Source organism: Girardinichthys multiradiatus, chromosome 24 (genome assembly GCF_021462225.1).
Source record: "Girardinichthys multiradiatus isolate DD_20200921_A chromosome 24, DD_fGirMul_XY1, whole genome shotgun sequence".
In the NCBI taxonomy this organism is placed as follows: Eukaryota; Metazoa; Chordata; class Actinopteri; order Cyprinodontiformes; family Goodeidae; genus Girardinichthys; species Girardinichthys multiradiatus.
In genome coordinates, this window is record NC_061816.1 from 9,786,720 (window position 1) to 10,001,325 (window position 214,606).

The window sequence follows — 214,606 nt, forward strand, 5'->3', positions numbered from 1 at the left end:
TGACATCTTTCTGTCTACTTTGTGTTGTCTGACAGATTCTTTTAAATATTTCCTGATGTCCTTCCAGGTGTCCTACCTTCTTTATATCCTTCCTTTTTCTTCCCACGTGTCCTTTTGTTATTTCATATTAATATCCTTCCTTGCATCCTACTTCCTTGACTTCCTTGAGTCCTTCCTTTCTTCTTCCAGTCTTTTGTCTTTTCTTACTTTATTTTCTTCCTTGAATCCAGCCTTTTTTTTTTTTCAACTACTTGCCTTCACCCTTTTGTCCTTCTTTCCTTTTTTTCTGTTTTTTGTTGTTCCTTCCTTACTTTTGTTTTTGCCTTGCTTCTTGCTTCAATGCATCCTTCCTTTATGACTGGTAGCCTTCTATCTTCCTTATCTCCTTTCTTCTTTCCTATGTACCACCCTCCTTTATGTGCTTCTTTTGTCCCTCTCCTTGCCTTCACTGAGTCTGCCCTTCTTTCATTTCCTTATTTTCTTCCTTTTCTTCCTTTATTACCTTTATTCTGTTCTACCCCTTTTACCAACTGGCTTTCCTTCCGTCAGGCTTTCCTTTAGCAGTTTCTTCCTTGGATCCATAATATTTTCTGCTCTGCTTTCTTCCTTCTCTCCTCCATTCCGGCCATTCTGCTGTCTTCCTTTGGACCGTTCTTGTGTTTTTTCTTCTTTTTTTTATTTATTTGTCCATCCATTCCTTTCTCTGGCTTTTCCAGGTTCCATATTTAAAGTTTGGTTATTATAGAAATATCTGGCTTAACCTCATTTTGAACTTTGTTAATTTATATTTTAGGATGTGAAGGAACCCTGGATGTAGCTCAGGGTCACAGAGAACACAAAGGGGCCGGGCATTTTGGCATTTTATAGTTTTGGTCATTTCATTCAGACCTTTTCAGGTACAGTTCAGGTAAAGTTGTGCCCTGATCGGACTTCATATTAATTTGTTTCTGGATTTCCTGCTTTTTGTTAATGTTGTAAAGTATAAATATTTCCTGCCACTTTAATTCATCATTTTTTTAACATGTCCTGCATGCAGAGTACCACTCAGAATTGTTGTCTGAGTGCCAAGATAAAGGCCAATACATTTACTTTCACAAGTGGAGCATTAAAGTTTTGCTATAATTAAAGTTTTGCTATAATTAAAGTTTTGCTATAATGCTCCGCTTGATATATATAAAAAAACCTTATTAGAAATTGCAATGGACATGGAGACGGAAACAAAAGGGAAAAAGAGAAGAAGCAAATGGAGAGATATAAGAATTGAGGAGAGAAAGAAGGATAAACAGAATTTAAAGTGCCTGTGACTATGGGAAGAAACTTGTGCCATCAGAAACTGAATTTGAATTGCTCAGAGTGAATCTGTATTTGTGTAATTTGAAATTAAATGGATTGGTTTGAAAATGAATTTTAACTAAGCTGAAACTGAATATAATGGTTTAAAACTGAACTTGTTTGCTTTGAAAAGTGCTTTGCTTGTATTGAAAATTCAGTTTGATTACCTTCACTTTCAGGTCTGAAATTCAATGTCCGTTCCAAAATACAGTTTTTTGTGTCACACATCCGGGTTCTTGAAACCAGAGATTAATCAAACACAGATTTACTGATTCACGTATGTCATTAACTATTGCTGTGTCCAAATTCAGGGGCTGTGTCATTTAAAGGACGCATTTGTAGGCCGATAACGTCCTGGATGAGGCGACAAATGCTGTCCAATCTCCAAGGTTTCAATAAATGCGTCCTTCTATTCCCGAGATTTGAAGGATGGGGTCCGGTGTATCCTTTGTGTTCCACCCTATCCCATGATTCATTGCGGGTCGAAGTAGATTGTTCAAACAGAAGTAGCAAAGGCCGGAGGAGAGAGAAAAGTTGTGAATAAAATTGGATATATTGCACTTTCTGTGAAAGAACTGAACTTTTATAATGTTTTTAGACGAGAATGTAGTTGTGTGAACCTAAAATATCTGATCAGTTTATCAAGATATCGCTGAATTGCACAAATGAACCAATGTGTTTGTCCGCTGCCCCAGCAGCCGCTTGCCTCGCCAGCTGTCAGCTGACCAGGTGGTTGAGGTCCGCTAAACCCGAGAGAGCAGCTGAGAGCAGAAAGAGAGATAAAAAAAACCAACAACAAAGAGATAAACAACCAACGCATATATAACAACAAAAGCAACAACCTTAATGGAACGTACATGGTACTAATTAATACAGGATGTGTTTAGTGGCAATCACAGCTCAATATAGAGTATATCAGTATATCTGTGTATCTGTAAACACCTGAATCCAAACACCAGTAGGGGTTTGTGTGAAGCACTTGTGCATATATCGTTTCTCCATATGAATATTCAATAGTGGGTGTGAGGAGCCAAAGGCCTTCCCTCCAAGATCGGAGCCACAAACATCCAAAGGCCCCCCAGAGGCCGGGGGCCCCAGGAGGACCACCACCAGGATCCCCAAAGATTGAGTACCACCAACACACCGGCGGGCAGACACCAGCCACTGGCAGGGAGTGTGACAGAGCAAATAGGCCCCACATTTGATGGGGGGCCCAAGATGATCAAGGAGAGGGGGTGGCCCAAGACCCAACCTGACAGAAAAACAGGCACACAGTCACAATCACACGTTCCCACCCTCATGCGCATACATACAACACTCACACACCGAACAAAAAGAGACACAAGAATGGACGCTGTACACTCACTCGCACTCCCCATACACACTCTATACTTCTAGGTCAGGGTACCATTACCCCAGAGGTGTAAACAGCCTCCGGACCCAGAAGGTAGCCCCCTTCTTTCCGTGGTGGAGACAGGCAGACCATCCGAGCCATCAGTCCAGACTAGGGCCGGCATCGCCCAAACCCAAAGATCCCCGGCCCAGACCTCGACCCCCTGCAGGGACACCAGCCCCCAATGACCCCTAGTCCCATCCAGAGACAGGGCCACTTACACCATATCCAAAAAGGAACGTGACAACCCCCGACCTCACCACCACCACACACACGCAGCAACCCCTCTGTGGCACACCCCTCCCCCGGACGTGACGGCGAGCGGAGCAGCAAACCGCCAAAACCGCCCAATCATCAGGCCATCTTTTAGGAACTAGATAACATCTAGAGTCCAAGCTGGATAAAACAAGTCCAAGACAGCTGGTACGACATTTAATTTCAAAGCATCCATGTTTTTTCTTATGAAATTACAACAGCATTACAGATAATGATTTTGTTGATGAACAAACAATTCACAGAATCATATATATTATTTTCTATTCCAAATGTCAAAAAAATTACTAGATGTAATTGTCAAGAAGACAAACTATACAACTTATAAATCAAAGCCACAGAAATGCTTTACATTCAAATAGAACTGTTTGTATTTTCACAGAGTAGTTGCCAAAACAAAAACTTAAGATTACTGATGACACAAAGTATGCTTTAATGTTTGCAAAATGTGCATTCATTAAGTCAGAGAGAGATAAAAAAAAAAAAATTATATAAATGTTTATGCTTGGTATTGGTCCGCTACAAAGAAAGCTCCTCCTCACCTGTTCAGAGATTAAAGACAAACAAACATTAAAAGACAAAGTAGAATAAAATTTAGCAAAGAAAACAAATTTATCCGTGAAGTGGCATTGTAAGTTCATATTACATTACTTCACATCTCACCAAAAATCAGAGGAAACTTGTCAATCTTAAACTATTTCTCACTTTGATTCTTTAGAAAAATGATTTGCTAGAATTGAACCCAAACTAAATTCCAGTGAAATTTTGAAATAAAAAATTGGCCTTTTAAATCCCTTAGTCTGTTTTGTGATCAACAGTTATAAGTCATTTTTAACATATTTGAATCGCCTGTCATTATTTTAAAATAAATAAAAACAATGTGTAGTTTGTATGTTGTCAATGATTTAGGACTTTCACAAATCATATGACCCTACAATATAATTGGGCCTAACAACGAGCCTTAGGGTGCTCCAGACATTTTCATCTGATAATTTCTTAACTGTGGATCATGACGTTTTGCGGATCTTTAAGATCATTTCTCCTGCTTCTAAGAAATTCTTATTTAGCGTTCAAAGTTTTTACTTTTAACAACTGATTTAGAAAAATGAAAAAACACTTTACCCCTCAGTTGCGTCATCCTTTTGCTTATAACTCGGATATAATAAACACTGACAATGAGGATCAGCAGGAGAACAAAAGCTAAAAAAATGTTAGCATCAAACTTTAGACACAGTGTTATCACAAATGTGTATGATATATGTACGTTTATTTCTGACAAGGTTCGTTTTAGTGTATTTGTCAGGTTCAACCAACCTAACAATACTTATAACAACACAAAAAGAAAAGAGAGACAAAGTATTAGTTCCTTTTACTCCCTTTGCGAGGAGAAACGGTCAAGATATGCTCAGTTACAGATCTCTCACCGCTCTGAAGCTTATCCGACCGCTTCCTCTTTTTATTGTCTTTCGGGGGTCCCTAGTTCACAAAAACATTGTTCTCTAAAGGATGGGGGAAAACAACAACTGCATCGTAAACAGGTCATAAACAGCTTTATCTTTTAACAACAAATTTCCCACAGTCTCCTCCAACTTGTAGGGTCAGTTGTGCCTTTTGTTGAGTGTAATCAGCCTTCATCTTTATGACCTCCTCAACTGGACTGCTTCCTTCTCTGCTAGTTCAGCTCCTATTTATGATCTTTGCCAGCAGACAAAACTCACACATCCTTTACTCACACACATCTTGAATGATTATAAGATAAAATAGTCAAGTTAAAGAATAGGAGAAAATATAAAATAAATCTATATTCAATTATTCCAACATTTCCCCCCTGTATATCTTATATGTGCTCATATTCTCATATCACTTAACAGCCACTTCTGTCAGATTTCTTTTTTTTTTTTTTTTTAACTGTAAGATTATTTTCATGAGTACAAAGACAATTATACTCAGAGGTACTTACTGACATTTAAATCACAGAATCATATAGAAATGAATCTGGATACAGGCCAGAAAAGTGGTCAATACCATCCTCGTCATCTTCATCATCCTGATGTTTAAATAACGGATAGAGTTGTGTAACTCTGTTTTCCATAGGAGAAATAGCTGTAGTGATAAGACGGTTAAACAGAGTACAAATATCCACACAATGTCAAAATTGCAGCAAACACTGCAAAGGAAATTATTACTGATGATACTAAAATTTTATACTTCCCAAACATATCCAGCCAGGAGTCCCACATCGAGGCGTCTACTCCATAATGCTCCTTCATTTTGCCATTTAGAGATCTCAAACCTTCTATGGCTTTCGTTTGGCTGCCATCAGCAGCAGTGTTGTTAGGTGTGCAACATTTTTCTCCGAAAATAGCACAAACTTCTCCTTTTTCAGCTAACAACATGTCCAAAGCAATTTTATTCTGGAATGCTATCAGGGAAGTTGAAGCCAATTAGTCATGGACAGTTCAAACCCGCTTTGTGTCCAATTTCCTAGTTTTTGTACATTGTAATGGATATAATTGATCCTGTCTACGTTTCTGTTCAACGTACACCACCAACAGATACTTGATTCAAATCCTGCAACTACTTGATCAGTTAATTTATATTCATCTATAGCTTCTATGTATGTAGAGTCTCCCTCAATCTGCCAAGCTGCTTCTCTGCACTTTCTATCACGCCAATCATGTGGATTTAACACTAGATAGTCCATCTGTTACTTCATCTACTAACATAGGATATAATCATAAAGTAATTAAGCACAGAGTCCTGTTACTTTTGAAGGTGATCAATCAAACAACCACCCCCAAATGTCTCCTCTAGAGACTAGTTTAAAACACTTTTTTTCTTTTACAATTGTAATACACCATACTGCAATGAGATTTCCCAATTTATTACCTCTCTCTGTCATATTTATACATGTATAGTTTCCAGTGGTGACTCGCTTATGGAAAACTGATTTATCCTTATCTGCTCTAATTACAGAAAAAACAGAATCCTTATGCTGACACATTTCATTAGGATTAGATTGATTTATTACTTCTATCACACAGAGTTGTGGTATCACAGCTGGAATTATTTATAATAAAAGCCTTGAACCCATCCACACAACACAATCTCTTTTAGTCATGTTAGCAGCTTGTTCTACAATCAATAACCAGTTATTATTTGTTCCTGATACTCCAGTAATAACCTGGAACTTACTGATCTGTGATTAACTTTCCTAACATAATTTTCACTCTCTTCGCTCTGTTACCTGGATTGCATTATCAGCTTTATGGAACTTAAACAACTTCTTTTAATAACTAGCATAAGCAGTGGTGCCCCACTCTGGTGTCCAATTGCTCATCCATCTAGAAATCATTTTGGCTGAAATTTTCACTCCTCTAAATGGTTCCAGTGTCTTAATTGTCTTCACTGACTTTCGGGTCTCTCCAGACTCTAAATGTCTGGGTCCACCCTATTATAAGTCTATAAATCACTTCCCCTGACGGAGCTTTCAACCGAAATGATCTTTTTACAATGTGTAAGGTGAATCCAGGTTGATCTCTCAGTTATTTTACTGCCCTTGCAGTGGTTAAAAATAACTAATATGGATCCTCTCACTTAGGTGAAATAACAATGCTTCTTCTTTACACTCCTTATTAACACCCAGTCTCCTGGTTTCACTAGTTAGTTTTCCTGCTGGGAAATAGAACATTCCTCATAGCTTAAATTTATTTCTGTTGGTTTCTAACATACTCCTCATATAATCAGCTAGGTTAGCTTCTTCATCTAACTCCCACTTATTTTTTAACTGTGGTAATCTGTATGGTCTTCCACATAACATTTCATAGGGTGTTAGCCCTGAGGTGCTTGTAATGTTTAGTTGGAAATAGTTCTATCCGTTTAGAAAATGCATTTATAACGACTAAACAAAACTTTTTTCCTTCACTGTGGTTTAACTCAATAAAATCCATATGAATTGTTTGAAAAGGGTATCTTAGTTTTGCAAATTGTCCCCTTCGTGGTCTTAAATTCCCTTGTGAATAATGTTTTACACATGCTAAACATGTTTTACAAAAGTTTTTAATAAGAAGTTTTTAGAATTTAATCAATATGTTATATAATATTAATATATCTGTCCTACTATTCCCCCCTGTTGAGACATTATGAAACACGATGGCTCAAATATTGCTTCCATTTATAGGTTCTTTGGTAGGACAGGTTTATTATCTGGTCAAATATAGTTTTCATCTTTTAATTCAGCTCCATGTTTTTTCCACATTTCTATCTCCTGTAATGAGCTTTGTTGTTGCATCTTTTCTAATACTATTCATTGTCACCAATGCATATCCTGTTTGTGTTTTCTCCCTCTCATCTTTTTAGAGAAATCATTCACATAAACTATTTCGTGATCCTGGAAATCACTTCTAATTTTTTTCTTCTTTTTTTTTTTTTTCTAATTCTGCAGTATTAATGCTGAAACTGCATGGGAAACTCTTAAGGTTAAAAAGGTGAAACAACACTATTGTAGCACTGCAACTGTCATTTTAGGCTGCAATTACAGCTCTCACACAATATAGTTGCACACACGCAACACTATCTAGTTTTGAAAAGAAATAGGCTTTTATTTTCATTTTATCTCCATGTTGTTGAACCAGAACTGAAGTCATAAAATGTCCCTTGCAATCTACCATCTGAACAAACAGTTTACTATAATCTGGTAATGCTAAAGCAGTACTGGAAACTAGAACTTGTTTTATGTTGGTAAATGCTTCTTCAGCTTCTACACTCCATTTCAATTTAGATGTCATTTTCAGCTCTTCCTCATACATTAATTTGTTTAATGGAGCTACTATTTCTGCATAATTTGGCACCCAGTTTCTACAATAATTAGTTAGTCCAAGGAAGGACATTATTTGCTTTTTTGTTACTGGTTTTAGAACTTGTAATATTGCAGTCTTTCTTTCTTCTACAATTGTGCGTCCCCCTGCGCTAAGATTGTGACCTAAGTATTTAACCTCATTTTTAAACAATTGAAGTTTCTTTTTACTGACTTCGTGTCCCTCTTCTGCTAAATGTTTTAATAATGCTATTGTGTCATTTTTACAAATCTCCTCAAACTTGGTCATACTTGCACTCATTACCTGAAAGTATATAGTTGGACTTTCACAGTAGCCTTGAGGTAGTCTGGTATAAGTATATCTTTGTCCCTCAAAGGTAAATGCAAACCAGAACTGCCTATCTTTCCTGTTGATGGAGCTTGTCTTTTAACCGGAAAAATGGGGGTGTTACATGGTGAATCCTCACATTTTATTATCACCCCTGCAGTTATTAAATCCTTTATTACTGGTTTTATTCCTTCACGAGCAGCATGTTTCAAAGGGTATTATTTATTCTGGGCCTGTATTCTGTTTTTGCTCTAATTTGATCAGGTAATGCTCCTTTACTAAACCCGCATCAGTAGGGTCTGTTGACCATAATTTATCAGGGACTTCATTCAAGAACTGTTCCTCCTGTTCAGTAAGAAATATTTCACATTGTTGTTTTGTATGCAAATGTATCCCTTCCTGCACTGTCACTGTCCAAAATAATGATTTTCTAATTAATCCTGTGGATGCACTAGGTTCTGTATTCATTATTGTTACAAACCAGTCTGTGACATCTTTTCCCCTCTGCACTATTCTCCCCATATCCTGCCACTTGAGTTCTTTATCCTTGATATTTGTGGAGGTGACCACATGTTGCAGAGCTTCCTAGTGTCTTCCTCTAACACTACTTCAGCAACTGAGGTACTCTTCCTTTCTGTATAAACATAAGTTACCATGACTTTTATAGGGGTTACTTTATTTAATACTATCTAGGGAGAGAAGGTCCTGGAAACTTAAGAGAATATCCTGCCCCTGTGTTTTTGATTTTTTGTTTTCATTGGTATCTGAGGTACTAGGAACAGTTTCACTTGTTTTCTGTCCTAGTCATGCTAAATCATTATTTTCTCTTATCAGGACAGTCTCTTGCCAGATGTCCTCCTTTCCCACAACACCAACACCCTGAGGTGTATTGTCTGTAATTTCCTCTGCTCACTCCTCCTCTCTGACACCTGCGGTTTTGTCCTCTGCCTCTAAATTTTTCTCTTCCTCTGTTGCTTTGATAATAAATCTGCTCTTCTTGCTGGAAAAAGGTGTTGACTATCTTTTTTTGTTTTTTATCCTTCATTACTTTTTCTGCTCTATGAAACAATAATTGTTTCCTACAATTTTCTTCTCCCTTTTTTTTTCTCTTCCTCCTTACGCTTCTTTACTCCTTCCTCTCTCCTTTTAGCTACTTTTAACCAATAATCTACATCCTCATAACATTCTTTTTACATTTTTCTTGGGTCATGCTTTGTTTTTTCAATTATTGCATCCTGTAGATTGACTAATTTTTTAGAGTTTCAATGACCATCATAATGATATGTGGTTATCCATTTATCTAAATATTTTAATTTACTCGGATCTTGTGCTTCTATGAACTTCCAATCTTTGCATTGTAGTTCGTTTTTCAATTTATTTTTACTAGCCCCTTTTCCCATGTTTTTTATTTTAATGTTAGTCCAGCATATAAATACCTAGGGTATTCTAAATACTGGATTTTTCTCTTCAGTAGGGTGACAGAAAAATCTCCTTTTGTGGTAATTCTCACTTCAACTCTTTCGAGTGGAGAATTCTTGCCTTTGCTTCCACAAAAGTTAGTCACTTACAATCCCACTGTTTTTGGTATGAGGTAAAACCTAGTGGTTTAAATCCTCCATTCATTTCTCACATGCACACATTTAAACGTGGATTTTACTTAGTATTTTTTGTTGTTTAAAATACTTAAACGCAGATTTTACTTAGTATTTTTTTGTTGTTTAAAATACTTAAACGCAGATTTTACTTAGTATTTTTTTGTTGTTTAAAATACTTAAACGCAGACTCTGCCGTTCTGGAAACACGGAATTGTAGTATTACTTTCTTAATACTTAAGAGGACTCTGTCGTCCCCTATAACCTCGGAATTTTCAGTATTTTCACTAATACTTTAAGCAGAACTCCGGCGCACTGCTGTTACCTGTTAGTGCCTAGGTTTACAGGGTTTGTTTCTTATTTCACGCAATGACCCTCAGTCATTCGTCACACTTTTGTTTTAAATCCAGATTCAACTCACCACTTTGTCCTCTCCTCTCTCTCAGTTCCGTCAGCCGTCAGACTCCAGCGGGCGGGCCGAAATCCAGTCCCGGAAAGGGTCTGTGTGTCTTCCTGTTGAAAACAGCCGTGCGCACGGTCTTTTCCTGGAGTCTACCGACCCGCTGGAACCATCAGGCGTAGTTGGAATCCGGCTCTCGAAGGACCAAATTAATGTCAGGTTCAACCAACCTAACAATACTTACAACACCACAAAAAGAAAAGAGAGACAAAGTATTAGTTCCTTTTACTCGCTTTGCGAGGAGAAACGGTCAAGATTTGCTCAGTTACAGATCTCTCACCGCTCTGAAGCCTATCCGACCGCTTCCTCTTTTTATTGTCTTTCGGGGGTCCCTAGTTTACAAAAACATTGTTCTCTAAAGGATGGGGGAAAACAACAACTGCATCGTAAACAGGTCATAAACAGCTTTATCTTTTAACAACACATTTCCCACAGTCTCCTCCAACTTGTAGGGTCAGTTGTGCCTTTTGTTGAGTGTAATCAGCCTTCATCTTTATGACCTCCTCAACTGGACTGCTTCCTTCTCTGCTAGTTCAGCTCCTATTTATGATCTTTGCCTGCAGACAAAACTCACACATCCTTTACTCACACACATCTTGAATGATTATAAGATAAAATAGTCAAGTTAAAGAATAGGAGAAAATATAAGATAAATCTATATTCAATTATTCCAACAGTATTTCATACTGGTCACACACTTCTTTTGTTCCTTTCTTAGAAAGAAAGGAACAAAAGAAGAGCAGGATTCTTAGAAGATGGACATTTTATCGAAAGCAGACATCAGTCACATCACAGTCTAACAATATATTTATAATATATATCAGTACTACTCAAGAAAAGTCAATATGGTAGTAAATGCTGGACCAAATTTCTGTAGATGGGGGCGTCTCTTGATTTCTATAAGTTTAATGCCACACCAACTCTCAGAATGTTAATTGAGTTTTTTCACTATTTTTGTGGGACAAATTCAAAATGAAAGATTAATTATTTAATTATTTAGTTTGGATCCAAAACATTTCTTATAGTTTCAAGTTGTGATCAGTTGAAGTGTGACGTCGACAGCAATTTTTTTTCTTTAGACATCTAACAGAACAAATATCAGCAGCTGAAGACATGAAGTTAAAGAATTAGATAGCAAACAAAAGACAATTCAGTAATTCAGCTGTAACATAGTAACATTAAAGTGTGATTTATGAAACAGTTCAGTACATTGGGAGGCAATGGTGGAGATGCAAATCAGGAAGTGACTACAGAGACCAATGCCATCTTCATCACTGTTCTCCTCACTTGTTGGAACTAATCCAAGAGGCCCCGTCTACCTTTAAGTCGTGAGAACAAAACAAATGAAAATACTGGAGAGATTTGTCTCTTTATTCCTTATTCACACTCAGTGACAAAAGGTAGTGACAGCTCATCAATTAATTTGGTAAAACTTCAAAATACGGATTTTTTCCGTCATCAGTTTCTAACCACTTCCTCTGGTGTTGCGTAAATTCTTTCCTCAACACAAACATTAGCAGGAAAAACATTGCAGTAACCCTCTCAATTAACCATCATGCAGTTACAATGTAATAAAGTCTTGAACACTTTGCAAAGTGCAACCCTTTTCTGCAGTTTATGCTGGCCCCACCTCTGCTTTTCATGAGATATTAATTTATTTAAGCAGAACTGAAGCCTCCCAGCCATGACCGGTTCTCTGTTCCCTAAACAGTTTCTTTTATTTTACCTGGAGGCATTTTGGACACACTGGGGTGGAGGTTCAGGTTCTGCTGTGGTTTTAGACCACAAAGTGGCATCTTCTTTTTATATGTTGGACTTTATCAGTTTTAAACTGTGAGAATACCTCAGGATGACAGAGAAAACAGAGCTTTGTTGTGATTGTGAAAGGGAGCAATACAGGATTTACCGACCCAGACTAAAGGATGAATTCTTTTCCAATCAATTTGCCGATTTTTATCACAAACTAAATAAGATTTCTGTGTCATTCTCACATTTTATTTAGATTAATTTATGATGAATAATATTGAACATATCTATTAAGATTATGCAAAGAATCAACAGTTGTTAGCTATAGTAGCCCCATTTAAACTGTATAATTTCTACAGATTAGAGACCAGCCAAAGAGAAAGACATTTGCTCTACGTCTAAAGAGCAAGTTTTCAAATTCCATTCAATTCAATTCAAAAATACTTTATTAATCCCAAAGGGAAATTAAATGTTGTTATAGCTCATGTTCTGCAGGTTTCTTCAAAGAGTCGTTGTAGATGCTGATGGCTGTGGGCAGGAAGGATCTCCTGTGGAGGTCCGTCTTACAGCAGATCTGAAGAAGCCTCTGACTGAAGACACTGTTGTTGTAGGACAGTCTCATGAAGAGGATGCTCAGGGTTCTCCATAATGTTCTTCATTTTATGAAGAATCCTTCTTTGTACAATGATCTCCAGAGGTTCCAGAGGAGTCTCCAGAATAGAGTCAACCTTCTTTATCAGCTTGTTTTCAGGTCCCTGGCTCTGATGCTGCTTCCCCAGCAGATGACGGCAGAAGAGATCACACTTTCCACAACAGACTTATAGAAGATATGCAGCATCTTGCTGCAAACACTGAATGTCCTAAGCTTCCTCAAGAAATACAGTCTGCTCTGTCCCTTCTTGTAGATGGCTTCACAGTTGCATCTCCACTCTGGTCTGTTGTCCAGGTGAAGACCGAGAGATTTATACTCCTCCACCACATACACCTCTTCTCCCAAGATGGAAATAGTTTTTGACTGTTTCTCTTAAAATCTACAATCATCTCCTTTGTTTTATTTACATTCAAGATGAGATGATTGTTTCCACACCATGCCACAAAGCGGTCCACCACCTTCCTGTACTCAGCTTCTTGTCCATCTCTGATCCACCCCACGACTGCAGAATCATCTGAGTATTTCTGCAGATGACAGGAGTCGGTCTTGTACTGGAAGTCTGAGGTGTACAGAGTGAAAAGGAATGGTGAGAGTACAGTCCCCTGTGGTGCTCCTGTGCTGCTGACTACCTGGTTAGACTCACAACCCTTCAGTCTCACAAACTGTGGTCTGTTTGTCAGGTAGTCTTTGATCCAGGAGATTGTTGAGGCCTCCACCTGAGTCTTTTGGAGTTTCTGACAAAGCAAATCAGGTTGGATTGTATTAAATGCACTGGAGAAATCAAATAACATGATCCTCACAGTGCTGCTGGCTTTGTCCAACCTTCAAAAAATTGTCTATTAGAATTGAAGAATCCTCATGAGATAATAGGAAGGTTTGCAGCACCAGGCCAAACACCCAAACTTGGATCTAATTCAGAAGGCATGGTATACTTACTAAATCAGCTGAACCTCGGCTGGCTTAGGTCCTATCCCACTCTGATGGACAATCTCAACAACAGCTTTTGAATCAACCTGGGGGTCGATCCACACATGAAAAGGAACTGTCAGTCCCGGCAAAGGTGTCAGCATGTTCGGGTCTTCTGGCCTGAGCTTGCAGGATTTTCACAGCGGAATGGGGTAAAAAAAAGTCTTAAGGAGCTTTGCACAAAAAGATGAACGTGTTGCTGTTTTTTTTTCTCAAACAAGTCAAACTGGATTTGGGTGATGAGTTCTGACAGTTATGGAAAGGTGTTGGCTCTTCCCGAGTAAGTTTAACCCTTGAGTGGTGTTCGGGTCTGTGGGACCCATTTTCATTATTTACTGACGGAAAAATGATACAGTTAATGTAAATTAATTGTAAATTTGTATCCACTCATATCATGATTTTAATTAAGTGTTTGATTGTGAGGCATTAAAAATCACAAAATGCAACGGGTCCACCAGACCCAGAAACATTGGCTGAGTAAAAACAATATGAACACCACACAAGGGTTAATTTATATTTCTAAGGAACTGTCTCCTACAATTATGTTAAAGAGCCAATCGGGTGCAGAGGGGTAACAGACATTGGTCTGCTTACAATATTAACCTTCAAATAACTGTCCTAACATCAGGAATAACAAATACTGTTTCCTTAAGATGTTGGATTAACAAACAAATAACTAAATAAATAACACTACCTCAGCCATGACTGTTATTTCAGGGCTGATGCCGTCTTGACATTCAGACATTTTAAGCATATAATTCACACTCATTGAAGAAAAACAGGTTCACATTCACAGCACACAGAATTCATATTCAAGCTTTAACACAATCTTTCTGAATAACAACATCCAAGACATATGAATGTTTTCAGCTAGCTGTTTGATAAAATAGGATGATGAACTCCAACGCATTTTGACAGAAGCTCTGACCTTCATGTTTTCTGAAGTTATCAACCCAAAGGTCTTCTAATAATCATGGTCTTCAGCCCTAGGATAAATGGGAGTGGATAAGAAGCTATTTGACTAGATCTAAGTGACTTAAAGGTGAGCAATTAATGTAAATAAAATATCGTATCTGAGGTGTTCCCCACAATCAAGACACTTTACTTTGCTCTTTAGCTTCAAATATCAAAATGTTACCATTTCCTTTTCTTTTTTTACAGACGTATATTCAAATGGTTTTTAGCAATCAGTTTGGAGCTTCTGACACCATTTAGAGGAAGTAAACAGTTATTTTTGGTTTCATTTCTGACTTGTCATTATTGGGAAATAAGGCAGCAGTACAAACGGCCACAGGCAGAAACAAAACAGTATTTTATCAAGCACAGACACAACTCAATACAATATCATTATAAAGTAAGTTTATTTCAGCAATTGAGCATAAAAAATAAACTTTTAATATCAAATTATTTCATATAGAGTGATATATTTCACGTGTTTATTTACATTAAGTTTGCTAATTATGACTTACTGCTAAAGAAAACCCAAAATCCACTTGGTCAGAAAAATGTTACCTAAAATTAATTACAAACATTGCTGACACAGAAATGTTATGTTATGGCCTACAAAATTATGAAGACTGCAGACTGTGTCGACAGCAGACAGACACTAACACCCACCACAAGGAGGGTAAGCAACAAAATGTCACTGCTGCAGAACTAGGTTTTCACCAAGGGAATGTTGAGTGGAAGGAAGAATTGCAAAAAACAACAGAGATAACTGTAGCTTTTAGAGGATTGAGAAGCAAAGTTTATTCATGGTTGGGGAGATTCTCAAGGTTTGGACCGCAGATGGAGTCTGAGCTTTACTAGCCGCTACACAGATGTATCCAGGACATGGAGTACAACTGTAGCATTCCTTGTGTTCAAGCCATGACTGAACTGTGGCTCAGTGGTAAAAGCTCCTCATTTCAGATAAAAACATTTTATTTGGAACTCAAGGTCCCAGTGACTATCAGACTGTCATATTTTAAATCTTAGTGACAGGCTGCTGGCAACACAGAAACTAAAAATCCAATTTAAAATGTATTCTTTGCTAAGTTGTTGGCTGAATGCAGACATAAAATCACTTCATCCAAAATTCCAATAAAGCTGTGAGGGACATAAACTGAAAAAAAAGTTAAAAAGCAGCAAAAGTCCAAAGAAAGACCTGTAGAAAGGCTGATGATTTATTGACCAAGTCCAGATTGTAAAAACCTGACTTCTTGCAAAAAAAAAAAAAAAATACAACTAAGGTTTTATACTTAGACCAGATCTTGAAAGTATAATAAAAGCTTGATATATGATCCGGTTTGTCATTCTAAGCTTGAAAAAGCGCTCAGCGTGTCATGAGATGTTGCCATGCAGTGCTTGGTTCTGTCTCAACAGACAACAAGAGACTTAACAATGTGGTTCTTAAGCTAATACATACATGCATAATGTTTGGAATAAAATATACATTTTGATATATATGTACATAATTCAAACCTAGATAATTACGTATACTTTACTAAAAGACAGATCACTTTCTTTCTCTCCTTCTGACACTAATTTACTGTTCCTTGCAGTTTCTGAATGGTTGATTCACAACATTTAAGTTAAAAAAGTAGGCACAACTGTGGATGTATTTTGAAGCAACACCTTAAAAACACTAATTCCTTGTGTGACATCATGGAAAAATCAAATATGGCAAGATATTAGAAAGAGAACTGAGGACCTCCACAAGTCTGGGTGCAATTGCTAGATACCTAAAGGTGCTCGTTCATCGTTCAAACAATTATTTCAATTATAAACACCATGAGAACGTCCATCCATTATACCGTTCAAAGCGGACAGGCTCTGTGTCTCAAACAGGAACGGGTTTTGGTGCAAAATACAAGAATCAGCTCCAGAAGCAAAAACATGGGCTGAAAGGCCAACCAGTAAGGAAGAAGGCATTACTCCAAAAGCAACAACAAAACAGCAAGGTTTTCTAATTAATGCCCTCAGGGACACATAGTGTATTTCATGGAGACATGTCCTGTGGTCTGACCAAACCAAAGTTTAGTTGTTTGGTGTGTTGCTGCAGGAGGGACTGGTGCACTTCACAAAATAGATGTTATCATAAGGAAAGAAGATTATGAGGAAATATTGAAACAACATCTCAAACCATCAGCAAATTAAACCTTGGATGAAAACAGATCAAAATGAAAACACACCATAACCATGCAGACAAATTAATTACAATGTGTCTTAAGGACAACAAAGTTAATGTTTACGAGTGGTCATCACAAAAACCTGATTTCAGTCCCAGAGAAGATTTGTGGGCACAGCTGAAAAGGTGTGTGTAAGCAAAAGCCGACAAATCTGACCCAGTTACACCAGTTCTGTTAGGAGGAATGGGCCAAAACTTCTGTTTAAAAAGTAATTCAACAAGATATTAGGGAAATGTATGTATGTAAATAGAAATAATTTTGGTAATATAAACTAACCTTAAACAGGACAAGCCTGATAGTGAAACAAAAGGTTGTGTCTTTTTATACCGTGTATGTAAATATCTGGTTTTAACTGTACTTATATGTAAAGCGGTGCAGCTTCAGAGGCCAGCTGCTGGTGGTGGTGATAATGGTGTTGCTGATGAAGAGGAAGATGATCAGGCGGAGCAATATGATGGTGATGATTCACTTGCTGGTCGGTATTGAAGCTCCTCATCATCTGTTTAGAAAACACCAACCAGCATTACTCAGCAGTCAAACCTTTGTGTGGGGTAGAGCATAGCTTTGATGTTTGGTTTTCTACCTCTTACTGAATAAATATGAATAGTTTGAACTTTGATCAACTATAATTCATTGCACCTGAGAAGTTATTGTGTGACTCATAGTGAGATTATAGAAGGGTCGTAGGTCTTGACAATAATTAGTCAGATGTTTCAGGAAGACACCCTTTCCATAAAAACATGTAATTACAGTAAAAAAAAAAAAAAAACAGGAAGAACATGTAATAAATATTAAGCGAGGCAAATGTGCTTTTAATTTCAATATTTACTAAATCTTTTTATGGAGTTAAATTTATTTATTTATTTTTTATTTTCTAACATTACTTGCTTAAATTGATCTCCCATACACTTTGGACATTTGAATATTTTTTAGCCTTCTATTACTACTCTTCTGAAGTCCAAATACTGACTTTTGTTTTAATCTAGCAAATAAAACTTAGAAACCTTCAGTTTGTTTGTGAACAACAATTAAATATGAGAGTAAAAAATATTTCTATAGGCTGAAATTACTACATCTCTAAATTCCTTGTCAAAGCATAAATAAAAATGATAAATTGGTCATTTTTATATTTAAATTTAGCAAATAATGTGACCATACAATAAAAGAGGACCTAGCAGCGAGCCTTGGGGTACTCCAGGGCTTCTAATTCAGACATTTGAAGGAAGCACTGGATGATGATGCATTACAGGTCATCAAATTAGCTGAAGCTGCTTCTAAGACATTTGCCTTTTGTTTGAAGAGTTTTAACTTTAAACTTAATTAACTAAAAACCAGTAGAATAAATATGTTACCATCCTCTCTTCTGTTCTTTTTACATCGGAGACAACACCCAACGACAATAATGATCAGCAGTAGAAGAAAACCTAAAACACATCAAAGAAAAAAATCAGAGCTGCAGATTTAAAAATTTGTATGATTTATAAGTTTACTTGTGTCAAGGTTCATTTGAGTGTATTTCAGTGAAACCACATACAAACATACCTGCTCCACTGACAATAAAACCCCAGATGCTTATTCCAAACAACTCCTCTGGGAGACCTAGAAAAGCTTAAAAAAGAAAACATACAATTAAAAACTAATGCCTCATTTAAATATGCTTTCTCATTGCTAATATATGTAGATAAGGCTATTAATTTAGCTAGTCTACATTTACAGTGAAAGGCTGTGGTTATTGCCATATATACTTACTAGGGCTTTTACAGGCGTGAGTCAAAGAGTCACTATTTTCAGAACTAGCCTCATTGTAAACTTCACAGGAGAAAGTCAGGTTTTTACTCTCTGCAGTTGTTCTTATCAGAGAGATTTTTGTTTCATTGCTGATCTCATTCCCATTTAGGAACCATTTGTACTGTGCATCATCAGGCTGCTGCAGGAATAAAAAAGCACATTAAAAAGTGGTTAAAAAGTCACCAGGAGAACAAGTTCGGTTCAACTGAAGTTTGAATTACATGAGAAGGGGGCTCTAAATAACTAAGGGGTCTCTAGATATATGAAAACGTATATTTGCATTAATAATTAATGGGGTTAATTACTTATTACTGGAAAATTATAATAACATCACAGAGGCTTCATGATAATTAGATGCCTACTCTGATTTTCAGGAACCCTCAAACATCTCTAAGGTTGGCCAGAAAAGGCCAGAAAGTTGATTTTAAAAAAAGATTGAAAAAAATGTTCTCACCTGAGCAGCAAAGCAGGTAAAGATGACCTCTGAGTCCTTGCATGTCGCATTTATTTCAGGCTTCTTCACAGGGTCTGTGTTGGTTTGATTAGATCAAAAACATTTTATATTTATAAAAATCAGGTCAGGATAAACAATGCAGCAAGCTGCTGATGAATTTTGAACAAATTTGGAAAGAAATAAAAACTAGAATTTTTTCTTAAGACCTGTTTTTATTATTTTCTCACCAATGTAATGGTTGTGGTAGATGCCACATATACTTACCAAAGCAGATATTAGTCAAAGGGTCACTTTTTTCAGAACTGATATCATTCTCAACTTTACAGGAAAAAAGTAAGTTTTTATTTTCTGTTTTTTTTCTTTTCAATGAGATTTTTGTTTTGTTGATCATCAGCGTCTCATTCTGGAACCATTTGTATCGTGCACCATCTGGTTGCTAATAAAAGAATAATAAAAAAAAGATTAGAAAGTCACAAAGAACATGCTGACGCTAGAAGTAAAACTATTTAAAACAGTTTCTAGTTTATAAGATAAGATAGACTCTAAACAATCAAGAAGAATATTTTTCTTTAATTTTTGTTATTTCAGTTTGCACCTTATGGACATGGAGATAAATGGCAAAAAAAAATTATATTTACTGCATTGTGAAAAAATAATTGCCCCTTTCATCAAGAAAATGTTAGCATCAGACAAAGATAAATTTAATAAATACAAAAAGCGGTTTTTAAAATTATAGTTTCATTTATAAAAACAAAAAAATCTACCAAAACCAATCCGACCCAATGTGAAAATATTGCCCCTAATATGAAATCATAAATAAACTGCGATTAATCATTTTGCTGGAGAGCAAAGATAAATTTCACTAGCCAAACCCAGATCTGACATACCTGTAGAATCAAGAAAGTACTTAAAAAGAACCTGTCTGACATCACGAAGTAGGCTAACAAATCTCGAAAAGCAACACATCCTGCACAGAACTGATGGGAATTTAAGACCAGATGAGAAATAGAGTCACTGACATTTATCAGACTGGAAAAGGTAAAAAAAAAAACATTTCTAAGGCTTCAGTCAACCACAGTGAGAACCATTATCCCAAAATGGGAAAAAATAAAACAGTGGTGAACCTTCCAAGGACTGAATGCCTACCAAAATCAGTCCAAGAGCACATCAACAACTCATCCATGTCAGGGTCGGGGGTTTGGAGGTATGACCAGAGCGCAGAACATGGCGAGGAGGTCGCATGGTGGGTAGATTAAGGTTTAATGTTACAATCGCACACAGACTTACAGGCAGGCAGAGTTCAGAGTACAGGCAGGTCATTCCACGGGCACAAGTTCAGGAGGCAAACAGAAAACAAACCACTAGGAGGAACTCGGGACGATAACTGGGGAGTAGCCGAGAAGAACCAGCGAGGAACAATGAAAACCAGGAAGCTAATATACTGATGGACATGGAGTATGAACCAATGAAACAGGGAGACAGGTAATCAGGGGAAACATAACACAGGTGTGGAACAGGCTGTGGGGAGACTGAGGATAATGTGTCTAATTTAACAAATGAGCAGAGGAAAGGCAGGGACATAAGGAACTGAGCGGTAAAGGAAACTAGACTAAATAAAACCTGGGGAAACTCTGACCTAAAAGGAAAATAAATCAACACATGAACACAAGAATCTAGAAAGTAATAAACTAACACACAAAAAAAGGTAGTCTATCATGGTGGTGGTAGTGTGATGGTCTTGGGCTGCTTTAGGACCTGGATAACATGCAGTAATTGATAGAACCATGAATTCTGTTCTCGACCAGAAAATGCTGAGCAAGAATTCCCGGCCATCATATTGGGTTGTGCACTAGTTGAGATGCGGTGGCATGACCTTAAAGAGTCCATTCATTCTCAAGCCCCCTCCAGTGTGTCTCAATTAAAACTATTCTGCAAAGAAGAGTGGGTCAAAACTCCTCCACAGTGATGTAAAAGGGTGGAATAACCAGCTGTAAGGTCAGGGAGTGAATACTTTTTCACATAGGTCTGATTTGGATAGCTTTTTTTCCTCAGTAAATAAAATAATAATTTGAAAACTGCTCTTCTTTTACTGGTTATCTTTAAATGAAAAATAACATTGATTCTGGGGGTGACAATAAACAGAAATCAATAAATCTGTCATTCGGGTCAATACTTTTTTACAGTTCTGCATTTTATCAAAAAGGGTAATTATTCCTTACTTGAAAACATCATTTACATAAGCATTGAGACCTACTTGGAGTTTTAAAAACCCTAAAATATATCTTTATGGTTATGTGAAAAAGTCCCAAAGAACTTCATATGCTGCTTTTTAAAAAAAGACACAAAAGAAATGTTCTCACCTGATCATGACTGCAGGTAAAGATAACATCTGGGTCCCTGCATATTACATTTATTGTAGGCTTCTTCACAGGGTCTAAATAGGTTTGATTAGATTCAAAATAAATGGTAAACAGTGACGTCAGGTTAAACAGTAGAGTTGATGTTCTGCTGTTTTAATAACTGATACGTTCAACTTTATTATTTAGAGATCTTCAATAAATAGATAAAGAAAAAGATCAAGTAGAGGTTATTGTTGACTCAAAGAGGAACCATTTTACCCACCTAAAACACATACATTTGTGCTCTTCGTGGTCTGTGATTTTCCATCTTTATCATAAACCTCAGGGATGTAAACTCCTGCTTGGTCCTTCTTCAGATTTGTCAGTTTGAGGGATCCATTTGCATTAACATCACTTTTATTCACGAACACATTTTCATGTTTTTTATGAAATATTGTTACGTCTTTAAACCTCCACTTCAGAGCATCAGTAGATTTCATTTTGTATCCCAGAGGAACACTGACGTTTCCGCCTATGGCAGCAAACTGGTCACAACCTTTAAACCAGAAACAATAAAAAAAGTAAGAACAACAGGTTTCACTCACATCACAGTCGACCAAGTCTGAAAAACAAGACGCTGCTATGATTAATAAAAAATAAATAAATAAATGATTTTACTCAAAACTACATCAGATATAAACAGCTAATACTTTGTTAAAGCACCTTATGAGTCAAGTCCAGCTTTCAGTCCTCTTAAATTCAAACCAGCCATCAGTTACAGAGAATCTCATTACCTAGGAGCTTTGCATCCTTCAACTAAACAGTTTGCAGAGATGTTACAGAAAATGAAAGGACCTCATCGCTCAAAGGTCAACCAGACGTGGGTGGAGCTCTCCCTCAATGTTTGCTCAAGTAAAACTAAAAAGTAGTCATGCGAAAGAATTACTCCACTAAAAGTCAAGAGTAAAGAAATAAGTTTAAGCTAATTTAATTATGGATAATGATGCAATCATACTGACAAAACATACAATTATGTGCATGTTCTGGTTCTTTGAATAATGACATATTTCAAGGCACTTTACAAAATCAATTCAGTCGAATCATACAGAATCCAAGTCAACTACATTCATTCCAGTTGATCCTAGTTATCAAACAATGCAGTCAAATTCAGTGTATTATTCAAGATGGTTAAAATGTTTCTATCTAAGGAAACCCAGCAGACTGCATGGAGTCAGTGACTCAGTGGATAATGTGCAACGTACATCCAGTGACAATATCTACTGATTACTGTATGTTCACCTGATTTCCAAACAGTCTCAGCAGACAGAAGTTACCATCAGAACAATGAAGCTTGTTTAGAAACCAGAAGTGCAGACGTCTGGTGCGTTTTTGGTTCAAACATATTTGCTCGTCATTCAGTGAAAGGACTTGTGGTTGGGAGAGCAGCCAGAAATTGTACTCAAATAAGAGAGGTGATACTTCAAAATATTATTACTTCAGTAGAAGTTAAATACATTAAACTACTTAAAGATCTCATTATTCTTCAATACGTTTACTCAAGTAAATGTAACTTATAACTGTTATTTTTCCCACTAACTGATTTGTGTGTTTCTCAGTAAAATTGTGCAGAACATATATCACATTAAAGGTGTAAAATATTTTGCAATTATTCGTCATGCTGTCAATAATTTACTGCACAAAAAACAGGGGTGTGTGACCAGACAAAAGCTTCATCTGTAGCTAAATGGCGGCTCTTGACCCGTACACCTGTCTGCGGTGGATTTATCAACCTGAACACCACGTCAACTCACAGGAAATAGATGTGTTCAAAATGTGTTAAAGGTTACCTTAAACTTTGAGGACTGCTTTAATTTCTACTTACTTGATCAAAGAGGTTAAAGACATTATAGAAATGAGTACACAAAGAAAATGTGGCGTTTTAGAAATGCAACAGAACAAATATGTGGAGCTGAAAGCATAATGAAATCAGAGAAATATAGAGCAAAATACAGCATTCATAGTTGTCTGACTGCCCCTTTAAATTCTCATAAAATCCACCAAAATACAATATTATATACCTTTGGACACGACGGCAAAGCAGCAGACCAAAAACAAAGAAACAGCAGAGACCGAAGCCATCTTCTTCATCGCCCTCATCGCTTTGACATGAATTGAACCTTCCAACATTGAGGTTATTTCCTGTCTTGAAGCATACGGCTGGCAATTGGGGCTGGTTTTTCACTGCACACGTCCTCATGGTTTTAATTTTACAGTGAAGAAAATCACAACTGTTACCTGCAGCAAGCATCTTTAGGTGGCATTAGCATGAACCTTTTGACCTTAAAATGATGCATTGATTAAATCACATGGAGTTAAGTAAGTGCTCTCTTGGCACAAATGTTTCCATATGAAACTTTCCATATTTTGTTACTAGCTTTCCTTATTGTTGCCAAAAATTCAAAATATCTGTTAAAAATCTGCAACGCACAGATGAGCAAAAGGGTTACATTTGATAGTTCAGTCAGTTGAACCCACCTTATACCTCACAGTATCTGAGAGGTTGCAGATACGAAGCTAAAACTGTAACTTGACGTTTTTCTGTCTCAATATGCAGTGTTACAACATCAACAAGAAAGGACATGTTTGTAGCCCTGCAAGCAACAGCTAGATGTGATCGCTTGTGGTTTTGCACCTTGAACGAGGTGAGCAGTGGGATTATTTGACACGTTTTTGCTTTTTTGTCGATAAGTAAAAATACAGAGCATTGATAGTATTTTGTCACACTGCAATCACAAACTTAAATGCCTTTTATTGGGATTTTGTGAGACAGATCAGCATAAAGTGTTGCAATATTATCAAGTTGAAGGAAAATGATGCTTTTTTTCAATCTTTTTTACAAATTAAAATCTAAAATCTCTACTTCTCTAATACCCATATATGAAGTTCAAGATTTTCACTTTATCCTAAATACCAATACAGTTTGTGAGTTTTTCCTAAGGGTGGCGCTGTTATACAGGTCCTTCTCAAAATATTAGCATATTGTGATAAAGTTCATTATTTTCCATAATGTCATGATGAAAATTCAACATTCATATATTTTAGATTCATTGCACACTAACTGAAATATTTCAGGTCTTTTATTGTCTTAATACGGATGATTTCGGAATACAGCTCATGAAAACCCAAAATTCCTATCTCACAAAATTAGCATATCATTAAAAGGGTCTCTAAACGAGCTATGAACCTAATCATCTGAATCAACGAGTTAACTCTAAACACCTGCAAAAGATTCCTGAGGCCTTTAAAACTCCCAGCCTGGTTCATCACTCAAAACCCCAATCATGGGTAAGACTGCCGACCTGACTGCTGACCAGAAGGCCACTATTGACACCCTCAAGCAAGAGGGTAAGACACAGAAAGACATTTCTGAACAAATAGGCTGTTTCCAGAGTGCTGTATCAAGGCACCTCAGTGGGAAGTCTGTGGGAAGGAAAAAGTGTGGCAGAAAACGCTGCACAACGAGAAGAGGTGACTGGACCCTGAGGAAGATTGTGGAGAAGGGCCGATTCCAGACCTTGGGGGACCTGCGGAAGCAGTGGATTGAGTCTGGAGTAGAAACATCCAGAGCCACCGTGCACAGGCGTGTGCAAGAAATGGGCTACAGGTGCCGCATTCCCCAGGTCAAGCCACTTTTGAACCAGAAACAGCGGCAGAAGCGCCTGAACTGGGCTACAGAGAAGCAGCACTTGACTGTTGCTCAGTGGTCCAAAGTACTTTTTTCGTTGTCATTCGGAAATCAAGGTGCCAGAGTCTGGAGGAAGACTGGGGAGACGGAAATGCCAAAATGCCAGAAGTCCAGTGTCAAGTACCCACAGTCAGTGATGGTCTGGGGTGCCGTGTCAGCTGCTGGTGTTGGTCCACTGTGTTTTATCAAGGGCAGGGTCAATGCAGCTAGCTATCAGGAGATTTTGGAGCACTTCATGCTTCCATCTGGTGAAAAGCTTTATGGAGATGAAGATTTAATTTTTCAGCATGACCTGGCAACTGCTCACAGTGCCAAAACCACTGGTAAATGGTTTACTGACCATGGTATCACTGTGCTCAATTGGCCTGCCAACTCTCCTGACCTGAACCCCATAGAGAATCTGTGGGATATTGTGAAGAGAACGTTGAGAGAGTCAAGACCCAACACTCTGGATGAGCTAAAGGCCGCTATCGAAGCATCCTGGGCCTCCATAAGACCTCAGCAGTGCCACAGGCAGATTGCCTCCATGCCACGCCGCATTGAAGCAGTCATTTCTGCAAAAGGATTCCCGACCAAGTATTGAGTGCATAACTGTACATGATTATTTGAAGGTTGACGTTTTTTGTATTAAAAACATTTTCTTTTATTGGTCAAATGAAATATGCTAATTTTGTGAGATAGGAATTTTGGGTTTTCATGAGCTGTATGCCAAAATCATCCGTATTAAGACAATAAAAGACCTGAAATATTTCAGTTAGTGTGCAATGAATCTAAAATATATGAATGTTAAATTTTCATCATGACATTATGGAAAATAATGAACTTTATCACAATATGCTAATATTTTGAGAAGGACCTGTATTACCTATGTATGTAGTTAAAATATTAAAAACGATCGCCCATATTCTCCAGGTAATAATGAAGCGCTGCACAAACCCCAAATTAACATTAAAGTGGTGAATGTGTGAAGTAGCATGAAACAAAAATGCAGCACCTTCAATAGTGAGAGATCCGTTGGTTCTGAAGTGTTCCTTTTCCTTTTCCTTTCCACCACATCATCAGTGTGGTAAAAAGATGTGAAGCAGCCTGTCGGGCTCTGCATTTGAATTGGATGGGTTTATGGTGAAGACAGATGTAAACAAGCCTTTTTATATCTTCTCAAGTCTATCAGTAATTCTTGGGTTGTCACTTTTCATCAGTGTGTTGGTGTTTTAGAACTGCGTTTGAGGAATTGGAGCATTTTTTTCCCTCCTCCACAGGTTTGCAGGTTTGTGAAAGTGTGCAGTTGGATTTATCTCCAGGTAGGTTTCTGCAACCATCTGTTCAATGCTTAAGACATGAAGACAAAACTTTACTTTTGTTTGTGGCATTATGTAAAAAGAACAAGCAGAGAGGTATTGATACAAACCTAATCTGTGATGTGTTTGCTCAGGGTTGACATGTCAGCTGTGTTCCTGTGGTGGCCACAGATGACCCATTTCTGTTAAATGGGCCTTTATAAATAGATCAGATATTTTTCCACTGCTCCAGTCCAACTTGTACCAAACATAAGTCAAAGACACCCCACCAGCCCTTTAGACACCCCATCATCCAGCCAATCAGAGCCCTTCAAATTGCTCTGAATAACAGCAATAAATTTGATATTTAATGTGTGTTACGTCAAACCGCATTGCTCTCCATCTTGAATCAGCTATGATGAACAGAAAGATCCTTCATCAACAAAAAAACTGCAAACCAAAGGCTTCCAAGGGATATGCTATCTTTAAGGCACAAGCTGTTCAGTTAATTATAAATATTAACCCAAATCCTATAATTGATGGTACGTATAATTGTAGAGCCATAACATTACGACCAAAAAAAAGTAAATTAAAAAAAAACCTATATTGGCACTTATATCAAAGATAATGAAAAAAATGGTTTTATGTGAGGATAGCTGGACTGTGACGGCAAATGATATGTCTTTATATCCTGTGATGGATTTCTGATCCGTCCAGAATGGCCAATGGAGACAGCCACCAGCCCCCCTGCAACCCTACAAGGACAAGCAGAAATAGACAATGGATGGATGTCATCATCTCTGCACCTTTTGATACATATTCCCAGAATGCAGGGGTCATGGCTTACAAAAGTAGTCCAAGGAAAGAAAACTGGTAAACAAGCAACATGCTCATAGGCTGCGATGCTTTGGTCAGTTTTCTGTTGGGAAACGTAAGGTTCTGACCTTCATATGCACATACTAACAACCAGAATAATACTGCATACTATGTGGCTGCACAATTTATACAATCACAATCGTAATTGTCATGTCTATATGTGCACAGTCGCAAAGGACTACTTGGATCCAATATTTGGAAGGCTAGACTAATTCAAGTGCCTTGCAATGAAATTTTGCTTCCAATAACATATCAGGCCACTGATGGACAGCCCACAACTAATAAAGATCTCAATGGCAGAGAAAGTTCAGAGAGAGTGGTGAGGGACTAGTAGGTAAAATTCCCCAATAACATTCCAATGTAATTCAATTTCAGTTTATTTATATAGCGCCAATTCACAACACATGTCATCTCAAGTCACCTCACAAAAGTCAGGTTCATACATTCCAATTAATCCTAACCATTGAATAGTGCAGTCAGATTCAGTTATTTATTCAAATTGGATAAAAAGTTTTTCTATCTAAGGAAACCCAGCAGATTGCATCCAGTCAGAGACTTGCAGCATTCACTCCTCCTGGATGAGCATGTAGAGACAGTGGACAGTCACTGGCGTTGACTTTGCAGCAATCCCTCATACTGAGCATGCATGTAGCGACAGTGGAGAGGAAAAACTCTCTTTTAACAGGAAGAAACCTCCAGCAGAACCAGGCTCAGTATGAGCGGCCATCTGCCATGACCGACTGGGGCTTTGAGAGAAAGAACAGAGCAGAGACACAAAGAGAACAAAGAAGCACTGATCCAGGAATACTTTCTATGGGAAGGAAAAGTAAATGTTAATGGATGTAGCTCCTTTAGTCGTTTCATCTAGAAAGAAAGAACAGATAAACTCTGAGCCAGTTTTCAAGGTTAGAATCTGAAAGAGAGCACATAGAGTTAGTCACAGTAAACGCTCAGTCAATTTCCATGTCTAGGAGAGAGAAAGGGTTAAACACTGAAAGACAGGGCTATGTGGATCATCGGTAGAGGGTGAGCATTAAGTTGTTGCCAGCAGAAGCTCGGACAATGCCCCTCTCCAGATAGGTTTCACAGGTAGACACAGAGTCAGGCCAGGTGTAGCTTCTAGGAAGAGAAAAGAGAGAGAACATAAAGTTAAAAACTGAAATAACAGCAAATAATGCAAAATTGGAGAGTAGTGTGAGAACGTAGCGAAGAGGGTGAAAGTGGTCATTATGTCCTCCAGAGGCCTAAGCCTATAGCAACATAACTACACAGATAGTTTCGGTTTCAGTTTATTTATTCATATACCGCTTATTTACAACAATGTCATCTCAAGGCACCCCACAAAGGGCCCGAAACGGCGCAGGGCCGCCAGGGAGGCCAGACCAAACCACCGATTGCCAGAGCCCGGCCACCCCAGAATGGGCCACATGTAGCGGCACTAAGTAAAATAATAAACGGATAAAGTTTGTCCATCTAGAGCCCAATGATGGCCATTGTTATACTAAAAACCAAAAGGATCGGGATACCTCCCTCTGTCAGACTGATTATAACCATTGGAAAAGAGAAGGGGTCATACAGGTAGCAGAAATGGAGGGTGTGTTTGCAACCATAACTGAGCCGGTTTAGGCTAAACCTGACTCCCCCTTACTCCATCCAACAGGGAGGGAGGAAGGCGGAGGTAAAAAATAAGGAAGATAGCTCAGGATAGACTAAGCCACTTTAACTATAAGCTTTATCAAAAAGGAAAATTAAGCCTAGCCTTAAAGGTAGACAGGGTGTCCGCCTCATGGACCAAAACCGGGAGCTGGTTCCACAGGAGAGGAGCTCGATAACTAAAGGATCTGCCTCCCATTCTACTTATAGAGACTCTAGGAACCACCAGTAAACCTCCAGTCTGAGAATGAAGTGCTCTGTTAGGTACATATGGAACAATCAGATCTCTGATGTAGGATGGAGCTAGATCATTAAGGGCTTTATACAGTGCAGACCAAAAGTTTGGACACACCTTCTCATTCAAAGAGTTTTCTTTATTTTCATGACTATGAATATTGTAGCTTCACACTGAAGGTATCAAAACTATGAATTAACACATGTGGAATTATATACTGAACAAAAAAGTGTGAAACAACTGAAAATATGTCTTATATTCTAGGTTCTTCAAAGTAGCCACCTTTTGCTTTGATTACTGCTCCGCACACTCTTAGCATTCTGTTGATGAGCTTCACCTGAAATGGTTTTCCAACAGTCTTGAAGGAGTTCCCAGAGATGCTTAGCACTTGTTGGCCCTTTTGCCTTCACTCTGCGGTTCAGCTCACCCCAAACCATCTCAATTGGGTTCAGGTCCGGTGACTGTGGAGGCCAGGTCATCTTGACACAGCACCCCATCACTCTCCTTCTTGGTCAAATAGCCCTTACACAGCCTGGAGGAGTGTTTGGGGTTATTGTCCTGTTGAAAAATAAATGATAGTCCAACTAAACACAAACCGGATGGAATAGCATGCTGCTGCAAGATGCTGTGGTAGCCATGCTGGTTCAGTATGCCTTCAATTTTGAATAAATCCCCAACAGTGTCACCAGCAAAGCACCCCCACACCATCACACCTCCTCCTCCATGCTTCACGGTGGGAACCAGGCATGTAGAGTCCATCCGTTCAACTCTTCTGCGCCGCACAAAGACACGGTGGTTGGAACCAAAGATCTCAAACTTGGACTCATCAGACCAAAGCACAGATTTCCACTGGTCTAATGTCCATTCCTTGTGTTCTTTAGCCCAAACAAGTCTCTTCTGCTTGTTGCCTGTCCTCAGCAGTGGTTTCCTAGCAGCTATTTTACCATGAAGACCTGATTCACACAGTCTCCTCTTAACAGTTGTTCTAGAGATGTGTCTGCTGCTAGAACTCTGTGTGGCATTGACCTGTTCTCTAATCTGAGCTGCTGTTAACCTGCGATTTCTGAGACTGGTGACTCGGATGAACTTATCGTCCGCAGCAGAGGTGACTCTTGGTCTTCCTTTCCTGGGGCGGTCCTCATGTGAGCCAGTTGCTTTGTAGCGCTTGATGGTTTTTGCGACTGCACTTGGGGACACTTTCAAAGTTTTCCCATGTGTTCGGACTGACTGTTCTTCATTTCTTAAAGTAATGATGGCCACTCGTTTTTCTTTACTTAGCTGCTTTTTTCTTGCCATAATACAAATTCTAACAGTCTATTCAGTAGGACTATCAGCTGTGTAGTGTATCCACCTCCTGCACAACACAACTGATGGTCCCAACCCCATTTATAAGGCTTGAAATCCCACTTATTAAACCTGACAGGGTTAAACCTGTGAAGTGAAAACCATTTCCTCTTGAAGCTCATCAACAGAATGCCAAGAGTGTGCAGAGCAGTAATCAAAGCAAAAGGTGGCTACTTTGAAGAACCTAGAATATAAGACATATTTTCAGTTGTTTCACACTTTTTTGTTCAGTATATAATTCCACATGTGTTAATTCATAGTTTTGATACCTTCAGTGTGAAGCTACAATATTCATAGTCATGAAAATAAAGAAAACTCTTTGAATGAGAAGGTGTGTCCAAACATTTGGTCTGTACTGTATGTGAGGAGGAGAATTTTAAATTCTATTCTAAATTTAACAGGGAGCCAATGAAGGGAAGCTAAAATAGGAGAAATATGATCTCTCTTTTTAATTTTCATCAGAACTCTTGCTGCAGCATTTTGAATCAGCTGAAGGCTTTTAACTGCATTTTGTGGACATCCTGATAGTAAAGAATTACAATAGTCCAGCCTTGAAGTAACAAATGCATGGACTAGTTTTTCAGCATCACTCCTGGATAGGATATTTCTAATTTTGGCAATGTTCCGGAAGTGAAAGAAGGAAATCCTAGAAACTTGCTTAATATGGGATTTAAATGACATGTCCTGGTCAAAAATAACACCAAGGTTTTTTACTTTATTACCGGAGGTCATTTTAATGTCATCCAGATTAAGTGATTGACTAAGCAGTTTCTTTTTTAAAGACTCCGGTCCAAAGACAACAACTTTGGTCTTGTCTGAATTTAGAAGCAAAAAATTTAAATTCATCCAAGTTTTTATATCTTCAAGACTTGCTTGTAGTCTATCTAACTGGTTGGGCTCATCAGGATTCATGGATAAGTAAAGCTGAGTATCATCAGCGTAACAGTGAAAATTTATCCAATGCTGCCTGATAATTTTACCTATTGGAAGCATATATAGTAAAGAGAATTGGCCCAAGTACTGAACCCTGTGGTACTCCACAATTAACCCTGGAGTTTAAAGATGATTTATCATTTACATGAACAAACTGGAATCTGTCAGACAAATAAGATTTAAACCAGCCTAGCGCTGTTCCCCTGATCCCTACAGCATATTCCAGCCTTTCTAAGAGAATATTGTGATCGACTGTATCAAATGCAGCACTGAGATCTAAGAGGACTAGTACAGACATAAGTCCATTATCTGAGGCCATAAGAATATCATTAGTGACTTTCAGCAGAGCTGTTTCAGTGCTATGATGAGCTCTGAAACCTGACTGAAACTCTTCAAACAGGTCACTGCTGTGTAAATGCTCACACATTTGATTAGCAACTATTTTCTCAACAATTTTAGATAAGAATGGAAGATTGGATATAGGTCTGTAATTTTTTAAGTCATCTCGATCAAGTGAAGGTTTCTTAAGTAAAGGTTTAATTACAGCTAACTTAAAACCCTGTGGTACATATTCATTTACTAAGGGTAGGTTAATCATACGTAAAATGGGGCTGGTAATCAGCAGGAACACTTCCTTAAATAATTTGGTTGGGATTGGGTCTAACATACAATTTGAAGGTTTAGATGAAAGTAATATTTCTGATAACTCAGGAAGCTCCACAGGATCAAAACAGTCCAAACAAATCAGGTTCTACAGTTATTTCCAATGTTGTCTCACTTGCTGAGGATGAAGTAATCATCTTCGGGAGTATTTAAAAGATTTTCTTTTTAATAGAATCAATTTTATTTAAGAAGAATCCCATAAAGTCTGCTAAGAGCTAAGGGAATGGATGGCTCAACAGAGCTATGACTCTGTGTAAGTTTAGCAACTGTACTAAAGAGAAACCTCGGATTATTCTTGTTCTCTTCTATTAATGATAAGAAATAAGCTCTTCTGGCTTGGTGAAGTGTCTTTTTATACAACAGTAGGCTGTTTTTCCAGATTAAGTAGGAATCCTCTAGATGTGTAGAGTGCCATTTTCTCTCCAATTTTGTAACATTGTGCTTTAAAGTACGCAGCTCTGAATTAAACCAGGGAGCTAGCCTCCTTTGAATAATTACCTTCTTTTCAAGGGGGCTGCATTGTCTAATGCACCACGCAATGATGAAGTAACACTATGAACAAAAGAATCAATTTGTGAAGGGGAAGAAACAAAATTATTGCCCTCCACTGTGTTTTTCTGTGACAATGAGAAGATTAAAAGTGGAACAGATTCTTTAAAGGTTGTTACAGCATTGTCTGATGATGATCTACTATAATGAAATTTTCTTTCAGGTGGGGAGTACTCGGTTAAATTAAACTCAAAGGTTATTAACAAATGGTCAGACAGGACAGGGTTATGAGAAAATATTGTTATGTCTTTACATTCAATGCCATATGTCAGCACAAGGTCCAAAGAATGAAGACAAAGGTGGGTAGGTTTGTTAATGTTTTGAGCAAAGCCAATTGAGTCTAAGATAGCATTAATGGCTATATTTAGGCTATCACTTTCAGTGTCAACATGAATGTTAAAATCCCCCACTATAATAACCTTATCTGACGCCATGGTGTTAAATTGCAAAAAGGAGGACCTCTATTTTGGTCTCTTTTCCGCCTCAAGATGAGGAGTAAATCTTGATGTCTTCATGAGGTATGGTTCAATGGTGCGAGAGACAGAAAGACAATTTTAGCCGCTTGCCTGATGGTAGATGGTAGCTGCTAGTGAAGAAAGCTGAGCCAAAAGGTGAAGCTCTTTCTTCACTATGATCTTGACATGTGGATCACGAGCGAAACACCAAGATCGCAGACACAAGTGGTGTAACGCGAAGCTCTGTCATCTGGGCTGAGCTCTAAGTAGACCTGCAGCTCCTGATTATTGAAACGAAGTAGCACTAGCAGTTTGGGCATCTGATCTGGATGCCTGATTCTGGAGGTTTTCTGGGAATGTCTAAGTGGGAGAAGACCCAAAGGCAGACCCTTGACTTGCTTCTGACCTGGAAACACCTTCAGATCCTCCAAAATGAGCTGGAGCGTGCCACTGGGGAGAGCGTCCCAAGATCTGATCTGGAATAAGTGGATGTATAGATGTATTATTGACAGGGGTCTACTTTGGACACTGAAAAAAGGTTTCTGCAGGGGGTTGAGCTGTTAATGTGGTCCAGATTTCAGATTTGCATTTAGATTTCAGTGCAACTGAGAAAAAGAAGCATTATAGTGTATAGATTATATTATTTGGATTAAATACAGATTTAAAATCATCCAGTACTTGATATCAACAGGTCTCAGGTTGGAATGGCTGACTGGTACCACTTAGAACAGTTGATTGTCAGGCTTAATACTCTCTTTTGTCAGAACTGATCTTCAGCTACATTGAATCATCATGATCAGTTAAAGCATTTTTAAAGAGCGTGTTTGTAATATATGCAGGTAAATCAAAATAAATCCAGACCATGAAAGTGTTTTTGCAGGGACCTATTTTAATCCAGTATTGCTTGCTGTTTTTTAAAGCTGCTGTTGAGAATAGGGAGTCTTTTTATAGACCTCATGTGATGACAATACTGTATCAGTGGAAAGAATGCCCACTGTGCTCCACTGAAGGCCACCGATAAGAGCATTTAGTTATATGTTTGGTCCCCTGCGCTGTGTGCGGCATGCTTCCTGTAATCCTGCCTGACTTCACAGCAGGAATAAAGTTACAGATTCACTGACATTCTGTTTAATAACACGTTGATTTATTTGTTGAATGAACATTGGCTTTGGAGAAAAATCGCAGTTAGGGAGATATAGAGTCTGATATTGTGTTTGTTTAAGGTTTCTTTGGTATTTATCTGTATTCTGTCAAATATTTTTGTCACACTTAAATGTTTCATATCATTAAACAAATGTTCATATCAGACAAAGATAACCAGAGTAAATTTAAAGTACAGTTGTCAAATGATGATTTCATTTAATAAAAGAAGCAGTCTTTCTAAACCAACCTGGATTACATAGAGAATCAAGTAGAATCCATTCAGCTTATTCTATCTCTGATATCTTGGCTCATTTTTGCATGTTGTATGGAAACGTCCACAAATTCAGACTTTATGGATAAAGGTCATCAGAACTTTTGCAGAAATAATAGTCCAGTTACCAGATGACCCTTCGACACCAGGTTCAGAGGAATGAGGTTCATTGCCTATGTGTCATTCCTGTTTGTGTTTTGAGTTCTTGAGTTTTTGTTTAATTACCTGGTCTAGTCTTTTGTTTTCTGTCTCCCTGCACCCCAAGCCCACACCTGTTCTGTGTTTTCCCCTGATTGTCTTGTCACCTTTGTCATTGGTTTCCCCTGCTGTTCAGTTTTGTATTTAAGCCTGTTTGTTTCCGTTGTTTCCCGCTGGTTCCTTATGTTATGTGTATGTGCGATCTCGTGTGTTGGCAACCCTGTCTGTGTCTGGCCATCTTACCTGAAAGCCTCGAGCTTCAGGAGTTCTTCCCTGCATTTTGGTTCATCAAAAACCCACCTTATGACACTGTGATGTTTCCTCAACATTGCCTACATGAGATCATCCTCAGCTAAGATTAATGATGCCCATCCAAGGACAATGTCACTGTAGTCAAATCTCATATCAGATAGGCTGTTCATTTAGATCAAAATGATCTGTCGGAATAGACAGGGCTGAAGGTGAACGTTGCAATAGGATGGATGGATTAAAGAAAACATATATTGATGAAAATACAGCTACTCTTCTAACTTCCTGCAGCAGCTAGCAGGGCTGTAAAACTTAATTACAACAACCAAGTGGAGATTCTGTTTCTGCTTGTGTCTCCATTTGTGAGTAAATACTATGTTGTTACTTTTAGTGTAAAATGTCTTTTGAGTTCAGGTGCCAGCCACAATACTTTTCAGCCTAATATGTTGCAGTGGCTGTATGAAGGCAGTCTAAGGTGTCCCTAAAGAACAGAAAAACATAATTAAAAAGTTAAATGCAGTGTATTCACCAAGCAAGCACGGTAGTAGGAGAATCATACTTAGGGTTTGTGTTGGAACCTGTAGAACATGCAATGTGGTGAATTGGATCTGTCACATCAAAGTTCTTCAGGAAGCAAATCAAACACTTTGTGTGATACAAAAAGCTGACCTTATATTATAGCTATGCTTTTGCTCTTTTTAAATTGACGTTAATTATTTTTGTATATGCACTTTATTAGGTAGATCTGCTCAATCACGTTTTAACACAGATAATGAATCAGCCATCATATAGCAGCAACTCTGTGCATTTAGGCATCTAGACGGGGTGAAGTCGACTGAAAGTTAAAACTGAAGATAAGAATGGAGACGGAAGAGGATTTAAGTGATTTTAAATGTGGCATATGGGCCGGTCTGAGCGTTTCTGGAACTGATGATCCATTGGGATTTTTACACACAACCATCTCTGAGGTTTAGAGAAAATTATCTAAAAAATAGAAACTATCCAGTAAAGCAACAGTTCTGTGGATTAGAATGGGCAGACTGGGTTGAGGTGATAGAAAAGCAACAACTGACGTATGCAGGGTACCATACTGTGAGCAGCTGAAGACCACACCAGGTCTTAACTCCTGTTAATAAGAACAGGACACTGAGGCTCGGAGAGCCTCAACAAAAGAGATTGGAAAAACGCAGCCTGGTCAGATGAGTCTGGGTTTTAGCTACAACATTAAGGAAGTAGGGTCAGAATTAGGCTTCAACAAGATGACAGCTTCGATCTATGGTTTAGGCTGCTGTTGGTTAAATGGTGGCGGGTATTTTGTTAATTCTCGTTGGTTCTTTTACCAGATAAGTACCAGATAGGCATCATCTATACCCCACAACTATTGTCACTTAGTAGCCCATCTGTTGGTGGCCACGTCCACCAGGATAATGCTCCATATTGCCTGTTATATGTACATAAATACACCAGATAGTCACGTTTTCACATTTATACAAGAAACCTGCTTTCTCATCTTTAGACAACACTGATCTATCCTAAACCAATCAGAAAGCTTGACTGGAATGAAGTTTTCTTAAACATGATAGACATGACGTTGAGATGCATTTGATAAACAGAGAACAGGAAAAACACGGTACAATAGAAAAGCAAGTGATATGTTACCATTATTTCAGGTTAGTTTGAATACCTTCGGTCAATTTGGGTTTCTATTTTTAGAAGAATGCCAAGTGTGCCTAAGAACCAGCTTAGCATTATTTTTAGGAACACCACTGTCCCGGGGGCATTGTGAATTTGACGGATTGTAGACAAGCATCACTGGGGATTGCCATCCTTTGGAAGCCCTGGATTTGGGTGATTATTTTAGCAACAGGACCACACAGATCAGGTGCTGCAGCTTTGTGTGCTGTTATTTTGGACCTTCAGAAGCAGCCTTGTGGCAGAATGCAGAAACACAAATGGGAGTGTGCTGGAATGGTGTTATAAATGTAGAATGCGATGGTTACTTTTAGCTTTTGTTGCGCATCAATAAAACTATTCATAAGGCATTTTTTGTCATTGTTTCACAAGTATTGGCTTCTTAGTAAATCTGTTGAGTCGTTTGTCAAATCACAAAGAGAGATAATGACTACAGCGCTTTATTTTTGTCAAGTTTCAGCTTTAGGTTTGTGGTTTCAACAGTGACCAGTTAGGTTTGTGAGCACTTTGGAGTCTTTGACTTTATGTTGAACACAAGGGCAAAATGATTGTAAAAACAGCATGAAATTACAAGCCATAAAAAAAATGGAAAATTGAGTGGAAGGAAAAAGTGTGATAAAAAAAGGTGCCTAAGCAACAGGGATAACTGCAGACGAGGGATGATTGTGAAGCAAAACCTTTCAGGAGTTATCACGAAGCTTGACTTTTACAGCTTGAATGGTGTGATAGACAGTGTTTTTTGAATATCATTTTAACAGCTATATTACTGTAGTCCAGTTAAATCCACACAAATAAAATATAAACTGATTATGTGGAGGGTTGCACAACCACTCATGACTCACCCATATAAAATATTCTGAGGAACGTTATTTGGAATGAATAATGACGGTAGACACCTGTGGGCATCAGAGCAAGAATGCTGGTCAGAACTGGAGCAAGAATCACATCATCTTCTTAAATGCTGCCAGAATTATAGTGTTTAAAATTACAGTAATTTATTTTTGTTACAGGTGGTCATTCCCTACTTTTCTGAATTACAGGCAGACTGGGCCCACCACAGAACACTTTTGAATCCCTGGGTAGGGTGCTGGTTTGTTACATCTCAAAGCTACCGCTCTCAGATAACATTTCTACTGGTTTCCTTCTATGAAACAATCACAACATAAATCTTCAAATGAACTAAAATTTTCATTAGAAGTACACCCAAAACTTTTCAGTACTTCTGGTGGTTTTTATACAGTACTTTTTCACAAATTCTGGCTCTGTATTAGTAAATCCAAAGTACTTAATGAATTTGTTCTAAACCAACATAAAACATATTTGAAACCCACAAGTTTTTAAATACATTTTTTCTAAATTCAATCTTAAGGAAATTGTACCCAGAGTCACATAAATGTGATTAAAGTGAGTTTGAGGGTTAAACTGTTATTGCTGGTATTGTTACTAAAGGTTCAGTCCAAGTCAGAAAAACTGTATGTATGGCCAAAGGCCTTTCTAAGAGAGAGTTAGCTTTAGGCCTCATCACATAGCTGACTTCAACAGGAGCATAAAACAAATGGTGAGGAAGTGCATGAAGCAGAAAGTTATCCTGAATGAACGTGGTTGATCTGGTAAGTCCTTTTCATCCATCTTCAATCCTTCACCTTCTTCATGCTCATCTGTCCCTCTAAAAAGGATTTCCATAACTAAGAGAATTATAGCAGCAAAGTGATAAGGGTGGGTGAAAGTAATGTCCTCTGTAATGTAATCAGTTCTTCTAGAAAACTGTGGAAACATCTGTGGAAGAAGAAAAGCAGCTGCCACAGCTAGTGAGAACCTGAACAGGACCTTCTATCACAGAGACAAACTAGTCTTTTTTATTTATAACATTGTCGACTGCACAAGGATTATACACAGCTCAAACAAATAAAGGGAACACTCAAATAACACATCCTACATCTGAATGAATGAAATATTCTCATTGAATACTTTGTTCTGTACAAAGTTGAATGTGCTGACAACAAAATCACACAAAAATCATCAATGGAAATCAAATTTATTAACCAATGGAGACCTGGATTTGGAGTCACACACAAAATTAAAGTGGAAAAACACACTACAGGCTGATCCAACTTTGATATAATGTCCTTAAAACAAGTCAAAATGAGGCTCAGTATTGTGTGTGGCCTCCACGTACCTGTATGACCTCCCTACAACGCCTGGACATGCTCCTGATGAGACGGTGGATGATCTCCTGAGGGATCTCCTCCCAGACCTGAACTAAAGCATCCGCCAACTCCTGGACAGTCTGTGGTGCAACGTGACGTTGGTGGATGGAGCGAGACATGATGTCCCAGATGTGCTCAATCGGATTCAGGTCTGGAGAACGGGCAGGCCAGTCCATAGCTTCAATGTCTTCATCTTGCAGGAACTGCTGACACACTCCAACCACATGAGGTCTAGGATTGTCCTGCATTAGGAGGAACCCAGGGCCAACTGCACCAGCATATGGTCTCACAAGGGGTCTGAGGATCTCATCTCGGTACCTAATGGCAGGCTACCTCTGGTAGGCTACCTCTGGCAGGCTACCTCTGGCGAGCACATAGAGGGTTGTGCGGCCCTCCAAAGAAGGATGTTGCAGGCAGCAGATCGCTCTCCACGGTGTCTCCAGACTCTGTCACGTCTGTCACATGTGCTCAGTGTGAACCTGCTTTCATCTGTGAAGAGCACAGGGCGCCAGTGGCGAATTTGCCAATCCTGGTGTTCTCTGGCAAATGCCAAGCATCCTGCATGGTGTTGGGCTGTGAACACAACCCCCATTTGTGGACGTCGGGCCCTCATACCATCCTCATGGAGTCAGTTTCTAACAGTTTGTGCAGACACATGCACATTTGTGGCCTGCTGGAGGTCATTTTGCAGGGCTCTGGCAGTGCTCCTCCTGTTCCTCCTTGCACAAAGGTGGAGGTAGCGGTCCTGCTGCTGGGTTGTTGCCCTCCTATGGCCTCCTCCACGTCTCCTGGTGTACTGGCCTGTCTCCTGGTAGCGCCTCCAGGCTCTGGACACTACGCTGACAGAGACAGCAAACCTTCTTGCCACAGCTCACATTGATGTGCCATCCTGGATGAGCTGCACTACCTGAGCCACCTGTGTGGGTTGTAGAGTCCGTCTCATGCTACCACGAGTGTGAAAGCACCACCAACATTCAAAAGTGACCAAAACATCAGCCAGAAAGCATAGGTACTGAGAAGTGGTCTGTGGTCCCCAAAGATTTCCCCCTGTTGTCTATTCCATTTGAACAACATCATGTGAAATTGATTGTCAATCAGTGTTGCTTCCTAAGTGGACAGTTTGATTTCACAGAAGTTTGATTTACTTGGAGTTATATTGTGTTGTTTAAGTGTTCCCTTTATTTTCTTTGAGCAGTGTACTTGGCTTATATAAATAAACATGCCCCTAAGCGAAAAGGAAATTGCCCTCCTTGTTAAATCATGAATTAACTAAATGACCACATTTTTTGGAAGGACATGAAAACTACAAGACCTGTAGAATCAAGAAATCATCTTAATAGAACCTGACTGACAGCATCAAGTAGGCTAAATGAACTCAAAACACAGCATCATGCACCATATTAAAGAAATTCAAGAACAGATGAGAAGTTATTGAAATCTTTCACTCTGCAAAGGGTCACTAAGCCATTTCTAAGTCTTTAGGACTTCAGCGAACCACAGAATTCACAGAATATTTTCTCCATCCACAAATGAAGAAAACATAGAACAGTGATGAAGCCTCATAGGAGACCCCAGCCCCACCAAAATTACTCAAAGAGCACAGCAATGACTCATCCAGGAGGTCCCAAACAACCAAAAAGGCCCCACAAAATGCCTTGAAAAGAAATTTAACTAAAGTTTTTTTCAGAGTTGTTTAAAGTACCTAATTACTTTTAACTAGGAATGACTGAATTCATGTTTCTCTTGTCTAAAAATAGGACATGAAATAGGGCAGTTTGTCTTAGCCTATATTCATAATGGGAAAGACAAGAGAATATGCCATTTAAGAAAATGGCTACATGAAAATAGCTACTGGTCCAAATGTACCCAAATCTACAGACAAGAGTAATAATTAAAAAACAACTAAAACTGTGGGTTCATCTTGCCACTACTCACAGTGAAGAAGAGCAACAAACTTCCACAGCTCACTGTGGGAGAGCTGGATCAAAAATTGGTCTGTTGAATCAACCAAGTCTCTATAACAACCATCAGAAACAATCTGGGAGGCATACTAGAAAAAAGCCTTTTCTGTCCTACCATAACAAATGTAAATGTTTGGAATTTTCTAATCGCTACTGTGGTTTTAACTGGAACACTTAGAATGAGCTTTGTCAGTAACAAACCCTCCAGCTGGATTTGTTGTAAAACAAAGGATTAATTTCGGGAAAAGCACCCTGTGTCCACTGTTAAGTATGGCAGAGGATCTGTGATGCTGTGGGCCTGTTTCTCTTCCAAAGGCATCATGTAGTCTTCCAGATACTGGAACACTTTAAATAAAAACTAAAATTAAAGTAGGCAGGACACAGGCCATCCCAGTCCTACCTGTTAATCTGCCGATGTTCTGACGGGTTTATTCTATGTGGACCTTTTTCTTTGGGCACTGGCTCATGCAGAGACAGTAAAAGTGCTTTTGGACATCCCTGTATTTCATGAAAATCTCCCTGATGAAGACATTTGCATGAAGCTGACATTTTTTTCTAAGCGTGCCAAAGAAAAACATCCAGTCAGAAACATGTAAATACCTTTTTAGAAAATGTACTGTTTTACTGCTAGAGAAAATGGGCACAACATTCCTGTGAGATCTGGAAACATTCAGAACAATTTTCATGACTAAGAATAATATTAGAGTCAGGATATCCCTAGTTTTGAGTATATGAGCTGTGCTTTGATTAAACAACTAAACAGTCTTTGACTAGGCCATTATCGGCATTATTTGTTTTCTCAAGCCAACAGCAGTTTTCTGTCTTTTTCTTCTCTCTTTTCAGTCTGGCTCTGAGCTGTGTGGTATTTCACCATGTAAGGCTGCAGAGCAGAACCGCTCCTGGGACTGAAGAAAAAAAACATTAAAGAGACGGAAAACTATTTTCCTCCTGGAAGGCTTTGTGCAGAGTTACTTTCAGCTATGTTTTCACAAGTCACAAGGAACAGGAAGCAGGTGATAGTTTAAGGAAAATAAACCCAGAGATACTTTCAGACTTGTGGTTTGTGTTTATTATCACTTAGACCGGACCTGACACAGCATCAGAGGAGGGGGGGCTGTTATTTTTAGTTCAAACTTGTGATTTAAAAACTAGATTATTCACATCCTCTACTTCTGGGTTGGAGGACGTTCCTCCAATGTACCTGAGTGCTGGTGAGGACTTACATTTGAACCAGCTGGATCTTCGCTTTGGGCCCATCACTGTAACCACTGACCACATCCAAGGCCCTTCGATCCATTATTGACACAATAAACCAAGAAAATCATATGAGATCAACACTGTATCATGACTTATCTAGTGATTCAAGAAAAAATATAAATGACAATCATCAAAAAAAACCCTAACCTCCCTAGTCAGTTTTAATCTTTCTATTGCTTTAAATTAAACAGAAAAGGTGATTTTAAATATTACTTCAAACAATGTAGTTTCTATTTTCGTTTTGTAAATTCTGTCTGCTATAACTGTAGTGTATTAAAGACATGGATTAATTGAAGGTTTTTACATCTACATGGTTAAGTATAAAGGTTATTTGACCAAAAAAAACTCCACTTTATACTTAAACATAAATAATTATTAAGATGAATAGGACTGATTGACCTTATAACTTATAGAGTGTCTATTATGTTGTCTGACAGGCTCTAGTTAAACAATTTATTCTTTTTCCACATAGAACCTGGTCAGTTGGGATAGCTTTTTTACCTTAATAAATATAATTATCCTCTGAAAACTGCATTTTATATTTACTCATGTAATTTTGTCAGATAGAAACATTTGTTCAAAATGAACATGCCACAAATAGCAAAAAACTAGAGGTCTGTAAGGAGTTTGAATACTCTTTCCATCCCCTATCTGTTTGAAGTGTGTATTCATTGAGAAGAAGTGAGCAGTTATAACAAATAATGTACGTGACTGACAGCCTGTTTATATGCAGATCCTGCATAAAAGGCATTTGGGATGTATCCTGGGACAAATCATCTGGGTTATTTTTACTTTTTCCGGACTTTTTCAAAACCCTCTTCAGTTTTTTTTTCCCCTCTTAGGAACCGACAATGTCCAGGACTTCACACACACATCGCATTACGTGTTGATTTAGATCTAACTGAGAAAAAAAGGTCGGCATGTTAAGCTGACAATGAATGTTAAAGTGACGGGATTCTGTCCTCGCTACCTCAACAATACCAGTATCCCAAAGGATCACTCTCCAGGCTGTTTATTGGTTTCAAGCTGTATATTTAGAAGTGCCATCAGCTGTTCAGAAGTACCTTGCATGTCTGCAGGCGTGCCGGGAGGGTGAAGACAATAAAGCGGTCCAGTTGTAATATCTGACAGTGGGCCAGATTGTCAGCTCTGCCCAGCTCACATGGTGCAACTTATTAAACAATCCAAATATGGTGACCCATTTATTGCAAAGAGGACATGAGGAGGAAACTCAGAGAACAAGAGGACGATAAAAAATTTGTATTCGACTTTTTTAACCTTAGGCTTTTTATGCCATTAATGCACAAATCAAATGAATAGAAACATGTGAGCAAAGTCACATATAAAGAAAATAAGAGTTAAATTTTGGGGAAAAACTTCAAGTTTTAAACATTTTTTCAAAATATCGGAATACTTTGATGTGATTAAAAGCTTTCAATCAAAAATTTAATTTTCTTGCAGCATTTTTTAATAGTTCAGATGTTTGCATTTAAATGAAGAGAACTTGCATCTAATTTTGACCAAAAATATAATAAAAACATGTCCATTTTATCAATAAAATAAATAACTTTTTATTATGATGCAAGATTTGTTTGTTAATTAGTTCAAGTGAGTTCTGTTATTTTACTTATCGATCAATATGTTCGCAAGGTTTTGTTTCTGGTTTGTTTTAGTGGTGAAGTCAGTGAATTAATGTGCTGTGAGACTGCTCAGAGGAACGTTTTTCGGCTACAAACATACATTTGAATGTGTTACTTGAGGGTTTTGTGTAACAGCTGCTTTTATACTGACAATAAATTACATGTGTATTGTCATTAGCCAGTCAGAATCAGAATCGCCTTTATTAACCTAATTGGTAAACACAAGAAATCTATTGTAAATACATTTTAATATCAATAGTAACTTTAATTATAATAATATTTCCAAGCTGTGCTGCCCTGGGTAGTGAGCATAATGGCCCCATATACAATGATGCCCACAGTCATTATTGTTTAAGGAGTATATTTGTGAACATTGTTTGAAATGTTTTGACTTAAGCCATGAAGTCTATTTAAAAGTGCTGGTCTGTTCCAAATCATCTAAAAAGCATCCAGATGTTAGGAGCCAAATCAACAATCTCAAAGCAAGCTGAGCTGTGCTGCCTGAGTGCAGCGTGTTCAGTTGAGCAAATACAAATTTGGTATCCTGGCTCTCCTAAAATCCTCGCTGGGATGTCCTGCCTCCCTACCTCCCTCCCTCTCTGCTCCTCCTGTCTCTTTCTCACAGTGTTTTCAGCCTTGGAGAGTGCTGCATTTCTGACATTACTGTCTCCAGCTCTAACCTGCTCCGTTCTCATCTGCAAGGTAAGACTCAGCATCCTCAACACACTTTGGTTTTCTGATTTGGGAAAGTTAAAATATTTCTAAGAGAAGCATTTAGGATTTAAGGACGGATGAGTAATGAAAATGAGTAATCAGTATAATCACAGAAGTTAGACATTATCTTTCCTGCTCTGGTGGTAAAAAGAGGCCGAGGAGGACACTATAAATCACTGCCTCTTGTAAAAAAGTCATTGTCCACATAGAGTAAACACAGCTCTGAAGAGAGGAGCAGCAGGGGGATGGAAACTGGACTGAACCTCCCAGAGGGATAAACACTCACTCCCTAGATTCCCAAACTGAGCGCATGATCTTATTTTGGAGCGATGAGGAGCCAAATCAGCTGAATCTAATCACTCAATTCATAAGGAAAGGAAAATATATTAGCTACCACTATAAAACTCTGCATCATTCTATTGGATGACGATTATTTTAATGGTAGAATTGGTTGTTCAGGACGCTGAAGAATGAGCATTTTGTTTTGATTTGCAGTGTCCTGTGGGAAGCTTGTGCCTTCTTATTATAGTACTCTGAATAACCGCAGAGCTTACAGATGGACCTCCACAAAACTAAACTAAAGCAACTGCATTTCCTGCAAGATAATAGCATCAAATCCTTTTTAATTTTATTTTTGCAAGATTAAATTTTGGTTTAAATTTTGATTAATTTGGTTTAAGCTGAAGAAAAACTGGAAAAATCTTTACTTTAGAGCTGTGGAAATGTTTATGTCAGATCATTGAGCACATTTTTATATTAGTAAAAAATACCTGAATAGAAATGCAGTTCCCAAATGATTATTTCATGTATTAAGGGAATAAAAACTATCCAACCTGACTAAGTGAAAAAGTAATTGCCTCCTTTAGCTGATACCTGGTTGTGCTCTTGGTGGAAACAGCGGACATCAAGCTTTTGCAAGAACTGTAAATGAATATTTTACATCACTGTGGAAAATGTTTGCACACTGCTCCTTTGCAAAATTGTTTTATTCCGGCCACATTGGAGGGTTTCCAAACCTTAAAAACCACATGTCATCGCGTCTCAATAAAATAAAGACTGGACTTTGAATAGGCCATTCAAAAGCCTTTTTTATTTGAGCCATTCCAATGTGGACTTGCTGGTTTGTTTTTGATCATTGTCCTTCTGTGTAACCCTAGTGCACTTGAGTCACAAACTGATGGTTGGACATTTGTCTTTAGAATTAACTCCTGAAGGTGCAAAGTAGCCCCAGATTGTTACCAAGACCCACCATTTTTGACTTTAGCTTTAGCTCAGGCATGATGGTGGTGGATGTGAAATGCTTTGTTAGTTTCACACAGAATTTAACAACAAAGAAAAAATGTACTTTTGTCTTATCAGTCCACAGAGTATTCTTCTAAAAGTCTTAGGGATCACAAAGAGATCATGAAGATGTTTTCTGGCAACTGTGAGACATTTGTGGCTTTTTGATCAGCAGTGTTTTTGGCCTTGGAGCTCTCCCATGGAGGCCATTCTTGACCAGTTTATTTCTCATTGTTAAATCATAAACTCTGACACTAACTGAGGCAAGGCACTTCTGCAGAGCTTTAGATGTTGTTCTTGGTTCTTTTGCGACCTCCTAGATGAATTGCCAATGCCCTCTTGGAGTTCCAAGGTGGTAACCCTTTCCAGACTGATCAATGGCGATGACTTTGTTTCTTATCTGTTCTTACATTTCTTAATATCCAGACATGATGTGTTGCTTTTTGATACCTTTAGCCTACTTCCTGTTGTCAGACAGGTTCTAGATTGCACAGGTCTGATAGTAATGAGACCTGGGTGTGACTAGTAAAATTTAACCAATAAAATTGGTCAATCACAGCTAATTCATGGTTTAGGTTGAGGTTGGTTCAGGTTGGTTTCAATTCAAATTCAATTCAATTCAAAAATACTTTATTAATCCCAAAGGGAAATTAAATGTTGTTGTAGCTCATTATGAAGGTTTATTCAAAGAGCCGTTGTAGATGCTGATGGCCGTGGGCAGGAAAGTTCTCCTGTAGCGCTCCGTCTTACAGCACATCTGATGAAGCCTCTGACTGAAGACACTCTGTTGTTGTAGGACAGTCTCATGAAGAGGAAGTCCCTGGCTCTGATGCTACTTCCCCAGCAGATGATGGCAGAAGAGATCACACTCTCCACAACAGACTTATAGAAGATATGCAGCATCTTGCTGCCAACACCGTAGGTCCTAAGCTTCCTCAAGAAGTACAGTCTGCTCTGTCCCTTCTTGTAGACGGCTTCACAGTTGCATCCAGGTGAACACCGAGGTATTTATACTCCTCCACCACCTCCACCTGTTCTCCCATGAATGAAATAGTTTTTGACTTATTCCTGTTTCTCTTAAAATCTACAATCATCTCCTTGGTTTTAGTCACGTTCAAAATGAGATGATTGTTTCCACTCCATGCCACAAAGCGGTCCACCACCTTCCTGTACTCAGCTTCTTGTCCATCTCTGATCCACCCCACGACTGCAGAATCATCCGAGTATTTCTGCAGATGACAGGAGTCGGTCTTGTACTGGAAGTCTGAGGTGTACAGAGTGAAGAGAAATGGTGAGAGTACAGTCCCCTGTGGTGCTCCTGTGCTGCTGACTACCTGGTTAGACTCACAACCCTTCAGTCTCACAAACTGTGGTCTGTTTGTCAGGTAGTCTTTGATCCAGGAGATTGTTGAGGCCTCCATCTGAGTCTTCTGGAGTTTCTGACAAAGCAAATCAGGTTGGATTGTATTAAATGCACTGGAGAAATCAAAGAACATGATCCTCACAGTGCTGCTGGCTTTGTCCAGATGACAGTGGGTTTGTTGAAGCAGGTGTATGATGGCATCTTCAACTCCAACTCCACAGCGATAAGCAAACTGAAGGGGGTCCTGATGGTTTACTGTTTGCTTACTCAGGTGGGCCAACAGGAGTCTCTCTAGGACCTTCATGATGTGGGATGTCAGGGCAACAGGTCTATAGTCATTGAGGACTGATGGGTGAGTTTTCTTTGGTACCGGAACAAGACAGGAGGTCTTCCACAACACCGGAACCTTCTTTTGGAGACAGACTATGGTTGAAGAGGTGTTGCAGAATCCCACAGAGCTGCTCTGCACAGGCCTTCAGGACTCTAGGGCTGACATGATCTGGACCTGCAGCCTTATTCCTATTCAATCTCTCCAGTTGCATCTTCACTTGACTTCTTGAGACACACAGGTGGAAGGGGGAAGCAAAGGAAGCATCAGCATCTTCTGATATGGTTGAAGGCAAACATGTAGAAGCAGAAGGGTCTAGGGCTGAGGTGGAAGATAAAAAATGTGAGGTGTTACTGGACAGCTGTGGGTCCTGTGGGTCAAAGGAAGATGGAATGTCTGTTTGGCTGTGAGCAGGAGAGGAGGATGCGAAGCTTGTTTCTGAACTGAACCTATTGAAGAATACGTTCAGTTCATTGGCTCTGTCCAGACGTCCATTGGTCCGATCATCCTTCTGCTTGAAGCCTGTGATCTTCTTCATCCCTGTCCACACATCTGTGATATTGTTTTGCTGGAGCTTGCTCTCCAGCTTCTTCTTGTACACCTCCTTGCTGTCTCTTATCTTGACTTTAAGTTGCTTCTGTATAATCCTCAATAATTCTCTGTCTCCTCTCTCTGAAGGCTCTTTTTTTCTTGTTAAGCAGGTCCTTCAGGTCACTGGTGATCCAAGGTTTGTTATTGGGGAAGCATCTCACGGTTCTGATGGGGATGATGTTATCCACACAGACGTTTATATAGTTGGTTACACACTCAGTCATGGCATTGATGTCCTCTCCAAGTGGCTGGCACAGTGCGTCCCAGTCTGTAGCCTCAAAGCAACCTTGCAGAGCTTCTTCAGCTTCCTGTGACCATTTTCTCACAGTTCTCTTTATTACAGGTTGCCTCTGAACAATCTCTGTCTGCTCGTATGGTTAAAAAGCTCGGCAGAGAGACGCTGGAATCGGGGATATGATCCTGCAGCCATGTCTCAGTAAAACACATGATACTGCATGCCCGGTACTCTGGCTGGGTCCTTTGTAGAGCTCGGAGTTCATCCAACTTGTTTCCCAACGATCTCACATTGCCCATCATAATCGACGGAAGAGATGGTTTGAACTTCCTCCTTCTCTGTCTTCTCTTAGCTCCTGCTCTGCATCCACGGTGTCTCCTTTTCAACTCATCAGGGATTTGGGGTTGTAGTAGTTGAAGGATTATTTGAGCTTTTGAGATATTAATCAGCTGCTCCCGGTTGTAAGAAACAATCCTGTTGCCATGGCAATGCATCATAACAATGTCCAAAAATAGAAAGTATTAAGAAAAATCCTCCAAGCTGCACAGCATCCGACACTGGAGTGGACAGTCATAAAAAAAAAAAAAAAAAATCAACTCTATCCCCCACAAGAGGAAGAGTTCCCAAAAAAGAATAAATCAGGATGAAAGGTAACAGAGCTACTCCAACCTGCTGCCACCTTGAGCGGCGCAATTCTAGAATTTAGAAAAGTTTGGATAGCTTTCTGTATTTACACAGGTTATATTTGATTTCAAAATTTGTTTGATCTGTAATATTTAGACTTACAGGGGTTGGACAATGAAACTGAAACACCTGGTTTTAGACCACAATAATTTATTAGTATGGTGTAGGGCCTCCTTTTGTGGCCAATACAGCGTCAATTCGTCTTGGGAATGACATATACAAGTCCTGCACAGTGGTCAGAGGGATTTTAAGCCATTCTTCTTGCAGGATAGTGGCCAGGTCACTACGTGATACTGGTGGAGGAAAACGTTTCCTGACTCGCTCCTCCAAAACACCCCAAAGTGGCTCAATAATATTTAGATCTGGTGACTGTGCAGGCCATGGGAGATGTTCAACTTCACTTTCATGTTCATCAAACCAATCTTTCACCAGTCTTGCTGTGTGTATTGGTGCATTGTCATCCTGATACATGGCACCGCCTTCAGGATACAATGTTTGAACCATTGGATGCACATGGTCCTCAAGAATGGTTCGGTAGTCCTTCGCAGTGATGCGCCCATCTAGCACAAGTATTGGGCCAAGGGAATGCCATGATATGGCAGCCCAAACCATCACTGATCCACCCCCATGCTTCACTCTGGGCATGCAACAGTCTGGGTGGTACGCTTCTTTGGGGCTTCTCCACACCGTACCTCTCCTGGATGTGGGGAAAACAGTAAAGGTGGACTCATCAGAGAACAATACATGTTTCACATTGTCCACAGCCCAAGATTTGAGCTCCTTGCACCATTGAAACCGACGTTTGGCATTGGCATGAGTGACCAAAGGTTTGGCTATAGCAGCCCGGCCGTGTATATTGACCCTGTGGACCTCCTGACGGACAGTTCTGGTGGAAACAGGAGAGTTGAGGTGCACATTTAATTCTGCCGTGATTTGGGCAGCCGTGGTTTTATGTTTTTTGGATACAATCCGGGTTAGAACCCGAACATCCCTTTCAGACAGCTTCCTCTTGCATCCACAGTTAATCCTGTTCGATGTGGTTCGTCCTTCTTGGTGGTATGCTGACATTACCCTGGATACCGTGGCTCTTGATACATCACAAAGACTTGCTGTCTTGGTCACAGATGCGCCAGCAAGATGTGCACCAACAATTTGTCCTCTTTTGAACTCTGGTATGTCACCCATAATGTTGTGTGCATTTCAATATTTTGAGCAAAACTGTGCTCTTACCCTGCTAATTGAACCTTCACACTCTGCTCTTACTGGTGCAATGTGCAATCAATGAAGACTGGCTACCAGGCTGGTCCAATTTAGCCATGAAACCTCCCACACTAAACTGACAGGTGTTTCAGTTTCATTGTCCAACCCCTGTATGTTCCATTATAAACACATTTTCCATGATTTGGGTGCGCAGAGTTAGATCCTGACAGCTAGTATCAGACATGCTGGTGCTCCGGTTTGAATATTAGGTCGTCATCAAAGCGGACGTGCATGTATCTAACCTACATACGTCCGCCTCGTCAGTCAGGTTGATGCGTAGATACATTAGTACCTGTGCATCTGTGTGCTGCCTCATGTAATGCTCGAGACAACAGCTGAATGTGCTGACACACACAGATAAAAGTCACACCAGGGGAACGACTGGCATCTGAGAGTCTTCAGGGTGCTTCAGATCAGAGTGGTATGGAAATGCTTCAGTGAGACTTTGCAGCGAGTGACATTCGTACCTAATCAGAAGAGATATGATGCTGTTTGTCGCAACTAAAGTATCTAGCCCGCAGCAGATGTGGATGACAGCATGCTGCTTTTTAAAAACAGAGAACAGATCTGTGCTTTCGTTTGAATATTTATCTGAAATAAAAAGGGACTCTTTAAAGAGCAAACAGGAAACGTAAAACAGATCAACAATAAACAGCGTGGTAAAAAAGTATTCCCCCCTTTTGCTTCTGTTTTTGCTTTTTGTTACACTCAACTGTTGGCCTAAAATATTCATGTAGCAACCAGACCTGTGCCCAGAGGTTACTGCCTGACCTGTAGAATCGAGAAATCAGTTACAGAGAACCTGTATGATAACACGAACTAGGCCAAAAGGTATCAAAAAGCAACACATCATGTCCCAATCTGAAGAAAGTTTAGAAGAGATGAGAAACAAAGCCATTTATCTGCCTGGAAGGGGCTGCAAAGCCATTTCTAAAGATTTTTCCAGAGGACCACAATGAGAGAACCATTATTCACAGATGAAGAAAACACGGAACTGTGGTGAACCTTCCCCGGAGAGGCCTGCACCAAGAGCACACTGAGGCCTCATCCAGGAGGTCACAAAAGATCCCAGAACAACATCTAAAGTGCAACAATGAGAGAGAGAAACCAGGACAAAAATGGGTCCCATAGGAGACTTCCAAGGCAAAACCACTGCTGACCTCTCAAGAAAACATAAAGGTCAGTCTGACATTTACCAAATAAACATCTTGATGACCCTCAAGACTTCTGGGAAAATATTCTGTGGACTGACAAGACAAACGTACATTTTTTTGGAAGATGCACATCCCGTTACATCTGGTGTAAAATTAACCCAACATTTCAAAAAAAGAACATCACACCTCCAGTCAAACATAGTGGTGGTAGTGTGATGGCTGGGGCTGTTTTGCTGCTTCAGAAGCTGCAGGAATTTCTGTAATTGATGGAAATATGAAATCTGCTCTCTAACAGAAAATGCTAAAGAAGACTCCCCTTATCATCATAAGCTTGTGCACAATTGGGTTACCAATAATAAAAAAAATCAGCCAGTCCAAATCTGAATGGAATAAAACCCCCAAATGACAGGTTTGGTAGTAATCAGGGCCTTGGTACGGTATGAGAATGTGAATTCGGCTTTGCAAAAAATGTCACGTAAAACCAGGTTGGTTTGAATGAAAAAAAAAACAGAAGAAATCTGTAAGGGGGGAAATACTTTTAACAGCAGTGTAATAATATTAATAAAAGCTATCTGGTGCCTCTATATGCCTGTTGAATTACTGATAAAATCAAATTTTCCATGTTGTTAAACCTACAAAAATGAAGAATAAAGTATTTCCTGTGGTGCAATAATCACCACTTGTCTGCTACTATAATACTTCCAGGTAAATTAAGATTTAACCAGATATAACCAGTGTAAATATGTATATAAACGCTATTTTGTATTGTCAATGGCCAAAATCAAAGACTCAAGTCTAACTGAAGCACTTTCAATTTCTACTTTAATAAATTAAATTGCTCAGTGTCTTGGAGCCCATGGCATCCTGTTTCCCTGGGGTATAAATATGACCTGAAACAGAAGCTAATTTCACTTAGCTACTCTCCAAGGTGGGGAAAATAAGAGAACATACCATTAAAGTGAGGCTGATGTGTGTTGATCTTAATGACTATAAGAAAACAGACACTTAAAGTTGCCCATCTCTGTGGTCAGAGTTATAATTAAAAGGTTTAAAAGAGCTGGAGCAGAGACAAACATGGCTGGATCTAAGCACCAAACAGAGGGAGGAGGACGGTAGGGGAGGGGGCATCATCTCCTAAATTAGATGTTAGAGAACTGCAGCAAACAGTTGCATCTTGGGTTCACCAAGTCTCCATAGCAGCCTTCATACCAACTATTATATGAAGTTCAATGGAATAATCATTTCTCTTTTACCACCTCATAGGTAAACAGGTGATGTTGGCCTAAAGCTTCTGGGACTTTAACTATAACTGTGTGCTTTGGTCAGATGAGATAGTTCAAATAGGTCTGGCCTGAAACAAATATTGAATATGAGGACCTTAGAGTCCACTGTTAAGTAGGGTAGAGGATCATTCATGCAGTGGGTCTGTTTTTCTTCCGATGGCCCAGGGAACATTGTTAGAGAACTCTTTGAAATGCCAGATTAAATCAAAATCTGGTGAACTCTACCAGTAAACAGAACAATAGCCATTATTAGGTGTTTCAGTCGGATAATGATCTAAAACATAAGCTCAAATCAACACAGAAATGGTTCGACAAACACAAAAACAAGCTGCAGATGCAGATAAGAGAGAATCAGAGTAGACCTGGGATTTACTGGGACACGGGAACATCCATAGGGAACAGTCAAAGACTTCTCTCACTTTATGCTCCAACCTTTATCAGTTTATGTTGGGCTTTTGTGCTCAACTTTACCAAGGTGCTGATAATTATGAAGCGCTTTCTACACATGCATAATTAAATCTTATCAGGGATACAATATTGATGTACAAATTACATACTAGGAAGTTAGGGACACACAAGTACGCAAAGAAAGGAAGGATGAGTAAGGAAGGTAAGACGGGAGGAAGGAGATGAAGAAAAATTTATGACATGAAAGAAATGGATGTAGAACACAAGGAAGCATAAAGAGGAAAAACGAGAAAAGACAGACAAGGAAATATGAAGGAAGGCCACAAGAATGAACTAACAGAAGAAAGGAAGTAAAAACACAAGGAGGGAAAGAAGGTCACAAGGAAGAAACAAATGAAAGGAGATAAAGGAAGGAGGGTAGGAAGGACATAAGATTCAGACATTAGCCTGGAAATTTTTCTATACTCTAATTTTCTTTTTCTATATTTATCCAGACCTGGAAAAGCACTAAATTCCAACTCCATCCTTTTCCAACCAGCATAGGAACATGTCTTCAGATACTGAACTCTTTACATCTTTTATGCTCTTATTTACATCGCCTTTGATGTCCTTCCCGTCTTCTTACTTGTGGCTGGAAGCTGTTGTAGTTAGAAAGTTAAAGTCAAAGAAAAATGTCAGGGTCAGCCCCAATCCCTCTACTGTCAGACAACAGCTTTTGAGCCAATTTTCCAAGTAGATGGCTTCTCAGAGCATTAGGACGATGTAATGTTGGATTAACTCACTTAACATTGGAGTCAGAGTCAAGGGCAGCTCCTCATGTAGCCCATCCTCCATGTGGCAGCGATCCGTGAGCTGCCTTAATGCTACAGTTGCTCCGATTTGTCCAGCCGCGTTGCTTTTTACTGCTTGTTAATAACAGACAAACCAATGCTCGCAGACAGAGCAGCTGTGCTAGTTTGAGCCTCTGAAACGTGAGATGTGTTAACGAAAGAGCAGAGAACCCAGTGATGACAAGGAAACGGTTTGTGGTAGAGTAAAAAAAAAAAAAAAGCTCAGTTGCAGGGAGGGATAAAACTGCCTGGAAACACATGCAATGGATGGAGAAATTCCCTAATGTTAGTAAGCAGGGATACTCCTTAATACATTTGCTGCCAATATGTGTGTTTTCTCTGTAGACGTATCCCAGACAGTGTGAGCCTCTCTGTTTATGACTGACAGGCAGCACTCAGCACCATAGGAGCGGCTGTCAGTCGCACAGACCACACACATCTAAACAAAACCTCAGAGAGCAACCATGAAAGCACACAAACTAAACCTGGAGTATTTGATCTCACTGTAAGGATTTCGGTTGCCTGTGTGGTAGAAAGGTAAATTCTACTATAGCTCATGCTGCTGTTTTACAAGCCACACGCTAGATTTAAAAAAGTCCAAACACTCATCAAGGACCATTTAACGTGACTTATTAAAGTTAACTTGACAACCACAAACCTGAATGTATTTATGTAAGACAAAATACTGTTAAACAGTGCTAACAATGCATATCACCTTGAACACTCCATCCTCACAGTAACAAACGGTGGTGGCAGCATCATGCTGTGGGGATGCTTTTCTCCAGCAGGGACAGAGTAGGTGAGAAGATGGATGGAACTAAATTCAACAAAATAGTGGAAGAAACGCTGTTAGATGCTGCAAAAGATTCAACACAGGGGTGGACGTTCAACATCCAGCAAAACAAGAACAACCACCCTACACATGCAGCTAGAGCTACAGTGGAATGGTTTAGATCAAAGCATATCCAGGTGTTAGAATGGCCTAGTCAAAGTCCATACCTATATCCAATTGATAATCCATAGCAAGACTTAAAAACTGATGTTCACAGATGCTCTCCATCCAATCTGAGTGAGCTTGAGCTGTTTTGCTAAGAATTGGCTGCATATAAATATATGCCACACTTTTTACATTTAATTTTAAGTACAATTACAAACCATGTACCTTTTTTTCTTCCATTCAAAGTTATGCACTACTTTGTGTTGGTCTGTTGGATTAATTTCTAGTAAAAAACCCAGACGTTTCTGGTTGTAACATGACAAAAATGTAAAAAAGGGTCAAGGGTGTGAAGGTAGCCAAATCTGGTGTCTTTGCAGTATAAACTACAGTCCTTCTGAGTTGTTGCAGCTACCCATCCTAGAGGTTTGAATCAAATTACATAAAATAAAACAGGATCTGAAACCTAGCTTCAGCTCTGAGATGGACTCATCTGGGTGTGCATTCTTACAGCGTCAGCCACTCCTCAACACATTTTATATCTGAAAATCTCCAAAGAGATGGACATTTTTGTAAAATGAAAATTAAAACAGCATGAAAAATCCCATAAATGGCAGCAATAATGTTCTGTAACCTGAAGTAAATCCCTCCTCCAGGACTGTAGTAATCTCTTCAGAGAAGCTGACTCAAAACAAACGTGTTGACTTAAAGCAAGAGCCTGTTTCTGCTATAAATCATGCAACATGTCTTCTTCCTGAACACTGGTTGCTCTTGAACGTTTCCTCATATCACAGGGTGATGGTGCGGTTAAAGATACTAAGTATTAACCCGTGATTCAGAGGCAGATCAGGGGAGGAAGGAAGAAAGAAAGGTGAAAGTATAGAAATAGATGTGTTAAAATCTTGTGGACAGGAAGTAATAGGGCAGCTGTTATCACCAAGGATCTATCGCAGCAAGAATCAACAATAGTTAAGTGGCTAAAGGAAGTTAGAGGCAAACCTTTAGGGACATGTACATGTATAATGTAAATTGAGTTGTGCAACTTTTTTCAGGTAAAAAATAGAAATGTTTATCAGTGCACCAGAACAAGTGTTTAACAGGTACCACTGGTGCAGAAGCAAAGTAACCTTGCTGTTCTGATCCCAGGAAAGCCCCAGTTCAGATGACAAAACCACAGTGAAGTACAGTTCAGCCATGCACGCTCGCTATCACGAAAAACTTTGTCCCTTTAAATACCAGCTTGCAACAATGGCTCCAGCACTCTGTGGTCTTGACATTACTCCAGACAGAGCAGAGATTAACACTTCATCAGGCCTCAGCTGCTGCCCATTTCCAGCTCCGTTATCATCACACCCTGTGCCGCCGGACAGAAAGGTCACATATCTCAAACCCGGAGACATCACACCAAAGACGTTGGTGTTTGTTACTTGTCAGTGAAAAGCATAAAGGCAAAGTGAAAATGATTCTAACACAAGGGTGTTTTCTTTTTGGAAACTAGAGAGGAGACGACGGAAAGAGAGGACAAGAGACCAGAGGTTGCCGTTTCCAGCTCTATCCAGCATCAACAGGCACAGCAGCCGGACCAAACTGCCTCAGTTCCAGATCTCCCTAAGGTCCACAGGTCCACCACCCCGCCGCCCTCATGGAGCGCGTCCAGCACATGACCAAGTCGGCCATCCGTCGAGCATCTCAGATCGAGGTGACCCCCCAGGCCAAGAGGAACCTGCAGGAGCTGTTTGTCAACTTCACACTCATCCTCATCTGTCTGCTTCTCATTTACATCATCGTCCTCCTGAGCAGCTGAGAGTGGAAGAGATAAATGCAGAGTCTGGCAGAGCTCAAGTGCTGAAAAAGCAAGTTTCCTGATAAAATTCAGATTTTTTTAAATAAGTCATTAAATCTCTGCTTCTCTTGTTTAATCACAAGCAACATTATTCAACATTTATTCAATTTCTCTCTATGCACTGCATTATTCTGATTACACTTTGTATAAATAATATTAAACAAGATGCACAAGTGGGCAACATTAACATATCTCTGAGGTTTGCTTCGTGTTGCTACCATCACACGCATGAACGTGGTTAGTTGACTGAGAGACATAAACGTCACAACTGCTATTATTAAAAAGAACATTTCTACAGCAACAAGTGTGGTTTGACATGACAAATTTCTCTTTATATGTTTAACCCTTAAGAGGTCCTTTAATCCACTGATGCATTTGCCCCTAAGCTTCCTAAACTGCCGTAAAAGTAATATATATTGATTTTTCTCATCCCAAACATGTCAGTCTTTTAAATCTACTTCAGGCTGAAATATTTATAGTAACTATTATTTATATTTTGGGGTTTGTAAAGGGGGTCTGTAAGTAAAGTTTGGATTGTTTTATAAAAGCAAAATAAGAAACTTAATTAATTAAATAATTAGCAATTGGATGGAAAAGAAAGATGACTTTGGCACCATCTGGTGGCAAACAGCTAAAAATGGAGGACTGGCAGCACATAACTGGTTGTAAAATTCAGATTTAAAATGTTCTTCCTAGAACTTACATCTTTTTAAAATTAATTTTGGAAGCAACATTTAGAAATGTATCATAAAGAATAAGGTGCATTGGTTTATGTTTCACATATTTTACAAAAATCCAACAAAAGGTTTCAGCCAAATCGTGTTAGTGGCATAAATAGAAAATCAAAAATGCTTCACTTTTTCATTCACTTATTAGTCTGCAATAAAGCAGTTTTAAAGTGTTGAGTACAAATAAATCACTTCATTGCTCATAAAACACGTCATGTCAACAGGACTGCAGTCAAGTTTTATTTCTCACGGTTTGTTGTGTGAAATTCCTGTAAATTTGTTGGTGTTCAATAACTCAATTTTATATTGAAGCAACAAGATGCGATGTAAATGGCAGGAAAAACATTTTTTGTCATACCTTTAGTTACGATGATTTCAGTTCTATGCTTGCAAGTCTTTTATAGACATGACTTCCTTATTTAAGACGGAGAATAAGTAAAATAAATGTTTTCATTTTTTTACTTGAACGTCTGATTTCTAAACTGTCAAACACAGAATAAACAGAATAATTACATATTTGAGATTTGTGTTTGTTCCGTTTTCTACTCAACCTTCCCCTAGAAGCTCAGGAGGGATTGGTGGGTTTATACTATGCAAATTCAACTGTACTGGTGCTAAAAGTGAAAAAGCTAAAGATGATTCTCACTTTGTAAAGTAAAAGTACTGCTAGAGTTGAGATGCTGTTTGTGCTTTAGTAGACTTCAACTACAACACCTGAACTAGATAAGGATGACATTTTGTCTTAAGACAATATTATTTTACTTACCGTTTATATATAAATGTGCATGAGGACATGAATATGAGACTAGGAACTCCTACCTTCTTCCTCCTACATGGAGCATGTCATGCCTATTGTTAGCTATGATGGTGAACTTGTGATACTGTGGGCCTGTTTCTCTTCCAAAGGCCCTGGAAGTAAAATGTCAGAAAAAAATAAATCAGTTCATCAGTGGGTCTTTCAGGAGGACAATGATGAAAAAAAATTTAAAATAAACAGAAATTTCACCAGATGCAAAATCAACCTCCATCCACTGTCATTACAGCCCCCACACCTTAATTCTGTAAAAGCCTTCAGGTTGAGCTGTAAATATGCCTCTGTCTGTTTTAATGCAGAGCTGAATATGAAAAAAAACAGACACTGAAGACAAAACTGTTTGCAAAGGAAAAAGATGACTGGTGCCACCTAGTGGCAAAACATTCAATTGGAGGATGTTGTATTGCCGTTACTTAAATCTAATTTAGTCAAGAGGAAATAAAATAAATTCCTTCTTACGTCCCATCACTGTTTTTACAAATATAAATAAATTGGTATTCACCTTGTAAGGCACTGTCAGCTGTTCTTTCTAAAACTTAATTATATGTGACAAAAAATACAAAAATATTCCCAATTTCTCCTTATGTGAAAGCTATGTTGGAAAAAGTAATCAAAAGCCATTTATTTTGATCATAATGGGCTGTTTTGCAATGTCTGGAACATTTTATTCAGCCTCATAATATTTCAATAAATAAAAGTGTTTAGTTCAAATTCTTCAGATGTAGGAAGAATGTAGTTGTGGCTGAAAACGACAAACAAGGACTGAAAAATTCTCAAACAGGTTATTTTCTCACAATCAGTGTTTTATTGTTCCATAACATACAATAGAAGTGATATAAATATAAATATTGTTATAACTGTAATGTGTTTACGTCAAAATGGACATGACAGATATGTAATTATGAGTTTTATGTTACCTTCAGACCACTTTCAGTTCAGTTAAATAACACAGTTGTATTTATTTCATTTCTGTCAACTTTTGACATTTTAAACAATAAATAACAGAGTAAAAAAATAAAACAAAGCTTGCTTTTTAAAACATATTAAATATAACAGTTCGAAAATGCATTACAAACATTGCAACGGTTCTTTAACCATTATCATGAGACCTGTTTTCGATTCTTAAAAAGGAAAATTAGATAATATTTATCAAGCTAAAAAATTAAAGACTTCTGCACTGTAGAGTGCAGATATCTAAGATAAATGCCCATATTTTATAGTCATCAAATTAATCTAAACATCACAGTGTGCATGAAGCAATGAACCAGCTGCGGTTCAGTGTATCTGGACCTCAATCCCGTAAAGATCCCATGAACTCTTCTTTCTTCCTTCCTTTCTTTTTACATAGAGGTATTTACAATTAAGCCATTTTAGCACATTCAGCACAACTTCAGAGACTAGATGCTTCATTTGTGACAGACAGGACAAATTTCTGGGTCCTTTATAATGTTTAACTTGTTTCAGAAAGTGTTGAACTCTACATTTAATGAGAAGGTTTTAAGATGCAATATGAGCTCATTAATGAAGCTCATTATTCTCAAACTTTTGACCAAACCGGCTCTGGAAAATAAGTACAGCACCCTCTGCATTTACCGGAACCTCTAGTCATTTGTTGTACAAGTTATTAGGAGTAGGGGTGCCGATAAATGAGGAGGGCACTAAAGCATTTCATGAAAGGTCAAATAAGGAGTCTGATCAGATAATATTTTAATTTCTGACTTTTTAAATATTGTGGGGATTAAACACAAATACATGTGACAAGTATGCCTAATAGTGTTTTTTTTTAATAAAACATTTTAAGTTTGAATTATATTCTTCTGTGTGTGAAGCATAAGCTAAACTATAAGAGTTTAAACACTTCCTGAATGTCTGCGGCCTCTGCTTGTTCTGTAAAGGAAGACGAGTGCTCATCGGACTGAACTTAGACGTTTACGTGTTGGACTCTAAAACGCACGTCTGACTTTCCAAGAACAAAGCGGGCCTCTTTTGGGTTGAGGATGAGCATGCAGCTTGGAAAACTGTACAGATTTCTGAATGGAATCCAGCACAATAACTATGTAAAACTTCAAGTTTAAAAAAATAGGACGGTACACTGAAAAGGTATGAGTTTTCAAGTGAAAGAGAGCAGCATGAGTGTTTCTGTTTTCACATGCTCCAGGGTCTGTCCTTACAGCCAGAGACATGCAGCAGAGAAGTTCAGGCCCTAAAACTAACGCTGAGTTTCTAATTAGACTTGGACTAAACGCTCCTTGGCATTAAATAATAAACATTTTAAAAAAATCAACTGCACACCATCGGCAGAACTCTTCCTCTTTACATCTCTCGTCCTGTGGTGTAAGAAGCAGACCACAGGAAAAACAGTAGCTTCATATGTTATAAATAGTGGAGTAACAAAAATACAAGGGGCGCTTGGTTTGGTTTGTCTGCGTGTTTCTCCTCCGGAGATTGTTGTGGCGTCAGAAGCTGTAAACCAAGCCCCCCTCGGTTAGCTCGGATGTTTGAAAATGACCCTCATACATGTACTGTATGTACACAGTCAAAGCACCGGGACAGCAAGCTAAAGTTAAGGTTTTATTTTGTCGCTCTTGCTGGTGGTGTCGTAATTGTTACAGCAGAGGCCAAAAAGCTCAACCAGAGCCAACATGGATGACAAGTGCATGAAGATACACATGAGCATAAAGGCAGGCAGATCCCAATCCACTGAGTTCAAAATCACATCAAAAACCAAATCAATCAATGGTTTCGGCAGAAATAATATTACTACACGGCAAATAATTTACAAGTAGGTGTAGCAGAGTAATATCCTTAAAACCGTTTAAGGATGAAGGCAACAAACGCTGTACATGTTGAGTAAAATGGGTTGTTCCAGACACTGCTCAGAAAACCGAATCATATAAGGAAGAGCAAAAAGTGATCAGCTCCAGGGTGATTAAGGAAGCTCTACAGTTACCTGTGAGAAAATGCGTAAGCGGAGCCAGGAAGACAAGGCTTTATGGTATGGGAATCTATCTCACACTGTGATGTAAAGCCTATTTATCCCATTCCAGGGATAATAGATCAGTTTCAAACAATCAAGAAACTCATGGAGGCCACGTCATCCAATGCTAAAAAGGATGTGCCCTTAAAATTAGCGTTTCAAGAGGATAATGACCAGAAATGCACCAGTAAGAGAGCAGCATTTTGTTTCTAGACCAGCAGGTTTTTAATTTTCAACTGGGAATCAAATGTTTAGGAGGTATTTACCAATCTTTTACCCTACTTTACATATTAAAGAGCCAGCTTTACTACGCAATTGGAGCAAAATTAAAAATTGTTTTGTTCTAATTGTTTTTGTTATTCCAAATAAAATAAAATTAAAGTGTTCTGAGCTTTTGCTGCCTTTCAGATTTAAACTGCCCCAAACCTAAATGTAACTCATAAAAACTGTGAAATTAAATAAAAATGTTTTAGTTACTTTCGGTTTGATGTTCCTTACAGAAATGATCCACGCCGATATTGAAATTTAGACGTTTACATACACTAAGATTACTGTGCCTTTAAACGATTTGGGAAAGCCAAGGTGATGAAGGCGTTGTAAGCTTCTGATAAATTAATTTACATTCCAATTAACACTGGAGTTAAATGAAAGGACACCTGCTAATGTGTATAAAGGCAACACCTCAAACAAACAAACAGCTTTCTTGTGGAACATCATGGAAAAGTCAAAAGAAATCAGCCAAGATATCAAAAAGACTATGGATCTCCATAAATCTACAACTTCTAGATTCCTAAGTATGTTCATCTAAAACAATTATATGCAGTTACTGTATAAACATCATGGGGATGTCGAGCCATAATACTGTTCGGGAAGGAGATGTTTTCTGTGTTCCAGAGATGAACTTGTCTTGGTGTGAAATGTATGAATCAACACCAAAATTAAAGCAAAATGCCTTGTGAAGATACTGACTGAAACCGGTAAGAGTTAAAAGGTCCGGCATGTCCTGAAAGGTTGCTCAGAAGTCATCACTCCAAAAGCAACATGGAAAGCCAGATTACAGTCTGCTATGGCACTCAGGGTCAACTAATCGTTATTTCTGGAGACATATCCTGCGCTCTAATCAAGCTAAAGTTGCTGTGTTTAGCCACAATGACCATGGTTACGTTTGGAAGTGAAAGAAGGAAGCTTGCAAAGCTTGAACACAGCATCCTGGTGGTTGCACCATCATGTTGTGGGGATGTTTTGCTGCAGGAGGGACTGGTGCGCTTAACAAAATAGAAGGGATCATGACGTATTGAAGCAAAACCTCAAGAAATAAACCACGGAGTTAAAGTTTGGGCACAAAATGGGTTTCCCAATTTGCCAGTAACTCCAAGCATACCTCCAAATGGTCTGAGGCGGTCATCACAAAGCCCTTATTTTTGTCCCATAAAAATTTGTGGGCATAGCTCAAAGAGCAAGACGACCTTCTTATTCTCTTTGGAGGACTGGGCCAAAATTTCAGCTATTTATTGTAAAAGAATTGGGTTAAATATAAAAAATAAAAGATTATTCCACCAAATACTAAAGAAATGGATGTATACCTCTGAATCTGAGCAAAAAAAAAAAGTCGCACTATTTCTGCTATTTTAGAAGTAAAATTAGAGTTATTAAACAAAAACTAACCGGTATCCCCTCTCCTCAAGCTATTGTGAACCTTTAATAACGATGAAGCACTGGGAAGTCCATCATCTTCTAGGTCACCATGTATGGAAGCCCTAAGATAGAAGTCACACTGGAAGCATGAAATGCTGCAATGAGGACTGGATGTCTGATATCCCAATCCATCGAATGAGTCAAATCGTGCCGTTTGATCACCGTCAAACTTTAGCTCTCTGTCCCATAACTTTTTTTTAAAAAGAACTGGGGTATTTTTTGCCAGTCAGAAAGAGAAGTACAGGGAGTACAAGTCCTCCTCCTTTAGAACGTATTCTTTCCCTTTTTTTGCCTCGATCCCCCTGGAGTCTGATGGTGTGGGAGCGCTGGCTTCAGGAAGGCTGAGGGAAATAAAGAAACATAACAGCTTTTAAATGAAGAGAAGGAAACGACAGAGAGAGCATAAAATAATAGTTATTGGCTCGTGTGTTGTAATTGCAGGCTGAACCAGTGACAGAGTATAATGATGGGGGATCCAGGGAGGGCTTTAGATGGATAAAATGGCCCAAAAACAAAGCAGATCAACGTTCCTGAACAAATCCTCGGGTTTCACACCAACTCCTCGATTTAGCTGCATTTATTCCCCCCTGGTGGCAAACTTTCCAGTTATTAGTTATTTCTAATCAGCTGCAGCAAGCAGCACTCCTTCATCTGTTTGCTTTGTGTCCGCTGAAAACAGAGGCAGCAATAGTTCTTTCTTTCTTTCTTTCTTTCTTTCTTTCTTTCTTTCTTTCTTTCTTTCTTTCTTTCTTTCTTTCTTTCCACTCCTAAGTTGCCGCAGTGCAGTTTTCTCCCTTTTAGGTCCCACTGAGACTGATTTGAACTTGCAAAGTTTTGAGTTTTTCACCTATTTATTTGCCACCAGCAGCAAATGGAGATGAATGTGTGGATGTGAGGTAAAACTGTCCGTCATAGTGAAATGGAAGGAAATGAAAAATGGGATGTTCAGACACAGTGGACAGAAAAATGGATTATGCATTAATTATTTTTGTGTATTGACCCTGATCTAATGAAGTCAGGCTGCAAAGACTGCAGCGTTGTGTGAAATGAGTCGATCAGAGCCAGGGTCCGTGATGGCTCCAGGCCGAAATTAAAATTCCAATTTAAATCCCGCTTGGCTCATATTTAGTTTTTCCACACTCTTTAACACTCAGTGTGAACACAAAGGACTACATTTTAACTAAAACTTAGTTTTAACACTTCATAACTTTAAAATCTCAACTTCACAATAATGATGCTGAAAACTGAAAGTCCTCCTGTGGAACAATTTTAAGCGTTGAAACCTGCACAAATGAGGGTCAATGTCTTAAAATTATTCATGCCTTTTTGGATTTTTTAACATTTTTCACTAACTAACATTTTTATGTATTTTATTAGAATTCTACATGACAGACCACGGACGGACGGATGAATGGATGGATAATCAATAAACACATAGATGGTTGGATGATGGATGGATGACAAACAGATGGTTGGATGATGGATGGATGACAAACAGATGGTTGGATGATGGATGGATGAAAAACAGATGTTTGGATGATGGATGGATGACAAACAGATGGTTGGATGATGGATGGATGACAAACAGATGGTTGGATGATGGATGGATGACAAACAGATGGTTGGATGATGGATGGATGAAAAACAGATGTTTGGATGATGGATGGATGACAAACAGATGGTTGGATGATGGATGGATGACAAACAGATGGTTGGATGATGGATGGATGAAAAACAGATGTTTGGATGATGGATGGATGACAAACAGATGTTTGGATGATGGATGGATGACAAACAGATGGTTGGATGATGGATGGATGACAAACAGATGGTTGGATGATGGATGGATGAAAAACAGATGTTTGGATGATGGATGGATGACAAACAGATGGTTGGATGATGGATGGATGACAAACAGATGGTTGGATGATGGATGGATGACAAACAGATGGTTGGATGATGGATGGATGAAAAACAGATGTTTGGATGATGGATGGATGACAAACAGATGGTTGGATGATGGATGGATGACAAACAGATGGTTGGATGATGGATGGATGAAAAACAGATGTTTGGATGATGGATGGATGACAAACAGATGTTTGGATGATGGATGGATGACAAACAGATGGTTGGATGATGGATGGATGACAAACAGATGGTTGGATGATGGATGGATGACAAACAGATGGTTGGATGATGGATGGATGACAAACAGATGGTTGGATGATGGATGGATGAAAAACAGATGTTTGGATGATGGATGGATGACAAACAGATGTTTGGATGATGGATGGATGACAAACAGATGGTTGGATGATGGATGGATGACAAACAGATGGTTGGATGATGGATGGATGAAAAACAGATGTTTGGATGATGGATGGATGACAAACAGATGTTTGGATGATGGATGGATGACAAACAGATGGTTGGATGATGGATGGATGACAAACAGATGGTTGGATGATGGATGGATGACAAACAGATGGTTGGATGACGGATGGATGACAAAAAGATGGTTGGATGATGGATGGATGACAAACAGATGGTTGGATGACGGATGGATGACAAAAAGATGGTTGGATGATGGATGGATGACAAACAGATGGTGGGACGATGGATGGATGAAAAACAGATGGTTGGATGATGGATGGATGACAAACAGATGGTTGGATGACGGATGGATGACAAAAAGATGGTTGGATGATGGATGGATGACAAACAGATGGTTGGATGACGGATGGATGACAAACAGATGGTTGGATGATGGATGGATGACAAACAGATGGTTGGATGATGGATGGATGACAAACAGATGGTTGGATGACGGATGGATGACAAAAAGATGGTTGGATGACGGATGGATGACAAACAGATGGTTGGATGATGGATGGATGACAAACAGATGGTTGGATGATGGATGGATGACAAACAGATGGTTGGATGATGGATGGATGACAAACAGATGGTTGGATGACGGATGGATGACAAAAAGATGGTTGGATGACGGATGGATGACAAACAGATGGTTGGATGATGGATGGATGACAAACAGATGGTTGGATGACGGATGGATGACAAACAGATGGTTGGATGACGGATGGATGACAAACAGATGGTTGGATGACGGATGGATGACAAACAGATGGTTGGATGATGGATGGATGACAAACAGATGGTTGGATGATGGATGGATGAAAAACAGATGGTTGGATGATGGATGGATGACAAACAGATGGTTGGATGATGGATGGATGACAAACAGATGGTTGGATGATGGATGGATGACAAACAGATGGTTGGATGATGGATGGATGACAAACAGATGGTTGGATGATGGATGGATGACAAACAGATGGTTGGATGATGGATGGATGACAAACAGATGGTTGGATGATGGATGGATGACAAACAGATGGTTGGATGATGGATGGATGACAAACAGATGGTTGGATGATGGATGGATGACAAACAGATGGTTGGATGATGGATGGATGACAAACAGATGGTTGGATGATGGATGGATGACAAACAGATGTTTGGATGATGGATGGATGACAAACAGATGGTTGGATGATGGATGGATGACAAACAGATGGTTGGATGATGGATGGATGACAAACAGATGGTTGGATGATGGATGGATGACAAACAGATGGTTGGATGATGGATGGATGACAAACAGATGGTTGGATGACGGATGGATGACAAACAGATGGTTGGATGACGGATGGATGAAAAACAGATGGTTGGATGATGGATGGATGACAAACAGATGGTTGGATGATGGATGAATGACAAACAGATGGTTGGATGATGGATGGATGACAAACAGATGGTTGGACGATGGATGGATGACAAACAGATGGTTGGACGATGGATGGATGACAAACAGATGGTTGGATGATGGATGGATGACAAACAGATGGTTGGATGATGGATGGATGAAAAACAGATGGTTGGATGATGGATGGATGACAAACAGATGGTTGGATGATGGATGGATGACAAACAGATGGTTGGATGATGGATGGATGACAAACAGATGGTTGGATGATGGATGGATGACAAACAGATGGTTGGATGATGGATGAATGACAAACAGATGGTTGGATGATGGATGGATGACAAACAGATGGTTGGATGATGGATGAATGACAAACAGATGGTTGGATGATGGATGAATGACAAACAGATGGTTGGATGATGGATGGATGACAAACAGATGGTTGGATGATGGATGAATGACAAACAGATGGTTGGATGATGGATGGATGACAAACAGATGGTTGGATGATGGATGGATGACAAACAGATGGTTGGATGATGGATGAATGACAAACAGATGGTTGGATGATGGATGGATGCAACAAGTAAAGTTAAACTTTTAACTTCACTGCTCTAGTTTTTTTGGTCCATCACATAAAAATCCCAATAAAACAAAGTTTGTGGTTATATTGTAAAAAACGTGGAAGATCTCAGGAGGTATGAATTCTTTGTTCAACACAATAAACCCATAAGCTGCATCTATCAGGGCTGAGGGAGTGTTTGGGGACTGAAGAAAGAATAAAACCAACAAGTCATTTAACAAATGCAGGTGAGGTTGCAGCAAATGTGAACACATTATCGGTTTGCAGTGAAATCAATGTAAACTGTTGCAGCGGCGGCGGGAACTCACATCGTTTCTCACCTCCCACAGCTCTGCAGGCCCTGATGCTGCGCAAGAGGATCCTGAGGAACATGAGGAGGAGCAAGGCTTGGCATGGGATGGTGTGGGGGATGAGGAAGAGGAGGATGCTGAGGTAGAGGAGAAGAAGCAAGGGGGCTGAACAGTGGCGGGGCTTTCTTATGTCTTGGGAGGGACCTCTGGAGGGGGGAGTGAGGAAGCGCAAAGCGGCCTCCTGGTCCTACCTCCTCCGCCTCCCACCCTCCCTCCTCCTGGCCTTCTTGGCTCATGGTGGGAGGGCTGACGAATCGGAGAGCTGAATGGCTAGGAAAGCTGGTGAGGCGCTGATCTGATTGGCTGCTTGTTTTTGACTATAGACACACAGAAAGGCAAGACATGAATGCTTGCTACCTCTAGCTGATTTGGAGTAAAGGATGATTTGAATGGATTTAACAGCAAAAAATTTCTGGTTTAAACAGAACCTCCAGTCTGATCTCAGCTGAATCTTCTCAATAAATAGGCATAGGTGGGATATTTATCTGTTCTTCTAATGCTTTCTAAAGCCTCAGGCAAACTCACAGCTCTGTTCCTCTTTGCTTTTATCAGTTATGACTCAGTGCACATGTTCTACAAAGATACTCTGGCATTCATGGACGATAAAACGATTTGTCTGCTCACTTAAAACATGAGTGAGCAGATGGATGGATGGATGTACAAGTTCTGATCTTATTCTGCTGCATTTTTATCCAGAAGAACACGAGGACTTGTCAGATGTCCAGCATTGAACAAGAAAATAAAAACAGCGCAAAATTGTGAATGAATAAATGTCCTAAACTCTGGGAAAAGGCAGTTAAATAATCACAGGAAAGAAATATTGTCAGCCTCTCAACAAAACACTGTCGACTAATACAGTCATCCAGTATCTACTATTATGCTTTAAACATCACATGGAAATGAGTGGTGCTCCCCGCTTTGAGATGTTGGAGGTATGTTTGCTGGATGTGCTCACTGACACATCTCAGACCAGCTTAAATCCAGAGTTTCTCCTCAGATTTCATGTCAAAATTCCACAATTTTCCAAATTTGTATTTCCAGAAATTCAGAGAACAATTTTTGATACATGTTTAAGGTATAAACACAAAACTATATATGAATTTAAAACAGATATTTCTACTGTGTCAGGCATTAAGTATAGAACCTGCAAAAATGGATGGATGGATGGATGGATGGATGGATGGGTTGGTGGTTAGACAAATATGTACATGGATGGATGGATGGCTAAAAAGGATGGTTGAGGAATAAACTGATAGAAATGAGACAAACAGATGGATGGATGGATGGATGCATGAATGAATAAATGGATAGATGCCTAGATAAATTGATGCATAGATCGATAGATGGATGCATGCATAAATGGTAAGACTAAGGAGTGGGTGAATGCATGGATGGAGGGATAGATAGATAGATAGATAGATAGATAGATAGATAGATAGATAGATAGATAGATAGATAGATAGATAGATAGATAGATAGATAGATAGATAGATAGATAGATAGATAGATAGATAGATAGATAGATAGATAGATAGATAGATAGATAGATAGATAGATAGATAGATAGATAGATAGATAGATAGATAGATAGATAGATAGATAGATAGATAGATAGATAGATAGATAGATAGATAGGCCAACAAATAAATTCCACACTTCTCAGACAGCTTTGGGACCTTATAATCTAATAAAAGGACAAATGTTGCAGATTTTTAAGAGCAGTTTAGGTTTATAACAACTCAGACTCTGGTCACCTTCAGCTCCGAGTAACTTACTGATTCTGTTCAATTCAATCTTTTAACCATCATGACCCTCATGTCCCATGTTGGTGAGGGTGGTGGAGGTAGATGTAGAATGTGTCTGACTATGATGATCCATTCCCCAGCTGCTTCTAGTGGAAGTTGAAGTAGAAGATTCAAATTGAAGAAGCTGTTTGAGATGATCCTGGGTTCTCCAGCAGGGCTGCCACTTTACTCCAGTTACTTCAGTCCTCTAAGGTGATGCAAAGCCCTCCAACATCTGCTCTGTTTCAGCTTGACGTCTTATAAAATGAATCCAGTTTCTCTTCATCTCATTAGCTCCGTGTAATTGAAAGAGGCAGCTCAAGATTTTTACCTTCTGCCATCTGTGATGAGCTCAACATTTAGCTACCGAACAGTAAGAAACACCATAAAGGGATGAATTAATTATCTTTTTCTAATGCATCATAGTAGGCTCATTTATAATAGTGTAGTTTAAGGAGGTGGGTTTGTCACTGTTTTCCTTAAAGACATATTTGCTGCGTCGATGAACCTTGACTTCAGACCCACTATAAAATCCCAACAAAAATGAAAACAAAACCTTGAACATCAGGAATTTAATGTCTATTAAATTATGTAAGCAGCTGCTGCCTAGATACACTTTCTATCCAAACCTTGAAATTGACTTCATTCAGACAATGCATTTGTTTAAGATATGTTCTTGTTCTTGTCTGTATGAAAGGTCAATAAACAAGAGCAACTCAAACTAAAGTATAAATGAATGTCAGTATTAATGCAGCGGTTTTGTTTCTGACCCCAGAGGTTTGTTAGAGAACATTAGTGAACAAACCGCATCAACGCAGCAGACAGATCAGAGATGAAGATGTGAGGCAGTTTAAAACTGGGTTAGGTTATTAAACAACATCCAAAGGTGTGAACACAGAGCTCTGCCCAACCCATTTTTCCAAAATGGAAAGAGAATGATAATGCAAACCCACCAAGACATGTCCATGAATGGCAACTCTGAGGGGGCTGCAGAGATCCACAGCTCATGTGGGTGAATCTGTTGATGCGACAACTACTGGGCAGTCCTGGACTCAACAAATCTGGCTTTTATGGAAGAGCGGGAAGAGGAAAGCCATTAGAAGAAGCTGTTTGTCACCATATTACCCTGAACATAACATGTTTTTCCTCAGTAGAGATATGCAAGTTGGTTAAAGTTAATGTGAAGATGGACAAAGCTAAATACAGGGCAGTCCTGGGGAAAGAAATATTCAAATCCCACAAAAGACTTGAGAGTGGATCAGAGGTTCACTTTCCAGCAGGACAATGACCCTGAGCATACAGCTGGAGCTGCAATGCAATGGTCCAATCAAAGTAAAGACCTAAATCCGAATGGATATCTGTGGCAAAACTTGAAAATTGACAGACGCTCTCCATCCAGTCTGACTGAACCTGAGCCATTTAGCAAAGAAGAAGAGCAAAAAGAGTGTTTTAGATGTTGAAAGCAGGTGGAGACTTACCCAGAACGACCAACAGGTAGTTCTACCATTTTCAGATTTTTATTTTTAAAAGCTTTTCTAGAAGGTGTATCATTTTCGTTGTTGGTCCATCAAACAATACTCCAGCAGAAATAAAAACATGAGATTTGAGAATGCACGTGACAAAATGTGAAGGAGTGAAAGTGTTCTGAGTATCAGTACCTTTTCAAAGTACTTTGAAAAATATTCTCCAGAGAAGTAATTCGATTGATAGTCCAGCTTCAGCACTGAATGTGATTACTGCATGGATTACTGCGATAGATGCGTCCGTGTTGCTTGGGGGCAAGACAACAACGTGGTAATGAGCTGGCGGTGGGTAGGAAGAAGCTCTATTAACACCCAGAGCACTAACAGCGGATTCAGAAAGGAGTCTGTGTTACAAACAGACTGGGGAGTTAGCCGGGATGGCAAAGAGAAAAGAGAGGGAGCTCTTAGGGCATCTTGGGTGATGGAGGGCTGACAATCTGAGAATACGACGTGACCAAATAACAGATGTGTGGGTGGGTCTTCCGTTTAAGGCCAATCCCTGTGCTAACCTGACCACTATCTGACAAAAACACCTAAAACTGAAGGAACTACTGTTACTCCTCAGTTACTCCTATATGTAGCACCTCATTACACAACTATCATCTTCATCTGCAAACATTGCTTCAAAAAGAAAGAAACCAATATGCAAACTCAGCAGAAAAAACTTTAGATTTCTGTTTTTGTACAGCCTCACAGAACTTATGAAGAGCCTGTCTGTTCTAAATGATATTGTCACATAAATCAGGATAAAACGAGCTGTTAATATTTCCTTGCCGTTGCAAGGAGGCTGCTACCTACCACTGAAGCTCTCTTAAAGCTTCATCAAGTTGTTAAAATCAGAGATTCTCTAATTCTCCACATTTAGCTTTGGGGGTGTAGTTGAGAAAAAGGAGAATGCAAATGTTATTTAATACGAACAGCCCACAGAGTGAGGAGGATGGAAAATGAGAAGATGATGAGCTGATGCTGTGACTTGAAATCGAGCATTATTGTTTCTGAATGGCATCGGCTGTGACAGCTGTGTGCAAACACGTAAAAGTATGATGAGCAGCTCTGTAAGCAGATATCAGACCTCATGACAAACCTGATGTAACAATGTGAGCAGGCTTCACAAAGGTTGCGGGATTCGAAGCAAAACAAAATCAATTTGTGCTTCATAGTGAAGACAACCTGCAGGATCAGACGCATAAAGGCAAGAAATAAATGTTCCACTTTTCTAACAGTGTAGGAGACTAATGTTCTAGCTGTTTCCTGTTTTGTGCAGATCAATTTCAATATAATACAGAAGCATAATCAATGCAGATAAACGATTATTCTTGCTCCCCTTATTCAGTGCAGATCAATGGTGGGTAATTATGCTAAGATGCATGGTGACAGCCTAGGTTCTGTATGATGGAAGGGTTTCTTAGGGGACTGCTAGATAAACGAAGCACAGAAAGCAAGGAAATATGCATTCAGTTGATTTGTAACAAAGTGTCTTTGCCATAAATCTTAAACCATTGGAAAATCTGTTTAATTCCCTTTAAATCGTGCCACATTTGTAAGAAGGATGCATCTGTGGGCTGAGCTGCAGAGATGTGTTTTTGGGTTGCAACCATGAAAGAAATGCCAACCCCGCTCTGCCAGTGCTTAGGAGCTTATTGTTTGGCGTCACGTTCTGCATTGGATGATTAACGTTTGAAGAAACAACCATGGGCCTCAGTCGTGTGTGGGAGAACTGTGCACAACAGCCCTGATCCTCCTCTTCAGACAGGTCACTAGCTTGGTCAAATACTGCCGTGGGATGGCATCTCATTCTCGATCAAGCAGCTCAAAACAAGAATCAACCGCAGGGTAACCTGTTTAACATCAGGCAGAGAAGATCTAGCAAATTTTTAAGGCATGTAATCCACTTACTCAGCAATTTTGCTCAGCCTATAAATGCCTTTTTCTTGCAAAAGTGACCCCATATGAGAGACAATTAACAGCCCTTTCTGTAGAAGCTTTATTTCCTAGAAGCAACAGGTATAGCAAAATAAAATAAAATGTTTTTCCTTACTTTTTGTGCTAAGCTTATGTTGTTGCATCTCTGACACAATTAAATTTGCAGGGCATTGAAACTGCATGACCTTTAGGTTAAACTTCTAATTTTGTGGCAGTGAGTGGTCTTAAATAAATGATCGTTTAGTGTTTTGTTAATATTTTATAATACATATGTCAAAAAGGCTAAAACCTAAAAAACCTTTACCATCTTCAGGGGTTTAATGGTTTAAATTGTAAAAGTAACTGCGGCCTAACATGATTTGTATTCATACCTCGTAATTTGTTTTTTTCAGAGAGTGCACTTTTTAAAAGAAATGTAAATTGGTGATAATATGGTACATTAAACATTGCCTTCTTTTTTCTCCCCCTAATGAGTCATATTACAGCATAGTGTTTGCTTCAGATGCCTCACCCCTAGACATGGGCTGCTTACAGTTATCAATTAAAGTCATTTTAATTACATGAATAAATTACAATCAATAAAAGAATTGCACAGCTTAAAAGTCATGTTTGTGGAAACCCTAACACTATTTATTTTTTTGCTATAATCTCACTGTGACTGAAAAAACAAGCTTTGCTTCTTCAAAAAAGAGCAGTGAAGTTGTGATGAAAATGAATCACAGCAAGTACAGACATGCCCACTTTCCATATATCTGTTATCAACTTTTTTCTATTTAGAAAGCCTGATAACACTATGGTCTTCTCATACTTATTTTAAAATTTTCCTCAACTACTCAGAGAATGCTAACTCCATACCTTTCCATCAATTTTAAAACTGTAAAGAGACCCTGGAGTTGCAAGTCTTCAGAGTTTTCTTTGTGATATTCCTTTGATTTCCAACGGGGGAAGGTGAAGAGGATACTCACCTTGATAAGAGGGTTGATGACACCAACGTTGGCACTGGAATTGAAGACCTTGTTGAAGCCCGTCTCTCTGTTCACCAACTCCAGCTGGTAGAACTTCTTGTCATCCTATAACAACAGGCTGAAGTGACAATGCGTCCCAACTCTAATGACCATTAATTAGTCTTTACTCTTTAAAAAGGCTGGAAAAAACTGTGTATGGTCGCTGAGACAACTAAATGGTAAAGTCTTCCACCTGTACCTAAGCTTCCTAAGCATTTTAATTTTCTAAAATCCAGACTCAAACTATTGATTTATTTTGTTTTAATAACATTCTAGACATCTTTAATTCAGAAAACATCCACCAAGTTGAGTTTAATTATCCATTTGTCCACTTGAACCCTAATCAAAGTGATATCAGAGACCTAAAAAGCAGAAGAATTGTCTAAACGACATGAATCATATTTAAGGGCCCAAAACACACAAATCTATAAAAGTTGAAATTATGAAACATAAATAAATCATTGCCTGCCTTTTCAAAACAGGAAAGCACTACCATATATGGATAATGACAGCATTTAGTGCTGCTTGAAGATGTCATACCAGACATGATTATTTTAATGACAAAACAACCTGAAACATGTCAAATGGATGTATGATCACTTATTATTGATGCAAAAAAAGTACATAGCGAGCACTTTTGCTACAAAGATAAACACAATCTCCCTGTTGGGAACAGAGTTATTTAACAACTGCAATCCTTAAGTAAAGGGAAGGAAGAACCCAAAGCTGAGGTAAGAGGACACAACACAGGTCCTTTGGCTTGGACAGATTGATCAAGCAGGGAGTCAATAGCCAGACCACCAAACCAACCACTTTATGAACAAAATGTTAATCAGGGAAAAAAAATGATTTCTTGCACCAATATTTAGCAGTGGCAGCTTTTATTTTTCTCAATGTCTGAGCAAAATGAAGGAGACAACATTTGACTGCTGCTGCTGCTGTTGGGTATGTGAACCTTCCTTCCATTCATCATATGTGTAGCAAGAGATGAAGTGACTTTTATTAGAGCCAAACAGGTTGTGAGTAAAATAACTGCAGACGGACTGTGTCTTCAGGATAACGTTTTGACAGCTACGTTGCTGTAGTGTACGTAAACCCTCATGGTTAAGAAAATAGACTGATCATTTGGACAAAATTGAGACTTACCTAATGACTGTGTTTTAAATTATACCGTGCTGCGTTTTTGGCTGCCTTTTGCTTGCTTTTTAAAATTAATGCTAAAATGTATTTTTAGATAATTAATTAATACATTAATACAAGCATTATTAGCAAAGAAAGTTTGAATTCAACTGAAATGAAGATAAAAGATGTTATTTAAATATAAATACATGTAAAAAGGACTAGTTTTTCTTTTTTCATTCAGATTTTTATCTTTTAGCGGTAAACTGTGAAAAATCTCAATTTTGTCTTAATTTCTGTACTTATCCAGAAAATCAGTCAGTCATTTTCTACCACTTATTCCATAGTGGGTCACGGGGGAGCTGGTGCTTATCTCCAGCTGTCTATGGGCGAGAGGCGGGGTACACCCTGGACAGGTCGCCAGTCCATCGCAGGGCAACACATGAACAACCATGCACACACTCATTCATACACCTAAGGGCAATTTAGAATGACCAATTAACCTAACAGGCATGTCTTTGGACTGTGGGAGGAAGCCGGAGTACCCGGTGAGAACCCACACATGCATGGGGAGCACATGCAAACTCCATGCAGAAAGAGCCCCAGCCAGAAATCGAACCTAGGACCTTCTTGTTGCAAGGCAATAGTGCTACCAACTGCACCACCATGAAGCCCTCATCCAGAAAATGTCAGAAGCAAATGTAAAACTTAACAATGTCTACTCACGACCAGTTTTTTGACTAGAACTTCTCTTTCAGTGACCATCTCTCTGAGCTCTGCTATCAGATGCAGATCTTCTGGTCGGCTTTCTCGGTTTCTTAACTTCTCCTCCGTACCCTCCAACCTACGAACAAAGAAGACAGAAAAAGGTAGAAATTGCAGGGAAGTCTGTCTTTTCCTGTGGTTACCTGTCTTTTCAGAATTGACGGAGGAGAGTTATCGTGACTCACAGGATCTGCAGAGCAGAAATCTTGTCTTTCAGCACCTCTTGGGCCTTGTTGAAGTCAGCCAGCATAATTTGCATCTCTCTGTGATGAACTACTTTTAGCTCATCCAGATCCCTGTCGTGCCTCTTTATGAGGTCTTGTTCATGAGCTCTGTGGTAGAGGCAGATACAATTTAGCATTAGCCCAAAAGATAAGGTGCAGATTTGCTTAAGCGTCACATAATAATGCAAGATTATACTTCATAATAGGGACTTATGTACCATTATGATATTTTAGTCAGTCTAATTTAACTAAATTCCAGCAAAGGACCCATTAACACATTAATTTAATCTTACTGGGGAACAACAGATGTGTAGCTGTAAACTGAATTTGTCTGGAAGCTGCTGTAAAGTAAGACCTGGAGCGACTTTAGACCCTCAAAGCTTAAAGAAATGGTAACCATGGCTACTGTGTCAGGGTATTAATTTGGCTGTCTGCTATTTAAGTAAAAAAGTGTAGTCACATATAGCAGAAGAGGTAGAAGTCCTAAAGGCATGGTAATAATACAGGCTGCTGAGCATCGCATGGCTACTGGATGACCATTAGTGTCTGAAAACTCTTTAAATAACTGTTTTTATAGTGAATCAGTGCGGTTGTGCTTGTAGAGCAGCAATCATCAACCTCTGCAGAATATAAGCTAATAGAAATGAGTATTCATATACACAAGCACCATTTAGTGCTTAAGAATGGGTAATATCCTTTAAACATATTCATTTCTTCCTTCTCATACGCAATTTAACCTGTGGAGGGTTTTAAGGTGAGCCTGCAGCTTTGCACACATTGCTTAAATCATTTCAGGAAATTGTGCGCTGGATTGTGAAGCTATTTCCAGTATATGTTAATTTTTTCAGTCTATTTGTTGAAAGGCTGGAGTAATTCTACCAAGTCATGATAAAAGTCTCATCAGGCACTAGAAATAACATCAGTAGCCTGTTCTCCTGTTTACATTTGCTTTATAAAAGTTGAAAAGAAACCCAGCTTTCATTTCTTTCTTTTCCTGTTTCACCCAACCTCCAACAAGCAGTGAACCCAAAACTGAGGCACGTTTCGAACTGACTTATGTAAACGTTATGCTCCAAAAACAAAAAATGCATCATGAGAAGGTAAAGATTAATGGCTACACCACAGGATTGTTCCTTGTCTTTTACATTGAGGGCCCCCAGCTCTTTTACTTTGTGGTAATTAAGACCTGCAGTTTCAAAGCATGGACACTTCTCTGGATCCTGTATTTAATCATATGTTCTTCAGATCCTTATTCCTTTGTGAGCTGCCTCTAGATTCCTATTTTGCAATCTAGGTCCGTTACTGCTGAGTCCCTCTTCAGCTAGTATGAAGTACATAATGTATTACACCAAGTATTAGATAGCCAACTTTCAGCGGACTTGCAGGAGTTTCTACCTTATGTGATGGTTGGCTTCGCTGCGCACTCGCAGCACCTCTTTGCCTTTCAGCTCCAGCTCTCTGGTCAGAGTGTCGATAGTCTCGTTAAGAGAGTGGATTTCATGGTCCAGATCGGTGATGCGGTTGCTACGGGAACACAACTCTGCTTGAAGGTCGGAGATGCGAACCAGAAGTTCTTGTTCCTGAAAAGTAAATGAACAGATTGACCACACTAACACAAGGAAAGAGACCACTTACAGATGTTCCAAGCATCGATGACTTTTTGAAGTCATGAGGTTATGAGAGAAAGGTTTACAGATCAGAGTTACCTGCTGGTGGCTGTGTTCCATTGCTTTGTCCAGTTCCCTTTTAGCTGCACTCTTTTCTTTGAGGTGGATCTGTTTCAAATGTTCAATGGCCGTAGCGTGGAGGTGGTTCAGTTCTGCTCGAAGAGACGCTGCCAGGCCAAAGCAACAGAAAAAGTCAAGCATCAAACAATCTAAGTGTTCTCAAAATCAGCTGCTTTAAACGATCTCAGTGTACTTAACACAATCGTTCTCGTTGGCTATAAAATGTCACTCAAATCAAATCTGTGTTGTAACTTAAAAATAAAAAATATTTCATCTGAAGAATGAATTCTAACTTTCCAGGAAAAGACCCCATTTCTCCTATACTTAAGGAGTAATATTTATTCAAACAAATAACATGGAAAATCTAAACATTTAACACGAATAAATGAATCTCTATCCACTACTGATGAACTCAACCTAAAGAAAATAAAACACAAACATCTAATATACAAAACAAGCCATTTTACTTCTGAGCTACACATGATTTACTAGGGAAGATTTAATTAAGAAAACATTCTTTTTTTTAGTAGCATTAAGCATTAAAGCATTAAAGCTGAAGACACTTACATATGGAACATTGTGATTTCCAAACCCTTGATCCCAACATACATGCTCTATTCAAATCAGGATTGCATCAAAAGCATCACAAGCAAAGTTAAAAAAGAATAGTTGGCAAAAACTCAAAAGAAAGCAAGACATTCAGCAGATAACAGGAAGGCTCATCACTGTACTGCATAGTTCATTTTGCAATCCTAACCTTAGTTAGGGTATGTTCCCAATGGATTCAGCCTGGACAGTGACAATCTTATTATGCTAGCCGCACCAACTTCATTATTACTAAAACAAGATGATTAAGCCAGTTTTATTTGTTTTAAAATATGAGTAAAACCCTGTTTTATAATGACTGCTATCTCACACAGCTGCATGACGTTACCTCTGCTCCAAATATTAATAATGGATGCTTCTTAAGGCATAAAGGCTTAAAAAAAAACATTTAATACTGTTCTTATATCTTGATATATTATAGCTCTTAAAGAGAATCAGAATCGGCTAAATTTGGTATCGCCTGCTTAAAGGTAAAAAATCAGCCGCAAAGTTCTGATTGGTGAAGCTCTACAAAAGATGTCCAAACAGGTCTAGCATGCTTGCTCACGCCGTTTCATGTTCATAGCATGACTAGAATTAGAACAATAAAACACTGTGAGTTATGTAATGTAATGTAATTTAGATCTATGCTAATAAAAAAAAAAATTGCAATGCAATTTTGATAGATGTTGAAGTAAAGCTCTGTTTTAACATTTTGGACCCAATGAAGAACAACTTTTTCTAGTTATCTGTGCAAGTTTCCAAAAGCATTTAACTTTTGCAGTGAGTCAACTCATAACTAGTTGTGCTCTCCTTCAGAAATAGCAGTGGAGAAGGAAAATAGGATGGATTCCTTGATAAGATCTAAGCACAGAGCAGGTGAAAGCCTCGAAACGATCACAAAAGATATAAACTGAACACACACAAAAACATCTTGAGTCAAACTGGAAACATCTCAGTAGATTAAAACAGTTCTGAATATAAATGTTACTATCCTGGTTAGAAAAAACTAATGACAGCTAAAAGTGAATATTTAAAAGAAAGTGTTCCTTTATCATTTACCCAGCTTTGCTTTCCCCTCGTCCTCCAGTTCAAACCTCAGAGTCTGCAGCTCCTGCTCTGACTGCTGCCTGAGGATTTCCAAGGTCCTCCTGTGAGCCTCCTTCAGAGCATGAACCTCCTCCCTTTGCTCCTGCTTCAGACGCTCCTCCAGGGCCTAGCAGTGGGCAAAGCGAGCGATATGAGAGGGGAGAAACGCCACCAGGGTCAGAGCGGGGAAAGAAATCAAAGTTTAGATTCCTCTGTAATTCTGACACACAGAGAAGTTACATTTAGATGAAGCCTCTTTGTGAAGAACTAGAACTAGATTTTAACACTGAATTAGGCAATAAAGTGAATTGAGCCAGGAGTAGGAACCCCTTTCACAGCTCAAATAAGATCAATTTAATAGTCTAATCTGCATAAATGAGCACTTGTTTTTCCACAACCTGTACAAGGGCAAACTACAACATGAAACAGACATCTGCCACATCTTTACCTGCTGTTCTTTTTATAATTTTCATCAATTGCTGAAGAAAATACCCTGTATCCGCCTGAAATGTAAATAAATAACAACCCCAAAATAAACTATAACCCTCTGAGCAATAGAGGAAGGTTGATTTTGTGTTTGGAGAACTATTTCTTTGTTGATTCAACCTTATGTGTGGATCATTATTCTCTAAAATCCAGTGACTCCTTATTTTCACTCCACTGACAGGTTTTTATTTAAAATCTCCTGATGTTAATCTCCTGAAATGTTCCCAAGATCTTTGGAAGACAAACAGGCCCAGAACATCACAGATCCTCCACTGTACTCCAGTGGTCATCTGGTCATGAGATGCTTTGTTTAGTGCCAGACACATCTGGAATGTTTGCTCTCAAAAATGTTGAACTAAATCTCATCTGAACAAAGCTCACATTTCCAGATAAGGTCGTAGTAGCATTTAGAAAGTTCTGGATGTTTATGTCTTTGATGGTAGGACAGAAAAGGCCTTTTCTAGCCTCCCTCCTAGTTGGGATGTAGATGGTCTAATGGTTTGCTGCGGTTCTCCAACAGTGAGCCTAGGAGATCTTTTATTTCCCAACTACCTCACTGTGCACGGTGACAAAATAAACTATGTTCTAAGTCCAGCCTTGTTAGTCGCACTACGGCATGTTCTCCTCTCTTTCCTATTTTGAAGAGTGGGTTAGAGAAATAACATGCTTCAGTTACATTTATATGTAGGATTTGGGCACCAGTGGGGGTCTCCGCCATGCCATGGTGGTTGCTGTATAGATGAATATTTATCTCTATTTAATTAAAAAATGCTAAAATACATGTAAACCTCTTCCTTAATCAAACTGTTGTATTGCAGTTGTTTGCACAGCATCTCTTATTGAAGCTGTTGCCAAATCTACTCTACGCATAAACATAATCATAAACATTAAGACTAAACTGGCAAAAACAAATTGCAAACGCAACAGTGACTCTTACACTCTCCAAGCTGGAGGTTTTAATTTCCTCTCAGAACGAAATGACTTCAGGGCAATGCCATTCACGAGAAGCCTTTCAAGGCAACAAATCAAGCTGTATGCCAGCTAATCTTTTTTTATTCTATTGAAAGGGGTTTACCTTCTCCTGACTTTTGCTGATTACAGATAGAAGAGCAGCTGTTATGATGGGCGTCATAAGCTTATTTAAAACAAATCAGCCTAAGGATATCTCTGAGGGTTTGGGTGTATCGTACTCTGATCTGGTGCTGTCTGGCCTCTTCCATGGTGCTGAGGGCGCAGCAGTGAGCCTCCTGCAATCGATGCTCTCTCCTCTGATGTTCTCTCTGCATCTCTGTAAACAGTAAACAGGAGCACAAAATCGAGTCACATCAGAGGCGAACAAGTTTCAGTTTCCATCAACAAGACAGACGGTGGGTCAGGCTGCTGCAGTCACACAGCAACAGGACAAACACGAATGAACAGAAAGAGGCGGATAAAGGTTTAAAGATCCTAGCTCTGAAAAAAGTATTCGTACCTCTTGAACCTTTTCACATTTGCCCATCAATACTTGAATTTTATGTGACAGACCAACACAAATCAGTGTTTAAATATGAGGTAGAAGGAATGGATCCCTACTTTTAATATATTATCTACAAAAACAAATTTGCATTGGCATTCAACCCCCTTAAATACCCTAAATAAACTACTACTCCAATCGATTATCTTCAGAAGTTGCCTAATTAATAATTAGAGTCCCCTAAAACTGACAAAATGGGCAAGGAGGCAAGAATGAAGAAGGAATCTATTGTTGAAATAAATAAATAAAGGTCCCATTTAAAAACAGCCTTGAACCACATAGAGGAAATATGCGGAAGAAGGAGCTGTGGTCAGATGAGAGTAAAATGAAACATTTTGGCCTACAGGGACAACACTAACTGTGGCGTAAAACAGCATAACACCAACTCCATCAACATGGTGGTGGCAGCGTCATGCTGTAGGGATGCTCCTCTTCAGCAGGGAAGAGGAAGCTGGTCAGAGTTGATAGGAAGATGTACACGGTAAACCCAGAGGAAAACACGTGAAAAATGTAATAGGAAAACACTACATTTTAAACTTGAAGTGCTTTAAAATATTTTCCAACCTACTGCGGAAATGAATTGGCAAAAACTCTATATAACATTGTTTCATGCAATATTAGGATTAACTTAATTTATTAGACTCAAGATCCTATGAAATGAAATAAAAAATCTTCATATTAAGCGACAGTCCTTAGATAAATGCATTGACCATTGTACCTTTAAGCTGTTGGCTCAGCAGCTCCCTCTCCTGGCTGAATTGAGACTGCAGCTGCTGGAGAGCAGACTGAGATTGTGACAACTGGAGCTCCAGAGACTGTTTCAGGAGAGATATCTGCACACAAAAAGAGAAACACAAAATATATTTAATGCATGAAATAGTATTAAAAGACACAGAGAGGAAATTTAATACATGGAGCAAATATGCTAACTCTGAACTTCTTTGGAGCAGAAAATGGCCTCCTTTTTGGGGAATGCAAGACAGCTCTCATTTAATTAGGTCAACATTATCATGATTCCTCCAACACTTGGTAATCGGATATAGTCCAAATGTTTGACACTGATGTTGATAGACACATAAATCAGAGCTAAAAACTGGGATTTCACTGCTCTTCTCAATCTAAGAGCCAGTCAGAAGAGTATTGATAGCACAGAATAGCTGAATAACTGAATAACAAGCCAAGTGTCTTTTTTGTGCACCAACAGCTTGTTTTCAGGATATGCGAGTGGCTGTGACTGGCAGAAGTCTCTCAGAGAGTCAGCTTTGGTTCCTCAGCTGCCGTTCTCCCTCTGGCTCAGGATGTTAAATCCCTGGCAGGATTTATTGGTGTAGAAGTACAAGCGCAGAGGCTGTAAGGTAAGATGGATTTAAAATGAGAGGATGAGAAGTTCCAGGCTGGGATGAGGTTTGTGAGCTTCATCAGAAGACCTGTTCACCTTGTCGTCTGTTGCAGAGAGTCCTTCAAACTCGCAGCAAAGCAGTTGGACGAGAGAGGATAAGCAACCTCCGAGCCTCCGGTTTATAATTAAACACACTCTAGAGCACAAACACCTACACACACAAGCTGCAGCCTGGGGTTAGACTCTTGTAATTAAAATATCTTAATGAAAAATATGTCATTATAGATAAGCATGGCACATCCAGCCAAGCTTACAACACTTGAAGACTTTCATGTTCACCAAATAACTCCTTGTCATACTTAAACATGCGCAGCCGAGACAGCAGCTTATTATCATCAAATACTGACAGAGGAGTCCCAGCCGTGGTTATACCTAGATGAAACTGAGATATATGAGTAAAAACAATTAAAAACTATGATAAAAAAGGAAGGAAAGGAGGATGCAGGAAATGAAGAACAAAATGCATGACACAAGGAAGAACTACGCTATGAAAGCAGAAAGGACAAGACGAAGGAAGGAAGGAAGGAAGGAAGGAAGGACTAAGGAAGGAAGGAATAACACAAAATTAATACAAGAATTAAGACAGGGGAATAAAGCCTGAAAACACATATATTTATTTTTCCATACTTGTATTTCCTTTTCTGGAAGATTTCCCAGAAAATAAATTTGAATTCATAGTTTTCTAGACTGCATGGATACCCTGCTTTTATCCTTTCTTCCATTTTAAATGCACATTTTTAGACTCTAAAAGGAAGCTGGAGAGAAACAATCAATATGAGGGGAACACATGCAAACTCTATAGAAAATAACATTCTAGCTACAAGGCAACAGCACCAAGACAGACAGCTTCCTGAGGGACATTGAAGTAAATATTTGCTGAGCGTGTGAATGATTTTGACCTGGTGTAGGTCAGAGAAGATTCACGACAAAATAAAACTTGCACATCAAACTCCAGCTTTTAAAAATCAGTGAAGGTGTGACATACAGCCACCCCAAAATAAGAATGATGGTTGCATCAAAGCCCAAAACGAATGAGTTTTATTTATGTCAATGATGCAAATAAAATTCTTCATCGGTGCAGCTTATCATGTTGTCTCCCATGGAATATCCTCAAATAATCCCTGACATGAAAGCATGGCCAATTAACTCCTGAAACAATGAAATAGTGAAAGGAATCAATATGGCTCAGGGTTATTTTAGCCTTAAAGGACTCTCTGAGCCTGCAGTTCTGCTGGTGTTTCTGCAGAGCTGTAACTAAGACAGTACAGTTAAGATCACTGTGCTAATACCTGCATCCAGCACACATGATACAATATTTATACCCAGTCTGCAAATGCATTGTACAATTTCTCTGTATGGTTTTATTAGAGCAGCCAAGAAAGCTACAAGACAAGCATTTCTCTCTTGACGTTTAATTAATGTTTGAGTGTACATGAGTATTATTTACATTAGGATTTAAAATGAACTTAATGAATGAAGCCTGGCTCTCTAAAAGCAAAATCTAACAGTAGATCTTATATTCATTTATGAATTTCTTCTTGTTTGATCCGTGCATGAATAGAAGCATGAAAGCAAGATTGCAGCTTTGTGTATCAACAACCGTCAACACAACGGATTGGATGACACATTTCATCAACTCAGCATCGAGCCGAAGCATCTAATTTCTGACTGACAACCAAACAGAACGCAGCGCAGAAGCTGCTACACAGATCGCAAACATAACGTGGGTGTTCAACCAGATCTTTAGTAGCTTTGCAGCATCCGAGTTGTAAACACAAAAAGGAATTAGTGGGTTAGAGCTCATGAAGAGTCCAACATTAGAGAACATGTTCAGAAAAATTAAATATGGGGAAAAACTTATACTTTCAAATACTTCCAGCCATTATAAATGCTTTGCTAAACTATCCCTGAGGGTCTTTTTAGGTCTTGCAATCCACAGACCTTTATGGCGTGATACAATCTTCCAGTGGGAACATTTCCCTGGTACTAAAACCCAGACCAGATCGAGACATTTAGCATGCTTGGAGAAAAATTCAGACCCTTCCATCTGGGCTGATGTCCGCCTGTAAATGCAAGGAAGGCAGACAACATGCAAGCTCCAAAGGAGGATAATGGTGCAGTGGCTGCAGTGTTGTAAATAAAAGCCGGGGGTATTTTGAGAAGCTGTGGGTTGGTAAGGGCATCCAAGTCATTTTGGACCTTGCTTTGTACAATGGTGTGCAGTCATGCTGGAAGAGGAAGATCTCCAAACTACAACTTCCCACAAAGTTGGGAGCAGGAAATTGCTCAAAATCTCATGGTAAGCTAAGAGTTCCTTTCACTGGGAACTAAGGGACTGAGCCCAACTCCTGAAAAGCAGCTCCACACCATAATATCCCCTGCACCAAACTCCACACTTACTGCAATGCAATCAGGCAAGGGCAGATCTTCTGGTAACTGCCAAACTCAGACGTGTCCATTAGATTCCCAAACAGAGAGGCTTGATTCACCACTCCAGTGAACATGTCTGGAGCTGTGATGACCCACTTTACACCACTGCATCTGACACTTCATATTGCATCAGGCAATTTAGGGCGTGGAACCAGCTACTATGGAAGCCCATTCCAATAATCTCTGAATGCTAATCTGAAGGCCACATTAAATTTGGAGCTTGGAATTGGTGAACTTTGTGCCCTATGCACCTCAGAGTCCACTGACCCCACTTTATGATTTTACAAAATCAACCACTTTGTGACTGTGTAATATTTAGTAGTGGGTTGATTTTACAATTGGACTATTGCACAGGTGGCATCTTCCTAGATAAGAGGTTGTTATTATTAATTCTATAAAGTCCGGCAATGACATTTTAAAAAGCAGGAGGAAAGCCGTTCGGCAAGGTGAAAGGTCAAATCGATGTTTTTGTGTTAGCTACGATGGAAAGACCAGATTTGGGCCAAGATTGTGAGTTTTTTCGGAACTATTTCACGGCAAGCAAGGTCTGTCAATGACAATTGTCTATTTCTAAAGCAGTAGTTCATACTTATGTTTGCAAGCCATAGAGTAAAGATCCACAATCAACTTGCTAAAAATATATCTGTAAACAAAAAAAAAACACCTTTTGTTCTGGACTCACAGATAAAAGAGATGAGTTTCTTTTTTAAATGACATGATTGTGCGTTGGGTCAGATAACAGGGAAGACTAACTAAGAATAATCAAATTGGGAAAAGAACTAGTCACATCCAGTGTCTAAAGAAAAAATAGAAACAAACCCAAAAAAGGAAACTCACAAAAGCACTTTGAAGACACAAAACATACCCACACCCTCACACAGATACACTTTGAATGTAAGCTCTTTATCTATGTGGCCTGTGACACTATTTGATGTTTATTTTCAGCACAACCAAGTTTAAGGGCAGAAGTCTGTCCTATGACTCAACATAATCAAGTAGTAGAGATGTTAACAAATTAGATACATTCCTAATTAGGTTTTTGCTCTAGTGATGTTATAAAGGTTGCCACTTTAAGTTTGAAATCAGTTTTTTAGTCTGTTAGCAGAGAGAGAAAATATCCTGCAGTCATCGGTTTAGACAAATCTCTTTCCAAAGTGCAAGGAAATGGAGTTGTTTTTGATTCTATAATTTCAATTTCCCTGTTATGAATCCACCAACATTGTTCCACACATGGGATGGATACATATTTATTACAGATTAAAAGGAGCTCATCAAAGCAGATGAGAACCCAGTAATGACCAAATACACAATGGTCCGGTTTTCTTAGATTTGACCTTTTACCTGCAAGAACTGCCAGGTCACTTCAAAATGTCCCTGCTGCACTGTAGATCTAGTCAAAACAAATTTATCCGGATCTCCAAAATGTCCAAGCCCTTCTTGTATGGATAACGTCTGAACATCACTCTGGATTTTTTTGATTGAGGATGTTTAGATGAAACCTTCAGAGGTCCATCTAAGTCTGAAGAAAAGTTGAATCTCATATAAAAAAAACAATAATAATAATAATAAATAATAGAATAAACTTTAAATGATAACAAGGATTAATGGTGCTGCTAAAAGCAGATCAGGTGTTATTTTAGCTTTAAAATTAATGGGTAAGGTGGTAACGTCCTATTTTGACTGTTAATAATTCATCAGTGGATGACATCCCGGTCCTTCCCTCCCTGACCACATTCTCAACCTGAGAAAATTTCCACTTAAAAATAATCAAATATGCACGTAATGTGCTCAAAAGCATAGAAAACGGCAAATTAACAGAGTTAAATCAGATTTTTACCTTCGTTCTTGTGTGTAGCAGTATAGTTGACAAAACCAACAAATGTGGCAATATATTGTAGATAATCAGAGTCCATTTCTTCAGGTTATCACCCAATCTTTGGGGGTCTCATCCCAGAGGCAGCAACACAATGATTTATGCATGTAGGTGAAGAAGACTTCCTGAAGGTCAAACTGAGCATCAGAACGAGGAAGAAATGAGATTTAATGGGGTTTTAACATCTCATGATGGTTGGTCTGAGTATGTCAGAAACTATTGTAGTATACTGTAGTACTACCGCTAGTATACCTGCTGCTTTTTAGTAATAAAGAAGGAGTCACACTTATTTCTTAGCAAGTCTTCCTGCTGGTTTGGATTCAAAAGATGTGGCAGGTGCTGCTCGCCTCCCAGGAGAGCATTAGGAGGGTAGCATTGATATCCTTCAGACAGGACAAACAAATCTAAGTGTATGTTTTTAATTTTTGAAATGACTAATTTGACTAATGACTAAAATGTGTTGACTAATTTACTTACCACTTTCTACAACAAATGCTGAATGCAAAAAGCAACACTAGGCATGTGTGAAGTCGGCAATGACATCCAAATTTACAGAAAACCTCAATAAGTGAATAACACACAGATACCAAAAACAGGACTTTAAGAAGTTAAAAAAATGTTTTTTTTTATCAAAAACACATAGATTGAGAGGGACAAATGCAAAGGAAAAGCTTTGTTTTGCAAATTATCCATGTCCTAAGATATGATCCTCAATTTACAGAAATTTCCAGAATCTAAACGAAAGCAATCTCTTTTGTGGCTTTCTGCAAAATAAATCAGTTGTGAATATGTCCTCAAAGACTCGTACGCTCTTTCGCTGCGTCTGAAAAGTTGCCAAGCTGAAAATGTTGTTATTTGGCTCAAACTTGACAGAAAATGTTTGTCTGGGGCCCAGCAGGATTCTGGTGAAATCCAGGCGTGCATCTTTGAAGTTTCCGTTATGACTCAGTGGAGCTTTGAATTACCCAGAGGCAGCGTGCTTACCAGGAAGAGTGACATGAGTCTAGGAAGAGAGGTGAAATAGTTCTGGCTCTGAAATGACCTGAACACCTCAGGCATTTGTGCCTCTACTAATTTCAATTTCAAATAAAACAGGAAACGGTAGCTGCAGGGATATAAGAAAACGAATGCACTATCAGTTTCAAACACACACACTCACTTCAGGTCTTCTTCAGCATTTGTATAAAAAGCTAATGTGTACCATACATATGCATGTGGTCACAGGGCTAAAAACATGTTGCTTAGGGAAAACTAATTAAAAACAAGCTTTTATACATCGCTGTTAGTAAAGAACAAGAAAACTGAGAAAACAAGCCGAGTGAAATTAAATCCTTCATTTTTATAAGTAATGTATTGCTGCTTTGGGACTTTCTAAATGTAAATTGTAAAACTGGTGAGGAGGTTTTGCCATCTAGCTCATAAAGTCACTGACACAAAGGGAACCTTGTGAATGTGAGATTGGTTACATGTATTTCTCCTCTGACAGACCATTTTCGCCTCAGGCTGTCAACAGACTTTAATATCAAGTGGAGCTGTCACTCACAGAGGCACACAAAGCGTAAGAAGGGTCAAAGGTCATTGTTTTATTCTGACAAAAACCAAAGAAAAGATTAAGACATCGGTCCTTCCATTCTCATCTGGTCCAAGTTTAGTTTTCTATTTACAGCAGCCTCCGGCTTATTGCAGATGCGCCTTATAATAAATAACAAAAGAATATATTTTTCACTGTAGAAACAAAATCTGAAAATATAGAAAATAATAATTTAAGTACATTTATTTACATCCCTAATGAGTTATGTGAATTAAATCTAACTGAAGCATTTTTTATCATTTATATTCCACCTTTTTAAATCAAGCATCAAGTATCTTTGTTCTTTTCATTAAGTATAAATATGATGTCACAGAGGCCCATTTCCCCTTTGCCACTCTTCAAAATGGGAAAAACAAGAGAACCAGCCACACAAGGAAGACAAATGTGTTAATTTCCAAAAGTTTGCTAATTGCTACAAAAAATTAAACCCTCCTCTCATGGCACCAATGACTACAGTCAGATGGTAAGGGAGATAAAAACCAGCCATCTTGTGTTTACTAGGTCTCCACAAACGTAAACAGGTGGAGTTTTCCAAACTCCACTGGAACTTAAATTAAGATGTTTGACAAACATACCTGGCGGGTCTGGTATAGAACGAGGAATGGTTGTATGGAAAAGCACCTTATCCTCTCTGTTAAGTACAGTGGAGGACCTGTGATGCTGGGGGCCTGTTTCTCTTCAACAGTCCCTGGGAACCATGCTAGAGTGAGCGGCACTTAAAACTAGATTTTCCACCTTGAATAAACGTACTTAAATGAAATGTTGGACTTTGTTTTCTTTGTTAGATTATACTACTCCAATAAATCATGGATTTAATTAAGTTTTTTTTTAAACAGCTTTACTAGGAATGCCAGTAATTGTGGAGGGTGCTGTTATTTACAATAAAACACTGAAGTAGAAAAAGGTTTTTGACAGAAATGCATGAAAATGTATGAAGTATCTCTATATTATCAGTAGAAGTGCACTCTGCAGTGGAAAACGGCAGGGTTTTCATGCCATTTTAGGTTTTACATCATATGATATGAATATTATTCATATTAGTGAACCAATTAGTTGTAAATGAGACACGGTAACAGTGGATACAAGCAGCTGAATGCACCTCGTCGCTACACAGTGAAGTCTTCTAAAAAGGCCAACATTAAAACCTCGAGAGATAATTTGCAACATTTTACCAGCTTTGTTTTTAATTTATAGAGCTGACGTTTTTCCATAACATAGGGATTGTAGGATTTCCCTGCATGTCTGCATGCCTAAAGTGGTCTTTGTGTGATGCTCTGGCTTCATTGTTTGCTTGTTTATGCTTGTGTACCTTATTTAGTGCAGAATAACGTATTGCAAACCATTTCAGTGAAAAGTCTCTGTTCTGCAGTCAGTTTCAAACTTATGGCTTTTTCATTTATGATTCAGATTTACATTCCACCTGCTTGTTTGCAACTTGGGATATACGTTTTTTTGTTATGTCCCATTAGTGTCCTGCTTAAAAAAGGAAACTGATGATGTTTCAAAATGAAAAACATCCCATTAGGAGTTTATGCTTTTTCACTTGTTTCACTTTTGTAGGTTCCTGTAAGGACATTTTCTACTTAGCAAAATGTTTTTTTCTTTTAAGTTCCAGCAGGTTGATTTGGAAGTTGTGACATATTTATCTTTGCCCATTTTGAAAGAAGTTTTTCAGAAATTTAGAGGCAAAAATGTAACAAAGAGAGAAAATAGACCTAAGTTTGAATCACCATGGAACAAATTTTTCTTTTCTCTTGCAGAACATGCAGAAGAGTAAGCATCACAACCATGCAGGCATGCTGCAGAGTTCATTACATCTAATTAGTCATATGATCACCTGTGTGGTGAGTTTAGCTTGATAATGTTTTACCTGTTCCAGCAGGTCTTCCACTTTCCTCTGCCAGCCCTCTCTTGCAGCCATCAGCTCCAGCTCCTTCTGCTGGGAAAGCTGAGTGAGAGCTGCCTGTTTGTCAGCTTCATACTCCTCGCTTAGCTCCTCCTTCAACAAACGCACTTCCTCCCTGGAGAAGGGCCGGCACACATTTTATATAGAATCATTATACACAGAATGACATATTTCAAGTTCATTTAGATGATTAAGGCTTCTATCTTTTGGAACCCCAAAATGAACTTTCTCTGAAAATTGTAATTTTGCTTCACAATCCGCTCCCAGGTGCGCTTATCCTGTTTGTTTGTGCAAATGTTGCTGCCACAATTTTTTCTTCCACTCAACTTTCCATTAATGTGCTTGGATACAGCAGTCTTAACAGCCAGTTTCTGTACCACGAAAATTTTCACTTATCCACTTTGTGGAGGGAGTCAGTGACTGTATGCTGGACAACTGTCATGTCAGGAGTATTAACCATGATTGTGTAGGAAATCACACAACATTTCTGTATTATTGGTCTTGTCTAAAATTTATATTATATAAAATTCTGTTTTTTCAGGAATAAACACGTCACTTAACCAGACGTATTTATTAGTTTCACAGTTTCTACTGAATTGCTGAAATGAATGAAGTTTTCAGCGAAGCTGTAATCTCCCGAAATGTGTCTATATTAGTATTCTGTTTGTGTGTATTCTCCTTCTTGCACATATCATATTATTTTGTCAAATTAAGAGTTCATTTTTATTCCATCTCATTAGTTTCCATGAGCACTTGGGCAAAAAAGCTGTCTCACTCTGATAATAAGGGTAACCATAACAGGAGGGTGAGGAGTGATGGACATGAATTAGAAAACAAATAGAAAAATCGAAATAAGACAGCTGAGACTGACACGCCGACAGGGAGAAGAGATTGGATTCATTTCTTCCTCACCGCAGTGCATCTCTCCATTTCTCATCCAAGTCATCTGCCATCTTGTCGATCTTCTGTTTCTCCTCTGTTCTGATGGCCATCACTCTGGCATCATGCTGCTGCTTCTGGGTCTCAATCTCCTCCTGCAAGCACATATGGAGGAAATAATTTCAGCAGATGGGCTTTATTGTGTGCTCCATTCCTGCACTGTCTATCTCCACATGGTGCATATTAGCTAGGTGACACAGCATCACCCCACCCCCCCCCCCCCCCCCCCCCCTCCCCACCTCCATGTCCATTCATAATGCAGTGGTTTCATGGCATTTTTTATGTGTTGGTTTCGGGGCATACTTTATCAGGTCAGTCTTTTCCAGCAGCTCATTAAAAGACCTTTAAACGCTCTCCATTTTAGCTGCCAGGAGACGCCTGAGTGGATAAATCCAAACTCCACTGCTTGTGAACACTAATTACAATAGGTTGGCATTTTACATTTCACTGCATTTAAGTAGAGTTTAACAAGTCTCAGATGTTTGTTTTTATATTGCTTTTGGGACAAAAAAAAAACAATTAAAGCAGAGAGACTTTAGAGTTACGGTTGTCATTCCTTTTAGCGTATTTTGAAGGCATTTTGTATATGTTGACTGTAGGTGTGGACTGTCATAGTGATGCCTCAGTGGACCACACTTGCAGGACATAAATCCTACAAATACATGAAATACTTACATTTTGCTGCCATGTTATCTTTAGGTCCTCAGCTTTTTTTTTTATTGTTGTCCAATATCTATACATTACAGTGAAAGAAGGTACATGCTTTGTGTATTCTTTGTGTATACTTGTTTTTTTCTCTTTACACCGAAAGTTTTCTAGGCTCAGCGCAGCTTTCCTTAACTGTGACTCCTTCCTGGCAGCCATTACCTCTGTACACTCCTTTTCTCTCTCTCTGTCCTTTGCTTTCCCATAGAAACTCTTTATTTTTCTTTCCTATAGAAAGTAACCCAGGTCTAGTTCTTCAGGGCTTAGCTCTTTAACGAGTAGAATCATTTATGAAGGTCTTGGTGCCATTTTTCTTTCTCTTAAAAGTACTCCAGGACCACTCATTCTGTTTTTTGAGTCTTCTTCTTGTTCTCTTAACATCCGGCCAGTCACAGGGCTGAGCTGGGTTCATATGGTTTAGATCTGTTTGTCTATGAAAATGCTTTGAGATCACATTTGTTGTGAATTTGTGCTATAAAAATAAGCTAAACTAAATTTAAAAGTAAACTTATTGCAACTATACACATCTCATTAAAGAATTTACTTGACATTGTTTGCATTTTGGAGCATTTGTTCACTGTATTCATTGCATTTGCTTCATTTCCTGTATTATTTTGGAAGCACCTGTCCATGCATGTTACATCTCGTCTTATATCACCTGGTCTGCTTGTAAATTTGTCCTTATTGTACTCATCTGTGTCCAGTTGTCCTGATGAATATGCTATGAATGCCCGAACCAAAAATTTCTCTTTCCAATACAAGTGCAAGTATTCTTCCATACCTGGATTTGTTTATATGCCATATTTAAATTACTCACAATTTATATTTACACTGTACGTAAGTTAAAATAAAGATATAAAATCAATGCCATCTGTTTGGTTGGTACCTCAGAAGCTCAAAAAGAAACCAAAGAGCAGTGTTCATGCTGTTTCCTAAGTTGTATTTAATTTTATATTCAGTAATACAATCAAGAAAACTGTTTAATGATGAAGTATCAGAGCTCTAAGACATTAAATGTGGAATAATTCAAGGTTCTATGTTGAGAGCTAAACTTTTTATTTGCATATTAGTAAAAAGGTATGTAATAAACTACAATATCCTTAGTTTTCAGGTGACAAATATATTTTGTTGTTTTGAAATAACTAAGAAAATATGTTTAGTGAAAAATAAATCTGGTCTTCACCTGCTGTAACCCAAAGTAAAATGTGCTGTGCATTCAGAGATGGTATTCTGCACACCTTGGTTGCCTTACTATCATCTCAAACCAGTCTGCAAATTGTTCTCCAAAGTAAACAAAGCCTTTTCATCAGGAACCATCTTTCAGTCCGATTTATTGATTAGTTCCAGACCAATCAATAGCTACAACTCTTTTGAATATTTAATCTTTAGTTTTTCTCATCCAAATTGCAAAGCACTAAAACCACTTCTGTTTCTTGTTTTGTACCGTCCACCAGGCCTTTATTCTCAATTTTTAGATCAGTTTTCAGACCTTTTATCTGATTTTGTTTTAAATACAGATAAGGTTATTATAGTGGGGGATTTTAACATTCATGTTGACACTGAAAGTGATAGCCTAAATATAACCATTAACGCTATCTTAGACTCAATTGGCTTTGCTCAAAACATTAACAAACCTACCCACCTTTGTCTTCATTCTCTGGACCTTGTGCTGACATATGGCATTGAGTGTAAAGACATAACAATATTCTCTCATAACCCTGTCCTGTCTGACCATTTCTTAATAACCTTTGAGTTTAATTTAACCAAGTACTCCACACCTGAAAGAAAATTTCATTATAGTAGATCATTATCAGGCGATGCTGTAACAACCTTTAAAGAATCTGTTCCACTTTTAATCTCCTCATTATCACAGAAAAACACAGTGGAGGGCAATAATTTTGTTTCTTCCCCTTCACAAATTGATTCTTTTGTTCATAGTGTTACTTCATCATTGCGTGGTGCATTAGACAATGCAGCCCCCTTGAAAAGAAGGTAATTATTCAAAGGAGGCTGGCTCCCTGGTTTAATTCAGAGCTGCGTACTTTAAAGCACAATGTTAGAAAATTGGAGAGAAAATGGCGCTCTACATACCTAGAAGATTCCTACTTAATCAGGAAAAACAGCCTACTGTTGTACAAAAAGACACTTCGCCAAGCTAGAACAGCTTATTTCTCATCATTAATAGAAGAGAACAAGAATAATCCTAGGTTTCTCTTTAGTACAGTTGCTAAATTTACACAGTCATAGCTCTGTTGAGCCATCCATTCCCTTAGCTCTTAGCAGTCATGACCTTATGGGATTCTTCTTAAATAAAATTGATTCTATTAAAAAGAAAATCTTTTAAATACTCCCGAAGATGATTACTTCATCCTCAGCAAGTGAGACAACATTGGAAATAACTGTAGAACCTGATCTGTGTTTTGACTGTTTTGATCCTGTGAAGCTTCTTGAGTTATCGGAAATATTAGCTTAATCTAAACCTTCATCTTGTATGTTAGACCCAATCCCAACCAAATTATTTAAGGAAGTGTTCCCTCTGATTACCAGCCCCATTTTAGATATGATTAATCTATCTTTAGTAAATGGATATGTACCACAGGCTTTTAAGTTAGCTGTAATTAAACCTTTACTTAAGAAACCTTCACTTGATCGAGATGACTTAAAAAATTACAGACCTATATCCAATCTTCCATTCTTATCTAAAATTGTTGAGAAAATAGTTGCTAATCAAATGTGTGAGCATTTACACAGCAATGACCTGTTTGAAGAGTTTCAGTCAGCATTCAGAGCTCATCATAGCACTGAAACAGCTCTGCTGAAAGTCACTAATGATATTCTTATGGCCTCAGATAATGGACTTGTGTCTACTTGTCCTCTTAGAGCTCAGTGCTGCATTTGATACAGTCGATCACAATATTCTCTTAAAAAGGCTGGAATACGCTGTAGGGATCAGGGGAACAGTGCTAGGCTGTTCCAGTTTGTTCATGTAAATGATAAATCATCTTTAAACTCCAGGTTTAATTGTGGAGTACCACAGGGTTCAGTACTTGGGCCAATTCTCTTTACTATATATATGCTTCCAATAGGTAAAATTATCAGGCAAGATAGAATACATTTTCACTGTTACGCTGATGATACTCAGCTTTACTTATCTATGACTTCCAATGAGCCCAACCAGTTAGATAGACTACAAGCATGTCTTGAAGACATAAAAACTTGGATGACTTTAAATTTTCTGCTTCTAAATTCAGACAAGATAGAAGTTGTCGTCTTTGGACCGGAGTCTTTAAAAAAGAAACTGCTTAGTCAATCACTTAATCTGGATGACATTAAATTGACCTCCGATAATAAAGTAAAAAACCTTGGTGTTACTTTTGACCAGGACATGTCATTTAAATCCCATATTAAGCAGGTTTCTAGGATTTCCTTCTTTCATCTCCAGAACATCGCCAAAATTAGAAATATCCTATCCAGCAGTGATGCTGAAAAACTAGTCCATGCATTTGTTATTTCAAGGCTGGACTATTGTAATTCTTTACTATCAGGATGTCCACAAAATGCAGCTAAAAGCCTTCAGCTGATTCAAAATGCTGCAGCAAGAGTTTTGATGAAAATTAAAAAGAGAGATCATATTTCTCCTATTTTAGCTTCCTTTCAATGGCTCCCTGTTAAGTCCAGAATATAATTTAAAATTCTTCTTCTCACATATAAAGCCCTTAATGATCTAGCTCCATCATACATAAGAGATCTGATTGGTCCATATGTTCCTAACATAGCACTTCGTTCTCAGACTGCAGGTTTACTGGTGGTTCCTAGAGTCTCTAGAAGTAGAATGGGAGGCAGATCCTTTAGTTATCAGGCTCCTCTCCTGTGGAACCAGCTCCCAGCTTTAGTCCGTGAGGCAGACACCCTGTCTACTTTTAAGGTTAGGCTTAAAACTTTCCTTTTTGATAAAGCTTATAGTTAGAGTGGCTTAGTTTATCCTGAGCTATCTTCCTTATTTTTTTACCTCCGTCTTCTTCCCTCCCTGTTGGTTGGAGTAAGGGGGAGTCAGGTTTAGCCTAAAGCGGCTCAGTTATGGTTGAGGTGCAAACACACCCTCCATTTCTGCTACCTGTATGACCCCCTCTCCTTTCCAATGGTTATAATCAGTCTGACAGAGAGAAGTATCCCAATCGTTGTGGTTTTTAGTATAACAATGGCCATCATTGGGCTCTAGATGGACAAACTGTCTACTTTTCAGGCTAGGCTTAAAACTTTCCTTTTTGATAAAGCTTATAGTTAGAGTGGCTTAGGTTATCCTGAGCTATCTCTGTAGTTATGCTGCTATAGGCTTAGGCTGCTGGAGGACATAATGACCACTTTCACCCTCTTCGCTACATTCTCACACTACTCTCCAATTTTGCATTATTTGCTGTTATTTCAGCTTTTAACCTTGTTCTCTCTTTTCTCTTCCTAGAAGCTACACCTGGCCTGACTCTGTGTCTACCTGTGACACCTTTCTGGAGAGGGGCATCGTCCAAGCTTCTGCTGGCAACAACTTAATGCTCACCCTCTACCGATGATCCACATGGCCCTGTCTTTTAGTGTTTAACCCTTTCTCTCTCCTAGACATGCCAATTAACTGAGCTTCTACTGTGACTAACTCTATGTGCTCTCTTTCAGACTCTAATTTTGAAAACTGGCTCAGAGTTTATCTGTTCTTTCTTTCTAGATGAAACGACTAAAGGAGCTACATCCATTAACATTTACTTTTCCTTCCCATAGAAAGTACTCCTGGATCAGTGCTTCTTTGTTCTCTTTGTGTCTCTGCTCTGTTCTCTCAAACCCCCAGTCGGTCGTGGCAGATGGTCGCTCACACTGAGCCTGGTTCTGCTGGAGGTTTCTTCCTGTTAAAAGGGAGTTTTTCCTCTCCACTGTCGCTACATGCATGCTCAGTATGAGGGATTGCTGCAAAGTCAACGCTAGTGACTGTCCACTGTCTCTACATGCTCATCCAGGAGGAGTGAATGCTGCAAGTCACTGACTGGATGCAATCTGCTGGGTTTCCTTAGATAGAAAAAACTTTTTATCCAATTTGAATAAATAACTGAATCTGACTGCACTGTTCAATGGTTAGGATTAATTGGAATGTATGAACCTGACTGTTGTGAAGTGCCTTGAGACAACATGTGTTGTGAATTGGTGCTATATAAATAAACTGAATTGAATTGAATCATGCTGATTAGAGCTGCACAATATTTTATGCCTTAATCGTCATTGCAATATCAATGTTTGCAAAATATTAATTGCAAAGCAGCACTTGGCTGCAATATTTGGTTGGGTAACATACTTTAAGTGCCATGCATTCATACTCGTCACGCCAGTAATACATTTGACCGACTGGACTAGCCTTGAATGCACAGCATAAAGATAATTTCAGTGGCTGAGATGCGACAGCTCATGGAAAACAGTGGTAAAGTGAAATGATGGAAAATGTGGGTTAATGGTAACATTTAGTAACAGTATCACAATTATAGGTTTTCCTGATATTGGGCAGCCCTAATCCACACCCCTTAAATGCATTTAGTTACTGCCATGTGATTGGCTAATTCACTATTTGTGTTAACAAGTAACAAACAACCAAATTACGTGGCAGATGAGTGTGTTTTCTTAATGTTGTGAAATGACTAAAAATTTTTGGATTTTAAAAAAGAAATTTCTCCTTGATGCAAAAGCAAATAATAAGCACCAAGCATTTTAATCTCAGAAACGGATTTGTATTTAAAAGTGGTTTATGTATTTGTTACATCAATAACTCGGGTAATGAGATGAAAATCATTCTAAGTACAGGTGATAAAGAGGAAAACTTGGTGAGTTTTTTAGGGTTCATTTTCCTGTTCGTCCTGTAAAACCAACAAGCTTCAGCCCTGGCAAAACAAAACATGTCCTAATTTTAATGTAAATCTGGCCTCAGCTGGTTCTGTGCTTTTGTCTAAAATGCAATGAGCTACGAACGAATAAAAGGTAAAATCCTGTGTTCGGCTCAGCCCGCCCCCTTCCCATTCATCTAAATCCCTTTCTTTATATAGACGCAGGCACTGTTAAGAGAGAAAAGCAGACCATTGCAATTTCAGCTAATTATTGCTTTTCATTGAATCTCTCCCTCTTCATTCTCTCCATTGCAGTTCACTTTTGTGCCACATCTCACTCATTTACTTTTTGATTCAGGCAGCAGCAAAATTATTATAATGGATTAAAAACGCATGATGGTATTGATGGTCAGAATTAGCATTAAAATATACAGTTTTTCTTCCAAAACAGCATGTTCCCCACTACATATATGCTCAAAAGACTCGTACCAACAGAGTTCCTTTCAAACACAGGGCCACTCAACTCATAATAGCTTCACCATCATTATCCCACAGCTGGCCTTCAGCGCAGCACTTGTTTCTATCATTTCCTCCTATTCTGCTCTCAAAATGTTTTTCAGGCCTCCCGTTTCTTCACTTTTCAGTCCTCATATCTCCCTTCTGCGAGCTGAGAAACTTCCTCCATCATCTGCAAACCCGCTGAACTTATGTGATGATCGTACAAGGACCGGCATGTTTAAATCAAATCAGTGGAAGAGTGTGGAAGACGGGTTAAAGAGAAGTCAAGGAACCAGCTGTGCTTCATGAGAGTTGCAGGATACAAGACTTAATTAATGCAGAAATGAAACTTGATGTACATATTATTAATTCAACCCTGTGCAATTTGCACTTGCGAGTATTTTGTCGAGCATAAATGTTTCTGATCATCAAACAAATTTTAACCGCAGGCAAAGATGAGGTAAGTAAATTAGGATTTCCTTAAGTAAAGAAAAAAAAAGATACCTTAACACTAGAATTCCCAGGGCCGTCAATTTGACGGTTTTGAAAGTTTGACATGCCATAACTCTGGTTTATTAAAACTCGTATTTTCCTGACATCCTGACTTTTTCTAAACCTGTGTCTTGTGTCTCTATTTTTAAAAAATAACAAAGTAAATAAAAGATTTAAGTATTTCTACCTCTAATTACCACAGCCGCTATTTTGACGGCCCTATTATTTTCATTGATATTTTTTCCCCGAGGCTCAGTATACGCGTGAGCGTTGCCTAGCAACCGCCACTCTAGAACGCAGTCTGAGAAGTAGATTGTTGGCGTCCTACAAATGGCTTCTAGAAGGATATTTTCTGCTCAAGAGGCATTGGAAATACTTCAAAAATGACATGATTGTGATTCTGGGGTCAAGAGGGATTCTGACGGTTCTTGGTCAGCATTCAGTTCGGGTCAGAAAGTGAGACTCCCCCCGGCTAAAAAACATGAGTAGTCCCGTTAGCTAGAGGTTGTGGCGCATTATTTCAAGGAAGTAAAAGACTAGCCTTTGTAATTATTTTATCATTTTAGGCTATAGTTCACAGATTAGTAAACTAATAATATATAAACTATAGCAACAGTGCCACAATCAGCACAGGTTCAGAGACAGGGAGACGAGCATGGTGCCCAGTGCCCAGTTATAAACCCAGCAAACCAGCTCACTGGCAGGAGAGAAACTAAAAAACAAGGTACTAATAATGGAAAAAGAAATAAACAATAAGTTAGGTCATAGCTATAGTAGCCCAGTGACAACAATCTATTCTGCGCTTTACAGCGTTTTCATTGCAAGACGAGCGCACACCTGAGAAGGAGGAGATAGGAAAGGATGGCACTGTGTGGACAGTGGTAGGAGAGGAAGAAAGTAGAGGGAGGCGTCAGAGCCAGAACGCGCTGACAGAGGACCAGATCCAAGATGCCCAGACCGCGTTCCTCTGCTTGGTGGATGCCGAAATCCTCATCCATGTTCAGGGATGCAGGGTGGCTGAGGCCCACAGAGTTTTAGGAGATGATTCCTCCTCGGTCATGAGTGTGGATGAGCTGAAGGCATTTTTAGCACTAGTTTATGTCCGCGGAGTGAAAGAGGGGGTTAACATGGAGCTGTCCAGCTTTTGGTCAGATTAGTAAAGCTTTTTTTTTTAAATGTACCCACTACTCTGTATAATTTTTCAGTACTATTTATAAATAATAATAAAACATAATAGGTTTTGATCAAATACTATTTTTAATTCTTGTCAAAACCATCATTTTATAGCATGCAAGAAAACCTGTAGCATTCTGACTGCACGTAATACGATGACGTCATCACCGCCCTCGCATCCAGAATGCTCGCCGTCAAATCGACAGCTTGGGAGTTCTAGTAGAGTTAGAATTCTGGGAGTTCTAGTGTTAAGGGACATATGTGAAAATATAACTAGTCCCCTTCTAGAATCAAAACATCCCTGAAATAGAACCTGTCTGACAACATGAAGTAGGCTAATAGGTCTCAACAACAAATCATGCGCTGATCTAAAGAAAATCAAGAACAGATGGAAAACACTGACATATATCAGTCTGTAATGGGTTACAAAGACACTTTTAAGGCTAATGAAGAAGTCTGAGTACATTGTTCATGTTAGGACAGATCTGTTTTAACACAATCATAGGTGCCATACACTTTTTGGTGTTAATTTGTTGGACAACCCCTTTTTGCCAATAGTATATATTTATTTATATATTAAAATAAAATATCAAAATTAAATTCCATGCTTTTCCAAACTGCAGATGAACACTGAAAAAGTGAGATAGTAAAACTCTGAACTGGAAACTCTACACTAAACAGTAATTCTATAAATACAGTTTGAGATTCATCAAACATTTATTCAGTTTTAAGGAAAAAACAAACAAAAGGAGCATTTTGGTATCTCGACCACTTGAAAAATATATTTGATTTGCGGAACATATTTGTGAAAATAAAACAACAAAGATCCTCAATTTTCTCAAAAATCAAGTGAAAATGTTTTCAGTGCAGAAGAGCCGCCACTGATGTTTTATATGAGATGGTGCAGCTATGTTACATTTTACGGGTTAGTATTAGAGAGATTTTTCCGATTTCCTTAGTGTGATATCCCACTTATAGGATTGTTCCAGTGGATTTCTCCTTCTATAAACTTCAAACTACAGGTTTCCAAGTGTGAATCCCCAAAATATAAACATTTATTTCTCTTTTTTCTAAAAGAATGTAAAACGTTTACACATTATGGTTGATTATTCTGTCCTTGTAGGTCCAGTACTAGTGCACAGGTGATGAATAGAGCAACACATTTTACATACCAGTGCCTAGGACACTTGCATCATAATAACATTCTAATTTAAATGATTTTGCAGTTATCCATGTATAACATGTTCTGATGTGCATATCCATCAGTATGCTATTACTTTATGTGGTTCTAATAAATGTCTAGATGTTCACACACCTGTAGGTCGGTGAGCAGGTTGCTGGTCTCTCGCACTCGACCTCTGGTAGCATCCAGCTCTATCCGGAGCTTCTCCTGGGTTTCCTTCAGACAGCTTATCTGCGTCTGAGCTGAACTCAGGTTCTGCTCCCCCTCCCTCACCAGCTCCTGGAGGTGGGACACCTGGGGAGAAACCATCACCGCGGTCTTTGCATCGTCGCTGAAAATCATCAGAAGTGTATGAAGTCCAAATTATAGTTTCATACCTCCTGATTGGCCATGTTGAGTTTGGCCGTGAGCTCCTCTTTCAAGTTGTCCAGCTGTTGCTGAAGACGGTCTCTATGCTCCTCTAAAGACAGACGTTTAATCTCAAACTCCTGGCTCATTTTCTGGGCAGGGGAGAAAAAGAACGTAGCCATGGGGTTCAAATAAGCCCATACAAAAAGAGTTTTATTCATCATCCTGATACCATTTATCACTGCATGCACCGAGGGTGAAGGCTTGGTGGCCCGTTTACCATTCAATAAACTAAAAATAAAATCTATACAAAATAACGAAGCGAACAGATTTAAGACTCCACCCTACTGTAAATCCCATTTGTGGAGAAATATGGAGCACTGGCAGCTGTTCAGTGTGTTACTGGATGAGGAGGAGACATGTGAGTTGTCATTTACACTTTAAAAGGCCACCGACCACTCAGTTTAATCCTTCAAACCGAAGCATCAAATCCTTTTCTGGGCCACTCTGAATTTCTCCGCTTCCCTGCTTCTCTTCCTTTTTATTTATTCCTGATAACTCCACCATGTATGCTACTTTATAACACAAAGCATTTCTCTCCCCTGTTAGGGCTGCAACAGAAGCTTAACAGAAGACGTTTTTTTCCTTGCAGATACTATTAATTATGCTGAATTTGTGTCATTAAATATTTATGAGACCAGTTAATGCACATGTAAATCCCTTATCACGCTCATGTTATTATAAAGTAGAAGCCATATTCCAGTTATTTCTGCAGTATTTGATCTTTGATCTTTTCTTGTAGCTATTCATTGCAGGAGAGGCTAAATATACATAAAAATGACTGCTATATCCTGCAAACTGCTGGCTTCGATGTACCTTGATTTCTCAATTCAATGAACCGACCAGAAAAAACAGCCATTTCCATCTTTGTATTTTATAGCACAATTTTATTCCCAGAAAGTCTGCAGCATCAGCTGGATAAACATTGATTCAGTGAGTAATCAACCCTCTGAGGTGACAAAACGTGCAAGAGAATATTTGTTTTGATAATACTATAAGGCAAGCCCTCATTTAATGCAAGCCAGGTGGGAGCTGGGCAAAAATCTTTACCACAGGTGACAATAAAGGCTCTTGTATTAAGCTGATGCACATTGATGTGTATATCTGAGCTTGCATTTACAAATATTTGCCTCTTAACAAGTTGCACCTTGACCACATGCTCTTCGTAGCCATCGACAAGCTTCTTGCTTCATCCTGATTCAACAAGCTTGTTGACGGAATTGGAGTAACTCATTAAAATGCATTGGTCTCCTATCACGGTCCTTTTTTTAAGCGTAACACTCAAATTTTCAACATGGCTTAGCGGGCTTCTTTGTGAAGGCAACTCCACAAGCTGATTAATTTAACGTCATATTTTACTGCCATTTTTAGAGCTGGACAACATTTACCTTAATTAAATCACAATCTGCTATTCCATTGGTTTTCATAGTAGAAAAATAATTTTAAAGCACAAATAGAGCCTTTTGAGTAATGGCATTTTTTTCTCATTTGCCAAAAACAGTTTCTCTGTTGGAAAAAATTAAGTCCCTGGATAAATAAAAAATTGGAATCCTAAATGTAAGCGAAAGGAATAATCCAAACCTGAGGGATGAGGACACAACACAGTTTAATTTATGCTATGGCTATCTCGATAACTGAGCAGGGAGTCAACAGCCAGACCACTGAGGTGGCTACAGGAGTGTACAGGGAGTTTAAGAGGTAAGAAACAATTTATTTCAGCAAAACGCAAATGTAGTAAATTAGCTAAATGAAGGAGAGAAATTTTGACAGTAGCTGCCGCCTGAGTATTTTAACTTCCCTTTCACTTAACTCATGTGTAGCATTAGCTTAAAGAGACTTTAGAGCCAAACAACATGTTGCTGACAAAGAAGAAGATGTAGATGGCCTTGCAAAGTTGGAGTGGTGTGACAGATTGTGTTAAACCCTAATGACTGAAACACAGACTGATTATGTGGGGAAAAGTGAGACTTGCATGATCATTGCATGTCCCCTGGTGTCTAGCATCAACATAACATTTCAATCTAAAAGTCAGGTAAAAAATATTTGAAGCTAGTCTCCGGTCTGCATTATTTCATTAACTTTGTAAAATGCAACAGCCCGACTGGAACTAAAACAGGCCCTCACCATGCCTGACAACAGGTATTGTATCCTTAGGTTTGAAAGCCTCACCATGACTGATATTAAACAACTTCTTGGTAGACTATGTAGACTATTGTAGGGTTCATACCAGGAGATCAACCAATTCAAAAGAGCTTGTCAATTATTCAAGTATACAGTTTAAGCAAGAAGCTTTCTGATGGCTATAAAAAAAGTGAATAGTCAAGGTTTAATTAACTGAAATCTTACCAAATATTAGTAGGGTTTTGTATATATCTGAGCCAATGGGTAAAATGTTACCGTATGTGGATGAAGAAATTCAAACATAAATTCAAATTAAGCACCCAGTTGAAAATATGTTACGTTTCGAAGTTAAGTACAAACATTTGGGTAACTCATCTCTATAGGTTCAAACGATATAAATACAAAGATTAGAACATTAAATATGTGATAAATAATGTTGAGGTGCACACGTAGGACATAAATAACCCAGGTCCAAGGCTGTAATACTACATCTAAAACAAATGAAGCTTCATTATCCTTCTACTCTCATCCAACTTTAAGTTGCAATGAATCGTGAAATAATTCATCACAAGCATTTTGTAGGTGATGCACAAGTATCTGAGGTGCTTAAATGAAGTATTGAGGAGTAGATATATCAAGTAACAAAAACAGATACAGTTTCTTTCTCTTCCTTTGTCCGTCTTCCTGTTTCCCCCAGTATTTCCCTCCAAATTACAAGAGACATCAGTCTAAACATGATGAGGCAAAGTGCAGCTTTGGCTTACATAATTTGTTGTTTCCCATTACCAGCTCCATTCGTTCTCTCTTCTTTCAGGGAATCTATAAACACACGGCCACAAGCTCACTTGTGCCTCATCAACTGCTCAGAGGCAGGATTTAATGTCAGTGAAAATCCACCAATTAGTGCTCAGCTTCAAAGAGCATCGCGAAAACAACCTTGTGATGTTAAGCACAAAGCTCAGCGAGGGGCTGAAGGAGGGGGAGGTGGTGAGAGGCAGGGAGAGGGATGAAAATCACTTGAAACTCAACAAGTGTTGGGTCAATTCAGAGCCACAAGATGTGTCTTTGTTTATGAGCTGCAGTCACTTTCACAAACATTTTGTTCCCATTTGTGTCATTTTCAAATATCATTTATACAGGTCCTTCTCAAAATATTAGCATATTGTGATAAAGTTCATTATTTTCCATAATGTCATGATGAAAATTTAACATTCATATATTTTAGATTCATTGCACACTAACTGAAATATTTCAGGTCTTTTATTGTCTTAATACAGATGATTTTGGCATACAGCTCATGAAAACCCAAAATTCCTATCTCACAAAATTAGCATATCATTAAAAGAGTCTCTAAACGAGCTATGAACCTAATCATCTGAATCAACGAGTTAACTCTAAACACCTGCAAAAGATTCCTGAGGCCTTTAAAACTCCCAGCCTGGTTTATCACTCAAAACCCCAATCATGGGTAAGACTGCCGACCTGACTGCTGTCCAGAAGGCCACTATTGACACCCTCAAGCAAGAGGGTAAGACACAGAAAGACATTTCTGAACGAATAGGCTGTTCCCAGAGTGCTGTATCAAGGCACCTCAGTGGGAAGTCTGTGGGAAGGAAAAAGTGTGGCAGAAAACGCTGCACAACGAGAAGAGGTGACCGGACTCTGAGGAAGATTGTGGAGAAGGGCCGATTCCAGACCTTGGGGGACCTGCGGAAGCAGTGGACTGAGTCTGGAGTAGAAACATCCAGAGCCACCGTGCACAGGCGTGTGCAGGAAATGGGCTACAGGTGCCGCATTCCCCAGACCTGGGCTACAGAGAAGCAGCACTGGACTGTTGCTCAGTGGTCCAAAGTACTTTTTTCAGATGAAAGCAAATTCTGCATGTCATTCAGAAATCAAGGTGCCAGAGTCTGGAGGAAGACTGGGGAGAAGGAAATGCCAAAATGCCAGAAGTCCAGTGTCAAGTACCCACAGTCAGTGATGGTCTGGGGTGCCGTGTCAGCTGCTGGTGTTGGTCCACTGTGTTTTATCAAGGGCAGGATCAATGCAGCTAACTATCAGGAGATTTTGGAGCACTTCATGCTTCCATCTGCTGAAAAGCGTTATGGAGATGAAGATTTCATTTTTCAGCACGACCTGGCACCTGCTCACAGTGCCAAAACCACTGGTAAATGGTTTACTGACCATGGTATCACTGTGCTCAATTGGCCTGCCAACTCTCCTGACCTGAACCCCATAGAGAATCTGTGGGATATTGTGAAGAGAACGTTGAGAGACTCAAGACCCAACACTCTGGATGAGCTAAAGGCCGCTATCGAAGCATCCTGGGCCTCCATAAGACCTCAGCAGTGCCACAGGCTGATTGCCTCCATGCCACGCCGCATTGAAGCAGTCATTTCTGCAAAAGGATTCCCGACCAAGTATTGAGTGCATAACTGTACATGATTATTTGAAGGTTGACGTTTTTTTGTATTAAAAACACTTTTCTTTTATTGGTCAAATGAAATATGCTAATTTTGTGAGATAGGAATTTTGGGTTTTCATGAGCTGTATGCCAAAATCATCCGTATTAAGACAATAAAAGACCTGAAATATTTCAGTTAGTGTGCAATGAATCTAAAATATATGAATGTTAAATTTTCATCATGACATTATGGAAAATAATGAACTTTATCACAATATGCTAATATTTTGAGAAGGACCTGTATATCATGATGACGTAAGAGGTTTTAGTGAAAGCTTCAGCTTGAGCTACATGGGCGTAATGTAAAACTTGAACTTTCTTATGTTTTGTTCCAATCTCAACCTTGCATTTTACGGTATTTCATTTGATAGACCAATACAAAGCGGTACATAATTGTAAAGTGGAAGGAACATGTTTTGTCTTCAAAGTTTTGAAATCAAAATCTCAAAAGTGTGGCATGCATTTCTATTCAGCTCATTTTACTCTGATATCCCTAAAGAAAATCCAGTCCTGTTCTGTGAAGGCCTGAGAGGTTTGCTAGAGAACATAAGAGGACAAAAAGCATCATGAAGACCGAGGAAAAAACAGCAGACATGTCAGGGAGAAAGCTGTGGAGAAGTTTAAAGCAGAGTTAGCTTATAAACAATATCCTGAGCTCTGTTCAATCCATCATCTAGAAATGAAAACATCACCTATATGACAGCATTAATCAAAGAAGCAGCAGAGAGGTCCATGGCACCTTTGGAGGAGCAGCAGAGATCCACAGCTCAGTTAAAATCAAATGGGCTTCTATGACAGATTGACATGAAACATGCTACAAACCATGTAGAAACTGAATGTTCTGGTCAACCTGCAAAACGCTGTGTGGGGAAGAGAAATAACACTGCAAATAACATCCCCATGGTGAAAAATGATAGTGGCAGCAATATGTTGTCAATTCAATACTGGGAGAAAAGCTTTAAGAGGCAGAAAAAGACTTGAGACTGGGGTGGGGGTTCACCTTCCAGCAAGACAACAACCCTAAATAATACATTATGTTTAAGATCAAATTTGTATGGCCATAAATCTCCAGTAAAAATCTAACATGTAGAGGTGGTGTACATGTTGGTGTAGGGGCGAAAGAGCACGACCATATACAGAGGCTACAGTCCTCGAATGGCGGACCCGGCAACATTTACCGAATGTCTCCCCCTCTCTCTACCCCTCTTTCCTGTCTACCTACTGTCAAAAAATGGAAAAATAAAGGCCACTAGTGCCGAAAAATATCTTTTAAAAAAATCTAACATGTATTCAGTGAGAAACAAGAAAGGCCATCAGACTACAAAACCCAGGAGCAGACCGACCACTTCTTACTCTACAAAGCAGTTTCAACAGCTGAAACTGCTGTGGAAAAGACTAGTTGCCAGAATCCCCCCGCTATATCAGACTAAACAGGAAGCAAAACACCTGCATCAATGTTCCTGCTTTAAAGAATCTGTGCTGGTAAAACAAAAGGACACTATAAATGGCTCAGGTTACATTAATTTAAACTGGATGATGTGATCAGTAGTTCTTCCTGCTCCTCCAGCAGGCAGGATGCTTGTATTGCTCTCACGCAGCCACTTTAAACTCTGAGACACAGAGGAGGAGGAATGTGAGGGTGGAGGGTGGCAAAGCTGATGGCAGAGTGAAAGACGCAGCGGGGAACAGAGGTGGAGCCTGACGTGGTTTTCAAACTTTAGACTTCATTTTGACCTAAATGAACGTGTGCAGTTGGTTGATGAGGCTGGTAGGGTCCAGGAACAGCTTCAGCCAATGAGGGGAAAACAGTAACACAGCTCTTATTATCTTGTTAAAGTATTACTGCTGGTTAAAGTGTTTTGTTTTGTGTTGTTTTCAGAAAGTGAGCATAACTTTTGGCATATTGTATTCACACCACTTTCAACTTGCACATTTTTCTCAGATTACAGAAACAAACTTCCTTTTGTCTGCTCGGGATTTTATGTGAGAGACCCGCACAAAGCAGTGTATAACTGTAAAGTTTGCCTTTGCATTCAGTCCCCCTGAGTTAATACTCTGTAGAGCCATGTTTAAATGCAATTACAGCCACAAGTCTTTAGCTGTTTGTCTCAATGCAGATAAGCTCTGTTTACACTTCCACCACCATGTTTAACCCTGGGGAAGGTGTTCATCTCATCTGCCCAGAGCGGCTTCTTCCATACAGCATGTTTGCTGTGTGGCCTACAGGAGCTGTCGCAAAGACGACATCCGTTGGCTTTTGTTCAATAACTTTCTTCTTGTCACTCTTCCATAAAGACCAGATTTGTGGTGTAAAACAATTAAGAGTTATTATGTTGACAGATTTTCCCACCTGAGCTGTGGATCTATGCAGTTCCTCCAAATGATAACTTTCTAAGATGGTCGTTTGCATTGGATATTATTCAGGGGTGTGCTCTGCTCTATGTCGTGCTATCATAGAACCAATAAAACATGTTAAACTAAGGCGTCACATTCCTGCCAAAAATCAGAGCAGCGTATTAAGCAATCACAACCGTGACATTTATTTTATTTATATTTTTCAAGGGTGTCCTCTAAGGATGCTTATTTTTCTTTTTCTATGTGTTTTCTAAGTGTTTTAAATTTCTGACTGTATCCTATGTTGCATTCTGAGTCGGATGTCTCAACAAAATTTTATTATGGTCTCATAATGACAGTAAAGATTCTTGAATGATTATTGATTACTTTATTAGTAATCGGTTAGCTGTGGATATGCTAAATTAATTAGCCTGATACATTTTCTAATTGTAGAAGTCAAAATCTCAAAACTAACAGTATGTCTCTGAGAGGAGGTTTTCTCTAAACTCTGGATGCTGATTATAATAACCGTTTTATTGACAATGTTTGTTTGATACAGTTGAGGACAGCATTGAATAATTCATTTTGTGAGATGTCAGAGGAAATGAGTCTCACACCACTCTTAACATCTGTAAGAATCTTGATTTCTTTTTGGATAAATGTCACCGGTAAAAAAGTGTTGCAATCATCAACCAACTTTTCCTTTCCTTACCTTCTTATTTATTCCTCGTTTGAATCCACGTCACGTTCCCCGCTCTTCTTCTTCTCCTATAAGGCAATGTCCTGTGCCGGCTGCGACCGGATATGAGGTGAAAGACCGGCCAATCAGATCAATCAGAAGAGTTTCTGCCCCCAACTGACAAATACGCCCACTAAACAGAGAGGGAGAGCGCAATTTTTCTGCGAGAGCGAACAGATGGGTGCAGGGGGCGTGTTTTAATGCTCGCCGTGCTGCGTTCAAAGGCTCTCGAATAAAGGTGCACGCCCGCGATCAGAGCTATGTGCTCTCTTGATTAAAATATGCGCTGTTGTGATTGCTTAATACGTTCCTCTGATTTTTGGCAGGAATGTGACGCCATATTAAACATTGTAAGTTGTCTTCTAACATCAGACTCACCGTAAGGAGGAGTTTCTTCTCGTCCTCTTTCTCCTGTTGTGCCTCCTCCCTCATAGCCCTGTGCTTCTCCTCCAACTCCTCCAACGCTGTGACCTGAGCCTCCTTAAAGCGAAGGGTCTCCTCCTCATAGTGTGCTCTCAGTCTAGAGAGCTCCTTTTCATAGCCCTGGTGCTCCTCCCGAAGAGACTGACGTACAGAGAAAGAGAGGATCAAATTTTAATCTTTAGCCTCTTCCGTCTCACACTGCGACAGATCAGGAGAGACCTTACCTGCTCCAGCTTGAGCACTTGCTGTTTGTGTTGTTCGCTGGCGGTCTGGCTTTGATTGAGCAGGGCCTCTCTCTCCTCCTCCAGCCGGCTGATCTTCTCTTTGATACGACTCTGCTCCTGGTCCAGGTTCCTGATAGTCGCCTCATGAGCCATCTGGGTGGCCTGCAAGGAACCAATCTGACCTGAAAACAGTCCAGGCGAAGCCAGAATCAGTCAACCAGGCTCCACAGAGCAGTTGTGAGCTAAACGCAATCATTTTAAATAATCCTCTTACAAAAACATTACAAATCCAAAGATCTGGTTTGGGATCTGACACTTGATTATACTTATACAACCAAATTATACTTATAAACTGCAAGTAATTATAATTAGCCCTGTGGCTTTAGCAGTATTTCTATTATCCTCTATAGACTGTCTCATCCAATAAAGCAGATATTTTCAAGTCAAACGTTTATTTTAATGCTCAGGCAACACAATTTGCCTTTTTAAATGCATTTCTACATACAACTGTCAGGGTGTGACACTTGTGGACTCTGTGTTGGTTTTGTGTTTTGTTTATCCTCAGTTATTTTGGGTGTTAGGTTGTGTTTCTCCCTCCTCGTTCATAGCTCCTTTAATTATTGTTGTCTTTCTTAGTTATGACTTAGTATGGTTTTCTCTTTGTTGTCATTGTTGCTATTATAATTATGATTATTATTATTGTGCTCTGGTTATCTTATTTCTCCAGTCCCTCCTGAGAGGTTAGTTTAGTATTGTTTACATTTTGTTTATATTTATTCTAGTCCCCATGTTCTCTGCCTTTTTTCAGTCAGTTCAGTCAGTGTGGTTTTAGGTTCGTTTACGTTGTAATCCGGTTTGCTTTATGGGTTCCTTGTTTGTTCTTAGGGTGCTTAGATCTTTGGTTATGGTGTTTCTTATGTTCCCTCTAGTTTCTCTGTTTATGATTATTCTTCACTCTCATGCCTCATTTGGTTATTTTGTTTATAGCTTCATTTTGGTATTGTATTATTAGCCACTTTGCCCATGCTTTAGTTTTAGTATTTGTTTCACCTGTTCCTTCTGCCTCCCTGCTTCATTATCACACCTGTTCCTAGTTCCTTTGATTACCTGCCTTTGTCTCCTTCAGTATATTAGTTGCTTTGGTTTCATTGTGTTTCGCTGGCTCCTTTGTTCACAACTCTATGCTAAATAAGGATTCAATCATGGAGAAGGTTGTTCGCTCTAGAACTGCGGAAAGTCCCAGAAAATTGGATATTTGGAATCGCAATTGAGAGATAACAGTAAAAACTCTTAAAGTGGTTGGAAATCCACACAACTGCTTGAACCACAACATTTATTGTTTTTTCTAAATCTGGCGCCCCAATGTGGCCTTGGCAACTTCTGCTAAGTGGCTATAGACAAAATATCTCCTGGATGTTATGTAAACATGGCGCTCTTTCCCAGCACCCCCGAACAGCTGTGACCCAGATAAGACTTGCGGCCGATTGAGAAAACTTCCATCTCCCTCCTCAAGGACAATGGCGCTCTATCTGTGTTGACAGTCTAATTCTTGCACAAACACTCACTGTTATATATTCGCACCCCCAGGATTCCACCACACTCTTGCAAAATCTTTCTTCTTGTGTGTTGTTTAGTCCTGCACCTAATTGTGTGACTTCATTACTTTTTCATAGATTTTTTGTTTTATCAGAAGGATTACCAGCAAAAACCAAACACTATTTAGTAATAGAAAATTTGGACTATAGCAGCTCTTACACCAATGACCCAGCTTTCTTAGTTAGCCTATAATGGACTGTTATACTTAGTTCAACTTCAGTACCAGTAAAAGCAATATATTATTAGCACCTGAAAATCTGGATTAAAGCTGTTTTATACCAGTGACTCAGCTTCCTTAGTTAGAATTCAGTGGAATGATGAGACTATCAATATTATCATCTTCCTTTAGCATAAGATGCTTTATTATTAAGAGTGGCTTGGAACCAATTTCTACCAGTAAACTTGGAAGGATTATTAATTATTATTACTCCCAGGGACTATTAGTGTCATTTGATTTGTTTTTCTGCGTTTGATTTTATGTATCATTGTAATGTTTTTCCTCATGTACAGCGCTTTGAGTCCCTGGTTGCTGAAAAGCGCCATATAAATAAACTTGACTTGACTATGCACTACCCTCGTCCATGCCATGAGTTCCTGCAGTGTCTTATGTAAGTTTTTTGGATCTGACTCTGGTTAGTACCTGCAGTGTTTTTGTTACGTTTGTGAAGTTTGAATAAAGCTCAAGATTAATTCGAAATGCTACTGCCAAGCTCTTGTCTGCGCTTTGGTCCACCCACAAACCCCATCGTGACAACAACAGCAGGTTGTTTGATTTGGGTAAGTGGGTCATTGTGGATAAGGTAGAAAGTGTCTAGAGTAGCTGTTATCCTCTCTGTCTTCTTTTTCTCTGTTCCAACATAATTATTTGCTTTGCTAAGACTTTACACCATTTTTGAATTATACATACATTATACATATACATAACACAGGCTAATGACTTTTATTCTTTAAGTACTTTGTTTTATTATAAGCAAAACATGTTTCCACACCGTTTATATGAGTTTTAGAAATGAGCTTTAAGATTTAGCTCCTTTTTTAAACTTTACATGGTCTAACTCTTCCCTTAATTCAAATTTGAATCACATAACTTGTTCTTGAAATCTTCTAAAAGAGGCCTATAAATGATTTCTGTGATTTGTCTTCGGTTTTTAATGTCCGTCCTCATCCGGGACATATTTTTTGAGCAAATAATCCAGAACTCAGATATCAACTGGGTGCATCATTGTTCAGAGTAGCATTCTGCAGAGGAACATCTTACTGGCTTTGTGGAGGATTTCTGTAGCCTGCTGCTGAACTCGTTCCCTGCTGCTCTCCAGTTCATACTCGGTGTCCTTCAGCTGCATCACCCAGATTTCACCATCTTGGATGGCTTCTTCCAGCTGCTTATGCAGGTTCTGCAACACACACGTTCATGATGCTACAATTCAAGACTCACCTCCTTCCTCCTGTGCACACAAGCCTGCAGCGCTGTCAGAGCACAGTACATTACCTTTCCACCTGCTCTAGTATTCCCGTAAACAGATTCTACCCTGAGGCTTTTACTTTTGCCTTTGTTCTCAGCAATAGTTTTTCATTCCATTGAACACACTTTCAACAGGCTTTAACCAGATAAAGGAAGGCTCTTGCACAATGTTTATTATTTTTTGGGTTGTTGGAAACTAAAGAGATGGAAAATGACGGCCTCAATGAGCACAAAAGGTGCCTATACAGCGTTTTTAAAGTTTTTAGCATTTTTTCATATTACCACCACCAACCTTAGTCTATGTCAACATAAAGTGGAATCACTTGATTAAACCAGAAAACTGATCAGGGAGCTCCAGCCTGTTCTGCTTTTGCTGTTCTGCTGTGGTACTGTCTGTATGCCTGGGCTCGGTGTCCTGCTTGAAGACCAACCACTGCCCCGGTCTTAACTTTTTGCAGCCTCTAACTTTTCCTCCATGGCTCGCTGCAAACTAAAAACTGGACCTGTTCCAGCTTTCTTTCAAAACTGCCACTCTTCCATAAAAACCTGACTTGTGTAGTGCATGACTAGCAGCTGTCAAGTGAACCGATTTTTCTATCTGAGCTATGGATCTCTGTAGCTCCTCCAGAGTTATAATGAGCCACTTGGCTGCTTCTCTGATTAATGCTCTCCTTGCCCAGCCTTTCAGTTTATGTAGGTGGCCATGCCTTGGTTGGTTTGAAGTTGTGTCCACACATTTTTGGAGGTTAAGTTCAAAGTGTGGGATATATTATAACCTAACCCCTCTTTAAACCACAACTTTCTCTCTTACCTGTCTGTGTGCCACTTGGTTTTAATGCTGCAGGTCGTTTATTACCGTTCTCAAACAGATGGTGCATCATCTTCCTTCCATTTCACAATCATGTGCCCCTTAGTGTTGCTCTATCACATAAAATCCTAATATTGATGTGATTAAAGAGCTCCACATATCTGTTTAGTAAGGTTAAATATGATCTATTCACTCAAACAAGATAAATATGCACTATACTGACATACCTTAATGGTTCCCTCTGCATTGGCCAGTGATGTCTGCAGTCTGTTGGTTTTATCCCGGTTCTCCCGGGCCTCTTCCTGAGCTTTCTGAAGCTCACTCCTCAGCTTGGACAGTGAACGCTGCAGCGCCGCCTCCTGAGCCTGGAATTCCTTGCGCAGCTCCACCTTAACAGGAGTGAAGACACATTACACATGAACAAAGATGGAATCCGTTTGTCTTTTTTGCGCTGTGCTCTCACCTCCGTCCTCTTCCAGGCCAGCAGGTTCTCAGTGGTCAGCTGGTGTGTCCTCCTCATGGCCTCCAGCTCTCTCTCATAATACTCCTGAGCCTTGGCCAGCTTGGCCTCGTACTCCTCCACCAGACGGACCTTATCCTTTGTCAGCTCCTCCACCCTCTCCATCAAAGCCTCCACCTACACAGACAGTGGGATAATCGGAGAGCAAATCTGTTTGTTGTTCTGCAGCATGCCAGTAACTCCAGGCTGCCAAAATGCAGAGATTTTCTTTTCACTAAACTGTAAACCCTGGATGTTTTGGGTCTCCTCACTATTTTATGTCTTCCTAATACTTTTTAGGTGCGTGTTCAAACGAGATGAAATAAAAAATGGAATGATATGCATAAAAAAGTCTATGGTCAGATTACAACAACTTTTGGTTTTATTAACCAACAATAGCACCAATAAAACAGTTGTTTTTATCAGTTTTCAAAGAAAATCGTCCAGAACATCAGTTCCAACTGATTAACTTGCCGTATGACCTTCGCACTAAGCCAAACCAATCAAAAGTGTGGCAGCACACGTATCTTCCTGTTTCTCATACTCATGGCCCACCTCTTGTCTATGCAGCTCGCCCAGTTTCTCCTGGTCTTCGGCAGAGGTGGCGCTGTGGTTCTGCTGGTTGTCGCGGAGCTCCTCCACCTCTTGTCGGTGGGTGGCCCTCAGCTCGTCCAGCGCTCGCCGCTTATCTGCCTCAAACTGGGCCTGAGCCTGGCTGAACACCCGAAGCTTCTCCTCAAAATCGCGACGCATCTCTTCCACCTATTGAAACCACGAAACATGATCTATTCTGTTTGGACTTTTAATGACCTGTTACAGAAGAAGGTTAAATCCCTCTATGCTTTGAGTGCATGCAGTGTCTTCATTATACCGCTTGAACTTTTCCACATTTTGTCATATTAAAACCAGAAGTCAAATCATTTCGAGATTTCATCAGACAGATGAGCAGAAAGTAGCACATAAGGAAAATGTTTCATATGTTTCAGATATTTTTTGTTGAATATTGGAATAACAATATTGGTTGTAATTTCTCACTCTTCTCTTTTTTTCCGGCATCATTATGCCACTACCATTGGGGGACTTTCGCAGCTTGGTCTATATAAAATCTAGATCAAATATGGCATTAACAGCTATAGAAATCCTACAACAACCAAAATAACAAAAACATGCAGAGTTGGGATGCATCTCACTGAGCATCTAAGCAGTCCTTTGCAATTAAAATACTGCACACAGTGAAATTACAGTGACAATTGTGTTTTGATATAGTATCTATCTCTAGAGACCATTGGAGGAGCTTTTACAAAGCCAATGCTCAAAAAACTACATGCTCCATTTGTTAGTTTACCACAAGCTACTGCTAACATGGAGAAGAAGTTCTGGTCTGAGTCCAAAACTGAACTTTTCAGTCTACATGCAAAATGCCTTGTGAGGCAAAAAACTTACAGTGCACATCCCCTTGAATACAGCATCCCTACAGTGAAACATGGTAGTGGCAGCATCATGCCATGGGGATGCCATGGGGATGCTTTTCTTTGTCAGATATAGGGAAGCTTGTCAGTGTTGACAAGCAGATCAACAACCATTAACATACAGCCAGAGATACAATGGATGGTTTAGATCATAGATTGGATTATATTCATTTGTTAGAATGGCCTAGTCAAAGTCTAGACCAAAATCCAATTACAAATCCGTGGAAAGACTGGAGCATAGATGTTCATAGACGCTCTCCATCTAATCTGACTAAGCTTAAGCTATCTTGCAAAGAAGAATGTGCAAAACTTTCAGTCTCCAGGCTGGACATACCCCAAAGACTTCTCCAAAGTACTGACTCTGTAGGGATGAATAAAAATCAGGGTCCCTTCCTCTCAGTCCTTTACCGTGATTCAAAATATAAAATACAAACATTTCCTATGAATTTATGACAGATACATGTACAGCAGGCAGGGGTTGTATATGGTACAAACCTGAAACTGGAAGGAAGGACACAAGGAAGGAAGAATGGATACAAGGAAGGAAGAAAGAAAGATAGAAGGGTGGTAGGATACAAGGAAGAAAAAGATGTAGGACACGACAAGGCAACAGAAAACAAAAAAGAGACACAGAGCGGCACAAGGAAGGATGGAGGGAAGGGAGGTAGCACACAAGGAAGGACGAAATAGAAGTAAGAAACAAGGAAAAAAGAATAGAAGGAAGGACACAACAAAGGAACTAAAAGACACAAAGAAAGAAGGATAAAATGGAAGGGAAGAAGGAAGAATACAGCCGAGGGAAATAGGACACAGAAAATGTAGGAAGAAAGGCATGAGGACCCAACAAAAGAAGGGAAGGACTTGAGAACTGAAGGATGAAAGAAAGGACACAACGTTTAGACTATCAAATAGGAAATAAAGTGTTAGAATCCAAATACTTTTCCAAACTTCTTTTTCCTTTGTCCATACTTATCTAGACCAAGACAATACTTGTCCATATTTCTCTAGACTGCATAGGAACCCTGGCTAGTGCACAGCCCCCTTTACATATACAAACATGCATAATTTTCCCACCACTTCACAATTATGTGCTAAAATCCCAATAAAACCCAGTGAAATTGTGGTTTGTAACAAGACAAAACGTGGAAAAGTCCAAGTGGTGCGAATACATTAGATAGTTGCATTTTGAAAACTTGTAGCTTGTCAGCGATCCTTCCTGCTGCCATTAAAATCTCAATGAAAAAACATGTAAAAATATAACATGTGATGTAATGTTTTGTGACCCGAGCAGACTGGTTCTGGCTTGGTGAAATTCTGATGAAATACAAGACGAACACCATCGCATACTGTTGCCAAAACAGTGACGATGAACTGAGCCTACTCAGCCTCACCAGACCACAGTTATATTACCCATTTCTACCTGTTGTCATCAAACCAACCAATGTGAGGTTGTGTGATATGATATATGATATGATGTGATATTTATTGGTTTTTTAATCTGATCCCCTCATCAGATCATCAGAAACTCAACCACTTTCTTACATCTCTTTTAGTTGTTGGAGGGAATATATCCACAAGTATTGTGTAAACACTGAAATAATTAGGCAAATTTGCTCAAAGCAGCAATTCAGTTTTAGGGGTCATAAAAAAAGAGAAATTCAGCAGTAAACGGGGAGATCAAAGCTCCCTGATGATACGCCATGCTTGTTTTCTGGGGCACATATGTTATTCTACTGACTTTTGGCTCTTTATGGTAATAAAAATATCCCATTAAGGATTACATAATGGCTCATTAGGAAGTGAAGGATGTAAACTGTGGTACAGCGTGGCGTTTTGCTTTCTTTCAATGAGCCAGATTATTTGTAAACATTTGAAGTTATATTTAGCATCAGTTTCTGGGCTTTTTCCCACTCGTTTCTAAGTCTAGTCCTGATAATAAAACATTCTCCACTGTTCTAGGCATAGCACCTCTGGTAAAGTTGTTTACCTCTTCAGAACCATCAGCTCACAGCTCCTTACTTTGCTAGAACACCCAGAGTTGTCACTATTTTGTTTTCGAGTTCACCAGATTCTTTATTTAAAATCTTCTCAGACCCTTAAGAGAAGATTCGGACCCACAGCATCACAGACCCCCCACAATACAGGTGAATATAAACGGCTTAGAGGTTCATTTAATTCAATAATTGAATTCAAAAAGTGAAACTCATGAAGATTTGTCACACACAGTTTTGGATATAAAGCATTTATTTCCCTAAATTCAGATGATTTTCGCTTTCAGCAAGTGAAAACCCAAAATTAGAATATTACAATTGTGACTAGTGAAAAGTATGTCCCTGTACTGTACAGTATCTGCACTCAGTACTTGGTTGGGGCTCCTTTTACATGAATTACTGCATCAATGTGGCTTGGAATGAAGGTTCTGCTGAGGTGTAATAGATGCCCAGGTTGCTTTGATAGTGGACTTCATGTCATCGGCATTGTTACTCTGGTGTCTCTCATCTTCTTCTTGTCAACACTGCATAGAACTTCTATAAGGTTTGGGTCAGACCAGTTATCTGGTGAATCCAGCACATTGGCACCATGACCATTAAAGCAGGTATTGGTACCTTTGACAGTGTGTCCTCTTGGAAAACAAAATCAGCATCTCCATATTGCTTGTGCAGTTATCCCTGATACTTTTGAATCCTTTCTACAACACTTTTCCTTCCACTTAACTTTCCATCTACATTCTTGGATACAACACTCTGAACAGTCAGCTTCTGTATTAATGTGTTGTGGCTTACCTTAATTAGAAAAGATGTTAATGAAGCTTAGCCATGATTATGTAGGCCGATGTAGGCCATTATTCATCTAAAAAACAAATCTTTCTTTTAAAAAGCGTTTATGTAATGTTCTAATTTCCTGAGAAAGTGAATTTTCATTAACCGAAAGCCATGATCATAACAGGAATCAGTGTCTTAAATGTATCAATCTATGTGTGATGAATCTATATTTTTGTGGTTTCTTTTAAAATTAATTAATGAAGTAAATGAACTTGTCATTGACATGTCCTTTGTTTCATACCAGATCCACCTGGAGTCAGCACCAGGTCCATGTCACCGAGTCCAATTTTAGCACATCTTTATACACCTCACTTTAGTATTGCTATGATATTTAAGCATAAATTGGATAACACAAATCCCTTTTCACACTTTACAACGTAACATGAAGTGAAGTTCTCTTCATGTTTTGGCTATATTTTATTATTGTTTTTTAAGGAGGCCTTACCTCTCTGCTCATAGAAACCACTCTCTGGGTATGCTGGGCTTCAGTGCAGAGCTGAGAGTCCTCCATTCTCTGTCTGTACATCTCGAACTCTGCTAAGGCCTGAAAGAAGACATCAGCCTATGTAACAAACGCATGTGTGAAGCTTTATGTATGCAAAGCTGTAGTTCGTGGCGGCACTGAACGACCTGTCTCTTCATGTGGTCGTAGAGTTCGACAGATTCCTCCAGACTCGCCAGCCGCCGCCTCAGGTCCGCCTCGTCCGCCATTTTGTTCCTGTATTGCATGATCTTGTCTCTGGTTTCTGTCACTATGTGTTGGACCTGAACAAGATGAAATTAAGTGAACAGTCCTTCAGAGGAAGATGTTGCTGCTGTGTACTATTGTGTAGCTGCAGGTCATGTTTGAGCAAGGTCAGCTAGAGGCAGTTTTAGAGGTCTATGGGTTCTGGGCCAGAACTAGCTGGAATCTGGAACAGATAGCAGCTAGTTCTGACCATTTTGACAGAAAAATAAGTCCATCTTAAGAACAATTACTGCAAAGCATGATGCTGCCACCATTGTGTTTCGCTTTAGGTATGATTCTTTGCTGATGCTTAGTGATGTTTAGTGACAATAACTTTTAAAATTGTGGCCCAAAAGTTCCAGGTTGGTTTTTTCAAACAGTAACACATTTTTCCACATGAGTAAGGTAGATTTTAGAAGAAAAGGGATTATGTCTTGCAAACCAATTTATTAATCCTTACAGATTTTGACATTGTTTTACAAATTAAAATGATGTTCTCATTATGTCACGGTAACTTTAGCTCCAGCTTATCTTCTTGTGATTAGCTTCATTATAACCAAAATAAGATCAAAGATTTGTTTTTTCTGCGACAACAGCTTCATGTTCTCAAAATGCTAAGATCTGAAACTGCTTTTCTTGTGATTAGTTTCATTATCTCAATTTTGTAAGATGAGAATATCTAAAGACAAAATATCTCAAACTTGTTATCCTGTGACTAGTTTCTTATCTTAATATTTCAAGAAAATTAATTTTGAAGATAATGACTCAAGTTTGTATTCTTGTGACTAGTTTCATTATTACATTGTCTCATAATATCTTGACATAACAACATCTCCAACTCGAAGAAGAAGTTTATATATTTAAGTCGATGAAACAATAGGCTGGTTTTATTGTGGTGACAGTTTTATTAAATCAGGATTTTAAGATGGTAAGAGTTTGAGCTTGTCTTTATGTGGTAACAGCTCAGTCATCTGGTTATATTAAACCACTAAAGCTTAAGTTTTAGATCTAACATTTTAATATTTTTAGTACAACCCAGAAATAATCACAGTGATGCTGAAGCTGGTTTTCCATTATTGTCCAATGCATTACTGTTATATAAATCGTTAACTCTCATGCTAGGGATGCTGACAAATGAAACTTTAAATAAAAGAATTACTCATTTCTGCCCCGTAAGTATAAAAAAATAACCTTTGTTCATAAAAATGTATCACAGCAGGTATGGCCACTCTCACTTTCCAAATATCTTTTAGCTGTAATGTGGCTGAAAATGACGATTCATTTCTAGAAAGTCAGAGTCTTACTCTCTGGAAAATAACACACAGGGAGGAGTCTGGAAAGTACCTCATCCTCATGGGCTTCTTTCAGAGATTCAATTTCCTCCTCATGTTCATCGTTCTTGGTGTTGAGAGCGTAAATTACCTAGGAGGCAGGAGATGACAGCATGGAGATGGGAAAGAAAGCTTTTATTGACAGTTTCAATATACGTTTAATAGCTATGCAGAGGAAAAGAAAAAACGATCAACTGTGCAAAAAATCAATATCAATACCATCAGCGAAGGAGGAAACCATGTACCAAACTGTGGGCAGACAAAGGTTTGCACTCACTAAGTGCTGTAAAATAAAACCCAACATTTCTCTTCATCTTTCTGAATAAATGTGGACTTTTCACAACAAGTCAGATTGAAATGACTCAACCAAGTTACCATAATAACTTTAAAGGTAAACTTCAAATGACTTAACTGCTGAGAAAAAAAATCCTCCCTGCACAAACTCCAGTATGGATGCAGGATATCCCTCTTCTTCCTGATGCACTCTCCACACACAGGCTTAAGTGAATAACATCTTGTCAGTCATACTTTGTGCCCCCTCTCAGGAATATAAGCAGGTTTTATGACTGCTGGAGGTAAATGATATGCAGAAGCTTTGAAAAACTTAAGCTCCAGCAAATTAAAGGCCCTGGAGAGCAGCTAATGTTCGGTCATGGTCAACTGAAATGCAGGCCTGCTGATCTCAGAACAAGGCGCTCCAAAATGTGTTCCCGTAACAGGTGAAGTAAAAGGCTTTCATTAATACATACAACATGCATTAGAGAGGATTATTTTACATTGTGATATCCTCAACAGAGAACAAAGATGATTGACTTTCTGATATTAAACGCCACCTTAGATCAACACTGTAGCAGTTTTGTAAAAGCTTTCTGAGACTAAGTGATACATCCGTACTTCAACCCCTGATTATAATCATACAGTGTGCTAATCGCACTCTATGGGAGAAATGTTCACAAGTCATTTTCTGCAAATATCAAGTCTAATGAATGAATATAACATGCTGATATCAGATGGATGTGATCTTTTAACCTATAATCCTGCCTTGCTGCAGGTTACAATGCGTCTTATTAACCTTTGGCATTATTTAAGAAAGAGGGACAGAAAGTGTGTCCAACTATTAAAGACATGTCGCAGCTTCCTCAAGAAAGTTTACTTTGGGGTGTTGGAAAGGAGTAGTAGTCAACATATTTTGACATATACAGAGAAAGGCAGCAGGGAGTCAGCAGCCAGACCAATGATATAACTGTGGTGGTTTGTTTTTGTGGACTACAAACTAGGTTTTGCAACAAATTCAAGCTCAAAATTTGAGCTGCGTAATATTACTGTTCAATATTCAGATGAGAATATGGATTGCAATAAGGCCACATTTTCCTCGGTTGTCACTTACTCCAGTCATTTCCATTGTTCCAAACTCTGTGTGATCTTTAGCAGAGATGCACCAATTAAACAAATGGAGATCAGAATTTTCTTTCATGTTAATTTAATCCATGAAAACTAAGACCTCCTATCATTTTAATATATCAATGCATAAACCCACAGCATACAATCTGATATACTTTTGGGTGTTTAATTAAAAAACCAATCTGTTATGGTTTAGGGAAATATTTGATGTATAAATGGGGATGAACTCCTAACTTCTTCATTATTAGTTGGATTCAAAGGGACTATATCTTTCAAAGACCCAACAGTGCATTTTTGTCCTTCTTTATGTTATATAGTGTATAGAAAGAAAAAAAAATGACACCAGCATTTCAAACCTCAAAAAAAATGGAAATGGTCTACAAACCACTGAACATATACTCTTTACATACAGAGCAGACAGATATCTGCCCATGTCAGTTTCCTGAAGACAATAACTGCTTGGATGTTCTTCAGCGGTGCCTCATGGATCAGCTGGAAGTAGAAGAATTGAAGAAGGTGCATTTTCTGCTCTCCTTCACTGTGAGCTTGGATTCCCAGCATTGAGTCAGCCATGAAAATGTTCCTTCAATTATACATGATTATTTTAATGATGCTGGTGTGCCTGCTGCTTTCATCTCTGTCTCCTCACTCTCTCTGTGGTTTCATCCTTTTATCTCTCCCTCTTTTTGTTCTTCATCTTCCCCTCCCTCTCTCTAGCCTATCTTTCTTTGTCTATTTTTCTTATCTTTGTTTTACCACCTCAGAGAAAAGGAAGTACCTTGCACAACTGTTTGGGGTAAAGCGGGGCTTTGCATAAATATTCTTCCGCAATCTCCCAATTCAAGTCCAATTAAATCCTGTTAAAGAGTGAAATATATTCCTGATAAATGCTGCTCAACAAATGAGCTGTCAAACATTCCCTGGTATCCTAAATCCAGCTGTTGACTAAACGCATTTGAGCTGGAGGCTTATTCTGGGCTCTGGAAACATGCAGCAAGTATTTTTGCCTCATTTTGATAAAGGCTATGTCAAAAGAAAAATAGCCAATGGCTGCAACGTGATGTGTTGCTATAAATCAAGACCAATGCAGGACAATGCAATGTCATACTTGAATATAAATACTGTAGTTCAGTCCACCAAAAACAGTGTCTCTTTTGGAAACACTCTTATTTGAAACTGAAGGAATCTTTGATTTTACGTGAACAAACCAAGGCTGAGGTAAGAGGACACGGCTAAGACTGACAGCTTGAGCAGGGAGTCGACAGCCAGACCACCAAGGCAACTGCAGGCGTTGTTTGTTAGCATGTTCATGGATTGCTTTTTTTTTTAACAAAAATCAATGCGACTGATGTTGTGACAAACATGTCCTAGTAATTATTCTTTGACAACTACATTAGTTTAGTGTAGACAAACAAGTAAAAGACAGACTGAATATGTGGAAAAAAGTGAGACTTGCACAATCACTGCATGGCTCCCTAATATAAAGTATTTGGATGACATATTTGTTGAGAGAATTAGGAATGCTAAAATTCACGTTGGCATCAGAGTAATAATGCTGGCCAGAAGTGGAGCAGAAATTGCAATCGCTGTCTTACTGCTTTGAGAAAACAGGTCAAAAAGAGATGAGACTTCACAGTTACTACCTTTACAATATACAACTTTATTCATAAAGCACTAAAAATAACACTGTTGACCAAAGTGCTATACACTGATTAATGAACAAAAATACAAAGACATAAAAGTTAAAACAAGCACAAAAGCAATGCTTTAAATCCAATTTTTTGTAATCCATAGATAACTTTCTGCAACTTTCGGCCGTGTTCTCAGGCTGCCTCGTGCTCCTTTTTTTTTTTTTTTCCTTTTATGCTTTTTAACATATTTTCCCCTAATTACATATATGCAAAAGAGTCCAAACATAATTCAAAACAAAAAGATTATAAATGTTCGATTTAAGTCCTTTAACTTAAGGGTATTGCACAGCACCCAATTTTATTACTTTCTGTCAAAAGCAGCAACAATATGGAGAAGTAACCCTTTCAGCTTGAGCGAATTAATTTACATAAACTGCAACTGTGAGAGTAAACAGCCCAGGGGAGATTTAGGGTTCAGGAAAATTAAGTTCTGGGGCTGCATAGCTGAAACACATCTTTAACTGTTGTCTTTATAAAAACAAAATTTTAAAAACTGACATCATAAGCAATCACTGGATTATAAAAATGCTGTTTAGCTTTGTTTTCCTTCTTTAATGTTGATTAACTATAACTAGATAGTAGAAAATTATTTTGATTATTGCCCTGGACTTCATTTTTGATTTTAACACTGCATGACAAAATCTTATCATCTTCTCCATAAATGTTTAAAAGAAAAAGCCAAAAAAGAAACTCAGGTGTAAAAACTTTGCAGCTGTTTGATTATGTATAAAAATGCAAATAGTGTGTAAAACGTGTCATGTTCACCATACTGGAACCAAATCTGATTTTACAATTTTTATAGCATCTGTCAGGCATACAGGCACAATGGAAACACTGATTAGCTTTCCAAGAAAAAAAGTCATTATATTTGGTCTCTGAAAATAATACTTGTGGGCTATTTTTTATCTATATTACAAAGCTAGAAATGCAAGCTGATGGCACACAAATCTAATGCAAGTTGTCATTCATTTAAAATCGGACACTCCTTTTCTCTGTTTTAGATGGGAAAATTGTCATCATAGGGTTTAACCCAAAAAAGGACTTAAGGCGGCAGGGATGCAGTTATTTAGTACTGGAAAAACGTCAAGTCATTGTTAACCTGCACTGTCCACATTCCCTGTGGCTACTTATGTCTTTTAGAGGATCAGACCAATAGTGCGGTTCACCAATAAGAAGACTTGTCTGTGTGCCTCAATGGATGACTAGAATCAAAGGAGCCTTTTACTATTTTATTTTTATAGCTACTCTCCAGAGTTGTATTTCCTTTAATAACGACTGCACAATTATAGTAAAAACATAACTGAAAAACAGGATTGACTCTGCAGATGTATGATCAACAGTAAGAACCGAGTTTCTACGTGATCAGCTGGCTTTAGGAAACACTGTGAAGGAAGAGTGACTTTTCGTTCTCACACAAACCTTTTCACCTGGGGAATACAACATAATGCGGCTGCTTAACTGGGACAAAGTCAAGCTTGTTCCCAGTACCTCTGGGTACAGATATGAAGGAGCTGTACCAGGCGTTGGGTGAGCACAATGATGATCGTCAGAAACTGAAGTGGTACAAATCAGTTTATATTCCCTCTCAGTAATTTCCGTGCATAATCGCCACTCATAAATACAAGATTGTGCTTGTTTTAATGCCTTAACTAATTGAAAGGTATGCCAGTACAGTGGGAGTGCCTGCATTTTGAAGCCATTCGATCCATGTAGTTTACATAACAATTCTTTTAATAATCTGCACAAAATTAAATATTTATTTTTGAAAGATAATAAAATTACAACTAAAATCTACTTTTATTTTTGGATTTTCAAACAAATGCTTAAAAACATGCAGACGAAATGCTAAAACCACCTTTTCTTATTTGTTTTTTCTAGGGCCACAGAGGAGGGGCCAAAGAGCCAAATGTGGCTCTGGAGCCACAGGTTGCAGACTGTTGTAGGCTGTAGTGCAGGTGCAGAGATGTTGGGGTTAACTGGTGAGCTAGGTTGTGTTTGGAGGTGATGCTGACTTGGCAAATGATTTATAGCATCCAATTTTATCAAATGATGCCATGATGCCTAGACCCCAGTGTTTTTTTTCCTATAATCCTAAATTAAATCCAGAGAAATAAACAGAAATGTACTGATTCATATTAAGAGATTTCATGATAAAAACTCTTAATGGGAAGGACATCCTTTAGAATGAATTTTATTAGATTATGAGACTGTAATTCAATTGTACGTATCATTAAAAGCTGCAAAAACAGCTGCCAACAGCAGATTGTCATCAAATGAGTCTGTAATAAATTGGATTTAGAGTAGTGCTCCTTTGATCAAGAACAAGATGTCAAATACAGAGCTGTTCTGTGCAGGATGAATGAGGCAGGACTGGGAAAATGACAATAGCACACCAAGGAGGGAGGCTTCTGGGGCCAGAGTCAATGACTACTGATCGAGCTGGAGAAAAAGGCCACAAATGTTGTGGAGAAGAACAACTGCAGCATGTGGCTCTAATATAACTCAGTGACTGTGCTCTCATTGTTTTCAGAGGATTAACATCAGATTCAGTAATTAAAGGATTAATAAAAGCCCGTTTCTCAGGGGGAAGTGCCTCCACATCTGAGCTGTTGGTTTCCTCTACCAGACATGCAAACAGGCTAAACTAGACGTATCATTTATGCTGCCCACATTTCAACACTCTTATTCTGTTCCTCCTTTAATTGGTGCACTGCTTCTATGCTCAAAGAACACTCAGAACCCACATTCCTCTCCAAGCATCTCTACAGACCTGAGAAACACAAGTCTTACCTGATATTAGAGCACAGTCTGGCTCTGATTTGTCAGTTGTCTGGTACAAAACACAGTTAGGAAACATGCCTGGTAAGTCTGTAATATATTGCAAACAACTACCTTTGACATGTGCAGTTTTAAACCTCGTACCGCAAACAGAAATCCTGATACCAAAAGGAGCTTCTGACTGCAATTCTTTTTAAGGAATCAAGAATGCATAGACAGCAATGTTGAAACCTGCACAAAGTCTGGACAATACAGTCAGGTAATGTTATCTCAGCAGACAACATGGATGGATGGATGGACGGACGGACGGATAAATGGATGGATAAATGGATGGACGGATGGATAAATGGATGGATGGATGGATGGATAAATGGATGGATGGATCTCTAAAATGTTGTTTTTCGTTGTGCCGTTTTTTAAAAACCTTCAAATCAAGGACAGCTCCTCCAGATGCTACATAGACACAACACGTCCTGCTTCGCTGCTCCACTGATAACTACAGCTGCATGACAATTACTGAAGTGAACAATGCCTGAATTTAACACCAGAGCTCAAAGACAAGGACAGTAAGGGATGCTATAACTGGCATCCCATACTAAGAATAATCTAACTCTAGACTTAATAACAGAGATTAATTACAGAGATATCAAGCTGTGAATCTTGAGAGTAAAAGAGATAAATAAAATAAATTCCAATTCCTGACCATGGAACAGAGAGGCACCTTCCCACCGAAGCAATAATGACTAATCCAGGAGGTCACAAAGCTACCCAGAGCAACATCTAATGCTCTGCAGACCTCATATGAATCAGTTAAGGTCAGAGTTCAACAACAAGAACTAGACTGGGCAGAAATGACATGCACGGGAAAGTTAGAAGGCAAAAACCTCTGCTGACCAAACATAACACATCTCATATTTGCCAAAAAACATATTGATGATCCCCAAATGTTTTAGGAAAAAGGTCTATGGACTTACAAGAGAAAAGTAGAAAACATTTTTGAAGGTATGAGTCCCTCTATATTTGGTGGAAAACTAACCCAGCACTTCAGACAAAAGAACATCAAATTAACAATCAAACATAGTGGTGGCAGTGTGACGCTCTAGGGCTGATTTGCTGCTTCAGGACCTCAATAACCTGCTGTAGTTGATAGACCCATGAATTGCGCTCTCTAGAAAAAAAATCCGTCTGGCCATCAGTTGGTGACCTAAAGCTCACTTGCACTTGAGTTATTCAGCAGTAGAATGACTAAAGGCACAGCAGCAAGTCCAGCTCTCAACAAGCCAGAAAGAAAAACAACAGAATGGTTTTTTTACAAAGTAGCATAGTCAAAGTCTGGACTTAAATCTGATGCGGCATGAGATTAAGTATGATGTTAATGTCCGGACACCCTCCAATGTGGCTGAATTAAAACAATTCTGCAAAGAGAGAATAACCCATTTTTTTATGGTATGAACTGAAAATGAAACATCTTGAGAAGCGCATTAAGAAACATGGGGTTTTCTAAGCTGAATTTACTTTTAACGGTTTTTAAAAAATATGGAGACGTAAGGCAAACATTCAGACTAGAAGTGATTTTAGCTCTGATGTTGTCATTTTAGTGCCACTACCCATACACTAATCCTGGCTCCTCATTCCCATGTCTGCTCCGAGATAATGATATCACCATCACTGTTATGTAAAACCCCTGTCTTCTACTCCTGCTTTTGTCTCTCCTGGTGCAACATGATCACACCAGAAGCCTTGAAACTCTAAATGGAGCTGCCACCTTAAATCTCCTACTACTGCACAGTAGTAGCCCTGCATCCTCGAACAGCCTCAGGTACAGACAACAAAGAAGCAGCTGAGCCGAACCCCTGCAACCCCCTCCAAAGATTACATAATTTATAACAGTCCTCCTTGTTTTGGTGGAAAACCACACACAGGTTAAACAGTGATAGGGCTGGAGGTGAAGTCACGATAAATATTGACATATATCTTGGATGATTATGTGGAAAGTTTTTAGTGTAAATATAATAACTCGTATGTTACACGTTTCGGTTTACTCCCAGATTCATAACATCTTGCGGCTCATCCAGAATTAATACCAAATAGATGCAAATTAATATGTAAATCATTTATAATTGACATTAAAGCAAAGCAAAAATATGTAAATCGGCTAATAAACGTAATGCATGTAACAGTGCTGTGAGGTTCACAGAGCTGCATGGCTGTAGAGGACCATGTTTACAAATGCCATTGCATCCCACACCAGAGCCTCCACAGTACTACTCCATCTACATCCCCACCTGCTCTAAGTGACTTAACCACTACACCCTACGTCATCCGTTTACTTTCACACACACGCACCTTTGTCAGCTGGGCGATTTTCTTGCTCATCTTCAGATGCATGTCTGGGGTGTATTCTAGCGTTAAGGTCCCGTCGTAAAACATGTTTGACGCTGTTGGAGAGGGGGTGTATTTGCTGTTGCTGGTCGAGGTGTTGTACGGTGGCTGCCAGCCTGACCCCGTCGCCATTTTCGCCGGGAATAAAGCCAAGTGCGACGGTGTGAATTATAGTAAAATGGAGCGGGAGCCTCCAAACGCGTCCAGTCCGCCCATTGTTGTTGCGTCTGTGGAGATAATCTTTCTGCTTCAGAGAGGAGGACACGAGCTCGGGGCAGGCAGCGCGGCGCGAGACCGCTCCGTCGCACGCATCCTCTGCGGGCGCGAGCGGCTGGAGTGATGAGGGAGGCGGAGACGCGCGCCAGATGCTGATCCAATAGCGCGCGCTCAAGGCCAGATGATTTACGTTTAGACGCGGCGCATCAGAAGAAAGTTATACCAAATAAATATATATATATATATATATATATATAGTTTATTTATTTAGTTAGTTTATGTGATAGAATACAGCATTTCAAACGTAAAGGTTAAAAATTACAAGTTGAGAAAAATTTAAATAGGCCAAATGTTTCTAAAATAAAAAAAAACAGTGTCTAAAAGTAAGTAAATAAAATAAATGTTTTGAGATCAAGAATAAATAAGGTCAATTTCTAGAATACCATTAAAATGCTTACATGACCAGTTTAACAATTGGCTTTTACTATGATCATCGTTATTTTGTCAAACAGAAGTAAAAGATGTTTTTCAAATAAAGTGTAAATTGGTCAATAAAAAATTTCATTAAATTTATGCTACAATTTTTTGGAAATTGGGCCATTGTAAGTATTTTGTCAAATGAAAGTAAAACAAAAAAACAAGAATTTTTGTGAATAAAATGTAAATAAAACAACAACAATAAGATTAATAATAATAATAATAATAATAAAAACATAATGAATACCACCAAACTTCAAATAGAAGAAAGAAAGATTTGCCTGGGAATATTTCTGGTTGCAGAAAATATTGGCAATAACGCTGTAAAAACTGAAACACGGTGGCGGCAGCATCATGTTGTGGGTATGCAACAGATTAATCTTATCAGGCCAATTCAATTCAGGCCTATTCAATTTGAAAACGTAATATTATGTAGCTAAAAGTGTTTTTCTATATTTTTGCTTTATATTAAAATTGCAATAAATAAATGGCATAGGTTACAAGCCTGAAGTAATTAGTATGATTTTATTTTACCACTGAATTTTTTTAATTTCAAAGAAAAGAAAAGAAAATAAGTGATGTTTAATTTTAAATATTTTTCTAAACACTGTGATACCATGAAACTGTAGTATTTTTGCTCAAGGTTGGCCAAAGCCTCATTTTGACCAGTTTCAACCCACACAAAAGTTGCATATTTCTGCTTTCTCTTTGAATTGCAAATTTTGTTTGGCTTAAAAACCAAACTGCCTATCATTTAAACGCAGTCACAGATGTTGAAGACCTCTTCCTCTTGATTTCTTGACATATATCATACTGAAGCAGACATTGCAGTATAATGCAATGTTATAAAATGAGAGAGACCGGAAACCATTAAAAGGTCACGCTTTTATGGTAGTTTCAATTTAACACCCTCTTTCATGTTACAATATAAACGACAAAATATACCTAGTGAAATGCTCACTCTGTTGGCCTCTGATTAGTTCAAATTATAATAGAAAAACCACAGAAAAGGAACTGCAGCCATAATTAATCCTGCACTGACCTCTACTGGTGAGAAGTTCCAACTACAAAAGGGACAAGCCTCTTTCTCCAAAGAGAAAAAAATAGAAACAATTACAGCTGAACTGCAGACTGTAATAAATAACTAATTCATTTATTATTTTTCCACTTTAGCTAATTCTTTTTTCGGGGTTCTTGAACATGTTTTGCAAAGAAACATCTATACATATCTAAATATCCATACATTTTTAGTCTTTTGCAGCTCCATTAATATTTCCATAAATATCAGCTTCCATCTCTCTAGTAAAAAAAAAAAAGCACCCCCACATTATGATGCTGCCACTGTCATGTTGCACAATGTGTTCAGAATAATGTGCAGAGTTAGTTTTCTAATAGACATTGCCTCCTGCATGAAGGCCATTGAATTACATTTTGGTCTTGTTGATGTGTAAATCTGCAAATTAGACTTTGGCCAAGGTCAGTTTAGGTTTTCGGCCATATCTTGGTAGGTTTACACTTGTTCCATACTCTTTCAATTTTCAGATATTGGATTCAACATTGCTTAAATAGAACTTGTTGACAATATGAAGTAGGCCTGCCTAGTAAAATGACTCCAGGACCATATCAACAACTCATTCAGGGAGGCACAAAAGAACACAAAACAATATCCAAATCACAGCAGGGCTCACTTCCCTCTGTCAGGGTCAGACTTCATGGATCAACAGTAAGGAAGATACAGGGCAAAAAGGGCCTCCATGGGAGATCTCCAAAGCCAAAACCACTGCAAACAGAAAAGGACACAAAGGCCAGTCTGTGAACTAACAAAACAAGAGTGTTACTCTGTGGAAGGTGTACCTTAAAAAGACCACTACACTGACAGTCAAATGTAGTGGTGGTAGCGTGATGGTATGGGGTTGTTTTACTGCTTCGGGATCTGGACAACTTGCTGTAATTGATGAAACCATAAATTCGGCTCTATTGAAAAAATTGCAAATCCTGAAGGAGAAAGTATAGTCATCAGTTTAGAACCTTGAGTTCAACACCTCTTGGGTTATGCAAATCAGAAGGTCCACCTCTAAAGGATCCAAAAACAACATTAAGGTTTTGGAGTGGCCTAGTAAATGTCCGTACATAAATCCAGCTCAGATGGTGTAGCAAGACCTTAAACAGATAATTTATGCCTGGAAATTTTCTAGTGTGGCTGAATTAAATAAATTCTGCAAAGAAGAGTGGGCCAAAAGCCCTCCACAGAAAAGTGGGATTAAATACAATCTAGATTAACAGATTTATTGTCATGCAAACTTTTGATGCTAGTTGCTGCTGCCAACAGTGGCACAGCCCATCATTGTGTATAGGGGAAATTACACCACTCATAAATGCACTCATTAATACTCTGTTTATTTTGCATGGCTACATTGAAAAAGTGCTACAAATGCTAGTTTTACATTTTACATAGAGCCTACGTTTTAGGCTCTATTTTTAAAGTTGTGCTATTAGTGAACTTGTTAGCATTTCTACGCTCTGTTGAACTGTGCACATTGTAGTGTTCTAGTTTGCAAATTGACATGTTTAGCTACATTGGACAATAAAGCTTCAACTTAATTAGTGGGAATTATAGGTTCTAATAGCAGACTAGCTCAATTTTTAGGTTGCACTAGTTGACTAGTGATCACATTTAAGGTTCACAAGTAAACTAGAGAGCACAATTTAGGTGGAATAACTGGCAGGTTTGGATTTTTAACCCCTATACTTAACTAATACAATACAATTGTCTACTTGTTTGGTCCAGTTGTTAATCACAAGTTGCATTTCCACTGACCCGAAATGCAACCCGAACCTCTGCTTCTGTTTGTTGGACTAAACTGCCACTAGCTGCTAAATAGTGCTCACTAGAGTGAGTACATGTGTAATAAGTGAATCGTAGTGAAACTGTAGGTGAAAATCACAGTTAATGGTAGCTGTTAAATAAATACACAACTGGCCTGTCATATAGTGAGATTGTTACCTCCAGATTTGTTTCAAATATGCTTTATTTCCTGCAGATGGCACTATCTACTTGCCAACACAACTTATGGCAAGTAGATGCCATGAAGAGGAGCAACATAACATGAGAGTGTGGCCATAATCTGTTGGACAAATCAATTTTATTATAACCCACCAGCAGTCGGTTTTCCACACCACTACATCGTCACCCCACCTGATCCATTATCCGAAGCCCCCTCTCTCCGTCTTGATTCCCTCACTTGATTGACCTGTCCTGCTGCAGAGGAACTCACCTCTGCCCTGCAAGATGCCGTCATTCTTTGTGTTACTAACTGCTTTTCCTTAATTCTTAAAGCACTTCCAAGTCTGTGGCAGATGTAGATGGTTTAATTCAGCATCTGCGGCCTCTGGTTCTGGGCTTTTTGTCATGGTAATATTAAGTCTGCCTTGTTAAAAGAACTGACTTTGGGTACATATATGACTTGACTACAGATTGGAAAGAAATAATGAGCTTCCTCAAGCAAAACCTAAATATTTTTTTCAGATGTTCAATCTAACAGGATGTGACTTCGCCTGTAGAATGAAATTAAAATGCGTTTGATGATCTTAATCATTTAAGTGTGACAGTGGTGCAAAAAAGAAGAACTTTGTAAGGCGGAAAATACTTGTTCATTGCGCTGCATGAGTGGATGTCTCTATATTTCAGTATGTAATGGGCAAATCAGCCAGTGACAGCAAATGTAACTCGCATTTTCCTTCAAAGTCATCAAAATGAAGGTCCACTTAGGCTGTTTTCCTCTCCTAGAGACGTTTGGGAATCCTGAGGGAGCTAAAGTGCAGCAGGTGTGAAAACCTTGGAGCCTTGATGTTCCAATGGCTCCAAAGTGATGACAAAGTGATGCTTCTTTTATATAAGAGACATTCTAAGTCAACCAACAATTCCCAGATTAGTTTTACAATCAAGATTGATGAAAATTCTCATTGAAAAATCATTTCAAAACTGTCTTGGGTTGGAAATACCTCAGTTTAATGGTATTTACTCTGAAACTTTAAATATATAAAATAATAATAACGTGAAAATAATGTTATTTAACATTTATTATGATTTTGAAAAACTGTCATGACCAAAGATATGTCGAAACAAAAATGTAGGACCCTTTTATCAGCCAGCTGATTGACAATGTGCAGCAAGAGGTGAAAGAGAGGGAGCGTTGCATTATGCTTGATCCAAAATATAGAAAAAATTTTATTTTGTCAAAGTTGCCAGCTGAAACCAAGAGAAAATGCTGCATTTTATTCAAAATAAACTCTGTAGGGTAAGAAATGGGGAATTTGGACCCTCACTATCTCTGTTGTTTGATACCAATCATTCAGCCTAACTAAAATATTTTATATTTTCACTTTGCAAAAGTTATATACAAATATCATTGGTGAACCGCAAAGTGTTTTTCATTAATAGATTTTACTATGAAAGAGCTAGAGTATGAAATGACAGATAAAATGATAGTGAATACATTGAATTGAACTGTTTAATTTTAAATAAACTGGATTTTCGAGAAATACATTTTGGTTTAAAGATAATAGCTACATTATTCTGTAAAATCAATCAAACTCACTTTAGATGTTGTTTATCACTTATAGAGCAACATGTCATGGTCTGTCTTTTCAGTTTATTTGGCTTTATATTGTACATCATAATTTAATCAAGACAAACTCTAACCTCCCAAGTACAAGTTTCTAATGACATCACATAAGGCATTAAACAACTAATAGGAGTCTGTTTCAGTTAGCCCATTTGTATGCTTCTCGCCTTTACCTCAAGTATTCAATTAAATTCCTCTCTTAGAGGTGTTTATTTGGATTCTGTTCTGTTCTGCAGCAGGAAAACGAGCAATATCTGGGAACACTGCATGGAATTCAAGAAAATTAAGCAATAACAAACACGTGGACGTGATTTGAGAAGAGGACCAAAACAGATTGTCATAGGGTTATTTTCAAAGATCCTTAGCAGTCTTTTTGAGCCAAAATAAAAACCTGATAAAAATCTGGTTGTTGTGTTCCACTGAGATAAGTTTAAAGGCCTAAGGTTTCCTGCAGAACTACTGTGTGACCTGCTACTTCTGCCATTATAGGTCCAACAGTAGCAGGTGACGCCATCATGCCAGATGAGAAGAAGTAAGAAAGAAAATTAAATGATTCAGACACATACGGTTGAATGCCAACTCAAATGCAACTCAAAAACTTCAGAATCTACGTGAAAATACCAGCTGATCGACCTAACCCTTGTGCCTCTTGTGATGTCATCAACACAGATAAACACAAAGCAGAAATATCAGGTTTATTCCTTCAGTACGTTTTTTGAAACATTATATTTTGTGAAATCCTGCAGTGAAAATCCACACTTCATTACCCAAAGGTGCTTTTATTGTTAATTTACATTTGTGAGTGGAAAAAAAAAAAATCCCTGAGTGAAATCTTTAAAATGGTTGGTCTGATTTGACTTTACTTGAACAGCATCTATAGAAATGGCACAAAATTAAGAAATGAATTAAGGTGAGCAGAGTTAACATAAAATGTCCTGCACTGAGATATGGATGTGGACAAATGTTGTTTGCACCCCTGGTAACATTGTGTATAGATAGTGAAATAAATGTATACTTATTTGCAGCAGCATAAATTTACCCTGAGGAATTTTGTAGTGGTGAAAAAAATCCAATATGATTTTTTTTATTCACACAACTTTTTTTTAAGGTTAATCAATAATCCACAACTTTCTGATTTGCTGGGGCATTAATATGATGATACACAATGGCCTATAATTATACTGCCACCATGCACAGTGATAAGAAAGGTACAAATCTGTAAAACTCACCATCTCCTGTCCACATGCCAACTGGTTGTTTAAAGAGTGAAGCCAAAAAAAGTCATTTCTGTCCTACAATAACAAACGTAAACATGTGGAGCTTTCTTAACTTTACTGGGACTTTAACTAGCGCCATGAACTTGGCCAGATGAAACTAAGATTCACATTTCAGATGGGGTTTGCATGTACCAAAGGATGACTATGTGGATATCCCCCACTGTTAGGTAAGGTGGGGATCTGTGATGCTGTGGGTCCGTTTGTCTTCCCAAGCCCCTTGTCAGTGTGTGGGATCATAAGTTGTTAAAAATATAAGGACATGTTAAATCTAAATCTTGGCAACCCTACCAGTAAGTTGGAAATGGGTCATTATTGGGTGTTTAACCGTGCAACCGTTGTCTGGTTTTTAACTCCCACAACCAGTAAAACCATCTCATCCATCCATCCATCTCACTGCACTTTCTCAGTTACTTTGTTTTCAGCTCCTCTTTTCATAGTACAGTATGTTCCATATTCTTAATCAGATTACCTGTTTCCTCTAACCTATCACCCCACCCACTACTGTATACATCCCTATCTGGACCCCAAAGGTTTTCTATTGGATTACGGTCAGGGATTTGGGCCTGTCAGTCCATAGCGTTGATCTTGCTGGTCTGGAATCAAGGTGCTGGTTACTTACTAGTGTGTTTAAAGGTGTTTCCATGTAGAAACACCCAGTTTAAGGGTATTCCTTTGCAGCATTAGGCAGTATAAGTTGGATTTTCATAGATCCCTGGTATGAGATAATAGGTCGGACAGCATAATGTGAGAACCATCCCCATACCGTGATACCTGAGCCTTTCCGGTGGCTTTAGATTCAGTGTTTGGTTGTTGTCTGAAAAGTTTTTTGCAGCCTCTAGACCCAAACAGAACCATGTTTTCATCAAAAACTTGCTCCATTTTGCTTTAGTTCATTGGCAAACTCGAAACTCTTTTTTTTTGGCTGTTACTTGAAACATGGCTGCAACATGAGTTTCACATATGTATGACGTGGAAATTTCATATTAACACAGCATATTTCGGTCATGGGTCATTGCAAAGAATTAAATCTATTTCATCTGTGTATACGTGATTATTGAGGAATCTTTTTAATATTCCAACCCTGACTGAGTTAGTCATTTTGTTCTGCAAGCGACAAATTTAGCAGCTTCAAGTATGAAACGCGACAGACAAAGATGGTAGTATTTTTTTTATTATAAATTGTTATACTTTCAGTAATGTGTCCCCCAAAAGGGAAAATATTTCATTAGCCTGCTTTAAAGAAGCATTCACCAGGACATCAAAGAATGAGAGGTGAGGAAAGACTGAATTTCAAAGAGACATAAATATGGGAGGGGGCGCTGACAGGAAGGAAAAAGGGAGAAAGGAAACGCTTTTTCAGTCAGCATGTTGAGGAGGGCGAATGTCTGGACTGAAAAAAAGTGTTTGAGCGGCAGAGATGAGGAAGAGAGAGGTAACGGGAGAGGATAGAGGGGCGGCATAGTAGCACATCCGTGCGTAAATGTGACCAACCTCACCGTGGTCCCTCCATCCCCTCCGTCCTCACCCCCCTTGCCTGCCTCCAGCGGCTCCGTCTCTCCGCCTCTGCAAGCCGGGATCACCCGCGCGGTGCTCGGCGGCCAAGCTTGGATCGTGGAGTCCCGGCTGTCTCGGCTCGGCGCCCTCCTGCAGGGCTTAGGAGGAGCGCAGGGGAACTCCTTCAGATTTCTGCCGGGCTTAGTGACCACCGCCGCGGACAGCCATGGCTCGGAGCGCCGGGAGAGACGCGGCTCGACGCGCTCTCGGATGCCGGTGATGCGGGGTCTGATTGCGCCTCAAAATACCTTTCTGGATACCATCGCCACTCGGTTCGATGGGACCCGTGAGTGCACGTATCTGTTTATTTGAATGTGCAATGTCTTTTTAACCATTTTAGTGACTTATTTTAGTTCTTCACATGGTTACATTTGTTCATTGCAGGCTAACTCTGCTCTGCAAGGAGGAAATAAAAACTTGCTGATTTGGTAAACAAATCATGGTGAATAAATCCAAAGAAGTAAACTAATGCAGATCTAGGGGCTTAAAAAGAGAGAGAGAGATCCCTGTTTTCATTCTGTACTGTTTTATGCACGCAGCAAAGAAATGTCCGGACAAGAAGGTGCTAAATGACCCGTCTAAGACACAAAGGTTTCCACAAAAGATATAAATATGATGAGTAGTAATCATATATTGTCAGATTTAAACCACAAACTTCAGTGCATTTTATTGGGGTTATATGTGATAGACCAACACAAAGTAGGGCAGGTTCTGAAGTGGAAGAATGAAGAAAGCTAATTGTAAATAAATATCTGAAAAGTGTGGCGTGCATTTATTCTCGTCCCCCCTTCAACCTCATTCCCTCTAAAACAAGCCTAGTGAAACCAGCTATTCTAACCTATCTCTCTTACATTTTAAAAATAGTGGGTGTTCATTAATACACATAAATGTACATATTTCTGTATCTCTAAAGTTTGTGTATTAATATTTAATCTCTGTACAATTAAACTGAAATCCAATTTCCTGTTTGTGCACACAATCTTGGCCAATGAAGTTGATTCGGATACTGATCTCAGAAGTCCAACTAATTACAGTCCAACTGTGTATAATTTTAACTCCATAAATGCAGTTTTGTGAAGGCAAATATGATCTTAATAGAAGAGAGGCAAGAAGAAAGCCATAAAACAAGCCATGCAGGAGAAACATATAGTATACTCAAGGGGTAAAAATGCTAGCTGATTTTTATTTATATGAAAGTTAGAAAATCATGAATGCTTTTCTGTCCTTGTCACAAGTATGCAGAATTTTGTGTTGGTCTAAAATTGGACACAAAATTCCAATTAAATACATATAAGTCTGTGGTTGTAACATAACAAAATGTAGAAACATTCAGGGCACTGTAAACTTAACGTGTAAGATACAACATGATCCATATAAAAACACCAAAGTCACTCAAATCCGGCAAAAAAAACAAGGAAACTGTTCTGAACGGTTTAAATGTGGCCTTCAAATCAGAATGAACTGAGATTGTTTTAGATTTGGCTCATTTTTACACTCAACAGAACATGTTTGAGGTCTGTTACGTGGCTGTTTCCAGGTTTCAATTGTTTCACATCTCATTCATGACTCCATGTGCAGCCTGGTGAGTCAGCCAAAGCTTTCACTTTTAAACTTGAGAGCGAGGTTGCTACTTTATCTCCCAAAAAATGCTAAATTCAGAGGAAAAACCAGGTCATCACTTTTATTATGCAAATGTGTGGTCTCCTGACAGCCTCTGTGGTGAGAATATATTAAGCTACAAAAAACTGCATTACCCTTCTTTTAATCTATACTGTTACTTATTGCAACAACTCAGATTTTTTATTTATTCAACGGTCTTACTATACATTAGAATTTTTAAACGTGACAAATGTCAGTCATTCTTCAACAGAGCATTGCTTTTATTTCAAATCCTAACATGTAAGTCAGTCAGTTGTCAGGGCAGGACAGGTAGGGGGGCTGGGGAAATGAAATTGACTGTCAGACTGTGGTTAGCATCTCGTTCTCAGTTCTGTCAATGCAATGTGTCATTTTTCCAAGACTGAATGATTTTCTGGTTTGCAACATGTGATAAAATCTAGTGATATACTGCAATTTTTCACTCTGCTGGTTTTTCTTCATGGAATACTATTTTAGAATCAACCTTTGCTGCAGATCCAGCGAGTCTGCTTGTATCTTTTAACCATCAGCTTTGCACATCTGCACATTTTGCCAATTCCTCATTGCAGATTAGCTCAGCCCCAGTCAGATTGGACAAAGAGAATCTGTGAACATCAATTTTCAAGTCTTGCTAAAGAGTCTCGGTTAATATTTAGGTCCAGACTTTGACTGGACCATCCTAACACATGTAAATGCTTTGATCTAAACCGTTCTAGCTCTGGCTGAGTGAATAAGAAAGGTGAACCTCAACTAGGGCTGTAACTAATGATTATTTTGCTAATCGATTAATCTGTCTACTATTTTTTCGATTAGTTGATTAATAATCAGATAGCAAAAGGTGCTTAATAGAGTTTTTACAGAATTTGAACCAGGTGAAGCTAAAGCTGTGCCATTTGAGGAGTTATGCATAGAACAAATTTACAGACAAAGAAGGACTTTCATCCTAAATACAAAATGTATATATTTGCTGTACAATTTTGGCCTAATTACATAATTGTTTTATAACTTAACCCTGGTCAAAGCTTCTACCCAACTTTACATTCACAATATTCACTAATTAGGTGACCCCTGAAGCAAATAAGTTCACTGGATTCCACTTTGACTTGTCAAAGTAAATGGGGTTGAACACAAATACAAACATTTCAGATTTTTTATTTATGTTTTTGTTAAACAAACAATACTACTGCAAGCCACTGCAGATAGTAAACATTGCTCATAAGCTCCTTTAAAAAGCTTGGTATTCAAAATAATCAGAGTAACAATGCAGATTTGAATCAACACAGCAGGGCTTCTTGGGGTCATTCACTAGGACTGTCAAACATCTGTCATTCAACTATTATTCACCTGATTTGCACTCACTGCAAATCCAAGCTCATCACTCTGAGTATTAAGCCTACGTTCACTCGGTGTGCAATGTACCAGACAGAGGACCCGTAATTTTAGCCAGAAACAGAGGATGTTTAAAAAGGTTTTTTAGAAATACAGATGGTGGGAATCAGGAAACCTCTATCAGAACACACTGGAGACGCTGCAAAGGAAGAGGACAAGTTAACCTTCTCAGGATCAGAATGGGAATGTTGATCCAGATGATAGGGTACTTCAGACTGGTCTCCAAATCCAAAAAATCACTCTTAGATGTGCTCACAGTGAACCTCCTCTTGAATGTCATGAAAGAGAGATGGAAGAGTGGAAGGTGAGGATGATGATGTCACAACAGGTTTGAAGCAGAGCTTGGCAGTAGCTTTAGTCGTCTCGCTGCTGGCTGGCAATCCATCAGAACTAAACTTAAAATCCAAAAAGCAAAACGAGAGATAGGCAGGGGTCTAACACAATGAGGCAAAGATCAACTTTTTTGTCCAACGGCTAGGCAAATGTTGGAGGTTGGAGCACGTAAACAATGTCGTTGTCTAGAGATCAGAAGCTCAGCAGAAGTCAGACAAGGGCAAGACAAAGCAGAGTAGACCAGGGCACAGAAACAAGGTCATAATGAAGAGATCAGACAGGTACGTGAAAGAAACTCTGGACAACTGCTAACAAGAGCTTTCGATATTCTAAAACGAACAGACACCAATCATGACACACTGTAAGACATATGTTCTGGAATGGAGATCCAATGGAGAATGGAGTCATCTACTGATAATTGGAGCATCTGCAAGAATGAGATGTTTTCCGCACATCTTCTGGTGTAAAAAGATTTAAGAGATAAATGATAATCCCTACTTACTTATTGATCACTGATCGTAATTAAATTGTTTTACCAGGTATTATTTTCCATCCCACCTCTATATCGCTTCATACTTTTATTTTTTTGTGGTCTGTTCTCATTATTAACGGATGGTTTTTTCAGACGTTCTTTGGTTCAGGTCAAGTCAAGTTTATTTATACAGCGCTTTTCAGCAACAAGGCACTCAAAGCGCTGTACACGAGGAAAAACATTACAATGATACAGAAAATCAAACACAGAAAAACAAATCAAATGACACTAATAATCCTTGGGAGTTTACTGGTAAGAGCTGGTTCTAATCCAATCTTTCTAATAGAGGTAATCAGCTCATTAAGTCCTCTGTGGTAAGGAATTCATCCTGTGCTAGAAGAAAAATTATAATATTCATCCTTGAGGTCGCTGGTATGAGGCAGTTGTGTTCCCATCATTCAAATAAGCTGGGTCACTGGTATAAAACAGTTTTAGTCCAAACTTTTTAAATATTATTAATGTTTGGCTGTCACTGGTATGATACAGTTGTAATACAATCCTTTTAAGAAATCTAAAATTTTCTGGTGATTGGTGTAAAAACAGCTTTAGTCCAAATTTTCAAATACTAATAATAACATTTGGCTTTGCTGGTAATCCTTCTTAGAAATCTGAAAATCTATGAAAAGTAATGAAATCACACACTTAGGTAGATGAGAAAAGAGACCACATTAGGTAAGAAGAGGGGGAAAAAAAATCATATTTCACACTTTATCCTTAGCAGGATACAGTTTGAAATTGCAAAAACAAACCTCAGCACAAAGAAGCAACACACATACGAAACAACATCATGCAGGGGATCCAGTGAAGGTGGTGTGAGGGGGTGCATATGTTTATCTTGGGCATGTGAGTGTGTGCATGTGTGTGTGAGCAAAATAAGTCCATGAAGCACTGTCACAGAGGCCTTTGTCCTTGATGATACGTTGGAACGTTCATCAACCGGCCTCACAGTTCTGAGCAGGTCCACAGATGTCTTCAGGGAAGGGAGGTGGCAGAGGAAGCAGAGCATCATGTTTACATAACTTCCAGGAGAAGTTGAAAATAGCCAGCCATCAAGGCCTTGCAGGGGAGCCAGATTCAGAAAAACAACAATTATTTGGGTTACACTGACTCTTAATTTTCCATCAGCCTTGAGAGTCTCTCTGGTGCTTCTCAATGGCAAATTCAAACAGCCAAATTCCAGGTCTTTTCCGCCAGATCCGAGCGTACAACTTTCTCCAAGATTTATCCCATTTCACCCCTGAGTCCAGGAACCGCAACCTGCCTGCGATCCTGTGTAAGGATCACAACCAGTCTGCGATTCAGGTTGTTGAAAAGTACAGTTGGACTTCATTAGCAATTACTCAGCTTCAACTTAGGCATTTTATTCACATTTATTAAAGGCTTATTAAACTTTACAACCTGAGCAATTAAAAGTTTTATTTTGTAAATTGTATTACAATGTTTGTCATGGTCCTCGGTGTTGGAGTTTTGGGGTTCTTATGTATCTCTGTTTCTTCTCTGTTGTTTTACGTTCTCTAGTTCTTGTCATTTTAGTTTATTTCTCGTTTACTTATTTTTTAGTTGATTCTGCTGTTCTTGAACATTTATATTTTGCTATTAGATCATTCCCAGTGTTTCTGTGTGTATCTGTTCAGCATCTGTGTATATTATTCTCCCTCAGCTCTCAGCCATTATTGGTCTCAGCTGTTTCTCATTCTCACCTGATTGCCATGCCTTTTTCCTCATTTCCCCCTTGTATATAAGCCCTCTGGTTTTCATTTCTCACTGCTGATTTCTTCCGTTGATCCTGAATTAAAATGCATGAATGGATGAATTAGATTAAGTTAAATTGAACTGAAATGTCTAGATAGAGACGGACGGAATTAAGTTAATAAAATCTCATCTTAAATCCATATTTGGCAACACATTTCTTTTTCCTCCTGGATGCATGTTTACATAGATGTGAACTAAACCTCATAATTGCAATAAGCTGCAACTTTATCTGAAAACAAATCGCTGCCAAAAATCTAATGAAAGATAACCCCATAACATCCAGAGGGATAAAAATGTCCCGCAGGACACACTGCAGGTGTTTGCAGTCTCTTTTCAGCAGATAGATAAGTGAGGCTTATTTTTATTCCCAAGAGCCCGTGGAGAAGGCTACTTATAATTTGGCCCTTGCCCCCACGGATTCATTTGGATTCTTCTGGAACGTCGATGTCCTGCATTTCTGCTCTCCCTTTTCAAGTGTTTAATCAAAAAGGTTTTGCTTTACATTGAGCAATTTGTGTAAAGCACTTTTGCAGCTGGTTGCCTAAGTGATAAAGTCCTGAAGTGGTGAAGTTCTTCTTCAACAATACAGCTAAAAAAGTGTTTCTGGACTCTGTAGGTTTTTCAAGGAGCTTGAATTTGAATTTTACCCTGGAACTCATATGACAAGATGTAACAACAGTAGGAAGACATGACTACCTGTTTGAAACCACTGAGTGGGGAGAATTTAATGACTGTTCATACCTGCTTTATAAGAATAGGTTGAGAAGTAAAAATTTCCCCTTAGTTCAGGCGACCGGCCCGGAGGCCGTCCCCGGCAGATCCGGTGATCAGCAGGCCGGCGACATAGGGGCCAATGATCTGATGGCCGGTGGTGGGACCAGGAGAACCCACGGTGGAGCTCAGAGGCGCGGTGCGGAAACCGCTAGAACCCGGGGCGAGCGGTGCAGAGACCACGGGTACCTTTGGCGAGGCCGTGGAGATCTGTGGTGGAGCCGCCGAGGCATAGAAGGCGGAGAGGGTGCGTCTTTGCACCCATCAGGGACTGGAACGGGAAGTGGAGTCAGCTCGTCCACAACTCCTCCGGAACGGGAACCAGGGATGGAGGCAGTCCATCCACGAGCCCCTCATGGACAGGAACAGAGTGTGAGGGTGGCACGGCTTGGGACCCCTTCGGAACAGGACCAGGAACAGGAACAGGAAATGGAGGCGGTTCATCCTCGAACACCTCCGGAACAGGATCAGGAGTCGGGAGCAGTGGCGATGGCTGATCAGGAGCGAAGCCATGAGCCGGAAAGCCGCCTCCAGCTTCAGTGGAGAGGTGAGCGGAGGAGGGAGCAGGAGATCTCCTCATAGACGCGCCGATTTCACTCAGGGCCTTTGTCGATGGGCCTCAATGGCGTGGTGGATCCGAGGATCAGGGGAAAATAAATCTTTCCACGCCTCCATCCAGTCTTGAAGGCTGCCAGCTATTTCCAACCTTCTCCATGGTGAGATGGGAGAGGTCACCAGGTAAGAGAACAATTTGACCAAAATCTCACCCCTTTTGAATTCCCTCTCCATTCCTCCCGTTGGCTGGTTCCTTCTGTCATAATGGGGTCTTTTGTTGGACCAATATGCGGGGAAGAACTCCTGAAGCTCGAGGTTTTCAGGTAAGACGAGTCTTTATTATCCATGGCAGGACACAGACAGGGTAGCAAGCACGCAGCAGGAAACACACATACACAAGACCACACATAAGGAACCAGCGGGGAACAAAGGAAACAAATGGGCTTAAATACAAACTGAACAGGAGGGGAAACCAATGACACACGTGACAAGACAATCAGGGGAAAACACAGAACAGGTGTGGGTTTGGGGTGCAGGGAGACAGAAAACAAAGGACTAGACCAGGTAATATTAAAAAAAACACAAGCAGGTATGACAATTTCCTTATATATTATTTTAATAAATAAAGGCAGCTAATTAAACACCGTTGAGAAATAGTCATCCAGAAGGTTGGTTTTATTCAGCAAGTCGTTCTTTAAAATATTATTTTAATAAAATATTGTTTTATCTGATCTTGCATTGTGAATGGTTTTCTAAAGGTTTGCTGATTATTGCCGAAGTTGGTTCCAAGATTAACTTAACTTCATTTCCAGATTCTTCAAGATAATCCTTGGTTCTCAACATAAACATTGCATGGTAATGTTGCATCATTCTTTTGGTCATGATTTTCAATCATCTTTAATCAACTTGTTTATATTGTACATAGTCCATTAGTCTTCCCTATTCTTTAATTCTGCTTGGTAGTTTAGTTGGATTGTTTTAGCATAGGAAAGAGTTTGTTGATTGAAATATGTTTGACTTTGAGTTGACTTATTTTTGTTAATAAATTCTTCTATTTTAAGAAATTGTGTGAATTCATTCCATGTGTGTGCAGTTTATGCTGTTCAATAATGTCAGAGCTTGGCTCATCCTTTTGATTTTGTCCAATTACCACTGCCTTACTGGGCTGGTATTCACAGGACAACCCTTAACAGACCGAAATATTATTTAATAAAATAATAATAGTATAAAGTATTAATATTATTTAATAATAAAGTCCTAATCATAAATATTAAATAAGATATTCATATTCATAATCACAATATGACAAATCTAATAAAAAATCAGGAAAAGTTTGAGTTAATGGCAGAAAGTGAGAAAAAAAAGTTAATGTTATTTGTAAACAGCTTATTTAAATATCTGGTTCTAACTATTGAGAAGTATGTTGCTGTGTTCAATACCCCCCTACTTCTTAAACGTAGATACATGCCGAACCTGCTCTCTATGACCGATAGTACTTTACCTGCTGAGTTGGATGATGTTTTTAGGTGAATACTCTGCATGGGTCTCCAAAATAGTATTCTTATGTTAAATTAGAAACCTAGGGACAGCTAAATACAGGTCCTTCTCAAAAAATTAGCATATTGTGATAAAGTTCATTATTTTCTATAATGTAATGAGGAAAATTTAACATTCATATATTTTAGATTCATTGCACACTAACTGAAATATTTCAGGTCTTTTATTGTCTTAATACGGATGATTGTGGCATACAGCTCATGAAAACCCAAAATTCCTATCTCACAAAATTAGCATATTTCATCCGACCAATAAAAGAAAAGTGTTTTTAATACAAAAAACGTCAACCTTCAAATAATCATGTACAGTTATGCACTCAATACTTGGTTGGGAATCCTTTTGCAGAAATGACTGCTTCAATGCGGCGTGGCATGGAGGCAATCAACCTGTGGCACTGCTGAGGTCTTATGGAGGCCCAGGATGCTTCGATAGCGGCCTTTAGCTCATCCAGAGTGTTGGGTCTTGAGTCTCTCAACGTTCTCTTCACAATATCCCACAGATTCTCTATGGGGTTCAGGTCAGGAGAGTTGGCAGGCCAATTGAGCACAGTGATATCATGGTCAGTAAACCATTTACCAGTGGTTTTGGCACTGTGAGCAGGTGCCAGGTCGTGCTGAAAAATGAAATCTTCATCTCCATAAAGCTTTTCAGCAGATGGAAGCATGAAGTGCTCCAAAATCTCCTGATAGCTAGCTGCATTGACCCTGCCCTTGATAAAACACAGTGGACCAACACCAGCAGCTGACACGGCACCCCAGACCATCACTGACTGTGGGTACTTGACACTGGACTTCTGGCATTTTGGCATTTCCTTCTCCCCAGTCTTCCTCCAGACTCTGGCACCTTGATTTCCGAATGACATGCAGAATTTGTTTTCATCCAAAAAAAGTACTTTGGACCACTGAGCAACAGTCCAGTGCTGCTTCTCTGTAGCCCAGGACTGGGGAATGTGGCACCTGTAGCCCATTTCCTGCACACGCCTGTGCACGGTGGCTCTGGATGTTTCTACTCCAGACTCAGTCCACTGCTTCCGCAGGTCCCCCAAGGTCTGGAATCGGCCCTTCTCCACAATCTTCCTCAGGGTCCGGTCACCTCTTCTCGTTGTGCAGCGTTTTCTGCCACACTTTTTCCTTCCCACAGACTTCTCACTGAGGTGTCTTGATACAGCACTCTGGGAACAGCCTATTCGTTCAGAAATTTCTTTCTGTGTCTTACCCTCTTGCTTGAGGGTGTCAATAGTGGCCTTCTGGACAGCAGTCAGGTCGGCAGTCTTACCCATGATTGGGGTTTTGAGTGATGAACCAGGCTGGGAGTTTTAAAGGCCCCAGGAATCTTTTGCAAGTGTTTAGAGTTAACTCGTTGATTCAGATGATTAGGTTCATAGCTCGTTTAGAGACCCTTTTAATGATATGCTAATTTTGTGAGATAGGAATTTTGGGTTTTCATGAGCTGTATGCCAAAATCATCCGTATTAAGACAATAAAAGACCTGAAATATTTCAGTTAGTGTGCAATGAATCTAAAATATATGAATGTTAAATTTTCATCATTACATTATGGAAAATAATGAACTTTATCACAATATGCTAATATTTTGAGAAGGACCTGTATATGTCATGCATACGTGTTACCCATTCCATAAATTAGTTCTTGATGTTTGTCGTCATCTTCACTTTCAGCATCCCTAAAGTTTGCTAATGATGATTTGTTTGACATTCTTGTAAACAGTAATTGCTACATTTATCTCCACTTGGCGGAGGGAAAACAACTTCTCGTTGATTAGGTGTTGATTTGGTTTAGTTTGGGTTCAGTAAATCTGATGCACTGACACAGATTTGTTGGAATATAACAAGCGATTACAAAAAGAGTTTTTGCAGAGTATATTACTACCTCTTCCCTTAGGATCTGCATCCAGATACCATATACATTTTAATTATGTAGATGCAAATGCGGGCGGAATACAAATACTAACGATATCATTCAAAGTGTCAGACTGACATTGTGTTTGGATCAAAGCACTAATTAAATATGAAATGAATGAAATGCATGTGTGTTGCAAATGTTCTGAAAGTTACTATATAGCCTGGCTAGTCCCTCAAAGACGATCAGCAGGGTTAGATCTGCAAAAGACGATCACAAAAGTGTCTGTTATTAATAAACGATCTAACCTCCAGTAATATGTACCGCCACTTATGATCAGGTAAAATAATCAGTTTTAAATCACGGCTAAATGTGTGAGGATTGGTAAAAATTATGTTTGAAATATGAGGAGATTGCATACTGTCGTCATGACGTAAACTCAACAATGAGATAAGAAAATCCAGCAGCAGCAGCATTTGTTTGACCCAAGGAGGAAGGACAGGAGCTGTTTTATAAGCAGTCTGTTATCAGGCAGTTCCCTTATCAAAAGCTCTCAGGTACTCAGGCATTTTTCTTAGGCCTCAACACTTTCATAGTATGTATCAGAAACTCATATAACCAATCCAAATGCTTAGTAATTTCATACATACATATCGTCCTATCTTTTCAAAATCATGAGTTTTCTGAACTCAAACTTTTTGTGGATTAAAAAAACAAGTAAATATATTCCTATAGATTTTTATTTTAAAGTCTGCTAAATACATTAATCTGTTTCCATGATATCTACTAAAATCATGTACATGAAGGAGATTGCTAAGTCGTCATCCCTCATTTGTATTCCTAACTATACATTATTAAAGGGCATATTACAACGTTTCCTTTTCAGTTATGCTTAGATTTCCTGTATATCAAGAAAATGTTTTGAGAAAATGTGAAAAAATACACAAGACAGCCAAGAACGCAGCTTAAATTGTAGAAGTGTGATGACATTCTATCTGAAATGCTGAACTCGGGTATCGATGCAAAACCCAATGGACACCCAAGAGGAAAGTAATTTTATTTTATTTTTGCAGAGTGAAAATATATGCAATTTATGCAGTAAGATGGAGGAAGTCTGGAGAAATATCTGAGAGCAGTAGTTTGGAGGCCTAACAAACCAGCAGCCTATGGAAGGATTTAAAAGCACTGTGACGCAAGCTAAGTCTGCTTGTAATTAACCAGAGTGGTTAATTAATATTGAAATACAAAAATTCTCCTTTTCATTAGGTTTTATATGGTTTAGTCCACACCTGCAAAGTCAATTTAGCCGAGTTACGAGTGACATGCAGGAGCAGAAGGGAGGAAAAAGTCAGATCTTTCCACAAGAAAGGGAAATCAGAAGGAGATGGCGAGATAATTAAGTCAGGGGAAACAGCTGCTTTCTCATTTCCAAAATAAGAGATGAGCAACACAACTAAACTGACACACAGTTTGAGCTAATATCAGCAGCAGTTATCTCATAGGGAAGGGTTAGTGCTTTGTTTTGACAACATAGATTGAAATAAATTCATCAGCATCAAAGTTATCACCACCAAACACTTGACATTGAGACATTTCCCACCTTGCGGTACAAAGAGCTCAGATTTCTAGCAATTGGTTTCGTCAACAAGCCCCACCTGAAGCCCAGTTCAGAATAGATTTCTAAATATCTAATATAAACACATAACATAACTCTGACGAGCACTTTTTGCCATAGGAACGACAAAAGCCGTCTTTGACTCTCACCTGGTACGAAGGCCTGCTCAAGTGCTCAATAGATGAAATAATAAACAATCAGAACTGTCCTTAATGAAATCAACATACGTTTGATAGTTAGGACTTAAAATTCAGAAGCTCACAGTCCCAATGCAGCTAAACTGCAGCATCATTTTCAAACTGTGTCATGCTGCGGGTGCACTGCCATCTCTTTTAAACATCCAGAATCATCTGATGTGCTACATTTCTGTGCATTGTGGATGTTTGAGATAACAGAAAAGGAAATATCACTGGAGAACTCTCTTCCTATGTGCATGATGCAACCCAGGGCAACCAAACAAGATGAACACATAGGTTTCATGTGCCTGTGTAGATCATGCATTAGAGACAGAGCTCTGAGGATGGACCCATCTCTTGTTACCATTCGTAGAACCAAGAGGAATGTTTTACTATTGCTTAAAAACCCTAAGGGAATCTATTCCTTAAAAAAATATCATAAATGAAATAGAGGAAGTGAAACAACTGCCCGTCAAGTTTTTTGTAATGAATTGCAATATGTGTTTTACATCACTGTGGAGGAATTTTAGCCCCACTCTGCTTTGCATTATACTTGTAATTCAGCCACATTGGAGGGTTTTTAAGCATGAAGAACCTGTTTAGAGATGAACCAGCAGGTGTGTTTTGAATCATTATCCTGTTGCATAACCCAGTTAGCTTGAATTTAATGTCACACACTGATGGCCAGATATTCTCCTGCAGGATGTTCTGGCAGAGAGCAGACTGAATGGTTTCATTAATTACAGTAGGTCATCCAGGTCCTAAAGCAGAGAAGCAGCACCAAATCACCGGACTACCACTCCTATGCTTAATTGTTGTTATGACATTCCTTTGTTAAAATGCTGTTTTATTTTTACTCCAGATGTAAGGAGGGGAACAGTGCACCAACACCTGCAAATGACATTGCTCACCAAATATCACTGACTGTGGACCTCAAGCAACTTCTCCTCCAGACTCTGGAAACTTTATTTCCAAGCAAAATTACAAATTTGTTTTCCTGTGAAAAGAGTTTTGACCACTGGGCAACAGTCCTTTTTCCCCCTAGCATATGTGAGAATATTTGTCTTTTATTCAGGAGTGGCTTAACAAAAGGAATGCAACAGCTGTAGCTCATATCCTGGATATGTTTCTGTGCGGGGCTCCTGCAGCTCTGACTCCAGCTGCAGTCCATCCAAAGTAAATCTCCTTTAAACTCCTGAATGCTTCATAATCCCCCCAAGGCTGCAATTATCAATGTTGCTTGTGCAGTTTTTCTACCACACTTTTTCCTTCCACTATATTTTCCGTTCATATGCTTGACTAAAACACTGTTAACAGTCAGCTTCTTTTAGCAGTGACCTTTTGTAGCTTACCCTCCTTGTGGAGGGCCTAACATAACATTTCTGTATTTCAAAAATCTTTTTTATTGGTGTAGGTGTAATTTTCAGAGAAAGTGAATTTTATTTTTTCATCTGCTATAAGCACTAATAGGAATGGAAATCCCTCTGAGTGTGATGAACCATATAACGTTTTTTTTAGTTACTGAAATAAGTGAACTTTTGATTACTTTAGAGCACCATGTGCTGAATCATGATGTTCCCACTTCCAAACTTCAATTCTAATTCATTAATATGCACCTGCAACTAGTTATTTGCATTGATTGTACTCTTGTATTAGGTGGTCATACAGTATGCCTGTATACAAAAGGAGAGACCAAGACCTTTTTTTTAAGTTATTAAATACAAGAGAGGTTTAATTTAACTGCTTCAAAATATGTAACCAAGGCATGAAAATGTTAGATGTGGTAAGAAGGAGAGGGTTATTTTTGGATTACACTAAAATGAAAATGAGCTGTTTTTTGACAAAAGTCTTTTGTGTTTGTTTGTCTCGACTGTGAGCGTTTCATGCAGGGCTGTCACTGCTAGAGTTCTAAATAACAGGGTTTATTGGGGTTTCCTAAGCTGCTCAGGGGCTGAGCGTGAGTGGGTTTGGAGTTCATATCATACATTATTACACCTGGATTGCAGCGGGGATGTGACAGGCCTGCCTAGTGCCTATGGAGTGAGCAGACGCTGAATGAAAAACGGGAAAAATGATCAGGACCAAACGCCAGGAAGAAAATAATGAAACAGAAAGCGTAACCAGATCACAGTGTAGTTGAAAAAAACATTTGTGTGATAAAGAGGGTGATCAACGTACGTGTGTAGAAGAAAAACCATTTAACACATTCAGGTGCAAAGTTGCGGTTAAGTAATATAGGGTGTTGTTGTATTTATTGGAGCAGGACCGAAAAAAGTAGTGTTGAGTTCGTACAGTGTATTGCAAAATCATATTTTCACATATTACCCACAAGTTTGAATGTATTTTTTTAGGATTTCACATGGCAGATCAACACATGGTAATGCATATTTTTTAGATGAAAAAGAAAACGATGCATTGTTTTAGATCCTTTTTCAAAAAAAATCTAAAAAAGTTGGTATTTCATTTGTATTTAGCCTAATTTATTCTGAAACCTCTAAATAACACAGCTGCAGGGATCAACACCTGAGAGGAAAATTTAAGGACAAAAACTATTAAAGAGTCCTAAAGTTTGGAACAAGAGATGCAGTTAGACATAGCAACCATGTGGAAGACCGGGTTCTGGTAAGATTACAATTTAATGTTTTGGACAACTTGCAAAATGCTACTGTATGTATGGTGGAAAATAACATCACCCTTGAAACCCTAACCCCATAATGAAACATGGTGGTTGCAGTTTCTATATGTGCAAACCTGGTTGAGACACCTCAAAAAACGTGCAGTTGTAAACCTTGTAAAAGGTGGTTCTACAAAGTGTTGACTCAGGGGACAGAATATAAATGCATGCCACACTTTTCAGATTAGTATAAAAAAGCTTTGAAAACCTCGTAGCATAGTCCAAATTTATACAAACATTGCAGAAATGCTTTCAAGTCATGATGTAAAATGAGTACAACTGATTTTTTTCAGATACACCAGAAGGGATATGTGGTTCTTCCAGTGAGTTCTGGGTCTTCTTCTAGTGAGACATGCCTGGGAACCTGAAAAAAGTGATGCCCAGTAGTCATCCTGATCAGATGCATGAATGTCAGCTACTTCTTTCCTATCATAATCTGCCTATATATATTTGCAAATGGGGCTTAAGTCTCCATTACAGCAATTTACTTTAAAGCTTTTTCTCATAACTTTTAACAGGGGTGCCAAAATTAGTAGAGGGGGCTGTAGATAATGAAGGTCAAAAGGTCAACTAAAAAATATGAATATTTGAACCTGGAAGTATGGCTTTTTGGAGAAAAAAAAAACATTTTTAGCATTGGAGAATTTTTTTAATGTGGCAGAAGTCCACATTAGCTTGGAGGTACAAGCCCCCTATAAGCTGTCTGCAAGCAGTCCAATTTTTGTTGTATCAAAGTAAAGACACTAAGATACTACAGGTAAGATACTTTATTGCCCATAATGCGTCAAGAGAACCCCACTGTGAAAAATCTGAACCATCTCTTAAAGGACTATTTGGTGCTTGGCTTTAAACAAAAAGATAATACTAATTTTCTGTTCTAATATGACAATGAACTTGAGCACGAAAGCTTAGTATAAAGCAACATCCTCAGTAATCTCATATGGATGACCATACTTGGTTCTTCCATTAATCTAATACAAAGATTGGCAATATTCTAAAGAATAAAAACGAAAACCGGTGATTTAAAGCCACTATTCAAACAAAGATTGGGCTACTTTAAAAACAAAATAAAATGTTCCTCTTTTCTGCCAGTTAATCATCCCAAAAGCACAAGATATTATTTTTCATTGCAAAATGATTCATCCAATCTTATTATACTCTGTCACACTCAAAGTCTCTGGCTTCTTCATACTTATGCCTCAAAATCACAGAGATCCTCTGCCCCCTGCTTCATCACAGCCTCTTGAACAATCAGACAATGTTACAGCCTTTCGACGTCTGTTTAGCACACCTGGTGGAAATGACAACCCTCTCGCTTTTGTCGGTGTAAATCCGTCTGACTCAGTTTGAGCAACTACGCTTTGCATTCTGCACCAAGTTCCTCCATTGCTTGGAGATCAGCAGTATATCAATGAGACCAGAACAGTAAAAAGAAGCTCCCAAAAAATATTAAAAGTTTATTAAAGCCATGAAAAATGCTCAAACTTTATTTCTCATGTGGTGAATATGCCCTTAATGGAGAAGCATAAAGATCACAGTTTGACTGGTTGATTCTGAGCCATTCTGCAGCCAACACTGCCTTAAGAATTTATATAGAATATAAAAAAATAAAAGTTTAACCCTTTTACCTGGTGAATCTTAATAGGACAGTTCAGATCCTTTCAAGTGAGTTTCTGTGGAGAGGCTATTAGCAGTCAACATCTCATCTGCTGTAACATCTTCATATCAGTTTTTCCTAAAGGCTAAGGATAACTCATAGTCATAATTTATCCCAGACTGAATAAAATATAAAAGCTTGGTGGTAGGAATTCAGGTTTATCTAAGCATGCCCTTACTGGTGAATACTTTAGCAGTCTGCACTGGCTACATAAGTGAAGCCAAATCATATTAATGTTAATAAATCAGTCAGTCTTATTATTTATTTTATCAGGCTCAATCTAAATCTGAAATTGTCTTTATCAGGGAGCTAACTTGTAGCATGTTTTAAAGAATGAGTGAGTGTCTGAGAGAGGAGTTGTCATGAAGGGCTGAGCAACCAATCAGAGTTGGACTTGAGGTAACAAGAAAGCTATGTCATGTTGGACATCCAATAAAAAACCTTGATTCTGTTTTTTCTTTTTCAAATGACATTACTTATTATAAGAGCGAACAAAAACATTTCGGTTTTTAAATATGCAATCATTCCATGAATACACTTACATTTCCCCATTTAGATTGTAAGAGATTAATCACTGTTTAATGTAACAGCAAATTATGGGTCATTTCTGTAAAAAAACATTATAAGGGAGAAACTTTGACATATATTAACACATAAAAAAAAAAAAAAATGGTTTTGAGCATAGTTGTTGATTTAAAACTATTAATATTTTGCAGATGTCAGAGGAATGAGAGGTCAGTTTGGCCAGAGTACATTTTGAAGCTGTTAACAGATTACAAGTCAAATCTGACATGTTTTGGTGCACTACAGTACATTCAGCCTCGGTTTTTGTTCAAATGGAGATAACTGGGTACCATATACAGTGCCTTGCGAAAGCACCCGGCCCCCTTGAACTTTTTAACCTCTTGCCACATTTCAGGCTTCAAACATAAAGATATAAAATTCAAATTTTTTGTGAAGAATCAACAACAAGTGGGACACAATCGTGAAGTGGAATGAAATTTATTGGATGTGTCAAACTTTTTTAACAAACAAAAAACTGAAAAGTTGAGCGTGCAATATTATTCAGCCCCCTTGCGTTAATATTTTGTAGCGCCACCCTTTGCTGCAATTACAGCTGCAAGTCTCTTGGGGTTTGTCTCTATCAGTTTTGCACATCGAGAGACTGAAATTCTTGCCCATTCTTCCTTGCAAAACAGCTGGAGCTCAGTGAGGTTGGATGGAGAGCGTTCGTGAACAGCAGCTCTTTCCACAGATTCTCGATTGGATTCAGGTCTGGACTTTGACTTGGCCATTCCAACACCTGGATACATTTATTTGTGAACCATTCCATTGTAGATTTGGCTTTATGTTTTGGATCATTGTCTTGTTGGAAGATAAATCTCCATCCCAGTCTCAGGTCTCTTGCAGACTCCAACAGGTTTTCTTCCAGAATGGTCCTGTATTTGGCCCCATCCATCTTCCCATCAATTTTGACCATCTTCCATGTCCCTGCTGACTAAAACCAGGCCCAAACCATGATGCTGCCACCACCATGTTTGACAGTGGGGATGGTGTGTTCAGGGTGATGAGCTGTGTTGCTTTTATGCCAAACATATCATTTTGCATTGTGGCCAAACAGTTTGATTTTGGTTTCATCTGACCAGAGCACCTTCTTCCACATGTTTGGTGTGTCTCCCAGGTGGCTTGTGGCAAACTTTAAACAAGACTTTTTATGGATATCTTTGAGAAATGGATTTCTTCTTGCCACTCTTCCATAAAGGCCAGATTTGTGCAGTGTACGACTGATTGTTGTCCTATGGACAGACTCTCCCACCTCAGCTGTAGATCTCTGCAGTTCATCCAGAGTGATCATGGGCCTCTTGGCTGCATCTCTTCTCCTTGTTCGAGATGAAAGTTTAGAGGGACAGACGGGTCTTGGTAGATTTGCAGTGGTCTGATACTCCTTCCATTTCAACATGATTGCTTGCACAGTGCTCCTTGGGATGTTTAAAGCTCGGGAAATCTTTTTGTATCCAAATCCGGCTTTAAACTTCTCCACAACAGTATCTCGGACCTGCCTGGTGTGTTCCTTGGTCTTCATGATGCTCTCTGCGCTTTGAACAGAACCCTGAGACTATCACAGAGCAGGTAAATTTATACGGAGACTTAATTACACACAGGTGGATTCTATTTATCATCAGAAGTTTTTTATTTGTTAAACAAGTTTGACACATCCAATAAATTTCATTCCACTTCACGATTGTGTTCCACTTGTTGTTGATTCTTCACAAAAAATTTGAATTTTATATCTTTATGTTTGAAGACTGAAATGTGGCAAGAGGTTTCTTATCTTTTCTAGTCTATTCATCAAACTTATCTATAAAAATCTAAATTTGGAAAGTAACTTGTCATAAAACGTCCTCTACCTAATGCTGTCTACCCTACATTTATATTTAAAAACAACTTGGTTGCAAGTCTTCAACTGTCTTTCTTTTTCCTTTACTATTAAATACAATCATATTTTTTCACATTTGAAATTTCTAAAACAGTCCATGAATTTGGGTTCCTACACTGAAATCGTTATCCTAATTAGAAACATACCAATTTAAAGACAGCATTAACATTATAATGCTTGTTGCCAATTCTAATTTACAAGTATTTCCTCCTTGGCTATGTGCTCCCTTCTGCACCAAGAGGCTGTTTATCAGATTGATGTTTAGATTAGGTCAGACATTCTTTGTTAACATACAAATCATTAAATTTCATTATCTGCAGTTCATCTTCATGCTGTGTCTTCATCGTCTCTGCTGATCCCCTGCTCTGTCCATCCTTCTGAGTCCATCATTTTCTTGCCTTTTCTCCATGTCTTTTTATTGTTCACATTCTTCAAAGTGAGAGCTCCAGTCTTCCAGATTCATTTATGTTAGGACTTTAATTATCTCACTTGAATGAATGCCTTGGCTGTGTGAGTCATTTGCTATAACTCTCTACATTCCATTACTGCTTAGTCAAGATTGTTCTCATACCTTAGTCTGTCAAATCATTTGTCGGAACTACAGCTTTTATCACTGCCTGATAACTCTATGGTTGTTTACAAGTATGTAATCATTTTAATTCACAATCAGCTGCAGATCTTTCACTGTACAAAAAGGTGTTCCTCCAGAACTAAAAGAAAACTTCTGTCAAAACAAACAAGTGCAGGAGTTTCCTGATTGTGGATAAATATTTCCCATCTAAAACTTCCCAATTAGCTCAACATGTCAACATTACTCTCAACAAAGCTGTAAATATTTCTAGAAGAATTTTAGGTGATAATGGGTTTTCAGATCTCATATCCAGCAGTATTATACAACTTTGAATTTGGAAAGTTATGGATACTCATGATTTTTAGCAAACTCGCTTCTCCAGCTAGTCTTGACATCTTCTTCCATTTATTCATTTTATCTTTCTAGTTTCCCGCTAAGCTACACAATACAATTTCCACAGTTCATCATCCTCTACAACTGACTCATTCCTCAAACTTTTCTTCGACATTGTTTTATTATCAATAGTTACTTTTTTATCTCTTTGTGTTTTGATTTGATCATTTTGTTAATTTGTGTGTGTGGGTCCAACAATTAAATGTCTGTCCTTCAGTTTTTAACCTCTGCAAAGCACTTTGACACCTGACTGTATGGGAAATGCTCTATTTATTAAAGTTTGAAATTGATCTCATAATTATGTCTAAATAATGTCCAAACGGTCCATAGTCACTATACTACCAAAAGTGCTGGGTAATTTGATTTTATACACTTAAAAGTTTTAATGAAAGCCCTTTCTAATTACATAGGTTTGAAGTTTGGGTTGGCCCACCATTTGCAGCTGTAACAGATTCCACCCTGCTGGAAAGGCTGTCAACGAGGTTTAGTGTTTTTAGGGGAATATTGGACCATTCTTCCTGGAGAGCATTTGTGAGGCTAGGCACTGACGTTGGACGAGAAGGCCCGGCTCACAATCTGTGCTTGAATTCATCCCTAAAGTGTTGCATCAGGTTGAGGTCAGTGCTTCTGAGCAGGTTCTCCCACACAAAACTCATTTGTCCGTCTGTTTATAGACCCTGCTTTGTGTGCTGCTGCACAGTGGTCAGTAGTGGTCCTGGCAAACCCTTCTTTCTGATCCCACAATCTCCTGGGTATGCAAACAGATTAAACACATTGTTAAGAAAATTAAGTATCTTAAATGTTTTTGTTAGCTTTTTTCACAAATAGGTTTCATAAATCGATCCTGTGTTCTTTTAAACAACAACAAATTAGTCCAGGTGGGACAAGTCTGTACTTGTGCTGGTCTCAACATGAGCAGATCCTGGTGCTAAAACAGCATGAAAAATGCATCTTTTTTCAGAAATAGATTGCAGTTTTTATAATCTTCAACTATGTAGTAAAGAATCTGCTTAGTGTAAAACAATCCAATACAATTTGTAGTATTACGAGTGTAGTTCAGCTTGCTTAAATAACACTAGACAAATAGCTCATAAATAATATTAATGTGAATCTTGAATCAGATACTAACTTCAACTTTAATCTTTAATATTGTCAGCACGATGAACCAAAATACATTGACATTACACCCTCCTAGCTGAGGCACAAGCAACAGCAAACTTAACACAGCATTCATGTGAAACTAAGCAAAAATACTTATTAGTAACTGCAAGGTTTGACATGTAGACAGCTTATTTTGATAAGCTAAAACAAAGAATATGACAGATCAACCGCTGTGCCCTCCTGCATTTGTTTTCACCTCCAAAAACACAACTCCAAAGCGCAAGTACTCAGAAGAGTATGTTGATTCACAAACAATAGAAAAAAAGGTTTAGGCCCAACTACCAGACAGTGTTTTTCTCCCACCAGTGCTTGCATTGTTCCCAGACATTAGCCTCCCTGCGCTGTGAGTTATTCTGTCTATATCAGAAAAACGCCAATGACCGTTTTGTTGGAACTGAAGGGACCATCCCCAAACAATTCCCACAGAGCTGAGAGCATAAAATTGTCCAAAATGTATGCTGCAGGATTAACAGCTCCTTTGCACTGAAACTCATGCAAAATCCTCCAAAAATGGACCGAAGGTGATTAAACTTCAAACATATCAAGACATGGCTGTCTACACTGACATGCTGGGTAAGAAGAGCATAGGCAGAGAAGCAGTCACTGGCTTGTTATTACTCTATAGGAGCTGCAAAGATCTAGAGCTCAGGTGGGAGATTTTGTTGACAGGATATCTAATTGTCATGCACTCCAGAAATCTAGCCTTTGTGGAAGAAGAGAGTCGAGAAGAAAGCCAAAGACCTAAACAAACTGCAAAAGCTACAGTGGAATGGTTTAGATTAAACAGTATTTAAGTGTTAGGATGGCCTAGTCAAAGTCCACACCTAAATTTCTTTACTCATGGTGGGAAAACTTAAAAACCGATGTTGTCAAAACTCTCTTAATCCAATCTTAGTTTAAGCTATTTTACAAAGAAGAAAGGGTAAAAAATTTAATGATTTAGATGTGCAAAGATGTGGTAGAGACAAGGGGTATAAATGCAAGGTGCTGTATAACAGAAGTTACTTTAAAGGCGGGGAATGAATAGGTGGATCAAAAAACGACTTGTAAAATGCTTACTAGAACTAAGAAAGATTTTAATAAAGGTTTCAATGAAAAGATGGACCATTATTGGTCCCAGAACAGTCACACAAAAATTATATGATGGGTCCTTTAAAGGGCAATTTCCAAATGCCCACAATGATCTATAGCATGACTCTTTGTAGAAACCTTGTGAACACTGTTAATATTGTGATAGCTGGAGGCTTATAGCTTTTATAGCAGGTTAGGTGTGAACTAAAACAGATAAGAGAAAGAGAAGAAGGTTGAAGTGATATGAAGTTCACTGAAAATCAGTAAGCTTGTTAAATTCTCCTCAAGGACTTCTCTCCTAAGTGAGATGAACTATTTTCTAGAGCGTAGACCCAAATACAGAAGGAGACTGGGAGAGGGGAAAAGGATGCTGTGCATAAATATTGCCTTCTGTGAATTAGCATGAAATCTTGGGAAAATTGTAGGTCAAGACCTCTTGGCTTAATAAATCATGAGGCATGAAAACGACTGGGCATGTAACGTAATTCATCTTTAACAAGACACTTCAAATTTGCCCCACATTCATCCAGCTGGCTTTGTTTATTAACAACCAGAAGGAAACCCAGATATTTCCTCTGAAAAACGTACAGTGTTGTAAAAAGTATTTACCCCCTTACAGATTTCTACTGTTTTTTTTCTCACATTTACATGGTTCAGATCATTCAACAGGTTTATCTATTTTAGATACCAAACACAGTTTTTTAATCATTTCATTTCAGCTATCCAAACCAACATGGCTCCATTTGTAAAAGTAATTGGTCCCTAAATAACTTGTTGCTGCCACCGAGGCAATGTTATCAAGCATTTGTGACAACAATGAGTCTGTTAGATCACTCGAGCCTTTTCAAAGTTCAACTTTTGTCTCATCAGTTCACAGAATATTTTCCCAAAAGTCTTAGAGATCATCAAGATGTTTTTTTGGGTAAATGTGAGACTGGTCTTTGTGGTTTTCATCTAGGAGCTCTCCCACTAGGCCACTTCTGCCTAGCTGTCTTACTTAGTGTAGACCCGTGAACTCTGACCTTAGATGAGGCAGATGGGGCCTGCAGAGCTTTAGATGTTGTTCTAGGTACTTCTGTGGCCTCCTGGATGCACTCTTTTGGTAATTTTGGAAAGACAGCTACTCTTGGTCCTTGTTTTCTCCGTTTGTGGATAATTGCTCGTACTGTGATTCACTGGAGTCCCAAAGCCTTAGAAATGGCATAATAACCCTTTCCAGACAAAGATTTTTTTGTCATCTGTTCCTAAATGTCTTCTTTAAGTCTACTTCATGTTGTCAGACAGGTTCAATTTAAGTGATTTCTTGTTTCTACTGGTCTGTTTGTAATTACATTTCTGACTAATGAAATTGAACTCAGATTTCCAAAAAATTTGATTTTTCAAGGAGCAATTATAGTTTCACACAGGCCAGGTTGGTTTGGATAGCTTTTTCCCCTAATTATGGAAATCATAATTTGAAAACTGTCTCTTGTTTTTAGCTAGGTTACCTTTGTCTGACAGCAAATTAGTTTGACAATCTAAAGCAATTAAGTGTGGAAAAAAAAATAAAAACAGCAAAAAACTGTAGGAGGAAATAACTTTCACAGCCCTGTGGTACCACTAACTGCTGTCCTTTTCTTTCCTGTGTGTTACATTCATTTTTTTTCCTCTACCCAGATAGTAACTTCGTTCTGGGAAATGCACAGGTTCAGTCTGTCTACCCCATAGTCTACTGCTCCGATGGTTTCTGCGAGCTGACCGGCTTTGCCCGCGGGGAGCTGATGCAGAAGAGCTGCATGTGTCAATTCCTGTACGGCGGCGAGACCAGTGACCGCATCACCTCACAGATGCAAAAGGCTCTGGATGAGCGCCGGGAGTTCAAGACTGAGATTGTTCTGTACAAGAAGAGCGGTAAGGCTGCATCACCAGGGAGGGAAAGGCACTGTCACATCATCTTCAATATAAAAAGAATCTTTTTTGCAAAAACTGGCATTTTTCCATTTGCTTTTCTTCAATAAAAGGCTCCAGGTTCTGGTGTCTGTTGGACATAGTTCCAATCAAGAATGAGAAGAGCGAGGTGGTTCTTTTCCTGGTGTCGCATAAAGATATCACCGAAAATAAGGACCTGGACCATGGCAATGATTCTGACACCGGTGAGCAACAAAATCATTCATTCATTCATCTTCTATACCGCTTGTTCCATAGTGGTTCACAGGGGAGCTGGTGCCTATCTCCAGCAGTCTATGGGTGAGAGGCAGGTTACACCCTGGACAGGTCGCCAATCCATCACAGGGCAACACAGAGACATACAGGACAAACAACCATGAACACACTCATTCACACCTAAGGGTCCAATTAAGAGAGACTAATTAACCTAACAGGTCATGTTTTTGGACTGTGGGAGGAAGCCGGAGTACCCAATGAGAACCCACTCATGCACGGGGAGAACATGCAAACTCCATGCAGAAAGACACCTGGCTGGGAGTCTAACCAAGGACCTTCTTGCTGCAAGGCAACTGTGCTACCAACTGTGCCACTGTGCAGCCGGTGACACCGGTGAGCAAGAAAATGAGAAAGAAAATCCAATTCCACTATAATTCACATTAAATGATTCAGTGGAAAATTGCAGCTGATGTTTTATTAACAAGTTAATTTACTAAGAGGGGTCACTAAAAAGACCTTTCTACTTTTTTAGCAGTAGAAGAGATACATTTGTATGTATAAAACTCAGAAGTATAGGATTTGAACAGGGAATATTACATTTTAAAAGGTAAAAGTTTGCACTGGTTTTATTGGGTTGTTCTTCCAGGTGTGTGATTTGCATTTGTTGTGAATCCTCAGACTCATGAGGTCAGTCCAGTTTTACTTCTGCTAACTGCTCAATTACTGTCCCATTTTAGTGAATAAACATGACAAAATGATGATATTATTTGTGCATGATGGCAGCAAGGCCAGTATCATAAACACATTAAAATGTTAACACAGTCCAGAGGAAAAACAGGACTTGCAGCAAACATAAAAGGTAAGTTTGTGTCTTTGCTTTGTTTTCTGGGAAATGAAACTGAATGAAGAGAATGCATACTCAAAAGAGACCTAAATAATGAATGTATACACCATTAAATACTGATCTTCAAATTCAAACGTCTCAGACTCTGGATTTTTAACGATTTCTTCTAGGTTTTTCTTCCCCCATATTATTCAAGTTTATGTTTCCGTAAGAAACGGGATGGTTTGAGGCTGCAATTAATTTGTTATGGATGGTTCACAATCCCTTCAAGGAAAGGCCAGGCAATGCAAATGTGAAACTTTTATCAATGCTCATGACTCCTTAGACCTTCTCCCCACATTCAACAGTTACACATTCCTGCAAGAAACTGCTCAGCTCTTTGACAATCATAGTAATTAATCCCTGCAAAGCAGCAGAGGGTTGTAAGAAGATAGCATTGCTTAGCCACAGAGCTGATTTCTTCCTTTGTAATGCAGGTATAAGAAACGACTGATAAATAGAACATTGAAAGTCAAGCTAAGGCCTGGAAATGCAGGAACTAAAACAAAGGAAAGCTTTGGGGTGCTGTTTAAAACTGACGGGTTTTTTTTCTAAGAAAAAAATATGGGGAAGTAAAGGGAGGCAAGACTTAGAAATGTATTTTATAATGTATCATTATAGTTATTCATCTCATTATCTCAAGATAAAACGATTGCCTCATTGTAATAATAGATTATTACATGATCTCGGCAGAACAAAGCTTGTTTTCTCGAGGTAATGGTAAGGTAAACTATATCATGGTTAAGCATTGCTTAAACCTTACATTCAGATAGGATATGATTGCTGCTTTAAAATTAGTAGGAAGCCCCATCACAGATCAGGATCTAATGTGGATCAATGTATTTTTTCCAATGGTACGGGGCGATTTGGCCTTAAATGTGTATCACGATATCTGTTATTTATTGTGATCATAATAAAAGTGACAAGAAAAAGTAATTCAAAATTCATCACATTGTATTTAGGTATAATTCTGCCCCAAAACACAAACAGTGCTATAAAAATAAAGCTTTAAACACATTATAGAAGAGGTGCATAATCTAGTGCAATTGTACCACTTAACAGCAAACAATTGCATAGTTAATCATTATCACAATAAATCACAAATTTTCTCTTTTTTTTAAAAAAAAACAATAAACCATATACAGTATTTGCTAATTTCCAGGTATATCATTTGATTTTTAATTATAAGGACTTTTTGTCAAGATCATACCAGATTTATTTTGTTACATGCTAAAACCAGCTTTAACATGCTAGCATAGTTTATTAAATAAACCCTGCCAGTTCCATTTTGTGTGAGATTTCTCTTTCAACGTTTACCTCATACACACCGTTGCACACTTAGCGATCTTCCTGCTAAATTTATCTAGTGTCAGAGAACTCTAGTGGATCTTTTTCAGAAAAACAATTAGCAACTTTTTCTGATGTTACTGGACAGTTGTGGAAAGTCTGATGTGAAAACATATATCATCTCAACAAACAACATATGAATCAGCGGGAATCCATCACCCCAAAGTATTCACAGGCGTCCCAGTCCTCACAGCTGCAGTCAGGGCAGGAGCTGCACACTCCTTGGCATCCCATTGGATGTTTTTAGCTGTTTTCTCCCTTTAGTCAATAAAATAGGTTGTATACAAAAAGGCCAAACTATTTAGTTAAAAATGTCCAAGTTTTCCTGTGATTTCTTGAAGTCTCCAAATGGAACATGATGTTAAAAACCAAACCAGACAAAAGAAAAAATTTTGGGCACATGAACACAGTCAACCAACATTTTGTGTGGATATTTTCAGATGAGGAAATGGGCCTAGAGATCCGTCAAGTCAATCGCCCCCCAGGGTGCAACATGGAGCGCCGGCGCAGTCGGGCCGTGCTCTACCAGCTCTCTGGACATCTACAGAAACAGGACAAGACCAAGCTGAAAATTAACAATGTGAGAAATACTGTGTTTGGTGGAGCTTTAGAAATAGGTATTTAGTGCTGTTGTTAGCCAGGTAATGTAGATCAAAGGTTTTGGTGGGTAGTGATTGAAGGGTCAACCCATTAAAGCAAGTACTTATCTGTTTAGAGCCATGTACAGGGGTTGGACAATGAAACTGAAACACCTGGTTTTAGACCACAATAATTTATTGGTATGGTGTAGGACCTCCTTTTGCGGCCAATACAGCGTCAATTCGTCTTGGGAATGACATATACAAGTCCTGCACAGTGGTCAGAGGGATTTTAAGCCATTCTTCTTGCAGGATAGTGGCCAGGTCACTACGTGATACTGGTGGAGGAAAACGTTTCCTGACTCGCTCCTCCAAAACACCCCAAAGTGGCTCAATAATATTTAGATCTGGTGACTGTGCAGGCCATGGGAGATGTTCAACTTCACTTTCATGTTCATCAAACCAATCTTTCACCAGTCTTGCTGTGTGTATTGGTGCATTGTCATCTTGATACACGGCACTGCCTTCAGGATACAATGTTTGAACCATTGGATGCACGTGGTCCTCAAGAATGGTTCGGTAGTCCTTGGCCCATCTAGCACAAGTATTGGGCCAAGGGAATGCCATGATATGGCAGCCCAAACCATCACTGATCCTCCCCCATGCATCACTCTGGGCATGCAACAGTCTGGGTGGTATGCTTCTTTGGGGCTTCTCCACACCGTAACTCTCCTGGATGTGGGGAAAACAGTGAAGGTGGACTCATCAGAGAACAATACATGTTTCACATTGTCCACAGCCCAAGATTTGCGCTCCTTGCACCATTGAAACCGACGTTTGGCATTGGCATGAGTGACCAAAGGTTTGGCTATAGCAGCCCGGCCGTGTATATTGACCCTATGGAGCTCCCAACGGACAGTTCTGGTGGACACAGGAGAGTTGAGGTGCACATATAATTCTGCCGTCATTTGGGAAGCCGTGGTTTTATGTTTTTTGGATACAATACGGGTTAGCACCCGAACATCCCTTTCAGACAGCTTCCTCTTGCGTCCACAGTTAATCCTGTTGGATGTGGTTCATCCTTCTTGGTGGTATGCTGACATTACCCTGGATACCGTGGCTCTTGATACATCACAAAGACTTGCTGTCTTGGTCACAGATGCGCCAGCAAGACGTGCACCAACAATTTGTCCTCTTTTGAACTCTGGTATTTCACCCATAATGTTGTGTGCATTTCAATATTTTGAGCAAAACTGTGCTCTTACCCTGCTAATTGAACCTTCACACTCTGCTCTTACTGGTGCAATGTGCAATCAATGAAGACTGGCTACCAGGCTGGTCCAATTTAGCCATGAAACCTCCCACACTAAAATGACAGGTGTTTCAGTTTTATTGTCCAACCCCTGTATATACTTCCAAGGTTTACACGGCAATGTTTAACCCCAATATGTCTCGATTGTTCATGCTTCTGTGTTTGAAGAGTGTTCTTGGAGCCAATGCTAACCCAATTCCAGAGTATAAGGTGGCTGACGTCCAAACGTCCCGCTTCATTCTCCTTCACTATGGTGCATTCAAGGCCGGCTGGGATTGGCTCATCCTTCTGGCCACCTTCTATGTAGCCATCACTGTTCCCTACAATGTCTGCTTTACCGCTGTGGAGATGCGAGAGGACGGTGTCTCCGCAGCCAGGAACCCTCCAAGTGTCAGCGACATCTTGGTGGAGATACTTTTCATCATTGGTGAGTTTTAGAAGAGAACGGTCTCCTACTCTTAATATTTCAATCATTCAGCTCAGAAAAAACTTTCATCTTTAGATTTAGATCCATCCTTTAGGATGGGCTGAGCTCCATCCATAATTTATCATGATTTGCAATACAGTCCAAGTAAAACTTGAGTTGTGCCATGTAACCAGACTTCCTTAAAGAGCTGTACAATTTATGCAGCATATGCTATCTGTTACCCTTGGCCTTTGAAACGGCCCTCGCTGTCAGAATTTGCTGTTGACTGTCCGACTGATTTATTTCATTGAAAAATTTCACAAACCAGGTCAAGCTCACATCCCATCTGTAACAAACTTCGGGCCTGGATGAACGCTGTTTGCCCCTGTGTTTTTCATAGGTAATCTGGGCCAACCTCGGGAGTGAAATTTGCAGTATCTGAGCAGGTGCATGGAAAGAAAACTCCTCCTTGGAGAGAAAATGTACTCAATACTAACAAATAACATATCATATACAGTACATAGAGCAATGGAATCTTCCCCCTTTTGAATTTCTCCTGTTTTTGTTTTTGTAGTTGTCTTAATGAAATGTTTTGGATATCCAAAGGAACTTTAATCTCAGACAAAAATAACCAAAATTTCATTTGTTTAGGTCAAAAAGCTATACAGGTCCTTCTCAAAATATTAGCATATTGTGATAAAGTTCATTATTTTCCATAATGTCATGATGAAAATTTAACATTCATATATTTTAGATTCATTGCACACTAACTGAAATATTTCAGGTCTTTTATTGTCTTAATACAGATGATTTTGGTATACAGCTCATGAATACCCAAAATTCCTATCTCACAAAATTAGCATATCATTAAAAGGGTCTCTAAACGAGCTAAGAACCTAATCATCTGAATCAACGAGTTAACTCTAAACACCTGCAAAAGATTCCTGAGGCCTTTAAAACTCCCAGCCTGGTTCATCACTCAAAACCCCAATCATGGGTAAGACTGCCGACCTGACTGCTGTCCAGAAGGCCACTATTGACACCCTCAAGCAAGAGGGTAAGACACAGAAAGAAATTTCTGAACGAATAGGCGGTTCCCAGAGTGCTGTATCAAGGCACCTCAGTGGGAAGTCTGTGGGAAGGAAAAAGTGTGGCAGAAAACGCTGCACAACGAGAAGAGGTGACCGGACCCTGAGGAAGATTGTGGAGAAGGGCCGATTCCAGACCTTGGGGGACCTGCGGAAGCAGTGGACTGAGTCTGGAGTAGAAACATCCAGAGCCACCGTGCACAGGCGTGTGCAGGAAATGGACTACAGGTGCCGCATTCTCCAGGTCAAGCCACTTTTGAACCAGAAACAGCGGCAGAAGCGCCTGACCTGGGCTACAGAGAAGCAGTACTGGACTGTTGCTCAGTGGTCCAAAGTACTTTTTTCGGATGAAAGCAAATTCTGCATGTCATTCGGAAATCAAGGTGCCAGAGTCTGAAGGAAGACTGGGGAGAAGGAAATGCCAAAATGCCAGAAGTCCAGTGTCAAGTACCCACAGTCAGTGATGGTCTGGGGTGCCGTGTCAGCTGCTGGTGTTGGTCCACTGTGTTTTATCAAGGGCAGGGTCAATGCAGCTAGCTTTCAGGAGATTTTGGAGCACTTCATGCTTCCATCTGCTGAAAAGCTTTATGGAGATAAAGATTTCATTTTTCAGCACGACCTGGCACCTGCTCACAGTGCCAAAACCACTGGTAAATGGTTTACTGACCATGGTATCACTGTGCTCAATTGGCCTGCCAACTCTCCTGACCTGAACCCCATAGAGAATCTGTGGGATATTGTGAAGAGAACGTTGAGAGACTCAAGACCCAACACTCTGGATGAGCTAAAGGCCGCTATCGAAGCATCCTGGGCCTCCATAAGACCTCAGCAGTGCCACAGGCTGATTGCCTCCATGCCACGCCGCATTGAAGCAGTCATTTCTGCCAAAGGATTCCCGACCAAGTATTGAGTGCATAACTGTACATGATTATTTGAAGGTTGACGTTTTTTGTATTAAAAACACTTTTCTTTTATTGGTCGGATGAAATATGCTAATTTTGTGAGATAGGAATTTTGGGTTTTCATGAGCTGTATGCCAAAATCATCCGTATTAAGACAATAAAAGACCTGAAATATTTCAGTTAGTGTGCAATGAATCTAAAATATATGAATGTTAAATTTTCATCATGACATTATGGAAAATAATGAACTTTATCACAATATGCTAATATTTTGAGAAGGACCTGTACAAACCAGCCCTACGGCCCTATGTGAAAATCTCCCCCTTGTTATTACCTGTGATTAACCACAACTTGTGAAAGCTGACTTAATTTTATAATACACACCCAAGCCTGATTAGTGCCAGAAATATAAAGAAACATAAACAGAACATGTCAAACAACATGAAGTAGGTAAAGAAAGATCACAAGCAACAGCCTATCATCTGAAGAAGAATAGATAAAAAAGTAAGTCGTTACCATCTATCAGTTTGAAAAGGTTTGCAAAGCTATTTTAAGGCTCTGGAACTCCAGTAAAGCACAGTGAGAATCTTTAACCACAAATGGAGGAGATGATCTCCAATACCTTTGGGTAAATATTCTCGGTATGACGAGACAAAAGTGGAACTTTTTAGAAGGTTTGCATCCTGTTACATCTGTCAGATGACTAACACAGCATTTTTAGATAACATCATACCGACAGTCAAACATGTTGGTGGTAGATTCATGGTATGGGGCTGTTTTGCTGCATCAGTACTTAAGCAACTAGTTGCAATTTATGAAACCATGAATTCTGCTATCTAGCAGTTATCTGGCAGTCTCCTTCTTTCTGATCCCTGTGCTATTTGATTTGATTGGTTTTGAAGATCCAGGACCTCTGATAGTTCATCCATATTTGCTGTGGTTGTACATGGGGCACAGGTAATTCTCCTACTGTCAGAAAGGTTAGCCATGTCTATCCAAAGATATGTTAAGCTGCTGGTTTTTGCTAAATATTCCCCATATGACTAAACAATATGACTAAGTCACTGAAGTTTTAAATATTAACAACAATATTTTCCACTGTTTAGAGCAGCACAGGTTTTAAAGAAATTCATACACTATGTTTGTGTTGCAGATATTGTCCTAAACTTCAGAACAACCTACGTTAGCACGTCCGGTCAGGTCGTGTACGATGCTCGGTCCATATGCATTCACTACGTCACCTCCTGGCTGTTTGTGGACCTGATCGCAGCCTTGCCCTTTGACCTTCTCTACGCCTTCAATATCAGTGTGGTGAGTCTGATGCACACATATACGTTCACATTCTTGTATTAATCACAAATGGTCACTTTTGCACTTTCCTGCGTTTATGTGCACAGACATAATTTCTCTTCAAATAGCCTTCTCCTGCTGTTTGACTCCCAACAGGCAATGATTTAAGTAGCCTTTAAAAGAGACTGCAAATGTTCTGCTAACACCATGGCAACAAAACTATATCAAGCGTGCACAACTAGACTGTAGACAACTATATTTTCCTGAAATCTAGTTTTTTCTATAGATACTTTACAGGAGTTGCTTCAAACAGAAAAAAACAAGAATTCAAGCTTCCTCGTCTAACTCCTTAATAGTTAACGGGTGATTAGGTTGATAAATGATGCTGCTGAGGACAAATTACAGTTTAAGACAACCAGATGATGCTGAGGGGATGCAGCGACTGCATACTGTTGATAATACAGTCCAAACTGTGTGGAGTATCACCAGATCTTTTAGGACTCAATCAAATAAAAGGTTAATAAATGGTGAAATAATTGCACATCAGAGAAATGTAGCATATATTTATAACCCTACAACTTTTCCACATTTTGTTGTGTTACAACCAGAAATTTCAGGATTTTATGCATTAAACCAACACAAAGTAGTATAAATTTGAAAGACAATGATGTCATAATTTGCAACATTTTACAAATAATCTAAAAAGCAGCCATAAGGCCTATAGTAAATCTAGAGGAGCTGCAGAGATCCACAGCTCAGGTGAGGGCATTTCTTAACCTGACAACTATTGATTGTGCACTTAACAAATCTGGCTATTGTTAAAGAGAAGCAATATTGTTCAAATGTTGAAAGAAATAAAAAAACTCCCTCTGCAGTTTGACTGAAGCCATGTAGGGAAACCAGAAAACAGGTCAAAGAAGGTGCTCTTGATAGATGAAAGTAAATGGCTATGTATGCCAGAAAACTGACACCCTGAACACTCTATGCTTATTGTATCTCACGGTGGTGCCAGTATCTTGCTGTGGGATGGTTTTCTTTCAGTGTTGATGTAAAGATGGATGGAGCTAAATACAGCGCAATCCTGGAAGAAACCCTGTTAGAGGATGTCAAAGACGTGAGACTAGGTTGAAGATTCACCTTCCAGCAGGAGCCTGAATACAAATACATGCATTCAGATATTTGTCAATATTGCTTTCTCCTTCTCAGTTATGTACTATTTTGTGTTGGTCTATCACATAAAATCAGCAACACACTGAGGCTTGTGGCTAAAATGTCAAAATGCTTTTTCTGAGTAAAAATTACAAATATTTTCCAGATGTGTTCCAAATATGCTTGATATCTTGTCACATAAACATAAATCAAATTGCTTGTGTATTTTCTGTTTCCTTCTGCAGCTTTTCTAGCTAATAAAACATAGTAAGCAGACATAAAAAAAATCTTTCTAGTAATTGACTAATTTCCGGTGAAAGCACATAACTGTATTTTAATGTACATTTTGATATCTTGATAAACTAATATATTTTTGATCAAAAATAACACATTAAATGGAATTCAGACAGGCAGCTTTCCAGTTGTGATTTAAAAACCATCTCTTTATCTTAATTCAACCTCAGCTGGGGTGTAAGCAGACAAAATTTTCGACAACCTGTTTGTACTCGAACAAACATGGAACAAACAAAATACAAACTACAATAGCTGCAATAGCATCTCTTTTTCAACCAAAATGTATTTATCCATTTCTGATACAATATAAATGGTGTATCTTACTTTTAGTTAATTCACTGCAAGCTTCAAAGGCACTTCTGATGACTTGGCAGTGTCATTATGCACAGGAAGTCATTCTAATTATTAAACTTTTCTTACTCCAGGTTGATTAAAGTCAGTCAAAATAGTCTACTCCATTTCGAGATAACTAATGACTTACTATTGAGCAATTCTTCTTACAATTTTATTTTAAGTGTTCATAATGGATTTTTATCCTTTACCCAGAACTTTGGGGTTCACCTGCTGAAGACGGTGCGTCTCCTTCGGCTTCTTCGCCTCCTGCAGAAGCTAGACCGTTACTCTCAGTACAGCGCTGTGGTCCTCACACTGCTCATGTCAACATTCGCCCTCTTGGCTCATTGGATGGCCTGTGTCTGGTATTTCATTGGGCGCAGCGAGATTGAGATCAATAACCCCGCCTCCTGGGACATAGGTTTGTCTCTCAGTTTGGATGGATGGATGGATGGATGGATGTGGATGGATGGATGGATGTGGATGGATGGATGGATGGATGGATGGATTGATTGATGTTCCTTCCATTCTAATCAACCCTAGCTAGACTCCTGGCTTTCCCATCAAAGTCTGAGATTCTTTTACAGGCACAATGAAAGTGATGCCAAGGTTATATTTACTGAAATCCATATTTCAGGGAATCTTAGAATTATTTGGAGACTCAATTGTTGAGCCTTCAAGAACATCTGAATCAAGTTAATACATCAGCGATTAGAATTCAGCTTTCTGCATCACCAAACATCGACCACACCTACATAGTTTGAAGCATGTGAATTTTTTACAGCGGAGCATGCAAATATTATGTGAAATGTGTTTGCTTGTTCTCTTCCTGAGAAAACGTTTCTAATTCTGGAGATCCGTTCCCCCTCCCACCGCTCTCACTAGTGCTAAACAACAACAGTACTGTGAGGTGTACATGGTGCTGGTGGCTATCCTGCTCCAGGGATTTAAATCAGAAAACTATTAAAAAGAGACTGAGACTGGTCATAGACAAATGCAAAGGTCTCTGATTAGATGCAATTATGACCACTGGCTGGTGGTGGGCCGCAGCACAGATGGAGGGAGGATCAGCCATTAATCAAAGGGAGTGTAATTGAACAAGATAAAACTGCTTCCGATGAGCAGATCACTGCTCCTCCACTCAGGGTTAATGAGTATGTGTGTGCATGGCTTTTAAAACACAATTACAAATTCCGGATGCCTTATTGGTACCCCTCAGCTGCTTTCTTATAGTGATAAAGTTGCACAGGTTTCTTTAAAAACGGGGCACACTACAAAATATAATAATCGAAAGACAAGATAAACACTTTATTTAAAGGAATGGCGACTAGAAACATAAAAATGATCTCCATTGTGCATGCGGAAGTAAGGTAGTTGGTAACTAAGCACTATGTTCTAGGAAACTAACCTTTAGGTTTGGGGAAATTATAGGCCGTATTCAGCAGTACTATCTTTTACTCACTCCTTTTCGGTTTCCACATACTTGAGTGCCTTGATGCCGTTAGCTGGGCTTACGTATACTAAAACTTTTACCCAATGGCATTATAAAATGAATTTGACTGTATTATAACTTGTATTATTAGTTGATAAAAATACATTGTTAATAGATTTTTCTTTGCTGAGGCACAACTCAAAGGATGTTCAAGGATGCAGGAGAAAGAATACTCATCGTTGTGATTAGTCCCTTATAAACAAGGAAAGAAAAAGGTAACAAAGTTGTAACTGCTTTTTGTTATTAGATTTATTCACAGGTTGGTGTAGGCAGGGGTGAAAGTGAGCCGGTACGGTCCGGTACTGCATACCACTAAAAGATTCTGTGCCGGTACGCAGTACCAGGAAGAGGGAAGAACAGCTGTCTGCTATGAAGCCATCATCCAGAACCAGTTACGGCTGCAAAAACTCACGAGCACACAAAGATCAGATCCGCTACCAATAGGCAGTCTAAAACATGACTTAATCTGTCTATTTCCCCGCATTCCATATTGTTTCTGAACTGTTCTGCTATGCTGGTGCCTCAATGCTCTTGCTTTGCTTCTCTCCCCCCGGTGCTAAAGGCTTTTGTGAAAGGCCAGCCTTTAAAACGAGCACCGCTATATTTAATGTCTGTCTGCTCGCTGCTAAATACCCCAGTTAAAAGCAAAGGGGGAGTAACTAGTTGTTTCATGTTGCTTTGCTGAATTACAACGCAGTACAGCTCGAAAACATCGCTTACAACCAGAGATTTTACATACACTACACGAGAGCGCATGTGCGCTTACCTCCAATACAGCGGTTGCCATGAAGATCTATGCGTTCAATTTAATGGACTGGGAGATTTTACATAGGTGGTGCACAGACATAAAAAACCGCCGCTTGTATTAGGACAGGACGAACAATAAATCACTTACCATCTACAGACTTTTAAATAAAAACCGCGAAAACAACATTTTATATATATATATATATATATATATATATATATACATTATATCAGAATCAGAATCAGCTTTATTGCCAAGTTCGTGCATACAAACAAGGAATTTGACTCCGGTACACTTTGCTCTTTTGTTTTGTTTTTGCATTACAGAATATACATATTTACAATGTACAATATACTCATATATAATAAAAAGGTGCATTTGCAACATCTGTATGCTGTTGTTTTGTACTTTATTGAATGTTCAACAGAGAAACAGCCTGGGGGAAGAAACTGAGCGGCCTGAAGGTAAAGCTCTGAACAGTTTGTGTGCAGGGTGTGTGGGGTCTGCAGAGATTTTAGCAGCTCTTTTCCTGACCCTAGACTTGTATAAGTCCTGGATGGAGGGAAGGTCAGCCCTGATTATTCTCTCTGCAGTCCTGATTATTCGTTGCAGTCTGGACCTGTCCTGGTTTGTGGATGAGCCAAACCACACTGAGATGGATGAAGACAGGACAGACTGAATGATGGCAGTGTAGAAGATGACCAACAGCTCCTGTGGAAGGTTGAACTTCTTGAGTTGCCTCAGGAAGTACAGTCTCTGCTGGGCCTTTTTCCGAACATTGTCTATGTGTGAAGACCATCTCAGGTCCTCAGAGATGGTGGTTCCTAAGAACCTGAAGTGGTCCACGGCTTATACAGTGTTGTTGAGGATGGCGATATATATATATGTATATATATATATATATATATATATATATATATATATACAGTACCGACCAAAGGTTTGGACACACCTTCTCATTCAAAGAGTTTTCTTTATTTTCATGACAATGAATATTGTAGCTTCACACTGAAGGCATCAAAACTATAAATTAACACATGTGGAATTATATACTGAACAAAAAATGTGAAACAACTGAAAATATGTCTTATATTCTAGGTTCTTCAAAGTAGCCACCTTTTGCTTTGATTACTGCTCCGCACACTCTTGGCATTCTGTTGATGAGCTTCAAGAGGTAGTCACCTGAAATGGTTTTCCATCAGTCTTGAAGGAGTTCCCAGAGATGCGTTGAACTTGTTGGCCCTTTTGCCTTCACTCTGCGGTCCAGCTCACCCCAAACCATTTCGATTAGGTTCAGGTCCGGTGACTGTGGAGGCCAGGTCATCTGGTGCAGCACCCCATCACTCTCCTTCTTGGTCAAATAGCCCTTACACAGCCTGGAGTTGTGTTTGGGGTCATTATCCTGTTGAAAAATAAATGATGGTCCAACTAAATGCAAACCGGATGGAATAGCATGCCGCTGCAAGATGCTGTGGTAGCCATGCTGGTTCAGTATGCCTTCAATTTTGAATAAATCCCCAACAGTGTCACCAGCAAAGCACCCCCACACCATCACACCTCCTCCATGCTTCACGGTGGGAACCAGGCATGTAGAGTCCATCCGCTCACCTCTTCTGCGCCGCACAAAGACACGGTGGTTGGAACTAAAGATCTCAAACTTGGACTCATCAGACCAAAGCACAGATTTCCACTGGTGTAATGTCCATTCCTTGTGTTCTTTAGCCCAAACAAGTCTCTTCTGCTTGTTGCCTGTCCTCAGCAGTGGTTTCCTAGCAGCTATTTTACCATGAAGACCTGATTCACACAGTCTCCTCTTAACAGTTGTTCTAGAGATGTGTCTGCTGCTAGAACTCTGTGTGGCATTGACCTGTTCTCTAATCTGAGCTGCTGTTAACCTGCGATTTCTGAGGCTGGGGACTCGGATGAACTTATCGTCCGCAGCAGAGGTAACTCTTGGTCTTCCTTTCCTGGGGAGGTCCTCATGTGAGCCAGTTTCTTTGTAGCGCTTGATGGTTTTGCGACTGCACTTGGGGACACTTTCAAAGTTTTCCCAATGGTTCGGACTGACTGACCTTCATTTCTTAAAGTAATGATGGCCACTCATTTTTCTTTACTTAGCTGCTTTTTTCTTGCCATAATACAAATTCTAACAGTCTATTCAGTAGGACTATCAGCTGTGTACTGTATCCACCTCCTGCACAACACAACTGATGGTCCCAACCCCATTTATAAGGCTTGAAATCCCACTTATTAAATCTGACAGGGCACACCTGTGAAGTGAAAACCATTTCAGGTGACTACCTCTTGAAGCTCATCAACAGAATGCCAAGAGTGTGCGGAGCAGTAATCAAAGCAAAAGGTGGCTACTTTGAAGAACCTAGAATATAAGACATATTTTCAGTTGTTTCACACTTTTTTGTTCAGTATATAATTCCACATGTGTTAATTCATAGTTTTGATGCCTTCAGTGTGAAGCTACAATATTCATAGTCATGAAAATAAAGAAAACTCTTTGAGTGAGAAGGTGGTCTGTACTGTGTGTATATATATATATTTATATATACAGGGGTTGGACAATGAAACTGAAACACCTGGTTTTAGACCACAATAATTTATTAGTATGGTGTAGGGCCTCCTTTTGCGGCCAATACAGCGTCAATTCGTCTAGGGAATGACATATACAAGTCCTGCACAGTGGTCAGAGGGATTTTAAGCCATTCTTCTTGCAGGATAGTGGCCAGGTCACTACGTGATACTGGTGGAGGAAAACGTTTCCTGACTCGCTCCTCCAAAACACCCCAAAGTGGCTCAATAATATTTAGATCTGGTGACTGTGCAGGCCATGGGAGATGTTCAACTTCACTTTCATGTTCATCAAACCAATCTTTCACCAGTCTTGCTGTGTGTATTGGTGCATTGTCATCCTGATACACGGCACCGCCTTAAGGATACAATGTTTGAACCATTGGATGCACATGGTCCTCAAGAATGGTTCGGTAGTCCTTGGCAGTGACGCGCCCATCTAGCACAAGTATTGGGCCAAGGGAATGCCATGATATGGCATCCCAAACCATCACTGATCCACCCCCATGCTTCACTCTGGGCATGCAACAGTCTGGGTGGTACGCTTCTTTGGGGCTTGTCCACACCGTAACTCTCCCCAATGTGGGGAAAACGGTAAAGGTGGACTCATCAGAGAACAATACATGTTTCACATTGTCCACAGCCCAAGATTTGAGCTCCTTGCACCATTGAAACCGACGTTTGGCATTGGCATGAGTGATCAAAGGTTTGGCTATAGCAGCCCCACCGTGTATATTGACCCTGTGGAGCTCCCGACGGACAGTTCTGTTGGAAACAGGAGAGTTGAGGTGCACATTTAATTCTGCCGTGATTTGGGCAGCCGTGGTTTTATGTTTTTTGGATACAATCCGGGTTAGCACCCGAACATCCCTTCCAGACAGCTTCCTCTTGCGTCCACAGTTAATCCTGTTGGATGTGGTTCGTCCTTCTTGGTGGTATGCTGACATTACCCTGGATACCGTGGCTCTTGATACATCACAACGACTTGCTGTCTTGGTCACAGATGCGCCAGCAAGATGTGCACCAACAATTTGTCCTCTTTTGAACTCTGGTATGTCACCCATAATGTTGTGTGCATTTCAATATTTTGAGCAAAACTGTGCTCTTACCCTGCTAATTGAACCTTCACACTCTGCTCTTACTGGTGCAATGTGCAATCAGTGATGACTGGCCACCAGGCTTGTCCAATTTAGCCATGAAACCTCCCACACTAAAATGACAGGTGTTTCAGTTTCATTGTCCAACCCCTGTATATATATATATATATATATATATACATATGCATGCATATATGCCCCCAGTGCCTCCCCGGCCCCCCTCTAGCTCCGCCCCCAAGTACCGGCAAGAATTTAAAACTACTTTCACCCCTAGGTGTAGGTGTGCATTTTCATGAATTGTATAATGAAAATTTAGCTTTTATCTTTTCAGAAACATGTATAATGTAACTTTGAATAATGGGCTGAAAATATTTTCAAGTACTCTATGTTATGCATCTGCCTTACCAATTTTTGTTTTCTCTGTGTCAGGATCTGGGTTGTGTTTGTGTTTTTGTGCTTGCTACATATGTTCATTTTCAGATGGTGCTGGAGCTCTCAGGTGTGCTGCGTAACAGGTGCGACTTATTTCCACTGTTTACTCTGAGGAGTACTTAAGCAGGAGGCTGCCAGCACTTCGATGCCAGAGTGTTTTGCTACCAGTGGTACAAGCTCGAGCCAAACACTAATTTTATGCTTCGCTCTTCGACCTCTTGTAACTTTGTCTTTGCTCCTTTTGGAGATTTAGAAAGCCTAAGCTTTGGATCCATGTCACCGTGTACTGACTACGTCTCCAGAAGTTACTGATGATCAAGCCTATCTACGCTCTATGGATTTCATATCTTATCTCTTGTCTTCGTTTGGATTCACATCAAGCTGGCAGTTTCCTGCTCCCGTCGTCTCCTGGACCAAGCTGTAAGCGTAACCTGTCCACCCTCCTACGTAACCATCTGCACACCGAACTCATTCCTGTCCGCTCCGAGCTCACACAGAACAGCACCCAAGAAACCTTCTACGGACTCACCTTCATTAAACCTGGATCCTGAATCTCTCTCCCCCTGGCATCCTGACTACAGCTACCTAGTAAGCCGAACTCACAATCATTTTTAGTCTATTGTTCTTAGTTTCGTTTACTTTCCGTTTTCCTGTATTCACTCAACCTCTTCCCCTCTCTCCATACAGTGAGATTTTTGACCATTACATTTCTGATTATCATCTTCCAAATAAACAACCTTTTACTCATTCTGTTCTCCGGAGTGTTCTCTGTATGTGTGTCAGATCTATTGCAAAGAAAATGACAGAACACTCTGGCCAACAAGACCCAGCAGAAGCACTCCGTAGAACTCTTTCTTAACATGCTAATCAGATCCACTTTCATGATTCCTCTCTCCATTCCCTTTCAGAGCAACAACGCCAGACTAATCAACAGCCAGAACAGATTGCCTCCATGTTACAACAAACCCTAGGTACTCCATCCACCACACCTGCAGATGGCGGTACTGCATTTCCGGTATCCCAACAGTTACCTCATTCTCGTGACGTCACTTCCCCTAATCCCGATAAGTTTTCTGGTGAGGTGGGCAATTGTGGGGGATTTTTGCTTCAGTGTTCTTTGGTCTTCAACCGATCCCCCCACTATTTTCTCCATGATGATGTAAAAATGTTGTATGTTATTGGATTACTGACTGGCAAATCTTTACAGTGGGCTGAAGCCCGGTTTCCTGAGTGCAGCGAATTTGGTTGTACTTTTGATGATTTTGTTAAAGAGTTTAAGAAGACGTTTCCCCCTGTATTAGACAAGTCTATTGCTGGTCAACAGTTGAGGGCCTTAAAGCAACGTCACAGACCCATTACAGAGTTTTCTATCAAATGTCGTACGTTAGCAGCCACTTCAGGCTGGAATGATGAAGCTTTGAAAACTACCTTTTTGCATGCCTTAGACGATTAACTAAATGATGAATTAACTATGACTGATGAACCCCCTACCTTAGATGAGGTTATTTCTTTAGCAACCCGAGTTGACAACAGAATAAGAGAGAGAAGGAGAGCCAGAGCAGACAGGACAAATTACAACCCCCCGCTGAAGAGTAATTCTCCAACCTATGCCAAGGCTTCACCTCACCATGCAGTTTCTGAACCCGAGCCAATGCTGGTGGGACGCACACGTCTCTCTTTTGAAGAAAGACAGAAACGCAGAGTATCCAAGCAGTGTTTTTACTGTGGTTCTTCAGATCATTTCGTAGCAACTTGTCCTGTCTGCCCTGGGCCGTTAAAAGACAGGGTCCACCGGCTTTGAAGGGGGGGTTGGTGGACCATGCTCAGATCTGTAAAGCCCCCAGATTCAGTTTACCTGCTACTCTCATAGTGAACCAGCGTACTATGACCTTATCTGCTCTTATTGATTCTGGCTGTGAACAGAACCTTATAGATTCTGAGTTGGTAAATCAGGCAGGTATAGAAGTGGAACTACTTGAATCCCCACGTTCAGATCTAGCTCTAGACGGTAAGAGGTTACAGCAGATAACTCAACAAACGAGACCAGTTGAACTTTTATTGTCTGGCAATCATAGGGAGATGACATCTTTTTTTGTATTTCCAGTGTCCCAAGGCTCGTTAGTTTTAGGTTTCCCCTGGCTGCAAGAACATAATCCACATCTGGTCTAAGTGTCGCATTGAGTCCTGGTCCACTAATTGCCATTCATCTTGTCTCCAATCTGCTTTTTTCCCTAGTCTGCTCCAGCAGGCCAACAAAGAGGATAAGGTAATTGATTTGACTCATGTGCCCCTTGAGTACCATGACCTTAAGGGAGTATTTAGTAAGAATAAGGCCCTATCCCTACCACCTCACAGACCCTATGATTGCGCAATCAACCTTCTTCCCGGTGCACCTCTGCCCTCTAGCAGACTCTATAGCATCTCACGTCCTGAGCAGAAATCTATGGAAGATTACATAAATGAATCTTTATCTGCAGGTATTATTCGGCCTTCCTCCTCACCACTTGGGGCAGGTTTTTTCTTTGTAGGGAAGAAGGATGGTTTGTTACGTCCCTGCATTGATTATAGGGGCTTAAATCAGATCACCGTTAAAAATAAGTACCCAATTCCCCTCATCACTTCCGCTTTCAAACTCGTTCATGGTGCCACCGTTTTCTCCAAGTTAGATCTTCGTAATGCATACCATTTGGTCAGGATTTGCCAGGGGGATGAGTGGAAGATGGCTTTCAAGACTCCGCTGGGCCATTTGGAGTATTTGGTCATGCCTTTTGGACTATGTAATGCTCCTGCTGTGTTTCAAGCCTTAGTCAACGACGTTCTCAGAGATTTTTTGAAAATATTTGTTTTTGTATACTTGGATGACACTCTGATTTACTCAAAGGAGATTCAGGAGCATCGCAAACACGTTTGCCAAGTTCTTCAGCGTCTTCTGGAGAATTGCCTGTGCGTAAAAGCCGAGAAGTATGAGTTTCACCAGTCTTCAATCACTTTCTTGGGCTACATCCTTGAGGGTGGACAGGTACATTCAGATCCAGAAAAAATAAGAGCTGTACTGGAATGGCCGGTGCAGGACTCACGCAAATATTTACAGCGTTTTTTAGGATTTGCTAACTTTTACAGACGTTTCATTAAAGACTATAGTCTCGTTGCTGCAACTCTGACTACCCTGACTTCCTCAAAGATCTCCTTCTCCTGGTCATCTGAAGCTGAAGCAGCTTTTCAAGCTCTCAAGGAAAAGTTCCCCCATGCCCCCATCTTGGTCCATCCGGATTCCTCAAGACAGTCCTAGAGGTCGACACCTCTGACATAGGAGTCGGAGCGGTGCTATCGCAGAACTCAGAAGATGGGAGACTACATCCTTGTGCTTTCTTTTCTTGCAGGTTCAGTAATACTGAAAATAATTATTACATGGGTGACAGAGAGCTGCTGGGGATTAAATTGGCCCTTGAGGAGTGGCGCCACTGGCTTGAGGGGGCTGAACATCCCATTCAAGTTTGGACTGACCACAAAAACTTGGCCTACCTACAGTCAGCTAAAAGACTTAACCCACGCCAGTCTCGTTGGTCCTTATTTTTCTCTCGTTTTAACTTATGCATTTCTTTCAGACCCGTACCTAAAAATACTAAGCCAGATGCCCTCTCCAGACAGTTTGCCACAGACGATTCGGTGAAGGAACCTGCGCCCATCATACCGCCCAGTTGGACGGTCGGGGCACTCAAATGGGAGATTGAGGATACTGTACTAAAGGCTCAACAACAGGAACCTGACCCTGGCAATGTACCGCCTAACCGCATCTATGTCCCACCTAAAGTACCTTCCAGAATAATCGATTGGCTACACACAGCAAAAGTTTCGGCCCATCCTGGTGTTAGTAGAACTATAGCATTAGTTCAAAGAAGGTTTTGGTGGCCATCTATGCACAAAGATGTGAAGGAGTTTGTTCAGGCTTGTGCTACTTGTGCCAGAAATAAGTCCTGTAACCAGTCTCCTGCGGGTCTTCTTCAACCTCTCAGCATCCCAAGTCGACCCTGGTCTCACATAGCTATGACGACAGTTCTCATTATTGTGTACCGCTTCTCTAAAGCATGTCATCTCATTCCCTTCAGAAAACTTCCGTCAGCCCTTCAAACAGCCAAACTCCTCACAAAACATGTTTTTCATCTCCATGGAATTCCGCAGGACATCCTATCAGACCAAGGCCCACAGTTAATCTCGCAGGTTTGGAAACAGTTTTGTTTAGCTCTCGGAACTAAGGTTTCATTGACCTCAGGTTACCACCCTCAGTCTAATGGTCAGACCGAAAGATTAAATCAGCAGCTGGAATCTACCTTACAATGTCTCACATCCACTAACCTTTCTGAGTCGTACTCATACCTATCTTGGGTTGAATATGCATTAAATTCTCACATTTCTTCTGCCACTGGACGTTCACCTTTTGAGGCCTCCCTTGGTTATCAGCCACCCCTGTTTGCTGATGAAAAAGATATCACTGTGTCATCTGTCCACCAACATATCCGCCACTGCAAGAACATTTGGAATTCTACTGTCCAGAGCTTACACCATACTGCTGATCAGAACAAATGTTTTGCTGATCTTGAACGCAGACTTGCACCTGAATACCAGCCTGGACAAAAGGTATGGTTGTCTGCACGAGATATACCCCTTAAGTCTATGTCACGGAAGCTTTCGCCTCGTTTCATCGGTCCCTATGAGATTGAGACTATAATTAGTCCGGCAGACAGTGCTGTGGCCGACGAAGATGCGGGCTTACTTAGTCCCACCACCCACCCTGGACCGTCAAGGGCACCCAGTCTACGCTGTCCGACGGATCGTGGACGCCCGTCGGCGAGGTTGTGGTTGGCAGTACCTCGTCGACTGGGAAGGTTACGGTCCCGAGGACCGCTCTTGGGTTCCCCGGTCATTCATTTGTGACTCTTCCCTTATTGATGATTACCGTGCCTCTCTGCCTTCTACTTCTTCTGGGCCGCCAGGAGGCAGCCGTTGAGGGGGGGATGATGTCAGGATCTGGGTTGTGTTTGTGTTTTTGTGCTTGCTACATATGTTCATTTTCAGATGGTGCTGGAGCTCTCAGGGGTGCTGGGTGACAGATGCGACTTATTTCCACTGTTTACTCTGAGGAGTACTTAAGCAGGAGGCTGCCAGCACTTCGATGCCAGAGTGTTTTGCTACCAGTGGTACAAGCTCGAGCCAAACACTAATTTTATGCTTCGTTCTTCAACTCGTCTAACTTTGTCTTTGCTCCTTTTGGAGATTTAGAAAGCCTAAGCTTCGGATCTATGTCACTGCGTACTGACTATGTCTCCGGAAGTTACTCCGGATGATCAAGCCTATCTACGCTCTGTGGATTTTATATCCTATCTCCTGTCTTTGTTTGGATTCACATCAAGCTGGCAGTTTCCTGCTCCCATCGTCTCCTGGACCAAGCTGTAAGCGTAACCTGTCCACCCTGCAACCTAAGCATCTGCACACCGAACTCATTTCTGTCCACTCCGAGCTCACACAGAACAGCACCCAAGAAACCTTCTATGGACTCACATTCATTAAACCTGGATCCTGCATCTCTCTACCCCTGGCGTCCTGACCACAGCTACCTAGTAAGCCGAACTCACAATCATTTTTAGTTTATTGTTCTTAGTTTCGTTTACTTTCCATTTCCCTGTATTCACTCAACCTCTTCCCCTCTCTCCATACAGTGAGATTTTCGACAATGACGTTCCTGATTATCATCTTCCAAATAAAAAACCTTTTACCCATTCTGTTCTCCGGAGTGTTCTCTGTATGTGGGTCAGATCTATTGCAAAGAAAGTGACACTATGAATGTTTATTTCCAAAAATTAAAGTGTTGCAGCTTCACATAAAAGGTGACCTGTGTCCACTATGCATGAAAATAGATGCAGCCTGACATGTACGGAAATGTTAGAGGCATTAGTGTCTATCCCAATGTACAAACATGACAAAGTAATTTCTGCCCTTCAAACATTGTTTTCACTGCAAGGCCTTCAAGTAAAGGTCTAAGTATTTTCATTAAACTAACAACCTCTTCTGAATGGTCCTTGTTCTCCCACCAGGCTGGCTCCATGAACTGGCCAAACGTTTGGGAACTCCATACTTCATGACTCCTCTCACCTCCCTACTGGGAGTCTCGGATTCCCATCACAGTGCTGTGACAGCCACCAACTCCAGCCACTGGAACACTCCAGGGTTGGAGGCGCTGAATGGGACAGGAGTGGTGGGTCCAGCCCTGTGGAATGGCACCAGGACTAGACTAAAGATGCTAAATGGGTCGGGGATGACGTTAAGCGGGGGGCCGTCTGTCAGGAGCTCCTATGTGACATCGCTGTACTTCGCTCTAAGCAGTCTCACCAGCGTGGGCTTCGGCAACGTCTCGGCCAACACAGACTCAGAGAAGATCTTCTCCATTTGTACCATGCTGATTGGAGGTGAGCCTAAACCTCACCACCTGCTCTGTGGTTCAGCATTTGTTTTAGTATTTAGAAAATTATGCCATGAAATATCTTGCATATACAACCATCCACTCCTATTGACAACCCTGGCAAAGATGTGTAAAAAAGCCTTAAAATGGACATATGGTTTTAAATTCTTCCTTTTCATACTTAAATCATTCAGCTGTGGTTTATATAACGTGGAACTGCAATGCTTTGGTCTGAACTCCTTGTTATTGCAGCTCCACAAGTCCCTCTTTTATCGCTGTCGTGAGATACGTTTGAGATCAACTCGTTTTGGTGCCGTCTCTTTAAGCGTTACTGAGACACTTCATACCCGACCCCTCCGAGGTCAAAGACCCTCTACTCTAACCCGTTTGGCCATTTTTGTAGTTTGATATCAGAGATACAATTATAGATACAGTAGAGATCAAATCCGCAGCAAATACTGTGACGTAAAAGTAAAAAAAAAATGTAATAGAGGATAAAGAAAACTGAATGAATTAAAATGATGACCCAAACAGAATATAAAGATATCTACACAACACCTGGAAACAACATCATGAGAAGAAATAATTTTTTTTTGTCCAGAATCGCTCTCCCCATATTTAGTGGCACCCCTAAAAATGAGTATAAAATACCTCCATCATGTCTACAATCAGAACTGTTAATAAAAAAAACAACCCACACAGGGTGGGCGGAGGGGGCCTTGGCAGGAGGGCCAGAAACAAAAAACAACCCACACAGGGTGGGCGGAGGGGGCCTTGGCAGGAGGGCCAGAAACAAGAACAGAGTTCAGGCGGGCAACCAGGAGGTCGTCCCGAGCAGGCACAAAGTTCAGGTGGGCGACCAGGAGGTCGTCCCCAGCAGGCACAGAGTTCCGGCGGGCGACCGGACCTGCACCACAGAGCTCTGGGCGGTCGGCGGCGAAGCCGTGGCGGCCTGCGACGGGAGCCTGCAGGTAGGTCAGGAGTCCGACAGAGGAGAGTAGAGGCCCCCCCAAAAACTCTGTGGAACCCCAGAGGCATGGAGCCTGGCGAACCCTCAGAGGCTGAAGCAGAGCCTGGTGTTGAGGTAGGAAAACTTTACTGGCCATCAGTTAACTCTTACATTACTCCTCACCTCTCCCCGACTCTTTTATTTGGCACCCAAAGGACAATCCTCAGTCAGAGATCAGTTGTACTTTTCCACAAGTTTATAAAAAACCAATCTGAATTCAGAGAGGGGACACACACTTACACTGGTACCTGGAAACGTCTCTGTGTTGTTCGTTTTGGAGGGGCCACAATACCTTTATATACCCTTCGCTGCTATGCAGTACACATACACAATCATCCTGTCTGTAGATATCTCCCCAGCAACAATATAACCTCATGTCCTGTCTGGCTCCCGCCTTGTCTCCTTTCCCAATTTATGACCTTGCCCTCTCTGTACCCTGTTCTCCCCTGTCTTCTTCTCCCCCATCGGTGATTCCTTGTCCTTCACTAATTTATGACTTTGGACTCTACGCTTCACTCCCTAAGCTTGAACCCCTCTGCTCTATGTATACATGCCAGTTACATACATAGATGGTTTATATTACACACATAAATAGCTTATATTCTACACTGGCGAACCCTCAGAGGCTGAAGCAGAGGCTGAGGTGTCAGCCGGACCCTCAGTGGCGTGAGCAGAGGCTGAGGCGTCAGCCGGACCCTCAGTGGCGTGAGCAGAGGCTGAGGCGTCGGCGGGACCCTCAGTGACGTGAGCAGGAGCTGAGGCGTCGCCGAGACCTCAGTGACGTGAGCAGGAGCTAAGGCGTCGGCGGGACCCTCAGTGACGTGAGCAGGAGCTGAGGCGTCACCAAGACCCTCAGTGATGTGAGCAGGAGCTGAGGCGTCGCCGAGACCCTCAGTGACGTGAGCAGGAGCTGAGGCGTCGCCGAGACCCTCAGTGACGTGAACAGGAGCTGAGGCGTCGGCCGGACTCTCAGTGACGTGAGCAGGAGCTGAGGCGTCAGCGGGACCCTCAGTGATGTGAGCAGGAGCTGAGGCGTCGCCGAGACCCTCAGTGACGTGAGCAGGAGCTGAGGCGTCGCCGAGACCCTCAGTGACGTGAGCAGGAGCTGAGGTGTCGGCTGGACCCTCAGTGACGTGAGCAGAGGCTGACTTAGGGTCAGGCGTCATGTCAGGCTGTGGTGTGTCAGGCTGTGGTGTGTCTGGCCTGGAGTCAGGCTGCTCTACAGCAGCGCTCTGGAGACCTGATGTGGGCTGCTCTGCAGTAGCGGTAGCACCGTTCTGGAGACATGACGTGGACAGAACTGCAGCACCGCTCATGTGGCTTGGTGTGGGTGAAGGAGGACGGCAGTAAAACTGCCTTACTGCCGTTTCATAATCCCTCTCAATCTGCCTGATCCTCTCCATCAGCTCAGGAGAGGAATACATGAGGCTGGTCGTCCTGAAGCTTTTGATTTGGCGTGCATAGAACCTCAAGCGCTGCTCCAGCTCGTCAGGTGTTGCCTCAGAACACCGGGCTGGAGCGAGCACAGACGGCATGGGCGGAGGTGCAGCGAGCCTGGCAGACAGTGCTGTGGCAGGCGAAGATGCGGGCTTACTTGCTGCAGCCCTCACGTAGGCTGACTGGGAAACCACCTCCTCGGCAGCCGTACCACAGGAAGGCGCTCCACAAGTTTCTTGCATCAGGAGGAGGGCGAGGGCTTCACTGCCGTATGAAGGGGAGGAGAAGAACGGCGACGAAGGGGACCTGTCCCCGGACTTGGAATCACCAACCTGGATCCATCATAAGACGACTGCGGCACTGACAACCCTGCAGACCGGCGTAGTGACTTCTCCGCCTCCCGAGACAGGAAGGTAAAGAGGTCCATGGAGCTAGCCTAATGCTGATCCGCGAGGTCCATTGTTGGCGGAAACATTCTGTTACGGTTTACTTGAGATATAGGACCCCAGAATGCAGAGGAGCAGGCATCGTGATGGTAAGTGAAAAAGATTTAATTACAAAAACTCACACTCAGCAGGAGGCAGGAACAAAACAAACGGGCAGGCAAGACAGGCATGGCATGATCAAAAAGACAAGACTTGGTTTGAGAACAAGACATGAGCATGAGAAATGTTTCTGACACGACTAACTGAACAGGTGTGTATATATGGAGTGAAAACCAGGTGGAGCAAGGAGACAGATTAACTTGAAGCAGGTGAACCGAATAAACTTAATTGACAGACAGAACAAAACGTGGCTGCGGCAAAAACAGAGACTCTGATATACAAACAAAACCAAACTTGACAAAACATGAACAAGACGACAAAAGTAAAGCATGACCGGGAAAATAACAGAAGCATGATTCAAAATCTAAGAAGAATAAAAACAAAAGAATGAGTCAAAACCTTAACTGTGAAAAACATAAGAAAAAAAACAGAAACCAAAAACCAAACAACTCCAAATCATAACAGTAAGGGAGGTAAAAAAAAATAACTCCAATGCTGATCAGCTCCACTGATTTGTCTTGTGATATTACCAGATCTCCATGACAACTATAACCCCAAAGCTGGTGTCCTGTATGTTTTATCTACATGCCAACTGGATGTTTAGGAGGTATACCCAAAAAAAGCACTTTCTGTCCTTCAATCACAAATACAAACACAGGCAGTTTTCTAAACATACTGCTAAGCATGGTGAAATATCTGTGATGCTGTGGGCCATTTTTCTGCTGCAGAGGACTTGGGAACCTTGTTAGAGTGCATTGCCCCACGTGGTCTTTTAAATACCAGGGCAAAATCTACTATAAAAAAATAGATGACACTGGGTTGCCAATTGGGGGTTTCAGTGGGATAAATATAAACAACATATGATCACATTAACACATAAATGGTCAATGTTCTTCCATGGCCATCTCAAGAGTAGAAATACAAAGCCTTTCTATGTCTTCTCCTGTCTCCTCTGTAGCCTTAATGCATGCTGTGGTTTTTGGGAATGTGACCGCCATCATTCAGAGGATGTATTCCCGCCGCTCTCTCTACCACACCCGCACCAAGGACCTGAAGGACTTCATCCGTGTGCATCGGCTGCCAAAAGCCCTGGAGCAGCGCATGATGGAGTGCTTCCAGACGACGTGGTCCGTCAACAATGGCATCGACGTCAGCGAGGTAGGAGCGGTCAGCAGGATGAGGTAGACGTGAAATTTTATTACCCTTGCAGAAGCTTAGACATGAATATCAGTCCTATATGGAGGATCACATTTTTTTGTGGAAATGTCAAAATATCTTTTGAGTTCCCCATAATTTGTAACATGTTTTAATTTGAATTGACTGCGCAAGTAGCAATAGGATAGATTAGATTTGACGGCCTGTTTTGGCAGACTAAAGAACACCTCACAGAGAGGATTTGGGTTTTTTGGGTCCCATCATGCTGGAGTGACTCTTAATTTAACAGATTAACGGCCTCATGAAGTTCAGCTTTGGTTGGGTTGTTTCATAAATTAAAATCTAGATAATCCTTTTTAAAGCGTTAACATGATGGTAAACAGACACTTTAGTATGAAGGAATAGCTTAGATTGCATAGGTTCTATTTCACTTCTAGTGCTGTGAAAAATTATTGCCCCCTTACAGATTTCTTCTACTATGTTTCAGATCAAACGAATTTTAATATCAGACTAAGATTTGCTGATTAAATGCAAAAAGCAGTTTTCAAATGTTGATTTTATACATTTAAGGGGAAAAGCTACCCAAACCAACCTGGCCCTATATGAAAAAGTAATCGACCTCTACACAACTGGCTTTCGGGAGGCACGATATATCTGCATTAACATATTGTATCGGCTCCATAAGTAAAACTGGGCCGATAATAATAACTGATGTTTCTTTCCCTCTTGTTGCCATTTGTGTTCGTGTTACGGGGGGAGGGGAAGGAGGCGTCCATGTGGTATTTGTTTGGTCATGTGACAGTATATCGATTTTCATATCGGTGTATCCTTAACTGGTTGTCATCCTTGGATATGAGTAATGTCATTGTTAGATGTCAGTGGCTTTGTTTCTCATCTGTTGTTCAATTTCTTCGAATCATCACATCTTTTAGTCTACTTCATGCTGTCTGACAGGTGCTATCTAAGTGATTCATTCATTCTGCAGGTTTTGTAGTAATCAAGCCTGAATGGCAAGTATTTTAAAACTGCATATTGTTTTACTTAGGTTATCTTTATCTGACATTAACACCTCTTTGATGATCTGAACATTTTTAATGAGACAAATAAGCAAACACAGAAGAAATCTGGAAGGGGGCAAACACCTTTTCAATCCACTCTACAGTCGGGATCCAACAAAGCATTTAACATTACAGTAAATTTACAGAGACAATCCAAAACTGCAAGATGCATGTATCAGTTGTGAATATGTGGGAAGGTGAAAGGTTTAATTTTGCCAGTTACTTTCCCCTCCCACACTCCGTTCTCATCTTCAGAGAACGGAGCAGAAGGAGGACACGTCTCTAAGCTGCATGAAGATTTGGGTGTAGCACATCTAGTGACAGTTTTCTGCTGAATTTCTCTCCAGCTGTTGAAGGACTTCCCAGATGAGCTAAGAGCTGACATAGCTATGCACTTGAATAAAGAGCTGTTGCAGCTGCCGCTGTTTGAATCGGCCAGCAGGGGTTGTCTCCGTTCCCTTTCCCTCATCATCAAGACCTCCTTCTGTGCTCCTGGAGAGTTCCTTATCCGCCAGGGCGACGCTCTTCAGGCGATATACTTTGTCTGCTCAGGATCTATGGAGGTTCTGAAGGATAACACGGTTCTGGCCATTCTGGGTAAATAAAACTTGTTTACTGTTACAGTCATAAAAAACACCAAGTTATTCAGTATTACCATGGACAGCAGCCAAACTTAAATCCATGTTGGCTCCATGATTTTCTCTTCTGCTTCTTGGGTCTGTTGCCTTTTTAAAAGCAGGTGCGAGTTCAATGCTCCAAGCCTCCAAAACTGATCAGAGTCATTTTTCCACCTGAATCTTGAAGGTCTTTTTTGTTGAGGACTCCAAACCAAAGAAGCCCTCTTAGATTCCGGCAGTAAGGTGACTCAAAAACCAGCAACTTGAAACTTGGTGTACGAAGGTGTAATGAATGCTGTAGGAACCATAGTAATGGTGGAAGGAACTAACAAAATATCTGGAGATGAATAGCACTATGATGTATGGTCTGACTGTAAGATGCCACTGGAGTCCAGTGAACAGATAGAGTGTCTCCTCTTTAAGTCAGCAAAATGCAACAAGGTGGATGTTGATGACGATGTCACTTAGCAAGTTGGACATTGAGCATATGCTCTATGTAGTTTTCAACAAGTTTGAACTGTAGTATAATTTTGGCTGGATATCTAACCACTCTTCTGGCCAAGATTGGTGGAGATCATTTTAAATAAGTTGGTTTCCTATCAGAGATCAGGCTTTTAGGCATAATCCACTACTTTTTAACAGGATTAAGGTCAGGGCAATGGAACACCATTCCAGATGTTGAATACTAGCCAGCTTTAAGCATTTCAAAACCATTTTAGATGTGTTTGGGATGTGTTACCTGGCCAACACCCTCCCAAGTGATGCTTGTCTGCTAGTCTTCATTGTGGAAGCAGAGTGGTTAAAAAAAATGCACAATAGATTTAAACTTGTGCATTAAACTAGGGTTAAACATTTCTGCATAATTATTGCAACCTGGAAAAAGTACCTATGAGAAAAAGAAGCCATTTCTCACTTATGAAGTCATTGATCATCCATTGTTTTATAGAGAGCCAGAACCCCTTTTCTGAAGAACAACCTAATGAAGTGCAGCACTCAGCATTAAAAAAACTGCTGTGATGTCGGTGTTAAACTGTCCTACTGGGCAAACAATTCACACCCCATCAGGTGGAATATGGAGTCTGACTGAGGCAGTCGGGGGATCCCTTAAACCTTAAAACAAAGTTACACACTACAGGAATGTGGGAATTAATGGAGGCACTCACTTTCAGACACATCATCAGGGTTAACGCTAGAAAACTATTTTCGGTTTGCAAATCCAGCGAACATCCTAAAAGATTCAGTATTCTGAAAAATTTTGTCCCACTCGTCTTTGCAGAATTGTTTTCATTCAGGCACATTAGATTATTTTCAATACTGATCACCATTCTCTTTAGGGTCCTTCAGCAGAAGTCATGGTTCCCCCCCCTGGTTGAAAAGTTTATTGTCTAGCTAAAGCCGCAGTCATGTGTCAGTATTCCTCCTCCAGATAAAAGAGTCTCTTCAAGGTCACGTTCCACATCACGAACGCCGACTCTCTTTCTAGTCCACAGATCACAGATAAAACAGAATACAGTGGCACAAACAGAATCTCAAACAGTCCTGGAAACAGTTCAGCCTCATACACAGCAAAGACAGAAAATTAGCTATGCAGCTTTTGATACCAAAGGCTTAACTGCTGTAAATAATAAAATGAGCGCTGCCCACAGAGGATAGATGCTGTACTCATTAGTTTGATGCTCATGCACAGGCATGTGGATAATAAACCACACAGCAGTACTGAGCTCTTCCTCCTTCCCCTCCTCCTGTGTTTTCCCAGAAACACACACGAGCACATATAATACTTTCTTCTGTGGAAAGGGAGAATTATAAAATGCATGTGTTACTTTTCTTCCTTGTAGTTGTTGTACTTCACATAACCGCAGGCGTGCACTAAACTGTTGCGGCAGTGCCACTTCGGGTTTGCAGCACAGGTGGAAATAGCGAGCAAAGAAAGGAAGCTGAAAATGCAGGCAACTCCAACTAACACTAGGCCAGTTTGCTTTCCAACACAATATGGTGCATTGTGCATTCATGGTTTTAAAAGTACCGTCCAAATAAAAATCTGTAAAGTCTAGCCTGTATTTGTATTCACTCCCTCTTTACTCTTTCATCCCTCAGTAATATCCAGCCAACTGCCTTCAGAATCATCTAATAAGTAAAAAACCTGTTTGTATTGCAATCTCAGCATAAATGCCTCAGAGGTTTTGAGAGAACATGAGTAAACAAACAGCATCATCAAGATGAAGAATCTTCCAACAGAACAACCAGTAGATGTGCTTTGCACAAATCTGGCTGTTGTGAAAGGGTGGCAAGACATTGTTGCAAGAAAGCCAGAAGAAGTTCAAGTTTGCCACAATCCATGCAGGGAACACCGGAAGCATGCAGAAAACTAGAAAATACTTTAGTCAGAGATCTAAATACATGTTTCAGAAACACATGGTGGCGGTTGCATCATGCTGTGGGGTTGCCTTTCATTGGCAGTGGGAAACACTCTCCATCTCTGACAGAGAATGAGGTAGCATCACCATAAAAAAAGTGTTAACATTGAAACATGGAACTGGGGTTTTTGAAGTATAAAAAGTTAAAAATACCAAAATTATTTGACCCAAAATAATCTGGTGTCTGCAAGGAAGATGAAAAAGAGATTTCATTTCTCACAGTCACAGTGAGCACCAACATACATTTGTAAGAGTGGAAAATTCTTTAGTAACAGCAGAGTGGGCAATATTTCCAAGTGAAAATGCGTGATGCTGACAGATGCCTACCAAAGAAGACTGAATGCTAAAATTTAATCAAAATATTGTTCAGCAAAATATTAGTTTAAGAGTGTTAACATTTATAATGAACAGGTTGCACTTTTTTCAACATGTCATTTTGATTGTACAGGAGAAATGTCAAAATATATGTGGATAAAGTTATGTTACTTCATAAAAACCAGACGTTTTAAAAGGGGGCTGCATACGTTTGAAACTACATTGAGATGATCTATGGCATAAGATCCAGATAAAATTAATTAATGTTTGTGGTTTTACTGTGACAGTGGGAAAGATTTAAAAGGGTATGAATATTTCAGTTTATATCACTGTTATATTCTTCATACTGACGCTTCCATGCATGCTTTAAACACACAATAAAAGGTGTTTCTCTGTGCTAAAAGTTCAGTTTCTTCTGCACAGCTGCAACAATGAGTGTTTGAATCCAGGTTAGAAGGTGCACTTTCACTGGAAAGACGTTTTTCGCAACCAATTTTTCACACTCATCTTCAAGTACCCGTGTCTCTTCTTTTAAGGTCGGGGTGACCTGATCGGCTCTGACTGCCTCACCCAGGAGGAAGTGATTAAGACCAACGCCTGCGTGAAGGCCCTCACCTACTGCGACCTGCAGTACATCAGTCTCAAAGGGCTCCGCGAGGTGCTTTGCCTCTACTCTGACTACACCCAAAAATTCATCACAGAGATCCAGCACGATCTGACGTACAACCTGCGAGAAGGACATAGTACTGAGGTATAGCTGCTACTCATTGGTTTCAAATAGCTGGAAAACCTTTTGCTTGTGGCAATTTAATATATAGCCCATATGGGCAGTTGCCCAGGGCTGCATCAGTAAAGGAGAGGAGCACAAGAATGACATAAAAAAATAACTTATATGTGAGTTGCATCCAGAACATGTTTTCTACGGTTTTATGCATGTGCAGTCAATAGTGAATTAGCAACCCCTTATGTTGAGTAGGTGTCCTTTGCTTACTGCTGAGAACAAGTAGACTAGGTTACATGCATTGTGCCGGACTGCACTGCGATTTATCCCGCCAAGACGATTTCCTGCATTGTGATTAGTTGGGGGTGGTAGTATGGGGAAGGCTTGCCCAGGTCACCATTAATACAAGAACAGTCACTGTTTCTTTTAAGCAAGTTATGAATTGATTGATGCCAACTTGTATTTTGATCCAACAATCGAGAGCTGCATTTTAACCAGATAAATTAAACTGTGAGAAATGAAACGTCTTCCACTTTCATTTTACATTCACCAAACAAGAACTCCCACAGAGGAACTAATCATGCTTGAGGCTAAAGTGGCACTTAATAAGGAGCTTCTATCCAAATCTAAACTAGAAAATGCCTCTACAATTAGATAATAAAATATCTATATGGTTTAGATATAGAGTGATTTATTAATTCTTTTGCACATTCTAAAAAATCATAACATGTTTTGATCCCATCAATTTACACTAACATTTATATATTGCTTCTTTCTAATGACTAGCAGATAAGATGCGCTTCTCCTTTTCCTTCTACACAATTAAAATCTCTGAGTCAGTGTAAGGTTCAGGCGCTTGCCCAAAGACACTTTTGATCCTAGAATGGCCTGAGGTCAAATCACTAGTTTACAAACTGGAAAATGGCCACCCAACCACCTGAGCCACAACAAACCACACAGTGTGTAGGACAGTTCTGTGCACAAGTCATAACTCATATCTTTATATTTTGCTGCCAATAAGTGAGACCTTTCTGTAAAATTATTCAAGTTTTGACCAAAAGTTCTCTGAGATTAAAGCATTTTCAGTTGAATAATGAAGAGTGAGAAGAACAAAGCCATTGTTTAAAGGAAACCATAGGTAGTCGTTTTTGCAGTTTGTCACAAGCTTGAAGGGAAATAGCAAGCATGTGAAAAAGGCCCTTTAGTCTGATGAGACCAAAAGTGACCTTTTTGGTCCAAAAGAAAACTGCTAGGTGAAAAATTGTGAAACATGGTAGAGACAGCATCATGCTGTGGGGATGCTAGACAGGAGAACTGGTTGGAGTTGATTGGAAGATGGATTTGGCTAAATACAGGGCAAACCTGAAAAAACCTGAGACTGAGGTCGAGGTACACCTTCGAGCAGGACAAGGAACTTAAACATATAGCCAAACCAACAGTGACTCATCAAAGAATATTTATACTGGAAAGGCCCAATCGAAGTCCAAATCTAAGCCAAACTGAAAATCTGTAGCCAGTCTCACTGAGCTGGTGGTATTTTGCAAAGAATGGGTAAAAATCTCAGTCCCTGCATTTTTAAAACTGGTAGAGACGTAGCCCAAAAGATGTAAATGCAACAAAAGGTGTTTGTACAAACTACTGACTCAGGGAGGTTGAATGTAGCTGCAAGTCACAGTTTTCAGATTCTCATTTGTGAAAAAAATTTAAAAGCATCTTTCCTTTTCATTTCTCTTCAAAATTACAAACTGCATTTTATTGGTTTATCATATAAAGTCCCAATAAAATACATTGAAGTTTGTAGTTTTAGAGTGTGGAAACATTCAAATTTTGTGAGGAAGACTTTGCTTCTTCTCTGGAAGCAGTTGCCGTGACTCAGAGTGAAGCCTATAGGAAGAAGCTTAAACTTGCATCTGTCCCGTAAGAAACACAGGAGAAAACCCATCCTCAGCCAGATGGAGCATAAAATCCCCCCAGTATGTTCCACCTCAGCACAGTGGCTGTCTCCTTGTTGAACATGCTCTCTGGTACTCTCTTCAGATGCTGAAACATAATCATAAGAGTTGGCCTGAATATCCAAACAGAACCAGTTTACTAGTTACTATTTCAGGGCTTTTCTTGTACCTCTTATCCACCTGTTGACCTTTTAAGACCTTTAACAACCCATTTTCATTTTAATCAGCAATTTCAGTGTTTCCACCCGTTAAGTTATAGTGATTCAAATTACGCTTAGTGTTTTGAGGGTTGACTGTTGATTACTCCATCTATCACATGCAGGACTATGAGAAATTATGTGCACCTTCTTACACAAAGATAACTTGAGTAAATTAAATATTTCATTTCTTAGGGAGAAAAAACAATCCACAACAATTTGGCTCTATGTGGAAAAAGTAATTGCCCACTAAACCTAATAACTGGGTTTCTACGCTTGGTGACAATAACTACCATCAAGCATTGGCAATAACTGGTAATTCAACTTTTACATTGCTGTGGAGGGATTTTGACCCGCTCTGCTTTGCAGAATTGTTTTACTCGACCATATTTAAAGATTTTCTAGCATGAGCATTTTGAGGTCATGCCATAGAATCTCAATTAGATTTTAGTCCAAACGTAATGACTAGGGCCATCAATGTGTCCTGAAGGATTTTATGGTTGAGAGCAGAATACAGGTCCTTCTCAAAATATTAGCATATTGTGATAATGTTCATTATTTTCCATAATGTAATGATGAAAATTTAACATTCATATATTTTAGATTCATTGCACACTAACTGAAATATTTCAGGTCTTTTATTGTCTTAATACGGATGATTGTGGCATACAGCTCATGAAAACCCAAAATTCCTATCTCACAAAATTAGCATATCATTAAAAGGGTCTCTAAACGAGCTATGAACCTAATCATCTGAATCAACGAGTTAACTCTAAACACCTGCAAAAGATTCCTGAGGCCTTTAAAACTCCCAGCCTGGTTCATCACTCAAAACCCCAATCATGGGTAAGACTGCCGACCTGACTGCTGTCCAGAAGGCCACTATTGACACCCTCAAGCAAGAGGGTAAGATACAGAAAGACATTTCTGAACGAATAGGCTGTTCCCAGAGTGCTGTATCAAGGCACCTCAGTGGGAAGTCTGTGGGAAGGAAAAAGTGTGGCAGAAAACGCTGCACAACGAGAAGAGGTGACCGGACCCTGAGGAAGATTGTGGAGAAGGGCCGATTCCAGACCTTGGGGGACCTGCGGAAGCAGTGGACTGAGTCTGGAGTAGAAACATCCAGAGCCACCGTGCACAGGCGTGTGCAGGAAATGGGCTACAGGTGCCGCATTCCCCAGGTCAAGCCACTTTTGAACCAGAAACAGCGGCAGAAACGCCTGACCTGGGCTACAGAGAAGCAGCACTGGACTGTTGCTCAGTGGTCCAAAGTACTTTTTTCGGATGAAAGCAAATTCTGCATGTCATTCGGAAATCAAGGTGCCAGAGTCTGGAGGAAGACTGGGGAGAAGGAAATGCCAAAATGCCAGAAGTCCAGTGTCAAGTACCCACAGTCAGTGATGGTCTGGGGTGCCGTGTCAGCTGCTGGTGTTGGTCCACTGTGTTTTATCAAGGGCAGGGTCAATGCAGCTAGCTATCAGGAGATTTTGGAGCACTTCATGCTTCCATCTGCTGAAAAGCTTTATGGAGATGAAGATTTCATTTTTCAGCACGACCTGGCACCTGCTCACAGTGCCAAAACCACTGGTAAATGGTTTACTGACCATGGTATCACTGTGCTCAATTGGCCTGCCAACTCTCCTGACCTGAACCCCATAGAGAATCTGTGGGATATTGTGAAGAGAACGTTGAGAGACTCAAGACCCAACACTCTGGATGAGCTAAAGGCCGCTATCGAAGCATCCTGGGCCTCCATAAGACCTCAGCAGTGCCACAGGCTGATTGCCTCCATGCCACGCCGCATTGAAGCAGTCATTTCTGCAAAAGGATTCCCGACCAAGTATTGAGTGCATAACTGTACATGATTATTTGAAGGTTGACGTTTTTTGTAGTAAAAACACTTTTCTTTTATTGGTCGGATGAAATATGCTAATTTTGTGAGATAGGAATTTTGGGTTTTCATGAGCTGTATGCCAAAATCATCCGTATTAAGACAATAAAAGACCTGAAATATTTCAGTTAGTGTGCAATGAATCTAAAATATATGAATGTTAAATTTTCATCATGACATTATGGAAAATAATTAACTTTATCACAATATGCTAATATTTTGAGAAGGACCTGTACATGGTTAAATTAATTTCAGCAAGTTGTCCAGGTCCTAAAGAAGCAAAGCAACCGCAGACCTTTGCATTACCACCACCATGTTTCAATGTTGATTTGATGTTCTCTTTTTAATACCCTTGCCTTGAAACTCCTCTATAGATGCCTTCTGTACCCAGAGGTCAAGTGAGGTCTGCAGTACTTTAGATGTTGTTCTCGGTTCTTCTGTGACCTCCTGGATCAGTCTCTGATGTGATCTCAGGAATATTTTTGTTTGGCTGAACTGTCCTTGAAAGGTTCACCACTGCTCCATGTTTTCTCTATTTGTGAATAATGGTTCTCACTGTGGCTCACTAGAGTCCCAAACCTTAGTGATGGCATTTTTACCCTTTCCTGACTAATGGATATCAGTGATTTTTCATGGCACTGCGCTTTGTCACCTTTTAGGTCTAAGATTTGGATCCCACTTCTGTCAACTGTAAATGTGTGATCAGGATTTATTTTTTACCTTCTGCATGACCGCTCACAGCATCCTCTGGATCTTGGACCGTTCTAATCTGTGAACTCCTCTTCCTCCAAATTTTTTTACGCAATGCCTTTGCAGTTGAGAAGGATTAGACATCTGGTCTGTGGGGGGAGCAGAGGAATCCACAGCTTCTACTTGAGAGGCAGCCAACAGATGACAGACACGAACTGCAGATTCAGATGCTGTAAATTTAGCATTGCATCTCAGCTGTAATCTACACATGAATGACTAGCTTCCTTTGAAAAACAGCTAGGTCACTTTTTCTCTGTGAGTAAACATGTTAATTAGAGCAGTGATTGCAGGGAAGCATCATAAAGGGTGCAAAATATTTAGGTGAAACTTGGCTTAAAAATTAAAACATCACCACACCATCCTTTCTCAACTAACGTCCCAAAGTTTCCTTTTATCATGTTTATATAATATAAGGTAGTGATGTGTGGCAGCAGTTTTTTGATTTAGTCAATGTAGCAGGTCAGGATGTAAATGCAGGCGCGTTGTCAGTTAATTAGAATCTCATTGAGAAGTTAATTTATTTCAGTGAAACTCATATGAATATTTTTATTTCAGTCTCTATCTATTAGGCTGATATACATTACCTGTTAAAAGTTTTAGAAGCCCTTTCTCATTTAATGGCTATGGTTTATGACTATTTACATGTAGATTGTCACTGAAGGCTTCAAAACATTGAATGAACACATATGGCATTCTGTAGCAAACAAAAAATTGTAAAAGAACTTTAAGTATTTTTTATATTTTAGATTCCGTAAAGTAGCCGTCCTTTGCTGTGATGACTGAAATATTAACCTTCGGACGTCTGTCAATGAACCTCTGGGAAGTTCTTTCAAGACTCTTTGGAAAACTATTTCACGTGACCACCTCATGAAGCTCATGCAGAGAATGCTAAGAGAGCAAAGAAGTAACATTAAGTGAGAAAGTGTATCTAAAACATTTGACCGGTAGTGTATTTCAAGTGCTTACAGAGTGCTGTGTCTAACAATATTAATGGGAAGTAGAGTGGAAGAAAAAACTATGGTAGAAAAAGGTGCCCAATCAACATGGATAAACATTTCAGGAGGTTTGGGGAGATTCACAAAGCGTGAACTGTAGCTGAATTAATTGCCTTAAGAAGCAACCAGGGTTCCTTCACAGTCTGATCATCTCCATGTCTATATTCTAATTAATTAAGTTGGCCCTATAGGAGGATTTTTGCTAAAAATTTAAAAGCTTGACTAGTTGTTTTTTTTTTTTTTACAATTCACTAAAAGAAAAAGTTAATCAGCAATGTAATGTAAGATATTGGCAGTTATTATTTTAACACCACTGCCAAGCTCATTAAGTTATTTTTAAAGGTTTTGAAATGTTGTTTTGTTTGCAGATTTTACTATTTAATTTCTCAAATACAATCTCACAAGTGCAACTACAGTTTGGTGTTGTGGACTCGAATTTAGGCTTTCATCCAGGAGGTAAGCAGGTGGAGAGCAAGAGATGGCTTTAATAAAAAAGACAAAAATGCAAATCAACTGGAGAAGCTGGGCAGGATTTTCTAATTCTGAAACAATGCCAGCCAGAACAAAAATGACTCAATATGTGAAATAAATGTCAGAATGCAATACAAGAAACCTGGTGGTATATAAAAAGGTCAAATCTATGAAGAACAAAGAGCATAAATACCATGAAAAAAATATATAGATTGTTTTAATCCCTTGGATTTTGTCAGACAAATATTTTGTTATATGAAGACCTGCAGGACAAATTATCTTCAGATATTTAACTTAATTGTTGTGTATTCTCAATTTAGTCAATTACAAGCTAATCAAATCAACGATATAACAAATCAAACAATTTTATGACTGCTTTGCAGTTCTTTGGCATACATGGGCGTATGCTTTAATTTTTAAAACTTTTTAGCTGTGTTTAGACTTAATTGTAGCTCACCATATCTATATTCATTTCCATGTTTGACACCGGGAAAGATAAAGTAAAATGTAAAAAAGACATAACAAGACCGATGAGCTGAAAGTTGCAGAAGAATGGGGATGTTATGTTTGTCACGCTAAACTTGGGCACCAATGCAAAGCACAATGTAAACCCAAGATAAAACCAATACTAATAAAAATCTCTAGCTTAAATTTGAGTTCTTAAGTGAAGATTTATTTGGTGAATGTCCAGTGAGACAGAGGAAGTCAGAGGAATTGCTGTCTGAGTGCAGTAGTCTGGAGAATTAACTAACCAGCACTCTATCCAGGGATTTAAAAGCCCTCTGTGTTGACTCTGGTTTAAAACAATAACATCTTGGCACCATTTAGATAGACATTTCTGGAGTTCTGACCAGCACTGTCACCCTGATGCCCACAGGTTTCAACCCTTATTTTCCAAACAGCTGAGACATCAAAATATATCCAAAAGAACATAATCAGTCAAATTTTTACTTCTAAGAGTTTAGCTGCACTACAGTACTGTAGCTGTCAAAACAGTTTTCCAAGGACACGTCTCTCACACCGTTCAAAATCTATGGGTCCCTCTGCAGTTAGTTTTCACATATGTTTGACCATAAGAAGTCAGTGTGGCTTCTGACTCTGCTAGAGCTAATGGTTGTAATCTGTATTGTGTCCTTATTCCTTAGCTTTAGGTTGTTTCTTCCACTACATCCAATATTCCAATAGTTTCCATCAACCTGAGACAAACACGTTTTAAAAGAGAGACTGATTTTGTTAAGTAAGGAGATATCTGTCCTCCCTGGCAGTGTTTACTACCACAGAGTTCACCTAGGTTTCCTGCAAAGATGATTTTTGTAGCAAAATGTTCAGTCTATTCTTTTTCTGTGTCACACAAAAAGACCACACATAGATTCCACACCTTTTTGTCAAGAACACAATCCGTTCTGTCATTACTGTTTGAGACTGCCATATGCTGCTCTTACAAACTTCATAATCCATATATGGCAGTGCCTTCCTGTTTTACAGATTGTGACTCAAAAAGGCCATTCTTTCAGAAAAGTTTTCTGGCTCTAAAATATCAGAATCAGAATCAGCTTTATTGCCAAGTTCTTACATACAACAAACAAGGAACTTGACTCCGGTTCACTTTGCTCTTTGGGTTTTTTTTTCTTTTTTTGCGTTATAAGTTATATTCTGCATATATCCTTATGTCCATAAATACATATATACAATATACACATATACAAGGTGGAATTGCGACTTCAGTATGAGGTTGTTTGGTACTCTATTAAATGTTCATCAGAGAAACAGCCTGGAGGAAGAAACTGTCTCTGTGGCGGCTGGTTTTAGTAAACAGTGCTCTGTAACGGCGGCCTGAAGGTAAAACTCTAAACAGTTTATGTGCAGGGTGTGTGGGGTCTGCAGAGATTTTAGCAGCTCTTTTCTTGACCCTAGACCTGTATAAGTTCTGGATGGAGGGAAGGTCAGCTCTGATTATTCTCTCTGCAGTCCTGATTATTCGTTGCAGTGTGGACCTGTCCTGTTTTGTGGATGAGCCAAACCACACTGAGATGGATGAAGACAGGACAGACTGAATGATGGCAGTGTAGAAGATGATCAGCAGCTCCTGTGGAAGGTTGAACTTCTTGAGTTGCCTCAGGAAGTACAGTCTCTGCTGGGCCTTCTTTCAAACAGTGTCTATGTGTGAGGATGATCTCAGGTCCTCAGAGATGGTGGTTCCTAAGAACCTGAAGTGGTCTACCGCTGAACACGGTCTTGTTGAGGATGGTGAGGGGGATCTATGGGGATGGTGTTCTCCGAAGGTCCACCACCATTTCCACAGTCTTGAGTGAGTTGAGTAGATGTGATGATATGATATGATGATATATTGCATCTTTTTCCTGTGCATATGATACGAAAGCATATAAAATGTAGTTTTGTATTCCAAAATTCTGTGGCATAACTGTCACAACTTAGAGGTGCAACATATGCTGCACATAGTTGCCACTGCTGCAAAATTTACCTAAAAGTTACTAATGTTGCAGCAATAACCCAATAAACACATCACTTTATCAAATGCTGCACTATGCAGATGCTTTGTCTGCACTGTTAAAGATACACTCACATCAATATCCCAAATGCTTGACGTGGCTTACATTGCAGGGGAATGGGCCATTTGTTTGTCAGCAAACAAATATTTTACTATTGATTTTTCTACTCAGACTGTGTACAGAGCATTTAACCTTCAGTCCAAGGTCAAGCAATATCAGAATTGGAATATATGTCAAACAAGGACACATCTTAAGTCAAACGCATACTTTATGTATGTGATAGGACTTCTTTAGACCACAAAAGAACACATTTTGAATACATCAGGATATGTGGCAAGATATGAAACATATTATCATAGTTTTAACAAATATAAACCCATTACATAGAGTAAGGGCTTGCAAACGTAAACGTTTGAGCCACAACCAGCAGCCAGGTGGAAGTTATTAACCCAACTCTTTTCTGCCCTGATGCTCCTTCTGCTCATTGCCCATCTTTATGCCAGCTGAGCTGGTCTCCTAACTTTAGTTTCATATCTGCCAGAGTGCTATCAGTCTCCTAATTTCATTCAGGCTGTGGCATCATCTTTGCTAAACAAAGCTGCGCTGCATTAAAAATCCTGGTTTTGCAATTTACATAAAATATTATTACGGAATCACAGGTTTTAAGCCTTTTATTTGAAATTAGGAAAATATAAGTATGTTGAAGACAGTAATGATCTTCTTAATATTTGGGTAAAAATCATAGAAATATTTTTATAACAAATATGGAACTAAAATGAGGTCAAAAAAGGGAATTGCCTACATAGAAGCCAGCATATGACAAGCAACATATACGCACGTGCAGAAAATTCACTGGTGCATCCTCAATCAACATTGGTGAGGGACTAAAAATAGCGCTGTCAAATGGGTGGGGGAGGGACAGGGTCATCCCTAACTGGATAAAAATAGAGCACCAACCAGATGGAGACAAGACGATAGAACATCAGGAATGAAGGGAAGTGGCAGGGGAGGAAAAGAGGAAGAAAATCGCTGATATTTGCATTCATGTGCGAACACACACAAAGTCAGTTGTGTTTTTATCACGTCTAGATCTATTAGATTCTTCTCCTGAAGACTTAACCTCACACTAACCTTAAACCATGCTTCACCTTGAGACTAAATTATTAACTTTATGCTACTGCAGTGGCCACAATGTGACTGTGCACACACTGCAGAGAATTCTACATCAGTTTCATAAACCAACATAACTAAGCCCAGCAGATTTGTCCTTGCATAAAGATGCAGATTTCACCCCTACTGTACAGTCCAACACCGCTTCTGGCCATACTTCAGCCAACAAAAGCATGCACAGTGTCTGTATGTCAACATGCATTATTACATTCACAGAACACATGTATTTACACCTGCAAACGGTCAGAATTGTCTTGGCACGCTGCCTTTTGAGGTGACACGTGCTGCTCTCATAAATAGAGACACTTGATTCTAAACAGTATCCACACACACACACACACACTCCTCCACAGGCAAACCTCTGCTAAAATTAAACCTCTATGATCTATAAATACAAGCCGGGCATGTGAGCCAAGAATTAGATGGAGAAGACAACAAACAGAGGGTGGAGAAGGGGAAAGGGTGGTGGTGAGAGGGGGAAAGGGATGAAGAGTGAAGGGGAGAAATGAGAGCTGGGTTTTAATCAGCTTTGAGATAAAATGTGCAGAAAACACAATGTCAAAAATAACATGTCTGCACATAACAATATGCATACTGCAGGTTTGCTTTCGTGCAACTTGATAGGATTTACAAACATAAAGAAACCCCTCACATTTGCATCCTAAGAACTCCAAATATTTCCATGCTTGCTTGATTTTGAATGAAGATTCTCCTTTGCAGTGCTGTTTGTAAGCTGAATGGACATGAGCACTAATGCAGCTCTTGTGAATGACATTCATTCCCTTTCACTCTTACTTTTAGTGACTCAGCAGCTCCCCCATTTGATAAAAAAGTGAAGTGACAGCAACCATAATCATACAAACAAAAGCTTTCAAAATATGAGATTAGCATGGTGAAGGAGAAATAAAAAGGAAAATTATGAAAAACATAACACTATATGTTGTATGTGTTATTTTCGTAACATTTAGAGGCATAAGAACAGCTTAAAAAATATCTCAGTGGCACACAGAAATGGCATGCTATTATTAGATACACCTGTTTGGTTGGCAGTTAACTCCTCACTCCCATAATGTATTCACAGTTATTTTGCTGTTGGATTTTCATTCACAACAAATTCTTATGTTTACTGTGAATGGTTCAAATGTTTATGACACCTTCTTGAATCTGTAATCCAAAGAATTAAAGCAGTTCTGATGCAGTAAGAGTAGTTGAGTATGCGTAATAATATTGCATAACATTTAGCATCCAGATTTCTGTAAGTTATAATGATAACATAAAGAAACAATATTTCTTAATTGTTATTGGGAAAAGCAAGTAAAAACTGAAGGGGTAAGGTAAAAATTCCCAGAATATTGTGAAGGTGCATTTTATTGCTATAATAAATAAAACTTGTTAACCTTGACTAAGTTAAAGAAACCAAAATGTGACGTTTGAACCCACGGTTCAGGGTTGTCTTGGGGTCTAGCAGTGCTGGAATGCCCAGACCGAGTGTTTAAAGAGCTTGCAGCTGGCGAGGCATCCTGAACGTTCTCCATGACTGTCTACACATCTGTAACCAAGCATAAACAAAGAGAGACAGAAAGCTACGGAAGAACGTTCTGGCTGTGATTCTTTTCAGTTTAGCTTAATTGTGTAGCATCCATTCACGACAGATATAACCCCAAGGCACTTTGCAAGACAAACAGGTCTCATTTAACTACTCTGTATAGAATTTAGTCTATTCCAAATACAGTTCAAGTCTAGCTTTAAAAGAGTCAAATTAAATTACATACAGTCCAATTCAGTTGATCATTCATCATCAATTAGTTAAAAGTTATGTAAAGAAGCATAGAAGCCAGCAAAAGTGTCTCCGTCCAGGAAAGAGACACGACTAAACCCAGAAGCACTGAGCAAAAATAATACAAAGATTATAGTACACAGAGGCTATAGCAGCAAAAGCTGCTTCAATTGCTTCATCCAGGAAAGAAACACAGCTAAAAACAGAAGCACTGAGCAAGCAGTACTTTCTATTGGAAAGAAAAACAAAGAGTAACCAAACGTAGTGCCTGCAAAACATCTTGCTATATCTCTATCTAGAAAAGTAAACTGCCAAACACAGAAGCACTGAACCAGCTGTACTTTCTATAGTGGATAAAAAGCAAAGATAGTTCACAAAGTAATTATAAGTAGGAAGATTATATAAAGGTAAAAGAAGGAATAGCTCTGGTATTGGCTCTGTCCAGGACAGACTCACAGCTAAACTAACAAAGTCTGAGCCAGGGCTACTTTTTAAGGTACAGGAAAACAGAGCGAACAAAGATAATAGTTGACTCAATTGAGCCAATGACTCCATCTATCAGAGAGACAAAAATTGAAGCTCTGAGCCAGGGTTAGTCTACTTTGCATGGGAAAATGAAAACAGAGTTGATTCAGCAGTAGCTCTTTCCATAGCTTCATCCAGAAAAGAGACACAGGTAAACTTAGTAAGGATTACTTTATATAGGAAAGTACAGAGGATATAAAGATTATGGCACCAAAAGTGCACTCATGGGCTGTGTGCAGTAAAGAGACACAGCTAAACACCAGGAGTACAATAAGAAAGAGAAACAAAGAGAGCATGGAGTGAACGGAAGCCATTGTTCTGCTGAAAGATTCTTCTAAGAAAAAGACACAGCTAAACATAGCATGCAAGTTGTTAATGATAAAGGAAGCAGTTTTTCAAGCAAAAGTAACCCTAATTTGTGGTTTCGTCCATTCAGGCAGACTATGAGAGCAACGGAGGCCTAGTGAAGAAACTTTCCTCCATCAAGGAGGACGAAGAGGGCTCAGGATCTGAGGGAGAAAAATCTCCTCTCCCCAAGATGTCTTCCCTGGGGAGGTTGGGCCGAGGTCTGCGCTCTCCTCTGCGCTCCCCACTACGGTCCCCGCTGCTGCCGCCGAGACCTTTCAGACCGATGAGTGAGCCCCCTCGACCCTCAAGCCTGCAGATACCTGTGGTGAGCTTCAGCTGCCTGCAGCCGGACCTCAGCCCTCGGTAGGGAGCCAATTAACTTACTTTAAAGCTTATAGGCAGTCCAGAATCTTAACTTTATGTTTAAATACGTTTTAGTATATCTATGTTGAATTTCACACTAGCATTGATTTGGGTTAGGATTTTTTTTGTAACAAGATTCACTCATCTTGTACATTTTAAAAACCTGAAAATGTAAATTATAAGTTCATTTGCATGTGTAAACACTATGTTATTGTTTTACAATCTCATTTTGGTCTAACACCCTTTCATAAATCCAATAAATCACAGAAGAGAGATGCTGAATCTAAGCCAGACAGACACACTCTTCGGTTCTGCAGATATATGGAAATCTGGCCAGTAATTGTCATGCAGGTGTGTGCTGTTTCTCTCCAACAGTCCATACTCACTGTCACTGAGCGCGACCTCTGACCCTCTGCCTTTTGACAGCTGGACAACATTTCAGGAAAGCTGTCTGTAATGATGCATTTTCAGCCAGGTGCAGGAAGTCTCTGGTGTGTTTTTGAACATTGTTGTAGAGGCAGGTTGGAGGTCAACTGAAGTAGAGCAGAAAGCGAAAATGTTTTCTTACATTGCTACAATATTTTCAGGACGCTGATACAAAATGTAGTTTAGCCTTTATATGGGTGATTTATAAAGTCTTAACAAGTCTTAGTGGTTTCTAGTGCCAAAGCAGAGTTAGTAATCTGCCAACAAGTCTTGCTGCAGGTCTTTAACAGTCAGTCGGGGATTTCTGACCACCTGATTCTTCAGGAATCTGCAGGCAGAAGTTGATAACTTTCTCTCTCTGTCAAATCCAGGTGGTGTAACTACTGATCCTTTAACCATAAACCTGCAAGCTATGCTTCCAGCTGTATCTCTAGGAAAAATTTTGACTTTGCTATCTTTTGTTTCCTTTATCTTGTTTGTGGCCTCTTTTCCAAATTTTGCGGACGATTCTGTTGTCTTAGCCATATTTCTAATATGCAATGAAATGTTACCATTAACAGTTCAGGTACACCTGATGCGTCTAATGAAGTATTTTATTGTTCCTCCAACCACACACTATTTGCAAATGTTTGCTTTTAAGAGGATTTTAACTGTAAATAGAACTTGCATTAAGGAAATCCAGGGCTTAAATTTAATGTTTTGGTTAGAAAGAGGGAATTCCTATGCAGACAATAACCGTACAGGAATGTTTCCGTTAGCACTGTTCTTGTTTTTTGTCGCCTTTTTTGAAAACTCGCACATTAGCATAAATTCACCGAGAACATTCCTGCTCCCAGAAGGATGGACTTTGTTTTCACAGCCATGTAAAGAAGCTGTTTGGGTCCATCAATAGGAGTGAATTAAATCATGAATTGACTCAAGATTAAAAAAAAAATATTTAATTGAAGTGTTTGCTGATAGTCTCTGACTATGACTCAATTAGATCTAATGAGAACTTTAATAGAGCTCTGTGGGATTGGTTTGCTATTACAGTATCACTACAGCACTAATGATGACCATCTGCTATTTATCATGTAGTATAGACTTGGTGCTAAATCTAATTAGTGAGTTTTCCTTTTCTCCGCTGTACTATGCCCAGTTTCTTGCGTTTTTAAGGTACATTTTGATTTTAGTGTAGATTTCTTAAAACTCTGCTGCCCCCATGTGGGCCTTCTTTCTAACTGCATCATCATTATTGCTCATTCACATTTTTAATTCAAGCTAGATTCTTGTTCACCAACAAGGATCTCTAATTTTGAGATGACACCAAACCTTTTACGATGGCATTGTAACAACTTTCTGTGTATCTTCAGGTTTGTGGATGGGATTGAGGCTGAAAACCAGACCACCTCGGCTCAGAGGTTTGATTTTTCTCTCAGAGCGACACAAAGTTTTCTGCGCAGCCCTGATTCAGCCACTCCAGGTGACGGTTCACACAAGAACTAACACAAATAACAACATATAAATCATTGATCGACATTTCATAGCTTCCTGTTTGTAATTCACTGAGTGTTATGTGTACCCAGGAGCCCGGGGTGGAGATGACACCATGCAGACTATTGAAAAGCTCAAACATGAGGTAAAATTGCATTTCAAAAATAAACCATTTGTTTAACTGGAGAGGCGCCTTGTTTGATTTGCTCCTGAAGGCACCACTAGAAGGTATTTGGTCTAAAAACATGATTTTGCCTGATACATTTTCTTAAAAAGGAATAAAGATTTTTGTTGATTCAAGTATCCAAGAACTTTCAACGAGCAATCCTTGACTTATTGTCTCCCAGTGGTATATTTATGATGCAATACAGAGATCCATTTCTTATCCCCACCCTTCAGACACACGTTTGTTGATCTTCTGAAGCCAGGGAATGACTTGCCCATACAGAGCTGTGTAAAGGTGTTTGCCCCCTTACAGTTTTGTCCTGTTTTTACTGTTTTGTCTCACTTAAATGTTTCAGATCGTCAAACTAATTTGAAAATCAGATTAAGGTACTCTGGGTAAATGCAAAATGCAGTTCAAATGAGGGATGGATGTTAAAATTCGGTCAATACCTGGGAAATTCTTTTGTTATGACACAGTATTTCACAGACATTTTGTACAGCCGTAATTTATAACTCTATGAACAAAAATTGTAGTTACTGGCCAAAAACGCGGCCAAAAGCTTTATTTCTCTTATATTTTAGGTGAAATTCTGAAAATCAATTAGATCTGAACAAACCTGTGTGAACTAACTTCTGATAAACTTAAAATAAACCTGGAAATAGCTCAGTTTCAGGCAACAATACCGACAGATTTTAATAAAACATTCTACTCTTGATTATTTTTCTAAATGCTTTTAAAAAGGGTTAAAATGAGACTTTACCTCATTATTGCACACTGATTTGCTTAATTGTTCAACAAGTTGCATCATTTCTACTTAGTATCTCATCTGTTTCCCCAGATGTGCGTCCTCTCCCGCCAGGTAACAGCTGTGAGTCAGGAGCTGCAGGAAATGACCCGCCTCCTCAAACCTCTCTTTCACAATTCCTCCACGCTGCTGATGCCCTGCACTGTGACTCCACCTCCCAGCGTGTCCCCTCGCTGCTGCTCACCAGGCCCTACGACTTTAACCCAACAAACACCTGTGGATTCTCCGGACAGACGAAACGCTCCCTCCGTCTTGGTCCCTGACCTGCGCTCACCTCAGCTGAGCACAAGCGAGGCATTTCAGGGGCAGTTTGATCCCCTCCATTGCTCCCTAACCATCTCTCCTCCTCTCAATCCTCCTGTCTGCCAGCAGATCAGTCCCACTCCCCCACTCTCTCGTCGCTCAGCTCCCCCTTCACTCAGCAGCTCTCCTCATGAGCACACAGCTGTGTCACACCCCTGCCTTTCATCCTCCATCCCTTCCCTCTCTTCATTAGGACACACATCGTTCATCACTCCCCTCCTGGTAGATCTATTAGAACCTGGCACAGAGCCACAGATGCAGGCCCAGTCCTTCTATCCAGCATCAACCCACTCCTATCCGCACTCACACATCCAGCCCTTTCTCCAAACCTCTAGCATGGCAACAAACTCCCAAATGCCCCTGCTGAACCTGCAGGAAGTGCAGCTCAACTTCGTCAATGAGGGATGTCCGTCACCGTAAACGGACTTTATTCGTATCTGAACCGACGGAGGAAACCAGCAAGCAAAACGACTAACTGCATGATGAACAATCTGCCCAACGTTTGGCATGTTACCGTGTAAATATGATGTTTTTAACCTGTTCTCATGAGCACTCTCTATAAAATGTGATATTAAACTTGCTAAACAGTTTTATTTAATCTGTTTTCTAAAAACGTTCAGCAACAAATTGCAACAATATTAACTTTACATACAGTCCTCTTTGGCACGGATCTCGTTAATTTGGGGCTTATAATGATTTAGTTGAACTATTTTTTTTTTCTCCAAAATGGGATGATTATACCAGAAAGAACAGCAGATTTTAGGCTTAGTATTTTGTGGAATTTCTTTTAGTCAAAACTATTAATTTAGGTTAAAACATAAATTTAGGTTCCCTAAATGCCAGAATAATCAGAAAGTGGCTTCACCAGAAGAAAATTAAAACTAAGGTCCAAAACTAAATAAAACTGAACATCTGATAGATTCAGTAAAGTTTGAAGGGTAGAGAAGGCCAGCATCAACATTTAGCATGCTAATAGAGTCCTACCAAAGATGACTGAATGCTCAAATTGATTCAAAAGGAGCTTCAAAATTAGTTTAAGGGTGTGCAGACCAATGCAAACAGGTGAATGCATCTTTTTATTTTGAAGATTTTCTTTTGGAACCGATTTCTTTGTTTTTCAGTTGAATTGTACAGGAAATGTGTTACATTAAAGGTGGAAAAAGCTTTGGTATGATTTGTCATCTTTGCACTTTTTTACATCTCAAAGATCTATTTAAAGATCAAAGATCGTGTTAGCCTCTATGGAAGGTTGTGCATCAAAATGGTCATTAAACCTTTATTCTCGCTACAAGTTTAGGCTTGTATTTGACAAACAGTTTCAAAAACATTTTAAGTTGATTTAGATTTTGTTTGGACTAATTATTAAGATAATAAATAAACGGTTTGGATATATTTCCTAATAAATTACAGTAGTTTGAGGCAAAAGTAGGATGGATTGATCATTATGTTGATGCCTCTCAACTAGTAAAATACATGGAAGGATGAAGCATGAGCCAATGTGAGTCTACACAACCATTTTTTCCCATAATGCCGGCTTTCTAGATCTACTGGTCACAACAGTTTCAAACTGAATTGTTTTTAAATCCTGAAGATGCAGGATCACATAGGGATTGTTGCTTGTGGACTCCTTTGATGTATATTTGTATGTGTTTATGTAAAAACTCATTTTGGCCTTTTTTATATCATCTGAGCCCTCTGTAATTGAGACAAGTGCTATGTCATGGGAACCAGATCCAGGACTTGTCTCCATATTCCCACTGCTGCTGATAGTTTTACCCTGCAAAAAAACTGTTTAACCACTGACCACTGGAAACCTAACACATGCACACAGGCATGGATACAAATGCAACTCTCTTTGATGGTTGTACACAATTTAAAACAAGAAGAGGTTTTCTGTTCTGTTGTATTTCTCACGCAGTGGGAAGAAAAACCACCCAGTCAGCCGCCTCCAACAGTCATTTTCAGATTTAAAATTCTCTACATAAAAAAAATGAGGAACAAAACGAGAGTTGGATATTTGAAGTGCTTTAAATCAGGTCAGCAATGACTTAAATCATCAAATCAGGGGACTGAACTACAGGTGAACAAATCATTGTCTTTAGAGCACACGGCAACTTAGTAACCAACATGCAAATAATGTTTATATGCAAGAGAACTAAAGGTTTAGTCCTATCCCCGACCTTAACCCAATATAACCATGCAAATACAGAAAGCTAATGTTATTTATCTATATATATATATCTATATATATATAGATATATATATATATTAAAATATCATTATATTTTAAAATGTACTACAATATATATTTTTTTATAAATATTTTTAAAAAATAAGGAATCATTTATTGTTCTGGATATATAATAGTATGAGGACAAGTTTAATTTAGGCAAGTTATGAATCTATTTTTGGAGATACTGCACTCTCATTGGTTTAAATGTCATTACCACAAACTCACCACAGTGAGGCAGCATTTCTATTTTCACAGTCTATGGTTGACACCTAAAATCCCACTCCCCCACAATCTGAGGTCCTTTTCAGTTTTCCTTTTGCTTGTTATGTCAGACAATTAAAGTCCACCTGGATGTAGGTGAACAAATGATAACTATTTCTGTTTGTAATTTAAAGCTGCAACAGCAAACTCGAAATCTGCTTTTTGAGCCAAAACAGAGAATATCTCAGATTTATTACAGTGGAACTTTCAGAATACTTTATTACAGCTGCTACTTTTATGGCTGTTCAAGCACATGTAGTTTATTGTGTCTTGTTTTATTTCTCTAGTTATTTGTATGATAATAGGTTATGATCTGTGTATATATGAATATGTATTTGCTTGTGTATGTGTGTAATGATAAAATACAGTAGACCAACACCAGCAGATGACATGGCACCTCAAATCATCTCTAACTGTGGAAACTTCACAAATGTTTCAAATGTAATGAAATTTGAAAAGAGGACTTTGGACCACTAAGCAACCATCCAGGCCTTTCTCTCCTTAGCCCATGTAGGACGATTCTAAAGTTGTCCCGGGTCCAGATTTTTCTTTAACACAAGGAATGCAACATTTGTGTGTGGTAGCTTTTGAAGCTCTGATTCTGAATCTGCTCCAAACTCTTAAATGGGTTTTGCTTCGCAATTCTCTCAAGGCTGTGTTTATCCCTATTGCTTCTGTAGCTTTTTGTCCCACACTTTTTCCTTTCACTCAACTTTCTATTGATTTGCTTACATACAGCACTGTGTAAACAGCGTGTTTCTTTAATACCCTTGCCTGTGATGCAGACAAACAGGAGAAGCCGAAGGAAGTTGATAACTTCTTATGGAAGGTCATGCTTACATTACAGTACAAATTTATTCCTCGCATCTAAAAAGACCATCAGTCTCATGTTGGAAGAATTTGCAAATGCCAGTAAAGCTCCTGTATTTACAACAGCAAAACATTAAAATGAACTGTTTAAGTATTAGCAACTTACTCATAGCCCTTTAATGGGTCTGCCCCCTGCTGGGTTCAAAACGAGACATGGTCGGTACGAAATGTCCATCTCTGATCCCTAAAGGCATAAAACTACTAAAAATGACAAAACGGCTGATGAGGTAAAATCACCTCATCCAGTATACATACAGTAAATAACTTAGAGGCTATGGTATGGCTAATAATAAAACAAGTAACTGTAAGGAAAACATTACACATGCTACGCATTTCAGTATTAAATAATTTTGGCAGACCGAGATTGAAGCTGACCAGAAACTAGTCAGAACCTGTGAAAACTTACCCTGCTGGCTCCCACTGAACACCAAATACAATATGATACAAAATCAGCAGAAACAAAGAAACTGAATAGGTATGTTGCTGAATACATTTGCATGGACCCAATCCTTGTTTATAGTCTAAAGAAACATCTTTTCCAATTATTTGTTCAACTAAATCCAAGGCGCATACTTCAGCAGGGACATAAAGACTTCTAGAAATTGTTAACATGTCTTTTGTTATACAGGAAAGTGACACTGAGGTAATTTTTATCTACATGGCTGCTGACTTGCCTTACGTTTTTTTACTTACAGTTTTTGCACCAATTAAAACAATAAAAATAATGTAACTTTATTGATTATATTTTTCTAGCCTAACATTTTTTAATATTCAAAAATAATTGTACAGTATTGAAAATGGTATTGATTGTCAAGTATTTTTTAGCACCAAGTTTAAAATGTAGATGTGTCTCCCCCATCCTTTTCCTTTTCATCTTTGTCTTTATAATTTCCACACCCTGTCCACTTTATTACCTGAACAAGATGTCATCTATCAGGCCTTCATTTCAGTCAAGTCATTTATACAACAGTAGAAATATCCAAAAGATCTACTCTGACACTGTATAGCAACCAGACCCACCCGTCCTGTCTGAGCTGCCAGCAGAGCACACAAACACAAAATTAAAAAATAAATAAAAACAGTGTTTTTTTCTGCTTTTATGACAAATATTTTCTTGTTTTTGACAACAAAAAAAAACATATTTAGAACGATGCTGGAAAGGTGGAGTGTTGGTGTTGCAGAAACCACAGAGGAGGAGGCTGACGGGCTGAGTGGTAATGATAGGTGACTATTCTACTATCCTAAATAAATCAAGAAGTGCTGAGTTGGTGCGCAGCAGGCCTGTTATTTGGACAAACCAGTGATGAACAGGCTGTGCATGTTTGGGAATTCATGATCAGGGGGATCTAATTTTTATTACTACATTTAAAAAGAAAAGGATATTATTTTTGAGGATTTATTAGTTGAGGTAATTTAACCTCTGACCAGTCATGGTTTTTCCTCTGTTCCCAGTCATGATGGGCTGACTGCCACAGACTTCCTGCAAATGAGTAATACCATTGTTCCCGTGAAGTTATTCCCCTAAAAAGCCACAATATGCAAAAAGAACAATAACAATTCATGAAACAATTCAAGTTGATCTGTTATAATAGATGATAAAACTGACTTCTAACCATTTGTAAATTCTTGAAAAATAACAAAATAAAAGTGTTATTTTAAACAAAAACACTTTCTGTCCCATAAAAAGGTACTCCTAGCTCAGTGTTTAGTTGCTTCTCTGGTGCACTCTTGGTTTTTCTTTGACATGAAAAGTAATCCTGGCTAGGTTCATCAGTGTTTAGTTGTGCCTCTTTCTTGGATAAAGCCACTGAAAAAGCTGTTGATGCCATTAACTTTCTCGTTCTGTTCCTTTTCCATAGAAAGTACTTCCGGCCATGTGCTTTACTGTTTACCTTTGTTTCTATCATGGAGAGCGCAATGGAAGGAACTATTGCTGCCATTCTAGTCATAATCTGCCTGTGTTTGGGGTTTTGAGTTTGTGTTCTGTTTACTTTCCCGGGACTGCCATGTTCTTTGCCTGCTTTATTTCAGTTCATTCAGGTTTATTAGATTCATTTTGGTG

General features: G+C 39.4%; 4 protein-coding genes across 13 annotated transcripts; 2 read left to right on the top strand and 2 right to left on the bottom strand.

The window, feature by feature from the left end:
• Positions 1-14,895: 14,895 nt before the first annotated feature.
• On the bottom strand, positions 14,896-56,206 carry LOC124861383 (T-cell surface antigen CD2-like). Of its 3 annotated transcripts, none has more exons than XM_047355086.1 (9): positions 53,741-56,206; positions 21,593-21,865; positions 21,331-21,404; positions 19,235-19,406; positions 18,971-19,044; positions 18,478-18,655; positions 18,271-18,336; positions 18,081-18,152; positions 14,896-17,227 (listed from the first exon to the last, which is right to left on the bottom strand). In XM_047355086.1, exons 1-9 carry the CDS (start codon positions 53,790-53,792, stop codon positions 17,166-17,168), a joined length of 1,023 nt encoding a protein of 340 aa, XP_047211042.1. In that variant the 5' UTR covers positions 53,793-56,206; the 3' UTR covers positions 14,896-17,165. The 3 variants fall into 3 exon arrangements, with proteins under 3 accessions (XP_047211042.1, XP_047211041.1, XP_047211043.1); XM_047355085.1 differs by lacking the exon at positions 53,741-56,206 and adding an exon at positions 23,388-23,469; XM_047355087.1 differs by lacking the exon at positions 53,741-56,206 and adding an exon at positions 23,388-23,469 and having other exon boundaries at positions 14,896-17,268.
• Positions 44,206-57,814, top strand: pln (phospholamban). Of its 3 annotated transcripts, none has more exons than XM_047355088.1 (2): positions 44,206-44,359; positions 56,221-57,814. In XM_047355088.1, the coding sequence occupies exon 2, from the start codon at positions 56,365-56,367 to the stop codon at positions 56,524-56,526; it is 162 nt and encodes a 53-aa protein (XP_047211044.1). In that variant the 5' UTR covers positions 44,206-44,359; positions 56,221-56,364; the 3' UTR covers positions 56,527-57,814. The 3 variants fall into 3 exon arrangements, with proteins under 3 accessions (XP_047211044.1, XP_047211045.1, XP_047211046.1); XM_047355089.1 differs by lacking the exon at positions 44,206-44,359 and adding an exon at positions 46,595-46,656; XM_047355090.1 differs by lacking the exon at positions 44,206-44,359 and adding an exon at positions 50,004-50,025.
• Positions 57,815-57,951: 137 nt separating this feature from the next.
• On the bottom strand, positions 57,952-129,282 carry LOC124861382 (protein FAM184A-like). Of its 6 annotated transcripts, none has more exons than XM_047355078.1 (24): positions 128,929-129,282; positions 120,726-120,803; positions 119,285-119,419; positions 119,100-119,198; positions 114,919-115,125; positions 114,328-114,501; positions 114,092-114,253; positions 112,853-112,988; positions 109,999-110,180; positions 109,730-109,915; positions 101,663-101,785; positions 101,418-101,579; positions 91,356-91,477; positions 90,408-90,558; positions 81,963-82,077; positions 80,922-81,019; positions 79,219-79,372; positions 77,551-77,678; positions 77,240-77,424; positions 75,806-75,952; positions 75,582-75,699; positions 73,698-73,802; positions 67,473-67,819; positions 58,893-63,120 (listed from the first exon to the last, which is right to left on the bottom strand). In XM_047355078.1, exons 1-24 carry the CDS (start codon positions 129,094-129,096, stop codon positions 63,006-63,008), a joined length of 3,597 nt encoding a protein of 1,198 aa, XP_047211034.1. In that variant the 5' UTR covers positions 129,097-129,282; the 3' UTR covers positions 58,893-63,005. The 6 variants fall into 6 exon arrangements, with proteins under 6 accessions (XP_047211038.1, XP_047211034.1, XP_047211036.1 ...); XM_047355079.1 differs by having other exon boundaries at positions 62,987-63,120; positions 67,461-67,819; positions 128,929-129,281; XM_047355081.1 differs by having other exon boundaries at positions 63,001-63,120; positions 67,694-67,819; positions 128,929-129,281.
• A 7,475-nt stretch (positions 129,283-136,757) lies between these two features.
• LOC124861905 (potassium voltage-gated channel subfamily H member 8-like) lies at positions 136,758-210,349 on the top strand. The gene is made up of 15 exons (XM_047355872.1): positions 136,758-137,399; positions 160,911-161,144; positions 161,255-161,386; positions 164,067-164,206; positions 165,685-165,943; positions 169,066-169,223; positions 171,192-171,399; positions 183,420-183,791; positions 187,734-187,933; positions 189,336-189,585; positions 192,874-193,088; positions 205,733-206,007; positions 207,786-207,895; positions 207,999-208,051; positions 208,911-210,349. Exons 1-15 carry the CDS (start codon positions 137,324-137,326, stop codon positions 209,598-209,600), a joined length of 3,372 nt encoding a protein of 1,123 aa, XP_047211828.1. The 5' UTR covers positions 136,758-137,323; the 3' UTR covers positions 209,601-210,349.
• Positions 210,350-214,606: the final 4,257 nt, after the last annotated feature.

Coding starts and splice junctions, on each gene's coding strand:
- LOC124861383 (XM_047355085.1), bottom strand. CDS start 23,466: ATGAGGGCGATGAAGAAGATGGCTTCGGTCTCTGCTGTTTCTTTGTTT. Junction 19,045..19,234: donor TTTGACTAATATCTGCTTTG/GTAAGTATATGT, acceptor AAACCAACACAG/ACCCTGTGAAGAAGCCTGAA. Junction 17,228..18,080: donor AAAGAACAGAAGAGAGGATG/GTAACATATTTA, acceptor TTTTCTAAACAG/ATGATGAGGAGCTTCAATAC.
- pln (XM_047355088.1), top strand. CDS start 56,365: ATGGAGCGCGTCCAGCACATGACCAAGTCGGCCATCCGTCGAGCATCT.
- LOC124861382 (XM_047355078.1), bottom strand. CDS start 129,096: ATGGCGACGGGGTCAGGCTGGCAGCCACCGTACAACACCTCGACCAGC. Junction 114,502..114,918: donor GCGAGCTGCATAGACAAGAG/GTGGGCCATGAG, acceptor CTGTCTGTGTAG/GTGGAGGCTTTGATGGAGAG. Junction 81,020..81,962: donor GCTGAGCCAACAGCTTAAAG/GTACAATGGTCA, acceptor TACTGTTTACAG/AGATGCAGAGAGAACATCAG.
- LOC124861905 (XM_047355872.1), top strand. CDS start 137,324: ATGCCGGTGATGCGGGGTCTGATTGCGCCTCAAAATACCTTTCTGGAT. Junction 164,207..165,684: donor CCAAGCTGAAAATTAACAAT/GTGAGAAATACT, acceptor CTGTGTTTGAAG/AGTGTTCTTGGAGCCAATGC. Junction 183,792..187,733: donor TTGTACCATGCTGATTGGAG/GTGAGCCTAAAC, acceptor TCTCCTCTGTAG/CCTTAATGCATGCTGTGGTT.